Source organism: Xiphophorus couchianus, chromosome 21 (genome assembly GCF_001444195.1).
Source record: "Xiphophorus couchianus chromosome 21, X_couchianus-1.0, whole genome shotgun sequence".
NCBI classification, from domain to species: Eukaryota; Metazoa; Chordata; class Actinopteri; order Cyprinodontiformes; family Poeciliidae; genus Xiphophorus; species Xiphophorus couchianus.
Window position 1 is genome coordinate 7401237 of NC_040248.1, and position 288358 is coordinate 7689594.

A 288358-nucleotide genomic window follows, 5' to 3' on the forward strand; every position below is an offset into this window, starting at 1 on the left:
TTTGAAGTGTAACAATGGCACTTGCCACAATGTAATATTATTTCAATTGTTCTATGACATTGTATTTTTTTGTTTTTATGATGTAAAGCATTTTGAAATGCCTTGTTGCTGAAAGGTGCTACACAAATACAATTTTATGGATTGATCAATACTTTTACTAGAACATTTTTTCATTCAAATATCTGTAGTAAAGATTGTGAATACTTTTGACACCTGCGTCTGTCAATGTGCACTAAACTAAGCTTTTACTTTCTCTTCATTTGAGTCTCTTCGGGCAAAATATCAGTGTCGCGTCAATAAACCTCCACAGGGCGGTTCTGGTTGGGGGTTTAAACCTGTCAGTCACCGAGGAAGAAATCAGATTTGTCCTCCGCTGCCTGTTAGAGATATAATCCCGTCTCTCCGCGGTGTTGATAGGCTGTTTTTCCGTTGATGCTCCGTCAATGTGAAAGCCAGGAGGGGAGGAGAAGTCAACGCGACTAGCAGTGCAGATTGCTCACCAAACAGAAGCAGAGAGTCAATAAAGTTGATCATAACCACCAATTTCACTTTGATACTGGTGCAGCAACCGTGAAATAACGAGATGAGCTCAACTTCTTCCCCGGTAAGCTTCCAACAGCCTGTTTACCTTTGACCTGTCAGCTGTTAGCTGTGTAGAAGCGTTAGCATGTTAGCTGCGTTAGCTTATTTGTTAGCTGCGATGCTAACGCTGTTTGTTTACACCCTCCATTGTTCCAAACAACAGCAGTCTTAGCTGCAGCTGCTCTCTAGACTCTTATCCGGTGTTATGTATAAACTGTTAACCTTTTATTGTGAGTTAACTTAGTTATACTGACTAAACTAGCGTAGTGTCTCAACTTTATGAACTATAGTTCACTTATAGCTGTGGGGTTTAAAGGTAAATCTGCAGTTAGAAAGCACAGATTGTACGGTTTTTGTACTCCTTTAGCATCTATTTATTGCATGCTGTCATGAATCCGTGTTTCCAGTTTTTAATAATCCAGTTTCAACAAAAAATAATGGTGTAAAAGGGCCATTTTTATACAGACACATCTCTGAAAACATAGAGCTGATGAATATTATTATGAAAAGTAAACATTGTAGATGGCGATAATGGAAATCATAAAGAAATGGAAAAAATACATTATGTATGTTTTTAAATCTTTAAGATAATATTTATTTGGATCCAAGAGAGAAAATGAAAGTTTTTTTTTTTATGTTAGTTTTGAATTTGTCACATTGTTCATTGAAGTACATAAAATAAAACTTCTGGGTTGCAGACGATCGGGGAGTTCTTCCTCATCCTCAGTGAAATGGGTTTCACAGAACAACAGATCCAGGCAGCTGTGCAGGCGGGACATCTTTCTGTGACAGAAGCCGCTGAATGGTAAGTAAACTAAGATAAATATCAAGCTTTTGATATGTATCTCAAGCGTCTTAAGGCATCACCTCTCATTTACAGGCTCTTACAGGGTCAATATCCACGCCATACATTGGTTAAGCAGACATCCAAGTCGTCTGAGACCGCACTTTCTGCTTTTAACCCACCCAAAGATGCAGCGAGCAGCTCCACCCTACCTGCATCTCCTAGTGACAGCAGGGGTAAAAAAAACCCTCCTCATCAAATAAAAGTTAACTAGCCTTTTTTTATTTTATTTATTCTTTTCTGTCTTCTTTAACAGCAGGTTCGTCTCTGGTCCTGAAGCTGTCCGAGTCGACCTCCCAGTCTCCTGATCCTCTTCCAGTTGAGTCGCGGATCAAACAAGACAAGAGCGACTTTGAGGAGAAAGAAAGACAACGTGTGGCTCAGAAAGTCCTGGCCGAGAAGAGGCAAAAGAAGGAGGTCCGATCGAAGACGACAGACGTGTACATGTGTCGGTCTGTTGGTAACTTTTGAAGAACATTTTGTTTTTTGTTTGTTTTGTTATGCCAGGAGCGCGAGATGGTGTTAAAGCGGATAGCTGAGGATCGGAAAACCTTGCAGGAGAAAAGCCACGGCAGCTCTGCTGCAGACATGGCTCCTCCCAGCAGCGAAGGCCAGAAACTGGGAGGAAAGGTCCAGACGAATGTTGACAACAACTGTATCCTCATGGTAATGGCTCACTTATAAAGCAGTAGAAGGTGATCAAGCTAACATCTGAGTGAGTTATCAATTAAAACTGATGGCTTACTCAGATTTACTTATGACATGTGGTCTGGGTAATCGTGTTTTTACATACTTTTTTAATGATTTTATTTGAAAAAATATTCGTTTTGGTGAGCAGAATAGACATGTTGGCCTGTCTGATAATATACATGTGCAAACATATCTATCAATCATCTAGTTGACAATTTGATCTAGTTACGGTAACTTAAATACTTTTGATTTAAAAGGTAATGCAACTTAAATCTATCTAGTTTAGGCAACTTGTATCTGCTTAATGCAGCTAATCTATGTAATCTAATCTGTCTATGAGTTCACAAACTTTTAATTTCAGATTTTTCGTCACATATTTATTTTGTGCTTTGCTGCAGATCCGGCTTCCCTCCGGAGAATCCATGCGTGAGCGTTTCTCCGCCGACGCGCCGCTGCGCAGCGTCGTGGAGCACATCAGCGGCCGCCACCCCTCCCTGTCCCCCTTTTCTCTCCTCCAAGGTTTCCCCAGAAAACGCTTCGGCGAGGCGGAGCTGGCATGTTCGCTGCGCTCTCTGGGCCTCACTCCGAATGCCGCTCTCTGCATTCAGACCACGCCGCCAGAAACGCCTCAGGACCCGCCGAGCCCGGCAGACCCGCCGCCAGCACCTCCCAATGAGCCACTTCCGTGCATTTTCCCACCGCCGCTGCCGCAGGTTCCCTTTCCAGAGGAGGCAGAGAGGCTGAATCCAGCGGCGGGTCACCGGCTCCCGGACGATCTGTGGGAGGAGGCTGTGAATTATGCAGGGATACCGAGAGCCGGTCCTCCGGTCTCTGGACCTTCACATTTCTGGGGTCAGTACCAAACATAAAAAAACCAGGACGTGAATTTTATGGAAAATATATCTAATCCACACTGGATTGACATTATAAATATAGGTTCTATTATTTGTACTTCTAGAGGTGCAGAAAAAGAATCCCAATTCTTATTGCCGGTTATTGTGAATCAATTAAAAATTCGGAAAAAAATTTTTTAAAATGTGTTTAATTTGTTCATCTTTGTCTTTCCTATCTGCATCACATTACGGTCCACTCGTCCACTGTATATTTTGTGAATAATTCTTTGATATTTATTTTCTGAAGTGAAAGCCAGCCAAGATGCAGCTAACCTGCAGCCTGAAGTGACCCAATTCCGATTTTCTTTTTTTTTAAATTTTGGCCGTCATGCGACCTGTATCTGATCTTTTCATTAGTCTGAACAACTCTGAGCCACCTGGATATGTGTTTCTAAATCCGACATGTGTCGGATGACCTTTTCAAATGTGTCCTGAATCTGAACAGCCAGGTCGCATTCATCCGACCCGAAAGTAATTGATACTCTACAAACGTCCTTATTCTGCGACCAAGCGGGAAGAAAAACAACAATCATGGCTGTCAATAATGAAGATTACGCTGTTAATGCTGGCTCCGGTCAAACAACAACTTTAAAATTGTAAAATATGCTCCACCATTAGCATCCACGTTTATATCCACAGTGAGCACTTCTTCTTTTTTATGGTGGTTGGCAAAACACTGCGCACGCTCTGACGCTATTGCGCCCTGTACTGCGCATGTGGGACACTTTCAGGTCATTTGTAGTTCACACAGGAGATCACATACTAGCCACGTATATTTGGAAATGTGAACGACGACACCAATAAATAATCAAATTTCACAAAAAAACATAATTGAACATTAAGGCCCGCAGTGCTGTCAAACTGTAATACTGATGTTGGACATTTCTGCTCACCCTGATAAATTTTAGTTTTTAGGATTTTTGGAGCAAATGGTGTGAATTTTTTTTTTACATGAAATGCACTGGAGGTCTTTCCTGCTCTTTGACAGGGCGAGGCCAGAGACTGGTTCCTGGTGACCTAGAGGATCCTGGACTGGAAGCTGAGGAGGGACAGGAAGCAGAGGAAGAGCCACCACAAATTCCCAACGGTACAGATTCTTCAGATGATTCATTCCACCTTTTGACCTGCGTTTCTCTTACTCCATTTTTCCGCTTACTTCCTGTTTCTACTATTTATCCAGGGGAGACTTTTTCCTTCTCAGGACCTTCCAGCTGCAGGAACAGAACCACTTCAATTTATCCTCTATGTTGCAAAGATTTACTGCTTTACAGAAGATTTTACTAAAAATCTGGGAATGTGGGTCAGATTTGGGAGAGGTTAGGATTAGGAAATGTGTTTGTCAGGACTTATTCACTACTGCAGAGCAGACAGGAAAAAGAAATCCCACAGTTCAGTTATTTTAGCTAATTATTTTTAGAAATGGCTAATTAAACATACTGGTTTTGTTCTGTATCTCTCAGACTGCAGATCCATTTAAAGTGCTTTCAGTGATTTATAAAGAAAAGCCTGTTAATATTGGAGATAATTTGTAGATTACAGCCAGAGTTGGGTAGTAAATGGTTACATTTACTCAAGTAATTTTTTGGAAAAACTTTACTTTTGGGAGTATTTTTACTACGCTGTGCTTTTTACTTTTACTTGAGTAATGTTATTGTGAAGTATTTCTACTCTTACTTGAGTAAAATTTATGGATTTTTTTACCCACTGAATGAAAAACAAACATGTTTTACCCAAAACTTCACCAGACAGATACACACCTGCAGTTTTTATTTAAAAAACTGATTTGGAAAACATTTCTTTTTGCCTGAATTTATTATTTTTGGTTACTTATATGAATAATTGTCATTTCCATCCTAAAAAAAACGTAACTTTATATTTTGGTCCATTTGATTATGTAATTTTTAGTTATTAAATGATTGATAATTTGATCAGTTACTTAGTATTTAAGCAGATGTTTTACCAAACAGTTTTTCACTCTTACTTGAGTAATTTCTTGGACGAGTCCTTTTTACTTTTGAGTAAAAACAATTTACTAATTTTTGTGTACTCTGCTCAGGAATGCCGAGGCTGCCTTTCTTCCCAGAGAACAGGGTGCGAGGAGGATTTGAACCCCGACACTTCTGGCCGGACCAGGGCAATCGCCTCAGGTGGGTCGCCTGGCAGGAAGCCACTAAACCAAAGTTTAAATTGTAAAATGTAATCAATAAAGACTCCTGCAGCCTTATTGAAAGGCTTTGCTCTGAGTTTATCTTTTACTAAGCTGATCTGCACTGATTTGTTTATACTGAGATTAAATCAGCCACTGTCCTCTTTTTCTCTGCTGTTACAGCTTTGACTGCATATTTAGTGACATTTCAGACAAAAATAATTGGTGTCGATCAAAATTGGCTTTTTAAAGATTGCAATCGTGTTCGGCCAGGAAACTGCGATCGGTGCAACCCTAAACGCGTAGCGATGTGTCTCCAGAGACGCTCCAGAGGAGGATCCAGCTGACCCCGAGGAGGCAGAGGGTCCAGTGGCACATGTAGCTGCAGGTCAGGCTGCAGTGGAGCGCCTTCAGAGGGCTGCACTGCAAGAGGACCACAGCGCCTCTCAGGGACAGCCAACTCCACCTAAAAGACCCTTCAGGACACCAAACGTGCCATCCTTATGTGCCTTGGCCATCCGTGCAACTGTCCACCTCATGACAGGTAGGACGCTGTGAAAGGAAAACGCTCCTGAAGTCTGGTTTCCTCTAAGAACGAAGCGTGTCGCCCCTGCAGCTCCCAGTATGCAGTACAGCAGCAGCCTGGCGGGTCTGACCCCGGAGCTGGCGGAGCTGCTCCTCAGCCACATGTCCAGAGAGAGGCTGCTCCGCCCGCGCACCCTGGAGCTCTTCTTCGGCTGCCAGTTGCAGAAATTAGTCCTGAACTGCTACCCTTACTCCACCAACGAGCTCCTGCGGCAGCTGCGAGCCTTCACAACGCTGAAGCACCTCAGTCTGGTCAACTCGCCTCTCATCACAGGTAGGAGCTGCAGAAATCTGCCTCAGCTTTACGTTTCTTCCTGATCTCATGAGCCGGTTCTGTCCAGATTCTGGTCTGTCGGTCCTTCTCAGTCTGGTCAAGCTCCAGTCACTCAACCTGGCATCCTGCAGCAAACTGACCGACTCCTGTCTGCAGTACATCACAGGTTAGGATTCTTCCCATAATGAAACTGAGAGCCAGACTTGAAATTGGTTATTATATAAAAATATCTTTATCCCTTTTTTTTTTTTTTACATTTTGTCTTGTTAGAACTACAAACTTTGATGTTTTATTTAGTTTTTATGGTGAAAACATGGCGCTCTGCTTGATGTCTCAAACACTGTTGGCGGACATTTTTTTCTTAGAAAAGCACTAAAGCCTGTTGTGAATTTTGTCGTTAAAGCTCCTTATTCCGTTTTATTTCAAGTAGGTGTTTTCAAGGTTTGGAAAGTGCTTGATTTCTGTATGAAATCCTTGATATTCAGACTGCAGGTTTGGTAATAAATTGTAGTCTAATGTCTCTCTGTTTGAAAAGCATTATTTACAGTTGAAACAAAAAGATAATAAAAAAGACTAAGACACATTTTTATTCTCATTGTCTAAAGTTAAATCAGACAAAATTGATCTTGTTTTAGGTCAGTTAGAATTATTAAAATTCTAACTAACTAAAATTCAGAAAACATTTTTTTTTTACTTTGTTGAACCAGTCAGGCGTAGAAGGTGTGTGTAAGAAACAGAAAATGTCTCTTACACAGAAACAGAAAATGTTATTGCTATCTACACCTTCCCACCTGTACCTTCCCCTGCTGGGGAATATTATATTATTTATGACAGTAATAAATAATATAATATAATGGTGAATTTAAACTATCTTTTTTAGTTTATTTTTATTTAATTTTTTGAACTCCAAAGTGATGCTGAAAAAGTTTGAAAACTTACCTTGAATGTTTTTGAATTTTACTGTGGGAAACGTAGACAAGCCTTGCTTATTAGAGAATAGCAAATTGTGAAAAGAGTTTAGAGAATCTCAGACTAATTTCACCCATAAAGGTTGTCATGAATTTTAAATTCATCCTGAAATTTTCACATCTCAGGCTCCACAGTTAGTGCAGGACTTTACAACAAACACACAAAAAAACAAACAAATAAATGATAAAAGGTTGACTAAATATGAACACTTTGGCAGATATTAAACCTTGGTCCACCAATTATTTCTAATGAAATGTTTATTCTGGCTTGAAGGCTTGAAGAGCCTGTGTGTCCTGTCCCTGGATCAGACGAAAGTGACAGATGCTGGGATGGTTCAGTACCTCCAGTCGGCTCCTTCCTGTCTCTCTCAGCTCAGCCTGAACCAGACAGAAGTGACCGAAGCCACCCTGGCTGCGCTCCCCACCTGCGTACCACAGCTGCGACTTCTCAGCATCAAGCAGACGAAGGCACTTTAGCTTATTTCAACCAACCACTGTTTGTCTTAAAAGTCTGGTCTGCCATGTCTCTTCATCTTGTTGTTTGTTGGTGTTTCAGGTTAAAGATATTTCAGCTCTAGCAGGGATGTCCAGTTTGCAGACTTTGAATCTGAATGGGACTGGTGTGACGGAGGAATCTCTGGAGAGCATCTCCACCCACCCAACTCTGTCTTCTCTGAGTTTAGGAGGAATCTCTGTGAAAGATGGGAATCATGCCCTCAAGATTATATCAGGTTTGTAAATTAAAATGTGTGTAAATAAACCAGGGTGTCCTCATGTCCTTAAAATGTCTTAAATTCATTAGAAAAAGTAAGTGGGCCTTAAATACGTTAATCACCAGTCTTAAATTTTGTCATGCGAACGCTTGAGTCGCTTCTTCGTCGTGTTCCTTGACTTAAGGCTGTTGAGGCCACTGGTAACTAGCTCCTAATACGAGAATAAGATTATGATTTCATCATTGTAATATTACGACTATTTTCTCATTACTTTGACTTCTTCGCAATTTTTTAAAGCATGGCCCTAAGATAATAATCTTCCTGAAGTCTTAGATTTCATTCAAATAGTCTTAAAAAGTTTTAAATTTGACTGAAACCTCAGAAAACCTGTAAACGGATGGAGCGAAGGACACAAACCAAGCTAAATCTTGATGATTCCCACTTCCCCCAGGTCTGAAGTTGACTCACCTCACGCTTCCTGGACGCCACACTGTGACCGACAGGGGGCTGGAGTTCCTCTGCCGGCTGACTCTGCTGTCAGAGCTGGACCTGAAGGATTACACACAGGTCACAGACCAAGGAGTCAGCCAGTTAGCCGCCATGACCAGGTCACTCCAACACCTCAGTCACGACAGCAAACGCTTGTGGCTGAAACGTCCACACTAATGGGAGTGTCGTGTGCATTTGTGTGCAGGTTGAAGAAGCTGTCGCTGAGCAACACGCAGGTGACGGACACAGGGCTTCCCTCTCTGCGTGGCCTGCAGGAGCTGCAGGAACTTTGTTTGGACCGAACGGCGGTGACGAGCCGGGGAGTGGCCGAACTCATCACCTGTCTGCCTCAGCTTCAGGTGATTTACCTGATAATATTGGTGGAGCTGCAAAGGTTGACATGAGTTCTGCTGGTGTTGGGTATTATTGTATTGCTAAAGGTTACACTTACAAACATATAACGATTTAAAAATAACTAGAATCAAATTTGGATTAAATGCAGAAGAAAGATTAGCATGAAGAGGTAGTGAAATATGTTTGGAAAACCACATTTTATCTTCTTACAACCTTAAACTTCACATTTATGGAGAATGAAGAGTTCCAAATTACAACAAATAACTAATGAAAAAATTATTTAAATGTCAATTTTTTAAAATGAGAAATAAACAGAAATAATTTATTAACTACAGAATTTATTTATTTTTCCTTAACATCCCAGTTGTGTTTCTATATTTTTATATTCATTGAGATATACTTATTACTTTATTCAATTATTTGACTTGCTTTGAGAGTTTTACATTTTCATTAAATGAATTATATGTGCCTCAATTAAATGTTTAGATTTTAATTTTAAAAACTTGATATAATTTATGATTTATTAAATTATTTTGTGTTCCTGTGCTGAAGCACAATTTAAAAACGTCACCCATCAAACTCAATAGAGGTTCCTCTACAGAGATCCTGACGTCTGATTGGCTGCTTTTACAAGCATCCTGATGTCTGATTGGCTGCTTCAAGAAAGTGAAGAAAACTTTAAAAGTTTAAAAGTTTATTATGGTCAATATCTCCACTGAAAAGATCAGAAATAACATAACATAATTAAATTGATTTTAAAAAATGCCACAAACTTCAAGCCTCTATAACTCTAGTTGTATAGCTCTAGTTTTCATTTGGAATATCAAAAAAGCTTATTTTAAAACAAACAAAATTGTATCGTAGCTTAACATAGCTATTCTTGACTTATTTTAATTTGAAAATGAACTTCTGGTACACAGGTAATCTCCTTTAGAAAATTCCCTGTGGCTAAAATGACATTTGTCGTGCTTTAATAGTGAATTGAGAGCTTTGTTTTGGTTATAATTTCCTGTTTTTTAGGTTTTGGGCTTAGCCAGCACGCATGTGGGAGACTCGGTAGTGAGGAGGGGTTTGATCCACTGTCATCAGCTGGTTAAGATCAACCTCAGCCACACACGGATCACGGACCAAGGTACAGCTACACTGTTAGCTTGTCTTCTGTAAGCTCATCTCTGCTTGGTTGAGAGATAAACTGGATTTTCTGATTTAATCACGTTTTTTTCCTTGCATGGTTGTGATGGCCTCAGTAAACAGGATAATGTTGCTTTTAAGGCAAAATTGCAGAGTGTAAAGAGAATGAAAAACTAGTGCAATACCAACCTGCGTTTTTGCTCTAAAGCAGCGTTTCCCAATTCCGGTCCTCAGGCCTCCCTGCTCTGCATGTTTTAGATGTGCCTCTATTCCAGAGCAGCTGATTCAAATGATTGCATGACCATCAAGTGCTGCAGAAACCTGTTGATCACCCATATATTCAATCCAGGTGTGTAACAGAAGGGAAACACCTAAAACATGCAGGGCAGGGAGGCCTGAGGACCGGAATTGGGAAACGCTGCCTAAAGCATATGATCATTTATCATTAAGCTTTACTTAAACAGCTTAGATTAATCAATCTTTCTCACCTCCATGTCTAATTGAAAACTCCTGCACAAAACTTTAATCAGGTCGCCATTAGGGGGTTTACAGCTCCTTTTTACAGTTAGAGTCTCCTGTTCTTTATAATTGTACCCATAGTGTATGGAATATTTTTTGTAGAATTAGCTGTGACCTCTGACAGGAAGAATCATTTGCCAACGGAAGCACAGCTGCGACTTTTTTTTTATATGAGAACAGTGCCATCTAGTGTTTGTAAATAGAAATTGCAGGCTGCAGTCAAATACGGGAAACGGCGTCCTGTTCGGGACACTTGAATTTGTCTTAAAATACGGGATTGTTCCCACATTTTATTCTTTTCATTTTTTCTTTTTCTATTCAGCCAGTTGAGATGTTCCTGTTTTGCTATATATATATATATATATTTTTTTTTATAAATTCCTTAGTTTATTCATGTGGAAACCCCACCACAATTTTCTGTTTATTCAGTCAGTATTTAATACAGATGACAAAAATGTTAAACTGTATTATTTTTAATTTAAAAAAAATTAATTAAAAAATGTATTTTATTTTAAAAATTCTAAACTAATTTAATTTAGCATATTATGAAAAACTTTTGCCATCTAGGTAGAATAGGAAACTAAACTTAAAAAAAAAATGGCTGCTCTATTTATCGATAAGCTCACTCAACTTTAGATTAACTCATTAATCAATAACTTGCATCCCTGCCTGCAGGTCTGAAGCACCTGAAAGACATGCGTCTGGCTCAGGTCAACCTGGACGGCACTGGGGTCAGTCTGATGGGCATCGCCAACCTCCTCTCGCTGACCAACATCGGCAGCGTCCGGGCCACCAACACTCGCACTATTCCACTGGATGCCGTCTCAGACGAGGACTGAGGACGCCTCTGCTTGGACGAAACGAACACTGACGAACCTGAGCACGGCTGTCTCCTGCTGCCTCAGCACCATGCTGCCCCCGGGACAACTGGAAACGGCATTGAGTAAAAACACTCCTCCAGCTTGCACTGTCTCAACTCCAGCTAGTGCCACTAATCTGACAATCGCTGAAAACCTAAAGGGACAGTTCCGGGTTTTACAGTGAAGTTCTGGTTCTGAGCAGCAGATAATGGTCCTTGTGTCTTTATTTGGTCCAAATCCAGACTAGTTGATCTTGGAAGCTGAAGGTTTGAATCCTTAATAACTTAATCCTAAAGTTTTTTTATGCTTTTGGGTAGAAAGACAAGAATAAAAGTTAGTTCTAGCAGTTCTTCTTTTTACTGCATAGAAGTTTATGCAGTCGCTCTTTTATGAGCTTTTAAACCGACGTCATATTTTCACTGGATGGTTATCATGGGAAATTATGGTTGGAGCCGGTGCACCACTAATAATCTTTCTGTGTGAAACACGTACCAGGGTTTATACCTAGTTTGGAGAATTATGACAGCATTTTCTAGAAAATAAAGAGCATTGAAAATATTATTCCCAGACTTCATCACATTGTTTTATATATATGATTTTTTTTATTTTTTTGCCCTACGTCCTATTTTCTGTTCTTCTTTCTCTACTTTTGGACCCCCTTTGTTATGTCCTTCCTTCCTGATTATTTTTTCAAATTCTTTATTTAAAGACTTCACTGTAGAAATTTCAGCCTCAACTTAATTAACTTTATTTTATACTTTAAAAAGAACCTAAAGAACTATGAACTCAGGAAGGTGTGTAGATGTTAAATACAGAAAGCTAATCAGAGACATACCGCCTCCTACCTTTTGTCTAAATAAGCAACTAAATAAAAAGGTTCCAACTAATCTGGATTTTAACTAAATCAAGACAATAGTTATTTTTTTCTTTTAAGATATTGCCTATATATGTAAGCTTTAAAGAAAAAAAAAAAGAGCAGAACCTCAGTCCAAAACTCTGAACTTTTCCTTCTGCTTAACTAATCGGTTTAGGAAGCTTACACTCACTATATAGTTACTATTTACACTCTGCAGCATAATGTCTTAAGACTTGATAAACATTACAACTTTAACTGTATGAAGGAATGTAGGTCAAGCAGCATGAAAAACAGACTAAGGCAGATTTATTTTAATTTCTAATCCTGGTTTTTTTCCTATTAGAATCTTGACATCAAATGTGAAAATAGAGTGCCTTGCAAAAGTAGAAATCAGATCTTAAACTTGTGTATTTTATTGAGACTCAAAATCATAAACACACACTAAATAGTGCATTTGTTAAGTTTTAAATCTGGATCTTCATGGAAGAACATGCTTGGGTCAGATAAGATTAAAACATAGTGGTGGCAGCACCAGTCTGTGGCAACAAGACAGTTGGAGGGAGCCAACAGAAAAAGACTGCAATCAGAACTACAGTGGAATGGTTTAGAAGGTCCTAGTCAAAGTCTAGACTTGAATCTAAGAGCTGAAAATCACTCAGATGTGCTCCAGTAACAGAGCTGTGCTGCAGAAAACAAATCTTTATACAAATAAAAAGGAGGTTGTTGCCTCCTCAGTTTACAGACAGTAAAAGTGTAAATTACTAATATACATTTTGATTAAGTCATTGGGTTACAATACTTTTGCAAGGCATTATTCAAGAACAGTAGTTGATTTTCATTCAATAATAAATGAATCATCCTGGTACAGCATGACCTCCAGTTTCTTCCTAATGTAATTTATGCCGCAGTCGAGTGTAAATCTTTGGGAATTCAGCCATTTTGATTTTCATAACCAAAACAAACTCGCTTTAAATTTTTTCCTTGTTGCAATAGTTTATTTTCCCTAAAAGGTATTGACTTTGATACAGTCTCTGTAAATGCATAAAGAATAATAAAGACTTCTCCAATTAGTTTTGCTGTTTTTACTGTTCCGTTTATTGAGACAAACCTTTATTGCATTGCTGTCAAATAAGGCAGAACTGCTCTTACACTGGAGGGGAAAGAAAACAAAAAAGAAAAGTCACCGTTTAAATATGATAAAATGACCTAAAAGCTGCTGCTTACTTCTTGGGGTAAAACAGAACTTTTAAAGAACAAAGACTTCTTTGAAGACAAACACAATGGAATGCATTCCAGGTGAATCAGCCAATCAGACCGCAGCCTGAGGTGGAAGGGCGGGGCTTGGACTGTAGTCAAACCGTGAGGAAACAGTACTAGGTGTACGAGAGACGAGTCCGATAAGATGCATAATAGATTGGTTCTGTTCAGTAGGACGTTTCCTGCTCCTCTGTTCAGAAACTCGCAGGTCCATGATGTCATAAACGAGCGACCAGGTGCGTCAGGTCACCTGCCTTCACTGCTCCTCTATCTTTGACTTCAAATGCTCCTTGTATCCCAAGATGCCGCTCTTCCACTTTGTGATGGTTTGATTCTGACACACCCAGATTTCTTGAGCCACCTGGAAAAAAGAAAGAAGATTTTAGGGCTGCAGCTAACAAATTTGGTAATCGATTATTCTTGCGATTAATTAAATTATTTTTTAAAAACTTAACTACTTAAGTCTTTTTTTTCCAATATTAGAAATACACTGACATGGAAACAATTCAGTTCCTTTTTAGAAATAATTTAGCATCCTTTTTAAATATGTTGTATCTTCACGTGGTTCAGATTTACCAAAGATTTTTTTTTCCATCTTAAATAAAAAATGCAAACATTTCTTTGTATGGTTTTGTTTTAATTACTACTTTAACTTCTTTTTAAGCAAATGGCCTTTTTTGAGTCTGGATACTCCAGTTAGCAATCAATTACTTCGTTGATTATCACAATATTTCATTATCACGATTAATCATTTCAATCCTAGAGTTGGCATTTTAAATCTAAGTATTTAAAAATCCAAGTTTTTTTTTTGAGTCTGTACTGTACTGTCTGTTAACGAATAATTGATTAATCACAACTTACCTGATTAATCATTTCACCTATTAGTTGGCATTTTAAATCAGTAGATTTAAAATTTAAATAAGCAATTTTCAAAGCCGTATAGTCCAGTTAATCATTATTTCAGCCTTGTGCGATTTAAAGCATCCACTCTACTCAAATGTTAGGTTTCAGGCGTCTCAGAGGAAGCCATACCTGTTGAATTAGCCTGAAGTCGTGGCTAACTAGCATCATGCCTCCCTCGAACTCGTTGATTGCTTCCGCCAGCGCGTCGATCGTCTCGATGTCCAGGTGATTGGTCGGCTCGTCCAGGAACAGCATGTGGGGGTTCTGCCAGGCCAGCCAGGCAAAACAAACTCTGCACTTCTGACCGTCTGACAAGTTCCTGATCGGACTCACCTGGAGGAAATTAAAGGAGGCTTTTAGGAATAATGAGACACTTCATGTGTTTGTACCGGTGCTTGAAATCCTTCAATATGCTTAACTTTCAATGAGGCGTTTTGGAAAATGCTTGATTTTAAAGCTACAACTAAATTATTTTAGTAATCAATTAATCCGATGATTAATTGGTTGGTGAATAAGAAACACTTCATTGAATAAAATGCAACAACATAGAATTTTATTCTAAATAATAAAGTGTATGCTTTATTATTTGTATCAAAGAAAATCACAAATTTTATGCAAGGCTAATCTGATTATTTTTTGGGGTTACCAATTTATAAACGAAAAGTGTTTAGTATTTTATTGTTGACAGAATTTGAACCTGATGAATCTAAAATACCACTTGAATGCAAAATGTATATTTTCTGCACAGTTTTGGCTTAATTACTGCTTTATTCTTTCAGCAAATGACATTTTTTGAGTTTGTACTCCAGTTAACGACAAGTACTAAATTAGTTGATTATTTTTAGAATTGATTAATCATTTCACCCGTATTGATTTTTGTATAAAGTCCTTGATATTTTATCTGGAGTTTTGAAATATAGTAGTAAACTTTGAGAAAAGACTCATTACAGAAAGTTGTGTAATTATATTGTAGTTAAGCATTTAATTTGAGTAAATTACACAACTTGTTCAGTGTAATGAGTATTTATTATTCCTAATGGCTTGATGAGCTTTTGAGCTGTGTAATTTAATATTTGAAAGTGATTTGTGTTTTATTCTCAGACCAGTCACAAGTGTGGGAGATAAAATTCTTATTTTAGTTTACTTTGCAGAATTCAATCACAAGACATTCAAAGCAGTAATAAATGATATAATAGTGAATTTGGTTTATTTTTATGCTTTATTGCTAGAATTGTATTGAAAACATCTTGAAAATGGTTAAAGTTTGCTGTGGGAAAACCGTACGAAGCGCCTTTTTGCTAACGCCCACCTGCTGTTTTCCTGTGAGGCCGTAGCGACCGATGATCTTCCTCATCTCCTCCTTCTCCTTGATTTCAGGGAAACACTTCATCATGTACTCCAAAGGAGAAAGGTCGAGCTCCAGCTGCTCCGTCAGGTGCTGCCAAGACAAACAGAGGACAATTACTTTACTGTAATTAATATTATTTATTAAAACGGCTTGACTTTTACCTGGTGATATCTGCCGATCTTCACGTGTGAATGTTTGCGGATCATGCCATCTGTAGGGAGGAGCTGTAAAAAGGATAAAAATCATAAAACTTAGCATTGAGAATGATTCACCAGTTAGTTTTGAATAAACAGCACCAACCTCTCCCATGAGCAGCTTCAGCAGCGTGGATTTCCCAGCTCCATTGGGTCCCACCAGAGCCACCCGGGTATCCAAGTCGATACCAAACTCCAGGTTTTTATAAATGTGCGGCTAAGAAGACATTAAACCACAGATTTGTCTTTTGTTGGGAGGTAAAAACAGACCAAAAGAGGCTGTTTAATGTCTGTACTCACTGTGTTGTCACTGTACTTGAAGCTCACATTCTGAACCATGATAACAGGAGGAGGAATCTTCCCACAGGGAGGAAAATAAAATGACAGCGTCTGGAGAAAACAGGTTTTATTCAGGAATCTGTGCAGTAATAAATCAGATGCTACGAAACAATCTGATAAAGGTTCAATCTGTGCTGCACCTTGTCATTCACAACTCTTTCAGTCAAGCCTGATGCCACCATCTTCTGCAGCGTCTTCTCTTTGCTCTGTGCTTGTCGTGCCAACTTGGCGGAGCCGTGGCCGAACCTGGCAATGTAATTCTATAGAGGAACGACAATAAAATTATTATTCTAAAAAAAATACATAAGACTGACTGTAGACCACACACACAATGTACACAAATAGATGTTATATTCTAAGTGTATCGGAGACGAAAGAAATGTTTCAAAATCACCAGAAAAACCTTTAATTCTTAACAGATCTTTGAGATCTCCTCTGCTCCATTTTGGCAGAAGACACATGCACACGTTTTCTTTTTAAATGTTATAGTAGTTGTTTCAGTTCCTTATAAATTAAATCGACAAGCTATGCAAACAGATGTTTGTTCCTGAGGAAAAGAAAATGGAAAACAATTGTCACATTTAACTATTTTCAGACACAAATAAAAGTTAAATGTCTTCAAATTAACCTTCAGGCTAGTTTTTATGCCCGATTTGAAAAGTCCGGTTACTAGAAGGCAGGAACATGATTTTATCCACCAGATGGTGCTACAATTCTCCTCCATTAAAATCACACAGCAAAATTTCACACCATACTGAAAAAAAGTGTTTTGTATCAAATAATATAGTTTAAGATTTAGTTTAGGAATTTTATTTCCTTCATTTTAGGAACAAATGATAAATAGTGGAGTTATATAAACATATGGAGGGTTAAAAATATATATATTATAAAAAAAAAATTAAGAGTAATTTTGCAGGATGGAGCCGTTTTAAAAATGTTTCCTGCTTAAAGTGGAAATAAAATACTAAGTAACATTTTCAAGATAATTTTGGGAAGCTGGCAAATGTACCGAGAGAAAAATAAAAATAAATCAATGTTGCCATCAAGCAATGAATCATCTCAGAGCCATTTGTTGGCCATTAAAGGTCAACATCCTGCTGGAAATGCTGCTTTAAATAGTTTTATTGTAGCTCTAGTTGTGAGTTTACCAGCAGGTTTTCTTCCAATATTTTATATTTAATAAAGAAAAGAAAAATCCGATCGGCTTCCCTTTCCATACTAAATATTAGCATCCCAAAGCATCACTCTGCCACCTCCGTGATTTGCTATGGGAACGCTGCGTTAAAGGCGATTTGCACATTGCACTCTTCAGGTTTTATTTTGTGGATATTTTTGCAAGTAAAGTGAAATAAATTAGGCCTCTTGTTTACCTTCATGTGTGCTATCTGGTCCTGCTCCCAGTTGAAACGCTTCATCTGGTTCTCTTCCAACTCTGCTCTGGTCTTCACATACTGGTCATAGTTACCCTGAACAAATATAGATTTGCTTCGTCACCCAACAGCAGAGAGACGTTATTAGCAGCAGCTTGTCTCAATTCCTTATTTAGCTCTTGTTCGTTCCAGGTATTCCAAAGGGGGTCCAGGCCTTTGCTAATTGGGCTCTAAGAAAAGTGTTCTTACCGTGTAGTACTTTAGTTTTCTCTGATGTAAGTGGATGATGTTGGTACACACGCCGTTCAGGAAGTCTTGGGAGTGTGAGATGAGAACAAGGATTCTCTTAAACCTGTGGAGAAGCAGTAGCAGGTTGGTGAGTAAAACCTGCTGCTTTTTACTCACCAACAACTAAAACGTTCCAGGTGAGGCGTAAACGTACGATTTGAGCTCCTCTTCCAGCCACACACAAGCGTCCAGGTCCAGGTGGTTCGTCGGCTCATCCAGCAACAACATGAAGGGTTTGATGAACAGAGCTCTGCAGAAACAAACATTTAAGGTCATAAAACGTTACAAAATCTAATTCCTGAAGCTGAGCGAGCCTGTTTTCACCTGGCCAGAGCAACACGCATCCTCCAGCCTCCACTGAAGTCCTTCAGCTTCTTCTGCTGCATGGTGGCGCTGAAGCCGAGACCGTGGAGGATCCGAGAGGCTCGCATCTCCGCCTTGTCAGCGTCCAGCTCCTCCAGACGCTCGTACAGCTCCATCAGCTTCTCACACTCCGCTTTAAGGGGAAAGAAAGGTTTAGTTTTAATCATAGCAGCTTTTTAAGTGTTTAATATATTCACTGAAATCATCTTATGAAACAAAAACCTTCTGATGTCGTTATTAGGCCTGATAAATTTGGCTGTTCCCAGAAATTAAACGATAATATTGTCGTTTTGAGATGGTTTAAGAACTATAATCTTTAAATGTCCAGAGAACATTTGACACTGGAACTCAAAAACATTTTAGATTTCCAAAATAAAAATAACTAACTAAAATGGATTAAGCTTCAACAAAGCACAATTGCCCTTCAAGTTATGTTAATCATTAGCTTCATACAGGCAAAACTGCTAGTTAGGACTTTTAAAATAATGCAAACCAACTACTTTGTTCTTGTCAAATGTTTGCAGCATTTTTCAAAACGGCCCCTTTTTAATAATCTCTCTCTAAAGATTAAGCGAAAGACACATATAAGCATAATGGAAATTTCCCATTTTATGTCTTGTGATTTTCCTGTGGCAATAACAAAAATTTAAGTTAAATTGTTGCAATAAATGATAATATTGTCGGTTTGAGACCATTTTGAAGTAATATACTGATAATGACATAATAATGAAAGTTAGTCCTTTAACTGTGTACAAAATATGTTAATTATCTAAAATAAAAACAACCAAAACCACAAATAAAATGAATTATGATGTCTCTCTGAACAAAATTGTTCTAAAGAAAATAAAAGAAAGATGATTTGTCATGTGATTAATTGATTTATTTCTTATGGAGTCTGGTTTAGTTGTTATTCAACCGCTCCAGTTTTGTCAGATCTTATGTAACTCACAGTCTTCATGAGCGAGTCTCTCCGCCTCCTTCTCCAGCATGATCCTCTGCTCGTCCACCTCCATGACGCACTGCAGAGCCGTCTTGTCGCTTGGCGCCATCTCCCGGGTCAGGTGGTAAATATCTATGTGCTCCGGAATGGGAATCTCACGGTGGCCGATGGCCGACAGTAGCATGGACTTTCCTAGCAGAGAGAAGAAACGCAACATGATTAATTGTTTTGATTTGGCTTTCAAACAAACTGAGGTCCGAGCTAAATGGTTACCGGTGCCGTTAAGTCCGATGAGGCCGTAGCGTCGGCCTGAGTTGAGCTCCAGGCTGGTGTCTGACAGCAGCTCTTGGCCGTGGAAGGTGAGCGACAGGCTGCTGATGTGGACGTCCGTGCTGTTGGGGTGGGAAGCGAGAACGCCAGTCACGGCCCGAGCCTCCGTCTTACGCAGCTCAAACTCATCCAGCTCTTTGGTTAAGCTGCTGACGCCTGAAACCAGAGATGTCCTGCTTTATAGATCACTGCACACCGTTCTTCCCAACCAGTCCAATAGCGCTGCATGCTACTCTAAAGATACCAGTAAAACTTCTTGGGATCACTGCTTTTAGTTGCTTCCAGATTCAGAAACCTTTGTTTTTTTTTTCTTTGGACTTTTCATGATTTATCATGGAAGCCGTCAAAAATATTAAGATATAGCAATAACAACAACTGGAAAACAGCACAAACCAGTAGAAATACTTACAAATTGTAAGAGTCAAGATGAATTCGGGTTAGGTGATGTGTGTTTGGTGCATAATGTGAAATACTGCAGCCTGATTTTAAAACATGGCTGGTTCTGTTGCAGTGTTGTCTATTAAACAGACCCAAAAGTGGGGGTTGCTAAAATTACTGACTCAAAACCAAGACTTTGTAGCATCTAGCATCACTGAGATCCAATTGTTTTAGGTAGAAAGCTGAAAAAGTCAACCAATAAATGCTTGTTATTTGGATTGTTCCAATTGAAAACTGCAAATATTCTTATTTGTTTTAGTGAAGCAAAAAAGTTTCATTTTTACATTTTTAAATACAAATATTAACAAGTTATGTTTATCAATTTACAAAACTATTCTCCCCCACATGCCAGATGTGCAAATAATCAAAAATAATTATACAAAATATCAAAACTCCAAGAGATCTCAACACCAAGGAACTAAGACTTTTAAAAAACAAAGTCAAATTGTAGCAGCTAAAAACAACAAAAAAACATTTTTGATAGATCTTTAAAGTTTAGACAGGCATATAAAAAAAGATTAAGGAAAAATTAAATCCAAAATACACAATGTTAATTTACGGGAAATGTTTTGTGCAACTAGCTCAGTATACTCTTTTTTTTTTTTTTTAATAATGTGCCTCTCCTTAATTTTATGGTATTCCCTCTAAAAGCAAAAAGCTCTACAGACTCATTTATTTAATTTGAGATTTTCTAAATTACTGGGTCACTGATGACAGAAAAAAGCCCTGAAACTTTTTACATTTTTAGTGAGGATACAACTCACTAAATTACAAATCTCAAGACATACATGTTGAAAACAAATCAGTTAGGTTTATAAACATCCATATTTAGATTTAGATGCGACTACTCTGACACATACTTTAAATATACATTAATCAGTCCCACTGGATCTGGTCACAGAGATCCAATCCCTGTCTCACCATTGCTGTCTGCTCCATTTTCTTCGATCTCCGGTTGTTCTTCGTCCCCATTCACTTCCTCAGACTTCTTGGGGCGCTGACGGGCTTTGGCTGCCTCCTTCTTCTTGGCTGCTTTCTTTTTGGCCAAGTCTGACGGCATGGTTATCCAAGGCTGCTCGACAGAAAACATAAGCGAGGATAACGGAAAGCAACAAAACACATCAACATGACAATAAACTCTGGTTATCTGTAGTCCAGCAATTACTGAGGTGACTAAACCGGCATTAGTCATATAAGGGAGAGAGGTCTTAATCAGGATGACTAACCGCTAGCAGATAACCCTAAACCGGCTTGCCGGTTAAATACTACCCCCATAATTAAAAGGAAACTAAGATTATTTTTTTAAATGAACACGTTTCAGTAACCAAAGTAATTAAAAACGTCGTCTTAAAGACTGGAATAATGGTGGCAAAGACAACGAACGCCACGTTCTGGTTCTTTCCAATCGCGGCTATAGCATCTATAACGCTTGATTAGTCCGGTTGTTAGCGGCTAGCCGTGCTAACTTTACCTGTACACTTTGTCCCCGAAGAGTTAAATGAAATTCGGCGGTGTTGGCTAAAACACAAAACATGTCAAGCACTAAGAAACACGCGTTAGAGACAAAATGTAAAGTTATTTCTACCGGTAAAATACGAATGAGCCGGTAACGTTAGCTACACCTGACAGGCCTGGCTGCTAACTCGACTCTAGGCCCGAATTAAACATGACACAGTCCCAAATCGGTAGAACGATTTTAAAAATCAAGCCAGATTCTCTTCACAATAACCGGCTTAAGTTGGGGGTTCATGCAGCAGTTGTTAAACTCAGATGGATCTCATTTACCTAATATCTCCGTACCTCGTATGTCGGGAGCACACTGACGTCTCGTGTCCACCTTTTGCCGGGTGGATGTAGCCGCTCACTAAACCGCCAGACGAACCATATATGGTCAAGAAGGGCGGTGAAAGTAACAGGACCCGCCCCTACTCGTGGGACTGCAGTAAAAAGTAGAGATGGGAATTCCGGCTCGTTTATGGGATCCGTTGCTTTGGCTCAGCCGGTTCTTTAGGGTCACAAACAATTTTTCATGCTAATTCATTTTAAATAGCACCCAGTTATTAAGTATTCATGTGTAGAATATCAGTACGCCAAAAATAATAGTTTTAGCTCATTTTGGATGTTACGAATAACTATTGGATATTTTCTTTGTTTTTTCACAGTGACCATGCATATGAGGCTTCACAAATAACTGTAGTTTTAATGGAGTATCTTAGAGCATTTCTCTATAGTGTTGGTGACACTGAAATTTGATTACCAACTTCAGAAATACATCTCAACCAACTTTGGATGTTGTAGTTAGAATGACTTTGTGTTTTTTGTGTTTGTTATGATGTAAAGCACTTTGAAATGCCTTGCTGCTGAAATGTGCTGTACAAATAAAATTTGATTGATTGATTAGAAATCAGAAAACCAGTGGGGTTTGGTAATGGTTTTATACGGCTAACTACTAGCAATGCAAGCTAATGACTGTGGGTTTGTTTCTGTTTTATCCTCTCAAACACCCTGCTCACTATGTTTGAAATGCAGCTACGGATCTTGGAGATCCTGAATATCATGAGCGTGCGGTACCTACCGCGACCACCAGGGCCCCCCCAAGAACAATTTATTTATTTTTTCTTTTTATCAATAAAATGATAATTTCTACATACATTATCAAATATATATTAAGAAATTGACCCCGAGTACCCTAATCGCCAGTTCCAATTATAATTACGTTATAATGTTACAACTTAAAGCAAAATCCTCAGATTTTGACGTCAAAAGACGTTCTTTGTTTATTTTCGACAGGAGCCGGCAGATCGGGTAGGCTCTGTCACGACCGACACATCAGTTGTGAAATGTTATTTTACTCTTGTCCTATTAACAAATTTAAAATGGCAATATGTTATGCTTAAAGGCTTTACATAAAAATTGGAAGGTGTGTTTTAAAAAGTATTGCGATTAAAAAAAAAAGATTTCAAATCTGAATTCATGGCAATCTTACTGAGGTGTCTTCACATTTAAAGGTGAAATGCACCTTCCTCTCATTAAGAACATTATGTCCACGAGGATTCATGATGACACATACATTGATATGTCAAAAAATAATTACACTTTATTAGTGGGGTTTAATAAAATCTCCAGTTGACAGCACAGGTCTGACAAGCGAGCAGAGGTGATGCTGCAGTAGCAGATGTGCAGTCAGTCTGTAATGATGAGGCTGAAAACGACGTGAGGGACGCCGTTGACACACTTTGTGTGTGTGGCACACAGTTTTTCAGGAAGTCAAGAAAGCGAAGGCAGTAGACGACATGTTTTTGACCGCATTAACGTTTTTTTTCCAGCAGCTAAACGGGACTTGTAACAGCTTCCTGTTGATGACCGTGGAGGTGGATCGACGTGTCTGCACTAACGGGTCGCGATGCTAACTCGCTAGCTTGATCTTTCATGTTTGTTCCTCTTAGATGTTATTGTTGCGTTGCAATTTAGATAAGACGGACAAAACTCTTCCTCATTCGCTTCGGGGGTTTTTTTTTTCTAACCAGATTATTGCAAAGCGACTTGACTTTAAGAAGCTTTCTGCTGATTTAGTAAGTGACTGCTAGCTAAAAATGAGTGGAGCTGATTAACAAAACATAGGTTTTATGTGGATGGAGGCATGTAGCAGGGAACATGTGAATGATTAACCAAACAGTTTGAGGTTAATAGGAAACAGTTGGGGGATGTCAAGCTATTTGCATGCATCTGTTGTTTTAAAGCGGAAAACTTTTGCGTACTGGTAGCTACATAGTTAAAACATATTTAGTAATGGTATAAATAAAAGTGAAATCCTGTTAGGTGGTCTCCTAATCTAATCAAACTTGATCTAATTTAATAGGAACAGTAAACTATATCAGGTTTTTTTTTCTTGTTTTATTAAATAGATCTCGTTTTTTTCAGCTCCTACTTGGGTAAAATGAGTCTCAGTTTGCCCGTAAAGCGCTGTCACCTTTAGGGTTTAGCTCTTAACGATCAACCATGCGCCTCTCGACGTTTTTGGCCCTCTTCAGGCCTGCTTTGCCCCTCATCCTGGGGCTGTCTCTGGGGTGCAGTCTCAGCCTTCTGATGGTGTCCTGGACGCAAGGGGACACGGACGACCCCTGCAGAGACGAGCTGCCCAAAGGTGGGCTCTTCCTGGGCAGAAGAGACGCTCAGAGAGGAGGGAGAGATGGAGCTGGAGAGGAGGATTTCCAGCCACGAATAGTTCCCTATCACAAGGACCCAAACAAACCACACAAGAAAGTCCTCAGGTGAGTGGAAAGGTCACATTTTGATGCTTAAAAATACGACACTAGCACCCACACATGAAGTCAGAAAACCAGAATAAAATGGTTTAAAATTGACATCAAAAGAAGATAAATTAATGCGCACCCACAGTGTGGAGCATGGTAGTGGCAGAATTATGCTGTGTGGATACAGGTAACTGGTCAAAGATGATAAGCATAATGAGTGGAGCTAAACAAGATACAACAATGTTAGATGCTGCAAAATATTGACATTAGAGAGAAACTGAAGCTAAAACTATGTAATTTGAGGGTATCTGGATAGAAGATATTTACAAACAAAGATTTTTAAATCTTAAATGCAAAATGTAGATATTTTTTGTACAGTTTTGGATTATTCGTAAACTCCAGTTAACGATTAATCAGTTGAAAATTATATCAATAATCAATTAATCACGATTAATCATTGCAGCCATAATTTCATGAGTTCCAGAGTAAGATTAGTAATTGATTAATCAGGAATTATCACGATTAATTGTTTCAGTCCTATTTGCTTTTGTTTTCCTTATGTTCTCGCGGTTCTAATCTGATTTTTCTCCATCAGAACTCGATACATCCACACTGAACTGGGCATCCGAGAGCGGCTGCTAGCGGGCGTCCTCACGTCTCGGGCCACCCTCGGCACGTTAGCCGTGGCAGTGAACCGCACGGTCGCCCATCACTTCCACCGAACCTTTTTCTTCACGGGCCTCCGGAGCCCCAAGGTGCCACACGGCATGACCGTGATCGCCCACGGCGACGACCGGCCGGTGTGGCTGATGTACGAGACGGTGCGGCACCTCCATCAGCACTACGGCTCGGAGTACGACTGGTTCCTGTTGGCGCAGGATGACACTTACATGCAGGCGGACCGCCTGTCGGAGCTGGTGGGTCACCTCAGCGCGGGTCAGGACCTGTACATGGGCAGGGCTGAGGAGTTCATCGGCGGGGAGGAGAAAGCCCGTTACTGCCATGGCGGCTACGGCTACCTTCTGTCCCGCAGCTTGCTGGCGCGACTGCAGCCGCATCTCGACACCTGTCGCAACGACATCCTGAGCGTGAGACCGGACGAGTGGCTGGGCCGCTGCATCATCGACTATCTGGGTCTGAGCTGCGTGGAGGTGCACCAGGTAACAACAACAATGCATTTACACACTCAAAAAATAAAAGCAAAGCAAAATCTAGACGTAAAGCTTGTGATGACTGACAGGGGATGAAGTATCGCTACTTTGAGCTGGGGAAAAACGCAGATCCAGAGCGAGAGGACAGCGTTGCGTTTAAAAACGCCTTCACAGTTCATCCCGTATCGGACCCCAACCTCATGTACCGTCTGCATAAGCGCTTCAGCCAAATAGAGCTTCAGTGGACTTACCAGCAGATTTACGATCTACAGGTTTGTTACATTTTACTTTAATATTTATTTATCACCTCCAAAAAGGCACGTGGATATGTTTTGCCCCACCCTAATAACCGCATGCTCCAAAGCAGAAATTCCTGCTTAATAAATTATTCATCGATGTAAGAAAACAGCTTTGTTGAGACATGCGAGTGGAATATAATTCTTTCTAAGCTCAGAACAGTTACATTTATTGACTATTTCTATATTTTGTTTCCCAAAATTGAAAAATCTTACTTTCTATTATAAATGCTACCTCTTCTTCTAAGAAATTTGAGCTTTGACACTTTGACATGATGAATTAATTTAACAGTTCTCACAATATGACCAGACCTGGGTCTCTTTATCTCATGGCAGCGAGATAACATAACGTCACGCGACAAAATTATAGATTACTTTCACTATTGAACTAACTAGATTAGGCTGCAACAATTAATCATAATTAATCGACAATTAATTTACTAATCAATTAATTGATAACTGAAGTATGTAGACTCAAAAGAAGCCAGTTTGCTGAAAGAACAATATATTCATATCGGGAATTAAGATAAAACTGGACATAAATTAAAAAATTTGTGTCAGTAAATATTTTCTGTAAAGTTTTCAGTAAAAATCTGCAGAATTTGATCAAAAATTTTTTATCCGATTAATTGATTAATCGCAATAATCAATTCCTAAAATAATTAGTAGGACAGCTACTAACAATTATTTTAGAAATCCATTACTTTATTGATAATTCTTACAATTATTCGATTACTAAGTTAGTTGGCAATTATTTCAGTGATCCATTTGTCACGATTAATCTGATTAATCGTTTCAGCCCTAGTTTTAACCCTGCAAACGTGCTAATGAGTTAATTAGATTTATTTGGAATTTAAATAAACAGCAGCTATCTTAAAGGTATTATTTTACTTTGGTTTTATATTTTAAAGATTTTTTTTTGTGTATTCATCAGATGCAGATCAGCAACCTGAGCCACTTGACCCCTGAGGGTAAGGCTGGGGTCACGTGGCCAATCGGTATCAACTCCCCCTTCAAACCCAAGACTCGCTTCGAGGTCATAAACTGGGATTACTTCACAGAGGAGCACATTTACTCCTGCACGGACGGCTCGCCCAAATGTGAGATGAGAGGAGCTGACCGAGCTGACGTCAGCGCCATATTGGAGGTCGCCGTGGAGCAGCTCAACGAGCGATACCAGCCGCAGCTCCGCTTCCGCAAGCGGCGCCTGCTCAACGGGTACAGGCGCTTCGATCCCATGCGTGGGATGGAGTACATACTGGATCTGGCGCTGGAGGCTTTCACCCAGAAAGGTCACAGCCAGGTCATTGCCAAAAGGGTCAACCTGTTGCGACCTCTGAGCGCTGTCGAGATTATCCCCATGCCTTACGTGACGGAGGCAACGCGGGTGCAGGTCATCCTGCCGGTCACCGCCCAGGATCAGGATTACGTGGGTAACTTCCTGGACATGTACGTGACGAACACCCTGGACACGCACGATAATGTTTTACTGACCTTCCTGTTCATCTACGACCCCTTCGACGCCCAGAGAGTCAGCCAGAGCGACGTGTTCGCCGGGGTCAAGTCGATGATCGGCGAAGTGGAAAAACGTTACGGCGACGCGAAGATTCCCTGGATCAGCGTGAAGACGGAGGTTCCCTCACAGGTCAAGCTGATGGACATCATTTCCAAGAAGCACCCTGTTGACACGCTTTTCTTCCTGTCGAGTGTTTGGACCGAGGTCAACGCGGACTTCCTGAACCGCTGCCGAATGAACGCCATCAGCAACTGGCAGGTTTTCTTCCCCGTCCATTTCCAGGAGTTCAACCCCGCCGTCATCTACCGCGACCAACAGCCGTCCGCCTCCTCCACCTTCGCCTCGGAGTCTCTTCGTGACGGCCACTTTGACCGCCACGTCTTCGACGAAGCCTGCTTCTACAACGCCGACTACATGAGCGCACGCACCAAGATGGCGGCCGACATTTTAGAGAACGAGGAGCTAATGGAGAGCATGGACGTTTATGACATTTTCGTGCGTTACTCCGGCTTGCATGTGTTCCGGGCCGTGGAACCGGCGCTGATCCAAAAGTACGTGCGGCGGGCGTGCAACCCGCGGTTCAGCGAGGACATCTACCACCGCTGCGTGCTTAGCAACCTGGAGAGTCTGGGGTCGAGGTCACACCTCGCCATGGCTCTGTTTGAGCAGGACCAGGCCAACAGCACATAAAACACTGGTTTAATGCTGATAACTGTGGATTTAATCCACTTTTTCTGGAAACTTCACAGTACAAAGATGTCAGGATCGATAAAAAAACCCCCCAATAATAACAACCTTAACTGTTTACTCCTCGCAGCTGAAAGAATCCCTGCTCATTACGGGAACTTTTGACTTTTACTTTTGTACCTTTTAAATGTGTCACGTCTAGACAGCGATGAATCATAGATGCTACTCTGATTCCTGCTGTTTGCATTCTCAGCCTCTGAGACAGTATTTATATATTTAGGCTTATTTCAGTATCTGTAACATATAAACAAAGGCCTTCTTTGTTAATAATCATTGGAAAGAAAATCACTTGAGCCATAAGTCTTCCATTGTGGAGATGTTCAGATACTGGAAACAAGTTGAAGCCATTGGCTGCCTTTTTCTTTAGTAAATTTTCTTTTTTTTTTGTAAGAGGTATTAAAGAGTAAAATTTACACTCAGCCTCTTGTTTTTATTATTATTATAATTATTCGTATTTGTAAATATATGGTAAGTATCAGTATTAGGCCCAAACAACGTTAAAAATAACGTTATCAGATATCGATATTGGTTTTAGTTTTTGTATCTGTGCAACATTTTCCATTGCTGTTTTATTTATTTTTTCTACAAACAGAGGTGTACTCAAAAATTGTACTCAAGTAAGAATAGCACTATTTTTAGTCAAGTAAAAATAAAAAATAGCCATCCAAGAAAGTATTTGATGAAAAGACGAGGGTTGCACAGGTTTTTTTAAGGTCACAAATATGGACTAAATTACTATTTTCTTGACTTTCTAATCCTTTTAGCAACTTTTTCTGGTTGTGTTCAATACTTATTCCCCGTCTTAAATTCTAAATTTACATATATTTTAAATGTATTTAATATCTGGTGAGAATTTCAGGTCAAAAGACAAAGTAGAAATCCATTATTTCAGAAAAAAATATTTTTGATTGAGCTGGAAAACAGAGTAGAGAGGTTCAGGAACCATTTTTGGGTCAGTTTTCTAGGTCTGATGAACATTTTGTTCCTCAGCTCCACGCCCCGCCTTGTCTCCTCACATTAAATCTTAAAAGTCTCCACCCTGGCACAGACATGAACCCTTTGCCCAGATGACAGGCCGATTCAGCCAATGATCATTCCGGCATTAGGTGGTTAACCCCGACGCTGGGATTGTGGAGAACCCTGAATGCCTCGCTTCATGCAGCCTGATTGCTGATGCAGCGAAAAGAGGCCCGCTAACCTCCCTCACCCCCGAGAGGGGCCGTGGGCTCAGGAGAATAGTGCTGCAGTGCAGTGAAAGAGGCTCTTTCTGAGGCATAGACAGTGCTCCAGCTCCACTGCAGGTCACAGTGGAAAGGCCTCCACCTGCTTCCATCAGGAACAATAAAACTCTTGTCTGCCTCCTCCTTGCAGGAAGCAGACCCCACCATTGAGCCGGAACTGAAACATTTTTCTGAGGAAAAGTCATTTATGTGACGACACTACGAGGAGCAGACAGTATAAAAAATCTTAAATTTTATATTCTTCCAATCATTTTGGGTTCCCAAATCTTTCCATGCCATCGCCTCCAAAGAACATTAACTTCTGGTCAGAGTATGGTAGAGAACCAAAAAGAAGAGTAGCACCACTTCAACATATTTTTACTCTAGTAAAAGTAAAAATTAGCCATCCAAGAAATTACTCAAGCAAGAGTAAAAAGGTATTTGGTAAAAAGTCTACTCAAGTACTGAGTAAACGATCAAATTATCAATAATTTAACGATTAAAATTTACATCAGAGCCCCAAAAATATAAAGTTAAGTGGAAATTTTGGCATTTTAAGAATGAAAATGACAATAATTTATATTAGTAACAAAAGAAATCAGGCAAAAGAAGATTTTTCCAAATCAGTTTTCAAAATGTGGATTTTAAAATCATGCTAATAAATTAACATGTAGCTTTTAAGCCGTAGAAAACTGATGAACAACAAAGGAGACTTCACATCTGATGGCATTTACAAACTTTGGCAAGCGCTTCTTTATTTACATCCAGGCTGTCTCACAATGTTACAGCTGTATTCCCCTCCTTTTCTTTACAGAACATGATCATGAAACCCTTTAGAGATATACAGCATTATTATTTATTATTATTATTATTATTAACCTCCTGTCGGTGACCCTCAGTGTAAACAAAGAGAGAGTAGCTCCCACTCCTCAGACCCACATGCAACAGTTTGGACAGGGATAGGTGACAGACTAATACAGTAGTGATGATTCTGTTGTAGAGGAGTTGCAGCTCTAGGTGTACTCCACAAGAGGGGGTTAGTGATTCAGTGACAACGTTATAAATGTCCTAGACATGCTATGAATAAAAATTAAAAAAAAGAAAGAAGAAAAAGAAACACTCCAGGTGAGACACGGGACTGATTTCCTAGCTACAGCTACCTACAGAGTGCAGTGAATATAACTTAGTCCCTTAATGAAAACATACAGCTCACACTTACAATTAGTTGCTGGTAGGACAAGTTATTTTTTTCTTTTTTTTTGGCAAAAAACAATTTCCAGAAGGCGCCATCAGCAAACTTGCAGAGTCTAGCCTTTGCTACGTACACATCTATGCAGACCTTTTAATATTTACACGGACAGCCTCATCAGATGTATTGATCCATGTTCATGGAGCATGCATAGGTCGATTTTTGTGTACGCTGGGATAATAAAGAGGGTCTCACCCACAATAAAGAGAGTCCCGACAAAGAGTTTACAGCACAGTGCAAAGTAACCCTCCCTCCCGTCCAAAAACAAATAATCTAATCGACAGTACAACATATACATACAAGTCATTAAAAAAACGTGTAAAATGAGATTGGTGCAGATTATATTCTGTTGCAGCTACTGAGACTGATTTTTGTTGCAGCTCCCACGGTAAGACACTCAAATAAATCGACCCCCAAAGTGGGAATAATTAAAAACCAATGGAGCTCCCATTCTGCAACATGTAATCCAAACAGATGTGGACTGTACAGCTGGACACCAAAACATATTTACATTCAAATCTCCACCAAACTAACCTTCATTATTCTTTTTTTTTCCCTTCTCTGTGCATGTATAACATAGAAAATGTAAAATGCAACAGACCTGGACTTCACTGCTAATACTGCTCAGTTATTAATATTTTTAAAAAACACAGATCTGTGTTTTTGTCCAGTTTCTTATGTTCTTTGCTTCTTTTTGTTGCATCCTTTGGTAAAACTTTCGAAACACTGATCTTGAAAACACACAAAAGGGATCATTTCCCCCTATTTCCACCGCAGTGACGTGATTAAAGGAAGAAAAAAAACAACACAATCGTCACACCTTATTGTTTTCCAGCAACTGTTCTGGTCAGAAGTTTATATACATTCATCATGATGCTAATTTTAGGTTTCTTAAAACGAATAATTAATAATGAAAAGGCTCAAATCTGTACATACAAACCCACAAACATACGTTTACGTCTCTTAGTACGCAGTACCTCAAACGAAGCTTCTGGTAGCATCAGGAAGCATTTCATATATCGTAGATCTGGCTCTATTTTACCACTTTTCTTGGCTGAATTGGTTCTGAATTTGGTATCGGAACTGGTACCAGTTCAAATATAAGTGCAGTCCTGTCCTGTTGTAACGTATTGAGATGGTAGTTTAGGATTGAATAGCTTTGCTGATAGACTAGCTCCTTATTGCACAACTTTGACAATAATCTTTTCCAGCATCATATTAGATTATTTTTGAAGCAAAAATGAACTCCTAGTGGGTCAAGAGCAGCATGATCACCCATCGCTGATGTTTGCAGACGATGTTGGATTTACGGGCATACCAGAAACGCACAAATACAAAGGTTCCCATGGGAACAGAATGTAAATAATAATTAAAAAAAAATAACTGTGTTAACATTTTAAAATCAAAGTAATTAATTAAGCAAAATTAAAATCCCAGCCTTAGTTTTAAAGTGTGTTTTGGATCACAGTCCTCTGCTGGACCACAATACCCAATTGTGTGTATTTTGTCAAGAAAACTTGTTAAATATTCAGCCAGAAAAATGTAATCAACTTATTGATGGTGTTCAGGGGTTTGTATGTACACATATATAAGAGCATGTATGTGTAGTTTTGACCTCATGTGAATTAGATAAAATTGTATTAACTTGAAATTTCCCAAATCTTATTAAAAAGTTAAAGTTGTTAAACAATTAGTTCACCAAGGAGAAATAAATATGAAAACTATTCACCATGGAACAATATAATACTTATGGCAGTGATGAGTGTATGTAAACGTCTGTCATAAACTGCTGATAGCATGGTAATACTTTAGCTTCTCAGTGTCTTTTTTTTAAGCAAACTAAACATGGTGGAGAAACGATGAATGCAACCAACAGGTCATGTTTTATAATCTGCAACCACCCAGAAAACTGTAATCTCATATTTTGCTGGTGTTATTAATTAACCCTTAAAAAAATAGGATTCAAATGAGGACAAATAAAAAAATGTGCGTAGTTAGACTCATCCAGAGCACAAACAGGGAGGTGTGTGAGCAGCTAGTCGACAGTTTTTGCGGGACATATTTACAAAGCCGAGCCTCTGAGGGCCAACAGTGCTGCTAACGATGATTACTTCATGGTCTTTTCAAACAGGAAGTGCATTCATATCTGGGTCTGACAAACCGCGGTTGAGTCCTATTTAGCTTCAAAACTGTTGACAAACTGAATGTGGAGTTCTTTAGGTTCAGCTGAAGATCTAGACTTCACTGCTGGCCTCACACACACACTCACAAAAATCCAAACACACACACACACAGCTTCAAAATCCAGAGGCAGAACTTCAGGAGGGCCTCCTGCTTTAGGTGTTGCGGACTGCTAAGGCCTGTTCCAGCTCCTGTCTCCTCTGCTGGATCTGTCAGGAGAACAGCGAGTTAGAAGAAGAAGAAAAAGAAGAGATCTTATAAAAAATGAGTCAGTGGGTGGGCTTTCTTCACCTTGCAGTAGAAGTAGCGGCTGACCGCCTCCTGGGACCAGGGTTCGTGGTAAAACGCTGCCCTCCGCTCTTCCTCAGGGTTCCCCACCACGTCGGTCATCAACTGCAACGCCAGTTGGAAAAATGGACGCCATTTACATCTTGCAGCGAACGTCTAAGGTGATGGCAAACTGTAAAACTACAAGCTTTGGTAACTTTATGTTAAAAACCATTTTAAGTGCATTCTTAAATATTATTGAATCAATAATTTAATCTATTGTGATGAAGTATTTCTTGGTTCTACATGAATCGTATTGAGGGTTATAATCTTTATGTTGGTATTTCATACATGTTTTTAACTCAAAACACATTGAGGTGTCTAACAAAATGTTACATTTAGTTTGAGGGACCAGAGGAGCAGCCATGTTTTTTCACTTTATACCTCCATGTTGCTCCACAGTCAGAGTTCAAGAGTTATTTCTTTTTAGCAGATTTTAATAAAATTAAAAAGTTCACCATATATTCATGAGGCATATTTCAACAGCTTACAAGCAAAAAGAAAGATGGATGGATGGATGGATGCATGGACGGACAGATGGACAGATAGATGTATGTATGCATGGATGGATGCATGAATGGAATTGGCAGATGGATGTATGAATGGATGAGCATGCGGAACCTTGAGGTCTCGGCTTTGGGACTTGAGCCAGTCTTGGATGTAGCCTTTGGGATCTCTGGAGAAGCTGAGCATGAAGTCCCGTTGGATCTTCAGCTGGTTGATGGACTCGATGGTCTCATGGATCTGGAGAACAGAAACACCAGATTCAAACCTCTGAACCAGAAGAGTCAACCTTCACTGTCTCTGACCTGACAACACTTCCTCAATTTGGCAGCTTAGTTCAAAATTAGCTTTCAAAATTAGAAGTCTTACGTGACTCATTCTAAAATAACATTAAGAAATTAAATGCTTATCGCTACGTAAACTTGTTCATCAATTTTCCGCCACATCAATGGCCAAAATTGATGTCATAATCTTTATATTTTATGGGAAACCAATATTTTTGGGTGCTAAAGTATCACAGGGTTCAAGACAAGACAGACAAAGCAACAAAACAGAGTGAAGACATTTTTAGATTTTACATAAAAATCCTAACATCATCAGCATACTTACATATTACATATATTGCAAAGCATGGTTTTCTGTTGAACTTAAAAACAGGACTTCCCCCTAAGTGGACTGCAGCCTCATTAAGCCAGCAATACTTCTGCAATCCTTTTCATGTAAAAAAAAAAGTCTACCATGAAGGAGCTTTACGATTTACCAGGAAGGGGCTCTGCTGAGAAACCGGTTCCCAAATGAATAACAGATGAGTGATAAACAGTAACAGAGTCCAGATAGGCAGAAACATAAACTACACATAATGAAATAACCAGCGCCAGGTTTTCTAAATGAAACAGAAAGAGGAACTGGTCATAAAAAAAGAAACCTTTCAGAAATGATAACCATACAACCCCCAAATAAAACAAAGCAACTAAAACCATTTTTTAAAAAAACTAATAAAATGTAGCCCATTTAAAAGTTGGCTCAAAAATCTTCCAGCTTTTATTGACTTATGACCACAATTTTATTTCACAAGTCTAATTTCTGGAGTCATCCCAAGACCTCATATATGTTGCTTTCCAACCATCATTTCAGAAAACAATTCAATAGGTAATTGCATGTTATATCGTTTACTGTCTAAAAAAAATGTTGGGTTTTTATTTATACAGTTCCACATAAAAAGTATTTGCCTTCTAAATCTAATCACTGTTTGTGCCAAAACTGACAGCAACAACTCCAGTGAAGCATTAGCAGTCATTGACAGTGAGTATTTTTGCATTACTATGGAGGAATTCTGGTCCCACTCTTCTTTGGAGAGATGTTTTAATTCAGCCATACTGGGATGTTTCCATGCATAAACACCTGTTAAACGTCATACCACAGCATCTCAACTGGATTTAAGTCCAGCGTTTGACTAAGCTACTTCAAACCCCTCATTTTGATGCATTTTTGACCCATTCATGCTTGCTGGCATGCTTTAGATCGTTTTCCTGCTGAATAACCCAACTGTGTTTGAGCTTAAGATCACAAACTGATAGAAAGAAGAGTTCGTGGTCGTTTTCATGACCAACATATTGACTGTGGAATAATTTTACGACAGATGTAACAGGACAGAAGATTCCCAAAGACGTTCACTTTTGTCTCGTCAGTCAACGTGATATTTTCCCAAACTCTTGGGGATCATCGAGATATTTTTTGGGAAAGCTGAGGCAGACCTTCGATGTTTCTTTGGTCCGCAGTGGTTTCTGTATTTCACCAGTCCAATGGATGCCATTTTTGCCCAGACTCTCTCTTGTTGTTGGATCATAAACACTGAAATTAACTGTGGAATATCAGAGCTGCAGATATTGTTCTAAGAAATCTTGTGATCTGTTGGATGAATTGTTGATGTGCTTTCTGAGTAATCCTGGGAAGGTTCAACTCTTCCATTTTTTTCTCTATTTGTGGGTAAGGACTTCCGCTGTGATTCACTGGAGTCTCAAAGAAAGAAATGGCTTTGTAACCCTTTCCAGACCGATATACCTTGTTTCTAATGAGTGGAGCGTCACAGATTGCTGCGGTTTGGTACGCCATTTTATGGTTTGGCGTATTTAGGAGAGCGTTTCCACCACTAGTTGGACGGGGTTAAATCTAATCACCTAACGATCTAAGTTGTCTCATGCTTGTCACAAGCAAGGGCATATTACTGTCCCCCATCAGTAACATCAGTAGTTCCTCCACTCTAACCATACCGTACCCTTCTACTATAAACCTGAAGGTGGCCCAGGAATGGTGCTAGTCACATCAGTATGGGCCGCTTTTTCAAATGAAAACACACAAAATAGCATTCTGAACCACACCAACCAGCAGCGTAACACTCAGTGGAAATGAGACAATAGATGTTAATTACTTTGTTTCCCGGACAAGCCCCAAATTGCTATAGCAAAAAGGGAGAAATATAAATTCAATCCAAACGAACTAAAGTTCAAATCAAAGTTTCCAATATAAAATGTGAACTTAGTCGTGTCTCTTATTTTCAGATTATTAGGTGGACCAACATCACTTAGAAAAGTTAAAAAGTATGTAAATTAACCGGTTTCTTCAGTAAAGAAGACAGGTATCAACAAAGACTTTAGGACGTTCACCTTGTTGTCGAGGGAGGCAATTTCCTGCTGGTTGGCGGTGGAGAGGAGGAAGCTGCTCATCTGGCTCTTGAGGGGGTCTTCCACCTCCACGTCAATGTCGTAGCAAGCCGTCTTCTTCTGGTCGTTGGGGTCAACGCTGAGGGGAAAGCAAGAGAATGAGTGAATCAAGAGGAAACAAAGAGGGGTTTTACTTACTTAGGTAAGATTTCATTTGATTTAGTAAGAGTCTGTACCTAATCACATGATTGATGACGATGGGGTCGGGCGGTAGCAGGAGGTTAGTGAGGCGCTGAGGAATCTCAGAAAACTTCAGGCGAGGACAGTCGAAAATCTGTAGAGCAGGATAAGGATTTTCAAAACTAAACAATTCAAGTACAACCTACGATGACCCTGAGGTGACCCATTAACAGTTCTCTGTTTACATAAAATACAGGAAAAAAACTGACCACATACTGACCACATCAATTGAACACAAACAAGAGATTTTACCAAGTTATTGGTATTTTTTTATCTTACAATTTTAACACTGAATGCAGGTTGTGTGTTGATGTTTAACGTTAGTTACTTAGCTTAAACTACTCTAACATCCAATAGATGCAGGTATGTAGGTTTTTTGTGTTGATGCCTTTGACTAGGCTACTTCAAAACTAGTCAAAGATTTGAAGTAAATAACGTATTTACCTTTGACTATGTATCTACCCATCTATCTATCTGTCATATCAGTTAAAGTCTTCAAAATATTTGTTTGTGATGGATGAATGGAAAATGACGCCATCTGATGGTTACTGAAAATTAATAACCTCTCTTACTGCAGTTCTCTTAACTGTGGTTATTTTTTTCACCTTGGTTATTTTTGTTGTCACTATGAGTAGTGGCAAAAATAAATATCCTCATTTAGCCTTTTTGTTTGTCTCACTTCCAGCTGTTTTAATCATTTTAATTACTACTCTGAATGCAGATTCTGGTAACTTTAGGCAATTTTTGTAGCTGTTTCCTCGCTTAGATGAACACACATTTGTCTCCTTTGAAGGTTTTCTTGTCTTTTCATTTCTTAAAAGTGGCTTAGAGCAATGGGCTTTGGTATTTTCTTGTGTCTACACCTCATTGAAACAGGAAGTTGTGGAGTTCTAAATAAAAATTTCTAGATAAAAAACATCTAATTTTAATTAAAAAAGGGTTGAAGCTACATTTATTATTTTAGAAATTATCAGTGATGACAAAAAGCTTCATGCCAGCAATGTAGTTAAAAAGATTTATTACCATTTTGATTTTGTTCTCAACTGATTACCTACCTTCAAATTACAAGTTAGTTTTTCCCAAAAGTTATAAAGAAAAATGATGCTGCAGTGGTGAAAGATTAATTTTTAGCTAACCTGAAAGATGCTATTCATCCTAGATTTCTGTGCTATCGCTACATAGTCAAACACTCTTTATTTTTGAGTTAATAACACTCAGTCATAGCATTGCAAAAAGTTCACATATCCCGTGTTTTTTTTATCTTTCGCACACAGTCATCTTTAACACTTTTTATAAATAAAAAAAAAAGCCCACTTCCAGTTTTTATAGGTTTTATATATTTTGAGAAAGCTGTCCAGTTCATGTTGCTGTTTTTTGCCCTTAACAGTCTAATTTTCTGTAACATGGTGTACCTGTTGGAAGTACTTGTCACAGTTGATGTACTCTTTGTCATGCGAGTCCTGCAGCTTGTTGGTCTTCACGTACTGCCAGAGGGCCTGAATGATGCAAGAGCGAGTCTGAGTGTGGATGCCCAGCAGGCGCGCCAGGCGCAAGTCCAGCTTAAACTGGGGAGGCTGCAGAGACATTTTGATTAATAAAAACTATAAAAACAATCCACATTAGATCATTCGTACTAGATCTACCATCCTGTACATGTCAGTTATCTGTGGCGCCCTCACCTGGTAGTCCAGCATCAGCAGCAGGGTGCAGCGCACGCTCACATCTCCGGGTCTCTTCACCTGGAAGCCGTCTGTCTCCTGAGTGGTGGGTGTGCGGTGCCACTATAAGAGCAAACATACCAAAACCTAATTTCACAAAAAAGTTCGAATCATGCTCTGGAGAGTTTTGGCATCACCAGATTAGATTATTATTAAACATAACGTTTATTATTTGGCTCCTGAAAACAACGATAATCTGTCACAGACTCAGTAGGTCTATTATTTCCACTTTTAGGATGTTTGGTGTTAGCATCTAACATTTGAGTTAGCGGTGTGATGTACTGACAGTCAGCAAGTTAAGCAGTGAGACCAGCAATTTCTAAACATATGTTGTTCTATAGAGGGAATATATTTATTAAATATATATCAATGCGCTGAAATGCGCCAGTCTTCTTAAACTCAAGACTGGATTTTTCAGACTGAGATTATACAACTGCTTTGAAGTTTTCAGATCTTTTAGGATGAAGTTTATATAAACAGCTGTAACACAGTGGAAATCTTTCACCATTAAAACACAATAATCAGAGCGATGACCTTCACAGGCAGCACTATGTGATAAAAGGTTAAACATTTCTAAAGCAGTCATACTCAATGAGAAGAAGAAACGCAAGACAGCAAAGGTTTTTTCTGTTTTTTTGCAGCCCAAAAAATAGATGAAACTGTAAATTATGATAAAACAAAAGCAGAAAACTAATAACACAAAGACTTCAGCAAGATTCAGTTCCGTCTTTCCTCTCAGATTCATAAGAAACAAATTTTTCTTTCAACCAACGGCTGCCGCTCTCAGAGCAGATCCAGCACTGAATGCAGCTCAAGAGGGGGATGAAATTCCTTTGATTGAAAATCACTTAAAGAGAAGCACCTGAGAGTCAGGTTGATAAAAATGAGGGACCTTGAGAGGCCGTCATTTTCACTTTGAAACTCCTGAAGTGGATTTTTTTCTCTCTCTTTTCTTTTTTTTTTTTAAACACTTTTATGGAGATGCAGAGTGAAGGGCATCTGTTGTTTGTTTATAATAACCAGGCTGCCGTTTCCACCATCTGCATATTGAAACAACCTTGTGTGCTTGCTTGAAATTAAAAAAAGCTATTTTTCTGCTGTTGGAGGAAAAATCTGCATGCTGCTCTGCCTCTCATCCTGCTTTATTTCCAATTTAACCAGTGAGAACATGATGACGAGCAGGCGAGATGGGATCATTGTTCCTCAACATTTAGCCAGACATGACAAAATGGGAATTTTCAATGAGGGAAACTATCATTGACCTTGACTACGGTGCTGGAAAGTCCGATCCAGTGCTTTTTGCGGTGCAGAGACGCTCCGTGTTGGTAATGGAACAAACTGTTCAAGACGTGTGAATGTTGTCCCGGCGGAGCAAAAGGAGAATTTACAGTGAGGCTGACATGCAGTTTGTCAAATTAAAAGTTGGCATTTTTGCATTCTCACTCACTCATACATCATTTTTAATTTTATTGAGGGTTTGAGTTGGATTTTTGATTTTGAGCGTAGCCAAGAAATGTTCACAACTCGTTATTTTACCAATCCAAGTCAAACCTTGAGTCTCTAATGACTGAAATTAAATGGTCTCGCTGCGGCTCATTTTCTCTGCCTGCAGTAAAAAAAACATTTTCACTTTTTTATCACATAATGACAAACCTAATAAAATTACTGATATTTTAGGTGGTAGCCTAGACGTTCTTTAGATTGTTTTAATATGTTTTCCAGTCACATACTGCCATTCTACTGCACACTTCAGTTGTTATAAAAATGTTATATATAAAATATGACTTAAAAGAAATTTGACTTTGTAATTTAACACCTTGAAATTGGGCGCCTGTCTCTTTAAAAACTCCTGCTATTTCTGAAACTCCACCTTCAGGAAGTCATCACAACATGGCTCCTCTCTTAACGCTCTTGAATGGTTGCCATAGAGATCAAAGGATTTCTCAAACATGCATGTCAGAATCAAAGCAACACTCCATGTATGTTTTTGATGAGGGAATAACAGCATAACATGATGAAAAGCTGAAAAATGTTAATTTTACATTAAACTGCCCCTTTAATTAAGAGCTTAAAATTTTATAGTTGTGTTTCTGGCTAATTTTAACAGTATCTAACCAAGTTCATAGTGATGCTCTGTTTTGCCTTTTGGTTTCAATAAATAACTAAAGCACACACAAAAAGACTCCTAAACTTAACCGATGACTAAGAACTTCCTTCACATAACAAAAAAACTGTTTAAAATGGATCTTGAGGTACTTTATCAAGGATCTTATCCCCTACTCCAACATCTCTCTGCCTGGATTTCTCACCATACAGCCAGACAAAGATTTACAGAGTAGCAGCACAAGCAAATGAGGTGGATTAGCAATGCTTAATGTAACTGTTATCTTGTCATGACAGCCATGAGACAATCAAACAGCAACAGCCTTCAGTCAGAGGCCTTTAGGCTTGTTGCCAAACTGACTGCTAAAGGAGATCATTCCTGCCATAACATCACCATCCACAACAACTCTTTGAAGACATTTTCTTTCTGCTTGAAATAAATAAGGTACTTTTGAATTAAATTTATTTAAATAATTTCTTACAAAGAAACTGTCGCAAAGTGACAATTTGTTCCTATTTCTTTCAAATATATATATATGGAAAAGTAACAAAGATAACTGAAAAAATGGATGTAGATGCTAAACAAAACATAAATCGCAAGATTTTCTCCAGATTTTCCTTTCAGACAAAATAAAACTGCAGTAATTTCTCAGTTTTTAGAACTAAAACAGCCACTAGGAATCTCCAGTTATCTCAGTGTTCCAGATTAAAAATTTGAGAAAAGCAGCAAAAATCCCCTGAAACATTTAAAGGCCAGGAGAACATTAAACGTTACAAAACTTCTGCACATCGTTGTAATGATTAATGTGCTGCTCATCTGCTGCCATCAGTAAAGTGAGACTCTAAACCGTCTCGCTTCATTCAGGCTTACATCAAACAACATGTCCTTTGTTTCACATTCATAATAAGTGACGTGAAAGAATAATAAGCCGTTGTTTTAAGGGGGTGTCATGAGCTGAACTGTTTCTCGACCTGCTGGCGGCCTCTTGGTGTCGGGCCGACCACCTCTTCGCTTTACTTTCAGTTCAGACGTGAGAGTTGTGTCAGTTTTTCCGAGTTTATTCTTGGCGAGAAGCTGAGCGAATCCGAGATGTAACATGAAGATGTTACATTGTGACTCGTTTAAAGTAAAACAGTGTCCTGTTTCTCACCAGATTTGCTGACTTCTTCTAAAGGACAAGTCAAATTTCTGAAAATACTGAGTTTGAGTTCAACAACAATAGCGCAGATTGTGCTAATTCTCGTTGATTGGGTCTGTTGAGGTTTGGTCAGATGTTATTTTTATAGAGAAATAAAAAGGCAAAAGCTTTGGCAGCAAAGAGTAAACTGTTTTTCACACATGTTTTATTTTTTCAGCTACACTTCAGGGTTGAATTGTTTGGTTAAAGGACAGATTTTTCAGATTTTTTGTTATCTTTTCTCGACAGTTTTGTTAAAAATGTAAAAACTTTCAGTGAACAGAAACAAGGGACTAAGGCTGTCGCTAAATTGATTTTATTGATTAATTGAAATTTTGGTTTCTGTAGGTTTAATTTTTGGATTGTTTTTACAGCAATTAACTCCTTGGGTGACATCAGCACACTGGAGAATGTTTTACAGTTTCTATTTATTTACACTTTGAATGCAGGTAACTCTACGACTGAATATTGGGGACAAGATTTTGCAGATTTTTACAGGAATAGAGTCATATGACAAAAGCAAAATAATACAGGAATAAAGTCTTAATATCACCAGAATAAAGTTGTATTATCAGCAGAATAGAGTAGTAATTTTATGATAACTGCAACACAAAAAATAACAAAAAAAATTATCATTAAAATGACTTTTTTCTAGTGAAATTACACCTTTATTCTGTAAATCTTCTGACAATATTCTTGTAATTAAACAAAAAGTCTTGCAGCCTGGACCTAATAATTTGTCGTACAATTTACAAAAGGGATGATTGGGATAAAAGCCACTTTTTGAAAATTTGTAATTTATGTTTTGGAAATGAAAGCGAGAAAAAAAAATCGATTGAAATCATAAATCGGATCTGGTATGAAAAAATTCAGATTTTTAACTTTTTGGTCAAATTGTTCTGGCCTTTATGAGTCCACATGCTGTGTGACCTTCCTGTTTGTGCGCGTTAAAGTCGCTGTGTGTGCCGACCTCGACCAGGTGGTTGTCCGGACCGTACAGCTCTTTGTCCAGCTCGATCACCAAGCTCTTAAAAAAGGAAGAGAACTTCTTCTTCTGCTTCCCCGGCTGCAGAACAGACAGACAAAAACAGTCATTTCATGTACCGGGTCTCATTAATAATGATCATATTCATAAATTCTCCCATCGCATCATTACTTCAGATAAACCACAAAGAGTGAAAATAACACGGTAATCGTTTTCATGGTACACTTCCTTCGAGATTCACTGAAAATATTGGTGGGCTTTGAAAGCTTTCCCCTGTTATGAATGTCAGATCTTATAGCACAAAACAAATCATTTTGCCTTTTCTCACCATTTAGTCATGTTATACTCTCAGCCAACACATTACAGTACATCAATAAAGAAAGTGACTGAAAGCCCAGAACAGCTCTGGGTTTAATTACAAGCCTTAATAAACAGTACGCATCCATTTAACTTGCAAAATAAAAACGCAACTTTCAAATAAGGCTGCGCAATAAATAGATTTTATTAAATTTTTGTTTTTTAAAGATTACTTTATCTTGTTTTACGAGGTTATTTTACAGTTTCTATTTAGTTGAACTTCGATTTCAGGTCAACTCTATGATGAAATATAACAGTCAGGCTACAATTTTTAAAAATAAATTAGAATAAAGTCATAATGTTACAGGAATACATTTGCAGTAATATGAGAATAAAGTCTTAGTATTAAAATAAAATAGCAACATTAGAAGAATAAAGTCATAATTTTACAAGAACTTCAACAAAAAATTTTTTTTTCATTAAAACAACTTTTTTCTTGTAATTTTACGAAGTTTCTCTGGTAAAATTGCATCTTATTATGACTATTTTCTCATAACTTAACAAAAATTTGTTTAGTTGATACAACTCACAGGAGGTATGATAGAAAATATCTTGTCATTTGCAATTTCCTTTTTAGAAAATAAGGTGAGATAAATTTAAATAAAAATTCGATGTAGTATGAAAAGAATGGGGGATTTTATTTTTAAGCCTCATCGCCCAGCTCTACTTTCAACCTGCCAATATCCTCTAGAAAAAAAAATCTTACTATGCAAATAATAATTAACTATAAACAGCAAAACAGTTTGAGAGCATAAAACAAAACTTACATCATCCAGCAGCTTTCCCTCTACCCTCAGCTCCCATGATGCAATGCTGCCATCTGAGTCATCAGCGTCAGGTCGAGCTGGGTTGAACGTGTTTGAAATATAGAGCCTTAGTTTACGCTTTTGCTGCTGACACAAGGGCAAAATCAGGAGCACAGGTTAGTATGGAATAATAAATATCACAAATAAAAATGCAGGTGCTGTATAAATGACCGAAAGAACACTAAAAAGTTTTAAAAAAGGGTTATCTTTATTAACCTTCATTGGTCTCTTCAGAGCTTCCTGGATGTCGACGCGTTTCCGCATAATGGTTTGGTCCAGCTTTCGCTCAAAAGCCAGTAAATCCATGTAGGCCTGAGATTCAGGTACCAGTTCCCGGATCTGCTCAGGAGAAAGAAAACGTCATGTCATGAAATTTGAATAAAATAACCTTCACTCAATTAATTATAAAGTAAAAAAATTCTTCAAATGTGTAATTATTGTAAAAAAATATTAAGAATAGAAGCTGCCTTTTTGGGGTTCAATTCAAATTTAAAAATACTTTGTTGATCCCAAAAGGAAATTAAATACATGATGGTTATCAGATCGAACAAAATCCATTAAATAATGCTGGAAAAAAACATTTTATTCCTCTTTATTACTAAAGAAGAGCAGAATGAGATGCAAGTTAACACATTAGCTAAACTAGCTAAGAACTAAAAAAGGCCTATGTTTGTAAAATCAAATATAAACATAATCCAGTTTGGGTTTTCTTATGCTGTAGCAACTTATTGTTCTTGTATGTTAAGGAACCAGACTGGCCATTATATAATATTTATAATCAAATATGACCAATATTAACACAATAAAGATTTGCCATACTTTATGTTTAGGTACTCTTCCTCAAATTTCTTCTACAGACTCAATCTTATGTTAGCTAACCAGCCCAAAAATGCTAAAATAAAATGCTTCTGGTTTGATACCATCACAGCAAAACACTATATTTAGAAAAAAACAGCAACATACCAACATTTAAACATAAAGGGGACACTGTGATAGTCTGGGATCCCAATATCTTGCTCAAATTGGTTTAAATATTCATTCTGATTTCAAGAAAAATCCTAAAGGAAAATGTATACCCTCCAGTTTGTGACATTAAACTTGGAGCACTTTGGGTCAATGATCCACATAAATAAATATATACAGTATATACAGTTTTCTTTTTAGTTTGAAGTTCGTTTCAAATCTGGCAGCCCTGATGTTAGTTTGGATAACTTTTTTCTCTTGATAAATAAAACCATTAATAAAGTAAAAAAGCAGCTGTTTGGATTTATTTAGGTCATCTTTGTTTGATTCATTTCAACATACATTTCATTAGAGGCAGATTTTTTGGAAGTAAGATGGTTTTATGTTGTTTGTGAGCTGGAAACTCTCAGATTTGGCAACCTTGACGTTCGTTTGGAAAGCTTTTTTCCTTCATAAATGAAATAATTAATAAAATAAAACACCTTTTTGTGTTGACTTAGGTGATCTTTGTTTGATATGCAAATTTATTTGATGATCTCAAACACTTTAACTAAACAGAAGAAACATGTAAGGAGCCAGATACCTTTTCACTCTGGGTATAAATGAGATTCCTTGCAGTAGCGATATAAACTGAAGTTGAATAAAATACTCAACTAACTTAGAGCCACAGCTCTGGCTATCAGAGCTCAAATGGCTATCAGCTCTGGCTATCATTAATGGGTCGCTTCGCAGTGTCCAGCAGGGGATCAGAATGAGATGCAGACAAATAGCCAGAACTCAAGCATTACCATACTGATGAAAGTCATCCCAGCATCACGGGCTGCTGCTGCTGCTCACCGAACTGTGCACACACACTCCTCCAGCTCCCTGTCCTCCCTCCCTGCCGCTGCTACTTTCATGTTTTCCTGCCTTCATTGTTCCCTCTCATTCCTTCTCTATCTGCTGGCTGAGACGGCGAGCTGGTGGAGGAGTCTGGTAGACATTCCCCAGGCCTGACTCATTGTCAGTGCCTCCCCATGCCATGCCATGCTAGCTGTTATCTCTGTCTGGGTGATGTCAGAGGGGGTAAGGCTGGAGTCCAGCTGCAGCTTCGGCAGACAGGACTTACAAATCTGCACCTCCAACGATCCACTCTCACCTGTGGGAACATGAGTCATCTGCTGCCTCTTTCACTTTTTTATGTGTTTCCATCTAAGCCTGACAATTGCAGAGTAAATCAACGAGCAGCCATCCAAATAACAGGATAAAACCCCTGAAGAAAACTTCTCATCACTCCGCCCGTCCTCTCCCTCCCCATTTTGGGAAATAATAAATAATGATCCAGCCCTCTGCGCTTTCCAAGAATCCCATGGCATCAAAAAGCGATATGGGTTTTTGTTGTTTTTTCTTCTGCTTTGCACAGAGGACATAAAAAAGACAGACAGGCAGAAAAACACAACAGAACAACAAAGGTAAATATATGCAGCCTCACCCTTTGCGGAAGAATCTTGTCTGCCATTTTCCTTCTCTTAGCACTAGAGACAGGGAGAGAAAGACAGAGAGAAAGAGGAAAAAGAGAGCATGTTACTATGGTGACTGATAGCGTAGCACCCAGGCCATCTGCTAAAATGCTTGGCCATATCCAGCACCCCAGCATCCCAGCTGTGTGTGTGTGTGCGTATGTTGGGGCGTGTGTGTGTGCTCTCGTGTTTGTGTGCTCACTGAAAATGCAGCCGTCCACCTGGGGAGCGAGAGCCTCTAACAGCCTAGAAAGTGTCACATCACACATCTCTCACCTGAAACGTATTCACCGCAACTCACACAGACAGATGCACAAACACACAGCAGAATCAGCGACGGGATGTGTGTTCGAAAGAAGCTTTTTAGGAATGCAGAGTCTCCGCTGTGTGCATGTGCGCTCATTGATTCATGATTTGTTATTATTATTATTATTTTTTTACCTACTAAAGAAGACAAAAAACTGATGCACTTGTAAGATAAAAAAAATTCACACTACTGTTTCCTTTGCTTGCTAAATTAAACATCTGTGGGCACCTTGATATATGCAGCGCAGCTCATGCAAGTCGTCTGTATCTGCAAAAAGACAGTGTCTAAAAACAACTAGCTAGTGCTACACTGCAAAAAACAGCAAATCAGAATAACTCATCATCTCAAGATGATCTAAACTTATCGTTCTCACTGCAGACATAACCTCTCTTTCAGCATGCTGCATCCTACGTAAAGTGCCTTGTAAAAAAAACTAGAGCCTTTGACCTTTTGCAATTTCTGTCAACTTCAATGTTTCCTATTGAGACAGAAATTAGTGCTTAACTGTGAAGTGGAGGGAAAATCTTGTGTGTTTTTCAGAAATCTGACTTTGTTAAATAAAAACTAATACAACTTATTGTAAAGGAAAATAGTCTATCTGTTTTTAATGTAAACTCAGCTGTTCTATGAAGGCTTGCTACAGATATCAGATGATAAGCAGCATCATGAAAACCAGCACAAATCCAGGAAGAAATTTCTGGAGAAGTTCAAACCAGGCTTCGATTATAATAAAACAAGCTTGAACAATTATCTGAAAATGGGACACGTTTGGCAAAAGTGGCCGTCCATCTAAACCAAGAGTCTGCAAGACGCAAGTGGCTGTTTGAATCTTCCACGATGGCTCCTAATACTTTTACCTAAAAAATAAAATAGAACGGGTAATGTTCTTAAGTCTAGCTCTAATAACAAGTACAGGTGTTGGTTTTTACTATTTTGTCATTGAATTTCTACAACATCAGGCAGAAGAAAATGTATCTATCTGTATTTCTTTTCTTTTTTATCTTAAAGCCTAAAAATCGAAATAAAACTGGCTCTTTAATGCGGACTTGTTATGCAAAATTCACTTTTTGCATGTTTTTTGGTTCCATTTGAGTCTTTACTGCTTCTAAAAACCACCCAGCTGTTCTTAATGTGCTTTGCTGTCTACAAAATTAATCGTTTCAAAAACTTCAATATTGATGGGACACAATTGCTAGGTACTGCGCCGTTACCTAGTAACCCCAGCAAAGTCTAGCCCATCACCTAGTAACCAAAGCAGGGCTCCAGTACATTTGATCAGCTGGTTTTACAATGGCCACTGGAAAAAACAAGTGTTTTGTAGTTGATTAGCCACCCAGAAACCACTTACTTCATTCTTATTGGTTGTGCAGGAGGATCTACTGATGCTTTTCAAAGATGTACGGTTGTATAATTGCACATCTGTTTGCAGCTGTACTCACGAGAGTAAACGTTGAGTTGGGGGGGCATGGCCAGCAGCAGCTTATTTTGATTTAAAGTGACAGAGGCCCTAAAACAGCTCATTCTGAAAGAAGCTCAATGTAATGTGGCTTTAAAGGTAGCAGATCACTGATCTAGTCTGATGAGTCAGGCAATCAGAAAAGTAGTCAAGAGGCTCATCTAACACACAACCCCCATTTGGAAGCATGGTGGTGGCAGCATCATGCTTTGGGTAAGAAGGATGGAGCTAAAAACAGGGCAATCCTTGAGGAAAACTTGGTAGGCTGCAAAAGACTTGAGACTGGGTGGAGGTTCATCCTCCAGCAGGACAGCAGCCAGCGAATGGTTTTTATTAAAAATATATTTATATTTTACTACAGAGATCTAAATGTAGCTGGAAATGTATGGCAAGACTTGAAGGTTGATGACAGATATGATCTCCAGATGTCCAAAGGAAGATTAATATCCCAAATCGCTTGCAGCTGCATGTAACTGAATTTATGATTTATTCTCTCAAGGAGATTTAATACGTCATTCCACACTTTTCAGATTTGTAAAATTAAAAAATCTTGAAAAACTTGCATCACTTTGTAATTATGCACTCATTTGTGTTGGTCTATTTGGATAAAACCAAATATGTAACAAGGTTTGAGAATGTAACATGATAAAATGAAAAGCAAAATAATTAGGTGGTTGAATATTTTGCAGAAGAAGTTAGCAATAAACCCACAGAGAAACTGAGAGGGTTAAAAGCAGCTCATAGGAACTGCTGATTATGTGCATTAAAGATATTGAGAAACAACAACGACTTGTTATCTGGCTTTTATAAATGTCAAATTTAGAAAAAGAAAAATAAGCTGATAAGCTTGTTTGGTCATTGTTGCTACATTCGATTTTGCAAACTGCTGATTTGGGGAGAAAAACTATTTTCCAAAAATCAATTGTAGTTCTTTATGCACAAAAAACGCAAAAAAAGTCTCCTTTCCTCAGCAGCATGCAGGAGATCAACGCATCACTGACTGCACAGGTTTGAAAGAAATGGAAACTGACAAATGCATTTATTTTATATAGTGCACTTACGCCCCGCTCTTAATATCACCCTGGGCAACCGCCCATATCAATAAACAGCAATGTGGCCTACTGACATAATGTAATATTAGATCTATTATTGATTTTAAAAGTTTTAGAACACATTCAATTTATTTAAAAAAGATAAAATATTACCAACATTTATTTTTTTTAATAATATATACTGAGACTTTACCTATTTGTGAGCAAGCTGATTTACTTTATTGTTAAAGGTTTTATGAAAACATGAGATTCTACTTTTAATTAGACATTTTCTAATTTGTATAACTTTGTTCCCACATATTTCTGTTCTTCGCCATATTGATCACGGACTAGAACTTTACACCAAGTAAGATTCAACGTAGAATAAGTGAGAAATAGTGCCACCTGCAGGTGGGAGTAAGCACTCTCCATCATTTTTGTGGAAAGTTTCCGACAAGCTCACGATTGATTATGTATTAGTGCAAAAAATCTGTTGATTTTGCGTGAATTTCTATGGATTTTAAAGAAACTGGAGGGACTGACTATAACTACGCAACGTACCACACCAAAAACGTAGTTAGTATGACATATTCCATACCGTTTACAACGACGGCGTATTACGACTATTGTAGTTTGGAGGAAAAAAAAGGAGAAAATGTCTGCCAAAAAACTCAGAAATTAATCACAGAAATTTTCTAGAATAAACAAGGAAAGTTTGAAAAGCCAAAGAATTGCTAAAAAAAAAAAAAAAAAACCTCAAATTTTGAGAAAAAACTTTTCAAACTTCGAAATTTCCCATTTTTTTCTCAAAAATATTTTTGATATTAATCTCAAAATGTAAAAAGAAATTTCTAGCAAATTTGCAACTTATGAAACTTTCAAGGTTTTTTTCTAAAAAATGTCAAGAGATTAATTTAAACATTTTAGATTTTTTTTCTAGCAAATTTTCGACCCAGAAATTTTCTTGTTTTTCTAGAAAATTTCTGAGAGTTTTTGGCAAAAATGTACTCATCTTTTTTTCTATTTACAGCGGCCCTAATACGCCGTTACTCTTACAAAACGCCAACGTTTTTTGGGGTTTTTTTTGCAGTGCAAAAATTGTTTTATTTTTTGTAAGACAGCACTGCAGCACTTTGTGAAGCAGTAGTTCCATCAGCATGCCAAATACTGCAACAAACCCACTGCAGGGAGGATTAAATCATCCACAGGGGAATAAAAAAGAAAACACAAACAATTTGCTAGTTTACACTGTCTGAAAGATTCTTTGCAATAGGAGTCTGGTCCCCTTCATGCCATGCTCCAGGCCAAAGCATGCACTACTACAGTTCAGAGAGGGGTCCCCTCTCAACCTGCAAACGTTTGGCCAGACTAGTTCATTCAGGGGGGTTGCTGGGCTCAGGTAAGAGGCTAAAAAAGGCCAGAGTCATCAAAAGAAAGACAAGGGGCATGCAGCAGCAGAATAAACTCCTACTTTGATCCAAGCGTGGGATCTGATTGGGGCTCTCTCATGTCCATCTGCCTCGCCGGCATCTCGCTGGCTCCGGGAAATCCAACTGGCTTCCTATGAATTGGTGAGGATCCGAAGGTTGTCCGATTAGTGTTATGGCGAGAAACATATTTACTCAGAGCGGGGAAACACCTGTCGGCTCCATTTTTTTCTTTTTATCTTTAATATAAGCGTGTGTTGGCTTGTGTGAAGTTCAAGGGTCTGTTAGTAGGTGCAAACTCTACGACTGGGACAAGGCCAGGCTGTGATGTGAGAGGAACTGTGTCCATGCTTGTGCAGCGGAGGAGGACCTGGGAGGCTTCCTGCTCATCCGAGGGAGACGCTCATTCAACAGAGTTTCTCAGGGAACCAAAACAATCATGCTTCACACACACAGAGACAGACAATACACTGATATATGAGATCACAGGGTGGAGGGCAAACTTGAGCGGAAATCTTCCGTCTGGTTCAGCTCATATCTTGTTGTGATGAACATGTAGTGCAGATGAACACATCATGCATACTTTAACAGAAAGAGTGAACCTCTAGGAACACAACAGCTGTGGAAAAACACAAACGCTTCCATTTAATTTTATTATCTAAATGAAGAACGTTGTAGTAAAAACACAACATTGGGCTTAAATATAGTTCAAATAAATCCTGAAGTTACATTTTCATGGAAAAATGCAAGCGATTAATTGTGATTAATCAATTATTGAAATCATCACTAACTAATTTAGCAATCAATTAATTATCAACTGGAATATAAAGACTAAAATAAACACCATTTGCTAAAAGAAAAAAACACTCAAAGCAGCAATAAAGCAATGACCGTAAAAATGTTATTTACCGATTTTCTCAAATTCTAAGCACCTATTGCTTTTCAATTATTAATCAGTTAATCCAAAAAATCCTCATCAGATTAGCCCTACTCTGTATTGTAGTTACAGACACTTGCTCTAACACATTATCCTTGAGAACAAAATGTTCAATTTAGGGTTACAACTAATGATTCACTGAGTAATTCAATAATTTATCAATCATTGTGACGATGATTCAAGTGGCATACAACCATGCCACTTGAAGGGGCCACTTTTTAAAATTTTAAATGTTAAATGTACATATTTTGTACAGTTTTTATTTACTGTTATGACTATGCTATTCTTTCAGCAAAGTTTTTTTTGTCTGTTAACAATTAATCAATTGCTAAATGAGTTGGTGATTATTTCAATAATCGATTAATCACAATTAATATGATTAATCACTTCACTGTAGTTCAGTTGCTATAGAATACATGCACCATTAAGAATTAATTTGTGTTATTCACGTCATCTGTCAGTGATGATAATCTTTGTATTGATGGGGCCAAAATAATCATCAGTAAAGCTCTTATGTTTAGTGGAGAAAAGTTGGACAAAGGCTGAGTTGTTTGACCAAAGGGACAAGATGTTTATTTGGAGTCAAGGTGAGGCTCTGAAATGTAATAATGCTGTAAACTACAAAGACAGAAAATCAATTTAAGGTAAATCCGTTCAATAAAAATCTAAGTGCCAAATTTCCAGACAAGTATTTACACAACAAAGCCAGCCGGGGTAAAAAAAAGAAAAATGCTTCCATCAGCAGCAACTTCACTTATAGCTCAGACCCAGAGGGCTCAGTGACATTGCAAACACAGGTGGTCTGCCCTCAGCTGGCAGCAGCGGAGGTGGAGTGCCAACCTGTTTGCCAGCAGAAGAACACTGTCTAAGAGACAAACGACGCAAAGACACCTGGACGGGTCACATTGGCGCATTGATCAGACGCTCGGCAGCCAGACATTCTGCTCTGGGGGTTCAGTAACATTTCCTCTAAAATGTTCGACAAGCCTGCTTAAATGTGAGTGGATCAATCGAGCTGCAGATAGTGAGAGAATGAAACGGAGAGGTGTGCGTATTGATTGTTTTTATAATGACCACACCTAACACACTGCTGTGTGTGTGTAGGGGTGCGCATGTGTGTGTTTAGGCGACTAGGATACAGATGTTCAGGTGCTAGACAAATTAAACCCTGCAGATGCAGAGAGCGTTGTGTGGGCTGCCTAAATGTGATGGAAAAGTGGGATACAAAAAAGAAAAAAATCCTTTTTGAGACAAAGTTCAATCGCTCGTGCACAGCAGGAATACGAAGAACAAAGCAGTGAGCAAGAAAACAGAGGCAAGATAATAATAAGAAGAGGGAGAGAGCCGATGAGCGAGTGCGAGAAGTGGAAACAAAGACCGAAATGGATGCTGAGACGAGGAGGACAAAAAGCCATGGTTTCACATCTCATCAGGTTGATTTTTATGCTTTGAGTTTTTACAAAAATCGTGGCATGAATAATTGCAAATACTAAAAATAAGCAGGGCTCTTTTTTTTATTTCTCCATCACTCATGCTTTTTTCCAGCAATCTTTGTGTTTATATAACCACTCAAAGATCAAAACTTTTAGGACATTACTTCGACTTTTTATAGTTTTAAAATACTTAACTTTTTTTCACATAAAAATGGAGTAGACATTAAAACACCCTTTGTTTTTTGAAAGCTAGATCATTTCTTTTAGACAAAGATTATTGTGCAAAGAGGGGTTCTTCATAAAATTAAGAAAATTAGTCATGACAAAATGGTCTCTTCAGTCAGATGCTTTTTCAGCACTGCTGTAATACAGACTGCTACAGAAGATCATTCCTGCCTACTGCCATCAGCGCCTACAAGGACTAGGGGGGGAAAAAGTTATAGTATGAGTTGCAACAAGATTTAATTTCGCTGTAGGAAAAATAAAGTACCATTTCACATGTTTGTGCACAATTTATATAAGATATTTCAATGCTTAAACTCAAATTTTTGGGAATTTTGGTTAGGCAAAGTGTCCTTAATGATGACTGTTTCTAATTCTTGTCAAACCAATTACTGTAATCTGAGGCATTCAGGAAAAAAAAAAAAAGAAAAAAAGAAATTTATTCATGCCAAACGTCATCTTTTGAGAAGTTTCAAAAGAAATCAGTGATTGCAATCAGTGGTTGCCAGGAGCTGCAACAGGGAAACAAAACGTAAAACAGAAAGCAGAAACAGCAATTCACCAGGGATTTTCATGCTAAAAAGAGACAAAAAGTCAGGAGGAAGAACTTCAAAACAGCCAATAACAGCAGAGGGAACTGTAAATAAATAATTATTATTACATTAATCAGATTTTTGTCATTTTTAAAGATGTTTAGCTACATATTAAAGCTACATTATTTGATCTTCTAGTATATAATCAGTTTCCAGGAGGTGTCCTGATGGATTCAGGTCATAAAATGATTCCTTCAGAATGAATTTCCAGTGAAACCATAGCTATTGTTGCCTTTAAAATCACACAGAAACAGACACAAAAGGTGATCCTGTATGCAAGCCATGCAGCTAGATTTAAATTTGCGCTGATTTAAGACTCACTTCCTGGCGCGGTTCTGCACGGCCTGCTGCTGCTGTTGTTGCTGCTGCTGCTGTTGCTGCTGCTGCTGGACCTGCTGGGACGGGGCGGGCCGCTTACGACTCGGCTCCATCACCGGGGAGGGCAGGCCGGGCCGCACTGCCGGACTCCCTCCATACGGGGGACCAGGGGGCCCCATGGGGGCTCCTTGGTGGGGCATCCTCGCTCCAGACGGCATGCCAGGACGCTGAATGGGGGGGAATGCAAAACAAAGAGGTCAAACAAGTGATATTATCTTTAGTGTTTATAATTTATTAAAATAACATCAGTAATGAGTAGGACTGGGTGAACCGGCTGACTGATGTGCGTTTCATATCAGTCAATATCAATAATTTTTTATTTGTGTTTTGTATTAAATATCTGAAATTCAGCCAAACTGGTGGTGTGACCTTTCCTCTTTGATTTATTCAGTTTTCACTTCACACTGCTGTTTTTGTTTTTTTTAAGCAGTTATGAGGCAAGTGGCAAAACCTTAAACTGCCACTTTAAGGTTTTGCCACTTAAACCTTGCTGTTGCCAGGTAACTACAGAATGAGTGAGTTGCTAGGCAACCAGAGTGAGTGAGTTAGTTGATTCCACCAACCTAGCTTAGCTGGCCGAGAGGTAGATCAGCTAAAGTTTTTTCCTCTACCTACATCTCCCAGAATGCTTTGCGGTTCTGAGTCAGAGTTCAGTAAAATTATTGAAAATTCTATCGATATTGACCACGTGTCTATAACAATATATATTATTGACTTATTGTCCAGCCATACTAAAGAGTTACCAAATAACACTGGAAAAACATAAAATCTTACAAAGTATTTTTGTCTAGTTTCTAGTGCAGATATTTTAGGACACATGAAATAACATACACAATATCTATATCTCTTATAGTCCATACATACATAGTCTTGTACATCTGTAAATAAATATTTATATCTTGTAGAGCACTTCTGGATATATGCAAACTACATCTCGTTGCTTGTACTTGTGACAGTGCAATGACAATAAAGTTGAATTCTATTCTATTCTATAAGACAAAACTGACTTATAAGGAACTTTTCAGGAAAATATAGGAGCTTGTTTTTGGTCAATAATTCCTTAATATTGATGAAAAAGTCCTAGTTCATTGGCATATTATTTCACTTATAACAAAAAAATGTTCCGGGTTATAAGAGAAATAATCTGCTAGTAGAACTAGTAATTTATCCTTGTGTCATTTCCTTGTTAGGTCAGTTATATTTAGTGTCTGCAGTCAGTCGGTTTGTTGAGTTAACTTTTTTTTTTGGTCAAAGTCCATTTTGTTTCTTTGAACCCTTTTTATGAGATCCATGTTTTTTTTGTAAATATATTCTTTTGGATTTCAACTCAGCTCATCATATTCTTAATAAAACACATTGTGTTTCTGTGGCTGCATTGTGGCAAAATTCGAGAAGTTAACAGGGTACAGATACTTTTGCAAGGAGCTTTTAAACCATATATTGTCACTAGTGTTATATGCAGTCAACTGAGTTCAACGACGACAAAAAATAAATAAATAAAATAATAATAACCCAGCAGTGATTTGTCTTGTTTGTTTCTTTTGAGATAAAAGAAACAAGAGGAACTGCACTAAGAGCTTCGTTTTCGTCTCGGTCTTTTGATCTCTCTCAGCACAAATACGGAACTAAAACTGTAATCTAAAATCGCTTTCAACCCTACAAACATCTCCCTAATAATGCAAACAGTCTCCCACGTTGACTTCCTGACGGAGGGGGACAGCTGGGTCTCTCACCTGTTCCTGTCATTCTCATGGCAACAGCTGCCCCCGGCCTTGGTTTATTGTCTGAAACCAAAGCACTGTTTGCATGAAATAAAGCAAATGTCTACCCAAGAGGACAGACCTCCGACTGTTTCTGTTCAACTACAACAGATTGAGTCCGCAATGTCCAATCCTTCCCAATTAAACTGTTTTTCACTCCAACTTGGAGCTTGAGATAAACTGGAAGACCCATTTATGACGACAGCAGAAAAACGTATCACAATAAATGTTTCATATTAGTCGATATCGACAATTATTGATTCGTTTTTTGTTGTAAATATGTGAAATGTCACCAAACTGGTGACATAAACTTTCGGGTTTAATCCAATTTTCATTCCACGCTGTTGTTTTATATTTTTAAGGAATTATAAGGCACGATGATGTAACCTTAAACTGCTACTGCGCAAGTTACTGAACAGGTTGTTGCTAGGTAACCAAAGAATAAGTGAGTTAGTTGATGCCACCAACAAACCATAGCTGGTTGAGCAGCTAAAGAGTTTTCTCTGCCTACATCTCCCATAATGCTGTGCCTTTCTGGATCGAAATTCAGTGGATATTATATCAGATATATTATCTATTGATATTGATCATGTGTCTATAACAATACTGTTATTGATTTATTGTCCAGCCCTATTTATGACAAAGCTTAACCTTCTGATTTGTAGCTGATTTTATGTCTCAATATTTTCACACCATTCTTTCTTCATGATGCCATCTACTTTGTAAAGTGCACCAGTCCTTCCTGCAGCAAAACACGCACACACATCATGATGCTTCCACCCTCGTACTTCACAGTTGGGATGATGGGAATAAAAATGCTTCCCACTGTATTTCTTTAGGTTTAATAATTGTCATTTTGTTTACAAAATTCAATTTTACTTTTTTTTGACTGCAGAACATGCCTCCAAAAGCAGAGTATTCGTTCCTCAGTTTATTTACAAAATGTAACTGAAATTTTTATTTCACTTTTAGCATAGTTTCACTCTCTTACCAGCTTTCATCAGTATCTTCAAAGTCATTTTCTCACACAATTCATACCAAAAAGACGATTTCCGAGACATAAAACCCATAGTGTTTATACTGGCATGAAATGATTTAAACAGTTGATCCTGACACCTTCAGGCAACTGAAAATTGGTCAGTTTTCACACAAAAAAGCAATGTAATTGCGTGGTGGGACTTTTAATCGAGTTAATTGCAGGATCTGTAATTAATCACATTTTACCGAAACCACTCATGGTGACAAAATAGGCCACATTTTCAAAGCAAAACCCCTTTCTGCTGCTAAATTACTAAATATATTTATTGTTTTAAATTTCTTATTTAGCCATCAGATTGATGCAAAGTGCTATTACACCCATTCAGCACAACATAGTCCATTGATTGGAGGACAGAAAAATGCCACTGCTTGGAACATGAATGAGACAAAGTACTGCCCAGTCAGAGACCAATTAGCAAGTGGAAACATTTCCCTGAATACGCCGGACCATAAAATTGCGTGCCGAACCGCAGCGACCCGCTCAGTGGAAACATGTCCACTGAGAATCTGTGCAAAGACTTATAAATTGATGATCTCAATCTGATTTGACTGAGCTTGAGATTGTTTTGCCAAGATGAAAACCTGGTATCCTTTTCCTTCCACTATTACATTAAATCCTAGAAAAAAGTTGTAACATGAGAAAATAAAGAAAAGTTTGAGCAATGTGAATAGTTTACAAGCAAACACCAATGTTATTTTAGCTGATTAAAACTACCAAAACAACAAAAACTGAAACTGAGAAAACATTTTCATAAACTGAGATAAAAATGGTGATTAATGGAAAAAAAACTGTAACTAACTGGAACTATATTGCGCATTTATGAAACTGACTAAAACATACTGAAACTATAGATATAGTATCCTTATTTTTTGTGTCTGAGTCTATTAACTTTTCAAACTGATGTGAAATTTATTTATTTCCCCCCCCACAAAATCGGTTTATGTCAGCTGTCGGCAAATTACGGCACTCCAAGCTCCTCCTGGCAGTGCTTACGCTAGTCTGCAAAATGATGATGACAAAAGTCAGTTGGTTGTTTGACAATAATATAATACATTCGAGTATTCAACATGGTATAAATAATCACAATACAATACAATACTTTGACCTTTTGAATTCTGCATCAAAAAAAGAATGGAAAATATAAAAGTATTACTATACCTAATAAAATCTAGACTGAAACTAAATATTCAAGTAATAACTAATAAAAACTAGCAAACACACTCTAAAAACTAATTAAAACTAACTGAATTAGACAAACAAAAAGTCACAAAGAAATAAGACCCAAAACTATCATAACCCTGGCACAAACAGGCATCCAAAGTGATCTTTAGACTCTCCACAAACACAGTGAAAAACAAACAAAAACACTAAGAACCGACAGTGAGCAAACAAACAATATTACTTGACTAAATCCATATATGTGTTGGGAGAAAATTCGCCACTACAAACAGATTCTGGTGGCATAATGAAGGCAGACATAACATGCAGTCATTGAAATGGACCAGGCTGATATAACAAGTGATAAGAAGTCCAAACAGACGTTCCTGTCACTCTGACTGGGAGTTCGGTCTTTAAGGGGGGAGGGGATGTGGCAACCGAGAGGCGTCTCCGGACTGGAGGGGATAAAACAGCATATGGCCAGACGTCCTCCAATGTTGTAACCTTTCTCAGTCTTTAGAGTCTACCCTCATGGATTAGACGATGAAACAGGGATCAGACTGGACCCAGCAGGCAAGCGGTCGTCAGGAGAACCCGAGCCCAGCAGATACCAGATACAGAAATCCATAGCAGGATGATGTAAATCCACACAAACACACAATGAAGGCCCACTCTATAATGTGACCTGCTGAACTGACTCCAACACTCGCCCGGGGCTCCGCCAGCCGTCCAGCGATCGAATCTGCCATGTGGACGGCTATCTGAGAAGTGTGCTGGCATCTCAGAGAGGCTGGAGGGATTTAGAGAGGCCAAACTTAACCCACGCTGTCTGAAAGCACAACCCAACCAGCCTCTCAGTCAGCTACAGAAATTCACTACAACGTTTCAATTTTTACTCTGCCTCTTAAAGAATTTCTTTTTGGTTATGAGTTAAAGCTGCAGTATGTAACTTTTATAAAAAAATATATTTTTTACTTAATTGTTGAAACTGTCACTATGTCCTGATAGTATGAGACAGATAATCTGTGAAAAATTTGAGCTTCTCTGAATTCTTCCACTGCTAGCTAGGAATAAACAATCAAAACCAGGAGGCGGGTCTTAGCGCTGTCAATCACAATTCAAACCTTGCTCTCTGGTGGACTGAAGCTAGCATAGCATATTGTGAATGCTCAGACTAGTTAGCATGGCCACAGATGTCACAGATAAACGGTTTTCTCCACTATTAGCACATTTAGCAGTACGTTCACAAGGAGGATTGACAGATTGACATTTGTCACTTTCATGAAGTGATACTAAATAATGAAAAATGCCTGCAGATTGATTTAGTATGTTTAAATTATTTATTTTTTCCTCTTAAGATGTTGACCTCTAATCATTTAAAACAGAGACAACAGTTTTGCATGAAAAAAATACTACTATTTAAATAAGCCTTTTAGCACCTAATTTTTACCAAACACAAAATAAAATGAATAAACAAATAAAAATCAAAAAGGCCTTCAGATTTACTTTCTGAATTGCTCATTTGTCTCGTTCTATAACAATTTTGGTACAAATTGTGTACTGAAACATAAAACTTAAAATTGTTATGTTCCCTTTATCCTGCCTTTCATATTCATTATGCTGCACATTTAAAGAAATTGGCTTAACTTTACAAACTCACCAATCTCAGCTTTTTTTAATTATTATTATTAGTTTGGATTAAAAATGACTTTTGGGCTCTTTGAGAAAAGTTCACCATCACCTGAAATGTCTCTGCTAATTCTGTGATGAGGATATAATAAATCTCCCTCCAATTAAGGTCAGACATAAACCCATGAGCTGGACCGTCTAGGAGAGCAAATTCATAAAACAGGAACTTTAAATGTTATTTAAATCAATAAAATGCTTCAGTTACACAACTATGCAGGTGGTTTTATGAGATGAGATGAGGTTTCTACACTCATAAAACATTTCATAATGAAAACAAATTCAACAGAAACTGCAAAATGCAACCACATATTTCACACTAAATGACAATTTATCTGGTAAAGAGTAATTTCAGAGAAGACTGATCGTGGCAAGGTCTTTGGACTATTGTGGATAATTCAAGGTAACCAGCACATTGTGCTTGGAAAGTGAAGTGGATGTTGAATTTCTTTTATTTTACTTTGCAGACTAAATTCCTGTCACAAGGTTTGTGAATATGCTGATATCTCCTAACAAACTGATTGATTTGCATGGTTAAAACTCCTCCATAGGTAGCTGAGAGCTACGATTCACATTCTTTTTAAGGACTGCAACAAAGAAAATTTAGTCTGAGAGTTTGGTAGAAAAATGTGCAGAATGTTTCAGACAACACAGCTACAGAGTTTCGGTTCATGTTTTGGCTTATCGGAGTTTCTCACAAAGAGCCCTGGAAGGATTTTTCTTACAACCTGGCCCTAGCTGACCTCCAAAGCCAGAGACAGCTGGGAGGTAAGCAAGATAATGAGAGAGGGAGAGGAGGAGGCCTCAGCCTACCCATCAGCCATTGAACCAAAGCTCAGTCAAATCCTGCTGGAGCTGAAACTATAACTCTGATTGCTATATTTACAAACGCAAAAAAACATTTAAATCTGCATTTTCTGCCTCAAAAAGCATTTCTTCTTTGCTCATTTCAGCCATGAAAGGAAATGAGACGTCATCGCTTGCCACAAGCTGGCAAAGCTTTGTCCCAAGTCATGTCCCTCGGGATAAATATCCCTCCATTTTGGAGAACACACACCAAAAGGACCTCCTGCAACTTTTATAACAAGTCTTTTCCATCTTCAGATGTGGGGGAGGAGGGGTAAAGAGAGGATGAAGGAGGAAGACGAAGGCATGAGAGAAACGTAAGCAGAGGGAAATATTTGGCTTTGAGCAGCCAGAGCTTCATCAAGGTTAATTGGTCTGTTGAGAGGACACGCTCATCTGGCTCATCAATCACCCGGGTCATTGTTTCCTAAAGTGCGTCTGCAAGCTTCAGTGCCCCAAAACCCTTTTAATGACTGCTCCTGTCAAAGACACAATGCCTCTTCTGGTTTCAGTCTATAAATCAAGCTGGTGTTGCTGAAGCTGACATCGGCATCGATTAAAACTGAGCTCAGTTTAAAACTAGTTGCACAAGTTGAAATTTCAGATTATCGTCTTTGTTTTAACCACTTATGTTGAAGGAGCGTTGCAAAATTTAGCCACACAAAATCCTGTCTGATGGCTCAAATTATTTTCTAAGATTCTGAAATTTGATCATGGCAAGGTATTTGCACCAATACAACATTAATGAAGTAATAGCAAGTATTATTTTCTTAATTTTGTATTATCCTGTTAGCCATAAAGTAGAATAAATTACAAAATTTGACAGAAAGTAGTACATTTTTAAATTTGAGAAGAAGAAATGTTGTTTGTGTAGTCACTGAATGATCAGATTTTATTTTACACAAGTAGCAAACGCGCTTTCTTTGTTTTATTTCTTGCCGGTGTAGAAATCAGATCAAGAGTTGGAGCGCAGTCTTTTAAATGTACAAATTAATAAAAATAAATCACAATATAATCCAGAAGTACTTTTGATGTCTCTGGGTTTTCCACACTGAGTTCTTTCAAATGTAACACATTAAAGAGGAAATAGGGGAAGCAAATTAACAAAAAAAAAAGAATCAAAGTAAAATGAGATGGTAGCAAATATTTTGTACGCTATAGCAGGTTTTATGTAAGGACAGAAATAAAAAAATGACATGCTTAAAACCATATCTTCCCTGTTTACATACCAGCTAGCTTTAGCATTTAGCAGCTTATCAGTAATTTTATAAAGGCTGCAGCGAAGAACATCGTACTTAATTAAAACATGGAAATGCTAATTAAAAGGTTGTTAAACAAAGACTTGCTTTAGATGAAGACAGAAATAAAAATAGCAATGGTTAAAATAAATGTCCACACTAGCTTTAGCAGTTAGCAACTTAACAGTATCTTCACACAAGGAGCAGTAATTGACGGATCCACATTAAGCCACCATTTCTGACCGAAAGATCAAGCACACTTGGGTCATGGAGCAGGAAGTCCACTTCAGAGTTTTTGGGCCGTCAAAGTCCAAGTTTGGTCTTAAATACGTTTCAGGCGGTAGGGTATGATTTTAACAGAGTCTTCAAGCTTTAAAACCATCTAATGTAACTGAATTAAAACAATCAAATGTGACAAATGAGCAATAAAAGAAAAAGAAACTGTAGCAGGAATTTTTTTCACAGTCCTGCTAATTTGGATTTAAATTAATACATTTTATAAAGTAAAGAAATAAGATGTTAAAAGTTTAAAAAGTTGCATGAACAATTTTTTGTAAATATCAAAATGCAAAAAGCTCAGCCCTTCTGCTTGACTTATAAATACAGTTTGGGGCAAATCTGTTGATTATATTTTGATTAACTGAGAAATAATTGGATGGCAAAAGGTGATTAATACAAGAATTTGGGTAAAATATATTTACAGGCAAAGTTTTTTATCTTTAATGAAAACTGTATATATTTTTGTACAGTTTTGACTTAAATACTTCTCTTAATATGTTGTTCTTTCAGTAAACTAAAATTTTTTTAGTCTCTATACTCCAGTTACTAATTAGTTGATTGCTAAACTAGTTGACGATTATTTAAATTATTGATTAATCACAATTAATCATCATTTGACAATGTCACCTTGACATTTTTAACAGAATATTGATTATCCGATTAATAATTTGTGAAATTTGCCAAGTAAGCAATAAAATATAACAAAAATAATTGATTGTTTTACTCTGAACATACTGCATGCATCTCAAAGCGAACATCTTTTGTTTGAATTGACCAACATACGTGAGACTAGGGGTCACAAGCGCATATAAGCCACAGAACGGCTGAGACACCACAGATGTTCTGGAGGTAAATGTTATGAAGTTTTACCAGAGATTTCTTTTTGTTTTACTCCCCTAAACAAACCCGTCTCCAGTCCATGTGGTGCAGGGAAGCTTATGGTAACAGTTGTCTAACCTCTAACCACATGAGCAACACTGAGCTTGACATTTTATGCTAGCTTCACATGAATGGACTGATTGTTCTGCCAGCCGTGGCTCCATCTTCCACACTATACATCTGTCGTCTGGTGACCTTACAGGTTCAAATCCTTCCACGGACCAGCGGCGGCGGCGGCAGCAGCACGCCTCCTGGAAGGATACTCCAGAGGACTCGTCATTTCCCACCCTCTCCCTCTCTCTCTTGGGGTCTCTGAATCCCAGTAAAGCAGTGTGCGTCTCTGCTAGCCAAAGGGGAGGGAATCTGGCTGTTTATCTTGCTTTTCTTTCCTTGCTTTCTGAACCTCTGCTTCGATTTCCGTGATTTTTCATGTGCATGCGAGCTCCAACATCCTCCCCTCCTGCTCCATTCATGCTGCTCCACTTCTCCTGACAGATCCGAGGGGCTGGAAATAACCTTCACATGGCCAGCGTTAACCCAGCTCTCTCTCTCTCTCTGACGCTCACACAGATTCATCCACACAGATGCATGCCAGAGCAGGAATGACAAGACAGCGCCACTCACCACTCCATGGACCAGGAACTCAAACAGTTTGCTCTTGGTGGCTTTCCTGGCTCCCCCCGCCGTCTCCTCCGTAGCCATTTGCTCAGTCCCCTCCGCTTCACCCTGCTACGTCTCCCCTCTCCTTCTTTTGTCTTTCCCTCTCCCTTCTCCCAGCCTCCTGTTCCCCTCCCCTGCTCCACTTTCCTTCTCTTTGTGCTCTCCTTTTCAGCACTGCCTGTCCCTGACTCTCCTTCTCGCTCGCTCTCCCTCTCTCTCTCTCTCTCTCCTATCTTCTGAACGTGTCTAGCTCACTTTTTTTTTAGTTGGAGCCGGGCACGTCGCTCGCTTGGAGGTGGAGTATGGTAGATGAGGAGGTGGTGGGGGGGAGATACAGAAGCCATACGGGGGTCTGGCAAGGGGGTTTCAGCCAGCCCACCCCTTCCTCTTTTCTCCCCGGCGCAGTTGTTGCATTCCAATGGTAGATAAGGGCATGCGTTTGGACGGGGTTTACATGGGGGTCGAGGGGTGGGCAATTGGGATTAGAGCCAGTGTTGCCAGATTGGGTTGGTTTCCGCTCAATTGGGTGGGGAGAAAAGAAAAAAAAAAAACAGCTGTTAAAATTTGGGCTACTCTTCACAAATTGTGGCAGGTTTTTAGAAAGTGTTCCTTTGAAATAGTTGTCACTGTGTGGCAGGAAAGCACAAAAACTTTCAATAAAATGCAGTTTTTTTATAGTTAATTTATGTTTAAATGTCTAGAATCTGCCAAATTTGACACTGTCAACTACTAATTAAGGCTGGGTAATAAATCAATAATAATATATATCACAATAGACGCACAAATTGCCATCAGCTTGTAGCCGATAGCGATTTTGTTGATATATTTTTCTCCTGCATATTGGTCAAGAGTGTAAATATATTTTCTTTTTGTTGGTCTTCAAGCCATCCTTCATCTATGCTTTGCTCTGTGCTCGTTAACCAAGATGGCGGCTCAATTTCGCTGAACTATGATCCAGAACCGCACAGATTTCTGGGTGATGTAGGCAGAGGAAATACTTTAGCCACTCAGCCTCTCACTAATAGCTAAGGAGATTGGTGGCATCAACTAACTCATTCACTCTTTATTTACCTAGCAGCTCACACACTCTTTGGTTACCTAGCAACAACCTGAATAATTTGCAGAGCATCAGTTTAAGGTTTCGCCAACTGCATAAAAATTTTAAATCTTAGGATGGTATTGGTCCTTTGTCATACAAAAATAGAGTGCATTGTGATTTCTTTTTTAGTTTTACATGCTCAAAAATTAAAAGTTTTATGAAATCTGTATATCATTAAATTATCTAAAACATAGAAAGGGCTTTGGACAGTTGAATAACTGACCATTTCCAAATGTTTTGAATCATCAGCTGTTTTCTATTTTGTTGCCCAAATTTTTAACCATTCAGGGCCAAACGAAATAATTTCAAGGGTCACAGATGGCCCTCGTGCCACACTTTGGATACCTCTGCTTTAAAAGGACATAGTATATGTGACAAAATCTGGCACTATTAACATGAGCTTCATTAGAAGTAGAAATTTGGGCTGGGTTTTTAGGAGTTGGTTGGGTTCTACATTGTGTTTGGGCTGGAAACAGTCAGTGAGATCTGGCAACCCTGATTAGAGCCAGACTCCCCCCACCACCACCACCACCCGGCGACCACGGTCAGCACTCATTCTCAAAAAAGGACATCAGGGCTCTTAAAGGGACCACGCTGCATATAATTAACGCACATATGCTGCCTTGTATGATAGAGTTATGACATGGAGAAGTGTTTCAGAGCGCTAAAGCCACTTCACAGGAGGACCTAAAAGGGGACACGTCAAGAGAACCTTCACTTCCTGTGTTTTTCTATTCAGGGTGCAGGGGCAGGTTACAAACATTTCCTCCTCTTGCCTCATTAGGGTTTACCTTTCACCCAGTAAGTCAGCGCAAAGGCCAAGTTCAAGCTAGAAACATCAAGCTTGACCCAGACAGAGAGGTGACTACTGTATAAGGCACTTGCAATTATGCTCAATTTCTTAAAAAAGTAAGAAAGAAATGCATATAGAGGCCTAGTTCAAGGACAGAAAAGCTAATGTTGTGTTGTCTTCCCGCTAAAATGACACGCAGGTCATTGCTCTGACTAAATCCACTCCACGCTGAAGATCGCGGCCCACTCCAGCCCGCCACAGATCAGAGCGCTGAAATATTCATGAGGTTATTTGAATGACAAAGAGTGCACCGTGTCACCGGTTTCACTTCCTTTTCCACTGGTGTGAAGATGGAAACAACAAATCAAGGGAATATATAGACTCTGAAGCATTCTTCCTGCTTTCATTTTGTATTTAAAACACGGTTGGACAATGACGACTTAAAGTTTTATCAATATGTTTTGTGCTACTATAGTAATAGCAATAAAATAGATGATAAGGACAATTTATTATGGGGTTGTTTTTTTTTTAGGTAACTGAATGGCTGTCACACCACAAAAATAAATACTGCTCTTGAGAAACACATTCTCGCTTCTATGGGACATCAGCCACACAATAAAGTGTGATTTTGTATCACTAAACTGCACACAGTAAGTGTATTTAGTTGTATTTTCAAATGTATTGATACTTTCATTGAACAAACAGCTGAGAAAGTAGTAAAATAAACAATCCTGCCAATACGGACAGGTTTCTAAATATCAATAACTGAAATTTACCTTATAATTAAAATTCAAAAATACTTTATTAATCCCAAAGGGAAATTAAATATAATACAAAAAAATTAATATATCTATTATAATTGAATACTATATTAATAATTTATATAAATATTTATTTTATTATATAATATAAACATTAATATATTATTAGTATAATATAATTTTAAATTAGTAATATTATTGTATTTAATTAAATACAGTATAAATAATAAATGTATCACAATAAATGATAAACAATACAATAAATGGTCTCCTCTAACTTAAACTTTTGCATTTTAGTGTATATTTTTTTAAGGTTTAGTATTTTCATGGATTCTTCAGATAAATAATCAGATATAATAATTTTCTGAGGACTTTGTTTAATATTCTCTACTATTGAATGCTCAATGCAATAGTTTCAACCCATGAAAAGTATGTTTAATGCAGACTAAAAGTTGTTTTAAAAATTTACTTTTAAGCTCACAAACAAGCCTCATCGGAACCAATTTTTTCAATATTAATGGAAAGTTTGGTGGAAGGACAAAATTTGGGAGAAATCAGCCTCGAGTGGAAGAAAGATAGCCATATATTTTGTTTCGGTTGATTTTATTTAACTTCTTAGGGTACAAAATGAGGTACAGATCATACTTTATATGATTCTGATCGTTTGGTTCTGATTCCCATTTGGGCCAGTTGACTTCTCGTCAACAAAATTAGCGCTAGCTTGGTAGATATTATTTATTGAGGTTAAAGATCCACATTCGCTGACAGGAAATGATGAGCAAATTGTGGAAAATCATCTAAAGTCATTGGATATCAAAGCAGGTCTGAAGTGATGCATTGTTGGTACAAAATGTCCCAACCTGAAAAGGTTGCGAAATCTTGAAAGGGCCAAAGGTTGTATAACATTTTTTAAAGCCTATGTTACACTCATTTCTATTTAATTTGGACCAGGTAGCTAAGTAAATAGGACCCCTCATTAGGTCTGTATGAGATTCTCACCCTTAAATGCCAAACTATATTTGTACTAACAAAAACATTAAATATTATTGTTTTCATTTAAAACAGAAAATCAATAATTATTCTTAAAATGCTGGAAATATAACACCTTGGCTTTCACAGCTATAGTGTGAAAAAGTGTTTTCCTCATTTCATATTTCTTTGTTTTTTCCTTTTTTTTTCACACTAGAATGCTTCGGATCACCAACCTAATTTTAATTTACGACAAAGACAAAGAAAGTCAATGAAAAATGCTGTTTTAAAATGATAATTTCATTTATTATGGAAAGAAAATCCAAATTAACCTGGCCTTATGTGAGAAAGTTATTTCCCTCTGACCTTGCTGTGCTGCATTTAGTAACAGCAACTCCCAAAAATATTTTTGATAAACTGATAATTTTAAATCACTCTCAGGTAATGTTTCTTTGCAAATTCTTTAAATTCAGATGCATAAATGGGTTTTCTAACATAAAGCTACAGAGTTTGACTAAAACCTTTGTTTTTTTAAGGAAGTTGGCCATTTTGCCAAGTCACTCTTATTATTCAGGGACTCTGATTTTAACTTTGACAACTGAAGTTTGCTGGGCTTCAGATGCTATTCTGGGTTCTTGTGTGACTTCCTCAATGAGTCACTGAGGCTTCAGTAATTTTAATTGACCAGCCACTCCTGGGAAGGTTCACCAAAGGTCCATGCTTTCTCTGTTTGTGAAAAATGGCTCTCGCTGAGGTTTACTGGCCTCCCAAAGCCTCACAAATGCTTTTTAACCCTTTACAAACCAATAGATGTCAAGACATTGTCATCTTTTCTTGAATTTCTTTGAATTGGAAGCATGATGTGAGATCTTTCAGCCTAATTAATATTGTCAGATAGGTTTTATTTAAGTGATTTATTGTTTCTTCAGGTCTGACAGTCATCGGGTCTGGGTATGGGCCATAAAACTGGAACAAAATGGCGTAAATCACAGTTGGACCATGATTTAATGCAGTGTGTAGTGCAGAAAATTATGTTGAATGTTCAGCTGTTAGAGCAGGTTTTAAAGTTTTCAGGCAAATTCAGCTCAAAACATCTCCAAATTTCATTCCGGGAAAAGTCAGAAACAAAATGATCAAAAATGAAACATATGTGAACACTCATCCATACCAACTTATTTTGTTGTGGAGAATTAGTTGTTTTTTTTCTAAAATGCATTTTCATGTATTTCATGTTAATATTTACAGTAATTCAGCATATGTGAATCCTTAATTCTACTTTTGCTGCCTTTTTAAGATTAAGTTGGCTAGAGAAAACCTTTGTACAAAACAACAGTTGCTTTGTTTCTGTCATGTAACATTGTTTACTATGCGGGGCTTAATAAAATAAACTTTAATTGAATTGAACAGAAATACAGAGGCAACAGCACCTGAATTTCTTGGAAAATTACTATCAACTTTTAATCATGATTTCCCACAAAAAGAAAAAAAAAGTGGTGTATCATCTTTAAAAAGGGCAGATTGTTTTATTTTTAATTATAAAAACAGCATTACTGTGATGTTTAATTTAAAAAATAGTCCTCAAAGCGTAACAAAAGTTAATAATTTCACATTTAACCCATTAAATTTACGTTAAACCTCCAAATATTGCAATCAGTTGATCGATTTCCAAATTCTTTGTAGCTTTAATTTGCTTGGTGGCGACACCTGCTGTCCACTTGCGAGTACTGCAGCCACCAGTAATTAATTTTAGGAAATCTTCCGCAACCTTCACTGGTTTCTATTTTTAACAAACGTTTTATTGTCTATGCTTGTGATAGTATTATAAAAAAATACGTCCTGTGGGACGTCAGGCTACTTGCGTACTACGCTTTTATTCACAGAATCACACAAGATGTGAGTTACAGTTTCCTACAAGGTCAAAAGGCAGGGATAGGGCCGGCTTTTCTCCAGCTATGGGCGTCGACTGATAACAAAGAGATTCTGCAGCACAGGCAATGCATAAAGCCAACATAAACCCCCCTGCTGGACCCCCGCCGTCTCCCTCACCAAATCCAGTCAGCCTTACTAAATGGTGATGTCCCAGTGAAGCAGACAGGGAGGCAAAGGGGGCTTGCAAGGGGTAAAGGAGATGCGGACGTTATTATTAATGACCAGTAGGGGGAGCACAACAGGCAGGGGGGGAAGTGCATACAGCCTCAGGAAGGAGAACTTATTATATTATTCATATTACTATTTAATGTAAATATAAACTTTTTTTTTCATCATCAATTTCCACCTGAAAAGAAATTCTAAAATAAATAAATAAATAACTTTTGTTTTGAAGCTTAATTCTTCATTTCCTTTATTGGCCACTGGGTGGAGCCAAAGAGTAGAACGCAGGCCTTTCAAATCTCTCCCAAACGATCGTTTCCATCCAATTTCACAACATCGGTACATATTTATCTAAATTCAATATGGCTTCATGTCTTCATGCAACATGAAGCTTCAAAACGACTAAAAGTCAGGGATGTTAAGAAAAACAGTTTTTTTTCTGGAGAAATAGCAGAGATTAATCATCAGCTGCCACTTTTGTTTGTTTGATAACCAAAAACATATTAAAACACAATAAACAAAAAATAAATAAACTGTAAAGACCAAACTATTTATATTTGTTAAAACTAACATAGCTTTAAATCTAATGAGAAAATATTTTCTTTTACTTTTTCACTAACTTGATAGCTTGAACATTAAATGTGAAATTATTGGGGCTAAAATTAACTACTGTTAGCTGCTGAATATCAGCCAAATAGTTGGACAAAAACATAAAATAAATGAAAGGAAAACACTGGACTCCCAGTTTTTGATAAGGAATAAGCATTCAGCCAGAAATAGTATGAAAAGTATATTTATGACTTAGTATAGTCTAGACCTAAATCTAATGTTACAATATTTGAAAAGTGATCTGCACTGATGCTCTATTCTTGATATGTGGGAGGGCTTGGGAGAGCTCTGTAAATAGACTTCATTAGGACTGAAATGATTAACTAATTAATCCTGATTAATTTATTATTATCTTCAAAAATGTACCTTTTTTTATCCAATTACTCGATTAATTGGTCAAATAATGCAGCAGTTTTTGCTGGGCTATCACAAAGTCAGTTAAAAAGTAACAAATAAAAAACATCTGACACAAATTGTTGCTTTTTCAGATTTTTTACACTATTTGCCATAATGATGTGTATGATTAAAATTAAGGACCAAAAAAACTATGAACTGAAGGACTCATACAGCAAATCTGGAAACGATAAACCTTCTGCTTTAACGTGTTTGAGAGAAAACTGCAGAGATCTACCAATTACGCAGAGGGGAGAAGAAGAAAGAGAGGAGTCAAATTTTATATGAGTGCTGAGGGATAACTTGCAGTTCCCAGTGGCAACGTTTACATACCAGAGACTGTGAACCTGCCCTTGTCAACATTATTGTCACAGACAGATGGGGTGCACTAGGGGGAATGTGGACTGTACAGAGGGCATGGAGAAAATCTGATTCGCTCCCACTGCTGGGCCCCTCGCTTCTCTTTCTTCAGTTTAATAGCTGCAGACAAAACTCAGCTCAAGCTGCTTAAAGGCCAGAGTTCTCGGCGAGCAACTCAATGGCCGACGGCTGCCTTCAAAGGGACTTCACAAAAGCGCGACCTGTGCCTTCTCTGAGGGGGGGATTAAAGGGGGAAAGAAGTACATTTCAGCGCTGATTTCTCACAGCGAGCGAGGCATGTGCAGCGAAGGAGAACCTGCAGAGAAAGAGAGAAAAGTCTCCCATGACAACTGGAAATAAAGGCGGCATCTGCTGATGTTTTGCGCTCAAAGTGATTTGGAACATTTAACTGTGGGGAAATGGATGAAAAGCAGCCGTGTTCCTCCTGGATGGTTGTGCTATGTTGGCAAGGTTCTTTTAAGCCGCAAATAAGAGTTTCAGGGACAAAGCATCGAGCACCTATAAAAAGGAACCAGTGCAAGAGCAGATGGAAAGATGGGGTAACAGTAAAACAGCCAAGTACCCCCCGCCAAAACCCACCCCACCCAAAAGCGGCAAACAGCACACTGGGACGAGCCCGCAGCACTACCTGCCTCCAGGCATTTCCTGTTTGCTGTAATGATGGCAGCGGGATAATCCGCTCAGCATTCAGAGCCAGCAGCCAATGGTGCGAGAGCAACGCCGACTTTAGTGATTTGAGAAGTGGAGCAGCAGCTGGCGGACTGAGGCCGGGCTGATTTCAGAGCAAAAACTGTGAAACTGGAAATTAAACACGCTCAGGAGAGAAAAAAGACTGGATGAAAATCCTGCAGGATGCTCTTCACAAGAGATTACTCAAATTCAAGCTCCTTTCTTCAATCGTTCTCATGAGTTAGCTCAACCCAAACAAGGATGCTGCAACCTGAATCCTTTCCAAGGCATAATCATGACCTTTTACGCTTCCTTGAACAGGTTAGGATACATAAAACATGTCCGTTGCATTTTTTTGTACAAATTCGTTCTTAGATTATGAGATTTGCCCATTTTTAGCTCCTTTCAGAATGAGCTGTTTTAGGGCCTCTTGTCACTTTAACACTATAAAACACAAAATTTCACCACATATTTTTGTCTTCTTTCTAGTGAAAATATTTTAATACAGTTGAAATAAGATCTCTCTTCCAGCAGCCATTGTGCAGTGCATATAGCGCTAAAACCAGCTGATGAAGCAATCAAGCAATCTAATTTATTTGTATAGCGCATTTCAGCAACTAGTAAACCACAATAAACCACAAATATGTTGGTCTATGTTCCATTGGTTATGGTTCCAAAGCAACTCTAAAAAGGTGTTTCAGCTGTTTTGCAGTTTTCTGGAAGTTTGTGGTCAACAGAAGCTGAATACTGCAAAACCAGAAGATCCAAGAGATCTGGAAAGTTAACACAACAACAATCTTTAATGTGTTTTCCATTCAGCGATTTGTAAATTAAGTTAACAGCTTAACAGATTTTTAATTAACATTTTTTTAAAGTCTATTGCAAGGAGCCATGTAAAGACTTTAAAACTGTGGTGATGTGTTCTATCTTCCCGGTTTTAGTGAGAACGCGAGCAGCAGCGTTTTGGATCAACTGCAGCTATCTAATAAATATTTTTTAGGCAGACCAAATGTACTGGAGTTCACTGGGTTGCTAAGTAACAGGCTGGGCTTTGCCTGGGTTGCTAGGTAACAGGAGTGCCTGTTACAATTGGAAGTGGATCAAATCTGATCTTTGCTAAAAAAAACCAATTTGCATATGGGCAAAAAAAATTTGAAAATCCAATTTGGGTCACATTTGAATGCTGTGTGAACCTAACCTTTCATGAATATAAGCAACACTCAAATATTTGACAATTATTTTACCACAACAACAGCAAGGTTTAAGTGTATACTCCACATCTCCTTGGATTCAGGTGGATCGGGTTAGTTAAGAAAACATTTTGGGTCAGTTATTTCCATAAACAGTGCTGATTTGTTTACCTATTGTCATTCTGGGATACATCTTTTTGGGAAAAACAAAAGCTTAAACATCGAACAGGGATATTCACAAATTCATAACCACTGAAAACAACCAAATTATGGCATCAAGACAATAATTAATTGCTCATATAGTCAGATTGTATGCTAAAGATGCCAAATTTCAATGTAAATGCGAATGTTTGCTACTTTTATACAACAATAAAATGAATGCTAAATGGTTCCAGTCAAGCAGCAGTTTGAATGTTGGCAATTTTCACTCATTTTAGATGCTTTACTAATTCAATTCAATTCAAAAATACTTTATTAATCCAAAAGGGGAAATTAAATATTATTTCCACTTTTCCAATGTATATCACCTGCTCCCTGTTGCTATGGTTGAACATCATAACAAAATAGCAAAAATATGAATAATATTGCAAAAATATATATATATCTACACAATATCCAAAAAAGAAGGAACAGTTGTCCTTCAAAAAGGCAGTTACCAATTATACAAACTTTTGACATTTCAGATTTAGTGCCAACATCGATTCTTCTTGAAAAAGATTTTCACATTTCACCAGAATGTTTCTTAGCAAAAGCAGACAGAAGTATAACAGCAACATGCACAATCATCAGAGGCAGTTTAAAGTGTTCAGTATTGAACCGTTTCCCTTTAAAATAGGTCAGCCAGCTGCTCTGTGAACTGTGAGACCATTACAGGCCAGACATTTTGCTTCAGAGTCGAGTGGGCAATCTCATTATCTGGTTTATAAATGGAAGCAAGGTTTAAAAAGGTAAAAACGGTTCTATATAAAAGACAGGAGAAATAACGGAACCAAGACACAGTAAAGCTTTAGGTAAGATAATGGTGCTCAAAACACCCAAAATTATCTGCTCCTGAAACTGGAGACTGTGAAATTAGGTCAGGAAATTCTCCATTTAGAACCGTAAAAATACATTTATAGAGTAATAAAGTGGATGGTATTAAAAAAATAACTGGTAAAATGTTCAAAACGTTTACAGGAGTCAAAATATTCAAACAATATTTCCAGATCGCTGGCAGCAGCCATGAGGATTTAATTTGTTGGAAATCATTATGTTTATGAATAATACAGCATCTTGTAAAAGTATTCTGATACCAGGAATGTTTTATTTACATTTTGCCTCGTCTCAAACACAGTTTTTAATTCACTGGACTTTTACGTGACCTCTGGATGTTTGTTTAGGGTTTAAGGAAAACCTCGTCTCAGTTTTAGCTCTTTTAGCCTGTAACGTTTTGCTACATGGGCCAAAATTATCAACTCAAAAGTACTTTCAAGAAAAAACAAAAAACAATTTTTAAAAACTCAAACCACAGAACTTGATGTGACTTTTTTGCACCTGCTCAACAATAAACTAACAATATTGTTTTTTTTAGAAACAGGTGATTTAATCATCATAAATCCTAAAATTTGAAACAGTTTTTCATGTTTTCCTTATTAAATAAAAAATTTCCAGTTTGCTAATTATTTTGGGCTCAATTTAATAAAAGAAACTTAATACAGAAAATGTTTGCTGTATTTAACCTCATTTTAATAAATTACCTAAAAGCAGATTATAGTCCACCAAGGACAATCACTTTGTATTGCATCTAACATTTTTGTAAGTTATCTGAGAGTTTTTGTTTTGTCCCAATTTAATTTAATGTAATTTAATTTCTCAATTCAACAAGTCTCCATCTCTATGAATCACCTGTGAACATCCACCATGTTTGCCATGTGGATGTGGGGTGGGCTGATGTGCACTGTTAGCTTTCCGCCACACCTAGCTTTTTGCATGTAGGTCAAAAAGGTCAATCTTGACCTCTTGGCTTGTGGCAAAGCGTAAAAGGAACTTTTTATGGCTTTCTTTGAACAATAGCTTTCTTCCTGTCACTCATTCATAGAGGCGAAATCAGTGGAGTGCCGACATTTGAACTATATTGAAGGTAGCAGGTTGCACTGGATTTTATTTGCAGGTATCAGACTGAAGGAGGTTAGTTAATACTGAAGATTATTCAAATTAATCATGATTAATCAGTTATTTTATTGATTCATCGTTCACTGGAGTAGAGACTCTAAAAAAGGGCTACTTGCCGAAAGAAAAACATACGTAGAACAGTAATTAAGGCAAAACTGAACAAAAAATAAATAAATTTTATATTTAAGATAAAAACAAAAAACCTTTGTCTGTAGTTTTAGCTTCATCTGGTACAAATTCTCATATGAATCACCTTTTGCTATTCGATTATTAATCAATTAATCCCCAAAAATAAACTGATAATTCTCAGACAACAAATGATCAAGCACACACTAAATGAATCCTATATTATTGCACTTTAGGTGATGTTTATTTTCTTATTTAAGAATTATTTGTTCATTGTATTTCTAATATTGACTTTAAAAAATCTGCAGCATGTGACTATTTTTTATTCGACTAAATGATTAATCGTCAGTATAATTAGTAAGTTAATCAAATATTACGACAATCGTTAGTTGCAGCCCTAATTAATACAAATGTGCACAAAACTGAGCAACTAAATGTTTAACTTTCTAACTCAAATTTTTCATAAAATCAGTCTCAAAATTAATAAAAAACAAAACAAAAACGTAGGAGACCCTGATGGGCATCCCAAGCTGAATTTCAAACATGGCTGAACAAAGTGACTGGTGTTTGTGTGTGTGTGTGTGTGTGGTTTTCCTTAAAAAGGCAGGTCAGGCGTTCAGCAAACTGTAAAAGGAGCTGATTCTCTGATCCTTTATCAGACCTCGGAAGCTGTGATGGCACATTGCATACTAATGAGAATGGACTGTTCTCCTTTCTTTATACTGAGGGCGATATCTGTGCCAGCAGCTGGGTTAGGGAAGACTGCAGCTTAAAACAAAGCTATTTTAGTCCCGTTTCCTTTTTTTTTTTTCCACAGAAGCAGCCCGAACAATGACCAAACACTTCTTCTACACCATAAACCTTAAAACAGAAAAGCATCTTCCAGACTCTGACTCTTCATGAGAGGAATATTCTTCTTACAAAGAGAAGATGAAGCAGCAAAGACAGAAATTTAAAATGTTTCATGGAAAAGTCTGTGATGGAATCGCAACTGAATGGAAAAATCCACGTCACCTGGAGTTTTCCGACATTACTAAGATTATAAAATATTATAGATATTCTCTTAGATTTCTCAGTAAGACATACAACTACTGTAAAGTTAATTTGTTTTGGTAATTTAATTAGTAAGACATGCAAATATGAAGCCACTTGTCAAATTAACCATACAAAAACAACCAAACCAAAAATAAACTTATTCTAAAATTGGTTCAATGCTTTTTTATGTTGGGATGCAGCAACACATAATAAGCTTAGAAACATGTTATATACATTTAGCATAGAAATAATGCAGTTTCCACACACTTTATAGCTCAAAAAACAGCCACAAATACCAAAATATGCTATAAATATACCAATAATTTCTAGATGAATTGTTTTGTAACACCATAGTTGGAGTGACCAGTGCTAATGTTTAGGAAAGCTACTTGAATATAGGAAAAACCTTGTTACCACAATTGAGGAAAATACGCTAAACTGCTTTAGATACATAGGTTAGCTAACAACCATGGCTGCTGGTATCGACACAAGTGCTTGTTAAGCGTTAGTCTCATTTAGCAACAATATGTTCAGTTAGGTTTAGAAGGAGCTGGATGTAGCTTAGCTGAATATTTTGTTGCTTCCGGTCAAAAGGCAGGATGAGAAACACATCTGATAAATAAAGATTGTTTGACAATAATACTAATGCTATTAATAACAGTAACACTACCAACAACTTTTGTGAATTAGTAGTATTCCTTGAACTTTGTAGGTACAGATTGGCTTAGCCAGATTTCCTTCATAAAAATCCATCAAACAGTGCTTATGTTTTAAATAAAACAAACAAAATCTACAAATCAATACATTTTTGATGTAAACAACAAGTACAGATGTTTATCTTTTTCTAAGCCTGCTTTATAAAACTCAGAAGCTCACAAGAAATGGAATACATTCAGTTGGATCTTATGGGAATGAGCTGCTGCTGCTGCTGCTGCTGACTACAACTTTAACATAAAAATGAAATTTTCCTTTGACTCAGCAGAAGTAGATCTAGTTTCAGCCATACACCCCCAAATTCCTCTCTCCTGCTGCTGCGTGCAGCACAGCCTGCCAGCACATTAACTGTAAAAATAAAACTTTTTGTTCTGCACATATGCAACTCACTAAAAGTCATGCTTTCATCCTTATTATCAGAGGTGAGTAGTAACTACTTACACTTAGCTACATTTACTTGAGTAACTTTTTTAGGGAAAAATAGACTTATAGTCCCTTTAAATCGATTAATAATTTTATTAAGTGTCACTACTCTTATTTGAGTAACATTTCTGGATATTTTACCAAACACGTCACTTTACTACAGTTTACTAAAGTGTGAGTTCTTGTTTTTACACAAACTTTCTTGTTTTAGTGTTTTTTTTATCTGCTGGGCCTGTTTGTGCCATTTGGAGGTCAAGTGAATTAAACACCATACAGTGTCCATGGAAGTTTTCTATGCTTTTCCAACAATAACTACTCTAATTAGTTTTATAAGTTTTATTTTAAAATAGTTTTTGGAAAACTGCTTCTTCTGCTTAAAATGTGTTATTTTGAAATTGTATTATGTAATTTTAGTCTTTAAAATATCAGAATTTGCACATAACTTTATATATTTTTCTGTTGGGTGACCAGGGCCGGATTTACAAGGATGTGGCACTTTGGGCTGGAGTTTTGGTTCCCACTCCAAAATGCAGCGCGAGGATCTTAGCGCTGTCAATCACAATTCCAAGTGGTGCTGCTCAACCCTTTTTCCCCTTACTATGGAAGAGGGGATGAGCCCGTATGCTAGAGCTAGCATACGGGCTATGCTAGCTATGCAGTTAGCATAGCTGCATAGCTATGCTAGCTATGCAGCGTAGCAGCCCGTCATGAATGCTCAGGCTAGTTAGCATAGCCACCGATAACAACGCCATTAGAATATTTAGCAGCGAGTACCTGAGGGTGATTGATGGAGGAGATCGATCTTTTGACAGATTATTTGTCAATATATAGTGACAGTTTTAACAAACATGTTAAAAAACTGATTAAAAAATAAAATAAAAGTTACATACTGTAGTTTCAAGTAGCCAATTTACTTTTTAACTCTACTTTTCACCTTTACTAGAGTCAAAATGTGCTATAGCTACTCTTCAGTGCAATTTCTGGGTACTCTACCCACCTCTGTTTACTATCATTGAATTAAGGTGTCAAATTGGGAAGTATGTGCAGAAAAAGTGAGAAGATGTGATGGTGTGCTCTCCTCAGGGAGGTGCATCCCATCTATTACTCCTCAAGTGTCTGTTTCCCACACCAGTCAAGGTTAACAAGCCGCGCTGGTGTCTGCGTCGGCTGCAAAACGGTGAGGGGTGGCGGGGTGGGGGAGCAGAGGTGCAGCCTGCAACTATACACTGTGCTGTGTGATGATGCAGACAGGCAAACACTGAAGCCTCAAAATATCCACATCCCACTCCCGGTTCGGCGTTAACTAAAACACCGCGTACCAAACCTAAAGGCTCGCCTTGAAATAATCCTAAATTCACCAAGCGCAATTTAATCCCGGTACGTTTCCTCCCCTCCACACGCACAATAAATAGCAGCGAGGCGAAAGAAGAAAAAAAAAAAACTCCAATGCGCACTATAATCCTGAGCCTAACGTCAGGGAAAAAATGTAACAAGGAATAGTTTTCATGGTGGATGCGGATTTATGAGCAGGCAGAGACTCAGAGCAAAATGTGCTACAAGGTAGCATAAGCATCCATACCTTTCTCTCCATCACTATGCGCTTTTTGGGGAGCGTTTCAACAACAGCAACTGTAGGATGTGTCCGTCTGTTGTGTGGAGCGGGTCTTTGGTCCGGAGCTTCCCACCTCAACTTCCTCTCGGCTTTCAGCACAGCGGCGTCTCTCTCCCTCTCTTTCTCTCTCTCTGTCACTCTCTCTACCACTTCCCCATTACTGGGCAGCTAAGCGACTTATTAGCGCTGGCCTGTGGGACGCCGAGCCGGGGATGGAGCCAGAGCCCGGATTGGAGAAGCCTCGGTCGGGAAAGGGGGGTAGAAGGAGCGCAGCGGCGCAGGCGCGGTCCCTGCTGGAGAGGCGATATAATGAAAAATTACCAGAGGAAGGGAGCGTCAACAAATTATCCTCCTCATCATCAGCAGAAGGTTTTATTTAGAGGCGGGTGTAGGGATTTCAACAAAATGGGATGCAGTTTCTAAAGTTACACATAAAAAATTAAATAAAAAAAATACGGGAATATTTAATGGTTTGTTTAGCCACCATCATTAAAAAAAAAACAAAAAAGACAAAAACAAATGGAGTCATATTTTCACCATCTCATTCATACATTTATAAATGCCAGTTTTAAAAATAAATATTTAATCTTTTGCTAATTAAATGCTTTGTTTGGAAATTAAATATTTAATTTGCACATATTTAGCTTCCTAACTAAATGATTAATTTGCTAAATAAATAATTTAAAATGTTTAAATCGGAGCTCAAACTCCAGTCCTCGAGGGCCGCTGTCCTGCAGGTTTTAGATGTGCCGCAGGTACAAAACTCTGGAATGAAATGGCTTAATTACCTCCTGCTTGTGCAGATCAGTTTCCCAGAACCTTTCTAATGACCTAATTATTCTATTCAGGTGGTGCAGCAGAGGCACATCTAAAAGTTGCAGGAAAGCGGCCCTCGAAGACTGGAGTTTGAGACCCCTTAGCTTACTAAATAAATACTTAGTAATGAACCTATTAATTTGCAACCTAAAAATTTAGTTCCCAAATGCAAACAAAATATTAATTTATAAGTATTTAGCTTGAAAATTAAATATGTAATTAGGGAATTAAATATTGTGTGAATTAAATACTTAGAAAGCAAAATATTTAATTTGCTAATTAAATATAGTTAGGAAGCTATACATTTAGTTTTAAAGCTAAATATTTTATTCCCATCTACAAACTAAATATTCATGCTTAATATTTAGCTTGCAAATTAAGTATTAGGCTTCCTAACTATATGTTTTATTGGCAAGCTAAATATTTAGTTAGAAGATTAAATGTTTAGTTTGTAAACAAAATATTTAGCTCGCACATAAAGATTTAGCATTTATTTAAACATTTAAGTATTTATTTCCCAACTAAATGTTTTAGCATTTCTATTTAAAACTGTTTTAATATTTCATAACTTTAGCTTGCAAATTAAAAATTTAGCTTGAAAGCTAAATATTTAGTTTACACACCAAGTACTTTGCATGCAAATTAAAATATTCAGTCAGTAAACTAAATATTCAGTTTGGAAACTAAATATATAGCTTTCAAATTAAATAGCTAACTAATGTTCAGCTCCAAAGTAAATATTTTCCAAACCAAACATTTGATTTATAAGCTAAATATTTAGTTAACGTTTTTGCTAGCTTAAATTTACAAACATTACTGTGCAGTAGATCTATGCAAGTTTCATTGAAATAGTGGCATTTTACATTAGAATTTATTTTATGCACTTTCCATTTACTATAGTTTTAGTTGAAATTCTTTAAAACATTCCTGCATTAAAATGTCATAAACATCTAATAGTTGAATTTAATCATTAAAATGTTTGTAGCATTTACTTGTGTACTTCTACATTTAAAAAGAGTCAGGAAATTGAACAGTAGAGGCGTTTCTTGGTGGTTTTCTCAAATTTATTGGCATGTTGTGATCGGGTACATTCGGTTTAATAAAGAGGAATCTTTCTGTTGTCATCTCAGGAACAAAAATATGATTCATCGGCTCCGGCTTCGCCCGCATCCGCCGCCGCGCTACGGCGTCCTCAGGTACGCTGCAGCAGGCCGACCTCAAAACGCCTCCAGAATGTTTTCGGGAGGTGCAGCCCTCCATCTAGGTCAAAGTGTTTGTGTTCCCACAATGTTTTCCTTCTGCAGTGCAGCCCACTCCCTCCATGAGGTTTTTACAACAGCAGCCTTGGCTCAACACCGACAAAAAGATCAAAAGACATTTTACTGCTCAGAATAAAGCTTGGCGTTTGGTCTAAGGACCATAAGCTGGAGAGAACGCCTGCTGTTTTAAATGAATCTCTGCATTTGAAGACGATAATATCATAAAATGAATTTACTAAATTGCATACAAACTGATTTTCAAAGGAACTTCTGCTGAGCATGGATGAATTTGAGTAGATCATCAAATTTGTAAATATTCTGAATATAACTTTGATGATTACATTTTCCAGATTGTTTTAGTCAGACGGATAGTGAAGTTAACAAGCAGCTCTTGAAGTTTTTCTCTTCATTCCTTCTCAGTCCTGAACATCAAAATAATCTATCACAGGCTCCTCTTTCACCATCTTTGACCAGCTTCCACCCGCAGCCCTACGAGAGGAATCAGAAAGAAAAAAGATCAACTTGATTGAACCTTAATCCAATTATGTTACAATGAGGAGCAACTCACTGCAACAATGTCAGTCATGCATTTTAATCGGTTTTTATCTGATAGACAAAAAGCAGTTTTCACTGCAAAAACAAAATGTTTCCAAGTGTTTTTGTCTAGTTTCCAGTGCAAATAACTTAGTACACTTAAAACTTACTTAAAAGAAAGTCTTCAACAAGAAATATAAGCCTGTTTTAAGTCAATAATTCTTTAATATTGGTTTAAAAGAATATTTAATATTATTTAATTTATAATGACATTTTTCCCACGTTAAAAGTTAAAAAATCTGCCAGTGCAACCAGTATTTTCATCAGTATTTAGATATTGTTTACTTGAAACAAGCTCCTAATCTTGTGAAAAATAACTTCAAAGTTAGTTTTGTCTTATTTCAAGTGCTCAAAAGGTGTTTGCACTAAAAACTAGACAAAAATGCTTGGTTTTGATTTTGTGTTTTTGCAGTGGAGAAAAAGAAACATGGTTTTAAAGTTTCAGTACAAAAACATGAAGTCTTACCAAGTATATTTGTCCAGTTTCTAGTGTAGATATGTTAGTAGACTTAAAGCTAACTTACACTAAACATTTCAGCAAAATATACAAGGTTATTTTTCTTAACTAGTTCCTTAGTATTGAGAAACATTTTAGCTCCAATAGCAGGTTATCTAATTTATAATGAGATATTTTCCCAAATTATAAATGAAATAATCTGCCAGTGGAACTAGCACTTTATAAGTCAATATTAAGGAATTATTTACTTAAAACAAGGTCCTATAGTTTGCAGAAAAGTTACTTGAAAGTTAGTACACTTGAAATAAGACAAATCTAAGATAGTTAGATTTGGATTTAGATATCTAAAAACTTGCCAAAAATACGTGGTTAGATTTTTTTGTTTTTGCAGTGTAATGAACATCTAACACAGAAACTAGAAGACATTTTAAATATCCAAAATAAATAAACAAAAATACCAATAAGATTAACTATGTAGACTGTGTAAACAAAATTGTAGTTCAAAATAAGAGCAAGACAGACGGAAGACATTTTTTTAAAACCAGTTTTTGGTAGAAAGAGAAAAAAGAAAAACAAGCTATAAATCATGCTAATCGAAATGATTGATTAATTGATTTATTGCTTACTGCAACAGGCCTACATACAAACCAAAAAGTTCAGTTTTGGCCTCAACTAAAATGTCAGAAATTCTTTAATCATGGAGGATGACTCACTTGCTGCTGTGCTGCTTGATATGAGGGATAGGGGGAGGCGCCCGAGCCGCCGTCTCCCTCTCTATCAGCGCCGTCAGGGTCGAGCTCGGACAGGCCGACTTCCCTCTGCCAACACAGATACACAGGTTCAGAACCACAATCGGTGCCACCGCCGGGCCGCCATATCTGCTAGCAGACGTACTTGTGGGCGGTGATGACGACGTTCCGCTTGGGCTCGCTGTCGTAGCTCACGCTGTCGACGACGTAGACCTCGGCCAGCTCGTGGATGATCTTCCGGTGCTCCCTGTTCATCGGTGGGAAGCAGTGGCTCTTCTTCGGCTGCTTTCCCTGCATGCATCAGTGATGAGGATGAGCAACAGAGAAGCAATTCAGGCCTGATGAAGATGATTCCTGACAGTTTAATGCTGAGTAATTGCAGGGATTTCTGCAGAAACTCATGCAGACATAGCTGCTAATAAACGCAGCTCAAGATATTTTTCCCTCATTAAACGTTTTGGATTTTTAGAATAATTTACTGAGAATAAAAACCTTTATTGATCCAGAATATTTTTAAAGCATAGAGTCCTTTCCATTTAGCTTAAAATGTAAAATATTATGTTATCCAATTATGTTACAATGAGGAGCAACTCACTGCAACAATGTCATGGTAAATAATTGTACAATTGTATAGAACACAAGAAGACGACAGAAGGAACAAAGTAAGGAGGGATGAAGAAATGAAGGGAAGAATGAATACATGAAAAAGTGAGAGAAGAAGGAAGGAAGGAAAAGAGTAGGGGAGGTGGGGAAGGATGAAGGAAGCAAGGAAGGAAGAAAAAGTGAAGTAGTAAAGGAAATGAATAGGACACAAGGAATGAAGGAAGGGAGAAAGGAAGGAAGAAATGAAAGAGAGGGAAGAAGGAAGCAAGAAAGAGACAAGGAATGATGAGAGCGGAAGGAAATGAAAGAGAAATCCAAGGAAAGGGGACACAAGGGAGGAAAAAAACGGCACAAACAAAGGAAGATTGAATTGAACAGGGGTAAGACACAAGGAGGGAAGGGATCAAGGATAAGAGTAAAAGAGTTAGGACACAAGCAAGGAAGGATTCAAAGATGGCAAAGATAAGGACACAATGAAGGGTGGATGGAAGGATAAGAAGAGAGAATGGACAAAAAGAAAGAGAAAAAATATGACACAAGGACTGAAAGAAAACCATGATTTAAACCACAAAGTCATTTTTCTCCCGCATTCTTATTTTCTCATTCCATCTTTTTCTAGATGTAATCCTCTCCATTTGTCTGTTATTGTCCCAAAAGGTAAATAAACAAGCAAATCTTCAAAGCCTCCACACGTAAATTAGTATCAGATTGTGATGCTACCTTATTGGCGAGCTCAACAAGATTCTTGATCTCTTCCTCTACCTCAGCGAGGAACTTCGGGTCCTTCCTGAAAGCAGAGTCGTGCTGCGTTTTACTGCGACGACACACTTTGTGTTATCTGCTGCTGGGACGTAAAAGAAAAGACAAGGCGTCCTCAAAAACCCAGGAGCAAAAGGTCAAACCTGGCGTCCTCCTTCAGGCTGTCGCTGTAAACGGAGGAGGAACGAACGTTGAAGGGGTCGGAGGAGGAGTCGATCTGCAGCGCCTCAGCCAGGCGCCGGTTTCTCTCCAAAGTGGCGCATTCTTGATCGCACTCGAGTCTGAAATCACAACGCTTTTAAAAACTCCACTCACCTCCAACTAGAACCAATACCTGTCATAGAAACGACTGAAATCAGCTCTAGCTTTAGTTGCAACATGACTCAGATGTAAAAAAGCCTAATACTTAGAAAGCCACTGTAAAATGAAGCATTTTGTTTTCCTCCACCTGGTCTGTTTCAGCTCCTTCTTGGTGAGGAGCGGACCGATGTCCATGGAGTCGCCAATCTGCATGTCAGAGAGTTTGCTGGCCATCGCGATGGCTGCGTATCTATGGAGGAAATATTAGAGAATATTTTAATTGCAAAACAGAAAGAAAGTGAGGAGAAGTTACCTTTGATAGGAATTAGCAGCTTCTGTGCAGGCAACACTTTCCTTCCTCCGACCACAGTCACACTGGAGCGCTACCTGATGAGAACAGGAATCCGAAACTTTGTTAAAAGTAATTTAAGCAGTAGTGATGTTTTGATCTAAACCAGGGGTGTCCAAAGTTTTTTCAAAATTGTTCAGTCAAAAGTACTTGTGGGCTGAAAAAAAGAAAAATAAACTAAAATCAAGCAAATAAAGTCATTTATTTTTTATTGGTTTTTTTAAGCAAAGGGATGCTGTTCATCGTAGAGACAAACATAAATGTGATTTTGATGTATTAAGAAAAAGAAAATTAGTTTTCAAATTGTTTTGAGCTTGACTGGACAATTTTTTTTATCAGTTATAAGAATAAGATTCGGATCCTTTTATTGAAAAACGTTTAATAAATTCAATAAAAGCTGATTTTTGTGGAGCAATGTCGGCTTTTCAATAAGTCTCTGAATGAACTTCTTATTGTAAAACCTTATAAATTATGTTGGTAACAACTTTACGCAAATTAAAATGATCACCTGTATCATTCTTAATTCAGCCACAAAATGGCCCCCGTGCCACACTTTGGACATCCCTGATCTAAATTAAACATTTGCTACATTGCAGCAGGTTTTTTTTTTTTTGTTTTATTTGTCAGAAACGTCAGTTTCCTGGAAAGTGGTCTGTACCTTGGCAGTGCAGGTAGTGCGTGGGCAGCTGCTGCCTCTGTGACACGGAGCCGCGCATGGGTGGCCGCATTCGGGCCGGGGCAGCATGCACGGCTGCTGGCAGCCGCCCTCTGGCAGGCAGTCTGCGCGGTGGCAGAGCCGTTTGCAGCGGTGCATTTCACAAGGCAGCATCTTATTACATGTCAGACCACAGGAAATGTCTTGCAGGTGACAAGGGATGTTGCTGCGTTGCTGTGGAGCCAAGGAATAAGCTTACTGCAATAATAATAAATGAATAAAACTAAAATAACTCGGTGACCTTCGTGGGGTTTACCTCATGCTTTCCCATGCACCATTTCTGAGTGAGGTATGTGCAAGGCGGGCATTTGTCATCGCTGTGGCAGTTGTGAAACACTAAATCAGGGGAAGAAAAATGTTAAAATGTCTTGTTTAAGGATGCAACTAACAATTTTTCTGACAATTAATCAACTATTCTGATGATCAATTACATGAGAAAATAACTGCCACATTCTGCAGATTTTCCATTTGACCACTTAAGCCTTTTTGAATATATACATTAATAGATGCAAATAAATTATTAATTCATCATATTTATTGCCTAAAATGTAATAATATTGCATTTCTTTAATGTACGCATGATCATTTATGGCTAAAAAATACTTCTGCCATCAATGTATGAAGAGCTTATTATTTAGTAAATATTTTGGATTAACTAAATCTTAGTTGAATAACAAAAGGTGTTGAATAGGAGATTGTTTTTCTTACTGAAGCAAAAACTTTGCCTGTAAAGCTAAAACTATTCTACTTGAGTTCTGAGAATAACATTTACAGAAAAAGATGTTTTTTATCTTAAATGAAAAATATATGATCTCATGTACAGTTTTGGCTTATTTAATACTATGAGAAAGTTGTTCTTCCAATAAATGCTATTTTTTTGAGTCTTTATGCTCCAGTTAATGAATCAATCAATAATTATTTGAATAATCGATAAATCGTGATTAGTCTGATGAATTGTTTCAGTCCTAACCCTGTTTAAAGCTGCAGTTGATGTCTTTATCGGCCCGCCTTACCTGGATGGTCACACTCATGTCTTCTCATGCACAGGTTTTTGCACTCGGGCGGTTTTGTGCCACAGGAAATTGGAGGGTACAACACAGAAGCGCCACAGTGACACGTCAGCTCATCAAAACCTGCCAACAGGGGGAGTCGCAACAAACTCAGAGCCAAACATAACACCACAAAGAAACAGAGAAATGAAGTGAGGACTTTAAACTGGTTCTTGGTGTTTATTCATGTGTTGTTGTAGGGGAGAAAAAAAAATGACTCACTTGACTGCCAGCAGGGCTCGCAGTTCCCTTTGTGGCACGGCTCCTGGCAGCGGTGGAGGCCGCAGTTCAGCTTGTAGCTGCAGATCATGGGGCATCTGTGATCCACGTTCTGAATGGAGACAAAATACCAAACTCATTTTGCAGTTCAGACAAACTTTAAACTCGTTTTACAAAAGTTTTCATTCCTCTTAACCTTCTTTCACATTTTGTAACAACCACAAGCTTCAATGTGTGTTGTTTGGATTTTATGTGACAGAACAACAAAGTGATGAGTAACAAAGTGGCAGAAAAATCTGGATAACAAAAAAAAAGACTGAACAGAGCTGCAAGACATTTCTACATTTTCTCAATGAAATATACAGAGATTGGTTTTTCAAAGAATGAGGAGTCAAAAGAAATGGATGGACTTGTGGACAGATGGATTCATAAAAAGATGAATGAATGGACAGATGGACAAAAAGAGATGGATTAGTGGACAGAGGGATGGATAAAGAAGAATGAATTGACAGATGAACGAATAAAAAGATGAACAAATGAGATGAGATGATGAATAAACATGCAGAAGGATGAATAAAAAGATGATTAATGGACAGATGGATGGAAGGATAAATAAAGAGATGGGAAGATGAAGGAATAGACAGGCAGACAAATAAAAAGATGAATGAATGGACAGATGGATGAATAAAACGATGGAAGGGTTGATTGAGGGATGAACAAAGAGATAGATTGATGGACAGCCTGACAGATAAAGAGTTGGATCTCTCATAGTCGTCTTGGTTCAGCTAAAGGACATCATATGTCCAGCGACCCAAATGGGTTTCAGAACCAGCATGACTCCGGCTGGTTCTGAAGCCGGGCTTCAACCGAAACGGAGTCCAGATTACGGAGGACTCACCACACAGCAAAGCTCTCCACACTTGTGCCGACCACAGGAGCGCTTCTTGTTGCATCGTCTCTCACAAGTGAAGACGAGCTCGTCTGGATGGAGACAGCGGACATTTACAACAGGAAGTGACATACGCAGTGATGTCATATTTCACTCAGCTAAAATATTACCTTCTTTTAGAATATTTGCACATGGAACCTCCTGAAATAAAAGAGGAATCTTTACAGATTCTGAGTTTTAAAAACTTGAAAACGTATCTGCTGTGATGACGTTGTGGCCCACCTTGGTCTTGGCGCCACAGCGGCACCTGATGGTGGAGGTCAAAGTGCACGGCCCACAGGTCCCCTCATGACACAGATTTTGACACAAATGGATGGTGTCTGAAAAAACAAGATCACAATCTGCAGATATGCTTCAAAAACAATGCCAGCGGACTTCTGGTAATGCACTTCCTGTTTGTTGTGAAAAACCAACACAATGGACCAGCAGGAAGACAGAGATCAGATTTTAAAAATAAATCTTAAAGATAAAAGTTAACATCTGCAGGATGATGAAGAGGCAAATTAAGGGAGTTCTTGATCAAACATTTGATCAAACATTTTAGAAAAAGTTTAACTGTTTATGGTTGGTTGCATAAATTTCCACAGTTTCTTTTGGGAAGTCAACATAAATAATTTATGCTTCTCATCTGCAATGGACTCACAGCAGCAGCTTGTAAAACTCTTGAGGATGTTCCTCCCATTGATTTATTGCAAAAGCTTTGTTAGCAAATATACCCACTTATTTTTCCAGCCATTTATCATGTCGTATCAGTACATACAGTGCAAAAACACAATATTCCTAAGTACGTTTGTCTAGTTTCTACTGCAAATGTCTTTGTACTCTTGAAATAATAACAAACTAACTTAAAAGTAACTTTTCAACAAGATCTAGGAGCTTGTTTGGAGTCAATGTTTCCTTAATATGGATTTAAAAAGTGCTAGTTCCACTGGCAGATTGAAACATTTCTTGTAATACATTTTTACAAGTGAAATTATTTGCCAGCAGATTTAGAACTTTTATAAATCAATATTGATGAATTATTAATTCAAAGCAAACTCCTATATCTGGAATAAAAGTTGTATGTAAGTTAGTTTTATATTATTTCAAGTGAATTAAGATATTTGCTCTAGATTATACACAGAAAATACTTGGTAAGATTTTGTGTTTTTAAAATTATATCAGGGATTCCCCCAGTGTGTAATAAGCCTGGCGGGCCACCAGGCTTTACTTGTGCCCCCTCCAAGCTAAGCATAGCTTATTTATTTAAGTCTTTTTTTAATGTTTGCAATTTAAGACTTTATAGTTGGTCTTCAGGCATTAATCTTCCAATAACATATAATTATCAAGAGATATTTTCACGTTTCCTGTCAACTTTAAACATTTTTTAACTAAAAAAAAAACCCTGGACCGTTGGATGAATGACTGCCTGAGCGCCCAATTACCGGGTTTAGCAAGTTTTCTGCATCATATGCACTTCCACTTTCATATGATTCACTTCATATGATTGGAAGTGAATCATATGCTAAGTGCATATGAGTCACTTCCAAAACATTAGTAAATATATTTGGTGCTGTCACAATTTGCCAACAAATTGTAAGATTATTATAAGATTTAAAGCTTCAAATGTTTGTAAAACATTCCTTACCGTTGGAGCCACAAGGCAGAGGTTTGTTGCATGTCTTTCCGCAGGACGGGATGGGATCGGAGCAGCTGCGCCGCTCAGAGTAGCCCAGCTCCAGGAGTTTGGAGAGCGGCGTTTGGCTGCAGGGACACGTCTTCACCAGGCTGGGGGAGAGCGGGCACGGCTGGCACGGCCCGCGGTGGCACACCTGCTGGCACCGGTGAGCTTCACAATTCAACATCCTGAGCAGAAAACGGGCTCCGGTCACCGAGGAAGAACTCTGTGGACGACTCCATGTCATTTCCACAGCATAGACACTTACTTAGAGCAAACTTTTTGACAGGAGAAATGTCCCAAGCCGTCAAATCCGTCTTTATCTGTGCCGCACAGGACGGTGCGAGGCGTCACGCCACAGTAACAAACTACAGGGAATAAACACGAGATTAGATTAAACCAGTTAGTTGTTTTAAGGCTGCAACTAATAATAATTTCAGTAATCAATTTTTCTATCAATTATTCTGACAATTAATCATGTAAAAGTTAGCACAGTTTAGTGATTTGTTGATGTGATTTGCACTTCTAGGACACCGTAGTTTAGTGAACTAAAATGAGATTAGTTATTATAATTAAGCCTTTTTATTGATTTCTCTCATTTGGTTTTTATTCTATTCATTTAGAATTTTTATAATATTTTCTTTTTTTTTCTTGATGTTTTTGTACAAATTATTTTAAATTTTGGATTTAGTTTTCCTGAGATTGTTAATGTATACTCTCTTACTAATTTTATTTAATTTTTTTAATACAATAGTCAACATTTCAATAAATGCTTTGGCAATTATTTTAAGTGAAGATTAAACAAGAAATTTATTTTCTTTCAAGCCCAAATTCAAGGGAAATAAAATAAACCTTTTCATAATCCAGCCGCTCTAACATCAAGCCACTTTCCTTGTTAAGTCATATAAATTTGTGTTTTTGTCTTTCTTGATAGTAAAGTAAGGAGAGCAACAAGTATGGAGACAGAAATATTTTTTCTTAAACAGTTTTGTGTCCATAATTGCTAAAATAGTTTCTATTATTATCACTTTTTAATCTAATGTGCTATATTACCTTAAAGAAACGCAATCTTGTCTCATCATAAACCATTTACTTTACAGTTAAAATGAAAATAAATAAAAATAAACTGTGTTTTGTGCCTGAGATAGACTCACCCTGCTGAACCTGCTGCTGGCAGGGTTGACACGCCCCGCCGTGGCACACCAGAGCGCAAGAGTGTTCACCACAGTTGAGTAAAGCCCCACAGACCGAGTCACACTGCAGGACTGGGGCCTGGCCGCAGCGCATTGGCTGACTAAAACAAAATAAACATCGAAAACATCAAACAGGCTGACAAATAATTCAATAGTAAGGAAGTATTGGTAATAAAAATAGCCAACATGAACATGTTTTTATGCTTTTACCTCATCTTCCCACAGACGCAGGACTTTGTGACAAAGGCAGGACATGAAGGACAAGGTCCAGGGTGGCACAAGCTGAGAGAAAACACTAAAAAGTCACCAAAAATTCTACATATTTTACTGGGATTTTATGTGACAAACCAGTATAAAGCTGTGAACGATGGCCCTTTTCTACCACTATAAGCAATAAATCAATTAATTGTATAATAAATTACAACAAGCGCTATAATTTCCATTTTCTTTTTGATTCTTCCAATGCAATTTTGTTACATTTTGTTCATTATCCATTTATTTATTTATTATTGTTTTATTTGTGTATTTGGGATATTTAAAGTGTTTTCCAGTTCCAGTGTTAAATATTATTTAGAAATTGAAGTGTTTTTTTTATCTTTGAGAGGATCCACTCACATTAATATAACATTATTATTATCACGTTAGCTGAAAATGGTCTTAAAATGGCAATATTGTCATTTATGGCAATAATTTCTGGGACAATTTGTTGTCATGCTTAGTAGTTACAGCTCCAGAAATCTGGTGTTCATTTTTGCTCAGCCATTTTTATGCCAATACTCTAATCATCAACATTGTATCTTTCCTTATTCCAAACACATAAGAAGGTTCACAGTAAACAGAATAAACTGAAATCCAGTACAGGCATGTCTAATCATACCACTCATGAATCCTTTTGCATATCCTGTTTTGCTCAAGTTTAAACAGCTAAATATTTATGCTCAGAATCTGCAGATTTCACTTTATCTTTCAAGACTGACATTTATTTTCCTTGTATAGCCCTCAGAGACAAGAGGTGGATCATGTCCTGGACATCATTCTGGCACAAAGGATCTAATTTCTAACCTCTAGTTACTTCCCAGCTGAAGAAATGCAGCGCTGTGTTCGTCCTGTCATCTGATCACCTAAAAATTACTCAACATTCAGTCCTGTCCTGCAGCTCAGAGTGTTGTTGCGTTTTCACAGCTCACATGTTACAGGGGTGGTTGCAGTCCGCTCCGCTCCGCTTCTTCCCACACATGTCACCGCAGCTGTGGGGAATCTCGCTGCGCTGCCACTCGGGGTTCGTCACTTTGCCTGCCGATCGACGGAAAGGAAATCTCAGCTCCAGCAGATGAGAGGAAACCGACGTTTAACGAAATTATCGGATTTCTATTAGTCAGTTTGAATATATAATAAAAATATTTAGTAAAAAAAACACATTGCTGTGTTTAAGATGAGTAGGGTGTGTTGCTAAACATTTATGTTTAAAAATAGGGGGAAAAAAATCACTTTAAAAACATTTAATTTATCGCTGAAATTCCCACAGTTACCAAACTGGAGAAAGCAGGGAAGAAGGGATGAGGATGGACAGACAGATAAATGAAAGAAGGATGGATAGATGGAAGAAAGAAAGAAATATGGATGAAAGAAGAAGTTGGGAACAAAAAACAGAACGGACAGAAGGATAAAAGGAAGAACGAAACGATAAATAAAATTGATGTATGGATTGATAAAAGGCAAGACGAGCAGATGGATGATAGATAGATGAAAAGAGGAAAGAAAGATGGATAGATGTGTAAGAGGACAGAAAAGAAAAGATGGACAGAAGAATGGATGGATGCTGAGGATGAACAAAGACAAATTAAAGAAGGACAGATAGATGGAAGAATGGATAAAAGAAAGAAATGAGGATGGATGAGGACAAAAAGATTGCATAAGGAAAAAAAGACTGACGTAAGAACAAAGGAAAGGATAAGTAAAGGTAATGGATTATAGATGGATGAAAAGGTAGATGATGGACAGAAAGATGGATAGACATGTAAAGAAATGGACAAAAGAAAAGAGGAGCAAAGGGATGAATGATGCATAAATGGATGATGATGGACAATAAGAAGGATGGATGGAACAAAAAGAAAATATGGATAGAAGGATTGATAAAAGAGATGGATGGATGAAAAGACAGATAATAAATGTAACAAAGTTATTCTCCCACTCGTTTTCCAAACCTGGAAAACTATTAAATCAAACTCCAGACATTTTCCAGGAGAAGGAACGACTCATAGTCTCTCACCGCAGAAGCAGACGTAGGTGGTCGGGTGTTTCAGTGCCACGTTCTGGCAGGCGGGGCAGCGCCAACCTTCAGCAGAATCTGACCAAAACAGAACCAGCAGCTCAACATGAGCTCACGTCAGAGTTACAAAAAAAACCCCCCAAAAAAACAACAAAAGAAACACCTGCTCCTTCTTTTCAAATTGTTACAAAGCACAGCGTGTTGCCGAATCAGCAGGAATCAATTATTCTGAATCAGGGTCGCGTTCTGTGTGTGTGTGAGGGCCGTACCGTCCGCCTGCGAGGCCGGGGACCGGGCCCACTTCTTGATGCAGTTCAGATGGAAGACGTGGAAGCAGCTGTGGCAGCTCCACACCGGGGCCATGACCCGGATGATGTCGCAGCACACCATGCACTCGTACTTCTCCTCGGACAGCTGCTCGATCAGGCACCCTGCGGACATCAGAGCGCACAGGAAACCGGACCTCAACACCCAGACACAGAGCAGGAAACTGGTGGAAGAGTGGAGAGGTCAACTTAACCCAGGGGGGTCAAACTCATTTCTGTTTTGGGCCAAATCAACATCATGAAGGCTCTTAAAGGGCCGGTTGTGCCAGAATGTATTGATAAAACCAGTTAAACTGTTAAAATATCAATAAATTCTTAAAATTAAATAATATTAAACATCTTTTCAGTTCCTCCAGGATTTTGTGATTCTTTTTGTGATTTTTTTGCAATAAAAATCAAAGTGTTTGTGGTACTAATTTGGAAATATTTGCAATATTTGCGCTTATTTGTATAGTTCATGGACTGTAACCTGGCATCAAATAAATTTGAGGCAGCTGTTTAGTACAAGTAAAAAAGTTCTACATTTTTGAGAAAAATCTGGAATAAACTCCCAATTATGTATTAGAGCAAAAAAGTGCGTGCAATTCTCAAGAAACTGGAGGAACTGATTGATATAATTCCGCAGTAAGCATAAAAATCCTGCATTGATATGATTGATAACATAATATTTAAACACATTCAGTGTTTAGTCTAGAATCTAGAGGGCCACATAAAAAGCTATGGCGGGCCGGATTTGGTCCACAGGCCTTGAGTTTGACACTTGTGACTTAACCCATTTAAGGCGACGTTCACATTGCAGCCTGAATTGATCCAAATTTTTCACAATTAAATACTTAAAGACTTTCTGCCAATAATATAACAGATTTTGAAGGTTCTTCCATGTATGTTAATATGTCGTTTGGGAGATATCTGAAGTTTTATATATTTTTCTTTAGGACAGAAATGCACCAAAAACCTGTGTGCAAAATAGAAAAGCAAAACAGGTCAAACATTAACTTTCCATCTAAACAAAAACTGTAAGAAGGAAAGAAAAAAAAATACATCCAAACTATTCGGATTATTTTCACGGGGTGATGAGGTCATCTGACGGTTTGATTGTGTGATGAATACAAACTCATTTGAGTGTATTTTGATTAATTCAGTGCTTAATCAAATTAATTTTGATTTAATTTGGGAGATTATTTAAAAATCTGATGCATTATCTATTGATATTGATTGCATGCATATCACGATATATTTTGTTATTGTGATTATATATCGGCATTTGCTACATTTAATGCAGCTGTAAATGTAGCAAATAAATTAGGAAAGCAAATGTTTACATTTTTAAAAATAATGTTCCATATTTGGTCTCATTTATGGACTACTTTCTGTGAAAATATGCAACGTGAAAAGTTGTTTCAGTGAATTTGATTCCCACAATGACAGACAAAAACTGTGACCCAACCTGTTTGTGTCTCTTTGCTTTTTGGCATTTTGTCCGAGCTCCTCTGACCCGATTTGATGCTCTGATGGTTCGTCCTTCTCCCGCCTCTTCCCTGAAAAGGTTTCTGCGGCCCTGAGACTTTTCCAGATTTACAGGCGGGATCCTGAGACGCTCGGAGATGTTCAGTGCCTTCCAGTTCCCCCCTCTTTGAGCCCGAATCCTCATGAGACGGAGATTTTGGTGGCTTGATCGGTCCTTGGCGCCGCTTTACGTCGTTGCTTTTCCTCTGTTGATCGTAAGTTTGAGGTCTGCTCTTGGCGGTCTCCTCTCTGGAACCATGAGATCTTTGATCTGGTATGGAAGTATGATCACCTTTCTCATTTTCTTCTCCCGTCCTCTGCTCCTGGTTGGTGCTTCTTGGTGTTTTAACTTGAGTTTCCAGAAAAACTCTGCTCCCATTTTCTCTTCTCCAGCTCGGCGCATCAGGTCCGTCCATGGAACCAGCGTATCTGTTGCCGGCACCAAAAAGATCTGGATTCCTACCAGGTTTTTGCTGCCGGTAACCAGAACCTCCGACATTTTCATTTAAACATCTGCTTTCTTCTCTCCGTCCTCTTCCTCTGCCTCTTCTCCTGGCTACATCCCCTTCTGGATAGGGAGCAGTGGCATACTGAACGTAATGTGAATTATTTTGGCCAAATGTGTGTTTGAAACCTTGATGAAAGTTTCCATATTGCTGAGTTGGATCATAGCTGTAACCGCTGAGGTTTCTGTCATTGTTGTGTCTGGGCTGGGTTCTTCTGGAGCTGTGGTGGTGCTGCTTGTGATGTGGCGTCCCATCTGGCTTGAGGTCAGGTGGGTCTGCAGACAGAAAACATAGCAGAGTAACTGAAGATGTCTAATTGAGAGGAGAGAATCAGGGGTTATGAATAAACTTAGAAGGAACTGTCACTTCACAGTGCTCCATTTTAGAAAAAAAGAACGTTTTCCCTAATTCAAATTTATTAAGAAGTCATATAAAATGGAACAGAAGACCAAAAAAGGTCAAAATGGTTGCCATTAAAGTTAACATCCTCAAGTTGAAAGCACTTTTTTTTCAATATTCCTCTACTATATTTATCTACTATATTTCTTTATTATAAAATTACACTGAATCAAGAGGCCTGTTTAAATTAAGAAAAAATAAAATGTGTTTTGTAGTTACAACTCTTTTATTTGCCTTTGAAAGGAAAAAAAAAATATCCAAACGCATCAACTTCCTGTGCTAACAGGCCAGATGTGCTCCAAAATTTTAACCTAACAGACATTGACTCTAATGGAAATTATTTTAAAAAGTAGGTAATTTCTAACCCAATAAGTAAAATAGATCTAAAAAACAATATTGCTACTTTTCAGGCCATCCTATTATGGAAATTCAAACGCATGATTCCACAGAAAAACTGCTAAAATCTGCTTTTGTAAAAACATTAGTTAGCATTTTTAGCTAAAGATTGCAAACTCAGGCCAATGAGTTAAAAAAGGATTCAGTACAAATACATAATTATTCAGGCAGTAAACGAATAAAAGAGAATTTAGTCAAGTACATATTTTATCTCGGATCTTTTGGCACTAAAACGAGCAATGTTTTTCAACAATCTGTGGCCTCTTTTGGTTAAATTCACTAGCTATTCCTGTATAATCACAGTATTTTGTAAAACAATTGTGTAATTTAGCTTTTAATGGAAGATATTTATTACAGTTAAGAATTTTTTTTACAATTTTGTATGACAAAATATTCCAGGTTCCAATGGTTTTTTTTTTTTTTTTTCTTACCTAACCAGGATCCTGTTAACATTTGAAACTTCCTGTCAAAATTCGGCTAAAATACTTATAAATAGGTTTTAATCTTAAACAGTGAAATTTCAGAAAACCGTATGAACATAAAATACATAAAAGTAAACATATCCCCTTCTTAAATCAGAAAACAGTTTATTTTAACCATCCAGGTCCATTTCTGATATCCTCAGAGGTTTGTAAAACTTGACCCCACTAGCTGCTGGAGCTAGAACCAGTCACATGTTCCCAGCTCCTGTTACAGTATCAAGCTCAGGTGGAAAGTCGGTTTCAAAGTTCCCAGTCACGTGCTTTTATGTCAGGTAAAGTCAGGAAAGTGTCAAAGCTAGGCTGAAACAACAATCACAACATTATCCTTAATTAAAAAGTTACTGCTAACAGCTGGCTAACACAGCTAGCATAGCACTGAACTGTAAGTAAATTCGCTAACGTGGCTAATCGAGTGTTTTATGTCTGATAATTAAAATGTAACTTCAAACACTTTCACTCGCTGGTATTTAGAAAGTAAAGCGGTTACCTGAGGAGCCTTCAGCCATTCACTTTGAACTCTGCTTCTGCTAAACAGGTTTAATAGCAGCAGGCTGGATGAGAGGAGCTGACAGGTCCGACCAGGCCGCAGGTGGGAGAGTCCACTTTAACACCTGCCCTCTGCTATTACCACTGACCGGAAATCACGATGAACTTGTATGTTATTTCCCTCTACTTAAAGCCACCTAGCGACACCTGCTAGCTGAAGGCTAGCAAATAGAATGCTGTAAAGCTAACCCGAGCTAACCGGAACTTCCTAACTAGATTTTCAAAATAAAAATAATTCCATAAACGGAGAGTGAGTTTGAGAGACAAACTAGCAGAGTAAACGCCCCAAAATTGAATTGCTTCGGCATATTGTTACTCAAATAAAAGTAAAAAGTAGCCTTCCAAGAAAAACTCAAGTACTAACTAATCAAAACAAGCTTAATACTTTTTATTTATTTTAAATTCAGTTTATCTATATAGTTGTAATCCACATAATTTCTGGGCACTTTATGAGTGTCATAGACCCGAATTCATTTTTAATAAATTGAATATATGTTTCAATATTTATTTGAGCCTTCATACATACGTAAATTTAAATTTGAAAGATTCAGATACTGAGTGTGGTTAAGTCGCATTTTGTTGATGCTTTTGGTTTTAAATTTCTTTGTACATCTGTGAAAAAAGCAAACTAATCCCTACAAGAATCTGGCTATTTTGCATTTAAATTAAAGTAATTAGACATACCTATTACCTCTGACTTATGAACCACTCAGAGGTAAAATGACTCCTTAACTCAGTTGATAAATCAATGCTGTTTCTATATTTCACTAACAGCAACAAAACTTATAAGAAAAAGAGAATATACCCAAGGGTGCCCACTAGGTGGCGTCTTATGTTTGTGCTTGTGTAACAGAAAGAAGAGGTTTGCCCTGAAGACTGTAAAGGAAAAATAATAACATTGCCAGGCTCTGCCGCTGCATATTTACCACATTTCCTTAGCGGTGTCTGACTGTCTTCATGCAGTTCGGTGAGGGGAAGTGAAAGTGTGTGTTAGTGAATAAAAAAACAAAAAACAAATATAGTATGTGTTAAGTTTCATAATGATGTACAAGGAGAACTACGCCTTTGTTTCTACATTGTCAGATTTATTGCTCAATGTTTGGGAAATCGTTTGCTACGTTAATACAAAACATTCAGGGGATTTACTTACAGATATAGAAATAAATATCACTTCTTCAAGTCTACAGCCTTAATAAAGCCACAGTTCACTCTTTTCTTTCTTTGCTCAGTGGATGCGGGGTTTCACAACTGGTGTGGTTGACCTTGTGGTTCTCATGTCATGTGGTGATCAGGAGCAACTCAAGAAAAGTATTAGTGGAGAGGCCAGGCAATGGGCTAATAATGCTGCGGTAGCACTCTGGAGCTATAAAAGTCATGACTTTACAGTTTTGATATGTTAAAAGCTAAGAGTGTCAGGTGCATACTTAAAGGAGGTGGACTTTGGAAATAAAGAGACAACACAAACATATGCATAAATTAATGAATCATGGCGTTTTCATAGTTGAAGCTCATTTTTAAAGGAGTAACCCTTTCTTAAACTCATTAAGTAGAAAATATTATAGCCATATTCAGTAAATTAAAGTGAATTGAAATCTTTATTTCAAACAAGTAAATTATCAGAAATAAGACAAAATTACTAAGAAGAATTAGTTTGAAAAGAAGATTTTTATTTCTTAAATTGAAACTACATTTCCATTGAATTCCAATAATCCCTCTAATTTTTTCATTATTTTTCTAGATTAATTACACACTGAGGGTTTGATGTTTTCAACCCCTCAATTCTGTTCATTGCAATGATTTTCTGCTCATAGCTGATTAAAATATTATATCAGACCGATAAAAAAACATTTTTAATACAGAAATGTGGACTTACCTACTTAAAGGTTATTTTAAATCTAATTTCTAATATTCAAATTTATCATTTAATTTTCCAAATGTTGCAGGACTGCATTGAAAACAATGATTGCAATCTTAAATTTCAGCTGACTGGATGTTAACCACCGAAAATTAGAAAATCATTTAAAAAAAATTCAAACAGGCTAATTTACAGACAAGACTATAAACTCAGTGGACTGAAATTGCAGAGATAAATTTATCAGTTTGTCTGTAAAAATGTGGAAATTTGTTTTTGCAAATGCAAACACACATTTAGAAACCCCAAATTCGTCTATGTCACTATAAGTTATTAGAAATATTGAGAAATTTGCATTTTTATCTCTCATGTGCGAGTTTACAAACCTATTATATATATTTATTTTATTTATTGTTCAAGTATACAGTTATTTTAAATATTGTTCATTTGAATTTCTCCCAAGGATTACCTATTCTATTCTATTCTGGCTTTTACAATGCCAAACAAGCACATTCAGCAATAATGAGAAATGTTGCTCTTTATAATTGATGCTCTCTGATGGAGGTGGCTAGACATTGACGCCAGTAACTAATTTTCATTTAAATGTTTCGTGTTTTCGCTGGCAGTCACGACACGGGTGGGTCTGTCTTTGGATGTTCCGCTAACCCATCAAGTTCTGCTGCAACAGAAGCGATGTCCAAATCTGAGCTTTGCTGTCACTATTATTTTCTGTACGTCGTCTTCTGTTGCAGCGAATCACTCTGCAGGCAGAGTCCTAGCGCGCATGCGTACAGTGGCTCGTCGTCCCCGTCAACCAGGCGAAATGGATGGGAAAGAAATGCGTGAAGTTAACGCCAACGCTCCAAAAGAAGAGTGGGTTGGATTTTCAAAATAAAAGCACAACGACTGACATCCCATTTTGTTACTTCAAATATATTTTACTTGGCCGAAAACAATCTAATATGCCTGAATTAAAACAATCCTCCAAAGAAGAGTGGGACAAAAGAGTGGGACGCAAAAGAAAGATTACAAGTTATTACAAAGCCTCAATGATAGTTGTTGTTGCCAAGGTTTGCAAAACCAATTATAAAGGTTGTTTGAGATATTTCCCCCCCATTAATAATTAAAATAATTGATTGAAAAATGCTTTTGTATTTGCTGTTGTTATGTTTGTCTGATATTAAAGCATTTTTGACAATGGTTTGACAGAAAGCAAAAACAATTTGTAAAGAAGCATTTTTTCCCTCCGCAATCACAAATATTTATCTTTTAAAATGTATTTTACACACCATAAACACGACAAAAAACATATCTAGATATTTTAAAACTAAAAGAAAAGTAAAAAAAATAGATCCCTCAAAAGTTCACTCTGATTAAAATGGAGAAATGTACTTTAAAATAAAGAAATATATAAACAACTCAAATATTAGACTAGTCCTGATGAGTCCTTTTATTACCTAAACCAAAGTACTGTATTTGGTGAGTAAATTACAATAATTATACTTTAGTGTAGGGATGGACAGTGTGATATTTTGTAAAACACATAGAAAAAAATATTAAATTATGGTTATCATGGAGTAATATAAGAAATTAAAATGTCTAAGTAATGACATTTTCAAACTAGTGAAACCACTGATTATATACCTTGAATTAATTCTTTAACTGCTCAAACTCTGTTCAGTCTACTAACCAGGTTCTGGTTCTGCTGGAGGTTTCTTCCCATTAAAGGGGAATTTTTCCTCTCCACTGTCGCTACATGGATGTCCATGAGCACTGAATGCTGCAAGTCAATGACTCAATCCAGTCTTATATTGATAAAATTTTTATTTTTAATTACTTTGAATAATAAATTGAATGCACTGCATTATTTGATCATGGATATATGATTGGATGAAAGTGACTGTTTTGGCGCTATATAACTAAACTGAATTGAACTGAATATTTATTTAAAAAATTAAAAAGTATTTATCTGATATTCAGTTCAATAAAATGTTATTCATTCCCCAAGAGGCAATTAAAAACTGCAAAGAACAGAAGCAGTATGTACAAAAATAGACATATATCCACATAGAAACAGCTTAAAGAAAGTACATGAGCAGGTAATGCTAAAAAGAATAAGAATTTTATAAACTGACATGAAGAACAGTTTTAGGTAAGGAGATGAAATTCTCTGGGGACAATATTAATATTAATATATTAATTGACCTAGATTTCTCATATATTGAACTGCTTTTTGAAGCAAAAAAAAATGCACCAGAAAAAAAAACAGAGTTTAAAAAAATATACATATATATATGTATACAGTATATATATATAATCGAAGAATCGAAGAAGGTTGTACTAAAAAGTATCGATTTTCATACCAAAACATTAACTTTTATTTTGAAACTCCTGACCGGAAGCCGCCCTTTCTCAGACATTTATCTTGACTCTGCCTCCCCTCTCAGCTCTGAACGCGGCCGAGCAGCAGGAGAGAGTAGCAGTGAATGTGTCCGAGGCATCGTTTAGCTGTTTAGAGGAAAAAACACACAAAAAACTCAAAACCTACGGCGGAAGAAGAGAGGACCAAACCCCGGTGCAGACCCACACGACCTCGGCTTCACCCTGGACTATGACAACCCCCAAACAGAGGCTGGTAATAACGGGACGCTGTGTTTTTTTGACGACAAGCGGCTTATTGCACATCTGTAGAGCATAATGAAGGCATCCGCTATTCTTCACGGGTTTTCCTCCAACGTTTAGCCACAACACTATTTAGAAATGCGACGCTCTTTAGACGTCCTCTGAAGGGAGAAAAAAAAAACAAAACATACACACACACATATATATATATATATATATATATACACTCATCGAGGGGGGAGCTAGCTGGTTGAGAATTGTGCTAAAAAATCCTCCTCCCGTGGCCTTTGGAGGACAGTGAAGTCATTTAAGAAGGAGAAGAAGAAGACTCGTCCAGATCATCATCCCTGATAGTTTTACACAGTTCTGCAGAGGAAAATAAACGGCGCTGGCTTTCCAGTCGAACCGATCCAGACCCCGCCTGCTATCTTAATTTTTTCTTTCAGATCTTACATGGTTTTGCCTTTCTGAGCCGTCATCGCCGACCCTTTTGTGGGCATTTATCCCCCCTCCACCTTACCCCCTCTCTCTCACACACACCGTTAAATTAAAGGATGCCGGATCAAATATCGGTGACCGAGTTTCTCTCGGAGACAACAGAGGATTACAATTCTCCGACAACGTCCAGCTTCACCACCCGCATGCAGAGCTGCAGGAACACAGTGAATGTGCTGGAGGAGGTAAGAAAAGATGGAAAAAAAATGTGATTTATATGTCGATTCCACCAACCTCAGTTATGCTGCGTTTGTAAATCCACACCAAGTAGCTCATTTAACATGCGATCCACATGTTTGAAAGCTTTGCATAGACAGATGCATGGCAATCAGAGAAGAAAATAACTGCACCTGTTGCTTTAAAGCTACATTTTTCCAACTATCAACCTGTAAAAACACCTATTTTTCCAAATGCATTCAGTCAGATTTACCTAATCTCTTTTATCTGTCCAACCAGAGACGAGGAGTAATGATATAATAGGGGATGAGGATGGCTTTTGTTGGAGGAGTGAAGGAAATGGAAGGATGTGCACTCAAGGCCTGCAGCTCTGTGTTCAGGATTACATAACTCAGGGCTTTGGAGTGTGCTGCCAGGCTGTAGCCGAGTGTGTGTAGGGGTGTGTGTGTGTTTGTGCGACAGAAAGACCTATTTTAGTCACAGGCAGTCAGATGTGGATCACTGTCTTTCATACATACACGCAGGAATGAGTGCATTTTAAAACGGGCTCTTTTATGTTTTTAATAAAGCGAATAAATTCAGGTCAGGGCAGGTGGTGTTTGTGTTTGCATGGGTTTCTTTTTTCCCAGCCCTCTCTTGGTGTGATTAAATGGAGCATCATACCAGGAGAGCAGCACACACCTTCGCCGTCGTCCTCTGATGCCAAAATGTGACCTAATTTCCCCCACTTCCAACAACTGCATGCCCAAATTACATCAGGGTTGCAGTATTTAGTGTAATCTCCCGTGTAAGGGAGCATGAGCTTTAACTGTGACACCCATAGCTCCATTTGCGATGCTTAAAATGCAAATTAAAGGCAGTATTTACGTAAAGGAGATGATAGATTAAAAGTATTTGTACGGAGTAGCACATTATTTGGAAGTGGAAGGAAAATGGTGCAATAAAAATATGAAAAGTACAGTTTTCACATATATTCAGCCCAATCCAGTCAGCTTTTAGAAAACACCTAACTGGATTCTTCCTGTGTGTAATTTAACTTTGTATGAGGTTTATTATTGAATAATAGTGAACAAATGGCCTAATTAAGATAAAGAAACACAGCAAATGGTAAAACATATGGTGCAACTGAAAACCACAGCTGACATAGTCAAAGAGAGAAGAATTTGCAGACATATGAGCAAAAATTTGTCAAACACTCCACAAACCAGATCTTTATAGAAAACTCTAGAAAAGATTGTCAAAAGAAATTCTCAAGAATCTCTGGAAAATGGTGCTCCGGTCAAATGAGAGCAAAACTCAACCCTTTGGTAGATGCAAAAACACCGCAGTATTATGTTGTGGGGAAGCTGGTCAGAGTTGAATGCAGATGAACGGAGGTAAATGCAAGGAAATTCTGGAAGAAGACTTTAGACTTGGTGTATGTTCTTCCAGAAAGGTCCAGTCAAAGTCCAGACATAAAGCCCACTGAGAATCTGTGGCTGAACTTCACAATTTATTAGATCTAAAACGTTTAATCGTGATGAATCGCTTACTGAAATAACCGCTATCTAATTAATTGTTAACTGGAGTATTCAGACTCAAATAAAGACCAATTGTTGATAGAACAATAACTGAAGCAGTAATAACTGAAAACTGTACAATAAATATATACATTTTGCATTTAAGATAATAAAAAGACTGTCTGTAAATATGTTTCTCCCAGAACTCCTGAAGTTGCATAATCTTAGCTTCACCTGATTAAAAGTCTGTAAGAAAATCTCTTACTAAGAACCTTTTACTATCCATTTATTAATTAATTAATCCAAAAATTAATCAATAGATTGCTGATGTTAAGTAAAGCAGAAAGAGCTGAGCTTTTCACATGTTGAAGTATTTCTTTATCTGCAGATGCATCCTTTGATACAAATAATCAAAGCACACATTATAGGAATGCTATTTTATTGCACGTTGGGCGTTAAAGTGTTTATTTTCTTACTTGAATAAGGAAATCAATTATTTGTTTATCTGCATCTTCAATGTATTTATAATGTTGTATAAAAAAGGCTTAAGTGGTTAAAGGAAAAACTGCAGAGTGTGCTATTTTCTTCACCCGATTAATCAATACAATAATTGATTAATAAAATAATTGTTAGTTGCTCTCCATTCAATTTTACTGAGGTTGAGAGACTTTGCAAAGAAGAATGTAAATCTCTAGATGTGTAAGGCTGAGCAAGGTGATTCTGGAGGCTGGAATAAAAGCACGCCACACTTTTTAGAGTTTTATTTGTTAAAACAAATCTGCTCTGCTCATTTGTGTTGGTCTGTCACCTAAAATCCCCATATATAAGTTTGTAGCATGCAGACAAGTGGAAAAGGTTGGGAGACGGCGTCTAAACTCCTGTTTCCAGTTTGTTTTATCATATTTTTAGAAAGTCTCCCCAGAATCAGAGTCAGGGCTGTGTTTATCCTCAACATGGAGCCACACTCCGAGTCTGCTGACTTTTAACAAGGAGAAGGCTCGCATCATGAATCACCTCCCTGGCTCTGTGCCTCTGATCCAGGGAGGCTGCTGCTGCTGCAGCGCAAACGAAAAACATCTGTCGGACAGACCGGCCATGTGCGCGGCGCTTCAGTAGCCACTCTGGAATTTCTGCAGGGATCACATGACAGAGAAGACTATTATGAAGAGGGAAAATAGAGCGCAGCATCCTCCTGGGAGTTTAAAACAAAAATGCGCCTGGAAAACATTCAGGACGGGGGGGAAATACACCCGAACGAAACGTTGCGTTTATTGAAATCCGTGATGTTTACCTCGCCTTTCTTCCTTTCCTCTCCAAGTCATTTTCTTGGTAAGTTGACAAGGTAAATTATGCAACGGTACGGCGTGAATATTTAATACTGAAACCTGAGGGGGAGATTTGACCCAGCAGGAGAGTTGTCATTCTCCCTGTGCTTCCACTGAGTCATCAGGAGGAGAAAAAAAACAAACTGCTGCTGCATCATGTCGTCTCAACTCAGCTCTGAGGATAAATTATTGATCAGTTCGCATTAATGACATGAAAACATTAATGTTTTGCCTTTAGAAACATTATCTCCGGTGTTTACACTTGCATCAGATCAGAAGTGAGGAAAACATGGAGCCGCCAGATGGAGAGATAAAGTTTTAAAAATATCCACTCTTGCTTTGTCTGCCTTAGACAAAGGGGTTGAGATGTATGTGTATGTTTGCTGTGTGGGTGGCAGACCGGAAGCTGGTGGATGTGTCTGGCTTTTATTTTTGCTGTCATCTTTGGTGCAAAGCAAATCGTCGTGGTGTTGTTCCCACAGAGCACATGGAGAGAGAGAGAGAAAGTGTATGTGTGTGTGTTTGTGTGTAGCTTGGATTATTCTGTCGGTGGATTTAGAGATGAATGTTTTGTTTGTCAGATTGTAGAGATAATTTCTGTTTTCACCAGCAGGTTTTTTGTGTTGCTTTGCCCTTTAAATCAGAAGAAAACTAGTTGACTAGTCGTCTTTTTGTCTATTCTCTTTTATAAGAGACTAATAAATGTAACATTTGAGTCTTGAAAATCCTTATTTGAAATGAAATATATTCAGTTGATGTTTTATTGAGTGCTCGATCTATTGCTTTGTATCGTCCAATTTGTTAATTTTATGTAAAATGATGGAGAGAAAACCAGGAAGATGTCTAAATTTAGGATATAAATTAGTTTTTTGATTTGCATTGTTAGGGGTGGATAATATTGTTTTAAAGATTTTATTATTTATTTATCTTGTGATACTGATAAAAGTGATGACTAGAAGTTTTTATTACTACTTTTTTAGGTAGCTGTATGGCTGTGTCTGTGTGTCACAGGAATTATATTCCCACAAATACAAATGCTGCTCTAGAAAAACATTCCCATTGGTATCATGCTTCTGTAGCACCGCCAGTCACATAAAAAAGTGTGATTTCTATCATTAAGCTGCAAACACTGACTGCATTTAATCATATTTTCAAATTTATTTATATTTATTGATGCTTTCATTGAATAAACAGTGGATAAAGTAGTAGAAATAACATCCTGACAATAAATCTAATTATTATCAAAGATATTTCTTTTAAAAAAATAATACTATAAATTCCCAGCCCTACGTTTTAGCCTTTATTTCAATTTGAAAAAACTAAAATTACAAGTTTTGGTGCAGGGTAACTACTGGGAAAGTATGATTTTAACTTGATAAATATGATTAAAATACTTCCTATGCCCAGCTGTTTTTGAAAAATATTTGTTTACAAAATTAAAGTGTTTGGTTTGTTTGATACAGTGCAGTGTGAAAGTGAACAGCGCCAGCTGAAAATGTAACAAATGTCTACTGGACTATCAGGTGGGAAAACACCCTAAAACAATCCACTGGTGTCTAAAATTTTCTTCTGCTCTTTAAGTAGAAATCAGGAATATAAAAGTATCTTATCAGATAGTGTCGATTTATTTAACAGGAAAAGGGCATGTCACTTTGAGGCTCTCCTGTTTTAGTCCTTTTTTTCCTTGTTTTCCTCTGATGTAAGTTAATATCAACAGCTTGGACTTGTAATTCCCCCTGAGGGGTCATGTAGTGTGTGTCCCTGTACACCACAGATGGCACTTTGCGTCACTGGGTTTGCTTTTCTCCAAACCACAGAGAGCCACAGCGGCGATGCAAAGGGGGAAACCCTCAATGCGTTGGCGATCCTTCGAGCGTTCCTCCCTGCCCTGCGTCACTTGGACCGGACCAGGAAAAATGTTGACTTTTTTCACAGTCGCTCTATTCAAGCATGGCTGAACCTGACATGAAGGGCAGGGCCTTTAAGATATTCTTACTTTTATGTAACGGTCTTTTCAGACCGCACACTCTCCGCAGTGACACTGACTTTGATAGAAGAAGAAAATAAAAATGGAGGGTTATTTCAGCATGAGGAACACGAGGATTCCAACCTTGCAGTATGGCAGGCCGTTTAGCATAAAATCAATTTCACTATTCTTACGTTCCAGATATCTTAGTATTAGCAAATTGTGATTATACTTTGAGTAAATAAAATACCTATTTAAGAAATCTCTTATTACATTCTGACTAGTATAACTAATGTTAGATTACCAGTCATTTGTATGGAGGCTTTAAGAATGTGATTTGTTGCTAAAATGAAAATCAGCTTTATATTCCTCCAGTTTAGTTTCTTGTGTTAGACTTTCATTCAAGGATTCGTGAACCAGAATAAACAAAACAGAGAAAAAAAGGCTACATTTCTGAGCATAACGTGATGAAAATACGTCATTGCTATAACATTGTTATTGTTTCTGTTCATAAAAGGAGACGCATCGCCTCCCCACACTTTAATGCACTTACTCATGAGGGATTAGGAAATGCCTTCCACATTAAAATGCTCTCTGGATTCACACATGGGTTGGGTAAAACAGACTCTAGCTAAACAACAAGACTTTGCTTGTTTACAGTAAAACATCTGTAAGGGTGCCCGGAAGGAAATCGGCATCTGTCCTTCGGTTCAACGGGAAAACATTCAGTATTTATTGTAGAAGCTTCGGGTCGCCCGTCTGGAACCCAGCAGCACCTGAGGCCGTGTTCCCGATGACACGTCATCATGTGAGGCTTCAGCGCCGCCACATGTGACATCCAGTTCGCCGGCGGGGAGTCGGCTGCAACAATGGCGGCACAGATAACTAAAAACGGCTGCTTTCTTTTGTATTCACTCCCCGCCGCATTCACTGCTCTTCATAATCAAGTCTGATTATCAAATATTGAGGACTATAAATATTTTTTATGTTGACTTTGATCATCACTTTGGTTAAACTAATTCTTCTGAGGCCAGTTTTTTTTATATTTGCTTTTGTTTAACCACTTAACTACCACTAACTCCCCTCTCCACCAGGACAAAAAACAGAATTATTCAGGACTGGACGAGTTTTTATCATGTGCGGCTTTACATAACAAATTTGAATGCGCGCTATATAAGTCTTCCCTCTGCAACATTGCAGCTGAGGAGTGCAGCTGTGTCACAGTCAATTATTAATGAAGTTGTGGCTTTTTATTCATCGTCTGTCCCTGATGTCTCCAAACTCAGTGGGTCTCACACAGAAAAGAGGGACGTTTATGCCTCTTTGCAGAGATACTAACGGGTCAGCTTGCTGCATGTAGGAAGACATGTCTTGCTCACAAATTAACCTCCTACTTGCGGTTTATTACAAGTTAAGTTTAAATTTATGCATGAAGATGTGTATAGATTTTATTTTAATATATACATGCTTTTTATTTGCATGTATTCTGTTTAAAATATATGGATATATATTAAAAATGTAGCTTAATTTCAGAAGTCAAGCCGCAGTAGCACGGATTTAGATGTATTCGTCTAGCAAAGATGAGCCTGGCTTCCTTCACCAATCACAGTGTTAATTTTACATTTAATGGTAAAAGTTTTGTGTTCCAAAATATTCTGAATCAACTCCCAACTCAACAAAATTTTAATTCACATTTTTTGTGCTGCTAAAACAGTGTAAGAAGACCAGGAGAGCTACAAGTGTAGATGTTTGCCGGGAATATGACAACAACCCGAAGCTAAAACTACACAGAAGTGGTTTGAAAATAATAAATTGACAGTATAATATGAGACGGATAATCTTTTCCGAGGTATTATTGCTGTCTGAAGTAATCCATCACTCCCAATCCAAAACAACCAATCAGAGCCTGGAGGAGGGTTTAGCGCTGTCAGTCACGCTCGTGTATGTCCTGCTCAATGTGCTAATGGTGGAAAAACAACTTACTGTTTCAGGAAAACTGTTTATGTATTTATGATGTTGTTATGGAGATGTCACGTGATCATCCCAATAATATAGTAAACCTCACAGAATAACAGGGTCTCCCTCAGAAGCCCGGTGGTAGAGGCGGTAGGACAGTGATGTTTTTGAGTTAAAAAATGTTTAAAGTTGATAGGAAATTTGAAAATATCACTAGGTAATTGTGTGTTGTTAGAAGACATTATTAATAATCCCTAAACCCTTTTAAAAAAGGTAAACATAATTTTTTTTAAAGATAAATAAACAAATAATGTTAGTCTGGTGGGGACTCAAGTAAAGCCTGGTGGCCCGCCAGGCTTATTATACACTGAGGGAAACACATTGATTTTGGGCATCACTTCTTTAAATTTCCCTTCTGGCTCTTTTTATGAATTTGTTTTTAGTCTGATGCAGCAGGAGGAAAGTCTGTGTTGTATTGCTTGTTTGCTGAAATCTGATAATAGATCTGCAGGCCACAGCTGCTGGCCTACCTTCCTTCCACAGCTGCACTGCGTATATCATCAAGGGCTATTAGCTGGCAGCGGATTAGCTGTGGACCAGACCTTCCTCGGGCGTTCTGATCCTTCCCTCTTTCCTCAGATTTAGGCGTCAGTGTTCACATCTGTCTGCAGACCCCGGGGTGTTGGGGTTATCGCTGTTGAATTCAAACCTTTCCCTCCTAAAATATGGGCCTAGTTTTAGTCTATTTAAGGAAGCAAACTGTTTTATTTTATGTCTGTACATATATATTCTCCTGTGTGTGTGTGCATCAGATTTTAGCTAGTCGGTGATGACTGGAAGGTACATTTGGAACGTGAACAGCAAGGGTTGTGTGTGTTTTTGTTTTTACGCTGTTGTGGAAATCATGGGGCTACAATGTTTTTCTTTTTCATAACATTATTTCTAGTTGCTGCAGCAGATGTAATCTGTTGATATTTTTGTGTTACAACTTGGCTGAATCCTATCTCCCTGTGTTTACCCAGAGAATTTGATACTTACTTGGCCCTTTAATTTAAAGGGGTGCGCAGATATTTGTACATTTTGTTTTTTTCTATAAAGGGACTTCAAGAAACTGTCACTGCATGTGCTGAGAAAGTATTTCCATCTTTACAGATGTCTTCTATTTTATTTTTTATTTTTTTAACCAATTTTATCAAACTATTAAACCTTTTTTTTAGGTTCTTCACTTTCCACTTTTTCAAAAAAGTTTTATAGCATTGTAAAATCTAAATGCTTTCTTTAGATCAGAGCATGACTGTCTTTTAGTCATCTGTTAGCCTACTTCCTGCTGTCAGTTGGGTTTTATTAAAGTGATTTCTTCATTCAGTAACAATCAGATTTGGGTGTAGCTAGTGAAACTGAACTAAGCCGTAGAAATAAGTAAAAAAAAAAACTTTAAGGGGACAAATACTATTGCTCTACACAACGTTACCCAACCAATTAGAAAATCATCATAAACACATCTTTGTTTATTTAAAAAGCAATCAGGTAGTCTAAAAAGTGAGCAACTGTCAACACACCTGTCAGACGAGCTAGCTATAATTAGCATTCAGTGGCGTTAGGAGATAGTGTTGTCCTAGGATGTGTCTAATAGTCCGTCTCTGCCTGTTTAAGAATTTTAAACCTCCAAGATTAAGTATATTATTGAAGTATTTTACTGCTTGTTCAAAGAACTGCATGGCTGACATTTTCACAGCAGCTGTAAAGCTACAATCTGCGGCATGTTGGAAGGTCAGAATGGAAGTGCCCTTTGAATAGTAGCTGGAGTTTGTGTTGGGCATTGCTGCGATTGTTTGTCCAGTTGCTGAAGCGTCCAAATGGTCCGTGGGAGTAGATACACCTGTGGTCTTAAAATGTCTTGAGTCACACAAAGTGTGAAATGTGAGACTCAGCTGCAGGAAAACTTCAAGGAATGCTGCTAAGTGCTTTGCAGAATCCCTAACTCTGACCAGCCTCTCATGTCTGTGCTGCTTGTTCATTGGAAAAGTTATTTACAGGCTTGAAAAATGTTGCATCTATTAGTGGTGGTTGATCAAGGCGTTAAATTTTTTGGCTTCAGGGGTTGAAGATTTATGATTGCCTGAAGAGCTGAAACGCTTTATTGATAAACAGGCGATCAGCAAAATAAGATGGATTCTCTGACTGATATTTGTGATTGATCAGCAAAATGACTAGTTTGTTTTGGCTGTTATGCATTCCAATCTTTCCTCCCTGTTGTGTTACAAATTAAGTATTAACATTTGAATAGTTTAATATAAAATAGTGATTGGTGACACACAATGTTACATAATATTTCGCAGTATTAATAGCGATGACTATAAAAGAGACAATAAACTTACTAAGAGATTCAGTCTTTTGGCAATGTATCTGTTACTTTGTCCACTCAAAGCCCCACAAATACAATCAATTCTCTGTTAAGGTAATCTAATGTTACCCATTAAACCATTAGGTAGGTTACTTTAGCACACTATGTTATTGGTTTTCCTTTGTAGCAAATAGTGACAAAAATAGTTTAATCAGTAAAAGAAACATTCCAAACCTTAGTATTTGTTTTTGAGGTTTGCAGATATTATTAATTAGTTTTGTCAGAATCAGAACAGTATTTTTTCTATTTGAATGCACAGTATATTTGTTCAGTTCCATTCAAAAGCTTTCCCCCCAAATGGAAATTCAATTTTATCCTTCTAGTAGACATTTCCATATTGGGATGTGCTGCAGAATATTTTTAATTGGTTGGTTTTACTGTTTGTTTTATACTTAACTCTCCACACTTATTGGCAACTCTGGTGAAAATGTGTTAAATGCTTTTAAGTAAATACATTTTTATTCGCAACATGTTATTTAAATTCCAGCAGTTCATTGTGTTTCAATTAAAAAACAAATTCTTGTGTCTTTCCCATTTGAAGAGTGGCTAAAAGAAATGGGCTTTTGTGTCACCATGGAAACATAAAATCATATATTACTAATTGAAAGGATACATACAATTTGTGTGTTTTTTAAAGAATCGTCAGGTTTGTTAGTCAGTAAAAGACCTGATATTGTCTTTTTCTAAGAGATTCTTCTGTTTCAATAAAAGACTAATTTAATTCCTTTAAAACATTTATTTTTAGTAATTTATTTGGTGGGTTGCCATACACGATATAGCACCAAAGCATCTTTCAATTTTCTTCCTTGCCTAAAAGTCATGCAGTATTTTTTTTATGTGCAGCACTATCATCCTTTGGTTTGTTTTTGCAGTGTGAGCACTGCAAAATCTTTATTGCGAAACTGAAAACTTTCTTTTCTCGCAGCATAAAACCAAAATTAACCGTTGTAGTTCATAAAAATGAAATATCTAGATGTACTAAAATATCAATTTAAAAAGACATTTGATTAAAAAATTAAAAAATTAGTTTAAGATTAAAAAATTAGTTTTCCTCCTTGTTTTTAGGGGATATTTTCATTTTTAATAGCTGTTTTTATTTAAATAATTTAGGAGCTACTTCATTATCACTCTACTTTATTTTCCTGAGGAAGAAAAAGTTGGTAAACATACATAAAATTCATTCACTGACTTATACAGACATGGCTGTGAAATTGACTTTATTCTGTTTTCCACAGCTCGTTTTGGGTAATCAAATAAATTTCAATATCAGACAAAGATAGTCTCAATAATTACACAAAACCGTTTCCAACCAGTGATTTCATTCAGGCCCTATGTGACTCTGCTGTGCTGTGGATCATTGCTCCGCTGCACAAACCAACAGTGGTTGACCTTAAGGTCACAAACTGGGACATTCCAGTCAGGGTCTTCTGGTTGGCAGCAGAATTCACATTTCCATCAGTTATGGCAAATTATCCCAGTCTGGAAGCGCAGAAGTAGCTCCAAACCATCACATTACTGTCACCTCTATTGGGTTTAGCTAACTACATGTTGGTACTTTAGCATTTTTTCCCCTCTGGTTGTATTAGGTAGCTTCGGATTATAGCTCTGGTAGATGCTTTTTTTGTGCATTTTATATTTTGTTTATTATTATTCAGGGTTTCCCCCAGTGTATTATAAGCCACCAGGAGGGACACCGGGCTTTACTTGTGCCCTTACCAGGCAAAGCATTGGTTATTTATTTAAGTCTTTTTAAAATTTTTTGCATTTTTTAAGATTTTATAGTTGGTATTCAGGTATTAATCTTCCAATATTTCAATAACACATGGTTATCAAGTGATATTTTCAAATTTTCTGATAACTTTAAACATTTTTTTTAAACTCAAAAACACATTCAACCGCTGGATGAATGACTGCCCTGGCACCCAACCACCGAGCTTAGCACGTTTTCTGGGGGAAACCTTGTCATTGTTTGTTTGCATATCTGCTATTTTATTTTGGTGATTTTCTTGCTCATGGTCTGAAGATGAAAAATACACTTTTTGGCTAACCCTGTTGCTTAAAAAATGCCTTTGAAACCTTTCCAAACTGATAGATCTGATTGTTTAACAATAATGTGGGAGTTGGTATGAAGAACGTTCCAGTTGGCTCGCTCCATGTCTAATTCAGGTTTATGATATGATTTCAATAACTCATCCAACATAAATTCGTACCAGTGTTGATAAGATTTTAATTTAGCTTGGACCGATTGTCAAAAGCCTGAGTGAAAAAAGCAGAGAAAATTTAATAAGTCTAAACTGTTTTGTAGTCCATATATTTGGAGGATAGAAGCACATTTTTGAAAGATTATGCCCAACATTCTCAAGTTATTTCATTTAATGACATATTAACTAAGTAGGTTCTCCTGAAGATTTTGCTATCTTTAACAATTTAAGATCCCTACGTAATGTTTGCTTTTTGGAAGCTAAGCGCTGCATAGCAGTCTCATGGAAGAAAGAAACATGCAGAATTTCACAATTTGCCCTTGAGCATATCAGCTTTTTTTTTTTTTTACTAAGAACAAGCTTGATAAAGCTGACTTTTACACTCAGTTAGTCCAAAATGATTTCCAATCCAACATGTGGAAAGAGGACTGGTCTTTATGTTAATTGCTTTGTTGCTGTGTGTTTGTGGGTTTTTAAAATTTTTTTTTAAATTGGGGGTATATTTATGTATATGACATGAGTGGGCATGTTACTGTATTAGTTTCTGGAGATGTTGTTTTTGCACCAATTGTAAATGTTAAAAAAGGATCTGTGTGGGTATTTCTTAGTCACAAGCTTTCAGTTTTTCTTTTTGTCATTTCTAATGCCAGCTGATAAGGTCAAGCAATAATTTAACGTCTCATTAGAAATGACTTCCTCACAGTACAAACAGAGGTTTCCTGCTTCTGTGATGCTAGGTGTGTAAATCGCAGCAGCGTGTGGGTGTGAAGGCGTGCACATTGGTCTAAAGGAGCTGGGAGCTCATGTAGCAGAGAGGAGTCTAGCACTGCTGCATGCACAGCTTGGCTTTCCACTGACTGACCACACGCATGCGTGTTAGGTCCTGCGCAGCGTCTCTCGAGATGTGCAGCATCTTTGCAGCTCAGGAAGTTATCCACAGTGCACAGGAAAACTCACGCCTGAGCACCTCAGCTTGGTGTGAGGGAGCGAAGCAGGATGCAAACAGCGGGATCGATAGCAGAAGTAGATAATGGAGATACCGCTGTGTGATATTTCCCTCTATCTGAAATGCAGCACTTTACAAAATTTCCACATTTTGTGACATTACAGTCACAAACTTTAATGGTTTTCATCAGGATTTCATGTAGATGGATGAACAAATTGTGCATTGTTGTAAAAAGAAAGAACAAATGATGCGTTGTTTTAGTTTCTGAAGAGGTTGCTGTGCATTTGTGTTTATATCCTCTTTCTCAGTCCTATTATGAACTATTTTTCAGTGCAGTTACCACTTCTAGTCCTCTGGGGTTTGTCAATCCCAGCTTTGCACATTTAGAAATTAAAAAGTTTTTCCGTTCTTTGTTACAAAATAGCCCAAACTCAGTCAGATTGGACGGGATTGTGAGTATGAAGTTTCAAGTCCTGCTAGAGTTTTTCACGTAGCATGTATTCACACCAGGAAAAGTTTTTGATCTGTATCAAAATCAGCTATTATTTTTTTTGTTTAGTGCGGTTTATCTTCACGTTGTACTTTTGGCAAGTGAGCTATAAAAAACTAAAGCCGCCTTTAAAGGAATGCGAATATTATTTAACTTTCTAAGGTCACACACAATATTACGCTTAATAAAACGAAAAGGTTGTTTTAAAAAAATAGACGCCCCATTCAGACGTTATAACCAAAGCCATGCAAAGTTTTGTCAAACATGGCAACGTTTTAACATTTCTTTCACTGAACTTTCTGTACCTGACTGCATTCTTGTGCGTCTTCCAAGCAGTTGGGTTTTGTATACGTTTCCTCGTTGCTCCAGGTCTGTACATATTGAATTGTTTGTAGCATCCATACTGTAGAAGCGTTATCATCACTGAAGGGCTCATTTTTACCATGATGAAACTCTGGTCCATTAAAGGTGGAAAAGACTTTGAGCCATTATAGCTCTGGCCGTACGTTTTGAGTCATTGTCCACTGTAGTGTGAATGGTTTTGGAGCTTCCAACTGGTTTTTCTCAGTGATTTCCCTGTACGTATTTAGCTGCACTAATCGCCATGTTTTTGTCATGCCTGAAGCTACGCGCTTGACCCACATGCAGAAACACAATGAATCAGATAAAGTAAGTTTATTGTTTTTTCTTCTCAAAGAAAACAGATGAGTCTTTTTGGGCGGGGAAACGTCTTCTGGAAGGAGCTGGATCAGGATCGTCTAAGTGCTGGTTGCAGGGGGGGGGGATGAGAGGTAAGTGTATGAAAACTGGAATCAAACGGGTTCTGTAAGGAGCTTACTGGGTGAGGTGAGGTTCGTACGCCGGGGGAGGTGGTTTTAGCGAAGGGAGAGACGTAGAGGGCGGACAGGGGAGTACCGGCGTCACGAAGGAGGGTATCCAAGGCCTGAACCGGGTTCTCATAAGCCGACTACTCAGCGTCACAAAGATGCACCTGAAAACAGGAAAACAAGGAAAGATTACTGGGAGTCGGATTCTCAGACGAAGCTAATAATAAATCACTCAGGGGCTCTGGGTACCATTACTGGTATAACACTCTGGCGCTGGAGAACCCGTCGTCCGCTCCTCTTATGCGGGTGATGATTGTGCCCATTACGCACAGGTGCGCAGGAGCCGCCCTCCACCAAACCGCGACCTCATGGCTCCCCCTGGTGGAAAAAGACTGCTCCCCACCAGACCACCAGCCTCCAACAGTTTTGCATTGGGGATGGCATTAAAGATAATGTGTGCAGTATCGGTTCTTGATGACTTGAATAAAGCAGTGATCAAATCTTCCCAAGACGTTGTGGTGCACATACCATACAAAATGATATCGCTGTTGTCAAATTATTGTTAATTAAAAACAGAATCAGCTTATTTGTTGATAAAAGATTGCTGTAGTTGATTAGCAAACCAACTGGGAAGAGGAAATTCAGAAATGTGGTTGTGGTTTGGGTTTCCTTGTCTGACATGTTGGTAAATGTGTGTGTTCACCACATGAAAATGGAGCTTTGACCACAGGAAAGCAACACAATGTTGACTTTTCTCTCCCTATAATGCAAACATTGCATTATGAATTATATGTAGTTCAAAATGACATAAGTCTTTAAAATACTTTCATTTGTTTGGTAATATGATAAAAGATTGGAAAAGTATGGAACCTGATTCAAGTATTTAAGGTTTGAATAAAATTGGGGAAAAATATGGAAAATATTTGTTTGGACTTTATTTAATGTCCTATGACCAAATAAAATCCATCCGAAACTATTTTGTCATCAATCAATATAATAAATTGAACCTAACTGTGTTTTGCTAACAAACAATCTTTGAAGTAGAACATATGTAATTTAAATTTATGATTGATTTTGTAATATGTCTTAAATTTACATTTGATATGAATCAACACTATATAAATGAGCTAGTTGCAAATTTTGTATTTAAAGGTGACTTGTTACGCATTCCTTGAACAGGTTAGGTTAGATCTGTGGGCTATGCAAAACATGTCTGTTGCATTTTTTTTTTTTTTTGCACAAAATCATTATTGTTACATAATAAGATTTTAATCTAGTCGGTTCTGCCTATATTGAGCTCCTTTCAGAATGAGCTGTTTTAGGCGTCCTGTCACTTTAAATCCAAATAAGCTGTGGTTGGATATGCCATCCCCAACTCAAAGTTTACACTCGCATGTGAAAACAGCTGAAAACAGATGTGCAGTTAGATATCGGTAGATCTTTGAAAAGCATTAGTAGAGCCTCCTGCATAACCAACAAGAGTGCAGCAAATACTTTCTGGAGGATAAGGCAACAACAAAACACTTGTCTTTTCCAGCAGCCATTGTACAGCACATTAAACGTGCTAGAGCTCAGTTTGGGTTGCTAGGTAACCAAGCAGGGTTCGGCAGGGGTTGCTAGGTAACCGCACAGTGCCTGTTGAATGTGACATAACAATCAGGAGGTTTTTGAAATATCTCATTTTCCTGACATCAAAAACATTAATGTTTTATTGCCAAAAAACAGCTGGGTGTTTTTTTTGTTGTTGTTGTTTTTAGAAACATTTGAGACCCAAAAACTAAAATACGAAAATATACAAAATATAAATGTTTCATAATAATTCTCGTTTAAATGATTACCTTTGTGGAAATGTAATCGTCTGTATTTTATTCTCTGGACTATTAAGTGTGGAAATGTCTGAACGTTTGGCATGAAGAAAGTACATAAACCCTGATGATGGATTCAGCTGTTGAAGATTTTATGAGGGGTAATTTGTTGCCGTTCATTCAGAGCGATAGATTTGATCTATCGGCTGTTGTTGCAAATTGACAGGAGGTTTTTTTAGACATTGTGGAAAAAGATCGAGCCCAGCTTTATCCTGCTTGTCTGAGACACTACATCAGTCATGTGGTCCGGCGGTTACCGCTCCTAACCGAACCCTCAACCACCAGCAGTTGATACTTCATTCCCTCTGTGTGAGGAATACACCATCAGATCTCGGCTTCTTTTTTGGAAATATTACGCCTCCTCTCACTTTTTCCTCCAACCTTCACATGCAGATCAGTCCGGCTCAGAGAAAAGGGATGTGCATTTGTTTCCTGCCAATGAAAATGGCTCCCCACCCTTCCTGCTTGAGTCATGCCACATAGACACCATCGACAGACAGTCAAAGTGACTTGGCAAACAAACAAACTCTGTCGTCATACAGTGTTTTCCCATCATTGTAAGATGTAATAATAAGACTTAGGTTTACTGCTGGGAACATGGAAACAAACCAGTTTGTTGTTGTTATTTAGAGGATCTCAATCAGAAAGGAAATGAAAAGAAAGCATTTTTTAAAAGTGTTCCCTTTGACCTCTGCTATAAAAATGCCCCTGCACTCATTTCCTTTTCTGTGGAAGTCCTTTGATTATTGTACCCCTTCCTGTTTTTTCCTTCTCGGAAGTTGTTTGCATTTGTGCAATTCGAAGATCTTTGAGTCCGTTCTGCTGATTTGTGAGAGTAAAATCTACCACGTTGGTACATCTGGGTTCCAGAGCGCTGCTGACAAACAGCAGAGCTGACCGCTCGGTCAGGGCGACTTCCTGCGGCCTCCGCGGTGAAGAATGTTGGACTGACACGCGAGGCGGTCCACCAAAGCGATGACAAATGTCGTAGAGGAGAGGCGGGAGTCAAGAGTGTGATGTTTTTGTTCCTCGGTTGTCAGCAGAGTGCAGCTGGTGTCGGTGGACGGAGCTCTGCTGATCCGGGACAGGACAGTGACGAGCCTGGATGCTTCCTGCTTCCCGTCAGAAAGGACGGCTGCAGGGGAAGCGGCAGGTCTGCTGTGGGAGGATAAGGCCTGGGTCAGGAAGCATGAAATGGAGAAAAACTTCTGTCACTTGAGTCACCCATTCCCCCTCTGAAGCTTTGACCTCCAGAGCATGACTGGCAGTCTTCAGGATCCAGGAAGTTAGATCCATTAACCTCAGTGGTTGCTTTGGTCACTCTGTGGGTCTAGGCTTGGGTTATTTTTATTTAATATTATACTATCTAACCCTCATTCAATGAATCACACAAGACAAGTTCATTAAATGGTTCCGTCGTTGATTATTAATCATTTTGGATTCTATTTTTCACAAAAAAGGCATTTCCCGAATTAGACCAGAGGATATTTACTTATATTTATCTACCAACCCCGAATACGAGTATCTAGTTTATTTACTATTAGCTTTTTCTTCTTTTGTTTTTTCTTTTGGTTTGTTATTTTATTTGTATTTCTTTTTAAATATTGTTAAAGCACTTTGTATTCCCTTGTTGCTGAAAATGTGCTACATAAATAAAATTACCTTTACCTTTAGAGATACAGTTTCCAAGTTTCCAAACTTCTGCCTTACAGAACAGCCATTCAGCTCCTTCAGACTAGCCAGCAGCAATTAGCAAACACCTGGTGGAACTGTACATCAGCTGAGCTTATTATACGAGCTACTTCTCAATGCAACGCTAGTAAAAAAAATGTTGTTAAAGGGTTAATAGAGGAGCGACGTAGTGATGACGTCCTGAAAGCAGTGTTTCAAAAGAGATGGAGTGTTTAAAGAGGCAAAGACCCAATTTCAGGGCATTCAATTACAAAATCAGTTTTCTTTAAAGCCATATTTAATGTATACAGCATTTTTATAACAACTGAAGGTAACATAGTTACTTGAAAATGCCGCTATGTGGCTGGGAAGTACATAATACTGCCTCTTTAAATACTTCGGTAATCAAACCTATTTTAAGATTAAATAAGTTGACCTGAGTAAATCCAAAACACTTCTTGAGAGAATTTGATTCATTAATGAAAAAAAGCAACCCTACAACCTCATTAGACGTCTAATCCTTAGTAAATTGTGAATTAACGGTGACCCTGAGAGGAAGCACGGTTTGCTAGTGGATGTGTCAGCTGTTGTTGAGGGTGTGGCGGTTGCTGCAGCACATACCCAACATGACAACAAACCGCATTTAGATGGAGCCTGCCTCAGATGACTGCTGCCATGTGCATTTGTTGTCCTAAGCAAAGATATTTGCTCTGCCTATAGTACATATTAACACTACCTTGAAAAGTACTTTTAATATGTCTTTTCTAGTCTTCTAGTTGTGCTTGATAAATTATGTTTTATCTTTTAAATTGGTATCTCTTCAGTCTGCATTGGGTTTATGTTGAGACAGATTCAAGTATTTCACTTTTGTCTCCAGATTAACTCATTGGTTATCTTGCATGTGTATTTTTTTTAAGTTTTGAAGGCATCTGTAAAGGATTTTTGGTACAAACAACTCTGCCCTAGAAGAATAAAAATTAGCAAATGGCTCCTAGATGATTGCCACCCACTTGAAATATTTCAATAATGTAAACATATTTGACCAATTTCTTCTTCTAGTTTGGTCCTGATAACTATTTTCCATTCAGTGCATGGCAATCATTGCCCCAGGTACCAAACTTTGTGAACTAACATTCAGTGATTTAATGATTCTTGCAGTGCCATCCCACTAAGTGATTTAAAGGTGAATGAACTGTTTACTCATCCCAAGTGCCGTTCTTATTGGTTCATATTGAGATGGAGGCAGGTCATACTGTAAAACTTCTAGCAGCTTGCGGAAAAGTCTCATGAAAGCATTTTAATATGCAAGTCAAGCAGCTTTGTTTTTTTAATCCTGTTTGGGGATTAAGCATTTCTGTATTTTAAAATTGTGAAGACGTCTGAAGGTTTTAATGCAATCAGAATCAAAAAACTTCATGAAACTTGCTTTTTAATGAAGGTCTGAAATAATATATGCAAATGGCAACCATTGTGGGGAGTACAGTGGACTCACCTGTTGTTTCATTGGATTTTTTGTAGAGCATATCTGAAATATTCAAAAGAAAATATGGGAAGCTGGAATACTTCGTTTGCAAAGCAGCCAATTCAGGAGTCACATTTATTTTCCTTAAAATAATGAAGGTTGTAGATGTTAGCTTCTGCAGTATCAATGAGACTGTTTCTATTGTACTTATTAATGAATATTAAGGCATTCATTGGTGTGTCTGCCGCTAGCGAGAGAAATAGCTAATCCTTCTAAATCTGATGCTACTCCATTATGTTTTTACATTTTGTGCAGAAGGAAGTTGCTGATGTTTTCTTCAGAGGTTTTTATGTTGTTTCATGCAGTAGTTCTTGGTGCAGCGCCACCACAGGGGAGGAGGGGAACAGGTTTTTCAAAGAGTTTGGCTCGTTTAACACAGTGCAGTGTGAAAGTGAACCGCAGCCTCTGAAAATGCAACAAATGCTGCAGTTTGGATCCCCGATCAAACCGACTCTACCAGACTGTATGAAAATACCCTTAAAATGAACCGTAGGATTCTGATTGGTTCATCTCCACGTGTATAATTATTTATTCACACATATTCAGGGATATTTGGGTGTAAGACATGGAGCATGTAGTCATGTAACGGGTCTAATGGAGGATTTATGTGGCATCAAACTCCGTTTCCATTTGCCGAGGGATCAAAGGACTCGGTCCTGGCAGAAAGAGCCCTGCGGTGGTGAACTACTGCTGCCATAATTGGAGAAGAGCTGTGTAAAACTGTCCAAGGAAGGCCAAGGGCGACTTAATTATGTTGTTAAATTTAATTAGGGCATTGTTGTGTGTTTCTCTCTCGGTGTGCGTGTGTTCTCCACAGCTTGACCTTGCAGTAGCGGTCTTCCTGCATGTGTTTATCATCATTTTGGTTTCATTCCCTGTTGTTCGAATTAGTGGATATTTGCACTGTCAGAATAAATTATTCTGCAAAACCAACATTACACACTTGCATTTTTAATCCTTGAGCAGAAACGGGTAACGAAGACATTTGTTGCTGTTGAATAACAAGCCACCCAATTATCTCAGCTGCAGTGAGTGAGCAGATTAATAGACACCATGCAGAATCATGGCGTCCAGTCTGACAGGGGATCTTCTTGCTGCCCTTTCAGGTGATTAATCTTGAAGTTAGATGCCTGCCTGCAGCATTGTTGTCAGTTTTCTCCAGGTGAGAAACACAAAATCTCAATGTTTTACAGCTGCTTACTAAATTACAACCATTTAAAACCCTTTGAAAGATTTTCAACAATTTTAATCCTCTTTAAAGATGCATTTAAAAAAATCATAGAATTTTAAACAGAGCCTCACTTGTTTGGTTTACTTAAAAAATAGCATGCTATTTTCTAAATATTTATGGTTTGCTGTTGATTTTTTTTTAGTTTAGATAATTATTTTTTAAACAAAAACAAATCATTCTTTCTTGAATGACTTTACTGTATTTAGCCAAGTTAATAAATGGCCTCAATCTCTTTATTTGGTCCCTTTTAAGACACAAAATGCTTCTATCACAATGTCATACTCCTAAGAAACAGAAAAACACTCGACAATCAGAACGACAGATATGGTACCTAAATAAACAAGGGTGTTTTTTGAGAGCCTTTCAGGGAAATGAAAACTGGATCTGAGTAAAAGTTACAAATAAGAGGAGCAGCTGAAAAAGAGACTGTGAATATTTTAATCAAATCCTTTAGGCTAGCTTATATTTATCTTGATTTAAGATTTGAACTTGTTATAGTTTCAATCAGGGTTCAGGATTTCGGATTGGAACAAGTGAGTTGTAAGATCCAAGTTTTATTTTTCCTGACTTGAGTTGCAGCCACATTGCTTGCTTCTTGCACCCAAAGGACATTTTCCCCATGAATGCAGCAGCATTATGGGGACTGATGGATTCCTCAGCTCAGGGGTCACATTTAAACCATTTTAACTGATTAAATTTGTTGTATTTTTGTGAACAACAAAATCAATATCTGTTTGCTTTCAATTTTATTACCAGTACTTTAACAGCTAAAACAACAAAGATATAAAGATTACTAATTTGAGGTGATAAAACTCCTGTTTGGTTTTGCCAATTCAACAGCAAAACGCTGCTCCATTAGTCACTTGGCCTTTCTGTCTTAATAGCTCTAGATTGTTAAGCAAATATTTGGTTTGTTATCGGGAAAATATCTGCTGCCTTTTGATTTGACTGTGCTGGGCGATCCTAAAGCATGAAATCACCCTGAGATGTTTAAATTCTTTTTTTTTTCTCCAGGCACTGGATCAGGATCGAACTTCTCTACAAAAGGTGAAGAAATCAGTGAAGGCAATCTACAATTCAGGTCAAGGTGAGAAATCTTTGTGTCCTATAATGTCCATGTTCTTTTATTCACTTATTCCATGTATTTTCTTCTTGTAGGCATGAAAATCCCTGTTTGTACTTGGAAAGCCGCCTTTTGTGGGACAGATGGCGTATTGTGTGCTTTTCTTGTCCAGACTGTCCCAGAAATCAACACCTGAGTTTTTCTCAGTGCTGTGTCATGAATCTGCAGTTATTTTCCACTGAATATCATTGAAAGCAGCTTTCCACCCTGTAATTTGACAGCTTGGGATGTTTGTTTGCTCTCCAAAGAAAGGAGTAACTTTATCCTTTGGTCACTTTAACCCTTTGAGATGAAAAGTGGAAAAACCACTGGAAAAACTAGAGGAAGGTTGTTCAAAAGGTTCTGCAAATGTAATTCATAACGTTATTGTCCTCCAAACAAGATTGACTATAGAACACTTGAAGTTAGGAATTTGATTAAATGTAGTTTATTTAACTTATGTAAAACATTAGTCCTGTTTGCTTGGATTTTAGTTTGTAAGCAGCCATTCTCCATTGGGAAGTTAACGATGAATACAGATGGATTCTGCTGCTTGACTGACTTTTCCTGCAGCGTTTGATTCGCCAGGAGGACCACACATCTTCTAACCCTGACATGAGCTGTATGAAAAGATGGCTTCTTGAGAAAAACACTGGTCCATGGAGTATTCCTGCTATTATTACCGCTAAATCACTTTTTTTATTCCAGGCGTGTCTGCTGCTGTGATTAAATATCCAGGCAGATCTGCTGGCACAAAAATAACAACAATTTCTGAAATTATTTAAAATTCATTGTTTTTTGGAGGGTTTTTTTAGTTTAGTTTTTTTTTTATCACATATTCAACCCAAATCAGACTTTTGATTGTTACTTCAATTGAATATTTCAAAGAAAAACTAAACTTGCCTGGACAAAAGAATGACACCATTAATTTAATATTTAATAGCATTATTCGTTGCCAACAAGAGATCTTTCCATGGGTGTTTGGGTCCTTATCCAGAACAAGCCACATCCATGTTTATAAATAATCCAATCACTCAAGTTATTGGATTATTTTTCTTTTATAGCTTTTTTTTTATCAACATGGAGCTGATTTGACTGATCCAAACAGCTCCAGTTTTTCTCATCAGTCCAGAGAATATCCGTCTTGAAACCTCTGGCCTTGTCTGCAAGCATTTTTGAATTTTTGTGTGTATCTTTCAATGGTGAAGCCTTAATGAAATATTTTCAGATCAATACCAGACTTTTAAAAATTCTTAAGTATGTAAAAAGATAAAATTGTAAATCAGAAGTAATTACGTCTGAAATGTGTATATCTATTCTTTCCGTCATTTGTTCTGCATTTGTTCTTTTATTGTGGTTCTGGTTGAACTGGTCATGTTCTTTTATGCTGTGATAAAACTACAAGTCCCAGACATCCACCATCTCCTCCAAATCCTCCAGAAAAATGCAGCATTTTCTCTTTAAGTTGCTTTAATAGTAATAGTAATAATTATGTTTTCTACCTTATATTATTAAGCTTATTCATTTTTGTAGGTTTTAAACTTAAGTCATGAGTGTTGTAAAACGGGTTTAATTTATTAAAAATTGCAGAAATCTTGAATTTTACACTTTTTAATGATATTCAGAGCTCTGGCCTTCCGGTCTTGACCTTTTATGATCATTTATGACTCCTTTTTAACCTCTTCTTTGCTGTTTTTCCCAACACAGATCATGTTCAGAATGAAGAAACCTATGCCCAGGCTCTGGATAAGTTTGGTAGCAACTTCATCAGTAGGGACAACCCTGACCTGGGGACAGCTTTTGTCAAGTTCTCCTCTCTCACCAAGGAGCTGTCGACCCTGCTGAAGAACCTGGTGAGTCCGACTGGTCGACATCCCAGTAAAGCCAATGATTTAGGGTCAGAGAACCAGGTTTTTCCAAATGCTTCTACCTTGTTGGTTGGTCTCCTGCAAGCTGAAATAGCTGACTGCCCTACATATGCATGAATATTTCTTATCATGTTTAAAAGCGGTCTTGTTTTTTGTAAAGTTTTTCTGTGCCTTATCTAAATGTTTTGGACTGAATGACTCTTCTCAGAAAAACATCTTGACAAAGAGTGCATTTAATCAGGATCTTCAGGTACTTTGTTATAGAGATGGATTGACAGTGTTATGGCCTCTTTCACATCTCTGATTCTTTTAAAAACTTTAACCTGCTGATGACTTGATTGAATGGTTTACCTTACTTATCGTCCTCATTTGATGGTAGTAATGAGAACTAATTTTAGTGAAAGTTATCTTTTGCTACTTCTTTTTAATTCTAGCCTTCACCATGTTATCCTCGCTCTTTCTACTTTCCACTAAGTGCTACATCAGGTTGTGTCTCCAAAAACAAAACAAAACGATAGCTACCAGTGTGGACCTGATTTATGGCAAGCCATTTAAAAAAACTGCTTCACCTCACTGACATTCCAGACATCTGAAATGGGCTTATGACTTATTTAACATTCACTTAAATAAGCTCTGATCGATTGATGAAAAGTTAGTTTAAAAATATCTTCAGTATAGAAATAAACAAAATTAATTTTGCCCCACAATTTGGAGCTCCTAGTTCACTTCCTGTTGTATTATTTTAATTGCAATCCTTATGACATATTAGTTAATTAGGATATCTAACTATCGTAAATTTGTCTCATCAAAACTCATTTTAGACATCTGGAATGTATTTACAGACAGTCAGATGAAACTGAGTTTATGTTAAAAAGGTTTGCCATACATGCGATCACCCCACCGAGAATTGTCCCAGTGTGCCCGATGAACCAGTCCAGGCCTAGATAAAGTTAATCTGGTTTTCTTCTTTTGTTCTCTAGTTGTCAACATTCCTTCTTTTTAAGCACACATTGAACAATATTCTGTGATGGACAGGTAAATATCTAGAAAGGAATTAATTGGATGAAACATCCAAACTATAAACCCAGTCAGATCTTCAGAAATCCTGAAAAACTATTAATCCAGGCCACTGTGGAAGTATATTCTTAAAAAAACAATAAGCACAGCTGAAAACTTTTGTAGCCCCAGATGGCTTCTTATCTCCATGCCATGGATTTCCCACAGTTCCTGTTAAGTAACGCGTCCTGTTTAAACCCTCTGAGTGATTCCTGCTGGAAGAAGAGCCAGATCCCGGTCTTCCCTTCCCGTGTGGCTGACAGTGAGATTAGACAACATAAATACTCTTGGCAGCAGCAGGAACAGCTGAGTGGGTTGCGTGTCCGTGCATACACAAATCAAACAACCCTGTCTGCGCAGCCAGCATATAGTGGAAAAGTGACCTGATCTCTCTCAGTCGCCCTCTCAGTTTGACTCTTGTTATCTGCAGCAGTGTATCGAGTTTTCAGACTTCGATAGCTGCACCCTGAGGGCAGCTGGTACGACAAATGAGTATCGACGGCTGAGAGTGTGTGTCCTGGATGTGTCCCCAGGATTTTACAAACTGATTTAACCCGTTTTAATGCGTCTTCTCTCTGAGAATTGCGTGTTTGGAAGCAAAAAGCATTTGTGACAGTTAACAAAAGGAGCTGGAAGAGCTCGCCAGCAGCCGGTCAGTGAAGGATTGATTTAGATGTTGGCCATATGCAAGACAGGCACTTAAGGAGCACATTAGTGCCCATTAGGCCTTGTTTACTTCCCTTAGTATCAATGTGGACTTGGCTAACAACAGGGACTTAAATGCTTAGTAGTCTTGTAAATGACCTTGCTGATCCTCATAGCTGGAACTGCTGAGCCAAGCTGTGGCAACAGGACGAATCAAGCCTTTCTAGTCTAGACACTTGGTATAAGCATGTCAAAAACTGAAGCGATTTTGAAGAATCGCTGATGCAAACAAATCCCATATTTTGCATATTTTAGAATCTTTCTAGTCTTTCCTTTAGTTTTAATTCAGGGTCATTGCTGTTTGTCTTGTAGGAAATATTTTTTGCATAAGCACTCTTGGCCATCTCTGCTCAAATCTGCATCCTCAAATAAAAAGAACAGCCTGTATTAATTTACAGAAAGGACAGTGGTGCACACCCTAACTAAAACGTTAGCTTTACTAACAGTAGTGCACTAAACCAACACGATATTCAGTGGAAGTTAATCCCAAAGTGCTATCTTCACTTAATAATATATCCGCCCTGGAGAGACTACGACTGTAGAGCACCAATTTAATTTCAACATTATAATTTATATGTTCTACAATATCTTTGTTTATGCTTTGCTCTCTACTGTAAGCCTTTTATTTTGTTTCTGTATGTTTAAATAAAGTTATTGGGGGAAGGAAAATGGACAGAACTTCAAAATAAGAGCATGAATATAAATGTCTAACAACTTGACAAATTCTTAAGAGTCAATAAACAAAAATTCAATACAAATGTTGAGAATTTTCTCAAAATAATTTTTTTTCTGCTGAATTGTTGAATAAATAGACGTATAAGCTCAACAACAAATATACTTAATGTTTTTAATCTTTTATTTAGGTTATTCAACCATTAGATTGGTGCAAAGTGCTAATATACATGTCCATCTTTCAAGTATTTCAGTGTTTCATTCATGTTACTACTTTAAAATATTAACATTAGCCTTGGGGGTGACTGTATTTGCTGCAACATGTTTAGCATTGAGATGCTAATGCTAAGGTAACAGCTAACTTCTTTTGGCACAATTTACACACAATAATGGTCTTTTCCAGTGTCCCATCAGGTCATTTTTTAAAGCAAAAATTCATGTAAAGCCAAGAGAAGCGGCTTTGTCGTCCTTTGCTGTTTGAGGGGTTGCTTGTGCGTCAGATTTGCGGCTGTACCAGAAACATGCAAATACAAAGGTTCCGACTTGGGAAAAATCCGAGTAATTGTGTTGAAATTTTTAGCATGTTAAAATCCCTTCCCAAATTCTTACCAAAAATAAATAAATAGAGCTTGATGTCCAAGTTTTTTTTATCCTTAATTATGTAAAATGTATCTGAAGTCTGTCTGCATGTTGCCACCTCACAGCTGAAACGGTCATGAACCTTCACTCAGCCCAGCAAATGACTAGTTTCTTAAGTTTGTGTGTGTGGGTGGGCTGAATCATCCATCTGGCGTCTTTGGCAATTTTTGACTCATTTTAGTTTTGTTTTGTTTTGTAGCTCGTTGTTTTTTAACGTCTCTGCTGAGCTCTCCGGTTAAGAGGAGTAAACGTTTCACACAACCTCGTCCGTCGACTGCAGATTAGTCTGTGAATAAGTGAAAAGTTGCTACACTGTTTTAAGCATTACGTCTTCATTTTGATGTATCTGTGATGCAAATTAAATTACTGTGCCTAATAATTTATCACATCCTGGCAAATCAGTCTGTTTACTAGATTGAGTCATTGTTGTTTTTTGTCTTCCAGAGAATTTATCAAACATTTTCTTCTGACAGTCTGTTGTGACACATTAACTATGTTTTTCTTGCTTTGTTTAAACAGCTACAGAGCCTCAGCCACAATGTGATCTTCACCCTGGACTCGCTGCTCAAGGGGGATTTGAAAGGCGTGAAAGGGGTAAGATTTACCATCACTTTGTTTAGTCTTCCCAACTCTGTCCTACTGGACTCTTGTGGGAGTCAGCAAGTCTATCCATCTCCAAATCCCCCATGCCTGTGCTTAAGAGCGTTAGGGGCGAGTAAGGAGAGGAATTCTCCTTTGAAACTGTAAATCTGGCAGACATAAACACTGCCTTTGTGTGGTGCATGAGGAGAGTAACTGGGTCATGAACTCCTCGTGTTGGAGGTTCAAGAAGGGGCGTGATCCTTACTGGGCATTCATGGCGTGAATCACGAGCCGATCGTTGGGCCCAACTCCACAAATATCTCTGTCCTCAAACTGACCTCTTAGGACTTGACTGGATCTTCTCCTTTATCTCTGCAGGACTTAAAGAAGCCTTTTGACAAAGCATGGAAGGACTACGAGGCTAAGTTGTAAGTAGACGATGGTGAGCTGTACCAGATATCTCATTGTTACTAGTTGGAAACACCCGATTCTGTTTCCCTGCAGTACAAAGATAGAGAAGGAGAAGCGGGAGCACGCCAAGCAGCACGGGATGATCCGCACTGAAATCACCGGGGCTGAGATTGCAGAGGAGATGGAGAAGGAGAGGCGCTTGTTCCAGCTGCAGATGTGCGAGGTGAGTAATTTGACACTTCTCTTAAACCGAATAGGGATAATGGGAGGAAAGATGTAAGCTTGCATTTCCCCGATGTCAATTAATCAATCGAGTTTACATTTCAGGACCAAGGCAGTTACAATCAGTTCTGGCTCTGATTGGTTGTTTCTGACTGAGCTGTATATTCCTGCAGATTGCAGTAGGACCACAGGAAGGAGGCAGAGAAGTTTGATTTTTATACAGTCAGGACATGGCAACAATTTTAAGAAATATTTTAAAATATATTTTCATATTACATCTCAGTGTAATACATATATTTATATTTTTTTATTAATTCAGCTTGATGTGTTTCCTCAGTTTAACTTTGTGTGACATTGCAATGTGTTAGGTTATCTTAAACATTAAGGTGTGACAAACGGAAGAAATGCTGTTTAATTGCCCAGCATTTACACATCATTTGAATAATGTTCATGAGATGATAAATGATTGATCAGTACCTGCTGTAGGTCATGATATGCTGGCACACTAATTGTGCTAAAAAACCAACTTCTGCTTTCCAAGAGTTTTCAGACTTCCTCTTAATCCTGTAAGCTTCAAATGAAGTCACTCTGTTTCACAATGGCCAAACTTTTAAGAAACCTGGCAGCGAGAATAAAGCGTAAAACAAATGTGAGCTCTGTGTTTGTGCCCAGAAGAATCAGAACAAACTGTTAGAGCTCTCTCTCTCCGTTTGGCCAAAATCCTCTCTGGTTGTGGGCGGTGACGCCTACGCCTCGCTTGCCGTTTTATCCTGCTAGGATCTTTTCTTTTTCTCAGATTACATAATGTGGGTCGCATTGCTTTTTGGGTTTTCTGGATTAAATTTTGTACAAAGTCCAACTGACCCGCCCTCTCCTCATTTCATTGTACCCATATTTCTTCAGCGGGTCAGAGACTTTGGCTTGAGAGCTCGAAGGCTCGGCTCTGTCAAATCTGATTATCAGTAATATTTTCCAGTAACTCTAAACACAAAACAGCTCCTAAGTGAGGTTTCTTTTACACTTTTTACAATGGACAGCACATGGAATATCAATAGTTTTCTAAGTGGGATCTGCAATGCATTTTCTAAAACATCATTAAAAGTCAGACTAGAAGTGGACTCTACATGTCTTTGTGCATTTTGAAGACAGTACAGCATGTTTTAGACTCTTACGGGTCAGTGACTGCTCATTCTGCCTCATCCCCCTGCAGGATGCTCTGATCTTACATCATCTTCTAGATTAACAGTTACGTGCACAGTGCTAGTCTCGTCACACACCATGAATTTAAATTTATCTGACACCTTTTACTCCACTAACAGACTTGCTAAAACATGTCTGCGAGTTAAAGAGCATTGTTGGTGTCAACTTGTGATATTGAGACATTTTTAGTTTTAGTCTCGCTACCAATTGCTTTAAAGTATCCATCTCTGCTGGTTTCCAGAGGACATTCTTTCGTTCTTGTCGCTACAAACTGAAATTTTGGAAATGTGAGAATTTATCAGGAGATTGAAAATGTTGCCTAAAAGTCAAACAGCAGCTCAGCTGAAAGACTTCCTGTTTGTTTTTGCAAGATCAACACAGACTCCTGTGCGTTGGTTGTTGCCATTTTTGATCCATGAATTGATAATAAAGCAGCTCTAGAAACTCGTCAGCGTCTGTGTTTTACACCTTAGCAGCCGCCTCCGGTTGCAGCAGCATGCCAATAACGAGTTGTAGCACACATCATTATCACCATCTTCCTCTTTCGTTGGTTTCCTCGGTTCCACATTTGGTTTTAAATTTCTTTTTCATTCTCTGACAGACAAATTTAAACTGGCTCTGCTTGAAGCATTTCTGAGCAGTAGGATGTGTTTGGCTATTTGATTAAGAATATTGAAATAAATCCTTATTTTACTGCAGTGGCATGGTTTTGAAATAAAAAAATAAATAGATGCAGTTCACAATAGTCCCACAGTATTACAGATCCTCCACCGTACTTAATAGTGAATGAGGTTCTTTTTATTTTATACCACCTACGTAAATGATTCACATAATTTCCAACCTATGACAAAAGAATAGATCTAAAATAATATTAGTGTTTCTTTTAGTGATGTTCTGTTGTAAACCTTCATGAGCGTTCATGTTATTACATCTACTCTATATTTAAAAACATTAGTTGGGTTCTTTATCACTTTTACCTTTTCAATCTCTTATAAAGTTTCTGATAAAGGTTTTCTTTTGTTTTGCACGGTAGCACTCTGGGTTCAAATCTCCATCTGAGTTTCTTTCTGCATGGATTTCCCATTTTTTCCCAATCCATGTATGGGTTTTCTTTTCCTCCCACAGTCCAAAATCATGACTGTTAGCTTAATTAAATATTCTAAAATGCTTTTGGGTGTGAGTGTGTGTCCTGTGTGTCGCCATCTGCAGATGGGCACCAGACTCCTGCCGCAAACCTGCAAGAATAAGCTGGTTTAGGAACAATTATTTGTCTAGGAATTATGTAGCACAAGTCATTTATTGACTTTTGTTTCTGTGAATAAATATTCAAACAAGAGGTTGAATTTTAACAACATTTTTGTTAAAATGATGCAGTAAAATGTTTATTTTGAATGGTCTATGTTACACATTTTTACCAGTGACGTTCACTGATTTGAATGTTGCCATTTATTTCCATGCATTCTTCATAAATAAAAACAAAAACATCCAAAATGAATGCTTTAATTAAGCGTATTCATAGCTCGATTATTATTGATTAACTGACCATGCACATAGTAGGCATAGCTTAGTGGGCAATAACAAATTGTGATAAACGATAATATTGTTGTTGGCACATTAATGCACTTTTGTCCGCTCAAAGACCAATAAATTTTAATTTTGTAAACAACACTTTGTATATCTTATTATGTGTCAAAAATAAAACACAACAACCAAAAACCATTTGAACATTTTTCTAATTGGTTTCCTATTAATTTAATCTTTAATCATCAGATGTTTTTTCACACAGTTCTGGTTGTGATATTTGACTATATTTTTTTGTAAATGTGGAGAAATTTTAGCCAATAAATCCCAGACATTTCCCTAAATTAGCAGTCATTAATGGTGGAAATCTCGTTGTGATGCTGTTGTTGTTGTTGTGAGAATGCTACAGTCAGTGTTACAATCTGTTCATCCCACTTAACCTCATTTCTCTCCACTGCCTGCACTCTGGCTCTCTCACACTCTCTCCACGTTACTCAATCACCAGATTACACGATGCTCTCACTCTCACCCTTTTCTTTTTTCGTCCCACGCTGCCAGCAGAGGAGTGAGGAAAGTCAGGGCTCAGCAGGCTGCATTATATTCTGCAGCAGCGTGAATGTCGTCGCTCATTCACACAAAAGGGATTCACAAACATGCGGCGACGCTCTCCAATCACGCCGAACCCACTCGCGCTTCAAACAAAAAAATGTGGATAATCTGCCAGCCGTCGAGCGCCGTCAGGCAGACAAAGGGACGGCACATGCATGCTTGCACACTTTTGCACATGTTTACTCATGCGTGTGGGAACTCACATGCATCAACATACGATGTAGCGGCGCAGAGCTTCGTTGAAGAGACGAAGCTCTTCTGGGTTAGAATTGGTCTTTAGCTTCTCGCTGACTCTTAAATCTGTGTGGATTGGCTCTCTGTGGGATTATCAGTAGATTAAATTTCATTTGTTTGTTTGGTGGGGACGCTGTCTGAAAACATTTGTCTTGAATCCTCAGACAGCCTCAAAGTTCCTATGAAGAATCTTCTTTAAAAATCCTAACCTTTTAAGATACAAAACTATTTTCTGTTAAATTCAAGTTTCACTTCATTACCCTGATCCTTACTTGAACATTGTCAGCAAAGCATTTGTTCACTTCTTATCAGCTTCAATGTATTTCTTGTGATGATTCAACACATGTTCGTGCATAATTTGTGAAGTAGAAGAAAAGTGACCCATGGCTTTCAAAATTATTTCAAAATAAACACCAAAAAGTGTTATTTTTCTCTGAGTCTATGCTTTTCAGACCCACCTTTTCCTGATATTACAGCTGCAAGTCTTTTTGTTTTGTTTTTTGTCGGCTTTAGCAGCTAATATTTCCATTTTAAAATGGACCCAAACTCAGGCAGACTGGATACTCTTGCCACAGATTCTCACCTGAATTTAGGTTTAGACTTTGAATTGAATATCAATGCATGCCACATTCTTTCTGTTTCTTTTCTTTCAAATATTTAAAAAAATATATTGTACAATTTTCCTTCCATTCCACAATAACACACCAATTTGTGCTGATTTGTCACATAAAGTACATTAAAGCTGGGGTTGTAGCATCTTTATAAAATATTTACAGTTTGTAGTTGTAACTAGACAAACTGTGGTTGAGTTTGAGGCGTGTAAATACTCTGTCTAAACTCTGACACAAGTAGGGCTGAAACGATTAATAATAATTGAAATAATTATCAATGAATTGAGTAATTAATCAGATATGCAGACTCTAAAAAAGTTTATTTTGTGAAAGAATGACAGTAGTTCAGCCAAAATTGTACAAAAGTATATATACATTTTGAATTTAGATATGTATAAAAAAGCTCCAGTGGTTAAATAAAAATTTTAAAATCCGTTAATAGTCAGAATAATTTATTACAAAATAACCATTAGTTGTAGCCCTAGACTCAAGAATCATAACTCTAAGCACTCATGACATGAATCTTCCTATTCAGACTTGGAAAGCTTTTCAAATGCCCTGAATTTAAACTCTGCTTTTCTGCTTTTCTTCCAGTACCTGATCAAAGTAAACGAGATCAAAACCAAGAAAGGAGTGGACCTCCTGCAAAACCTGATTAAGTATTACCACGCACAGTGCAAGTAAGTACCTCCATAATCCCCCTAACCCAAATGTGTAGCCTGCTGCTACTGTTTTTCTTTTGCTTTTCACCCATTAAGTCATATTTCACACCCTAGAAAAGAAAGAAGGCGGTAGCTCTCCCATTCTTTTCAGTTTTGTCTGGTGTTGCTCCCAGATCTTGAGTCCGCTCATAAATCTTTGCAGGTCGTCAGATAGATACGCTGTGACAGCCGAGGGGGTTTGGTGGGTAAATAAAGTGGGTGCTCCTCTTTCCAGAGCTGCAGCTCGCAGCAACCCATGACAGAATGACAGATTTTCGTCCAGGGTTGCTACAGTATGTCCTGTCATAACACCAGGAGAAAACAATGCACTTCCCTGCTTGTCTGTTCAACCTGGGCCTTGACGGATAGAAAGGCTGCAGGGATGATGGATTAGGAGCGTTAGGACAGCAGACTGAGAGCTGAGGAAAGTGGTCAAAGCTTGAGAAGAAAGTAAAATTGCCCTGTTTGCACTCGCAGAGGGCAATATGGTCTTAAAGTTTTATTATGACAGATTTATCATGATAAAAGTGATGATAAGAGCTATTTATTACTTATTTTTTAGTCACAAATGCAAATACTGCTGTTGAAAAATGGTGCACCGATTGCAGTTTTCTGACCTACCGATTTTAATTTTGGCCGATACAGTTGTTTGTTTTTGTCTGAAATGCTGCTAAATACTGCAAGAAAGTCAAGTATCAACCTATCAGTGAGCTCCCAAAATTAAGGAAATCTGAGGCAACTTATTGGTGCAACCCTGTCGATGTGTAATACATTTCTTTAGGACACTAGAAGTGTGACACAGTAACTTCATTTAATCATATTTTCTGACATTTATTGATGCCTTCATTGAACAAACATTAGAAAAAATTGTAAAACGGCAACACGAGCAATTTTGGAGAGTTTATTTATTATCACAATAAATGATAAACAATACGATAAATTCCCACCACTAGTTTGCTTCAATAAATTTAAGCAGGAACTTCATTTATGCAACAGAAGTGGTAAATCTAAGGCTGCAATGACAGAGCAGCTGTCAAGTACGGCTCGGTTGCACTTTGCAAGCTAAGCTGCGTGGAGTGGGAGCAAAGATGTAGGCTCATCAGTGCAGTGATTGAGAGAAAACGAGCCGAACGAACGAGAAGTGGCAGAAAAAGTAATGGGAAGAGGAAGGGAGATGTTCGTTCCAAGCAGAGGGAGGGGTTGCAGTCATTAGTGGTGATTTGCTGCTGCAGAACTTCATCGAGGTGTGTACTGCTGACAGATCTGTAATGGATTTCAGAGCGTGCTAAACGCCTCTGCAAATCTGCAGAGAAGGGTCGAAACCAGATCTGATTTCAGCGCCAGAAGCCAAAAGGTGCCAAAGAGTGAGAGCGAGCTGAGCATGATGTTCAACACAAACTGCAGCCGTTTCTGCCTGCGAGCAGAAATGGAAGAACCAAAAGGATCACAATGTTACGCTAGCTGTTGCATTAATGAATGATCAGTGTCTAAAAGTTGTGATCTTCTTATATTTCTGTAAAGTTTCTTCCAAGATGGCTTGAAGACAGCAGATAAGCTGAAGCAGTACATCGAGAAGCTGGCTGCTGATCTCTACAACGTAATTATTTGTTTGTTTCCATCATGTAAGGTCTCATTGTTAGTATTTAATTCAATTTTGGGTTATTCATTTACTTATTTTGTTCTATTTCTATTCATTTTAATGTAGTTTTATTTAAATAACCTTACTTTTTTGTACTTATTGGGGCTGCAGCTAATGATTATTTTATTAATCAAGTAATCTATCATCTATTCTGACAATTAATTGAATAATCGGATGGAAAATTATCAAATTCTCCAGATTTTTTATTTAACCAGATAAGCCTTTTTTCCTCCATCCATCCATCTTCTTCCGCTTATCCGAGGTCGGGTCGCGGGGGTAGCAGCTTCAGAAGGGAGGCCCAGACGTTTTTCCTTTCTTAACATTTTATTGCCTAAGATCCAGTAATATTTTAGTGAGTGCTTCATCATAGTAAAGGACAAATCTGCAGCAACATGTGAAAAACTCAGCCGTTTCTGCTTCATTTAACATCAATACAGTTAAAATTTAATCTGATAATACGTTTTTCAATTAACTAATTAATAAATGAACTGAGGAAAGTACTTAATAGGAGATTTTTAAAGGAATTTAAACCAAGCGAAGCTAAAACTGCCACTTAAGGAGTTCTGGAAAAAACAGATTTATAGACAAGAGAAAGTTCTTATCTTATATGTAAAATGCATATATTTTTGTACAGTTTTGGCTTAATTACTGCTCTAGGTCTGTTGTCTGTTTCTCAGTTAATGATTATTCGATTACTAAATTAGTTAATTATTTGATCAATCGATTAGTCCAGTTACTTGTTTCAACTCCAGTGTTTATTGTTTTTATCTGGGTTTTTTTTCTTAAGTTACTTTAATTTGTCCTGTTTTCTTATTTTATGCATTTATTTTCTTATTTTATTTAGTTTAGCTTTTCCGTAACACTTTATTTGAAGGGGTGTGCATAAGACTGACATAAAACTGTCATGAATATTAATGACTGCTGTCATGAAGTGCTATTTGATAATTAATGATTCTTTTAATGCAAAGTTGACATTTTTAATGGACATTTAATGCAACTTTGCATTAAAAATCTAATTATTTATTGAATGAGTCATGTCAGTCTTATGCTCACCCCTTCAAATAAAGTTGTCTTGCTTTGTTAGTGAATCCTATAACTAAATGTTCTAATTTAAGTGTTTTCTGTCATCAGATAAAGCAAACTCAGGACGAGGAAAAGAAGCAGCTGACTGCTTTGCGGGATCTGATCAAGTCCTCCCTCCAGTTGGACCAGAAAGAGGTATGCACGTCACCTCTGGACCGTTGGGGCCAAATTTAACCCAAACTGTGAGCAGACCGGCTTTAAAAGCAGCCACAGCTGCTCTGATTGAGCCTTTGGTCTCACCACACGCTTCCTCTCACTCTGCCCTGCGAGTGCCCAGCGCTGCACCACACTGGTGCCCAGTTTAGGGCCTCACTGTCACACTTTCACATAAAAACTAACAACACTGCCTGTTTCTACACATTTGATCCACTCAAACGCACGAAATCATGTATAAACAGTTGCTTGAATCACACCTTCTGTAAGTTTTTAAGCTTTAGCCAAAGAGTGCACTTCTTCACAGTCACTACCTTCACTTGAGCCAGATTTTTCACCCCTCTCCCTTCTATCTCCTCCTTTTTACTGCTTTCTGCTTGTCTGGAATCAAGTCTAGAAGAGTAAGTCTGAGCATGCTGTGGTTTGACTGTGCAGGGGTGTTGCAGAGCATGCTGTTTACATGCAGCTTTTTAAAAATGTTTTCCTCTAAAAGTCCTTCCACTGAAGTGTTATAGACACGTTGCAGCGTGACGTCACATTTGCCGACTATGACTAGCATTGGTACATGTACGTGTGATTTAAAAAAAAAAAAGGATGCAGTGCTTTGCTGCTAATTGTTTAGATAAGTGTCAAGGGTATCATATTTAACAGCTTAAAAAATAGCAATGGGGAAGTACGTAGGTCAGTTATGCTAGCTTGATTTTGACAACTTAGCATGTAAATATGTTGTGGAATCTGGTGTTTTGGTACAGCAGAAACAAAACCAAGGTGACCTACACACCAACTCTGACAGATCATCAGTAGCGCAGGTGTTTAAATTAGCTAATCAACCACTGCTGTGTTCAGATGATCACTTATTACTGTATGTTCTGGACTATAAGGCACACTTAAAAGTCTTTCATTTTATCAAAACACGGCAGGGCGCCTTATTTATTGTTCTGTAGTAAAACAGCCCCCTCTCGTGAATTAATATGGATTAATTCTGGTTGTGCTTATTGATGTTTTAGCAACTTTGTGTGGTTCCTGGTGCTCGGTTTTAGTTGCATTACGGCTACCGAAGTCAGGAGTGTCGAGGAGTAATAGTACTGTGCTTTGACTGACTGCCTGACTGTTTGACTTAACTTTTTGGTGTTGAATCCTGACACACTATTTGAGCTGTTGTGAGTCAGTTGCTGTGGCAACGGGTCTGTGTGTAGCGCAGCTAGCAAAGAGCAGGCATAAAGAAGAACACGAGTAACTTTGAGTTGTTCAGTTTTCTGCATTGTTTTTCCCTTTGCTGTAGTAAATTGACAATACCTACATCTCCAGATTTCATTTTGTCAACATAATGGTTCTACCAACCTCCAGCGCAAAATTTCCAGATATAAACAAAAACATGCAACGTGTCTATAGTATGTCTGGGTCATCATTGCATGTTTTCATCAAAAATAATTTCCTAAAAGTGTTTACATTTACACTTCAATCTCGTGGATATGTTTTGCATGGCTCACCACAGGACTCGCAGAGTAAGCAGGGTGGCTACAGCATGCACCAGCTGCAGGGAAACAAAGAGTTTGGTAGTGAGAAGAAAGGCTACCTGCTGAAGAAGAGTGACGGGTAAGCTGCGAACGCCGTTGTGCTCGCACCATTAAAATTTAACGGACAGACGGCGAATGACAACCCTCTCTTAATGGGACATCCTCTCTCAGGCTGAGGAAGGTGTGGCAGAGGAGGCAGTGCTCGGTGAAGGGAGGCATCCTCACCATCTCTCATGCCACAGTGAGTACACACACACACCCGAACGCAGACGTATGAACTCTTCTAACCCCTCAGGAGTGACTGTGCGGATCAAAAGCAGAACATTGTGCAGGGAGAGGGTGTGTTGGGCTTTTCCAATCTGGAGGCTGGCAGAGTCGGATTGACATAGATAGGTTGCCATGGAAACTGCCCCTCTTCCTGCCCCCCCTCCCATCGGTGCCCCTCCTCCTGCTGCCTGCTGCGCCGCGGTGACTCATCCCTGATGGAGTGTGTGCGTACTGTTTAAGCTGGCACAACTTGAGCGCCGGCCTCACTTTTGTGCAGATCAGCCTGGTTTTTCCTCTTCCATTTAGGATGCAGGGGAATATTTATTTATTTATTATTTATTTTTTGCAAAAGTATTAAAATAAATTAAATCACAAGAGGGGTTAAATTAATTCACACTGTCCTGAGTGGCTTCTTAAAATAAAATTCACTCAGGATGTTAAAATAACTAACATCTAGTTTGGTTATTTTAAATAATTTGGTTCTGTGAATGACTTTATTTCAAGTGGTGAAAAAGATTTTTATTGAAAAAGAGTAATTTATAAATTACAGTAACAGTATGCACTGTTTTGTTTTCCTAACTCTGTTCCCTGCAACCCTTTGTGAAAGAGTTTAAAAACATTAATAAATTTTCGCTATGCCTCACACTAACATCAGCATGAATCACACATTTGACATTTCAGTATTGTTATTAAAATAACCTTCAACAATTATAATTCAGTTCCTTGTGGCTGCAAGGAACTGAATCATAAAAAGTTTTACAGATTTTAATTTGCATGTTTATTTTCTAGCAGCAGCAACTCCTGTAGTGCTGGTTCACACATTTAGCATTTTTTAAATTTTATCACCTTTTACAGAATTTGTTTCCTGCCTTAAATTGTCTGCCTTTTAATCAGCAAGTTCCAGTGACTAAAGAAATACAACAAATAAGCACAGTTGAAACCTGCTATCACAGCTAGCAGCAGGGAAACATCTGGGGAATCTATGCAACAGCAAAGAGAAGCATCCCTAACCTAGCTAAAAGCAGGAGAAAACCTAGTCAACAGCAGGAGGGAATCTAGCTAACAGCAGGAGGAAACCTAGCTAACAGCAGGAGGAAATCTAGCTAACAGCAGGAGGCAACCTAGCTAACAGCAGGAGAAACCCAGTTAACTGCAGGAGGAAATCTAGCTAACAGCAGGAGGCAACCTAGCTAATAGCAGGAGGAGACTTAACTAACAGCAGGAGGAAACCTAGCTAACAGCAGGAGGGAATCTAGCTAACAGCAGGAGGAAACCTAGCTAACAGCAGGAGGAAATCTAGCTAACAGCAGGAGGAAACCTAGCTAACAGCAGGAGAAAACCTAGTTAACAGCAGGAGGGAATCTAGCTAACAGCAGGAGGAAACCTAGCTAACAGCAGGAGAAACCCAGTTAACAGCAGGAGGGAATCTAGCTAACTGCAGGAGGAAACCTAGCTAACAGCAGGAGGAAATCTAGCTAACAGCAGGAGGAAACCCAGCTAACAGCAGGAGAAAACCTAGTTAACAGCAGGAGGGAATCTAGCTAACAGCAGGAGGAAACCTAGCTAACAGCAGGAGGAAATCTAGCTAACAGCAGGAGGAAATCTAGCTAACAGCAGGAGGCAACCTAGCTAATAGCAGGAGGAGACTTAACTAACAGCAGGAGGAAACCTAGCTAACAGCAGGAGGAAATCTAGCTAACAGCAGGAGGAAACCCAGCTAACAGCAGGAGAAAACCTAGTTAACAGCAGGAGGGAATCTAGCTAACAGCAGGAGGAAACCTAGCTAACAGCAGGAGAAACCCAGTTAACAGCAGGAGGGAATCTAGCTAACTGCAGGAGGAAACCTAGCTAACAGCAGGAGGAAATCTAGCTAACAGCAGGAGGAAATCTAGCTAACAGCAGGAGGCAACCTAGCTAATAGCAGGAGGAGACTTAACTAACAGCAGGAGGAAACCTAGCTAACCTCATTAGCCTTGTTAATGGGTTTGAAAAATCAATTCGACATACCAAAACCAAGAAGAACTTGAGCAAACTTAACTAACAGTGAAACAAAACCTATATAACATTGCTAGGAACAGGAGAAACCTAGTCATTGTAGCCAAAGATGGGAGAAAACATAGCTAACACTTAGCTAAAAGCCAAAAGAGTGAAAAAAACTGTCATTTGTTTCCCTTCATTAAATGTTGAAAAAATGTAGGTTCCAGTGAGACAATAATACCTCCTGAAATGTTCTTATGTTAAACAAAATGACTAAATATTGGAAAGAGTTGTCTTGTTGAACATTTACACACAGATAACTGCAGCCACTAAATCTGCTATTATTACCATAGTCTGTGCATTCATTGAGATATATCAACATTATTTGTTTTGGGTTTTTTTTTTAAAATGAAAACGAGTTTATAATTGATTTTATTCTGACATTCTGCTGCCATCATATGAAAGTTGCACTTTGATACCAGATGCTACATTTCATCTGCGCGTTATAATTAGTTTGCATTGTTAGTTTCAGTGTTGAATTGACTTGTTGGTTCTGTTAAGCTTGGATTGTTTAGCAGCTGTAACACAGCATGAAGGGGTTAGATTCATCTTTGTATAATGATTCTAATGATTCTTCACATAGAAGACAAAGATGTAATTTTTTTTCTACAGCTGTTGTCTCGCACCTCTCTATTTGTGCTACATGTCCAAAAGAAGAAATGACCTAAAAAGAATTTTTAAAAACCTGTTATGTGTTGGTGCCCTGCGACAGACTGGCGACCTGTCCGGGGTGTACCCCGCCTCTCGCCCGGAACGTAGCTGGAGATGGGCACCAGCAACCCTCCCGACCCCATTAGGGACAAGGGTGAACAGAAAATGGATGGATGGATGGATGTTATGTGTTGGTCTGTTGCACAGTTTGACTAAATGTTTACATTTCCTGAAGCCCACTTGAGGTTAACATATTAAACTTATCATTTATCTTAATGTGACAGCAGTTTGCCACCTCTCTATTTCTTCTTCTTCATCTGAACTCTTGGTGACTTCAGTTGACAGCAGGCCAGCTTGGCTGCAAGGCTTATCTCAGCCTGTTAGCATTTCATTAGCACGTGCCCCGGTCTGTCCTCTGCCAGGACGCTGGCAGGACACGATGATCGCTGCGCTTGTGCCAACTAGGTGTGTTTTTACTGAATGGTCAAGTCCAGGTCCTTACTTGGGAAGCCAGGCTTCAGTTTTATAAATAATTCGAAGCTAAAATTGCAAAGATACTCCTCAAAAGGCTACAAGAGGAGTTTAAGCATGTTTGCAACAAATATGCAAATAATTTAGATAAAACGTTTCATCTTTTATATTGTTTTTTTGTTTGGAGAAAACAAGTAATTCTCTTTATTGTAATACAGTTGATGGTGTTTTTCAGGTGCAGTCTGCAGTAGTATTTCTCATTTTTACATGTTGGATCATTGCACTCACTTGAACAAGAAGCACTAGAAAAAACAAAACTTATAAAATATTAATTAATAATGTGTTCAGTCCATTGGATAAACCTCACTCTCTTTATATTTTCAGTCCAACAGGCAGCCTGTCAAACTCAACCTGCTCACCTGCCAGGTGAAGCCGAGCTCTGAGGACAGGAAATGCTTCGATCTAATTTCTCGTAAGTTTTAAAAAATCTTACATTTTTCTGCTTACCTGAACTGTTTAGAAATATGCAAAGTATTTAAATTCTGGATAAATATTAGTTTGAAAAATTTAACTGGCATTTCTTTTTAAAGAAATGACCATCTGATTTATTGATTTCATTGTTATTAATGAAGAAAATTCTTCACCCTGCAGTGCTCTTTGAAATTATAAATATTTATAATCATAAAATAATCTTTAAAAAAGCCAAAAAGCATTCTTTGTTAAACAGTAACGCAGCAAAATGTATACATTTTTCTGCTTACCTGAACCGTTCAGAAATGTGCAGAGTTCTTGCATACAAAACGTTTTTTTTTTTTTAAACAAAAATTGTATTTATTTTAACCTCCGGATAATTATTTGTTTAAAAAATTTACTGGCATTGCTATTTCAAGAAAGAAATGTGTGATTTATTGTTTTCATAGTGAAATAAGTTTCTTCACGCTTCCGTTCTCTTTGAAATTATAAATATTTAATTGTAAAGTAATAAAAAAAAACCTAAAGACTTTGTTAAACAGTAACTCAAATGGTTAATAGATTCTTATGTTTATTATTAACCCAAATATTATTAGTTTTAGGATTCAATTATAGTTTGAGACAAGCTGCATGCTTTTGAACTGTAAATTTTAACTTTTTCATTGATAGACAATAAAACAAGCACTTTGGGTGTTTTTATTTTTTTTTACTGAAAATAAACATTTTGAATATTCATTAGCTGTTCAAGAACATTATTTATTATCTCTCTGTTTTGTTGAAAATGCTTGAAAAATGAATGTGTGCAAACCGTTTTCTCTCTGAGTTTATGACATTTCTAGACGGTTTAACTTGTGACTGCTGCTCATTGTGTTATGAAATGCAAAACATTGGATTTACATGCTTGACATCCTGGTCTGTGGTCTCTGCAGATAACCGGACATATCACTTTCAAGCTGAAGACGAACAAGAGTTTGTCATGTGAGTATTTATAAAAAAAAAAAAAAAATCCCATCTGGTAATCTGGGTTTTTGACCAACTTTTCATACAGATTCAATTAAAAAAAATATTTAATTGGTAAAAAAAATCCAGAGTTTTTTCTTACACAAGAACCATTTTATTTGTTAAACAAAACTACTATTACAAGGATTTCATCCACATTTTCATCCACATTGCTAAATTTTACTTTCAATTACTGCTGCAGTCTCAAAATAATTCATAGCGCCGAATAGAAGGCGAATGCAAATAAGACCCAGTCACAGGCACACCACATGCGACCAATCAAATGCGTTTTTAGTTTCATTATATAAACCAGATAAAATGCTCAACAGTTTTGTTACATTGTAAGTTAGAATATGGCAAAGGCAGAACTGTTTAAGAAGATATAGTAAAAGAAGAGGTGATTGTTTTAGCAAATAATAATAGCAGAAGTTCTGATGTATCTGGAAACAGTTTTCATGTTTAAGGTTAGAGGAATTTTAGCTACAATGTGGCATAAAGAGGATATTATCAATAGCTCTGCCAGATTCTTGATGGTTTAAAACCGTCGACTGACTGTAAAACACCTTGAAGGCAGTAGCTAGTGTTGTGGCAGCGCCGTGGTACAGTATGCTCCTTTTACTCCAGCACTTTCTGTTGAATCTCATTAAAGTAACTTTAGATCTCTTAACAGTTTTGAAACTATAATTTTTACACTCTTGATATACCCCTGTGACACTTTTGCACATCTGCTATACATGTCAACATCATCGGATGACATGTTCGGTAAATAAAGCTCCAGTTCTCCACGTTTGATTCTGTATCACCAGCTTAGTCAGCCTGTCATATCTGATTTTGGGTCAGTTGATCCTTTAATAAGTGACAAACAAAAACAACAATAAAAAAATTTGATTGTGACTATATTTCACAGCTGAACACTGTGATTACCACACTCTCGATCCCAATAGACATGCACTAATCAAACCATACAAGGCATGAAACTCTTCAAAGACGTGAGAAGAGTTGATGCTCCTCAAACTACAATGAATTTCCTCAGATTTGAACTCAGATAACGCCTTTTATAATATAGAAAGTGGGAGTTTGATAACACTTTATTTGAAGGGGTGTGCATAAGACTGACATGAAACTATCATAAACATAATATAACACCTGTTATAAAGGAGTCCTCATGAATGTTTATGACTGTTGTTGACACTTTTAATGGACGTTTTATGCAGGTTTTAATGCATATTTACTTTAAGTGTCATTATTTACCAAATAGTGCAAAGTTGACACTTTTAAGGCAACTTTACATTAAAAGTGTCATTACTTACTGAATGACACTTCATCACAACAGTTATAAACATTCATGAAGAGTGTTTCATGAATGACATTATGACATGAATGACAACATTGTGAAATGTTTATTCACAACTTTTCAAATAAAAAGTGTTACTGGGAGTTTTTACTTTAGTCAGAAGAATTGGCAAAATGTAGCTGAAAACCCATTATCATCTATTCTAACTTTTATAACTGAATACCTTAAGTTTGTTTTGTTTTTACTAACATTGAGTCAGCAGTTGTAGTGTATGCACACTATTTGAAGGAGTGTGCATAAGACTGACATGACACTATTATGAACATGAAGGAGTCTTCATGAATGTTTATAACTGTTGTCATAAAGTCTCTTTTGATAAATAATGACCTTATTAATGCAAAGTTGCACTAAAAGACCATTAAAGTGTAAACTTTGCATTATTTGGTCGACAATGACCCTTTTAATGCAAAGTTCTTTTAAAATTTGCATTAAAAGTCCATTAATAGTGTCAACTTTGCATTAAAAGTGTCATTATTTACCGAATGACACTTCATGACAACAGTTATAAACATTCAGGAAGACTCCTTCACGTTCATAACAGATGTTGTGTCAGTCTTATGCATATCCCTTTAAATAAAGTGCTACCCGCTTTTCTTCTGGGATACTCTTATGTTTTTTTTCTGATAACGTGAAACTGTGTTCATCCTTTTCGATGCATGTACTCTCTGCTGTTTCCTGTTATAAACTCCAAAATGAAGCGCTTGTATGTTACTGGGATTCCCTTAGAAATATTCATTATCCCACGGCTTGTGCACCCACCCTATGCCTCAGCTGGATTAGAAGCACATTAAACTTCACATTTTAATTCAGCCGTTGCTTAAAATATCCTCATTTCTTCACACATATACATGTAATATAACAGATCTTTTTGCCCATTCTGTGGGGGCTCCTCACAGCTTTAAAGGCGTAACAAATGGAGTCCAAATGTCAGTCTCATTAAGCTTTGTGTATATACATGTGCGGTGAGCGATGGAGGGTTAGTGCAGTGCACAGGGCATGTTTGAAAGAGCTACAGTGCTTCCTGTCTGAGTGATGGGTAGTGACCACAGTCCTGCGTGGGTGTTTCTTTTTGAGTCAGTTGATCTTGTTGTCAGAGAAAAGCAGAAGTATACTGAAGGGAAGAAAATCATATTCAGAAGTTAAGAGTTGAAATTCTTTATTGTTGGGAAAATATTAGTTTTTCTCCAATTTTCTTTACGTTGTCCAAACAAAGGAACTTTGGAGTAGGTTATGAAAGTGTATTTCATTTGTTTGCAGTGAGACTTTCCTCTTAGTTTACAACATAAGAAAATAAATGCATATTCTGACTGAATGTGGACCTGAGTAGGTTAATTGAAAAAGAAAAATGCTCAAGATTTGCATTAAAAAAGCAAGAAGAAGTGAAAAACTGTGCAAATAGAGAAGTGCAATTAACAGCAGAGTTGTAAAAACTCATTGAGTTTGTTGGGAGTGGTGATGGTTTTAAAGTCTTAGAGCTGATAGGAGGAAGTATCTGTGATCATAATTCTTTTTGCACCCAGGTTGCAACAGCCTGTCTCTAAATGAGCTTTTTCAAAGATTATGCTTTCACTTATTTTCTGTTCTGTTGATGACCATTTCTTTAAAACAAACTACTCAGATTTATCATGCAATCAAGCATGAAAACGCTCATAAAGTATCTGTTTAGTTCCTATTGTTCCATTCTTAATCATTACAATGACATTTCTGCCCACTGTTACTTCGTACCAATACGTCTCACTTTTGCATATCAGTTTATTTCTCTTAATAGTGAAATATTTTGATGAGTAAAAATAACATTTTCTAAAGGCTTAATATTGTAACATATTTTCCTGTATTTGGGACAGTTTTTGCGAATGAAATATAACAGATTATGATCCCTGATCCAATTAAAACTGTCAATTACCTGCTGATAGACATGTAGTGTGAATGCTGTAGGCATTCATTAGTGTGAATGCACTAGGCATTCACACTACTGAGTTCCACTTTTCTGGTTGCTCCATAAATTTCGCCGCGCTTCTTCTCCTGCATACTTTGTGCTATTTTAACCATTCAACTTTTATATTATTCAGCTTGCTCTCCTAATGCCGGCTATATCTCTTGGAATTCATAACCTTCATACTTTTTATAATATTCAGCTTTTTATGAATTTTTCTCCCCGTGGGGGAAACCGCTCCATCCAGTGGCAGGATTGAGAATTACAATATAAAATGTCCGTTGTGTTTCACAGTGGATGCTTTAGGTCCTGCCTATTAATGGCAATCAATCATCCAGTTTCACGTCTGTCATGGAGGAAACAAAGCAGAGGCCATTTTGAAGTTGGGCAGTTTAACAGCTTTTATGCTGTTTAAAACCTGGGAATAATTTCAGCTTTTGACGTTGCTTTTTTTGTGCTGCATGTACAAAAACATGCATGTGGCATATTTTTTGTAGTCACTGTGCTAAACGATGCCTCCAAACAAATGTTGATATCTGAGGAACCATAAAAGGTATGGATTTAATTCATCCACCATTTTTATCAGAAGCAATAGGAGAATGTTTCTGTCCTTTTCAAATTTTGGGTTTTACATGAGTTTGTTTTGTTTTTTTTACATTGAATATACAGTATTACTGTAACCCAGCATACTAGTGTTATCTTAGATGCTATCCTTAGTATTTTAGCTAGTTTTAGCTTTTTAGCTAATTTTGGCTTTTCCCTGGGTTTTTCACGCTTCATGGACTATTTCTTACCTTTCTGCAAGTCTTCAGCAGTTGGCTTAAAACGCTTTTGCCATTTTCACCAAAAGCATTCAGCATTGAGCATTCGGCATTCACACTTGCATTTTCATAGGAAATGCACACATTCTAGTTATTGACTGCATTATTATGTCATTACCATTACATTCCTTGAAAATGGTGTCAAAACATCAAAATGATTGTTTATCGGAAAATTTGTGAAGACATGCACTCCGCAGATCTGAGTATCTGGCTGAATAGAAGCCGTGAAGGACTGTTTATAGTCTCCAACATGCCATGTTTGTCAGATGATGGCAAAATAAAAAATGATGCAATTTGTTTCTGTTTGTGTTCTAACTATTATTTTTCAGGACAATAATTCTGTCCCGTCTTGCAGATGGATCTCCGTGCTAACCAACAGCAAGGAGGAGGCTTTAAACATGGCTTTCCGAGGTGAGCAGAGCAGCGGCGGGGAGGACGGATTAGAGGACTTGACTAAAGCCATCATAGAAGACGTGCTACGCATGCCAGGCAACGAGATCTGCTGCGACTGCGGAGCTGCAGGTCTGTGCTGCTGCTGTCCACAGAGACACAGTGCTGAGTCAAGCCTCACCTTGTCCTGAGAAGAGGAGCCAGCTTCCTCCTCTGGCTCCTCCTTCCTACCTCCTCTTAGCTGGAAATGTTTTATTTAAACCAACAAGCCACTTTTGCTGAGTCACTGTACTCAAGTAAGAGTACAGATATTTCATAATAAAATTGCTCAAGTAAAAGTAGAAAGTAAATTAAAAAAAAAAAAGTTACTCAAGTAAATGTATCTGGTCCTGAATAAACCAGAATACGAATGCTAAACCTGTTAGCATGAAGCAAAGAGTCAGCACTCCTGCAGACATTCAGGCTTCTGACAGTGAACACACACATCGCATGTTTGCATACACAGATCCACACACACCATCAGCAGCTTTCTGACTGACCAAAGGCAGGAGTTTAAGTTCTGAAGGATAAAAAAAACAACATTTCAAGGCTTGAGAAACAACAACATTACATCACTTTGTTACATAAGTCACACACGCTCCGCTGACCCCTGCAATCTGAGGGGAAGGGAAGCAATTTGTCGCGTCTGTGCTCTTGTTGCTGCATCCATCGATACGCCCAGATTTGGTTATGAATGTGTTTCGGATGTCTCATTTTCTTAATGAGATTCAACCGCTAGTGTTGCTTTTCTTCTCTTAGCATCGCTCTACCTTGGCGAGAGAAGAAAGAGGTTGTCATTGAAGCTGAGATCCTGCTCTTCTTCCTGTGTGTGATTTGCAGCATCAGAGGTCACCCTGCAGTTCATCTCTCATCATGCTCAATATGCTCTCTGTGGCATGTCACCGGCTAGTATCTGGTCGTTGTGTATATCTGGTCAACTCGTTTGTTTTTGAGCTTTTTCTACTGTTTTCACTGAATCACAGAGTTGGGAGATGATTGAGTTATAGCTGACTAACATAGTGATGCTTACCTTGGTTAGTGGTTCACTGATGTTTGAGCTGTTTTTTTTAACTTGTGAGACCAGATGTCTCTGGTTGAATGTTTAAATGTTGCTTAGTTACCACTTGAACAAACATCTGATGACAGCAGAGATCAATGAAACGTTGCTTCATCCATTTCTAAATCGGTTTTTATCTCAGTTATGACAAAATGAACAGCTAGCATAAACAAGGTCCATTTGTCTGTCCGTCCATCCATCCATGTTCTCATTGATCTTTAATCCATCTATACATATAATTTTTAAATGTTTGTGACTGTGGAAGTACTTTTGTTTTTTTTTCCTAACTACTTTTTCATCCTTTTAGAAACTGGCCAAAGGGGAATAAGAAATCAACACCTCTGTTTTTTTTGTTTGACATGATTGTGATGTTGGCAATCAAGTTTCCTGGTGATCATGTTAGATTTCTGTTTGTTGTGTTAGTATCCAGATTTAGGAACCACTCCTCTGTTGAATTGTTGCGTAACATAAATATTGTAAAAGGTGAAGTGTGTATATTAATCAAGCTGTCAAATCAACTTGGAACTCCTGCTATTATTTTAGTCAGACACTGAAGGCCTCAGTTTGAAGTTGATGTGTGTTAGGTTTGGATTTCTCATTATTTTCTGGCAACTCATTTCATATTCTGCAGTAAATTGTTCTCACTCTTCAGTCTGACGTACGTATTAAACTCTGGTTCCCGTCATTGCAGAGCCGAAGTGGTTGTCCACCAACCTGGGGATCCTGACCTGCATCGAATGTTCTGGGATCCACCGTGAGATGGGCGTCCACATCTCCCGCATCCAGTCCATGGAGCTGGACAAGCTGGGGACCTCAGAACTGTTGGTGAGGCTCACTAATCATTGATTATTGATTTATGTTCGACTATGGGTCATGCTGCTTTTTACTAATATAAGACATCCATCTATCCCTGTCATCCACCCACCCATCCATCTGCACACACACCCCCACACACACCCACACACACATTCATTACAGCTTGTGAATTGTAATAACCAGATCTGACTGGATGTTTCTGTCTTTCTCTCAGTTGGCCAAGAATGTAGGAAACAGTAGTTTCAATGAAATCATGGAGGCCAACCTCCCCTCCCCTTCTCCAAAACCCAGCCCCTCAAGTGACATGTAAGTACTTCTCCCAACCGGGCGTCTCCTTCACAGAAAACCTTCTTGAGAAACTCGAATATGTCCTCAGGACGGTGAGGAAGGAGTTCATCAACGCCAAGTACGTGGACCACAAGTACGCGAAGAAGACGTGCACGTCGGCGGCTGCCAAGATGATCGAGTTGTTTGAGGCCATCCAGACCCGGGACTTGCTGGCTCTCATTCAGGTCTACGCTGAAGGGGTGGAGCTGATGGAGCCGCTGCCGGAGACAGGACAGGTGAGTGGGACCGCTGCGTCACCGCTGAGTGTGTCCAGAGAGTTCTGTTGGTACATGATGCCAAATGTTTCTGCACAACCATGTTTTGATTTTTCATTCCATTTTGGTTTCTTAAATCCTAGATCAAGCTGAAAGACGTACCAGCTGATCCAGGCATATGAATTATTCAATCATTAAAAGTTTGAGTAGACTGGAGCGATAAACCAGTGTTGATTTTAACTAGGTTCATCCGAAAATACCAAATAAAGAGTCTTAAACATGCAAAGATTATGTATTGTAGAACCAAGATAGGCTTATTGTAAATCATAGAAATGCTTTAATTTGTCTCAATAAACAAAGAACAAATTTTGAAGAAGTTTAGGTTGAAAACATCTCCACAGAAAGACCAAAAAATAGAATAAGGAAATAAAAGGTGTGAATTTATTTATTTTTTCTCAAAAGGTCTCACTGATTATTTCTGTGGTGCTGATTACCTCTTCATTCTCCTGTTCTAATCAGATAAATCTCTTTTTTTCCCACACTGTTTGCATTTTAATCTTATTTGGAAATGTTGGAAATAGTAAAAGATTTGGAGTCAGACAAAGGTTACTGTTGTGACTCAAATTAATTATGTTTACCGTTTGCACCAATACATTAACAGCATTACTAAATATCATTTTATTCATATTTGAAACAGATGCACACACTTCATATTATATAATTAATAAGTGATGTATGGTATATAATTAAAATATTAATTTGGTAATGACGCTAGAAGTGACACCAGTGGTGTAAAATATTTGTTCATAACACAAAGTACAATGGCAGCCACACAATTTATACATACAAAAAAAGTACGAGTAAATAAGTTAATCTTCTTCCCACTCCTTTGTTTTTTAGCTAAATGCATATATATGTTTTATTATAATAGGCATGTTTTTCTTCTATATTGCTTTAAATAAAGCAATAAATAAGTTTTAAAAGCTATTTGTCCACAGTAAAGGTAAACGTATTTGTAGGAATCAACATCAGGCCTTCAAATGTAAGAATGCTGCACCAGATGTTAGGCATGGTGGTGGCCGCATTATGCTGAGATTCTGTTCTGCTGCCTGGCTGGTTGTGATTCACTCAAATAGAAGGAAAAACTGCCTACAGAGCCACACATTAAAGTCATTAACTCCAAGTTTTGCATTCATTAATTTACCATTGAATGCAAAAACATAAAATAAATACTCAGGCACAGATATATGTAGTAAAATCCCGTAATATATCCATTTAAAATCCCCAGCAGTCGACAGATCTCAGAGGGTTTCATCGTTAAGTGACTTGAAAAACCCAACAATAAGATATTTTTTACCAACTCCAGGAAAGAAATGGTGTAAGCGACTGGAAAAAGTCTGAGTCATCTGTCAGACTTTACCACAACAGGTGCTGCTAGCCAGCAAACCACTGCCACTTAAATCTGCAACATCTGTGTCGATTCCTTATTCCCTTAAAGGGCGACACATGTGCTCTTGTGTCTGTTTTTTTCTTCTTGTATTTATTTTGCCGCACTGCCCATTTCCTGCAGTTTGCTCTCTGTTTGCGGCGCCTCTTCAGGCGTTTAATGAAAGTTAAATAACGGGCGGTGGAGACGGCACGCGTGATCAGATTTAATCCGACGTAAATGGGTCAGGGTTTTACAACGCCAACATGGTAGTTCCTCTGATTAAAAAATTAGGTGTGCGACGGTGCAGGAGAGTAACAAGGATGAGAGAGGATATGATTTGGTGACGAAGGGAGCTGCTGCTGCTGCTGCTATTGCTGTCGTCTGCACTGTGAAGTCTGAGTCACCACTATCTGATCTGCTGCTGTCAGTAACTCCGATTGCTGCAAAGTGACATCCAAACCCCGGCTTTACACGGCATAAAAAGGCTAGTCCATCCTTTGACCTTTTCAAAGGTGGATGTAGTAATTGTTTTCTCATATTTCAATCCCTGTTTGTGAATTTAAAACCTTTTTTAGAGGCAAAATTTTGCAAAAACCCAGCTTTAACAATGCAGAATTGCTATTTTTATCAGCCATTTTGTTTACTGCAGTTTGTTTAAATCCTCAAACAACCTCTCACACCCCTACACACGCACACACACACACACACACACACACACACACACACACACACACCACCGAATACAGAATGGATGTTGCCTCAGTGTGGCTCTGTTGTGTTTGATGGCCCCCTGCAGGAAACTGGAGAGACAGCTCTGCACTACGCTGTCCGGACCGCCGACCAGACCTCACTGCATCTGGTGGACTTCCTTGTGCAGAACAGGTAGCGAAGAATTAATCCATACATGTGTGGATTAACTCTATATCTGCAAGAGAAGGAAAACTTTTCTGCAGAAACAAATTGTATTAGTCTCTTTTGTTATATAAAGCTGAAGAGCAGAGGTGGGCTTAGTGCTACTCTGCTCAGATTCCCACAAGGCAAAAAGAAATGGGTCAAGCTCTTGCTCTCTGCTTTAATTTATTCCCTTTTTTCAATTGCTTATCCACCACAGTGTTAAAGCTTTAAATAATAACCTCACTTATTAGATGCAATTTCTTAAAATGTTGCATAATTACATGTTAGACAGATACAAAAAGTAAGGAATCAAAGTGTTTTTTCCTGCAGTGGTAACCTGGATAAGCAGACCGAGTGGGGGAACACCGCCCTGCATTACTGCTGCATGTACGAAAAGCCTGAGTGCCTCAAGTTGCTCTTGAGAGGCAAGCCGGCCACCGACATCGGTGAGTCACGCTCATCCTCTGCCGTCTGTGCGCGCGCATCAGCCTCAAAGTGTTAATCATTTTCTTCTTTTTTTTTCTGCCTCTTTCCCCTTCCTCAGCCAATCAGAATGGAGAGACGGCCCTGGATGTTGCCAGGCGACTGAGGAACACTCAGTGCGAGGAGGCAGTAAGTGCAGCTGGAAACGATGGATGTCGGAGGAGAAAATACAAAAATAAGCATTCCGGTTAAAGCCATAAAAACACACTAAAAACACAAACATCAGTTTGGTTAAATTAGAGATTTTTGGAGCTTAAAACAAACCGGATAGGATTGATACTGAGGAGAAATGGAGGTGTTTAGCCAGAACACTAGATGGCAGTGTTGAGTCTGTGTTGAGCCTCAGGCACCTGGGACAACAGAGTGGAAGAAATTGTTAATGTTCTTGTTAGTAATGCAAATATGAGCAGACTGTTTTGCACCCACTGTATGTAGAATTTAAAATACATTTTACATTTATTTTTTTAAACACACAAAAGTATTCACACCCCCTTATTTTGCCTACTTACAGCAAACTTCAATGTATTTTGTGTTTTACCAACACAAAGTAGTGCTTGATTGTGAATTGGACAAAAATAATAATTATTATTCACAACACTAATCAACATTCTGATGTGTAATGATGTCTCTTGTTGATTTTTGTGTTTTTATGAAGAACTTTGAACTGCCTTGTTGCTGAAATATTCAATACAAATAAACCTGATTGATTGATTCACAAATATACAGCTGAAAAGTGTGGCATGCATTTGTATTGAGCCCCCTTTATTTTAACATCACTAATATTAGTTCTTCAACCTGCAAATATGGCCTGTGGTGTAGATACTTTCATCCTAAAACATGGTGGTGAAAGTATCATGCTGTGGCTTTACTTTAACATTGTCAGTATGTAGATCAACACATATGGTTAAAAATTTGCAGCTGTAATTGCAGAAGCAGGAAGTTCTAGAGATGGATACATATTTTTAGTTACAAAATAAAATGTTTAAAACAATTTTTGTTTGTTTGTTTCCACTTGTTGCAACCCAGCTCACCAAGCTGCAACTGGCTCTAAAGGAAAGTGGTTTCCACATTTTCTTTTGCCAGACAGAAATATAAACAAACAATAAGAGTGAGTCAAATTTAAAATGACCAAGACACTTGAAGTCTTCTTAGTTATGCTTTAAGTTGTGTTGGTTTTTCACAAAAATGGTACTAAATTCAGTAAATATAAAGAAGGTAAAAGTGTGTAAATACTTTTGCAAATCTAACTCATGACTTTCCTGCTGGCCACAGCCTTTTGTGTGTTTATTCACAAACAACACGAAAGGCAGGGTATTTCATAAAGCATAATTTTAGATGTTGATTTTAGTGTTTTTGTGCTTTTTTTTCTCTGATTCAGCTCGTCCAGGCTGCAGAGGGGAAGTTCAATCCTCACATCCATGTGGAGTACGAGTGGAGCCTCAGACTGGAGGAGATGGACGAGAGCGACGACGACCTGGACGACAAGGTGATGACTCGGTCTTTATGTCTCCACATCTTCTGGTTTTAAGAAACAAAATTTAAAAATAGAAGCATAAAATTTAAGGCCAGGCCTTTGCTGCTTTAATTTATATTAACTAATTAAATAGATTTTATTGCATTAGAAATCTTCATGCAATTATTCGCGTTTTTCTTTTTTACATATAAAAAGTCAGGAACAGGTTTTGTTTTTATGGTATTTATTATTTGAGGTGGTGCTCCCCATTTTTGTTCAATTCTGTTTGTTTGTACCAGAAGTGCTGTGTGGATAAAATCACTTCGACTTTCTGCTTCCTTCCTCATGTACGACCTTAAATAGATAAAGTCTTTCTAAATACAAAAATAATAAAAAATAAATAAATAAAAAATAAAGTCCTGAGCAGGAATCTATGTGTTGTGTTTTTGGTACACCCATAAATCTGACGCAGAAGCGGTATGTGCAAACAACAGTGATGGTCAAAAAAGCTGCGATTCTTTCCCCACTGGGAGTTGAGTTTTGTTTCAAAAACGATCTGATGTGGCGTGCGAAAGGCTGTCGTGCCGACATACAATTTTGAAACAAATTGCGTTTCATTTAATGCTGTGAATTGATTAAAAAATGTAATTAGATTAATCACACTGCCTAAGTTTGTAAGCATTAGATATAAATATCAACACAGTTGTGGTTCTTGCAGGAATGGTGTTCTGGACAAGCCACACTCAAACCAATTAAAATGCCATAAATTATCTGTTTGTTTTATTTTTTAAGCAGATAGTAGTTAATATAGTCTCCCAGTATTCAACAGCAACTAAGGGAAACTTAGTCCTCTGCATACAAGTAGCAGTAAACTTGTTCAACTGACAGAGAAGATGTATTTTATTTTCTAGTTCTTGATGCCTCAGTTTTCCAGGTTTTTATGTTCAGGAAGTTTTACAGGAAGTCATTTTGAGACTGATTGGTGTCTTTGTCCGCGTCCCTCTCCAGCCCAGTCCCATCAAGAAGGACCGCTCTCCCAGACCGCAGAGCTTCTGCCACTCCTCCAGCCTGTCGCCCCACGACAAGCTCTCCCTGCCTGGCTTCATCAGCCAGAGGGACAAGCAGCAGCGGCTCTCCTACAGCGCCTTCACCAACCAGATGTACAGCGCCTCCACCGACCTCAGCTCCTCCCCCGTGGCTGACGGGCCGCCGCTGCCGCCCAGGAACCAGGGCAAAGGTCAGACATGCCTGCTCCGAGAGCGTCCGCTGTTATTCCAGCCGGGTTTCAGAGTTTGTCTGCTTTTTGAAATTCAAATTCAGGATCCTGCAGATATCAATGCAAATGTGAGCTTCTTATCCAAGGAGGCATAAAAGGCTGTGCACTGCAAAAACTCAAAATCTTACCAAGTGTTTTTGGTCAAGTTTATAGTCCAAATAGCTTAGTTTGCTTAGCAATTGAAATAAGACAAAACCTACAAGTAACTTTTTAGCAAGATATAAGAGCTTGTTTTAAGAAATAATTCTTTAATATATATGAAAAAGTTCTAGTTTTGCTTGTGAAATAATGGAGGGAGTGAAACTAGAACGTTTTCATCAATATTAAGGAATTATTGACTAAAAACAAGCTGCTGTATCCTATAAATTTACTTGCAAGTTACTTTTGTCTTATTTCAATTCTACTAAGGCACTTGCACTAGTAACTTCACCAAAAATATAGACTTTGTGCTTTTGCAGTGTGTGTTATTACTGTAGAGAGAATCTGAACATATATGGATTTATTATCAGGAGAGAATTAGCAGCAGGTTAGTGGGAAATTTCCACTTTGCTCAGTCACCACACACACACACACACACACACACAACACACAACACACCCTGCAGTGGTATGCAGTTTGTCAGCACACAGATCAGAGGGCAGAAATCAGGTGTCATTAGGATTACTTATAAAGTAAACTTGGAGGAAAACACAGCCTCAGGAGAAGGCAGGTGATGATTGTGTTAAAGAAAGGGACACTAGAAACACACTTTGTCCAATTATGGTTGTGCTGCCTCTGCAGTATTGCAATTAAAAATAACACTCCTCCCTCTGTCACAACATCATCAGTGTCAAAAACATCACAAAATGCTGCTTAAGCTGTTTAATCTGTTGTTATTCCAGTGTCAGCTGCAGAGCAAAACAGACCTTTAAGCTTTAAGCTGCAGTTAATGCAGTTGTCAAGAATTTCATTATAGCTCTTCTGTTTCTTTTTGAAGAGTTTTCTTTTTCACACCAGTTTTTTTTTTCTATTTACAGCAACACTTTCTGTTTATTTTTGTTGACTCCTACTTATGCCAACTAATATTTCACTTCATACACTATCTTTTTATTGAGTGTATGTAAACATCTGGTTTTATATTTTATATACTCTATTTTACAATTAGCACAATTAGAGCAGTTAGCATTACTACCTTTGCTTTACTCTGTGTGGCCTTCCTGTTATCTTCTCCTCTCTCGACTTCATTTAAAACTTCCCGCATGTACTTAAAACAACTAACATTGTGTAATTTTCACTCAGTAACAACTTCCACAGTAAAGAGTTTAGCTGTTAACTTGATTCGGTAGCGTTAGCATGTGGTTTGTTCACTAATCAGAAAGTATTACTGAGTTTCAGACCAGGAAGTCACTGAGGAGGACTAATAAGGTTGAAAGATTTTGAGCTGATTTCTTTTTGCATCTGTAGTCATTGTCGACAGGATAAATGTCTGAGTTATTAACTTGAATTTAAACCAAATAGAACCTCAGTTATTTCCAATAACAGAAGAAACAATAACTTTTTAGCTTTCAGAAAAATGTCAGGGTGAGATTTTATGATCTGATGCTTACGCTAAGTAGGAAGATGGAAAAGAACAAATATTATATCTGTGAAGTCATAAAAATTACTAGTGTTTGTAATTGTTAAAACCAGTAATGCAATCTCAAAAAAAGAATATAGTTTTTCTAGTGTTCCCAAAACATCTGGAGTTGAACTCAGCTCAGCCTGTTGAAGTGTGAATTTGTTCAAATCTAATAAAGAGCTGAACTGTGCTGCTCATGTTGGCCTGAAATCTAATCAGAGTGTTGGCTGTCTCATGGTGGACGTCTCATGGTGGACGTCCCAGCCTTCAACTGACCTCTTTGTCACGTAAATTGGTCTCTAACTGAAGACATTTCTGTCCATTTATTTACAACTCTGTGCCTGTTTCTGCTGTTTATTGGGAAAGGAAATGAACTCTATTGGTTTGTAGGCTTGAAAAAGATACTCACACCAATTGACCTTTTCCACATTTTGTCATCAGTGTCAAAAACATCACAAAATGCTGATTAAGCTGTTTAATCTGTTTAAGTCACAAACTTCACTTTTTTATGATTTTTATTTTTGTTGTTATAATTTACCACCGCCAACCTATAAGTAGGCTATAATTGTGAATATGACTCTTTAAAAATTGTCAGAGTTTTTCATTCAGTCCCTTGAGTCTTTTCTGTAGAAGCATATTTAAAAGCTTTTGCCCATTCTAGCTCAAACTCAAACAGATTGTCACAAAATTTTAATTGGATTTTATTCTGGAATTTGACTAGGCCAATGTAGCACATGGCTCTAAGCCATCCCATTGAATCTCAGTCTGTAGCGAAATCTGTTTGGATGTGAAGTAAGAGCTAAGAGTGGTCTGATTGTGATTTAAACTTTATTCGCAATTTTATAAGCATGATTTTCAGCCATTGTTTATGTCCTTATTTACCCCGTCTGTCTTCTTCTGGTGCAGAATTATAACACATGACTCATCAATGACATAAATGTTGAATTTTATCCGCAGTCCAGAGTTCAGACGCTTAGATACGTACCTCCGTGGCACAGATTGGATTTTTTGGAGGGGTGAAAATATCAGTTGAACCGTTGAGATCGCTGTGAAAAAGTTGGATTTGGTGGGTTTCCTACCCAAACTGTGGATTTCTGCAGCTCCTCCAAAGTCCATTTAGAAGTTCCTCTGTAATATAATATTCCAATGAAATGAGTTAAAGTTTGTGGTTGACAATATGTGGAAAGGTTTGCATAACAGCTCAAAGGTTCAGTTATTTTTTGTTCTCTGAAGCTGATTTTAATGACTAGCTGTAGCTTGTTGTTGTAGGGTCATGTTAGATAGTTAAAGTCAATCTTTGAGATGGTAAGCAACATCCACAGATTAACCCGCTAACTCTTCAGCTGGTTCGCCATTTTCTCCTCTCTTTTTGCTTTGCTTGTCACTGATAAGGTTTCATCTTATTTTCCAGCGTGTGTGTGGGAGCAGCGCTTCATAAAGGCCGACTTGCTCAGAGATTCTCTCCCACACTCCTCATCTCCGCTCTGTTTTTCTTTCTCTTTTTTGTTTCTCTATTCTTTCAGCTCCACACTTGGCATTCCTTGGCTCTCATTCGCACTACGCCACTCTGGCTGGCACCCGACCATACATCAGTGAATATCTTGGTTTAAGTTCTTCCCTCCTTTTTATCCCTTTGGTTTGTTTCCTTCTTTACAGCTCAGATGTGCAGTTTGGTGGTTGAACCATGTAGGCTCGCTATTAGCTTGCCTATGTACTTTTTTAATCTTTCTGGAGTGATGCCCTGCCATTGCTGAGCTGTAAACCTTTAACCACAGCTGATTGCTCTCTGGCTGAGCTCTCTACTGGCTGCTTTCATCCTACTTTACTCTACATTAGTAAACTAGAGAGTCCCATTAGACATAATTCAGGAAGAAAACCCCAATAAGCATCCCGACTCCATTCTTTCACCAGTGGCTTATATTTGTATCCAGACAATTTTGCTGTTTTGTTCTGACTCCTCCATCCCCTCTTTGGGGATTATTTTTGTTGGGTTTGTTTAGGGCTGGACAATAAATCAATAACAATATATATTCCAATAGACATATGATCAATGTCAGTAATTAATACATCTGATAGGACATTCAATATAGAGAGTATTCAACTTCTTATAGCTAGCTAAACAAGGAATCAACTAATTCACTCACTCTTTGGTTACCTAGCAACAACTTGTTGAGTAACATGCGCAGCAGCGGTTGCCTTATGACTGCTTAAAAATAAGCTTAATAATAACGGTGTGAATTGAAAACTGTGGATAAAACCAGAAAGTAAGCCTGTCGTCACAATAACAAATTTTGCTGGACGATAAATTGTCCCAGAAGTTATTGCGATAAACGATGATATCGAATTTTTGAGAGCATTTTCAAGAAATATAATGCTTGTGTTGAGGAAGTCAGCAGAAAGAGATGAAAAAATATTTTGAGTCTCTCCTTATTCTCAAAAACAAATGACAACCATTGGTCTTCTCTCTCCCCTTCACAATAAGAGCCTAAACTCTGGTGTGAAATGTGTCCGCCATAATGGCAAAATAATCTCAAAGATCATTAAACTTTAAATTCTAATGAACATTTAATACTGAAACTGAAAGACATTTTAAATATCTAGAATAAATAAATAAAACAACATAAACAAATAATATTAAACATGAATTATCTGTAAACAAATTGTCCTTCAAAAAAGGATTAGTTTAGACCAATGCGCCAGGCTGAAGACTTTTATCGTCCAGTTTTTGGTAGAAAGAAGGAAAGAAAGAAAGAAGAAGATAAATAATACAAATGGAAATTATTATGCAATTACTTGATTTATTGACGGATATGTGATGCCCCCATTTCGGTAGTATTTCAGATATTTAAAAGAAAAAACTAATCAGTAATTATCAATATTGACCAATATGAAACTCTTAAATCGTGATACTTTTTTCAGCCACACCGTCCAGCCCTAGTTTTGTTTGATTTGTTGACTTCATCGCCTCATGTGTCTTATGTGTCACTCCTCCAGCTCCTCCCCCATCCGGCCCTCCCTCCACACTCACACCAGGAGGCAGCTCCACCCTGTCCAAGAAGAGACCTCCGCCCCCGCCTCCTGGACACAAACGCACCCTGTCCGACCCACCCAGCCCGCTCTCTCACAGTCCGCACAGTAAAGGGGGCGCAGTAACCGGGGGTGAGACCGCAAAGCACACGAAAAACAGCAGCTAGCCGGCTCGACTCGGGGTGTCCGCTCCAGATATCAGATGGAAATAAAGAGCTGTTGTTTGAGATCAGGAGCCAAAAATAGAAACAAAAAGTCATTTTCTCCATCAGACTTCTAAAGAGTTTCCTGTTGGTGAAGCTCAACCATATTTAGATGATTTATTAGCCTCTTCCTGTTGGGAAGTAAGAGCTTCTATACAGAATGGAGATGTAGACGAGATGTTCTCTGAATCCATCCATCCATCCATCCATCCATCCATCCATCCATTATTGGTCCGTCCATCCATCCATTCATCCATCCATCCATCCATTGGTCTGTCCGTCCATCCATCCATCCATCCATCCATCCATCCATCCATTATTGATCTGTCCATCCATCCATTGGTCTGTCTGTCCATCCATCCATCCAATGGTTCAGCCATTCCTTCATTGGTCCATTGGTTCATCCATCCATCCACCCATCCATCCATCCATCCATCCATCCATCCATCCATCCATACATACATACATACATACTTGCTATGCTAGCAGTAAAGTTCAGCTTTACCGCTAGCATAGTAAGCTACTTGCAGGTATTTAATAAGCAAAAGCTGTTTAATTTATGTTCAAACCCATAAGAAGTTGACTTTTTATATTGTATACAAGACTTCGTATATTGTCTTGTAATTATTCATCTCCAACTGTTTTTCTCCATCCTGTCACACACACACACACATCACCACCCGTCCACAGAGTAAATAGCAGCAGTTCAGATGACATGCTCATCATGGAGAGCTCAGCCAGAAGACACCCTCCCCTCATTGTTTTCTTTAACCATCACAGCATGTTGATTTGTTTCCACATTTATACCAAATTATTGAATTCCTCCGGCCGAGCTCTGATGTGGCGTTCAGTTTTTCCTTTGTTATTGTCGCCAATGTTAATATTTCAGGAAGCGACTCCACCCCTCCGCCGGTCAGTAAGATGTCCCCCGTGTCCAACAAGTTTGAAGGCATTCCTCAGCAGCAAAGGTAACGCAGAAACAGACTCGCTTCTGTTGTCGCTTTTTAATCATTAAAGGTTTTCTTTGTGAAAACAAGACGAATTTCTTAATCTTGTCTGAAATTTAACATTTCTTCAGCACTACTTCAAGCAACACGAAGTCGACACTTGGTCCAAGGGTTCTTCCCAAACTACCTCAGAAAGGTGCGACCTTTATCGCTCTGTTCAAGATTCAGACAGGAACATTTTTTCTGTTCTTCTTTCCTTCCATTCTTCCAGTTTTCTTTTCTACCTCTTCTCCTTTCTTCTCTACTTCCTTCATTCCATTTTCTGTCCTTTCTTATTTCCTTGGTTCCTTCCTTTTTTCCTCCCTTCCTTCTTTCTTTTCTTCTTTCATTCTCTAATTCATTCCTTCCCGTTTTCTTTCCTACTTCTTTTCCTTCCTTCTCTACTTCCTTCCTTCTTTCCTTCCTTGGTTCTTTCCTTCCTCTTTTCCTTATTTCCTTCCTTCCTTTCTTCTTTCTATATTCACGTTAAATTCCAGTATTTTGTATTTTAAAACCAACATGTTGGATATTCCCCGTCATTATTTTCCTAGTTTATCGTTTTTCTTCGTGGTTTTCACTCCAGTGGCGTTGAGAAAGATTGACACCATCCACCATCCGTCTGTGGACAAGTCCAGCCTTCCTCCAGAGGTCTTCCAGAAGTCTCCGCCACCAACCGAAACCGCACACAAGGCGCCCCTGGCTGACAGACCCCAGCTGGGCGACCTGCCGCCCAAACCGCAGGTTTCTGAGCTTCCCCCGAAGCCGGGAGAACTTCCTCCGAAGCCGCAGCTCTCTGACCTCCCTCCTAAACCCCAGCTGGGCGACCTGCCGCCCAAACCTCAGCTCAAAGACCTTCCCCCCAAGCCGCACCTGGCGGACCTGCATCCCAAACCGGGGACGTCCGAGTCCGCTCCCCGGCCCCATGCTGGGGATTCAACGACGCAGAGGCCGCAAACGCAGCCGCCCCCTCCACCTCAAACTCAGCCGCAGCAGCAAGACTCGCCGTCGCCCAACCAGCAGGTGGCGAACATAGCGACTCCATCACAGCAAACCACAGAGGACACTAACGGGACGCCGCCGGGGACTGCTGAGACTCCGGTGCCGCTCCCAAGGAAGATCAATACAGTATGAACACTTTTTAGCTTTTGGATAAAAATTGTTTCTGTTTTTTTTATTTACGAGAATTGTACAATGTTATTTTATTAAAAGCAACTACTCCTTGTCATGATTGCAAATTTTTCTGGACGACAAATTGTTGCAGAAATTATTGAGATAACCGATAATATTGTTGTTTTGATCCCATTTTCAAGTAGTCATGTACAATGGCTGCTGGAAAAGAAAAGTGTTTAGTTGTTGACTTACCATCCAGAAATCACTTCCTGCATTCTTGTTAGTTGTGCAGGAGGCCCTACTTCTGCTTTTCAAAGATGTAAAGTTGTAAAATTGTGAATCTAATTGCAGTCATTTTCATGTGTGAGTGTAAACGTTGAGTTAGGGGCGTGGCCAGTTTCTGCTTATTTTGATTTAAAGACACCCTAAAAGATGTTTTGCATTAGTTATTTTAGCTTTTCTTTTTGTGTGTCCAGGGTAAGAATAAAACCCGGCGGGTGAAGACGATCTACGACTGTCAGGCGGACAACGACGACGAGCTGACGTTCGTTGAAGGAGAGGTGATCATAGTTACAGGAGAAGAGGACCAGGAGTGGTGGGTGAGTTCTGGCAGAAATATCCACAGTGCTGGTTGGATTTCCTCACAAATTTTCGAGATTTCATCCTTTGTTTTCTGCTTCCCTTCCCAGATCGGACACATTGAAGGAGATCCGGATAGAAAAGGCGTGTTCCCCATGTCTTTTGTGCACATCCTGAGTGACTGACAGCCAGACTTGCACTACGTCTCTCCCTAAAGTGGGATTTAATGTAAATAAATACCTTATCACACAGTAAAACCCCTGGTCACACAGCAGGTGTCCTGAAGAAAACAAAGTAATGAAGAAAACCAAGAAGGCTCATCCACGCTGTACAAAGAATGTGTGTATTCCTCCTCTACCAGTATTATCTTAACCCTTATAGCATGGCTTAGACAGAGCCACTCAAAACAAAACCCTAGCACTTACCTAGAAGTCTATGTTTATGCTGTTCCTGTGTATATATGTATGTAAATATATATATTTGTGTGAGTGTACATACATGTTTTATTGTACAAAACATGTACCTGCTCTCTGCCTGTCCGAGGTTGGTAGAGCGTGAATTTTATCTGTATTACTTTCACCGGCCCTCGAGTAATTATCAGCTTATATTTCTGTGGGGTTGGCAGAGTGGGGCGGGGGGGATAGATATGAAATTGAATGTGAAATAGGTCATGTCATTATTTGTCTTGCATCCCTGTTTACCACCATAGTTGACTGAAGAGGCAGGAGTCTCCCGCCGATCCTCCCCTGAAACAGGGGGAAAGTATTCTCATCAAGTGTACTCCTTGTTCTTGCTTGCTTTTTTGTGTGTTACACGTATTATGGTTGTTTTACCGTACAAAAACCTGCTGCTACTTTGTGGTGGATTTAAAAAAGAAGAAAAAAAAAACATTCAAAAGCCTGTGGTTCACTGTAGGTCACTAATTTTACTCCTTGTTACACTGTCCACCCGTACGTATGCTCTGTGTGTTGAAAACCCGACGCCATCTCAGCTTTTCCTTGATGAAACGACGACTGGAAATGAGTGGAGTGCAGCGTTCAGACACTCACCTCAGGGTTTGAAGAGCCACTATAAAAACCTAGCAGGACTACAGATAAAAAAAAAAGAAGCGGTATATCCTGTTTTAAGCCACAATCGACCACATGTATGGGAATCTCAACAGGACATTTTAGCAATAATGTTTTTTTTTTCACAGGCTAGAAGCTTCAGAACCTGTGTTCACATTTCAGTGTCTTGTAAAACCTCATGAGCTTGAATTTTGTTCAGTTTTTTAAAGTTTGATCTAGTTTGAAATCATTCCTTGTTACTGGAGAACATTTCCAGGTTGCCTGTGAACCAGAAATGTCTTTTAGATGAAGGTTGTGGAGACAATGTATTTTCACCCAGTCCTCACTGACTTACAGTTCTTCCCATGTTAAGAAACAAACCCATCAACCCATTGTATCATTAAAAGTGCTGTACCGAAACAATGAGTCGGTTTTTTTTTACTTGTGGTTTGACTCAACTACAAGGGAAACTTTTTACTGGACTTGATATTAGAGGGGAAAATATTCCAGTTGCATTTCAACACATGGCCTGGAGAGATGTTAAAGATTAGGGAACTTACTGGTTTGTGAAATGGAAAGTCTGGAAAACCAGTGGTATTTACTTGTTTTGTTCTGTGACCAGAACAAGAGTGAACTTTGGTCCCACACTTTCTTCAAATTTAATAAAATTGGTGTGAAACATTTGTGTTGCTATCATTTTAAAGATATTAATACTTTTCCAGAGGTCAAAGGTCAGCCAGTCAGTCCACATTTACAAAAGCAAATTAAATATGGTCTCAACTATGCTATGTTTCCAGATAGAGATTAAATGTATTGTGCTTTGTTTATGCTGCTAAAATATATGGAGGGTTTGATTGGTTTTCTTAATGTGGAAAAAGGCTGGTTGACCTTTTATGACCTCTGGAAACATAGCTTTAAAATGAATTTTTGCTGCACAAACCAGTAAAATGTTTAATTCAAAGACAGTTTGGCTTCACCTGAGTTTCACAAATTTATGTTCAAAGCTTTCCCTCATGTCTGTTCTGCTTCCAAACATCCAGAATGTTAGAATCTGATCTTGATAAGTTAAACTTAAGTTCTTTCAAATAAATATGCAAATAGATGCTTTTTTTTCTCCATTTGTGTAGCTTATTTAAATCAAAGATCCTGAAATGTTTTTTTATTTTTTTATTACAACTGCAGCCCTCACTGGTTTGATCTGCAGCCACGTTTTGTCAAATTTTCCAGATCAAGAGTTTGGTCTTCAGATGTTCCTGTTGAGTTTAAATTCTACAGATTTTCTTGAAATCCACAACTTTGAGGCTAAATTTAATCCTTCCAGAGCTGAAGTTTAATGGTAAACCTTTACATTATTCCAATTTCAAGAAGTTGTACATTTTTGCCCCATTTTCCAAGACTAACAATCCATTCTGATGCAACACTGGACAAATCAGGTCTGGAATCAATGTAGATTAGTTTGGCAAATCGCTTCAAAGTTCAAGTAGACAAGTTTGTATGTTGCATTTTTAATGTATTCAGTACATTTCCAGGGGAATTGAATTTTAGTTGCTGCCCTGACTCTGCAGTCTTGATACAGAGTAGATTCATGCAGACTCTTATCTAAAGACTGAGGCTTTAGGTTGTTTGAAATGCAAGTTTAATCTTTTTATAGGTCAGGGACAGAGCTTCAGAAATGTAATTTTAACACACAAGTCAACATTTAAGTGTCATACAGGTTACCTTTACAACCCTTTAGTTGTAAATTTGATAAACTAAACTTTTCCACCCAGTTAGCAATACCTTAAACTTCAATGTTTAAGTTGCAGTTTACATTTCTCCATGCAATGCTAATGCAACCACTCAAGATATGCACACCATTCCACATTTAACTTTCACTTTATCTTGAGCATTAGTATTGAAAGCAGTCATCCAACTCATGCCAAGTTAAGATAGTTGTTTTTTTTTTTTTTACATTAGCCTAGCTTAAAAAACACAAGTATGCTTTCTATCTAGTCTAAACCTTTTACAAAGTTACCAAGCTTAACCAGTTTTCATTTATACACCAAAAAATGTTGGCAAGAATGAGACTTCGTTGAACTCAAATATTTTTTAATTAAGATTCATCCAACTTTTCCAAAACTTGGCTTCCAATAAGCTTAAAGGAAAATGTACAATTCTACAACTTTGGAATCAATATAAACACAGGAATGTCATAACTTAAAGAAACTGAACATTTGTTGCAACACAAATGTCACCTTTCTCCAAATAAAAAGGCTGTTTTGTAGCATTAGAAAACATGCAAGCTAAAACCAGCTCATTTAGATGGTTGTGTTTTCTGGGAAGCTTTTGACCCTTTCTCCTTTTCCACAGACTTTATCACTCCCACTGCAACTGTCTGCTTCAAGTCTCTTGCTGCAAAGCGACCTACAGACACAGAACATTGTGAGGACAGGATGTACAATAAGTTGGACATTAGTGCAGCCTTTGCTTTACCTAAAGGAGGGTATGTGAAGAAGCTCTCCACACACATGGGCTTAATGGGAACCAGTTTGACTGTAGCTGCATCTCCAGACTGCAGCAGCTGCGGGTTGTCCTCCAGTTTCTTCCCTGTTTGGCGGTCAAGTTTCTCCTTCAGCTCAGCAAATCGGCAGGTGACGTGAGCGGTGTGGCAGTCCAGGACCGGAGAGTAGCCCATTTTTATCTTCCCTGGATGATTCAGGATGATTACCTAAAGGAGAAGCATTCTTATTTGAGTCTGAGGCAAAAAATTATTTATTCAACTTTCTAGGTAACAAACCTGAGCTTCGAAGCTGCGGACGTCAGAAGGAGGGTCGTGCTGGGCGTTGCCGGCCACGTCTCCACGCTGCAGGTTCTTTACAGAGACGCTCTTGATGTTGAAGCCAACATTGTGCCCTGGCAGAGCCGTATCCAGACCCTGGTGGTGCATTTCTATGGATTTCACTTCTGCAGTGAGCTTGGCAGGGGAGAACATCAAGGTCATGCCTGGTTTGAGGACTCCAGTTTCAATCTTTCCCACTGGAACTGTCCCAACACCTTCAGAAACCAAAACCGTTAACATCTTATAAACTTAAAATTAACATCTTAGCTTTGTCATTGCCTTCCTATGCAACTCTAAATTTTGGAGATGTAAACTGAGCCAAAATTAAGTTGGTATGAGCATCAGCTCATGCCAACTTAGTGTGAAAATACTTATTTCATAATCTGTCTTTAAATATTTTATTTTCTCTACTGTTAAAAAAAAGTCTGATTAACTTCAAATTGTAATATCTAAATATTGCATCCATCTGGTTTAGATCAGCACATCTCTTCAGTGGAGGATGGTTGTTTAAAGCGTAGGCAATTTCTGGTAAGCTTCAAAGCATTGAACTGGCACATTAAAATACACTAAAAGTAAAAGTTAGCAATTAGCTTTAAATGGTTGGCCAGTTCAACACTATGCAGCTTACCGGAAGTTGCCTGCGTTACATTTGTATCCTCCACAAGAGAAATCAGAAATGAAGACGGCTGTTAATGTTACTATAATATTTAGATGAGTGGCCAACACAAACTGAACGACTGTCGACATCCTCAGATAAGACTACAATTCTAAAATAGCGCAGAAAATCTACGTCATCGTTCACAACTTCTGCTTGTCGATTGGCCCGGTTGAAATTTTACAGGAGGAAAAATTTTGAATATTCAGTCTGGGAATATTCATATCTAGCAGATTGGCATAGCGCTGCACTGATATACCTCCAATTTTGTAGACGTCTTGCAGAGGGAGCCGTAGTGGTTTGTTGATTGTTCGCACTGGAGGTTTGATCGAGTCCAGAACTTCTAGAAGAGTCTTTCCGCTTTCAGCACCTTCCCTCAGTCGGACCTTCCAGCCTTGGTACCACGGCATCTACACTCAAATAATTTTAAATGCAGTTCGTTACCTCTGTCCACTTTAAGCTCCTGAAAAGTTACCTTTTGTGTTGGTGTGATCATGTTTTCGCCTATCCAGCCAGAGATCGGAACAAACGGCACGGCGTTGGTGTCGTAGCCGATCTTCTTGAGGAAGACCTTCACTCCTCGGACCACTTCGTCGTAGCGTTTCTGGCTGTACGGCGGCTCCGTGAGGTCCATTTTGTTCACACACACTATGATCTGCTTGACGCCCAGAGTGTAAGCCAGTAAGGCATGCTCTCTGGTCTGGCCACTCCTGGAAACACCCGCTTCATATTCCCCTTTGGCTGCGGAGACGACCAGCAGGGCAACATCAGCCTGGAAGACAATAGTTGCTCAATCACCGCTCTCAAGAAAAAAACAGACCATTTACTCTAGTTTATTACCTGGGATGTGCCAGTGATCATGTTTTTGATGAAGTCTCTGTGTCCAGGTGCGTCAATGATGGTCATGCTGTATTTCTGGGTGTTAAACTTCAGCAAAGAGATGTCGATGGTGATTCCCCGCTCCCGCTCAGCCTTCAGCTTGTCCAGCAGCCAGGCGAACTTGAAGGAACTCTTCCCCATCTGGAAAGAAACGCAAGTACTTGACCTCATATTAGGGCCAAAAAAAAATGGCCCTAAGGAAAGGAAATTTGTTTTGAAGACTTTCCATATGTGAAACTTGCATTTAAAGGTTCTAGACCATTTGAGGTATTTCTGAGTTTTCTAAAGCAAATGTTTGACTTTTCAAGAAAATCTGAGCTTCAAGAGTTTGCGATTAACTCCTGAAACTCAAGTTTTCTAGAAAAAAACCCCCTTTGAAATCTGAAGTCAAATTTTCTTGGAAAAAAGATGGCTAGCAAGTTTCTGGAACTTGAAAATGTTAGTGTCAAAAGTCAAATTTTTAAAACTTAATTTTCCAAGGTTTTTCCATAGAAAATTTGAGTTTTCTAAGTGTTCACACCTGGGCTGCAGCTTTCTCAAACTTCTCCAGTTTCCGCTGGTCCACACCGCCACACTTGTAGACCAGGTGTCCAGTGGTGGTGGATTTGCCGCTGTCAACATGGCCGATGATGACGACGTTAACGTGAGCCTTTTCTCTCACCATGGCTGCAGCTCAATCTACTAAACAATAATCACGACTCGGATACAACTCACACTTTCTCTCAACGTCTTCTGTAAAATGGGTCAAGCAGGCAAATTCAGTCCCTCTTTATAAACCAGACAAGCCTGAAGTGGACACAGGTGTGTCGCTTAATTAGGCGTGATTAGTTTCCATCTGTGGGGGAGCGAGAAGAAAACCAGGGGGAAAAAAACTACTGAATCCTTAGAAAAACCCTGTTTAGTACTAAAAGAATTAAAAATAAATAATTATTTTAGTGTCTCTATTAGTGAGGAGAAGCAGATACAGAATGGGAAATCATGATTATGGTGCAGTGAAAGTGTTGATGAAAACACAAACCTGGGATGGCTTTTAAGTTTTAACTTTAGTATTTCACCACATGAAGCCAAGATGTAAATTTATCATTCCTCACATTATCTGACACATAAACCGTTTAGTTTGACTCAATAACTAAATAAATATCAAATATTGTATGAGTGTCAACTGTTCCTCTTAACATAAAACACAATTTTATTCATATAATGTTTTATTTTAAGAATTACTCAAAATGTTCATCAAAATCACTTTGGTCACATAGCAGTTTTTATTGTTTAATATAAAAAAATGTTGCTCCCATTCACCTTAAACAATTAAACAAATACCGGTACTAAAAACAATAAAGCAACATTGAACATTTTAATAGGATTAAAGAAAAGCATGAAGTGAGTTTTACATAATAGTATAGGTGCATTAATTAATTAATTAAGTGATTTTAACATTAACAACCACATGAATAATAATAGGACAAAATTGAATCTTTTTGTCTCTTTTTTATTGGTGGTTCTTCATAGATACGGAAGAAAACACATAATGTTGAGTAAAAATACACGTTATTTAAAAATATAATCAGATATAACACTGTTCTTTGTTACACATTTTCATTAGATATTAACATATTTTTATATTTCTCTCTTTGTCAAGTGTGAGAAAAAAACAACTGTGGCTGAAAATGAAAGATTTTGACATAACGACAGATGATTAAAAATATGCACATCGACATAATTAGTCTGTAGGATTTCAATAAAATGCTGAAACATGAACTGTAACAAAAATGTTTGATACCAAATTTTACATAAAAATGTCTAAACAATCCTGAATTTTTAAAGTGTTTAAAAATGAACTACTTATTTTTTATTTCTTGCAATATTTGGGTTATCTAAACACCACATAAGGTAATACTCTCAGTTTTGTTTTAAAATATAATTAAATGGTATTTATTGCAACATCAATAAATCAAAATTCTTATCATGATAAGAAAATTGTCATGATAAATGATAATCGATACAATAATTGCCCACCTCTAATTACACAGCATGTCTCAAAATACATATATTTTTTTATTTAAATATTTAAATTTTTTGTGATTTTAAAAGAAAAATAACCATCAAAATTCAAACAACTTGGTCCAATAATGTGTTTAAAAATTTCAATAACAGAAAATTTTATCTTGATATTGTCGAATGACTCTACCCTTACTAAAAATATCCAAAAATAAATAAACAAATAAATAAATAAATATTCCACCTCTAAGACATCAGACCTTCCTGTAATCTTCCAATATGATCCTTATCAATAGCTGAAGGTCTTTATTTGATCAATAGTTTCCACTTTTTCACTCAATACGATATTGTGCAGGGTATGCTAGAAATAAGAGGCGAAAATAGTTTGAGAAAATTTACATTGATCCAGTTTAAACTTATGCTTTAAATGCATAAAAAGTTGGAAAAGATTAAAGGGAGCTGGAGCCACCGTACCTTCTTGCTCAAGGGCATTTAGGCAGAGGGAACAGCCCTTTAATATCTGTTTCCAGGAGGGTGTTATTTTAGCTGCTCTTAAGATATAGAAGTCCTGATCAAAGCAGATTTAATTATAGCTCTGTTCTGTAATAATCCTATGGAGGGAACAAATGAAGAGTCTCTCCCCTGGCTTTATGGCAAGCCATTATGAGAATTAATCAATCCACAATTCTGGTGCTGATGCCCTTTTAATCAGACTTTTTAACCCACAATCACCATTTCCAAAATATTAGGCATAGTTCTTCCTCGCAGAAATTGTCACCTTTTGTAGTAATGTGTCTTTGTTTTTAGCTTCAGATAAGAAATCACACCAAAAGTACAACTGTGCATTAAAAAGTAGTTTTGTAATTAATTTTTTACACCAAATTCTTCTGTTTTTGCAGTTTTACCCAACGTATGTACTTTAGATCATGAAGCAAACTTTAATATTAGACCAAGATTACCTGAGTAAATACAAAATACAAGTTTGAAACCAATGTTGGTGATAAAAATATTATTCCTACCCTCATTGTATCATTAATGCACTTTCGTGATTTTCAAAAATTTGCTGGAAAAAGAGCATCTTCAAGACATGCATAGCATCTCTTATTATTTTACTCTGCAGCAGAAAATCACAAAGGAGAACATAAGGCCATTAGTTGGATGTCTAATGTTAGAAAATCTTCATTTTCATCTCATAGGGGTGTTAAAGTCATTTTTATTTTGGGCCATATTAAGACCATGACATTTCTGAAAGGGCTGGTTGCGCCATAATGTACAGATAAAACCGATTAACAAACTGTTAAAATATTAATAATCAGTCCTTCTTAAAATTAAAAAATATTGAAAAATTTTTCACATTAATCAGTCCAGGATTTTGTGATTGTTTGTGAATTTTCTGCTTTTAAAGTCACTGATTTTGTGATTCTAATTTGGAAATATTTGCAAGAAATGTAGCTATATTTGCACTTATGTAAATGTAACTTTTTGATATCAATAAAGGCAGCAGAGATGCACAAGGAAGAAATACTTTTACCTGCAACTATCTCATACACTCAATGTTTTTGATCATTTTTTTGTGAAAAAAAATTGTAATAAAGTCACAATTATGCATTACCATGACAAAGTGTGGAGATCTAAAGCTTTTATGTGAAAAGCCACGATTGCAGAATCTCAAAAACTGGAGGAGCTGATTGATGTGATTAAGCAATAAACGGATAAAAACTACTTTGACTTGATTGATAAAATAATTTTTAAGTAAACAACAATTATCTTGAAGGTTATTTGTCCCTCTGGAGTCAAGAAGGCCACATAAAAAGCTGTGGCGGGCCGGATTTGGTCCCCTGACCTTGAGTTTGAGAATCCCTTATTTGAAGAGCCTGTGTAAGTATAATGTTAAATTGACTTGCCATACAGAGAGGGGCGGGACTACCCGGACTCCCCGCCCTGACCACAATGACGCCAACAAGAAACCCGGAAACATCCGCAGCAGCAGCAAATAGCTCTTCTTCTCCTTTGAGCCGCTGCTTCCAGCGTGGTATCCAGACGTCGACTCCCGTGTTTCTCAGCGAGCATCAAGGTAAATAAAAGAAACAACGCTAAACAAGCAGATAATATCAGCACATTCGCTACTTTTCTGCTTTTCTTTCCTGCTTCTCAACTATCCGCCTCCACCTTCCACCAGTTGCCAGTGAGCAAAGCTCGTTTTCCTGTTACATCCCGCTCCTCTTGTCGATGAATGAATGAGCCAGAAACGCGTGCTGCTTTATAATAAAACCCATGCCTTATGGCGGATTAAAACAGCAGAAAATGTTACCGTGAACTCGCCGCATCCTGTTCGTGCACCGTTAACTTCCTCTTTCCAGAGCAGCGGTTTCCTCGGCTTAGCAGATGAGGCTGCTGATTTTTCCTTTATTTGGACCGAGTCTTTGAACGTTACACGCTTGACCCGTAACGTGTGATTACAGCCCGGCTGCGGGCTGGCTGTTTGGCCTTTACATTACAGTATTTACTCAGGTTTAGACTGAAAGCGTGCGGCTCGGATAGAGAAAACCTTTCAGGCTGCAAATGATGCATCATTAAAGGAAATGCACACACTGACAGCTGGGCCATGTGTGGAGCTGGTTAGTCTTTGGTTTAATAGGTCTAGAGGTAACCACACTTGTGCATAAAGTTGTTTTTATTTGCTAGATTTTTATGTTGAAGTCATTAACCTAGTGACTGAAACACTATGATCCAACTTGCGTCATTTTATTTTCTCATTGTTGAAGCTAGAGGGGAAAAAGGAGTAGAGTCGTACTTTAAGTTAAGGCTAAAAAGACATGCATGTGAATTTCTTAAAATTTATTTTGTACCTCAAAGCTAAAAATTATATAGTGACAAAATTATCTAAATTTTTGCATCAAAAATATTCTTCTAACTTTCACAGCCTATTTGAGATTCAGTATTTTATGTGAAACATATTTAAATTAGGGGTCAATTGCATAATCAATTAAAATTACCACGATAATTTCCATTTCGATGATGATTTTAAAGGTAGTTTTGTTTACAGAAACATCATACTTATGACTTAAGTTGTAAGTGTTTTTTTATTTATTGTTTTTATTTTGGGTACTTAAAATATCTTCTAAAATATCTTTGTTTACAAAATTAAAGTTTGTAGGTCTTTACAATTATTATTACTATTTCTAATAAGTTCAAAAAAGTGCGAACTAAATGTAGTTGTGCTTATATATAATAAGAATGATTTATTTAATTCTCCTTTGGGATAAATAGCATATTTTTGAATTGAATGGAGGAAGTTTTATTGTAGTTAGGAAACATCTTTCTGTATCCTGGCATCTTCACTGCATTTAAAGATGTCTTATTGTAGGAGTCTATGGAATATTTTTATTTGTTTTTCAGTAAAACTGCAGGCTGCTTCATGACTTAATTTTGTTTCCTCATTCCAGCGGTTTTTAAAGTTTCAGCTGGATTACAAAACATGAAGTTTCTCATTTTCTTTTAAAAGTTTGACAGATTTAACTGTTTTTCTTCATGGACTGTAACATAAAATAAAAACATAGTGTAAACTATATAGTAGTTTTTGATTAAAACTAGAAACAAAGCTTAAAAAGGTTGAAGTCCATCCTGGCATTTGTGTATTTATACACCGGAAAATTATGTTTTTGTTTGTTTTTGTGTTTATGTGTTTAAAGATGGAAAGGAAAAACTCATTATTTTTGTTTGGATCTCTCAGGTAGTGCATTTCAGATGCAGGGAAGTAAAGTCATTGTTACTTTTTTTTAAAAAGCAGTTTGCTATAAACTGCACCACTTTTTTAGGGGTGGGTTTTGCATAAATTGCCTAAACAACCATTGCCTGGTCACAGTAAGACGGCGTGTTGTTTCCTTCCTGCCCAGCCTTTGCAATAGCTGTTGCTGAAAGTGGAAGTGAAACACTAAGATAGCTAAATTTGCTCATCACATATTGTGAAAGTGCAGCATAAACATTAAACCTGTTTAAAAAGGAGCTCAGACTGCTGGTCAAGACACTGACACACACAGTTTTCTAAATGTCTCACACAGCAGATATAGTTTTAATTTGTGGCAGAGACAGTTTACAGAATAACCCACTAGTTGTTTTGACTTTTATTTCCTTTTTGATGGTTTAGAAACAATAACTTTAAACCCTTGGAATATTTTTGTTACCCACCACACGTTCTGGGAAAAATGTTTAATTTAAGTTCATTTCTTCAGTGGTAGAGGAATTAAAGTCATTGTTGAGCATGTCAAATTTCATGATGCGTTTCTGACACAACTGCTTCTCTTTCTCTGCAAAAGGGGAAAACACAAGAACATGCCATTCAGTTAAGACAGCTAAGATTTGATCTTCAGAATAATGAAAATGGTTACAATTTTAGGATGTGTAAAAACTTTTAAAACGTCTTTCGATCGCAGTTGGTCTTGCAATTAATCTGAATCTGTCTGACTAAGGCTGGGTGATGTGGCAAAAATAAATAATCTAAAATTTTTCTCAGATTTTGATCGGTTTTCTTATTTCTCTTACTTTCTTTTCTTAAAAAGAAATTACAAATCACAGAAAATATTTTTAAAAATCGTTTTCTATTGCTGTTATCCCTTCTGTAAGTTGTACAACAAAGAAGTTTTGTCTAATTACAAGAATGTAATCATAATATTCACAGAATAAAGTAGTTTTACCAGAAAAAACATCTTACAAACACAAGGAAAAAGTTGTTTTAATGATAAAAAAAAGCTTTAGAGTTAAGATTTGATGTGATTACATAAGTCTGTGTTGTTCTTTCTTCAAAATAAACAGTTGTTTGCACAATAGCTTCAAAATCCTGCTATTGATAATAATTTGATACAGATGTGTTGAAAGATGAAGTATTTCCTTATTAATAAAACTTACAGTAAGATGCTCAACATTTGTCTTTTTATTTGATTTAATTTGTTTTGCTGGAGTTGTCAAGTTTTCTTTTACTTTATTCTAATATTATGACTATTCTGGTTTATTTTCATATTGTTTTGACTTTATTGGGTACAAAGTATTCTCATAATACGACAGTATTCTTGTAATATTATGACTTTATTCTTGAGTTAATAACTTGACAAAACCAGTTCACAAACTGTTACAATATCAATGAATTCCTAAACTTAAACAATATTATCAAACATCTTTTTAGTCCCCCCTTTTGTGATTCTTTTTGTGTTTTTTTGCAATAAAAGTCAAAGTATTTGTGGTACTAATTTAGAAACATTTGTGCTACGGTAAATGTGACTTTTTATTACTCGCTGTATAGATCATGAACTACAATCTGACATCAATTAAGGCTGAGGCAGCTATTTAGTACAAGTAAGAAAGTTTTTGACAATTTGTGAGAAAAATTTGCAATAAACTCTCCAAAAAAGTGCAGCGATTTGTTGATTTTGTGTGAATTTCCATGATAATTCTCAAGAAATCAAAGGGACTGATTGATATAATTTGGCAGTAAACAAATGAAAATGGCATTAATTTGATTGATAACATAATATTTAAGCACACTTGGTGTTTAGTCTAGAATCTCGAGGGCCACATAAAAAGCCATGGCGGGCCAGATTTGGCCCTCTGGCCTTGAGTTTGACACGTTGTAGACAAACAGTCTAAGTTGTATCTTTCTATTTTTTATATATTTTTTTCATTGTTACGTTCTGTTGCTGTGCGTAATAAATGTGAATGACTTTGGTTTATTTTTTTAGCCACTGACATTTTCCTTACTTTGCACTATTTCAAATAACTGGGAGACATGACAGTACCTGACTGGTGTGCCGATTGTAGGCTGTTGGACATGGTAAAACTTGTTGCATGCTCTCTCATAATAAAGTGGCAGAGTTGGTTACTTTCTACTCCAACAAATCCTTTCTGGCTCCTCTTTTATTTACCGCTGCAGCCCAAAAAGTGGCAGAAGGAAGAAAGTGAGCCTCCTGTTAAATACATTTTTGTTTGTTCAGAGAACAATCGGTTTCTCTCTCTTTGTAGATCAATTGTGGAATGACAGAAACGGTAATCTGTTCACCTGGCACAAAGCTGGAAGTCTCTGTCATGTGCAGGTACAGACGTGCAGCCGTCTGGACCCTTTTTTTGGAAATTAAATGTTTATCCCATGCTGTGCAGCAAAACAGAACAAAGGACAAATGAAACAAGCCATAAAAATCCAGTGAGTGAAAGTTTTTCGCATCATTTCTCCTGAGAATTATGTATTTAAGAGGAAACAGATGGCAAAACTGCAGCGGCTGTAATTCCTGAAATCTAGAATGAGTGTTGCTTTTATGTATGTGGATATTTAATAATTTTACCACAGTTATACCACAGTTTTATGTTATTTGCAATTGTATGAAAGGGTTTTTTCCTACTTCTGCTAAAATAATTTAATTACTGAATTACCTATTTGTGGGATAATAAAGGCTTTCTATTCTTTCCTATTCCAGTATATTGATTATATATTGACAAGTAAAGTTTGAGCAAAAAAGAAAGTATCAATTTTTTTTAAGTACCGGTATGTATTTTGCATTGGCTGGTTCATAAGTCAGCTATTCCTGTAGCTAGCCTGCAGTCTGCTGCTTAACAGATGTGCAGACAAAAACTTTACAGCTGCTTGTTTAGTGTGTGTGAAAAGATCAGAAATATCACATGAATTTGTCTTTAAGTAAGAGAAAAGTGTAGTCGCCTTTCTTTGTAGCCATCTGAGGGTTTATTCCCACCAACCCCGTTTAGTTTGCTTTAATCCAACTCTAATTTGTTTGCCTAAAAAGTCCAGTTTGTTTGGGAATGTTTGAACGCGAAATAAAACTGATGTGGACCAAAAAAGTGAACTCTGGTCCGCCTAAAATCCTTTGTCTTGGTTTGGTTGACGTGAACTCTAACACGGTTTTATGGATATGTGAATGCAAAGTGGACCAAAGACTGCTCCAAAAGCAGGAAGAGGACTTTAGTGCAGGGCATTTTGGGTAAAAAGAACCAAAACAAACGTGTCTAACTCTAGCTGGAGAAATTAAATCTGGTCTTTTGCCAAAGACAAAAAAGAAATCCTACAACCATTTTTGTTTACATTTTGTAAAGAACGAAGTTGCGCTCTTTCTTTTTTGTAGGTTTTCCTATTGTTTCCTTTAGTTGTTCTTTATGTAACAGGTTTTTTAAAGGGTTAGTTTGTTTGATCCAGTGGAGTTTGAAAGTGAAGTTGAAAGATGAAAATGTTGCGATTTTGGTCCCAAATCAAACCGAATCTACCGGAATACCAGGTGTTAAATCTCCCTGACAATCGGTGCACAGAAACTACTCTATCCTTCATCCAACCAGAGAAAACTCAGGTCAGTCTGGTATCTCGTTCACAGCACTACAAACATGTCTGAAGTTTTTTTACGTTCTACCTGAAAACGGCCTGTGCGTACTTTCTATTGTTGCCATGGTTTCACCTAATGCAACCACAAAACCAGGCTGTAGTCTGAAGTTCTGTCCAGACCTCGTTGACTTGGACCAGACCCAGAAGTCCTTCTTTAGAGCCACCCTGTGCCACTGAGCTTTGTTCTGCAGGTTGGGTTACAGCAGTTATTCTTGGTATGAGGATTGCTCCAGCGTCTGGTAATATGCAAACCATTTCCAGCAGCAAGCGGACACACAGCCCCACTTGAAACGTCTCGGCTGCTACAGCCTTTGTTTCACATTCAACATGTTTTTATTCACTTTCTACCGAATGTTTTCCTAAACCTTCAGATTTCCCAGAATATCAGTTCGTGTGCTTGGTTATTTTTAGCTCGTTTGAGGTTTAAGCTCCTTATTCCATTCGAGGGGCGTTGTTTTTCTGCTCTGAAGTAGGTTGACACAATAACACGAGCAATTGTGTAACTCGTGGAAGCCTAAGCTTGGAGTGTAAGATTTACATGTTTGCATTACCTCATAGTATCTACTTTGTATAATACATATACTATTGTGCTGATGATGAGTCTGGCTGCCTCTGGCCTTCACAGAAAACAGCCTAATTGATCTGTGGTAGTGCTGCTGGTGCAGTTATTGAGATTAGCATTCTCTGACTGATCTACCGGCCTGTTCAGCTCTCTGCTGCAGCGTCGTTAATATTCAGAACAGATTTTTGACAAAGATATTTAATTTAGTTCAACGCTATAATTTAGGAATTTGTGCCATTAGATGTGAGCTTTAGAGACTTGTATGATAAATTAGAATAGTATTGAAAATAGGGAAGCTAATGATAATTTTAGTAATCGGTTAATCTATCAATTTATTGTCAAGATTAAATGGATAAAAAAATTCAGTTAACCACCTATGCCTTTTTGTACAATTAGAAATGCATTACAATAAACAAATGATTCAATAAATTAGAATAGTATTGAAAGTAGGGCTGCAACTAATGATTATTTAAGAAAACAATTTATTTAAATAAATCTATAAATCTATTTTTCTGACGATTAATCAATTAATTGGGTAAAAAAAATGTTTGGTCATCTCCTATGCCTCTATATACATTAGAAATACAATAAAATATGTAAATAAACAAATGACTCAATAAATTAGAATAGTATTGAAAATAGGGCTGCAACTAATGATTATTTTAGAAATCAATGAATCTATTTTCATGATAATTAATCAAGTAAAAAATTCATTTAACCACTTAAGTCTTTATATCCAATTAAGTGATTAATTGGATATAAAGACTTACTCTACACCAAATTGTGTTACAATGAGGAATGCTGAGCATAGTTTTGAAGTTTCAGTATTAGTTTCCTAATAAGAAAATATTTAATCTTTTAACACATCAGCATGAAATTATTGGTGCTATTTGAGAAGTACTTATATAATTACGAACAGATTTATACTTGGAAGCCTTTTTCTGTTAATTAGGATGATTTTCCATTTGTAGCGAATGAAAACAATTATATTACATCAGACGATTAAAAAACCAAAAAATTTTAATAGAAAATTGTGGGTTTAATGCTTAATACCGGCTTAAAGGCTGTTATTTACAAAAGGTACTTTTAATCTAGCACGCCTCATCTTGATGATTATTCTAGATTAGTGAATAAGAGCTTTATAAACTCCTGCAGGGATTTGTTTTCTTCAGGCATGGCTGGCTCCTCTATTTCACGTGGTTCTCCATCTTGAATCGTAGCTGCATGTTCTCTCTTGTCTGTCAGCCGGTCGGAGGTGAAATGATGACGTACTTGAGCCATTAGTGAGGGAAGAACAGCCTGCCGCCAAATTCATGTTTCTACACATGAAGAAGTTATTAGAGAGCAGGAACTTTGTGCAGTTGGGTTTTTCTTCTTACTTTACTCTCACTGATGTGTTTCAGAGCTCTTTCTTTAGTACCTGAAGTAGGGCTGGAAAATAAATCAATAAATTGGTGGTCTTTTTTGGGTTTCCATAGTTCAAAGTGAACTTGTTTCACAAGCTTATATTTGTTTGGATCTTGAGTTCAGGTCAAATACAAGGGTCAGGATAAGTTTTTATTTTTATGAGAATAAAGTCGTGTGACAATGACGTCTTAATGATAATGAGAAAATTATTTGATTAGGTGAATCCACAAATAAACGGGTCTACTGTTCATTGATTAAGGCTGCAACTAACAATTATTTTAGTAATCAATTAATCTATCGATCATTCTGACGATTAATCTGATAAAAAGTGGCTAGTTTTCATTTAACCACATAAGCCCTTTTCATACAATATTAGAGATGCATTAGAAAATGCAGATAATTCAATTCCTTTTTAAAAAATTAAGTAAATAAACATTTTATTGCCTAAATTGTAATACCGTAGCATTCCTTTAGTAAATCTGAACCAGGTGAAGCTAAAACTGCAATTTCAGAAGTTTTGGAGAAAATATATTTGCAAACAGAAGTTGTTTTTTTTTTATTTTTCAGTCTTGAATGCAAAATGTATTTCTTTGTTCAGTTTTGGCTTATTTGCTACCCTATATGTTTTTATTCTCTTCTGTAAATTATTAATCGATTACTAAATTAGTTGACGATTATTTCTGTTAATTATTTCGATTAATCACGATTAAGCCGATTAATCGCTACATCCCTAGTATTGATAAATAACGGTAAGTTGTGTTTATTTGGCCAAACTTTGTGTATTGGTGCATCTGTAATTTTAGACATTCAAGTTTGGATTGCAACCCTTTAATCTTTAACCCCTAAATTAAATAATTTGTTAAATTCCAATGAGAAATGGTGTTGGGTCATTATAATGATGAGAAAATAAATAAATCACTGTGGAAAACATGTGTTGTTGCCATCTATATCACCACAGCAATATCCAGCAATAATACTGCAGACTTTTCAACTGGAACTGGATAGCTGGTCCACTAATGGGAAGACGGATGGAGCTAAATAAAGGCCAAAAAACCTGTTAAAAGTGGTTTTACAAAGGATCAACTCAGGAGGGCTGAATATAGAAGGCGCCACATCCTTTTCCTCCCACTTCACAATTATACACCGGTTTGTGTTGGTCTACTGCACGGGTCTGCAACCTTTAAAATCCAAAGAGCCAATTTTGCCCTCAGTTCAGCTAAATAAATGTAATTTAGAGCCACAAATGTTACCTGATCTTACAGAAAAAAAAGACTTGTAATTTTTGATGATTATCTACTGTTGGAAATGTATTTGTGCAAAACTGCCGTTTTATTTCTATGTATATTGAAAGAGAGAAAAGATATGGATACATCACAAAATATTTTAACAAAGCACAAAGTTTCCATTTTAACAAGAATGATTGTCTATTTCATCATTTTATAATGAAATACATTAAAGTTTTTACTTGTAAGGTTAGAAAAGTTGAATAAGCTGTAGGTTTGTAGCAGGATCGATTAATCAAATTTGTGGTTTTAGAAGATTTAATTTCTGGAAATTTAGAGTTTTCATTCTTTTACCAATGTGCTCCTTTGGTTTCCATAGTTCAGAATGATGTCGCACACCCAGAGCCGCCATTTTGTTCAGGTCAATTCTACGATGGAATATTATTTCCAGGTTACAATTTTTTTATTTGCAATTATCAGAATAAAGTTGTAATATTACAAAAACAAAGTCAAAATTTTCAGAGAATAAAGTAATAATTTTATGAGAACTCCAAAAAAAATTAAATTTTAATGAGAAATGTTGAGCATTTTACGAAGTTATATTTTGGTTTTACAGAAAAGGAAATGCTTCATTTTTTTTTTAACACATTAGCATCAAATTGTTATCATTTGCAGAACTTTGAAACAACTGAGTTTATTTTAAAGAAAACTACACAGAAGTTGAGAACTAAAAGCTTTTTTTCCTCAATTTTAAGATGTTCTGGTAAAATTGTATCTTTATTCTGATAATATGACTTAATTCTTGTAATTAATTAAAAATTCTCGCAGCATGGCCCTGCAAACCAAAAAGCCACTTTTTGGAAATATTTTCTGTTTGCAATTTCTTTTTCAGAAAAGAAGACAAGAAATAAAATCTGATTAAAATCTGATCAGTTTGGAAAAAAAATATGAGATTTTACTTAAGACTTTATTCTTGTAATTAAGCAAAATATTTGTCATACAACTCACTGAAGAGTTGATTGAATTTTTTTTCCCATTAAAATCGAACCTGATTGGAAAAACCTGAGGTTAAAAAAAGTTTAATCATTAAAATGAGCGCCGTGGTGTGAAAGTCTGTTTCCTCTCATCCTGTATTCCTTCAGACTATTTACATAGATAATATGTGCTTGACACGCGGTCAGCTTCCTTGTTGATCTATGTCTGTTTTCAGCTCTTCTCACAACATTTGCCGTGCCATTTTTATAATCTAACGTCTGCAATCTCCTGCTGCATTGCTCATAAACTGAGTGCTTTCTTACTTTGTTATTCTTTAATTGACCCACTCTGAGTGTTTTGCTGTTAAATAAGCAGAAAATACAGTCTGGAGCTTTGCAGGGGTTCCTGCTGTGGTTTGTGTTTGTAGCCCTTGGCTGCCTGGAGAAATACTCCTGATTCTTGCCTCTGATGTGTATGAGTCAGTGTGTGTGCCAGTTTCTGATCGCGAGCATTCCTCTCAAGTCTCTCACTTCCGTCCTGTGATGTTAGCTTTATCTGAAGCCCTCATAAAGAGCAGCATCGCTTTTTCCTGCATATGAAGAAGGTTTTTAGTAGGATGCTTTAGCTTTCAGCCTCATGTTTGCTGCAACATCTTCACACCAACTGTGGAGAAACGGAGAGCTATAAATAACATGACCTACTCAAAACTCACACCTTTAACAAATACACAAAAAAATCCCTTCAGCGCCTCAGCTTGTTGGTATTTCTCCTCTCAGACACAGATTGCTTGAGTCCACTGCAACCAAAAAAGAGAAGCCTTTATGATGATTTTATTCTGGCATGTTAAACCAGGCATGGCATCCTCATGTGGCCGCCCACATGTCAGCGGACTCAAAGAGCAGGCGTGTTGCTGCAGATGGTAAATCAGCATGGTATGAATTCAGCTTTTGCATGAGCTGCCCCCGCACCAACCCGCCATCCTCTCATGGTGTTAAACCTCACACATACTTTACATCTGAGGCGAGGTTTTCTTTCTCTTCAGTCCATGCTGTGCAAGCAAGCTTCATACAGGCCTTTTTAATGCAGAAAAAGAAAAATCTGGGGGGTTTTTTAAATAAAAAAATGAAGGAAAATCCGACTTTTAATTTGAGTCATTATTAAACAGGGAAACAAATCCCTCAGGAAATATTTTAAACAAAAATTTTCTTACAAGCTCACTTTAAGAAAACCATGTTTTACTAGTTGGACAGCACTTTATATCGACACACACTGTCGAGATTCTTCAAGGCCCACAGCATCAAACATCCTCTGCTTTACATTGGACATGAGGTTCTTCCCCCTGATTTCCATCCTTTTTGTTTGTTAAACTGTGTGTGTGTGTTGTTGAAACACCTGGTCTTAGTCAACATTTTGAATTAAATTGCACCTTTATGTTTATACTGGAGAGATGGAAAAGGCAAAATTGTTTTCATCCTGTGCCGATAAATGTAGGAAAATCTACCGTGCAATCTTGTTTTCTTTATTTTGTCTCATGTTTTGCTTTGGTTTTATTTCAGTGTGAACCAAATATAATTGTATCTTTATCACATGAAAATCTAGGTTTTGCAGCCTTTTGGGATGAACATTCAGCAATTTAACTAAAACAATATTAAATTATGGGTGGTTGGCACAAATGACTAAAAGTCACAAAGTGATGGAAGCACAAATGAAAATGAGAGGAAAGAAGAAAATATTAGCATGAGAATATTTACCAATTTCATGCAGCCCCAGGCTGAACCGAGCAGTTTGTACCAAAACTTTTCCACAAGATAAAACTTCTGCTTTTAGACACACTTTTAATGTGTGTGTTGGCATCACAGAAAGGCTGCAGGTTTCGTCTTGGTTTTACTTTTATTTTGCATTTCATCTTTGGAGCATGAATTTTCCATTCAGCTTATGTAATGATTGGTCTGCTCTATTGTTTAACTTTGCTGTTGCATTAAGGAAGGCTATCCATGCAAAAAATCACTTCTTCTTGAACTTTTTCACACAACTGAAACATTACTTAGGAAGATTTTGTGATGTAGAAATACAAAGTGTTGCATAACTGTGCAGTGGTGGTAAATGACACATGATTTTTGAGATTTTCTACTAATAAGTTACACATTTAAATGTTTATTTACCTTAAGACACCTAAATGAAATCCAGTCCAACCAATCAAAATACATAGAAATACAAACTTTGAAGGAAAAGGAGAACTTGCAATCCCAAAGTTTATCAAACGGATAACAGAGAGATGAAAATAGTTTTAAATTTTATAATCACTGGCATTTTTCTCTCTAAAAATGCTGTGGAAAGGTTCAAACACTGCCAGATTAAAGTTTAAATATTAGTGCTTGTGTGGACAGAACATTGTTGTGCTGCATGAGAATTAATGTTTCAAAAGATTTTCTCAATTTTTGCACAAAAATACATTAAAATTTTTTTTATCAGCCTGCAAATATAACAATCAGCTCTGAATAAACATGTTGATTAACTCAGAGGCTGGTCTGCAGTCATATTTGAATGTTTTAAATGTGAATCAGGACTAAGTGTTTGTTCAAAGGGATGTAAGAAAGTAAAAGCCTTGTTACATATCTGATTATTATTCCTACAAACTGAGGATCTGATATCCTTCAGTCCTTAGTTTCTACTTTATTTAGAAAATAGACTCCAGACATGCAGGCAAATATTGGTCAGCTTAAAGTAATGATTTATTGTGAATAATATATTTTATAACACTTCTCACATAACCCATCCCCAGTGCGATTTAAGCAGATTTCTTTAAAGCTTTCATTAGGTTTTAAAACTGTTAAGACTCGTAGCTCATCTCTGAGACTGTGACCCCCTGCTGGGTAACGGCGCTCTAGACTGGTTTAATTGTAGCTGGGAGCTATGATCAAAGCTGAATCGCACACACACACACCCTCCTCCTTCCACACACACACAACCAACAATGAGCTCATCATTGTTGGTTTTTCCTGCAGCAGTGATGAATGACAGCAGTCCCGGTGTTTATGAGCCAGCAGCCTTGCTGTGGTCCTGCTTTTAAAAAACAGATCTCATTAAGTTTAAAGTTTTGTAATTTTAGCAAAATAAGCATTTTCAATGGACCAAACCAGAGTCCTAATGCAAGTTATTTACAGCAATTACTCTCTACTACCTTTTAATTTTTCATTTACTGTAAATAACTTGGGAATTGTTGCATTTTCTTTCACTAGAAAAGTGTTTTTCCATGTTGGAGAAAAAGTCAATTTGTCAATTTATCTACAAGAATCACCACAGAAACCAGCTTAAGGATCAGACTGCTGTTGATATACTGTATTAAAGCCCGTTGAAACACTAACAAACTGCTCCACATACTGTAGGCTTAACCTTTGTGACCTCGTGTGCTTAGTCAGGCTGTGGGCGTTTGCTGCGACGCATAGCTGACTCCTGAGTTGCCCCACCTCGTATGGCAGCTGTGCCTCGTCAGCTCCGCTGGGTTAAGAGCTGCTTACTGGGAGAGAAGCCCCTCTAGGTTCAGAAAGATATTTTTTATGACTGTTTATGCAGGCAGAGGATGGAGCTGGCAAAAAGCCTTGTGTGCCCAATTAGAGCTGCACAAGTTGAGTCTTAAAACTGAAAGCTCTGTGGGAATATTTTCACATCTTCTGGTTTGGTTCTTTGAACTTTTTATTTACTTATTTTTTACCTCTTGAGTTGATGGACGTAAACATCAGCTGAGTGAGTGCGGCGCGTCGCTGCTGTTTCACAGCAGGAAGCAGTGAGCCGTGTAGAAAACCTGAGGTGAATCAGAGGAAGTATTACACAATAGGAAGTGCCATGTGCTTTCTGAAAGTCTGTTTGCTCTGTAAGGACGTAGAAACTCTTTAATTAGCTCTGTATCTATGATGCAGGTTGTAAAAAGTACCACTCCTGCTAGCTTAGTGCAGAACTTCCTGGTTATATTTCCTTGTTCTGATTTTTCTGCACTTAAGTCAAAGGCGAAAAGGCATCTACTGAGTTTTTTATTGGTGTTTAGACATAAAACAACTTTAGATCTTGCTGTTTTTTAAGACTTTTTTTATCTTCTTGGTTGAGTTTAATGTTTTGGCCTCTCTTTCAGAAGCTGACCTCTGCTGGAAGGACTGTCCACCCAGGGGCCACCTCCCAGGCCAGGCTTCCCTGCTCCTGCATAACTCCACTGCTGGTAAGTCCCTCCGCTCATCCCCCCTTTCCTCTTTCTGTCACACTGACTTTAATATCGCCTTGCAAAAGTTTTCATACCCCTTAAACAAATGTCTAAGGGTATGTTTTGGGGCATTTTGAGTTATTTACTGATTCGGAATGTGTGGATTCTGAGTTTTCCAATGATCGAAAACACATGGAAATCAAAAAATGTTCTTTAACTACATGTGTCTTGCACACTAATGACGTTTTAGGGATACTTATATTTTAGAAGCTTAGTAAAAGAAAAGTAGACTTGAGTTGCTTTGGCAAAAACAAACATTTTATTTAATAATTTGATTTTTGGTGTTTAAGATGGAGTTAGTCAGCTTGGGGTGCAGCTCTGCTCACTGCCTCATCACCATCATAGTGCAGCTACAGACTGAGATCTGCATGCATGCAGCATGCTATGTATCATAAGTGTTCAAAAACAGAAGTTCTGCAATTCACCCTGAGAATCTTTCCACCGGTGTCTTCATGTTTTATTTTTAGTGACCTGGTCTTAAGCCATTTATCTGTTATTATTTTTAAACAGAATCCTTTGGTAAGCTAACTGTAGTGTGGCCCTTTGAGCTAACGTCACTGCAAGTAAACGGTTGTTTACTCGCAGCACCTTGCGCACTACCAGTGGTCTGGGGGCCACAGTTTTACGAAGTCTGCCTTAAACCTTATCTGATGTTGTTGTTTCAACCATTTTAAAGACATTTAATATGATTCATGTATCTATGCAACCTTCAACTTTTAAGTCTTCCTGCAGTTGATTCCAATTTGACGAAGCAGCAAATTGTATAGATTCTTTTTGCCTTAATGCACATCAGGAACAGTTAATAAATTTATCAATGCAAATGGTTTATAACTGGGAAGGAAAATGACACAATCTTAAAAATGTGGAGTGTAAATCACTACATATCTAACTGATCACTACCAGTGTGGCCTGCATCCTTAAAAACTCTTAAAATGCCCTAAATTTATTAAAGAAAAGTTAAGTTGACCTTAAATACATTAATCACAGGTCTTAAAAAGCATTTAATCTCATATATTTAGGATTTTTCTCACTGGACCTTTCTATAAGATAAAAGTTTGAGTTCCGGACAGTCATTGGTTGAGGCTACCGCTAGCTGCTAATATACCCTTGCTAGTTAACTAGCTAGCTACAAAGAGCCAGGAGCCACAAACAGACCTAAGAAATTTCCCAGTTCTGTATTTCTAAACACCTGAGAACCGTTGTCGCTGCTACTGCTACTCTCATTTGGTGCAACACAAACTCTGAAGTCACAGGTTTAGTGGATTTCAAATACGGTAGTCAAATTCTAGTCTTCTCTATTAAATAATGTTATTTATATATATATATATATATATATATATATATATATATACACAGTATATATATATATCTACATAATCTTTTGAGTCTTAAATTTGAGTGTGTGGAACATCAGCCTGGATCTGTTCGTGCATTAATAATTTCTACCTGAAAGAACTTGTCTTTTGTTTCCATGTCTGCATTTTATTAGTAAATGCAAATTTTAACTGATAAACTATTTCTGTACTGTTATCTTGTATAAATCTACTTTTATTTGTTTGTGTAGCTATTTATAACCAAACACGCAGCTCTGTCACGTCCTGATTTGAATAGACCGCATTGCGTAAATACCCAATGATTGTGTGTTATTCCTGCTTTTTTCCCCTCCCTATTGTTCCAAACAGCTTAGCTCATGGAGCATGTGGTGACTATGAATGAATAGGAGATTTTGTTGAAAGTTGACCTGGTTATTATTTTAGATTATTCTTTTTCCCAGTCAGAGATTTCCACTCTGACTCAGAGTAGTTTAGGTTTTGTTTATGGTGGCCTCACAACAGTGTTGGAAATTGCTGTCATTTGGTTTAGCTTGATTTGCTGTAGAAGTTGAAGACGACACTCGTTCAGATTCAAATAATTTCATGAGAAGTCGGCACATTTGGGTGGGAAGTTGTTCCTTGTTTTGTTGTAATTCTCCCGTTTCCCGTTAAATAATTCTTTAGCAGCACCTCAATGCTACATGTTCAGAAGTTTGATCTACCGTAAAGGTCAAATGTCAAAAATCTCAGTGGTGAGATGATTGATTCTAGATTTTGATAAAAATCTTAAGTTTATAGATTGGAAAAAGATATTGACTTGGTAGCCACTGAAATCTCAGCTTAAACTAGTGGTGGGTGATAAGGAATTAAAGTTTTATTATATTTTGTGGTACTATTGTGAATTTTATTTTTTATTTTTTTTGGTGCACAGCAATCAAACAAAATACTACTCTGGAGAAACATTCCCATTAGTAATGTACTTTTTAAAAATTTTATTTATTTATTTTTATCACTGAACTGCACACAGTAACTGAATTTAATCATATTTCTAATTTATTGATATTTATTAATCTCACTGGAGAAAATAGTAAAGCTAATAGTCACAACAACATGGACAGTTTTAGGAGTTTATATTAACTGGAAATTATTGTGAAAACGATAAATCAAAAAAAAAATTAGGTTAAGGAATTAAGATAAATGACTTGTCTATCAATTTATTCATCCTATTATTCAACAATATTGTCCATCCAGTAACACTACTTTTCTTTCGTCCTGACTGACTTCCTTTATTTCCTGCTTCCCTGACTAACTTTATTTTTTACATTTTGCATCCATGACTGGTTTTATTTAATTTTTTATTTTTTTTATGTTTTGCCTCCTACCTTCTGATTCAGCCCACCACAGTTCTTTACCAAACACTTGAACATTTTGCAGTAAAACAATTCCACAAGGCTCTATTTTAGGTCCGACACTTTTTAAATGATAAATTCTGCCACTGTAACACACAGACAATTTTTTTTGGAGACGGAGCATCAATTTTCACAGTTCTGCTAACTAAACGCAGCTTTATTGTGCTGAGTCTCTTGCTGACCCACCGCTGGATCCCAGAGGATTTTGTTCAGTTCAGTCGGACCAAAACACAAGTTTTTAGAATTGGTAAAAGACTTTCTGAGAAAGAAACTCACAGTACACCTATGAACTCTGGGAAATAACCTTTCGGATCATTTTACGTGTGCCTTTCATTAGAAAGGGGCTCCAAGGTTTTTTTTTTTTAAAAACTGAATTTGCTTTAATATTCCTTGTTTTTTGACTTTTATGAAATTAAGGTATTATTTATCATTGACTGAGATTTAAAGTGTATTATACACTTTAATTGATGTAAATTGTACAACTTCCCTCCAAAAATAGTAAAATGGTTCTTTCTTTACAGAATGAACACTGCTATTACTTTTTTAAATTCTTTTTAAAGCACTTTCTGTTGGCCTTGTTGTTTAAAAGTCCTTAATAAATAAACACGCAGGGATTAATTGATAAAAATATAACCTAAAATTATGTACTGAGACGTTGTTTCGCAATAGTATGAATTAATCACTTAAACAGGGAGGTAACAGCGTCTCTGGGTTAAATTATAACCTGGCTTATCTAAAAAGCATCACCTTATCATTGACGTTTGAAGTTTTTCATGATTATCAGCACAGATACAGACATTATGCAAGGTAGCCTTTGGTGCATTTATGCCTATTGTAGGCTTAATGTGCTGCAGTGTGGGAGTATTTGTAAAGCCGACTGAGGAAAGGAAATGTATTGTTGACCATAAAAAGGAGTTGAGTAAGGTAGGTGCTCCCGGCTTCCCGTTTCCCCATCAAGGCCGACGTGTTTATGTAGTTAGAGGGCAAAAGGTCACAGTGGACCCAAAAGAACTGCTCTATGTTCTATGTTGGAGTGCTGGAAAAAAATTATGACTTATTTTTTATAAATGATATCCATCGTCTGCTTTGATGCTTCCCAGTTTTCCCATCAGAGCTCAGTTTTCATTTCTTCACTGAAACAGGATTTCAACTTTTTTTCATGTCAGAACTCCAAATTTAACTAGAACTTTTTACAGGTTTTTTAAATAAAACATGAACGAACATTTACAAAACATTCATGGCAGCCAAACGTTGCTATGGTGATCAATTTTTGAATGTAGAGCCTGGGTAAACAGATTGTAATGAAAGAAAAAGGGAAGAATGGATGGATGAAATAATGAACAGATGGATGGATGAATGGACGAACGGTTGGATGGATGGACGGATGGATGAAAGGGTTTTATGGATGGATGGATGAATGAATGGACGTACGGTTGGCTGGATGGATGGATGAATAGACGAACGGTTGGATGGATGCATGAATAAATGGACGGATGAATAAATGGATGAACGGTTGAAGGGATGGATGAATAAATTTATGATGGACAGATGGCTGGATGAATGAGAATAAGTGAACGAATGGATGGATGAATAAGTGAACGAATGGATGGATGAATAAATGAATGGATGGATGGATGAATGAAAGGACTGACGGTTGGATGGATGAATAAATGGACGGATGAATGAGTAAATGGGATTAACAGGGATTGGTGGACTGACTGTATGATTGGTGGTTGAATGAATTTGTAAACAGATACCTGGATGGATGGATGAATGGATAGACAAAGTGAAAGACCTGGAAAATAAATAGTTTCCCAGACTGTGTAGGAACACTGTCCAAACCCATCCTATCATGTCTATGTTTGCATGTCTCCCCAACCTTGTTGTATTTTTCCTCTTTGTCTCCTTGGAAATTGTTACCATGACACACAGCCGCCATCTGATTGGCCAATGCCGACTCCTGGAATGCTGCAGCGTTCTGACAGCGACGCCTCAGGTGATGCTCAGCTGACACACTCAGTCAGTGTTCGCCCGTGTGACCTGGCGTGGTGCGTGTCCGTGGCTTTATAGGCTAATGACGAGCTCAGACCCATTCACTGAAACGGCCCGGATGAATGGAGAGCTGTTTGACGGCGCGCGACCCTGTGGCGGTACACAGGAAGCAGATAGGTGGTGCATTATGCATGGAGGATGGAGTTTAGTTAATGCAGCAGCCTGTGTGAATAGATGCAGGCTGGATTAGGTTTTTAAGCCAAGGGGGAGGCGTTTACGGTGTCGAGGTGACTCTTTTCTTCGACTGTGTATCTGGGTCAACACTGCCCCCAGCTGGTGAAAACCTGCACTGCGTTTTCTGAGAAAATAATTAGATTTTTATTTTCAAATAAATCTATCCTAGTCATTCACAGTGTTAAAAAAATAGGATGGGAGATATGAAAATGAGAAAATGTAGTCATTAAATAGAAAGCATAATAAAATGTTCCACATCTTGACTCAGCAGATGGGCTCCACACTGTAATCTGAGACGATACGTCTGAGTGCATGTAATATGTAGAGTGGCTTGTTATGTCAGCTAAAAGCTCCTAGCGTCTCCTCGCTAATCAATTATTTATGCCACTGGGGGATTGACACCGTGTAACTTCCTGTCCAGGTTTCAGGAAGAAGCTCGCAGGCTGCCAGTCATTCCTACAGCAGCAACACTGTTAGAGGCTGGAATACTCTTGAAAAAAGGTCAAAAACGTGTTAAAATGTAATATGCAGCATGTTGTGTGATAGTTATTCTGAAATGACTACATTTGAGCTCTTGATGGAGTTCAGGGATGATCCATCATGATTTGATAGCAACCCTGTTCTGACCTTTAAGTAAAAGGTCAGAACAGGGTTGCTATACAAAAGTATTTTCTATCTGTAGACAAATATTCAACATTTTTTACATACGCCAAATAAAAAGACACTTTTTTTTTTTCACTAACTGAAGTTAAATTGGACCAGTCTTCTCTTGTTTTAGGTCAGTTACAATTACAAACATTATTTCTATTTGCTAAATACCACAATAATGATAGAATATATCAGATTTATTTACTAGTCATTTAGAAACTATAAGCTGTTTTAGTGCCGAATGAAAACATGCGACAAAGAAACTTTGTTGTTGAAATGGAAATAATGAATGTTGTTTTGTTTTCTGTGGCTGGGTAAACAACTCATTATCATCTGGTTGCTATAAAACCAAAGCAGAAAGACGGTAACAATTTTTAGTTATTTGCTTATATATCAACAAGTCAAATTGTTGCTAAATTTATCAATTTTATTGCATGTTTTAATCAAAACTGTACAAAAATATACGTTTGTCATTTTTGCTATTCAGGTATTAATCCTTTAGTCCAAATAATATTCAACAGATTAGCCATACGCTGTGTTCATGTTAAGTCGACCAGAAAGGGCTGAGCTTTTCACATGATGATGTGAAAAGCTCATCATTTCCATCTCAACTAAAATGGAAATATTTTATTCCATTTTAGTTGAGAAAATTTTGATTTTCTTATTGACAAATTTTTTTTTAATTATTTGCAACTTTTAATGTCTTAATAATAGTGTATAAAAAGGCTTGCATGAAAATTTATTCTATTGATTATTAGAATAATCAATTGCATTGATCATTTCTATTATTCTGAATTGATCGTCAGAATAATAGATAACTAAAATAATCGTTAGTTGCAGCTGTATAGATGTTGTATGTGTCATAAAAAATACTTAAATACTTGGAGTTCTGGAAATTTATCCTAGAAAAATATTAAATTTGGACGTGAAAAGGTTCTGGACATTTTTTTTATTTTTTATTTATTTTTTATTGGGTATTTAGAAAAAGGTTCATGGTTTGTATTTGGGAGTGGTTCCTGTCTTTGCAGTTCTCATCCTCCAGATGGCGCCAGTGCCCAACTAAAACGCAGTGACATCTCAATCTGACTCTCTCCATCACTTCAAAATTGTCTCCGTGCCCCACCCAAAATCCTGCTTGAGTCACAACTAAAGTAAAAAACAAACATGTAACATGTACTTCATTAATTTTCCCTGAGATTTTATCATACAATTTGTATAATTCTGATTTGAGTTGCGGTGCAGAGGTTCTGTGATGTTGGTGATTCACAGTCAGAAGGTCAGTCAAGTAACGATGGCTCAGGGCTGTTTGTGCAGAAGAATGGGAGATGTGTGTGAATGGGTTGAGGAGGCAGCCGCCCTGAGGGAGGCTCTGCTCAGGAGGACCTCAGTGAGTCGATGCGCCTTCCTTAATGACTTCCCAGAAAGGAGTCAGAGGACTCTCAAGGACAGGGTGAGGAGGGGCGTCGTCTGGAACCAGACGCTCGACTAAAGGAGCAGGAAACTTCATAGAATCACCACAACAGTCAACACAGAACAAGATATTTAATTTCTCTGATTGCAGAAGCTCGTAGTATTCTGTGAATCCATTGATCTGAGTTTAAAACCATCCAGGCTGTCAGCAGCTTCCTGTGTGTTATTTAACGCAGTAAAGTGTTGGAGAGGCGATAAGAGCCTCTCTCCATTGAGCTCAGTTTCAATAGAGCCGGCGCTTTCGCAGACTTGTGTATTTGCCTGTTTCCATGGTTTCCATCTTTCATCAGGTGCCGTCCCATAAAAAAGGGAACAGGCTGAAGCTGAAGATGAGGTGCTCCAGCTTTCATCCTCCCCTCTGATCCGCCTCAGCTGGGTTCTTGTGCTCATTTACTCTTTTCTGTGACTCGGTTCATGGCGGCTGCGGTGATGTGGCGCTGGAGGGATATTTTTAGCCGGCGGTGGAGTCATCGGAGTAAGATGACACAGCTGACGCCGGATGTCACCTCCAGATTAGTTGATGCTGCTCAGGTCTGCGGGGAACTGTCTGGGTGGAAGAATGAGAGTCGAGCGCTTCGGGGTTCAGACACGGTCCGGAGAAATCCAGAGTTTCATTCAAGGAATTATAATCTGGATTAAAACAGAGTTAGAAAAATATATCCGTCCATTTTAACAGTTTCTAAATGATCCATCAATCTGTTCATCCAACCGTCCATCCATCAGTCTGTTCATCCAACCGTCCATCCATCCACTTGTCCATCCAATTGTCCATCCATCTGTTTATCTGCACAGTCATCTATCCATCCATTCATCCATCCATCCGTCCGTCCATTAAATATTCTCCACATTGTACCAGACTTCAGATAATTTATATTTAAACACTTCATGTACTTATAACTGAATATATTTATCTTTAACATTCCTCGTCATGTAGCTCTGTGAATTTAAAATCAGCTGCACTTTTATTTTGACTTTTTTTAATTCCCATTTATTTTACAGATTATTTCAGTTTGTTCGGTGTTTTTATTGTGTGTGTTTTTTTGTGGTTCGTTGTTGCCCTTTAGAGATTATTGTTGTTAAAATCTTTTATTGAACTATCACACTTTCATTCATGATTCCTTCTCATAATTCCTTCTTTACCGTCTAAATTTTGGTTCCATATTTAAAGGTGAATGTCTGTATTAATAAAGTACTTTTAGTCGGGGAAAAATATGAACTTCTGCAGTGATAAATATGTGGGGACTCTTCAGTTTGTTTACTGGAGTGCAGAGGCGTGGCCATGAAGAAATCAACCCACATAAACAAATAGAGACCCCCTCTTAAACCCCGTTCTCCTGCCTCTCCTTTTGCCCTCGGAGCCATTTTTGGTCAGCTGGGGAAGGGGTGAGGAGAAACTGTGTCCGGTGGGGTCTGTTGGGGGTGTTGACTCTATTCAGGAAGTGTTCCTCCATTTTCTGCCTGTCGAATCAGGGCAGCGTCAGAACGGCGAGCACTGGCGGGTCCTGGGGTCCGGCCGACTGGACTAATGCGATGTGGCGTGTCACCCGGGGAATCTAGGTCAAGTTTAAAGCCACTCCGCCTCTGCCGCAGTGCAACGCCCCTCGAACCCCTCCCCCGCCCACCCATTTTAAAAAAATGTATTCTCTCTTGCATCTTCACCTCACTTCACCTGGATCAGGGTTAAATAATTCATTCATTCAAGCAGCAGCAGAAGTGGAGTTTTTCTTCCACTAAAACCGATTCCCTCCGCCGGTCCACGGCGGTTCCCGCGTGACGCCCCCGGCTCGCTCTGACTGGAAGAAGGGAGGGCGTTGTTGTGGTTTTTCTTTCCCCCTCCTCCATAGTAAAGCAGCAGGGCACGTGTATCCTCATGCTGCAGCTGAGTAGTGGAATGTCAGCAGTATCCCTGGCTGGATTCAGACAGCCTGCCGCAGTGCTCGATGTCAGCTGCTGCTAAGGGATGATGGGTGGGGGGGTTGGGTGCAGTCTGGGAGAAGGGGAAGACGTTTAAAATTAGTGCCATGTAGGGGTCAGACTGCTGCATGGGCGTGGCACAGAGCAACTCCGCATGCCTCATACTAAATGTATTTATTTAGTAGCTGATAATATTATTGGGTGAATTGCTTTACTACTTTTAATTATTTAAATCAGACTTCTGCTGAGCTGCACAGAAAAATCCACTCACATTAAATCACCTCTGGAATTAAATATTCCTGACTTAATCCCCCCACCTCCTACATTTTTTTTTTTGGCACATTACCTCATCTGTATTAATGTATTCCTGTGCTCCGACTTCCTACTACTACTGTACTCACTCCTCACCCCGCTGCTCGCCGCCGATTGGCTGCTGCCGTGTTTTTCAATGGCTCTAAATTTTTTTTGATTCCATGGATACAGCGAGCTGTCGGGTAGATCGGCTCCGTCCAATAGGAGGGCTGCGCGGGCTCCGGCTCGTCTCATTCTGCTCCTGGCCGCCCTCGCGCTCTGCGAGCACGCGATGCACAGTGGGGGGGTTCAAAACAACAACAAGGCTGTCGCCGGGCTTCCTCTCCACCGTGTCCCTGGGATACTGAGGGAGGGCGCTCCTTGATTTATCCCAAAAAAAACACACAAAAAAAAATCCAACTTGCTTTGAATTAATTGTCAGAAATAGACTGGTTATTGATTATAAAAATACATTAAAACATTCAAATAAACAAATGCATTCTTTTTTTTTTATTAAAGGAAATAAACATTTTAAAATGCAATAACAAACGATTCCCTAGCCATTAGTAGCAAAAGAAGGCATCTGCGGCTAACAAAACACTCTATGCAGTGTAAGGCTAATCTGTTGACTATTTTTTGGATTAACCAATTAATATCTGGATAGCAAAAAGTGCAGAATTTGAACTGGGTGAAGCTAAAACTATCATACTTGAGTTCTTGTTAGAATATACATACAGAGTTTTTTTTAAATTAATATTTCAATTGAAAAATGTGTATATTTTCTGTACAGTTTTGGTCTAATTACTTCTCTGAATATGTTCTTTCATCAAATTGACATTTTTAAAATCTGTACTCTCCAGTTAATGTTTGATCAACTACTAAATTGGATTGTTTTAATAATGGATTAATCATGAGTAATCCGATTAATCATTTCAGTTCTGTTGCTTTCATCATAAACTTTGCATAACTGTAATGTTGTTTATTAGTCTTTACTTATGTAACTTAAAAATCAACCAGAGAATCATTTTTGAGAATGAAAGATTGTCAAATGTCCCAATTTAGTCAGAAGATTCTTTTTTAGACTCAGAAAAACAGTCACGCAAATCTCTGTCCTTAAATGACCTAATTTCAAATGCCGCAGGGGAGCGGCAGAGCCGGGTGCTACCAGGCTGGCGGTGCCCCCCGCCGCAGCCGGCTGGCAGAGCGACCTGAGCTGAGTCTGAGCTCCAGTCAGCCAGCGGCGGCGGCAGAGAGGTGGCAGCAGAGCACCAGAGGAAGGATGGCATCACTGCATAGGGCGAGGTCTGTGACAGCTCTCTTTTGAGGCTGCATCAGGTGCTGCTTTCTGACAGCCGGTGAGGTGCCGGCGTGACGGCACAGTCAGACATTCAGGTCACATTAGTGGAAGGTAAATGGGACGGGGACAGACGGGGCAGGTGGGTTTCTGCAGGTGGTCTCAAAATTTTGAGGAGGAAGCAGTCCAAGTAACGTGTTGATGTAGAGGAAGATAAAATAGCTTTCAATGTATTTATTAAACCACAAAGTACTTATTAGTACTTGATTGTGTTTTATGAAAGAAAAAAATATGGAGTTAAAGGGGGTTTGATATGTAAAATTCTAATTTTGCACTTTTTTGTGATTCCATTTTGGTCTTAATTGCTTCTAAAAGCATCTCAAGCACTTATAAGAAAAAGCATTCAATAATTTTTTGGCAATAAGTTAAATGTTTTTAGGTGTCTGGAAAGTAAGCCCCTTCAAAAACCTCCTGATTGTTCAGTCACATTGCGCCGTTACCTAGCAACCCAAGACGACCTCCAGCAAGTTTGGTCAGCTGGTTTCACCGCTGTATGAGCTGTACAATGGCTGCTGGAAAACATTATTATAATGTCATAATTATGATTTTTACCATTTTTATTCCATTTGATTTAATTTGCCAAATGAATCTTTGGCAAAGGATTTCTCTTTTCCCAAAGACAAAAGAGAAACCTTATAGTAGTTATTTTGCAAAGAAGTTGTTTTCTTAAGTTTTCATGTCGATTTCTTCGGTGGTTCTTGGTTCATTGCCACCACAGGCAAGGAGGGGAAAAGGTTTTTCAAAAGATTTGGTTTGATTGACACAGTGCAGTGTGAACGTTAACCGCGCCAGCTCAAGATGTAACAAATGCTGATCTCGAATCAAACAGTCTACCGGACTATCAGGTGTGAAAACTCCCTAAGAATAAAGAATACTTGAGCTCAGTTGTCACCACGTTAAATTTCTTCATTTGCTATTTTTCTGACTTTGAAAGTGAAAATAAAAAGCACGACCTACTGCCATGATTTAGGATGGAAGAATCCACGCACCCCACCCTTCCCTGCTCCTACTCTACGCATCTCATGCATTTTAAAATCACCTCGTCTCACCCCTCTGCTGCTGACTGCTGAGTGCGTACCTTGCTCTGTCGCAGCACCTCCCTGTCGTTCAGGATTACCTGCAGTGGCATGATCTCGTCCTCAGTCAGTCACTTTGGCTTTTTACCTGCCACTCATCTCAGGTGAGTCCCACAGTCCCAACCCATTGCTGAGTACATCCTGCCTGTCTCCGCCCTGTCAGCAGGGGTTAAATCTGTCGCCGGCGGTGGAGCCGGATGTCGTTTCTCCAAACAAACTCTTCCCCACTCCTGGCTTGTCACACATCTGTTGACCTTTGCCTCTGAGAAACATCAACTTCCTTCTCTGTAGGAGCCAGTGGATCAACATAGCAGAGAGCAGCACGAGCCTGTCACTTCAGGTTGCACAACTTCAGTTGAGACATACATTGTGGATTACATAAACCATATACAGCGTGTGTGGGTGGACTGTAGGAGGAAAGTAGACGCAGACTGTCTGCTAAAGCTGTGGAAGTCGAGATTTCCTTTATTCCTGCTCCTTAAAGGTCCTTTTAAGTTCAGCACCGACCAGGTCTAACAGAAAAGTGCACAACATGCTTTACAGCAGAGTTTTACTCATTCCAATGAGGTTTGTTTGTTAGATTAAAAGTGCCTTTTGAAAATAACTGGTGTTAAGCATTACTTTCATTAAGCCCACATTCAACTTTTTTTTGTTTTGGTTTGATTTTATTGAATCCTAAATGTCATGTATTCATTAGCTGTAAGAGGAAAATCATCTTAATTAACAGGAATAAAAGGCTCAGTCTGAAATTAATCTACATAATGTGTTTCACTTAATGAATTGAGTTACTGAAATAATCTAATTTATTGAATGGGTTTGTGTATGTCGATTTATTGCATAGGTGAACTTACTTCAGCACTCAATCTTCTTGCATTAAAAGTCCTGCATTCAGCATTGGCTGAAATGAGATTTTATGGCACTGTTTTGTCTAAAAACATTTAGGTTTCACACAGTTTCAGTAAAAAAAAAAAAATTTTTTAAATTTAAATCTGTAAAAAATTTAAATCTGTATCTAATTTCTTTAATACCAAGCATTTCTCTAACAAGTTTTACCTTAATAAAAGTTACAATTGAGGCCCCACTGGTTTTCACATCTGTTGGTGTTTTTTGCATCTGTAAGTATTTAAAATTTGCAAAGCCAGTATTTTCTCCAAGTATGAGAAAAGGTAGCAATCTTCTTGCCATCAAACATCATGAAATCATGACGGTATGATGACCTTAGATAAAAATATAACATTTAGAAACAAATGGAGATAATTCATAAAGATGATTATTTAAACTTTGCTTTAAATAATCACGTAGAATAAAACAGTGTAGTTAGACTTTGAAATGGAGCTGATGTACGCTGCAGCTCACATCAATCTGAAATAAAACTTCATAGGTTTGTTGTTTTGTGGAATTTCAAAAAGGTAAAATTTTTTTTACAAAAAATGCTGTCAAGGTTGCAAAAACATTCAGAAAAATCTTGGGAATTTGAGTCTGGAAATGTTTCAGTTTTGCGCTGGAGTCCTTTTTCTTATAAGTTAATATTATAACTTTGGAATAAACTTTTGTATCACAGATATATCTGATAAGATGTTTACTGAATGCTTCAGTGTTTCTGATTTCGTGGAGGGTTTGCAAAATTTGCAGGGTTTTGTGTGTAAATTTTATTGTCAAACAGTAGACTCACTGCACAAGAGATGAGCAGGTGTTGTTTTGATCCTCTTTAAAATATAACAGTATATCTAAGATTCATCTCCTCTGAAAGTCTAACTATTTAATTAAACATTATTTGGTGGAGTAAAAAGCTTAATGGTGCATATGTGAACTCGGCTCACAAGTCTGATCCCTGTGGACGATGGTGATTTTTGCATACTACTGCCCGTAAATGCTTCTCAAATGCTAGGAAGAAGCTTAGCAAAGCAGAAAAACTCAGCTTTTGTTTTATTTTTGGGGCTTACTGGTTTGACATCTGCGTGGTGAGAAGTTGAGTGCAGGAAACACACAGCGGGTGGAGGTCCAAAGGGAGGTTGGGGTGCCTATGAGCTGTGGGCACATCTGGGGATCTGCTGAGCTTATACAGGCATCAGAGCGGTGAAGCAGAGCCGAAATGAGGCGAACGGGATGCAGCAGAGCATCGACACCTGCTCATCACATTCACTGCTGCACTCCTCCATTGATTTCTTTCTCTCTCTCTTTCTCTCTCTTCTTCAACAGGTATCATAACATGGGGAACCTACTGAAAGTTCTGACATGCACAGATCTGGAACAGGAGCCCAATTTCTTCCTTGATTTTGAAAGTGAGTTTCTTTGCGAGTAATTGCTCCCACTGCAGATATCGATCACATGAATACGTTTCCATAACATTATCAACCCCTAACTCTGTGAGTCTTTTTTTTTTTCCACACCGATTTATCTCTTACACAAGAGTTCCTCCCGGCAACAAAAAATTCGGCTTCGGCTCTAGAGCTGCTGCACTTTTCCATCAACCTGCTATTTTCCACTGCAGTGTGTGTGCAGAATATCAATGGGAGCCCCCAACCCCCAAATCTAAAGCACTGAAGTTCGGCTGCTGCATCGCCTAAGGCCCCTGAACACAGCTTGAACCTGCGCTACACTTGGCAAATCGAGAGACTCTGTGATACCTTGGGAGAAAAATCCTTCCTTGAAAAGCTCAGTTTTTATAATAAAAGAGCTTCGCAGTTTTACATTTCAGCAAACGATTTGATGCAGTTCTGTCGAGGAAAGCTGCTAGATTGTATGTTAATCCTGACTTTGTTTGCAAATAAAATTAATGAGCAGTGAAGAGATCATCTCAGGTGATTCAGACAATTGTGTGTGTTTGGATCCAATGGAAAGCGTTAGTATTCTGCTCTGTATTCAGAGCCACAGGGTGTACACGAGTCCATTTGTCTCATCTTATCTTCCTCCGTTTTCTGCCTCTCAGCCTGGAAAATGGGCGGTGTCAAAAAGAGATTATTTCTGCTTACTTTCATTTGCATAATTAGGGAAATGTTTATTAAACTTTCTATGATAGCTGACTATTTGATGTTGTTTTAAATTCTTTATAACAAGTCAGGATGTGAATATGAATCAGAAACTCAGTATTGTTTATTTGTGTTGTTTTTTGCAGATGCGCAGCCCACAGAAGCAGAGCGAGAGGTGTGGGACCAGGTGGACGTGGTGCTAAAGGACGCCAAAGGGATCTTGGATGAACTGCAAGCCTATAAAGGAGCAGGGCAGGAAATCAGAGAGGTGCGGATATTACTGTAATCCACCTGAATACACTGCAAAAACACAAAATCTTATCAAGTATATTTGGTCTAGTTTCTAATAAAAATATCTTACAAAACTAACTTATAAGTAACTTTTCAGATTGTTTTAGGTAAATAATTATTGAATATTTATAAAAGTTACTAGTTTCATTGATGTTTTTCCCAAGTTATAATGAACTAATCTGCCAGTACTTCTTATCAGTATTTAGAGCAGCAGATGATGGTTGATGAGAGGATGGCTGGAGCTAAATTCAGGGCAATACTGGAAGAAAACTGTGAGAGGCTTTATTCAGGGATGTCCAAATTGTGGGCCATTTGTGGCCCTTGGAGTGATTCTGAAAACATTTTACAAATGGTACATATTTGTCTGACCAACACAGGAAGTTCAGAAGTTCCAGCTGAGGATAGTTTAAGATAATTAATCTTAACATTTTCTTCTCTTTTAATAATTCCAAGGGCCTTTTTATGTTTTGAATCAAGCATGAATTACAGCTCTGTTTTCTACAACCCTCAAACCATTTCTTTCTTTAAATAAAGAACTTAAAGTGTTAAGTTTACCGTTGAACTTGTAAAGTAAAAAAAAATCACAGTGAAACACATTTTGCATTTGTATTTACAAATGAAATGTTTGTAACTGCTGCAAACAATTTGATACTGGGCTGAAGGTTCAACCTTTCAGCAAAAGAACAACCCTAAACATTCAAACAGAGATGCATATATTCAGTTTGTTTTGGCCCAGTCAAAGTCCAGACCTAAATCCAGTTGATAATCTTTGGTGATCTTTAGAAATTCTCCATCCGGTCTGGTTAACTTTTGCTGTTTTTCAAAGAAGAATTGGGATAAATTTCAGCTTGTATATGTGCAAAGCTGCTAGTCGAATCCAATAAAAGGCCCCTGCAGCTGTAATTACAGTGAAAGTAATACAAATGTAATTACTTATACTTGGCGTTGGATACAGGTGTACACCACACTTTTCAGATGTTATTTTTCCAAATGATGTATTATATTCCTTTCACTTCGTAGTTTGCATTGCCTTGTTTTGGTTTATCACACAAAATCTCAATAAAATATCTTAAGTTTGGAGTTCTAAAATGTCAATAAAAAAGTTCAGGCTTTATGAATATATTTGTAATGTACAAAATAAGATCATTTTATTTATTTTAGTTTAAAAACACAGGTAACTAGTAGGACAAGCAAAAACAAGTGGCCAACTAAAAAGAAGAAAATAATAAGTTCACCACTACTTTAAAGTTTGAAAAGGAGTAGGAAGAAGTGAACCCTTTGGTTTCTAAATATTGCTTATCCTGACAGTCGGTTGCATATTTTACATTACAAAACAAATAGAATAATTGAGAGCGGTGGCCCAGCACAAGGATTTTCTTTGAAGACTGAAGTGACTTGAAAATGCAAAACCTAAACTCCTTTCCAGTGCACGAAGCAAAACTTGTCTACTTCCCCCCAATGTTTCAATAAACTTATACAGCAGAAACATTTTTATTTAGATAATTTTGAAACTCTTATTCTCGCATAAACATTCGATTTGCATGCTTCTGATTGCTTGGTTTAAATGTTTTTAAACCTATTGCCATACAAAATTTTTAATCATTGTTTTTTTTCCTGCAGGCGATCCAGAATCCAAGCGATGATGCCTTGCAGGAACAGGCGTGGGCGGCTGTGGTTCCTTTGGTGGGAAAACTGAAGAAGTTCTTCGAGTTCTCGCAGAGATTAGGTAACTGATCACAACATGCTGCCTCTGTTTCTGGTAGGAGACCAACAATAGTATCGCTGGGTTACCCTGAAGCAAGCTCAAGTATGCTCTGGGATTTTCCCTCAAGGGAGACATATTGTGCAAAATTCAGAGTTTGCGCATTTTTGTACTTCCATTTGTGTCTCAACTGCTTTAAAAAAAAAATCATCCAGTTATGTTTTGGCAATAAGTTAATGTTTTTTGGTGTCTGGAAAATAACCCATTTCAAAAGCCTCCTGAATGTAGCACATAACAGCAGACACTGCTCCTCACCTAGCAACCTTAACGAAGCCTCATTTGTTACCTACCCATCACCTAGCAACCAACATGTTTGATCAGCTGGTTTTACCGCTGTATGCGCTGTACAATGGCTGCTGGAAAAGACAAGTGTTTTGTTGATGACTCAGCATTCAGAAACCACTTGCTGCATTCTTGTTGGTTGTGCAGGAGGCTCCACTTCTGCTTCTCAAAGATGTACGTTTGTATTATTGTGCATTTGTTTGCAGCCGTTTTTACATGCGGGTGTAAATGTTGAGTTGGGGGAGCGTGGCCAGCACCGGCTTATTTGGATTTAAAGTGACAAGATGGCCTAAAACAGTTTATCCTGAAAGGAGCTCAAAATATCAGACCAGACAGAAATCTTAAGAATGATGTTGTGCGAAAAATGTAATGAGCCCATTTTGTTGAGCTCTATCCTAAACTGTTTAAGGAAGCATAATGGATCACCTTTAAACTCCTACTGATGTTTGTGACTTGGCTGGAACTTCTTTTATCTTTGCTTTTTGTATTTATTTTTTTTGCACCATTTTTATAAATTATTGGCTGAACACATCTACCTACAGTATATCCATGTAACATTACCATAGCCTCTTTTGTCTGTGTGCTTTGATAAGCTTCCATGCATTTGCATTGTTTATTAGTTTGACTCTTGTGTTGGAGGGGGCTACAGCGTGTTTAATTAGCACAGAATCAAGGAGTCTAGGGGGGTTGGCTTTCTGCTCCATGGTCTTCTCTTGACCCTCCATGTGAGGAGGGGGGCGGAGCCTGTCACGTCTCGGTAGCATCAACCCCGGGACGGCGGGATTTTCAATGGGAGCAGTGGGCGGCGGCAGCCTGACGGCGGCTGTTATGTAACAAAGTAGGTCATCTCTCAGCGTCGGCTGCTGTTCTAATTCACTGTCTTGGCTCCTGGCTTCAGGGTCCGTGTTGGCCTGGCGTCTTGACTTATCCACATGAAGATGAACGTCTACTACAGAGCCGGACCGTTCGGAAGAGTCGCTTATGTAATGGGCGGCTTTGCTTTTCAGACAAATGATGTGCCTCTATAACAAAAATAAATGCAGAATAATCAGAGAACTGCAGCAGAAGTCTTTTTTTTTTTAAGTTCTACATTATTGAAGCATCACCTGTGATGCAACTGAGAGTTTATGTTGACCTTTCAAAATTAAGTGCAGAGACTAATCAAAACAAAAGTAAAGCATTTCTGTGCTTTAGTTATTCCAAAACTAAACATGTTAGGTCTCAACTATTAATGAAATGCTAGGTATGGTGGTATCACCTGGATATCTTGGCATTTTAAACGTTTGGTTGTTCATATCGGGGTTATTGATTCAATCGACAATAAGCTGCTTGTTGCAATATTTTTAGACTTTTGTGAAACCGTTTTTCTGCTGTAAATATGTAATTGGCTAAAAGAATTGCATACTACTCATGGTTAAAAAAACATTTTATCCATAAGCAAAGAGAAGCATTGTTTCATTGCTCTGCAGCACGTGTCAAACTCAAGGCCCGGGGGCCAAATCCGGTCCGCCATAACTTTTTATGTGGCCCTCTAGACTCTAAAGGGACAAATAAATAGAACCGTCAAGATAACAGTGTGCTTAAATATTATTTTATCAATCAATTCATCTATTTACAGCCATATTGTATCAATTAGTCCCTCAAGTTTCTTGTGAATTATTGTGGAAATTCAAGCAAAATCAACAAATCTCTGCACTTTTTCGTGCTAGTGCATAATTGTGAGTTTATTGCAGATTTTTTACAAAAAGGGTGAAAAACATTTGATCTAAGAGACAGTTTACTCCCACCTGCAGATAGCAGTATTTTCTAAACAGCTGCCTCAGCTTTACTTTGTCGAGTTATAATCCATAATAATGATACAGTGAGTAATAAAAAGTTATATTTACCATCATACATAAGCGCAAGTATTTTTATTCACAAAGACAATCACGAAATCCTGAAGGGACTGACAAGATATTCATTATTATTTAATTTTAAGAATTTATTTATATTTTTTACAGCTTAATGGGTTTTATCAATAGATTCTGACACAACTGCCCTTGTAGGAAAATTTATGATTTTGATTTGGCCCAAAAGGAAAATGAATTCGACACTCCTGCTCTACAGTGATGGAGAGATGTCAGGCATATCATGGTCATTTCATAACTTGATGTTTCTGGTGAATGAAGGTGGTGCTTCTTTTCTGAAGAACAGTCATATCAGTATCTACCTTTTCGTAAAGTGTCAGTCTCTGAAAATAAAGATCAGACATGCTCAAATCCTCCTCGCCTGCTCCGCTATGACCTGATGAGATCAGACATCCCTTCCCCATCTCTCTCTCTTTCCCCGTCTCTCCGACGTTTTGGAGCGCCGCATTTCCGATGGCACTAAAAGCAGCTCCGCTCTAACTTCTGTTTTGACTGGGACGCAGATGAGGGAGGAGGAAAAAAAAAACTGCACCACTCTGGCCATTTTTAATCAGCCGCTCGGCTGCAAACGCCGTCCCAAGCAGATGGTAGTCGTTACCGGATGGCAGACGCGCTTAATTCACCGCCGCGGCCCTGCCAGCTCTCAGCCCGTCTCCTGAAAGTCCTCTTACCCCCGTTATCTTAAGTGGACCCGTGTCTGAATCTGGGTCATGTTGACATGAGCATCGTGATTGGTGATCATAACGAACTGTAAAATATACTTGGAATAAATCAGTTTAAATTGAATTTGTTACAACGATGCCTGGGTTACGTCGCTGTTGAAGCTTTGAGACTGAACTCAAAGCCCCGTCTGCGTCTATAAATAAAATTCCCTCTGGGTTCCCTTCATGTGAAGAAGACATGTTTGTATAATATTACTCTCCTTTCGAAGTTCTCAGTTGAATCTCCCTTAATGTGTTTTTCATTTCCCGCCCGGCCCTCCTCATGCCTCCCTAATTATCTGACCATGGGTATGTAATGTCGAGGCATGGCACAGTCAAAACAATGACTGTAATCCTGCTTGAATGACATCATGCCATCCCCTCCTCCCTTCTTATTTCCATGCCAATAAGATAATTAGTCCCATGTCTCATCTGCATCTGAACGGGAGAGGCCCTGCACCCTGTCTTCCTGCCTCTGGGCGATTTCACCGCTGGCCCAGAATCAGGATGCTTCAGCCGGCTGACGCTTCGCTACAATCAGACACGGGAACTTTACCGCGATCTAGTCTGACACTTCCTGACCTCAACCAAAGAAGAAGGGAGATCCTTCCTTGCTTTAACTTTTGTCCCTTTGAATCCTGAGAGTAAAATTTAGGATGATATTTGCATTTGTGAAGTTTTAGGTTGTATTTTTGGGGGGAAATTAAGCAATGTGGGGAGATGTCCTGCAGTGAGGACATCTGTTGCTGTGGGGATTAATTTTTTTGGCAGCAGCTTCAGTTTGCATCCACTTGTCCCCTTAGAGAGTGACGCTTCTCTGCGGAGTTAAGCGTGTCTGTTTTCCTCTTGGTGAATAATTTAATAATTTTCATATCACAAAGAGGTGTTATAAATAAGTTTTCTTTCATATCTCAAAACGCCGTGCATTTGAGCTCTATGTCTGCATATTTAGCAATTCTGTAAATCAATAAAAAAAATAATTATCAGATTAAACACTCTAGGGCTGTGGTTAATCATGATTAATGCATGTTTTCACAAAATGTTTCAGAAAAAATCTTAATTTTCCTAAATGGTAGCTCTCAGTTTTCCAGGTTTCTCAGATACAGGATTGTTTAAAAGAAATAAATTTGTTTCAAACGTAATTTAGAAATGCTAAAAATAAGCTGGTAGTTTGCAATAAGTAACTACATACTACCTTCATTTTATCCAAAAGTTTTTGTTTTTCTTTGAACTAAGTAACCCTCTGTGGAAGAGAGGCTTTTATGTCAAAATACGTAATGTGATTAATCTGCATTATGTAATAATAAAACGTTTTTGATTAATTGCATTAATATTGACGGCTCTAATATTTAGCTTCTGTAGTCGTTAGTTTTGCACTCGAATGGAAAAAGGTACAAAGTTCAGCTACTTGTTTGAGTACCTTCTCTTGGTTGTTTTTTGTGAGATAAACGTCTTTAAATGTGATTTTCACTGACAGAAGCGGCGTTGCACAGCTTGCTGGGTGCTCTGACCAACGAGACGTACAGCGACCCGACCCAGCACCTGGAGCGGGAACAGGCGCTGGCGAAGCAGTTCGCCGAGATCCTGCACTTCACCCTGCGCTTTGACGAGCTGAAGGTTCGACTGTTTCTGTCTATGACTTTGTACACACTCAGTACAGTCTTTATAAAACAAATATTTCTGCCACATCGTTAAAAAATAACATTTTACACATGGGATCGGTTTCATAAAAGTTTACCTCCACATAAACCTGCTTAATTACACCACTGAGCATTGTTTTCAACATGCCAAACCCATAGGGGGCAGTGTAGCGCTAACACCTATGTCAGTCAAACAGATTATAACTTCCTGTTAGAAATTAAACTTGAAACTAGCAGGTTAATTTGTATGGACAGAAAGAGAAGTTGAAATACTTTTAAAAAATGTATTGTAATATAAATTTAATAAAACACAAGACGACTGGGAAACATGTCGATGAGGTTATATTGGTGCATTATTTATCACAGACTGTAATGCCCTAAATCTCTATTTTTTCATGTAAACACGCAAATACAAATGCAGAGTTTTCTCAAATTTCCTCTTTGGTTTGAGGATTTAATCCTGTATATTCTGCAGTTTTCTTATTTCTGGTGGAACTTTACTTTTAGCAAAACTTGCAGTCGCTCACAGACATCTTCACGTCTTGTAACTTGAAGCGGTTGCACCTACCAGTAACCACAGTACTAGTGATTTTTTTGGTTATTTTTGTAGTGATACAAATCTTAACTTTTATTCCTAATGGTCTTAAAATATCTTAATTGGCGAGTTGGTGAAACCTGCAGAAACTGATTAAACTGAGGCCAAAATGCTTAAAATGTATTAGTTTTCCCAGATATATGTGTGGACCAGGCCTAAGATGAAATGCTCACCTTTCATACCATCACTAATGTTTGCTTTATTCTGCTGAGACACAAACAAATTGACTTTTGGGAGACTGAGGGTTGGAAATTGTCCTAATCTTGGTCTTGCTTCTGATTGTGTCGTGTTTCTATTAGCGATCAAGTGAGGAATCTGGCCTCTAATCAGCCACAGAGTGCTAATGAAACGCTGTTCAAAGTCTCACACATCAAGCGTAGGTGTCGCTCAAATGCCCATTGTAACGACACGTAATCCCGAACTCGTTTGCTCTTCACTCCAAGACACAAACGGCTCCCTGACTCCCCGAGGCGACACCCCAATTAGTACCCACCACCCAGCCTGGCAAGATAAAACATGAAGATGGGGGGTGCAAGGTGGCATGCCTGGCCCATTCATCAATCTTTCACATCCGTGCGCGGGCTTCTGACCTAGTTAGAGCATCTGAGTGGCATGCAGCCCCGCCCTGGCAGTGCAGACTGTCTCCGCTGGTGGAAGCAGTGGAGAAAGACGAAGTACCAGTCCATTGTAGCAGGATTAACATGCTGCAAGTGCAGCTTTGACAGTGACGGGCTCGTACAGGAATGAGGATAATTACCCACATAATGAGCTTTCACTGGTGGTACCGTTTTGTAAGAAGCTCTCTCATTGGACAGCTTAGTTTTTGCAGGAGGTCAAAATAAGATGCTTCATATTTTAAAGTAAGTGTGAAGCTCTGAGTGTAAATAATGTCACAGATTTGTGCTGTGCTTCGACTTAATGAGACTTTTTTTTTTTTTTTTTTAGCTTTACCCTCCTGTCAGAAACGGTGCAGCTGATTCTTTTAAAATGAGGGAAAAAAGCCAAATATCTCCTGACAGGAGGAGAGGGAGGACGGGGATGCAAGGGGCCGAATTGGTGTCAGACGACTTAAATTCAGTTCAGCAAATAAAGCTGTAATTGTATCCGTGTTCTTTTTATGTCATTCCTGCCCAAAGCTGCATTTCTGCTTTGCTGGCTAAAACGTTCTGTCATGACAGCGCAGCAGCGGGTTTGATCCTGAACTCGCTGGCCCACAGCAGACCCGTCTCATTGTTCCCCGTTTCTCCTCTCTTCCAGATGACAAATCCTGCCATTCAGAACGACTTCAGCTACTACAGGAGAACCCTGAGCCGAATGCGGATCAATAACGTTCCGGTGAGGATGCTTTCATTAAAGAGTTGGACGGAGGAGGAGGCGCCAACTTTTAATTTTTGTTTTTGTCAACTTTTAGTTTTACAGATCAAAATTTACAGCCATTCCTACAGAAAGTCAAGTTGAGCAAGAAAGGTGTTTTCATCACTAAACAACACAAACAGAGTTGGGTACACACTGGGGAATGTGATAAAGCACTTAGCTTGTAAAAAATTAAACGTATCCCTCATAAGTTGATCTTAAGAGTGCTTTGGGAACAAAATATTCAGGACAAAAGAAAAGCACTCCAAACAAATGATATGATTTCTTTCTCTGCTGTTTGTGAAACAGTTACATCATTTTAACCCCTTTAGGTCAGACAAGCCTATTTACTACAAATTTAAAGAGTTTCCATCTTTTTGTTTGTGTTTGTTGACTTTCTAACAATTTAAAAAACATTTCCAAAATTGTTTTTAATATAAATAAATCATTGTGACATGTATAGGATTCATTTAACAATATTAATGTTCACTAATAAACCTGTTATTAAAAGTCTGTCTGAAGGATCATATCTCTTTTGCTAGTTAAATATTATTTACTTCTAAATATTTTCCTCAGAGAAAATATCTTTCTCTGAGGAAAATGATTAAACTCTTGTTAAAACAAAGATTACAAGAGAAACCCACACGAACTGAGATATATTCTCTTTTAATTAAAAAAAATAAACAACTGACCATAAAAATACTGAAGTTAATTCGACTCTACCGACGATTAAGAGGCAACATCTCTCTGTACGGCTTTCTAAATGTATGATGAGACTTAAAGAGGAGCTGTGAAAGCAAATGAGGTGGATTAGCAGTGCTTGCTAACAGCTGAGGATGTTGAGCTGTTAACATGAAATCACAGTCTTCAGTCAGAGGCCTTTTCAGATTAGTTATGAGATTGACTGCTACTGGGGATCCTTCCTACCCAAAGCATCACCATCTAAAATGACTCTTTGAAGATACTTGGATCATTTCATTTGAATTGGAAAAAATCTGATTTTTCACTACCTGAGTTGCTGTTCAGTCAATTAATTGGTTGTTTTCAGCTTATTGGAGCATGTTTGGCCTTGCTTTTGTCGAATACCTGACCCCTCTGGTTAATATCGGCCATGAAAAGTCCCATTTCTGTTTTCTCATCTGCACTAAGTGTTACATCCAGGTGCTTGTTTATTCCATTCATGCCTGACATTACAGGAAATAATGATTTTCCTGCTCCAGAACTGTCCCATTGATTTGTTCCCTTGCAGATCTGATGGCTTCAGAGAGGATCAAATATAACCCTACAGCATAAAAAGAAGGTGTTTAAAAAGTTTAACAGCCGATTGTTTTTATGGACCATTAAAGCGGCCCAGTTAAAGGTTTCTGCTATTACTGATCTTCAAAAAGCCATTCGCTGTCTTGTATCTTTCATGCTGAACTCCAGCTGATCTCTCCTTGTCTGCTGCTTGTTTAAGGCGGTAGTTTAAATTTCACAGTCTGGTCTCCGTTGTGACCTGTCTGACAGAAGCATTCTTCCCCTCGGTCCTGAGTTTGCCATTTGGGGAAACGGGCCCAGACAAGCCGTCGTTGGGAGCCTGTCAGCGCTGAACGACGCCCCGGCTGCCGTCCCTCGGTTTAGTCACCGCTCAGAGAACTGAATCATTCAGACATCCGAGATGAAACGCATCTGTCCCGCTCAGGCGGTCTTTGAACACATCCGTCAGGATTCGTTAAAACCTGAATTGGTTTGAAAGTTTGGGGCGATTTATTCTCGTCCTGTCAGGGTTTCTCTTGACGGCAGGAAATGTTCCCTTGTTGTTTTGCTTTAAATATGCGGACAAATTTAGCTCAGGCTCTTCAAGAGACGCCTTGTTCTCCGTTATCTGCCAGGTGTTTTATGCAGCTGGAAAACTATGGGGTGAAACGGTTCATATCAGTGTTTTCCTGTCATAATTTTATGTGAGAAAATATCTCTTTATATGCACAAACACACACTCCACTGAAGCTGCTCGAACCACCAGATATTAATGGTTTCTACTTCTATCTTCCAATATGCAGTGAAAGCAGGAAGAGATGGCTTTTAGATTACTCGTTCAGTAGCACCTTTTGTTTTATTACTTTGACATTTTTCATTCAAATTTGCTCTGATAACAGTTCTTTTATATCATCGGGGTCAGCTAAAGGTCCTCATCAGAATTTTATATGAAGGTCAGACATCTTGAACAATAGATTAAAGGTTTGCAGGTTAAATAAGCACAGTCAGTCTGACTTTATTTTGTTCCATTTCCAGGCAGAGGGCGAGAACGAAGTCAACAACGAACTGGCCAATCGGATATCTCTGTTCTACGCTGACGCCACACCCATGCTGAAGGCGTTAAGTGACGGCACAACGAAGTTTGTGTCAGAGGTGAGTGGCCAGTAAACTTTGACGATTTAACAGGTATTTTATTTGATAAACCAAAACCATGTAGAGCATAATTGTGAAATGGAAGATAAATGATACAATTATAAGGAGTATGAATGCTTTTACTGTATTGTGGGATACAAGTAAGACTTATGAGAAGTGAGAAAATGTATCAATTGTTTATAAAATGGATTATTTTTGTTTTGGCCAGTTTAAGATTGAAGCATTTTTATAGCTTAGTGGTCGTACCAATAAATTGCTTCGATCCGTTAACGTCTGCTCAGTCTGGAGTCGCAGAGGTAGTACCCTAAACAGAGAAGCTTAGAGTGTTTTCATACCTGATAGTCCAGTTTAGAGCAAAATTGCAACATTTGTTACATTTTCAGCTGCTGCGGTACTCTTTCACTCTGCACTGAGTCAAACTAACCAAATTAAATGAAGAGCCTGTTCCTTTCCTGGCCTGTGGTGGCGCTGCACCAAGACCCACTGAAGGAAATGAAACTAAAACATCTGAAGAAGACACTGAGTACAACTTCCTTTTTCACAAAATGTAAAAACGTTTTGTCTTTGGTAAAAAAAAAACATGAGCCACTTCTCCCACTAGTGCTAGACTCATCCGTGTGTCTAGATTGTATTTACCCAGAATGCCTTACACTATAGTCCACTTCATGCTGTTGGAGCGGTCTCCGGTCTGCTTGAATCCACATATGTATTCAAACCGCACCAGAGTTCACTTCCACCTTAAATGAGACCTAAGTTTTTAGGTGGACTAGAGTTCGGTTACGGACTGACACCTCCCCAAACAACCAAACTTTCTAGACAAGCGAACTGGATATAAAGCGTACTAGTCAGGACTGGTGTAAATAAACTCCAGTTCGATTGGGGAGGTGTGAATGCACAGTCAAACTCTGATGCAGACCAAAAAAGCAAACTCTGGTCCACCTAAAATCCTCGGTCTCGGTTGTAGTGAACTCTAGTGCAGTTTGAATACATAAGTGAATTTTAAGGTAACCAGAGACCGAAGTGGACTATAGCGCAGGGCATTCTGGGTAAATACAAACAAAACAAAGGCGAAAGTCTAATGCTAGCAGGAAAAATGGCTTGTGGTTTGTTACCAAACAGAGATCCTATGTCTAAAATCTGATGCCTCTCCATTTTTAACATTTCATGAAGAAGGAAGTTGCAGCGCCCCCACAGGCGAGGAGGGGAACATGTTTTTCAAATAGTTTCATTTGACAGTCCCTCCAGTGTGTCCTGCGTCTCCTCCTGGTGGAAATTAGAAACATTTATGGTTGAAAATTAAACATCAGTTTTAAAAGTCAGAAATTTCTCTCCAACTTCTGATAAACCTGTTTAAGTTTCTTTGTTTACATTTGAGACACGAAGCTAAACACCTCCCAGATGAAGTCCTAAATATTTAAAAGTTGTTGCTTTTTTTTCTTTCCGCAGAACAAGAACCTGCCCATCGAGAACACGACAGACTGCTTGAGCACGATGGCGAGTGTGTGTAAAGTCATGTTGGAAACGCCGTGAGTGATTCCCTCCACCTGCTTCCTGTCTGCTCCGGGTTTTTTTTCTTCTTTATCAGGCCTGTGATCCCCGCTGTGCGTCTCTTTCAGGGAGTACCGCAGCCGTTTCAACAGCGAGGACACGGTGTCCTTCTGTCTTAGGGTGATGGTCGGAGTCATCATCTTGTACGACTACGTCCATCCTGTTGGAGCCTTTGCCAAGTCATCTAAAATCGATGTAAGCTGAGAAAAGATCAGATTGTGACGCTGTTTACAGGATTCTTATTCAGAGGCTCGGAAAGTCCAGAGATGATTTTAGTTTTTCCAGGAAAGAATTAAAGATTATAGAGAGAAGTTCTATCCTATCAACTAACAGTGGTGTCTTTTTTTCCTCTATTCCTTCTTTCCTCGCTTTCATCCTTGGATCTTCCCTTCTATAATGTTTTGGTCATTTCCTTCCCTTTTCCTCGTCTTTCCCTTCTTTCCACATTCATTTCTTGTCTTTTTATCTCTATATCCACTTTTTCCTTTTGCCTTTAATCCCCTTGTTCTTTCATTCTTCATTCCTTTTTATTTTTTGCATCCTTCCTCCCTTTTTTCTTTTCCTACCTTCCTGTATCCTTCCTTTCCTTCTTGTATCCATAATTCCTTCCTCTGTTCCTTCTTTCCTTCATCCTTCCATTTTTCTGTTTTTTAATTTTCACCTTTTTTCATTTTGTCTTCTCTTCCTTCCCTTCTTGTTTGCTTCCTTCATTCCTTCTATCCTTCCTTTCTTCCTCGTGTACTTTCTTCCTTTTTTTCTTCCTTGCTTCCTGCCTTTGTTCCTTTCCTTGTTTTTGTGTCCTTCCTTCCCTTATTCCTTTTTTCCCTCCCTCCTTTCCCTTCTTGTATCTCTTTTGTTCGTTCCTTCCTTCCTTTTTTCTTTCTTTTCTTCCTTCTTTCCTTCATTAACTTTAGCACTTCCATCTCTAAAACCTTTGTTAGGTAGAATTTTGTTTCTGAACATTTCCTGCAGATTAAATCTCATTTTAATCTCGTTCTAATCTCGTTTTAATCCAGACGTTTATTTGTTCCCTCCAGATGAAAGGCTGCATCAAAGTCCTCAAAGATCAGCCTCCAAATAGTGTAGAAGGCCTTCTCAACGCTCTCAGGTGAGCTGCATCGAGTCACATCTCAGTTTGAACATCCTGGATTGTTTTCATCTCCTTGACTCAGTGTGAGCTTCATTATTCCAGCTCAGATTAAATCTGACACCTCGTCCCTCTCGGTCCAAATAAAGGCCGCCCGGGTTGCCGCCTCTCAGACAGACAGGGTCATAATCTGAGCCAACCCCACATCTGCAATGGGCCAGAGGCGGGACACCACTTCCTGTCCTCCAGTCGTTTTCATGCACAAGCAGATTTAACGTCTGCGATTGCAGCTCTGATCTGACAAGATGACAAAATACAGAGAAACGATACCATCATCAGGATTTATGCTCGGAGTCACTTTACTGAACTTTAAAACTCATCCTCTCTGTGTAATTTGTTTCAAAATATGAATGTACATGATGACAGCTTTCATTTAAATATATTATTTTCGACTATTTAAAAGACACCTGCACATAAATGTGTTTTTAAAAAAAGCTTTTTCCAGATTAAAAGGTTCACTGCTTTAACGCTCTGAGCATATTTATTTAAATGAGAGTTAAAATGAAAAGCTAACTTTAGTAAATCATGCTGTGAATAAGCAAAAAAGTTCTGACTTTTATGTTATCTACAAATTCTCAAAAATAGTCAAAGGAATGCAACTCACTTGATTTTTAGATTCATTAAAGGGGTTCTATTATGCAAAATTCATGTTTTGCATGTTTTTGTTCTTTCAATTGGATCACAATTGGTTCTAAAAACAGTCCAAGCACTTTGGAAAAATAAAAATAAAACATTTTAGCTATAAGTTAATGTTTTCTTGCGTCTAGAAAATGAGCCCTTCCCAATAGTTGAGTCACACTTCGCCGTTACCTAGAAACCTAAGCAGAACTCCAGCCTGTTACCTAGCAACCCAAGCAGAACTCCAACCCATTTGGTCAACTGGTTTTACAGCTTTACAATGGCTGCTGGAAAAGACAAGAGTTTTGTTGTTGGCTTACCATCCAGAAACTACTTGCTGCATTCTTGTTGGTTGTGCAGGAGGCTCTACTAATGCCTTTCAAAGATGTATGGTTGTATAATTGTGCATCTGTTTTCAGTCAGTGTAAATGTTGAGTTGTTTTTAGATGTGTCAGAGTAAGTGGAGCTTCATAAATATGTATGTTTCATCTTTTAGACATTTGACAAAAAAATGTAAAACCATACATATTTTCTTTCCACTTCACATTCATGCACATTTATTTTAGTCTCAGAAAATCGCAAGAAACTGCATGGAAATTTTTGGTTACAAAGTAGAAATTGTTTAATGTGAATGTTTAATTGACATTAATTATATTACATCACACTGTTTGTGGTAAGTGTTGTCAAGTCATTTGCATTATTTGTGATTTTTGATTGAATTCAAATCTGTAAGTAATTTCAACATCACTCTCTGCAGACTGAATCAGATAAAATCTAGATAACTCAATGTCTTGTACAATTTAATACATTAATATTTCAGATTTTATCCATTTTTGTTAAACAACCAAAAAAAACCTCTTAATGATTTAAGTCAGGGGTGTCCAATGTGTGGTCCTGGAGCCAAGAATGATGCAAGAATGATGCAAATTTGCTCCACCAACAATTTCAAAATTTTTACCAATAACTTAAAATATTCTTGAAATAGAACATTGCAAGTACAAACCAAGATATTTTTTTCTTAATTAAGGAAATTTAGAAAAGTTTGTGCCTCTGTTTTTTTGCATCAACATGATTTATGGATCCTATGTCGTCAACAATCAGACCCCTTTCTTGATTTCATAATTATTGCATGCTTAGTTTATTTTAGTTAAAACAATAAAAATCACAATGAACTCACTTTTGCGTTTTTAAATGTAAAATTATCAGATTTTGTGGCCCTGAAATGCTTCAGACTGTCTAAATTTTGGCTTACATGACGATTTAAGTATTAATTGGAAATGACATCTTCTGTTTCTGTTCCCCTCTGGACCCCAGGTACACCACAAAGCATCTGAATGACGAATCAACCAACAAGACTATCAAGAGCATGCTGCAGTAGGAACTGAGCTGCAACCACTGCTGGGGAGAAGCACCACTCACTGTCCTGAGGGATTTAGCTGCACAGAATGTTTTTGTTTTGTTTTTTGTCATTTTTTTTTTTTGTTTTGTTGTTGTTCTTGGAAAATGAGCTCCGCTCCGCCCATTTTTATAATGCAAAATGCTACTGCCATTACGACGTCTCTTTCTGTGCCAAACAGATGACGCCGAGATGCGATGTTTTCGACACAAGGCCACGCAAACATGGCGGCTCGTGAACGCATTGCAGACCCTCTGGTGTTTTTAAACATTTCTTGTTTTTCCCTGTATAAGGGATGGGAGTGCTTTGACTTGAAAGTTTCAGAGAGATATATAGAGAAGTATATATTATTTTGTTTGATTGGTTATTTAATTACAACTTCTGCATGATGAAAATGTCTTTTCTTCTATTTAAAAAAATCTAATAGTTCAATTTTGCTCTGTTGTGCTTTATCAGTTATGTTATTGAAATGGTACTTATCAACATGAGATTTAAGAGTACTGTTTTTATATTTTTATAAGTTTTAATTTGTGCATATGTCTTTTTGTTCATTGTTCTGTTGTATTTTTCAGTTGAAAACTTTAAACTGTGAGGGGTGCAGAATCAAAATGAAATCCGGGATCTGTACTGTAAATGTACAATATGATGTGGCTGGAGACATTAAAGGTAGAACTCTTGTTTTCTACAAAAAAAGAAGTCCCATCAGTTTTTATTGCCAAATATGTGAGAAAATGTTTTATTACACGCATTTCTTTTAGCTGGTTTTTAGTCTTCATGTGAAAAGTGTCAAAGATTCTCACGTTTGACCACAAAATGTCTGTGAGAAAAACATTCAGATCTGTTCCCCTGAGCATGAACGGTTGTTTTTCTCAGAAATGAGCTCGACTTTTACTGAAAGGGTCTTTTGCAAATAATCTGCACTGGTTAGCTTAGCATAAAGGTTTTATAATGAGAAACATCTCAGTATAATGCAGCAAAAAATTTATATTTCCTGTTTTTGCCCTTTTTGACGCTCAAACAAACTTTAATATCAGACGAAAGTGATCTGAGTAAATCCAAACTGTTTTTAAAAAGCTGAGGAAAGCCATCAAGCTTACCAGATCCTAATTGTTAGATCATAAATTAACTTGGAATAGATCCATTTTTGACAGCTTTACTGTAGAATCAAAAAACTTTCTAAAGAGAACCTGTCTGGCAACATGAAGTAGGCTAAAACGTCTTAATTCTGGAAAACTGTAGCAGCATAAATGGTACGCTGCCACTTTAAGGCCAATTTCAGCTGCTGCATATAAGCAAGTCCTTACCTGCCACAAGACTACTTGCGCCATGACGTCAACTTATTCTGCTTCCTTTGTTTGCTGAACTGTGCTGGGTAAGCGTGGCTGTTTCTTCGTTTGTCAGCTTTTATCGTAGCAATTAATGCAAGCTGGTCTGATCTGTTTAGCCTCCCTTGCTGCTCCTCCAACACCTGGACCAATCTGTTTGTTTGCTGCCGGGAAGGTAAGCGCTAGCGTGGCTAGGTAACATCCATCTCATGTAAACGAAGCCTTTATGTAGTGTTCTGTTACAGCTGCGCTGCATAGGCGAACTTGTGGATCTGTTTATCTGGCAGTGTGGTAATTTACAGGTAAGCAGCTACCGTAAGTTATAGTTTTTATCAGCAGTTGTATTAATAATCTACTCTATTTTTTAGCCTCCTGCTGAGTCCCTGACGACTATTACACACTGCTCAAAAAAATAAAGGGAACACTCAAATAACACATCCTAGATCTGAATGAAAGAAATATTCTCATTGAATACTTTGTTCTGTACAAAGTTCCGTTTGCACAACAGCAGGTGAAATTGATTGTCAATCAGTGTTGCTTCCTAAGTGGACAGTTTGATTTCACAGAAGTTTGATTTACTTGGAGTTGTATTGTGTTGTTTAAGTGTTCCCTTTCTTTTTTTGAGCAGTATATTTGGATGTACACTCGCTGCTGTTTTGCCTATAACGAAATGTTTTAAAAGATTTGTATGAACTTTCCCCCGCTGCCGGGAGCATTGATGACACTACGACCGGGATAAAAAGCAATGTTGTAGTGCTATTGTATCACTGTTTTACTCATATTGTTTCATTTTTTGTCTTTTAGGGACTGAGGCTTCTGTGGTGGCGGTGGTGATCCCTGGTGGCGGTGTCTTGTCTTGTGTGTTTTGTTGGATCACCTTTTTTTGTGTGTGTTCGTCGTGTCTTTGTAGTGTCCAGGGTGATCCCTTTTCCTTCACTGGATGTTGCCCCTTTCCTCACTACTTCCCCCCACTGGTAAGCCTCAGTTTCCTTTGAAATTTAAACATTTTATTATAATCAACTTCATTAAAAAGGCATTCACTGTTTTAACCATTCAATTTTAGGTTGTTGTTCATTTAAACAACATATTGAAGTTTAATAATTTTTTTGTAGAACTGTCTGAATCTTGTCTCACTTCCAGTAGAACGTACCTGTGTCCTTATTACCATTCTATTTTCCTGGAGTTATTCCAGGTGGCGTTGTCGGTTTCCCCCATCGTAAACTTTAACATCTTACATTTGGGTTTCATAATAAAGAAAATCCACCCCAGGTTGCCACACATACAAAAGCTTCAACCTTGTAGTTGGTTTTGCAGGACTTTGGAGATTAGAATGTTTTAAAATGTAATATAAAATTAAATGTTGCACAAAAATGAAGACCTTTACTTTACCTTTTGAATAGTTTGGCATGTTGGCCAACAGAGATCTTTCTCAATAAAGTTTGTCCAGATTGTGGTAACTTATGACCCTGTAGGGAGAATTTATTAGCAAATTTCCCATTCAAAAGCATTCAAAGACTGAAGAATTGGGTAAAAAATGAAAAGTTTCTTTGAAATGGAGACATAATATTCCGACACTGGGTAATATTATAATAATATAAAAAGTGACTCACCATGCCCTGATGTGAAGGTCAAGAAGGATGAGAAACATTGACATGCATCAGTCTGTAAAGAGTCAAAAGCCTTTGTCTGTAGTTTTGGGATTTCAGGAGAACAACAGTGTCAGCCATGATCCAGGAATGGAGAAAAGTGGATCAGTAACTCATTCATGAGGTCACAGAAGAACAAAGAGTAACAATTAAAGCCCTGCAGGCCAAACTTGCCTCAGTTTAGCTTAGAGTTCAGGTTTAACAGAGATTTGGCAAAAATGGTTTTTAGTGGAGAGTTTCAAGGCCAAAAAGGATCTTTATGATCCCCAAAACTCCCCAAAAGAAATTTGTTTTGTTTATTTCGATAGAAATCATCACTTGAAAGCAACTATTTGCAGTTTGATCTGGGACATTTTAGTGGGACATAAAGAGAAAAAAAATCTGAATTTCTTTTGTTGTCATTGTTCATGAAATAAAGCATAGAGAAATTTTAAAAAATAGCAACTCTCAAAGGCAAGTTAAATAAATGAATAAAATCATAAATATATTCCAATAAATATAAATAATGTAGTTGAAACTACTGGAATTTTAAGAATAATAAATAAAAGTTGATCAGGTTTTAGATTAATTCAGGGCAACAACAGCTCTTATATAGAAACTGTTTTTTTAGTCTCTTCCTGAATGGGAAAAGTCTTAAATGGAAAACCTTTTTGCCGACATGCGCAGATTTCTGCACCTTTTTGTTGCTTTGCAGAGTTCTTAGTAGTTTTTGGTGTTTATAATGTGATCCTCCAATCTTCAGGCTTCAGGAGGTTTTATACAAAAAATAAGAGAAGAGCATTTTCAGCTGTTAATATATTTTAAAACCAAAAAAATCAACGATTCTTTTGCACGTTCCAGATGCACTCTGGGAAATTTAAACTTCCTAATGGTAAAAATCAATTGGTGCGCTATCCGAAAGCGGATTTCTCGCTGAAAAACTGCTGCTACTTCTATGACGGACTTCGCGTTTCAATATGGCCGCCCCTCGCATCAACAGTAGTAAAATGACGGGAAACGTATTTATTTTACAAGACACACATGTAGTAGTGCGCCTTAATCAATGCTGCATGAAGCGGCTGCAACGCTAAGCTAAACAAATTAAAAGTGGAATTTAAATTAAAGCTTAAAATGTTTGTAAGAAGTACTGAAAACAATGTTTATAGGTGTCGCCATGTTGAAAATACGATTTCGCAGGTAACTTTAACGCAGCACAAGTATAACATTTTCATTAAAGTATTAAGAAAAACCTTTTATGACAATTATGCACATTTGTTCTACTAAATTCAAATATTTAGGTTATGTATCCGTACATTACAGCAGTTTTAATATCAAATTAGCAAAATGAAGCATGAAATAAAGGAGGTTTTAGGTGTTTTTATAAATGCCTCTTTTTTGAAGAACTTTAAAGCGTTAACAGTTACAATCTCTCACAAAATTAATTGGAATATGAAAATAAAGCATCAATTTTCACCATTACACACTCAATCAATGTCATTTTTAATTTATTCCTTCCTCTTGTTGGTTTTTAGCTCTAATATAACTAATGGCTCTTTAAGAGAACATAATTACACGATGTTAGTGACAAGTACTCATCTCTCTGCTAGAAAATAAAGCCATTTGGTTTCCATCATCCCTCCCTCTTTAATTACAGACTTCCTCCTGTTTATTTGATGAAGAAATGTCCTTTTTTCTGTGTTCTTGCAGTCTGTGTTTCCACTGCAGCATCATCAACTTCTCTGGGTCAAAGAGAGGCGGCAGAGTGAGGATGGGTGTGTCCTCTGCAGCATCGCTGCACTATCAGACACGGGGGAGCGTGGAAATGAGAGGAAGTGATGTGGATTAATCGTGGGTGGGGCTCAACGTCTTTATCACGGATTGTCTTAAACAAAAAGAAAAAAAATGAGGAAGAATAAAAAGCAAGGCTTATGTTTTCCAAATGGAAGAGGGAAGCTCAGATTTGCTGTTTGGCATGCAGCTCTCACTATTCTGTCTCGCAGGGACTCGGCGACCTTGTTCTGCACCGCCTGATGTCCCTGCATGACCTCTGCTGCAGAAGCTCGCCCTGCATCAGCGGAGGCGACAGCGCCGCTCTGCAGATGGATGAACCTCTAACTGAAGGAGGAGAAAAAGGAGGAGATGTTTTCATCTTTCCTCTCAGGTGTTTAGATTCATCACAGCAGGAAATAACTAAATGTCCTAATTAAGCTTTAATTGGTGTCAATTGTTCTGTGAGCTACTAATCATTTCAGAAAGAAAGTACACCCCGCATTCAACATCTTGTAGAGCCACGCTTAGCATTAATAACGAGAGGAATGAGCTTTCTTTGTGATTTCATCTATCAATTCGGTTGTTGATTTTAGCTCACTCTTCTTTCTGTGTTTCAGTGTTTTCTGGTCTGCAGATGTTTGTTTGTGTTCTCTTAATGTCCCACTGCATCATTTCAGGCATTTTGAGGTTTGCGACATCTTGATTCTTGTCATTTCAGCGTTTCTGTTGCGCATTTGTTGCATTTGCTACCAACTAAAACTCATCTGTTGGACAGATTACCAATTGTCTGACTCAAGGCGTGATTGAATTTACAAAACATTCCCAAATCATCATCCCTCTGTCACCGTACTTGAAAGTGGGAATGAGGTGTTTGTGGATTATACCCCAAAATCCTTACTTTGGTTTTATCTATGCCCAAGGCTTTGTGGTTATGCTTTTTCGGAATAAAGACTGACTTTCTGGGCAACCTTTTCAAAGTAATTAGAATTTTTTCTAATTTTGCTGTTGTGAAATTACATGTTTAACATGTCAACATGTTTTGTTATATGGGGTTTATACGATCTAAAGCACTAGAAATGTCCAGGAGGGAAATCCAGCAACGCTCTTCATCTGTTGTGGGGAATTTCAAGAAATTACCAGGTTTTTCTGTAACGTTGGGTTGTTTCTCCGCCATTAGCACAGCTGCAGTACATAGTAATCTTGACCTTGAACATACAGAAGCATGATTGACTGCGCTAAGACCCTCCTCCTGACTCTGATTGGTTGTTTCTGACAGGGAACGGTGTGATTCTGCAAATGGTAGATTTATTTATTTTTTGTTCCATTTTTTGTCTCATATTATACTTTTAGGACATACTGACAGTTTTAATAAATATGTAAAGTTATGTACTGGAGAAGAAATGATGTAATAAATGAGTTTAATCTGTTTTCTGCTATTGTTGCAGGTTATTGGTGAATAATGATTTAGTTCCTTATCTGCAAAGATTATAACTACATATCTCTTTGTTTTATAAAGAAAAAGAAAATGTGTCAACTTATTTAAACAAAGCTAAAAACTGAAAAGCGCTTTCAGGAAGTAATTATTTCTTTGAGCGGCGTTCAGAGGCAGGTTTGCAGGCTCCTTGAAGGACGTCCTTCTCTTCGTCTTTTCTTTGGACGTTGCTGCCTTTTGTTCTTCTTCCTTTAAAGTTGATCTCAGTCTGCCTCAGTAATATCGAGGTCTGAAGGTTAATTAAACACTAATCATATTCAGGATGTGCTTTGTTCCACCCAGACTGGCTTTACTGCACCTGAAGAGTTTCCATCAGCTTCAATCTCTGTCAGATAGATGCTACTCTGTGGTGGATCAAAATTATTTGTTTTCTGTCGCCATAATTCCTGAAATTATAGCACTTCCTCTAGACTTTACAACAGAATTTGGTTAGGACTGTCAATTCTTGCTTAGATCAGAATTTCAAAAGGTTTTCCTTTAGAAAAAGAAAAGAGGAGGAATTTTCTGCCAAAAAATCTCAGAAATTTTCTACAACATAACAAAAAAAAATAAAAGTTGAAAATGTGCTCGACAAAACTCAAATTTTTAAATTAATCTCAGAAATTCTATAGAAACAATTCTGAGCTTGTAAAGTTGAATATTTGCTAGAGAAAGACTCAAACTACTTTTCTCAAACATTTTTGATATTAACCTCAGCATTTCCAATTTTTATTCTAGAATTGTTCTTACTTGTGAATACTTTTGAGCTGATTTTGGCCGACATGACCAAAGGTTTGGACAGTCTGGTCAAGATAATCCTTTGGCTATATTTCAGTTGTTGGTTTTTTTTATTGAGCCTTGATTTCTTACTGTATTTGCATCTATCTTGTCATCTTCCCCTCTTTTAATGCTTCTTTCTTCATATTTAATTAATCAACCTCACATGTTCCAACTCCAGAATATCTACTTTTCCTTTTGTTCATTCCTTGCCAGATTCTCCAAGCCTGGTTTTCTGGTCCTTCGCTTTCACTTCTTCCACATTTAGCCATAATGTTTAAATATCTTTGCTGCCTAATTTCATTGTTTACGTTTTTAGACTTTTTATTTGATCAAATCTTCATATTCCTCATGTTTTGTCTCATCGTTAACCCTGCGTTTGGGTTCATCAGCACATATGATAAAGTAAAAAATAAAAACACTTTTAAACTCAATCTTCAGGCACTTTGTCACTAGAGAAAATAACTAAATTTTCTTTGGTAAAGAGCAATTCATTTGAAAGGTTGTTGGAGAACTCTGATCTAGGCTAATCTTAGAAGATTACATTAAAGTTTTGCTGCTGACAGAAATAAAAATAAACGTGCCCAAAGCCTTTTGCACTCTACCTTCCATGTTTGGTTTTATCAAAAGAACATGAAGTACAGAGGAAGTCGATCGAGTTGCTGGTCATGCCTCACAGAGAGCAGCTCCTGGTTCTGATCGCCTGCAGTTGTAATTCTGCGGTTACAGCTTGTGGCTTATGTTTCATAATGATTATAATGTTAATTTTATTGGTTACAGGTAAATCTGTCGCAATAAACAATCAATTTATTGCATTGTAAATTAAAAAGAGATCAATAATTGATATTTTATGAAGGAGGATTTTATGATACACTTTTAAACTTTTAAAATTATGTAGCTTTATGTTATTAAAGCTAAACTTTAATCAGTAATACTTTTATAACAAATTTATGTCAGATCATGATTTCTTGATTAATGTCAAGTTGTCATAAATAAGACATTTTGAATAATGTCAACTTTGTATTAAAAGTGTCATGATTTACTGAGTGACACTTTATGACAACAGCCATAAATATTCTTGAAGATTTACTCATGTTCATGACAGATGTTATGTCATGTTTATGTCAGTCTTATTCACAACCCATCGAAGTGTTACTGTTCCCCCTTACATTTTAACAAAATAAGTGAACTTTAACCACATAAATTTACTAAAGGTTTTTACTTATTTATTACTGACTTTTAACATCAGATACTAATACGTATTTATTGCCATTTTAAAGCTCCAGTAACTTTTATAAAAATATATTTTTTACATATTTGTTGAAACCGTCAGATAATAGGTGAAAAAATGGAGCTTCTCTGCCTGCTCCCAGTGCTCCCAGTGCTAACTAGAAACAACCAATCAGATCCAGGAGGAGGATCTCAGCGCTGTCTATCACCTTCTGTGTGGCGCTGCTCATCCTTCCCCTTTTGCTCTCTGGTACGCTGATGCTAGCATAGCCTGTTGTAAATGCTTAGTCTAGTAAGCATGGTCAGACTTTATAACCTTAAGTTGTTTCTCCGCCATTAGCACATTTACTAGCGAGTACATGAGAATGATTGACAGCGATAAGACCCTCCTCCTGGCTCTGATTGGTTGTTTTTGGTGCATTCCTTCAGACATCCATATTTACTCAGGGAGGAGGTAGAAGAGATCAATCTTTTCACAGATGATCAGTTTTAACAAATATTTAAGCCATTATTTATAAAAGTTACATACTTTAAAAGGACTTTGAAATTAAGTATATTAGAATTGTATTGATGGTCTGAAGGTGGTTTCAAAACAACAACATTAACTTTTATCACAATAATTTCTGGGACAATTTGTTATCCAGTAAAGTTTGCTGAGATAAACATTTCACTTTTGGGATATTTGGATTATTTTCTGAAGGCACCTTTTGGTTATTCTTGGCACTTTTGCTCCAACGTGCCACAGCAAACTGGCACAACCGTCAGTTACTTCCAAGTAAAGAGTTTCTTGTTTTATTCCTGTAAAACCCCCTGTGAAGCCTGAGAACTGTCTTCTGTCCATAAACCACAAGGCCCTAACACATTGCTCATCTGTCTCTTGGGTGAAACAAGTTCACTTTTCTGAGAAAGACAACGGCCATCCTCTGAGACCACCCCCGCCGCCCTGTCAACCACCTCCCCAACACACTGCTGCAGATGCAGAGCCCCCCTCCCAGAAGCCCACTTCCTCCTGCACGTTGCTTTAATCGGGAGGTGGGGGCTGAGTCTTAGTTAATCAGTCGTGTCAAAACATCAACGGCTCGCTGAGGATGGCGTTTCATGGCAGCCGAAGTGAGCGGAGGGTGCCGTAATCTCGGTCTGTTGAGCGGAGAGGGAGCGCTTGCCTTGGCAAACATCACCTCTTTATCAGGAACTAAGAGTCAGTGAAAGTATTACCACAATTTCGCACGATGAGGCCGCGGGAGCAGTTCCTCTAACGTGCTCTCACAGAAAAGTGAACGTTTTACACCAAGAAACTCTGTCACACTTGGAAAACTTAACATCTGCAGTGGGGACATGGTCTCACGAAGTGACGGAGGAAAAGGTCAAGATATGAAATAACAGGTTCTAATTCCTCATAGCAACACAAAAAAAGCCTGTTAATTAACCACACGATAAGTTAAAATGAGTTCAATAATTTCATTTTGATATTTTTTTCTGAAACTTCATAATTGATTTTATTTATAGTTTCTGTTTGTGATTGTATTTCCTTTTTATTTATTGTTTTTAGTTACTTACAATTAAGGTTTATTAATTGTTGAGGGCGTTGATATGCCATTATCACTATATTACTTGAAAATGGCATTTATCGTATCGTTTATCAGCGATCTTGAAAGATTTATTGTGATAAAGATTTAGTTTTTTTGTTGTCTTGATAAATTCCGATTGATAATGTTAAATAATAATTGTAAAAAATCTGACAGTTTGGAAAGGTTTTTTTTTTTAAACTATTTCCTTCACTGTTTGTTCTACAAGAAAATCAGTAAATATTTGTAAATTCAAAAATGTTATTAACTGTGTTTGCTGTGTACAGTTAGTGATAAAAAATCACACTTTTTAAAGTAAGTACATAACATCCCGACCAATCCTATTTCAAATACAAATATTTTTTTTTAAGAGTATGTGTTTAAATGCTGTGCAGTGCATTCATAGCTATACAATTACCAAAAATTGTAGTAACAAACAACTTCTTATATTCCTATATTATCTCAATAGTTCCATAGAATATTGTGATAAAATTCAAAGCCCATATCACTCACCCCTTCTCTCAAAACAATATTATCGTTTATCGCAATAATTTTCAGGACAATTTTTTATGCAGCTGACATAAAACCAACTTTTCTATTTATTTTTGTAAATTATATTACTGCTGTGACTGCGTATGTATGAAATTATGGTATTTATTATGTTTTATTGGTTTAATACTTTTCAAAATGTGCTCTGTTTAAAGATAAGGACCAACTCAGCTTTTGTGGATTAATGCCAGACTTTCTTCCCCTTTTGCATAATACAAAACTCTCATGGCCACCTCCACTTCCAGCTGCAGTTTTGATACACCCTGCTTCCTCAGACAGTTCCTGTGGGGAGTCGACCGTTTTCTGTCTCTCCGTCGGACCGTAAATCATAGCTCTTGATTCATGGAGTCCTGACTGTGCAACTGTGGTTAGAGTCTTCACCATCGAGGTTGTTTCCTGTCATCCTGTCACTGCGTAATATCCAACAGGTCAGGGAGGCCTGGGCAAAAAATGAGCCTCCAAGATATGAGTTTATTAAGACGCTTCCAGGATTATAATAATTTGTAATGAAAATTTGAAAATTTGACCAGGTTGTTTGGAATAGCTTTTATCCTTAATACAGTGGCACCCACAAAATAATTTAAGAGTTCAGCTGGTTGTTTTCAAAATATTTCAACTGATTTCTACTCTATGCTCTCTGCAAACATAAGATATGTTTTCACTGATACATTTTTTTGATGCTATATTTGGTAATTCTCATTGTTTAAAAGGAAAATAAGGTGAACGAGGTGATTTAAAGCAGTGCAGTGGTTGGGGTGTGTCCGCTGCTGCAGCGAGCCGCTGACTTCAGCCTGGGAGCCTCAGCTGCTACTGAGCGTTCACGTTGCTGTAATCAAACCTTTCTGGCAACAGTTACGCTGCTCCCCTCTTCCTGCATGCAGCCGGGTAATCTTACACTACTAGAAAGGGAAGCAGTGTGACATGTCCGACTTTAAAAAAAAAAAATAAAAAAAAACTCATGGCGTGGCAAATTCTTGCAAGTGAGTTTTGACAGTTGCAATTTATTTCTGAGATGTTTCTGCTTTATTTTGCTGTAAATGTATTGAGAAAAAATAATCTTACTGGTTTAAGTTCAGTATTTTCTATGTTTTGTTATAATTAAAGCACAACTTTCTTTGTTCAACCACTTCTTGCTGATGCATAGTTGTTGCAGTGCAGAACCATCATCGCTGACCTCCTACTCTGCAGGGTGTGTCAGGAGAAATCAATGGACACCAGAAACTGCAACATCTGTCTCCGTAACATTTCTGCCCCATAAACCTTGACATAATACTCAGGCTCTAATTGTGTCTCAAACATGAGTAATCCAACAACCACTTCTTGGTTTTAAAAGGTGTAATTTAGCTGATGGTGCATGGGGTGGGGAACTTCCCTGCACTCGCTGTACGCCATGCATTCACAAGTTGTGGCTGTGAGCCTGCAGGTGGTGCAGTAGCATCAGCTTTGGCTCACAGCTCAGCCTGTGTCTGTGTGACTGGGAGTAGAGCTGCTGACTGGAACAGATTCCCTGTGCTGCAGAAGGGAAAACACTGATTCAGCTCTTATGGGAGAGCCTGTCTCTGGGGTGAGGGAGGTTGGGATAACACCGCAGCAGCTAAAGACCCTCTGCTCAAATCCTCATCACTCATCTGAGCACCTGCATGGATTTCTAATGGGTATTGATTTGCTGTTAAATGTGACGGCATGTAATCACTGTTCCCTTCTGATGAGTCTTTTTTTTTAAAACTTCTGCGAACTCAAGTTGATCTTCTAACTCCACCACTAAATTTCTCCTGCAGCGTTGATGCTGCAGACTCCAGTCCGAGTTTCCATCAAGTCGACCTTTTCTGGTCTTTAAAGGCCGGCGACTCCCTTACACCTTCACATCCCCCCTCACAAACATCAGCCCCTCATCCTCGCCTGCTACTCTGCATGAATTATTCACGGGGTCTACCGGATCGTCACTACCAACATGCCACAGCATGTTTTATTCACACTTTAGTCTGACATATCTCCCCTCGCTGCCACCCCCCCTTCGCCTGGGCCTCAAAGGCATCTGAGTCAGATCTTCGTATCTCCCTGACCCGCTCGCCCCCAGATGAAAGGCAACCCCGGTTTTTAATCGGTTGGAAGTAAATGTTTGTCTTTAATTCCTGACGAGCCCTGCTGAGAATAAATCAGACTCATTTTGAAAGTAACCGGTTTTTGTTAGCCTGGCTGCAGGGTTGACAGGTCTGACTGACAGTTTCCAGCCCCAAAACATCCTAAAAGCCACCAGCTCCTCCCACATTCGTCAAATACTTTTGGGAATATATTTTGTGTTCTGACAGACCAAAAACTGACACAGCATTTTAGAAGATGAACATCATACACACTGTCAAACACAGTGGTGGTGGTGTGATTGTCTCAGAAGCTGCTTTGATTTTTCTATCCATCCATCCATTTTCTTACACCCTTGTCCCCTGTGGGGTTGGGAGGGGTTCTGGTGCCTATTTCCAGCTAACGTTCCGGGCGAGAGGCGGGGTCACCCTGGACAGGTCGCCAGTCTGTCGCAGGGCAAAACAGAGACAGACGAGACACACAACCATGCACACACACACTCACACCTAGGGAGAATTTGGAGAAACCAATTTACCAATTTTAGTCATGTTTTTGGACTGTGGGAGGAAGCCGGAGAGAACCCACGCATGCACAGAACCCAGGACCTTCTTGCTACAAGACAACAGCTCTACCAACTGCGCCACTGTGCAGCCCTGCTTTGAGTTTTCACTTTTGAATATTCCTCATCGTATGAACTTTTGCAGCAGGAAAGTGTCCATGTGATTCAAATAAAAAACAAACAAACTAAAGTCGGAATAAAGCGAACTAAACGGGGCTGTTAATTACATTTGGAAATAAACATTTAAGAACTACATATTTAGTCAGGTTAACTTTGTTTAGTAATGTACAATTCCTTGTGATCAGGGGGAAAATAGTTTTTTCACTCCACTGCAGTAAAATAACTTCAGAGTTATTTTTAATACTAATCAAAACCTTCAGGTATGAGAGGAAAACATTAATATCCTATTTGATAGTCTCCATAACCAATCAGACATCCAACAGTTGATTCAACAAACTGCCTCTGGGTTCCTTAAGCAAATATTTCATTATGTCACAGATCAGATCTGTGTTGTTGTGACTTGAGCTGAAGGAGCACCTGTAAGAAATGTTTACCTGACGGTGAGACATAACCAGAAACCAACTGCTCGGTGCGTCACGCACGCACGCACGCAGCCGTGAGTAACCACCTGCGTTTCTGTTGTGAAAACAACACGCTTCCCTTACTTTAACAGACGCTGTTGCCACATCAGACTCTTCTCCCCCTATTATCTCCCGGCGCAATCACCTTTTCTCATTATCTGGTGGCTCCATCCCAAGAGCGCAGCTGATTGCACCGCGCTCAGGCCACGTCAGCGGTATATGTCGGGCACTCTAACTTCTGCAAATCTTTGTTTATCAAGAAGGTGGGAAGTCCGGTCGTATTTCTGACCAACAAGCATGGGGAGATACTAGCAGGAGCTGTTTTCAACAAAAACAACGCGGCTGTCCTCCTCTGAGGCTAAGCAGTTACCTGTTACACTCAGCTCTGTTTTCACCAACAAGAGCTAATCTTCTTCTTTTGTTTGCATCTTTAAAAAAAATTAACTCTGAGTGACGCAAAGTCCAGTTTTATGTTTCAGCTTCCTCATTATAAAAGCCAAAACTATAAAAAAACTAAACCCTATTAAATATATTTTGCACTCCAAACCTGTCCCCTTTAGTTGGACATTTCTCCAGCTGCTTCCTTATATAAACTTGTTTAATTAAGACATCCTCTCTGACCCACATTCTGATAACGCTGTTTTGTTTTGCAACAAATACCTCCATCACACCGCGCGCAGTATTGTAGTTTCTTCTGTAAACAGAGAGATCTGAACGTGACGTAGTCTGATTCAGGAACTGGGTCAAAGTTCATGTGTTTATGTTTGGGCTGTTTTTACTGTTTTTATCTGACTTGAACAGGTGCATCTGCGGTAATTATCTCAGTGATTAGACTCAAGAGGTGACGCTCACGTTTGACAGATTCATTACTCCTAGAGAAATGTAATTAAGCTTTTATTAATTAAAGGTGAGGAAAGTCTGAAATTTGGTTTCTGAGAAAATTTAAATATTAAATAAGAACAATATAAATATATTAACAGACATGTTTGTTTGTAGCGAGATCTGGCTAAGAATAGCAACATGTTGACAATTAAAACAACAGATATCAAAATCCAATTAAAATACAAGATGCATAATAAAGGAACAATCACTTACAAAGAAATACCTTATTTACAAACTGATGGAGTAGCATGAAATACATGAAAATAAACCATTTCCTTCAACTTTAAGCTGATTTCAGAGGAAGCAGCAAACTGGAAGGATCAGTTCAAACCTTGGTTAATAAAATGAAGAAAATAATTTTTTTTAATAACAAAGATCAGGTCAGGAAGTAAGAGAAGAGTAAACCCAAAATGAAACCAGTGGTGGAACCATCAATTGGATCAGACGGTCCAACCAATACAGGTTTAGAGAAGACAGTGGTGATTGGACTAGAAAGTAGAAATGTTGGTTTGAAATAGTGACTGAATTCGTGAAGATTTCCTGCTAGATTTCTGCACAAACCCTGACAAAACAAAATGGACCAATGGCAGCAGATTGTGTCACTGTGGAAACGTCACAGCGGACATCTTTAACCTTTAACCTGTCTTTTCCTCGATTCCCAAATGAAATGTAAAATCAGCTGCAACTTGAAAAGAAAAGATTTCACCACTGAGCAGTTTCCTCTTAGCCAGGCATCTGCAACCTGTGGCTCTTTGGACCTTCCACTGTGACTCTTTAATAACGTTGGCATAAAGTAACAAAGAACCAACTAATTAATTAAAATAAATACATTGCAACAAATGCCAGTTTTAGCATTTTTAAAAGATTGTTTGATGGAATAAAACAAAATATTCACAAAAACAACTCCAAAATGATCAGTAATATTTTTTTTTGACATTGATTTAATCTTTAGTAACTTTTTATTTATCATTACACTTGTCAGTTTTAAGCTATTTCCCAGAGTACCCAGAGAGAACCTGAATATTTGCGCCCACACAAATATTCAGTCCAGGATTTTGTTTCCTGACTAAAAAAATGGCTTAATTTAAACATTGGATGTTTATAGTTTTTCAGTTTTTCTGCTGTAATTAGAGATTAATTGATTTTTAGGTATGAATAACAATGGCGGAGAATACTGTAAACATGTTAATGTGTTTATTTTATAAGGGTAAAGCAATTTTAAGTAAAAAACCATTTTGTTGACCTGAACAGACTACACACCATATGACACCCTCATTTAAAGCCCCATAAAGCCTTCATGTCTGCCCCGGTTTATGGCCTGTGGAAGCTGCAATGCCCTTTAGACCCACTGAAGAGCCTCCCGGGATCCCGCTCTGGTCTGCTCCTGTCCAGTCTCAGTAAATATAGTCTGAAAACAGATGTTAGTGCTCAGATAGCGATCAGGAGTAAGGATGAAGGGCCCTGGCAGAGCGATCCGGAATGACCGAGGTCATGTTCGGAGGTGGGAGAGTCGCATCAGTGAGAGCACCACTTGACTCGTTGTGTCAAGGTGGGCTGCTGTGCAGGGAGGGCCGCTCGGATCACTTACGTCTAATGTGCTACCTATGGTGTGAGAGCTTGTTGGTGTCAGTGTAGCTAACAAGGAACAAACTCATTCTTTTACTCAGCTGAGTTCAGAGCTTTTTTTTCCTGCCAGATCAATACTGAGAAGAAGTATCTTTTCTTTCCAGGCTCACTTAACCAGCCGAGTGGGAAGGGAAGCTTGAGCTTTCGAGTATCTGCAAGTAAGTCCTAAATCTTTGAAAGCTGACCTTGTTTTTTAAGAAAATCCTGCAGGTTCAGTGCAAAAACAGTTTTTCTGAGCTTAATGTTTGTTGCCTGACTGTTAAACAGAAATGCACACACTGTCTAATCTCCACATGCTTGCTGCAGTAGATAGTAAACCGCTGGATGTCTGTTGTGTAACTGTAAACTGTTCCCTGAGAATTACGGACGAAACGGACGCAGGACTGCTTCTAAATGATAACAGCAGTGCATTTTTTTCTAGATTAAATAGAGTGCCTTCAAAAAACCACAAATTTCACACATTTTATTTTATAATAAACTAACAAAAAGTTGGGCATGATTTTCAAGTAGATGTGGATGATTTTTACTTAAACTATCTCAAAAGTGTGGGCTGCATGAATCCCCTCTGAGTTATTACTTTATAAAAGCATGTAGTCTTTGAATGTCTCTGCCAGCTTTGCACAGACTAAAAGGATCACAAATCTCTCAACTCAAGCTATGTCAGACTGGATAGAGAGCATCTGCAAGGATTGATTTTCCCAACTGAGTGATATGATCACATAAATATACTACAATCTATCACCGGGCTCTCCAACAACTCCAGGCCTCAGGAGCTGCTGCCCTGCAACGTTTAGGGTGTTTTCACACCTGGTAGTTTGGGAGACTCCGTTTGATTGGGGATCAAAGTTGCAACATGTGGTTCACTTTCACGCTGCATTGTGTCAAATGAAACAAACCCTTTGAAAAGGGGCTTGTTCCCCTCCTCACCTGTGGTGGCGCTGCACCAAGAATCTCTGAAAGAAATTACACAAAAATCTCCAGAAAAGACACTGAGTGCAATTTCTTGGAGTAGCGTTGGATTTTAGAGGTTGTGGGATTTTTCTGTTGTCTTTGTTAAAAGGCAACGAGGCATTTCTCCATCTAACATTAGACTTTTGTGTTTGTTTTGGTTGTATTTACCCAGAATGCTCTGCATTATAGTCTACTTCTTGCTTTTGGAGCGGTCTCTGATCCGCTTGCATTTAGATATGCATTCAAATCGCATCAGAATTCACTTAAACCGAATTGAGATGGAGGTTTGGAGCATTCACAGCTCTCCAAGCGAACTGGATTGTTTCGGGAAACAAACTACAGTTTGAATGCATCCTACATCAAAATATCTCAACAAACCTGAATAAAATGATGTAAATCCTTCATTCATCTCTGAGAGGCTTTAATTAATATGTTATTGACATATGTTGGGTATCAACATAGTTAAATTTAGAGCGTTAGCGCTAGCTTTCGCTAAATACCGTCTTAGCTGAACTAACTTTTTAGTTAGCGGTGCCTTCCATTGCTGAAATTAAACTACAAACATGAACTCTCTGTACTTATTCGGTGATTTCAGATGTACTCCAGTTGCACAACATTTTATTTTGGGGTGGCAGGGGTATATGAATCGGCACAGAACCTCTCTTCTCTCTGCTTTGACGTCTTGCTCTCAGCTTTCTCCCACTTCAACGGAGGTTTAGTCACCAGCGTTGACTCGGCTAAGGAGCTCCTCCGTACTTCCTTCCCTGATCAAAACGCAGAGTCCCTGAGGTCCTGCTGCCAGGGGTCTCAGCTGTTCCTGCTCTGGAGAAAATCAGTCCCTTTCAGCTGTTTGTTTCCATCCTCCCCCTCATCTCCAGCCCTTCAGCAAACCACAGGCTGCTTCACCCCTGCTAGGATTGACAGCATTTGTCAGTGTCATTCACTCAGCAGCTTTTTGATGTTTGACCTTTTGGGAGAGGAACCAAAAAAACTGTTTGTTTTACCGTAATTCCCCACTGTTCGTTGGCTGCAATGAGATATCATCGCTTCGTTTGGGTGTAAATATCCTTTCATTCCTTTCAGTGCATGCTATGTGACCTGAAATAAAACACACACACTCATGGTGTGTGTGATGTGGACAGACAAGACCACGTCTTCTAGGTTTTTATTAGATGCTCTTGCTGATCCGCGGGCTCTGCTCCACATGGGGGGAAGTCGTTTGTCAAAGACTGAGCCCCTCAGGAGCTCTGCTGGATTTGGGGGGTTTCCTCCGCTGTTCAAGGGGGCACATTTCTCAGAATTATGCTCATTCATTATGAGTGAAAGCATCCCGAGTAAAAAAAAGAGAAAAGGAGCTGCCCCCTCGCTTTCATTCAGTAACCCTGGCCCCTAATCTCTGCTGGGATGGCTCACAATGAGAGAGAAAGGCTCTCACTCACATCAAGCATCAGCCTCACTGATAAAGGCCAGATAACAATGGATAACGTTTCATGGTGCATGGACAGCTTCTTCTTCTAAAACTTTAAATACTTGAGATGGTTTTAAAGTCTCGTTTGTTACACAGTAGTAATCACGGTGTTGTCCCGTCATTTCAATGACCTTCTGTGTCACTTTTGGCTGATTTATATGTCTACTTTTTAATGGTTTTGATTAGAATAACGTCTGAGATGTTAAGAAGGGCGCTGAGCTCCAATATGTTATCAAACTCATCAATAATTAACCTTTAAGTTTAGGTTTGGAAATTGTTTCTGCAATTTATAATGAATTTAAATTGTTCTCATCTGCAGGTGAGTTATTCCATCTGCACCAGTTTATTAAATTTCTTTTGTTGTCCTATTATTTCTCATATTTTTGTCTCTTTATATTGTTTTGAAAACAAGCAACCAATTACAGGTGTGCCTCAATAAATTAGAATATTGCATATTTATTTCAGTAATTAACTCACTAAGTGGAATACATTATATAGTTATTGATGTTTTCAAGTTTTCATTTTGGTAAATTATGATTATTTTTCCTCTTACAGCAAATGAAAACAAGACATTTAAGATTAGAATATTACAGCAAACCAAGCTAAAAATTTTTTTTTTCAAATACTGAATAGAAAGTATGCAGAAAGTATGCTAATTAGGCCTGATGGATGATTTGTATTACACTTCTTTAAGACACCAGTGACATAAAGTAGGTTGATTTTCAAATTCATTTGTATTAATTTATACTCTCAATGGACTAACAGTGGAGAAAATAGTAAAAATAACAATCCTGACAATACAAACATTTTCTTAGGGTTTGAACAGCCTTATTTGGAAAGTATTGTGACACCAATAAATCACATATCGTACTAAAACATTTATCACGGTAAATGATAAACGATACAATAAATGCCCCCCCAGACGTTCTTCTACCATCTGCAGGCGGAAAATGATACAAAGTACACCAACAAATCATCGTCTGAGTGACTCAAATGGACAAAATTACGGTTTTGGCCTTGAAAAAGTCAAGGCTTAAATCAAATCTAAGATGCTGTGGTAAATGCTTTTCACTTACTGTAAAAAAAGTTTTCTGAACCTGAACACAATATTTTATAAAAGCAATATATCTTTAAGATACAACTTTCCTCTAAGAAAAGATATTGACTCCACATTAATGGAAAAAACCAGCCCTAATATGTAACATTATTAAAGCAGTATATTTTAAATAGTATAAAAAAGGACCACTGAGCTCTCATTTATCCTTCACACCTATTTAAGCTGCACAAAACTACTGAACAAAGATTGTTTCTGTTCAATGTACACCAACCAGTAGCCTGTTTTTTTCTTAAGATCAATACAGTCAAACAAAAACACAGCTTTTTGGTAGAAAGCAGTGACCCTCAAAGCTTGTGGCGCTTCTCTCTCCGACTGCTGTTGCTAGGAGACGGTGGGTCTAAAATCTGGCTGGGACAAAACGCACCTGCTTCTCCAGGCCCGAAAAATTCACGATGAAGATGAGCTGAGCAAACCTGAGAGGAGAGGAAGAGAGTTCTGCTGTTTTCTGTCCTGCTTGTCTGGATTAGATAACTAAGCTGACTTTAATTAATCAACAAAGTACCAGAAGAAATGCATCTTCGCCTCTTTTGCTTTAGAAAACTCATCTAAAAACGTCCCACACTCTGTATTTTTAGCCACTCAAGGAGGAAAGGATTTAAATTCTGCAACACTGACATTGCTTCAATGTTAATTCTGTTATTTATAGCCAATAAATTATCATCTTCAGCATGTTGGATTAAAGCTACTTGAAAGTATTTATATCTCTTATTCAAAGGCTTCTCTGTGTTATGATGGAATATTATTGCAATTTTACATAGAAAAATTGCCCTAAAAGAAAGAAAAGAGGGGTACATTTCGCCAAAATATTTTTGACTTTTCAAATACAGAAATTTCTAAATTTTGTTCTAGAAATTTTCTGAAATAAATCTCATAAATTCTGCATTTTTCCAAGAAATTATTTACCTTTCAAGCTCAGAAATGTCCAAGTTATTTCTAGAAAATTTCTGAAATTCATGTCAAAATTTCTGATATTTTTTCTTGCAAATGTTTGACTTTTCAGGCTCAGAAATTTCCAAGTTCTTTCTGGAAAATTGCTGAAATTAATATCACAATTTCAGAGTTTTCTCTAGCAATGTTTCACCTTTCAGGCTCAGAAATTTTAGATTTTCTTCTAGAAAATGTCTGAAATTAATCTAAAAATTTCAGAGTTTTTCCTAACAAGTTTTTGCCTTTCAGGTTCAGAAATTTCCAAGTTTTTTTCTCTTGAAATTTTCTGAAATAAATCTCAAAATGTATGACTTTTTTGGCAAAAAATCTAGTCCTGCTTTCTTTTCTATCTACAATGGTCCTAATATAGAGTCGTAGTAAATGTTGTGAACTTTTTTCCTAGAAAAATTTTCTTCCTAGAAAAAAATATTTTCTAGGAAGAAAATACTCCTAGAAAATATTTTTTTCTTAAAAAATCTTTTGAGATTAAGAGGAGGGCAACAATACAGCAACACAGCACACAACTCGACTTACGATACATTTCATTCTTATAAGTTAATTGGAGCTTCTGAGTTCAAAGTGAGAAACAAATCACCTGGAATACATTATCTTGGAAACCTGAAAATGCAGAGGTTTATCACCAATTATGACATCAAAATCTAATGTGTATGTAAAACATGTTGGTTAGTGCTGTATTTATTAGCAACCTACTGCGTTTGGATCTCATTAATAAGTAATTGCTGGCATTAAAAACGCTCCTACAGTGTTTGAATGGGTAAATTGCTGAATTATTAGCAGGTGTGATGTAGCTAATTTCAGTTGCACAACAATGGACTAATCCTGCTTGCTTTCCAACTCAAGGTTGTGACATCATTTGTTGAAGTTATGAAATGCAACGGAGCATTACAGTGTTTGTTTCTATTAGTGCTAAGCAGAACCTAGTTATAGCATCATCACAACAGATGGAAAAGTCACACTGTTTCCATGTGAAAATTGGTCAGCTGTGTTATACTCACTTGAGCCAAGAAGAATAAGGTGACAAATGACTCAATGTATGATCATATAAGTAGGTCTCCAGTTGATTTATTAACCGGCAATCCAACAACTGCTGCCTGTGACTCTGACTAGATGTACAAACAATAACTGTTTGCACTGGATTAGCTTTGAAAAATAATAATTATTTTTCAAAGCTAATATCAGAAAGAAATGAAAAAAGTTGGGGTTAAGACGAAGCTGTGCATCATTTTTGGGATGAAAATAGCTCCTTGGCAACTCTTTTGTGGCGTCTCATTGGTCCCTCTGCGCTGCTATGTGTGTCAGCCGGCCTCTTTGCGACTGCTGGGCTCCGCTGCACCGTGCATGTGTCAGACTGGAGCGCCTCCAGCTCTGGTCTGGAAGATGATCAGCTGGGGCACGATGGGGTTCGCCAGGGAACCAGAGCCAATATCCAATAAACACCTCGGCGTCCGCCCGCTGATGTGATAAGCAGCCGAGCGTTAATTGTGCTGTGGGTCATTAGGCTGATCACAGGCATATTTCAGACCTGGCCTCTTTGCCGGTTTTGACCTTCTGCTGGGCACCCTGGGTGATGCTGCATGTGGATCAAAATGACTGGAGCTAAAATTATCTTTGCTTGTTAATAATGATGAAGATGACTGACCCAGTGGCCTTGATACTCAACATACCCAGTAGAAACTTCTGTAGAAAGTTTGGTTTTCAGTAGCTTCATGCTGAGTTCTTGGACACTGACAGTACTCTGTGAACTCCACATTTTGACACCAACTTCATTATATTTCATTGGGATTTTATGGGATAAATCACCACTAATAGTTGCTCGTTAACTGGGAGCTGCCCTCAAATAGCTAAAATATGCAAATGCTCCTCTAAAAATGCTTAAAACAGCATATAAAACCATTATTATTATAAAAGTAATATTGTATATCTATCTGAACACACCAGCCCAACCGTGAAACGCAGTAGTGACAGCATTATGCTGTGGGGAGAATTGAAAGACTGGTGGAGTTTAAAACCAAACATTTCTAGAAGATAATACTGAAAAAGTTTCACCTTTACTCCAACTTAAAATGTCTAAAATGAAACACTGACTGGTGCTAATTATCAACAACCTAATAATTATTCAGGACTTTGAGATTTAAACCTCAGGAATTTAGTTTGTTAACTGTTAAAATTAGACTAAACAAAGGCTGAATTGGAATAATCGTGATTAATCGATTAGTGAACTCACTAATCGTTAAGTGGAGTATATGGACTCAAAAATGGCAATTTACTGAACGTCTCAGAGCAGTAATTAAGTCAAAACTGTACAAAAATATAAACATTTTGAATTTAAGATAAAAGAAAAACCTTTGTCTCTGAATATGTTCTACCCAGAGCTCCTTCAGTTTCATATTTTGAAAAACAATCTCTTTCAATTATTGATAGGTTAATCCCAAAAGGTAATCAACAGATCAGCCCTTCACTGTATTGATGTCAAGTCAAACAGAAAAGGCTTAAAGTTTCACATGTTGATGCTAAAAGTATATTTATTTGCTACAAATAATCAAATGTACATGTTTTATACAATAACATGTTTATTTTCTTATTTTAAAAAATTATGCAATTTCAATTGCAATAATGTATTTTTATTATTGTAATGAAAAATCTGTAGAATGTGCCATTTTTAAAAATCTGATTCATTGATTGATCGTCGGAGTAATTAATAGATTAACTGATTTGTAAAATAATTGTTATCTGCAGTCTAAGAAAGAAAATTGCAGCAGCTTATCAGCTTGGTAAGGGATTTCAAGAGAACATTAAAAACCGTAACAATATTTCTGATCGTCCTGAAATGAAAACGTCATTTCACGAAGTGGAGAAGCCAAGACAATTATCTGGTGTAAATGTTGAGAAAAGCATAAAAATGGTCTCAAATTCAGTGAAATACACAATTTCTTCAGAAAAAAAATCTGTGTGATACTTGATGTGGTAATTTTTCCACTTTAAGTTGAAATGCTTCCTGTTAAGTATCCCCAAAGCTGTACATTTCTATTTTTGACGGTCTGGAAACACCTTTCATGCCTTCAGAAACCTCAGCAGGATTCAACCCACAACCCGACCCATCCCCCTCGCCTTTTAGAAAGAGTGGATTGAAGGCATTTTATGACCCTTTTACCTTGCGGAGACCCCACCTCTGGAAGCCCTCGGTGTGATTTATGAGCCCACTCAGGTCAATGGGCAGCTCCATTTAGGATGCTCAGTGAGGCAGATGAGGAGAGAGTACAGCAAGACTGGAGGGAGGAGGAATCATACGCTGCGCCTGTTTGATGTGCGCTGACCAAACCGTGTGATACTGATGCAGTTTTTGGGTTTACCGTTGAAGTTTTTTGTTATTAGTGTGTTTGCGCAGTGGGGCTGAAGCACTGGAGGGGAAAGCAAACGGTAACAGATGGATAAAGCCTGAAGCTTCAGACCCAGTTTATGCAATATCCAAACCTTTTGGGGGATTTTCTCTCTAATGGACTGATAGATGTGGGTATGAAGAGGGGTTTCACATGTAAACATGCACTTAGAAGAAGAAGAAGAAGAAGAATTGCCCCAGAATGTGTGAAACCAGATTTCTCAATTCAGATGATATTCCATATTTCCACAACTAAACGTTGGCTCATGGAAGGATAAACAGCTGCTGGGGGTAATTCTCCACAGTCTGTTGTGATTTAACCACCAAAGAAACCAAAATCCCAGCAGGATGAGACGATTAAAGCTGTTCTGGAAACAAGCACAGCCGACATGAGTCACAGTTGGATCTTTGAAATAACATAAAGAGTGGTACAGCCTTTCTTGCAAACATGCAAAAAAAGAAAATGTGAAACAAACTTCTGGATTTGTGTCCAGATGACACAAATCTGACTTTTTCCATGGCATTCTGAATGACCCAATTCCAATCTTTTATAGTCCCACTTTCATGTGTGGTGCTAAATTGGATATAGTTATTTTCAAAATGCCTTCAGCCTGAACAGTCATGTCACATTTTATCCAAATTTTATATCATTAAAGTGCAAAATGCATCATAATTCGGCACCAGAAGAAGCCAGACAAAGAAATAGTGAGTGCTGTGAGGTAAAAGCAGATTTCTCATTCAGTGATGCTTAAAGTTGTTTAACTTTCCTTTCAGGTAAAGAATTATCTTATAGAACATTGATTTATCTGTTGCTTACAAATCTACTCAACCTTTTACGTAAAAGATTTAAAAGCTGTTTTCATGAAAACTATTATTTTATGTACTATGTAACTGTGTCAAATTTCCCTTCAAATTGTGCAGACATCAGCACATTAAAACATTTTCAGAGAAGGTTCATTTTCCAGTAAATATTCATACTGGAATATTTACTGGAAAATATTCCAGTATGAATATACAGTTTCTGCTGCAGATTTAAGGCTTTGGGCTATTTCTCAGTAAATGACAAATCAGTCAGGATTCATGCACTGTCAAACTGAATGGCTGAATATATTTATAGTCTGAGAGACAGAGAGGAGTTGTGTGGTTTTTTTAAAAAAACGCCACCTCCACATCCTTTGCTGCCTCCAGTACGAGAGTCGTTTAACCCTGACACTAAGCACAATTTCCATCAGAGTAGCTCAGCGGTTCTGCGCTGATGTTGAAATCATTCCCCTCCACAGACTGCAGGGAAAGTTTGCAGGTTCTCATGCAGCCATCAAACAGCCAGTGGCGACCTCTGGTCCTGTTATGATGGAAAGGTCAACAATTTTGAACATTTGTTTTGCAGAAATTCAGTTTTACAGTGCAGAAGTCGAGTCAAAATGAAATTAATGTTGTGATTTGTAGAATGCCATAATTTTAACACTCCTAACCATTGTACGACTGTGTTTCCCCACATTAACTGAATAAAACATAAATCAAATGTGCACAATAACATTTAAATGCAAGCTATCGCTTCCCCATTAGACTCAGCCTGCACAGTTTTGAGAAATAAGTAAAAGCTGTGAGTTTGCTATTTTCCAGGGCAGGTTACACATAACAAAAACAGATTATACATTTTTTGGGTTGTTTTTCCAGATTCTTTCTGTATTATATTTTACTATGACTTAAAAAACGCAAATCATAACAATTTCACTATGCAGCTATAACCACAGGTGAATTAGAAAGGCAGTTTAATCGAATGTGAATGTTTCTGCACTGTGGCAGGAACGGCGAGTTCCCAGACTGAACGTTTCAAACTCAGGACCGTTTTGCTGTCAGGACTCACAGCCATGCAGCCTATTAAGAAAACAAATTATATGAATGTATTTTTAGTCCAAACCTTTAAAGTTTAGTTGTCCATCATCTCCTATTTAGTAGTCTGATGGTTTTTATGCATGCAATACATTAAGTAGGTAGATAATTTTATGTAAGCTGCAGGTTTTCAGCAACAGGGCAGTTCAAAGTGCTTTACATGAATTAGTAGAAAATACAAACAAAGCAACAAAACCAAAAGAAAGACAAAAATGTAAAAGTATAGAACTAAATGTTGGTTCTCTATGTTTGATTCTTGTTTTGGCTTGTTAAGTAGATGGTACTTTCTAAATTTGTTCAAAATTTGTAAACTAACAGGAGTTTCTCCAGGTCTTGCTCTGATATTAGAAGCATAAAGCTAAATGTTGGTCTAAAGTAATAAGTACTCCACAATTTCTATGAGTAATAAACTAAACAGACAGACGGGGAAAAGAAATGACACATCAGGAAAAACAGATGCAAGTAACAACATTCAAAAATGAGCCAGCGACAGGCAGTGAGGTCAGGTCGATACATTACCTGCACAGAGCTATGAAGCACAGCAGGCGAGTCGTAGTTGAGGAACTGAGTGAACATTTTTAACTTAGAATCAGTCAAAGCTTTAACAAGTTAACATTTTAAACATAACATGTTGAAATCTACAACAAAGTATACTATGAAAAGGTAAATATTGAAAGAATAAAGTCACTGTATTACGAGAATAAAGTTGTAAAATATATATTCTCGTATTATTTTGACTTTATTCTTGTATTTGACTTTGTCAGTATATTATTATGACTGTTCTAATTTTTAAAAATTATTTTCTTACTCTATTGTAAAAATCAATTGGAACTTGTTTAAAAATGTGTTTTAGAAGTAAAAGCTTAATGTCTAAAAAGGGGTTTTGCAGAACATTTTTATTTTGCTACATAAACATAAAGCAAGTTTCAATACATTTTTACATCATAAGGAATTGAGGAATGATCCTTTACTCCTAAAAAAAAGTCTTTGCAGTTCTGTTATTTTTTTCTTCATTAGAAACCTCTTTTTAAAATAAGACATGCAATCCTCGCTATTTCCTGCACAGATGAATAAACTCTAAATAACCTGTCTCAGGTTACGGCTCTCGAGGAGAGTATTTCATGATTGCACATTCTCCTTTGAGGTTTGGGGACGACGCCAGAGAGGACGGAGTTCATTCACCCAGGACTCATGTGCCCGTCCCCTCACCTGCCAGCCCGCTCCTCATTCCTCAGGTTCCACTGAGGTCACCAGCAGGATCCGGTGGAGCGCTGCATGCGTGACGCCAGCGACAGCGACCTGCATGTGAGCGGACCGCGGTGCACGGCAGGTCCTGCAGGTCTGAAAGTGGCTCGTGACCTTTGTGTGGTGTTTTAATGTTGCCCAAAGAGAGGAAGAAGGCTGACGCTTACATTTCCACCTGCTTCCCCCCTTACACACCGCTGTAGCTGACCCAGATCTTTGACCGAGTGTCGAGCGGATTTCCATCCAAATTTGGTGACATTTCGCCCGGGCCTCATTACAGCAGAATATCTGATAGCAGTGGAAGTGAAACAGCTGCGTATGTAGCATTGAAAATGCAAAGGAATGTTGCTGAAACAACAGCTTTTGTCTGAGTGGAAAGGTCTTTTATTATTCACATTCGCGAAGGTAGTTCATAATTTGAGGCTCACTTTTAGTTACCATTATTACTGGTCTTTACTGTATAGCATTAAAACTGGGTTTCTGCATTTAGCCCTTGTTGTCTGTTATCTGATAAGACAAAACTGTTTATTTAGGACATCTTCCATTTCACTGAAACCAAAATAAGATGCGCCATATTTTCAGAATCCACATTTAAAAACCGCAAACTAAAGCGGTAAGATGTTAAAGTGTTTGCATCGAGTCTTTACAGATGAGCTGAGATCTAATTAACTAATTAATATGGATCCAGTTACCTAAGAAAGCCTTTGATGTTGTTTTGATTGGAGGAGGGTTAACCTTTTGACCCCTCTTCAGTTGTTTCTTGAAGTGTTTTACTTATGTTTCACGCTGTGGTGGATGAGGATGATTTTAAATGCATATCAGTATTTAAAATAGTTATTTCTAATCAGTATAAAGTTTGTTTTTATTGTTTAAGTTTTCATCGGCAAGTACTGCTCCTTGCAGATGAAAATGCCCAAAAAAGGTGAAGAAAACAAACATCTGACTAGTAATGAAGGATCTGGATCAATTAGCACCTTTGCCAATTTGCAACCAGACTTCATCCATTTCTTCTTCTGCATACATTTTTTATATCTCATGGTACCGTAAAGTATTATTTGATGAATTATGGATATAAACATTTGTAAAAATACCTAAGTGTACCTTTGTACGACAAAGTATTAGGACCATACAAAGAAAATAAGTAAAAATACAAAAATAAAGTTTTATATTACTATCACTATATTACGAGATTAAAGTTATTGTATGAGAATAAAGTCGTATAACAATAAAGTCAAAAATAATACGAGAATAAAGTCATAATATTACAACTTTATTCTCAAAATACATTATTCTCATTATTTTGACTTTATTCTTGTAATATTATGAGGCAATTCTTCTAATTTTCTTTATGTTTTATTGGCATGGATCTAATACCGCGTCATACCCTATAATTTAATTTATTTTTAAATAATTTTCTGCAATTTCAGTTATACAAAAAATTTATAACCGGCATTGTAGCGCCATGCAAAAGCATTAACACCCTCTTGTTGATTTACATATGAAAGTTGTGGCATGCATTTGTATTTTTCACCTGTTAAGACGTCCAAATCCAGTTCAACCATTCATCCTCAGAAGTCACTTAATTAGTAAAGAGAGTCCTCATGTGTGCAATTTGTGACTGTCAAATAAAATCCTATTAAGATAAAAAATTTGTGGTTCCAATGTTACAAAATGTGAAAAAGTTCAAAGGTACAGGTACTGTTTATGGTCACTATAACTTAAGAATAACAGAAAGTTAATAGAAATCTAAAACTTCTTCATTTATTTGCGTCCAACATGTCGGAACGACATGCCAACATAAATTTACAGTGATGAGAAAAACCACCAGCTGCATGCAGACATCTCACGTCTCTGCTGATAATAGGAGGTAATAAGCACAACAACCTAATTATGCCACATAATGCAGACGACTAGCACGTCTCAATAACACAGAGGGAGGTCTTCCCCAAAAATGGGGTCCATCGCCAGCGGGGCGCAGACCTCCTGACTGTGAACCTGACACATTCACCCACATCAAATCACACGGCAGACAGAAACACGGGCGTCGCTACGAGCAACGAGGCTTAGAAAGCCAAGTAACATTGTGGAGCTCCATTGCACGCAACATCTTATCAGAAAATATTAAACAGCTTTTCAATTACTACTAATAAAAGCAAGACCCAATCTTACCATTTTTAAATTAATCTAATGAGTTTTATTGTCTGCTTGATTCCAGTTTAAAACAGAATGAAGATGATAAAAGAAGTTCTTCTTGACATACTTAAATTCATGTTTTGTGTTTTGAAAGTTGTTTTGTTTAACTTTCGAGCTCCTGTATTTACAAATCTTAAATGAAGAAATAGTTGATGCAAAGCAAAGTGTATAGCACAAAAAAATGGCTTTTCAACACCTCCTTACTGATGGTCTGTTAGTTACATTCAAAGCAAAGTGTTCAAAGAGTGGATTATTTTTTAAATGTTTTGTATTAAAATACAAATTTTATTATTCATTGACAATGAATATAATTGTGAAGTGATAAATGATAAGTAGTTTGAATGTTTTTAATAAATAAAATAGAAAAAGTGTGCCACACTAAATCAATACTGTTCAGTTACATGTGCAATATGTCTTTATCAGGTTTGCACATTTAAAATCTACAATTTTTCTTTAAGCTTAGTCAGACTAACTTTCATTATCCTTCCTGCAAAGAACCAGAACAACCCAAATAACAATCAGCGTTTCTTTAATAAGTTTGTACACTGATTATTACAGGCCTTCACGGTCAGTAGCATTAATTTAATTGAGGGAAATAAGAGTAAAAGGGGTGAAATACGAATGTACGGTACAAATGTTAGTAAGCATGTATCATTTATGTTCCGCTTTCTACGATCTGTCACATAAAACTTCAACAAAATGCGCTGATGTTAGTAGTCATCACAGTTGAAGGGGTGTGAAAATGTTTGCAAGGCGCTGCATGGCCTACAGTAGCTGCATTACATTTATTACAGTCGGCCTTCCTCCTTTCAGGCTGTCAGTAAAAACAGATTAGCAGCATATCACAAGTTTATTTGGTCCTAAAGAACAAAAAAACAGGAAAGAAAAAAGTGAACAAACATTATCTTCTGATCTGAACCTGTTGCTGTGCCCTGGGGTCATAACCAGTAATGTGCCGTTTCATGTCAAAAACTAAAGAGCCAAACTAAATCCTCCTCATATGTTCTGGTTGTGGGAATTTCAAGCCCTGAACCTGGTCATTAAATCTCTTGTAATGAAACTTAAGCCTCACGTTGGCACAGCAACAACCCCAGTAAAAGAGGAAAAAGGAAAAAAAAAAAAAAAAATAGAATAAAATCCTTGCCTCCCTAAAAGTATTTCCACATCAACATGTGTTTTAGCTCAGGTAAGAATAATTGCATTCTTGTTGCGCAACGTGTTAACCAATGACCTACATTCATCTGTGCTCTGAAACGATACTTTTAAGCTACGATGTTAGCATATGCAGAGAAATTCTCTTAAAAGGCTAATTTTCTGAGCTAATCATGAATGAAGCAAACCTGAACCTCATGTGGGCAACCCTCCTTTTCTCCCTCTGCCTCTAACGCTCTCCTTATAGAAAATTGCACAAGGTGGAGGGGGTCAGCACATTCACAGCAGCAAAGGTGCTGCAAGCGAGAGCTGCTCGTTTGATCTCCGCGAGGTGCTTGTCTCCAATAAATTAACCCGCAATTGAAGCTATTTCTTTCAGCTAGAGCCTGTTTGTGCAGGCACCATTAACTGGTTAAATGCAGGTATTTATGGGGAAACTCATGCTTTGTCCTCATCAGATCTCTTTGTACAGGCCAAACTTACAGTCCAGGGGTCCTGCTTAAAACGGCTCTGACTCTGTGCCTCTACGACGAACTATCAGGGGAAACTACAATAACTTAGTTAATGAACACATTGCAGAGGAGGTGGAAGTTTTTTTTTCCCCACTTCAAAGTGAATGAAAGGCACTTATTGCAAACAGGAACCCTTTACTACAGTCTTTTATACATCAGCAACTTTAATATTCTGTTCAGTTGCAGAGAAAAACTCATGTTTCTAAAAATAAATGAAGATGTCTTTGTTTTTCCTTGGTTTGAACCAAAGCCGTCCACCTTCAGATTTAAGCTGCTGCTGTATGCAAACACCCACAGACCCACCACTTCCCTGCCTTGCTGAAATCTACGTGGTGCTTCCTTTAAGACTAAGATCAAAATAAGAAGCAGTTCCAAAACATGGAGGTTGGCTGGTGTTTTTCATTCACGTAAACCACAGACCTGTTGTCATCCACCAACATCTCAGTGCTGGTGGTCAAAGCTTCAGCCTCTTCTCTTCACCAACATGGAGGACGGTATTTCCATCAGGAGTTTCAAGTGTCACTTATTACGTTAAACAAGTATTACACCTTCTGTTATGTAGGCAGGTGGTCTGTGATGTTCTAAAAGGAGTATTTTATGTCATTGTGCAGTTAGAACACACTTAATACCTTTTGTTTACTGAATTATGATCTCCCACTTACAGCTTGAAAACAAACAAAGCATTTATGATTAAAATATTGAATCAGACCAATAAAATGCTTTTTATAGAGATAAAAAGTAGCTATATTGTTAATACCTGTGTAAGGCTGTTATTTTCAAAAGGTATTTTATTTTGACTTATGTCTTCTGAACATATATTCTGAACTATTGAATATGACTGTACTGCTAAAGTCCACAAATTAGCAGTATGTAGCTCAACAACGAACAAAAAAAATTACTTGCTGGCGCTTTAGTGAATTATTGAATATTTACATCTCTTTGTCTCGTTACATTTTCTGTGAAAAAACAGCAAAAAGTAAATTTTACATTTAAAAATTTTTACAAATAGAAATCTAAAAAGTGTTAGCTTCAGTCTGCTTTGCTTCAAGTCCAAGTTAGCTTTAGCATCTAGCATCTTCGCTTTGTAGTAAAGATGCAACAAAGCTACAATTTAAAGCTAAATCAACAAAGTCAAATAAAAACATCCTGCCTATTTTTTAATAGGCAGATCTTGAACATGCAGTACCTCTGATAACCTCTAGGTGTTGTATTCAAGGAAACTTTGGCTAGTAGAGGGAAATAAATATGTGCGGAACAGACCTGAACAGACACAAAATGACAGCTGAAACTAAAATCTCCAGCTGCCGTTTGCACTAAAGCGCAAACTAGTTAGCTAGTTAGCATTACATCACAGCTAGCATCCAGAATAAGTTGCAAAACTTGCAGTTTAAAATGTTTTAAGGATTGCTAAATGGTTTGGTGTGGTCCTCTGTGGCAGTTGCCTTTGTGGGCTCAATGTTGTCGCGTAACGAGAGAATCCGGTTAAAGGAATTTCAAAATAAAAGATCCTCCAGACTCAAATAATACATAAAACGGAAATATTTAATTATTTCTTGTGTGGCCCGGTACCAATTGGTCCACGGACCGGTACCGGTATGCAGCCCAGGGGTTGGGGACCACTGGTATAAGGAGTTTGTCGCTCCAACACCCCAAGAAGTTTCCTCTGATGGCCGACAGATGATGAGTGCTAGTGCCATGATGGGACCTTCAGCGAATGCACAGCGGTTATTACAAGTGGTCACTTGAGCTGCTGTTGACTTTCAATCATCTTAAACCAGTCTTCTCTTGACAGTGATCCACATTTCATCCTGTGCTACTTGTTTAATGTCTTTTCATTTGTGTGTCATTCTCTGTAAACCAAATAGGTGTGCATGAGAATCCTACAAGTTTAGCAGTTTCTGAAAATCGGTAGGAAAAAGACTAAATTAGGCTGCATGTTAAGAAAAAAGCAGTTTGGAGGGAAATGCTTATGAGTTAGTTTTGTCCATGTTATACTGGGAGGATAATATCTCTCAGGAATACCAGTGGGTGGTTTTCAACACCTACTGCTTGTCAGTTTCTGGACAAGTGTTTCTGGTTGGTGAGACCTACTGATAATGATTTACTGTGGTTTCTGACATGTTGAGAGGAGATTGTGTGAAGGAATGGAAAAGGAAGTAATTTCCAATGAAGATCATGAGTCATCCCTACAAATACCCATAAAGACTTGGAACTGTGTGCTGCCAGGTGTTAAATATCTGCTTGTTGATGATGCAAATATATCTTTATAAACATGTGTTGGTAATATGTCACTGAAACACGAGCCAGCAGTGCGTTGCAACTCCCCTCCACCCCCCACTCCCCAAAAAACAGGGGTGCTTGGTGATGCACAGCTTCTTGGTAACTAGAGTCTCTGCAGAGAAAAATTGTCGAAGTTAAGACACAACCATCCGTGTTCACACACAAACATGCACAGGTGAGATTTATGATACTGTTTCTTTGGAATGTAAAGCTAGCTCAATTTCTCATCCACGCTCCTCTTAGAACTTTAAAAATAGACCAAAATGATGAAAGTGAGAATGTGCCTTACAATACATAAAGCTGAGGGTTATTATAGGGTAACGTAAAGAAGTAGACATCAGCAGGAGGCGATATTCACACACAGAGGTGTAATTATTGATGCAAGAGCCAATTACAACTTCATACAGCGCTGGAGAAAATTAAGAGACTACTGCAAAATTATCAGTTCTCAGATTTTACTCTTTATAGGTATATGTTTGAGTAAAATGAGCATCGTTCTTTTATTCTATTAACTAACGACAACATGTCTCCAATTTTCCAAGCAGAAATTTAGTATTTATTTTGAATAATAAAAACAATGCAGTGGTTTCAGACCTCAAAGAAAACAAGTTCATAATCATTTAGAAACAATACTAATGTTTTAACTCAGGAAGAGTTCAGAGATCAATATTTGTTCGAATAACCAGGAGGTTTTCAATGGGGATCGTGGCTTAATTTTTTCCAGAGCTGTATTTAATGATTAGCTTGGAAATTAAGACAGCAGTCCTACAGTAAGAAACCATTTTAAAATTAGATTGCCATTGTAATAATAAAGTATAGTCAACAGGTTTTACTTGAAACAAAAAAGAAAATCCATCCATCCAGAAGGGATACCACTCATTGTGGTTCTCCCTTCTTTCAAAAGTACCAGCCCAAATCACTCTCCATATGGAGAAATTGTTCTAGAATACAGATGTATGGAGTGTGTCTTATAAAACTGATGCACATGTTGTACAGAACGTTGAACAAGCTGAACATCCTGTGTTGACAGGTTGTCAGTTTTGTGCTGCCCTGAAAAACACCAGAGTTGGTAAAACAGCTTCAGCTTCATGACAGTGAGGATAACTGACAGTGACTGGAAGTCACCTGTAGGGTTACACAACGTAGGAAACATAACATGCCTTCATCATTTGTTGGGATTTGTGTTTCTCTGGTCAGGAATATTTTGCGTGCAACTTATATTTTGGTTTTGAGCTTCCCAGCAGGTTCTGCAGAAGGTCATGGTGAAGTGATGGAGCTGCGATGGAGGGTGTGGTGGTCACAGAACGTCCTGTCCCAGCCCTGCTCCTGCATGCTGACAGTGGAATGACATCACTTGTGGGGGCCCTTTTGTCCCGCTTTTCAGGAGCGTTGAAATTTTGCACACAAAGGCTGCGTGGTCCTCCTATCTCCACATCTGAGTGGACGCAGCACTTTTGAAAATCCCTAACAAGATTAAACGGTGGCGCAATCAGCTGTCAGTCCACACAAACTGGCTGTTTCTCAGAAGTCCCATAGGATGTAAGCCCTGCTGTTCAAACTGAACACACAAAAGCCCAACAGAAGCTGCAACCCAGTGGATGCAAAATGTTACCAAGCAAAAGAGCGCTGAATTTCTTTACTTCAACTAGATGTGGTTCTCAATTTACAACTAATGTATATCTAAGCTATTCATTCTCACTGGGTCAGTGCATCTATATTTTCTTGGAATAAATATCTGTGTGAAATTTGTTTGAAATCTGATTATACAAATTAAATTCTTCAATAAAACCTAAAATATTTTGGTTTTATTGTTTTCAAATCAAATGAAAACAAATCAAACTAACAGTATTCATTTTGTTAGATTAAAATAGTCATAAATGATCGGATTTGGCCCAACTCCTAAATGTACCAGTGTTTTTTCATGGATATTATTTTAAAATTCACTTTATTAAGCTCCAGATATGAGCAAAGATATTGCAAATATAAACATCTTGATATATTTTTCTGAACACAGTTCTTAAAAAAATCGTTAACAAATAAAAAGTTATTGATATGATATACTTCTACAGAAAATGCTCTTTGCTGAACACAAGCCATGCTTAAATACTTTACTAACTAAAAATGTCTTAAAACAAATTGCATTTATTTTCAACTTGTTGGTTTCAGAATTAAAAAATTCTGAAAAAAATCTGTTAAAAAGAAACTAAGGGACAAACATGTAGAGGTACATTTCTAAAAATGTGGAATATTATGAAAAAGGTCATTTTCAGTCACTATTTTTTAAAAAAACCCTAATCTATTATATAGATTATTTGTACAGTACGTGGGTTAAATATTTCAGTCCTTTAGTACTAATAATTTTGATTACTATGGTTTACAGAAAATGAAAACCCAAAATTTGTTGTTTCAGAAAAGCCAGATATTGTGGAAAAAAAGAGCCTCTAAATAGTCTCTGTCTGTGTCAGTAGGCAACACAATCATGGGGAAAACAGCTAACTTGACGAATGTCCAGAAATCAGTCATTGATAGCAATGAGAGCAATACACAACAGATCATTACTAACTAAGGCAATTGTTCACAAAGTGCTCTGTAAAGTTGAGAGGAAGGAAAAAATGCAGCAGGAAAATGTTCATCAGTTCATTCTGTTAGGTATTTCCTGTGTTCTGTTCTCTGTATATTTTGCTTTAGACTCCTAATTAGTGTTACTATTTTCCCTCTGAGTGGGTGGAATAAGATTTTATTTGGACTAGATCTAAACAATCCAGCACAGACACTTTAAAATCAGTTATTTTGGGTGAATGTTCGACTCTAACATGTTACAAGCACTATGAAAAATTAAACAAAAAGGAAGCAAAGAAGCATGTTTGACATCAGCTTGTAAATAAATAACCAGAACCCCAATCCAAATGTAAACAGTTAAAAATGATGAATTATGTAAACAACTTCTTTTTAAAAGCAGCGTTTATTTCAAAGTAAGTCGGAGGAATTGCGGCTGCATTTCTCACATCAGGGATTTTGAGCCAGATTTCTGAAATTGGCCAGTATTACTGTAAGAAATCTTTATGTGCAAAGCTGTTCTATGAAAAAGTGTCTAATGTAAGCTAATGCTCTCAGAGGAGTATGCTAATCTCTCTGCAGCCTCTAGCAGTTTAACCTCAGCAGTCAGAAGGTTAACAACACAGACAGCTGCAGGATCTAATCTGAGTCTCTGCATAATTTTCAGCAGGGAAGAACATGTTTGGAAATTACAGCCTTGAAACAGTATTCATCCCCTAATGGCATCATTTTACAGTGAAACATGATGGAGGCATCATGCTGTGGGAGACTATACTTAAGCAGAAACATGGAAGATGGTCAAAGTTTATGACAGGAGCTAAATAAAGGGTAATCTCACAAGAAAACCTTTTAGAGGCTGCAAAAAAACTTGAGACTGGAGATGAAGAAAACTATAAAACATACATAAAAGTGTTCAAATGGATCTGTTAAAGTCCTAAATCTAAAAGAGGACACTTTAAAATCAATGCTCACTGTTGAATATGACTACGCTTTAGATGTTTTACAAAATAAGAATACTAAAAAAGGAGAAAACATCCGTCTCTACATGTGCAAAGCTGGTAGAGAAATACCCCAAATGAGTGGCAGTTGTAACTGCACAGAAAGGTCTGCAAAGAATTGACTTAGAGTGGCTTAATGCAAAGGGGTAGTATAATTTTCTGATTTTTATTCATGAAAAAAATTTGAAAATCATGAATAATTTTTGCACCATTTCACAATTTCCATTCTAGCTTGTGTTGGTCTAGCAGGTCACTGCAACCTGCAGCTAGGACAAAATACAGCTATAGCAAAATGTTTTATTTTAATTATGAAGATAAAAAGAAGCTTTCAAAAGTAGTTTAGTGTTTTTGTTTTCAGTTTCAAACTATGCCCCATTTTTAAGAAAGCTACCTATTGTTTTCATTTTCCATATTTATGGAAATGACTCACTCACCAGGTTTCACTCTACTAAGGATTTTTTTTGGGGGGGGGGAGAAATTAGATGATTTATTTTGTTCTAAGATTATAAAGTAGAAATTAACTGTAGTTAAATATCTTTAGATGTCAAAATAAAATATTTGATTAAGTATATCTTAAAAAATACCTTTTCTTTATCCTGCTCTAGGCTACTTTTTTTAATTCAACTTTTATCGATGCAGATTAAATCTCACTGAGAAAATAAATGGACCATAAAATTGTGAAAGCTTTATAGAAAACAACAATACAAGTGCATAATAAGATACAGTGAGTTTCAGAATGCGTAAGATTAGAAGTATTTGTTTTACTTCCCTAATTCTGTACTTACTGAGGGAACACAGAGTGATGATGTCCTGGAATCGGAGGTTGTGATTGGTGCGTTTGGGTGATATATAGCAGTAAGCATGAGGGCAACAAGTGAAGGATTGATTTCTAAATGAACCAATGGAAAACTCTGTATTCTGAAATGGCCATGTGAAAGTGAAATGACGGGGAAGAGATTTAGATCTGGTTATAAACCGTATTACTCCGGGATGAGAAGAATCCAATAACTCTGCTCATCATGAGGGTCTTCAGCTTATTGGCTCTGGACCTGGATTTGTCTCTTTACACCCTCCACACTGACTCTTAAAGACTTATTGATGCTTTGAAATATATAAGGTCATAAAAAGATTTGTTTCAGAAGTTTTTCTTTGTGTTTAAATGCAATATCTGAATAGTATTTCTTTAAAAGAATGACACCAAGGTTATATTTGTTCCCCAATAACCTGAAAAAATTTCTCCCTTTAAATTTCCATTAAAAACAGAAAATTTGGTAAAAAATAAATGGATTCTGTTTCTGTAAAAGTTTAATGAAAACCTAAAACAAATTATTAATACTCCATCCACTAATACTGTCTGAAAGTGCAAGCTTATAAATGTTTAGTAATGTGTTATTAGATTTTGTTTCTTACCTACAGTATTAGGTAAGAATGTATTTATAGTCACACTTATAGTTTTCAGTATTTTTTCTGTGCACTCCAGAAGCCAAGCAACAAGATTTTGTTGCCAAATTCACTATTGTGTCTTTTATGTGATAGTCTAAGTCTTTGAATAAAACATAATGGAGTCAGTGCCTGAAATGTGACCAAGTCTGAAAAATGTCAGTAGTATGACCGGTTTTTAAATATATTTCTGCCTTGAGTTTATTTAATGATGAAGATAAATATATATAAAAAAAGAAATGGACAATCCAAACAAACTGATAGGTTAATAATAAAACTACATTAAACAAACAAAAGAAGAATACCAATGTGCAACTGTCAAATCACTACAAGCGATTATTTGTCAAATCAAAGGCTTAGCGTAGTATGGTTGACCTCGTCACCCACCTGACCCGGCACAGTCGTGCCTGGATTCAGCGGAGAGGGTCAGGCTGGTGTCGAGCCCTGTGGTTCAAAGGTGAGTGTAAGACAAGTGTTATCCTGGAAATTAGACCAAACTAATTGTCTATTAGTCCACTTTAATTATGGCAGAAGCAGAAAAACGTCTGGTTCGCCCATTTCAAGGCCATGACACCAGTCATTGATGAGCGGTGGCGGGGGGGGCCGTGGGGTTGGGATAGAAAATTAGATTATGCATGCTACAGTGCACTGGCCACAAAAGCAAATTCCCAATTTAATTAACAAGCAAAGACAGTCTAACAAAGATCATCTACTGTATTATACCTCCAGCTTTCTTTTCCACTTCAGCTTTTTATCCTGCTTATATCCCCGTCATTCAATTATTTATAAGGTAATTTAATAGTTTCATTTATAAAATTAGCAAACACAGTGAATGCTTAATGTTGATTGGTCCACATTTATAATTCATGCTGGCCCCAGAGGTGAAACCTGACCCCTGTTAAGTTGCTCATTGCTTTGGCTAAATTCCTGCGTGGATGCCGGAATAATAATTAGCATATTTAAATGAGCTTACAGCTAGTTAACAGTCCAGTTGACTCCCTCCTGCTTCATGTTAAGCTCTGTCAGCAGCCTGGATCTCCATCTGCAAGCTGCTGACTCTCCCTTGGTGAAAGGTTTAGCCGGGTTGCTTTGATCAGATAAATCCTCATGCCAGAGGATGGACAAGAACCTTCCTCTCTTTCTGCTGAAAGACAAAGACACTTGGTTCCTCTCATTGGGAACGCTCACAGTATCACATTTTCCTGCTGCTCACAGTATCACAGAATCTTATTTCTGAGCAGAAAGAAACAACAACATGCAAAGCACTTAAGATGTAAGATGTTGTGAGTGCACTTCAGTTTGTAGTGCACCTTTTTTTTTCTGGAAAGTGCACTCAGGAGGGGAGGAGGAGTGCAGAAGTGGCTTTGACATGCATGAAGAGGTCGATTGCTGACTGGGATCTGTGCATAAACCCGCTTTTGTTCTAAATATGTTGTGCCGGTCACGGTCCTTATCGCAGTTCAATGTTTGCTACCCATGACTCGACCCACATGTGACTGTGGAGAACACTTACAGAATATCATGCTGGAAGCAGTTCCTCACAGTGAGGAATTTCTATTTTTGGATGAACTGGTGCATTTTCTGCTAGGGGAGAGTGAAACCGTCTTGACAGCGCTGAATATTCAGACACACGTGAAGTGTTACTTTTAGTGGATTTTACAGTAAAACATCTGGCTGGCTTCCTTAAATTAAGCTATTTGTGGCCACATAATTACAGTCTAGACATGCTTGTGTGTATTTGAATGAATTTAAAACTTTTATAAACACTTTGAAGAGTAAAATATATATAATGTAGTCAGCTTAGTTTGTGTTTATGTACATACACACTGGTTCTCGACGTAACATGTTTCTATGATGTAGTTCATTCAACAAATCAACTTAAAAACAAACATTTGCTTGAAGGGAAAAAGGTTCAGAAACCTGTGTGCAGCTGATTAAGAGAATGCTTTAGTAATTGGGCTTTTTAAGTTCACACCTGCCATAAATTACGTTAAATGCCATTAACCTTATCTAAAGTTCAGCTGGACCAGTGGGATTTGCCTGACATTTGCTCATTTGCATTTTTGAGGCAGAAAACCTCCAGGAATGCATCATTAAAGGAACTCCAGGAATATTCAGGAAGTGTAAGTTTTGTTTTAATTCAAATCAATTCAGTTTATTTATGTAGCGCCAATTGACACCTTGTCTCACTTTATAATAAAAAACCGAATTCAGTCCAATCATACGTCCATTGCAATTGATCCTAGTTATCAAACAATTCAGTCAAGTTCAGTTTATTATCAAAATTGGTTTAAAAAAGAAGGAAATCCAGCAGGTTGCATCAAGTTATTGACTTACAGCGCTTAAAGGGATGGTAGATAATTGCTTGCATTGTCTCGGTCGCTTTGCAGCAATCTCTCATACTGAGCAGGCATGTAGCAACAGTGGAGAGAAAAAAACCTCCAGGAGAACCAGAACCTGGTTCATTGTGAATGCTCATCTGTCTTTGAGAAGACACAGCAGATATAAATAAAACAGAAGTACAGATCTAGAAGTACTTTCTATGTCAAAAAAAGGTAGTTTAGTGACAGTAGCTGCTGTAGTGGCTTTATTTAGAAAAGAAACATACATATACATGCAGTTGGTTGCAGAAAAAGTCTAGACAGGGTCAAGTGCGTCATTATATAAGGATAATTTTAATTTCACTAACTAAAACTCGGAGCTGGTTCTATGGGTCAGAAGTCTGACTACTTTTAGAAACTCTAGGAATCACAAGCCAAGGAAGAAAAACTGCAAAAACTGAATCATCACCCAGCAAATAAACTGTATTTGTTTCCTCCTAAATGAGTCATGTTCTTGAAGTGACCGCTTTAAAGATTCATCACTGTGCCATAAATATTTCTTATTGTTTTTCAGCCATAGAAATAGTTTTAAACCCTTTCCAGACTGATGGATGTCATTTAGTTTCCTCTGATCCTTCTTTGAACTTCTGATTTTTGTGATATTTTAACCCACTTCATGTTGACACACAGGTGATTTAATTGACTCAAAAGGTCAGGCAGTAATCAGACATTGGATGTAAAAATTAAACCACAAAATTAGGTTAATTGCATCTTATTTGTGACTTAGCAATTAAAGAAAATTATATTTTTTAAAAAGGCCAGGTTATTTTCAGTATTTATCGTTAGTCTGACATGTTGTCATCTATGTGTTTTACGCTATGGCTGCAGACGCATCCCTGAAACAATAAATCTGTTCCTGCAAGTAGGACTGAACATGGACCCTTGAGATAACAGTAAGTGCACTTAATGCCAGGAAAACTGGGCGACATATGCTGGTGATATAATCTTAATGTAGACACTTACATACATCTGCTGCAAGGGGGTTTGGTTTATGCTTTCGTTAATGCGCAGCATGTTAAGTTGTATTGTTCAAAGTTGCTTCAATAGCTTGTTGTTTATAACAATGTTGACATAGAGTGATGAACAGGGCATCATTGTATTCCTTTGAGCCTTTAGAAAAGTTTGAGAAGGTTGAACTTCTCCCAATCAGAATCAGATCCATTGACTACATCACCACATCCTACTCGGATACTCTTTGTAAAAGAGAAAGTGCATCAATCAAATTGTCTCTTGAGGGACGCTGTAAAAGGGATTGGCGTTACACAAACAGTAATTTGACTCATCCTGGTTTTAAAGGGGGGCCCATGTGTTATCATGTTGCCCTCCTGTGTCGAAGTTCGCAGCGGGTGTTGACCGGGACTCCCTGATCAATCTGGGATTGTCTCCCCGTTCGGTGCAGAGAAGCCTAATGGGAAAAAATGTACCACCTCATCACCACCTCCCAGGGTCGCCATAATGGAGCATCTATGGTCATTAATGGAGCGTACCTCCCACCTCAAGAGTCTCTATTCAGTCTCTGTCATCATTCACGGCCATCACTTCCTCAGAATTTAATGGTTTTGGAGGTTCCTTTTATCCCTTTGTCTCCACGCCTCTGTGTCTCTTCCCCATTTAGGAGCCCAAACTAGAGTACGGGCCATGCTAGTTGGGTGTTGGGTCTGACCTCTGAACCCCCTTCACTGGAGGCTCCTTCAGCTTTGTTTTGGGCCTCCGTCCCCCTTGCCAAGGCGAATCAGACCCCGGGCGGGTCACAGAGAGAGGGAGCCACTGGGGGTCTCATTGTCTTCCTATTCACATCATAGATAAGTGGACATCAGACGCTCCCTTATAGCCACACACACTGAAGGCACAATTTCCACACAAAGTGACAGCTCCCATTGCGAGAGGAATGCATGTGAATTGAGGAGGTTCAAAGAAGCAACAACGTAGGAGTATTCGCCGCTTCTCCCTCTTTTTATAATTTCGTGCAACTTATGCAACAATAGGAAAGATTACCGTCAAACAATTTATTCTGCTGTGAGAATTCCCTATGAAGCATACTTAATCCATCAGGAAAGAATCTATATGAAGCTGTGCAAAGCGTTTTCCACCTACATTAGAGAGAAACGCTTTATTAAATCAGTGATTCAGCAGGATTGACCAGTGCAGGCTTATTCTGCCTTTTGTACTTTAGGGGGCAGGAGAGAACCAGAGGAAAAAGATAAGAGCCGTGAAGCTGGAGCGAACCTGTGGCTGGGGGGAGATTAGGAGGTAACTCTGAGGGGAAATCTGTCCCCCACCCCCATGTACATATTCTGGGCCGAGACCAGCAGATGAGGATTATTTCAGACTACAGAAGGGGGGGTGCTGGGGGCGTTGGCGAGTCTTTTTGATGACTCTCTGCTTTTGAATAAATGGAAATAAGGTGCAATGACTAATTTAAAGGGATCTTAGACACAATATGTCGTGTAAATTGAATAATAACAGCGTTTTCAATAAAACACAGTTTCACAGTTACATAAGAGATGCATTCTTCCTTTTCATACAATTTGTTGTCATTTATTTCTTTTCTATTCTACAGCTCTAATGTAGTGAGATTAGAGCATCAAAGCCTCCCTGTAGATCCATTGACCACTCATTTCATCAGCTCATCACAGGACATATTGCTGTTTTGTTAGCCCAGTGAAAAGCAGCTTAACAGGTTCATCCTTCGTGAAACCTGCTGAGAGTTAGAGCTTTAACCCAATTGGAGTCTGTAATAGACTTTCCAGTCTGACCAATCTACAGACAACACCACAAACCACAAACTGGGAATTATTTTTCTGATGTCAGGTAAGAAAGAACAAGTCAAGTCTGTGATTCTGTTCAATAAGATGAGGGAGATAAAATAACAATAGATTAAATAAAAAATATCTGTGTTTTCACACTATTTACCACGACGTAAGTGGGAAAAAAAGGAGTAAGTTTCCACCAAAAAACTCAGAAATTTTGAGATTAATATCCAAAATTTTCTAGACAAAAAAAAAGGGAAATTTCTGAATTTCAAAAGGAATTTTCTTTTAATTTTCAAACTCATAAATTTCCATATTCTTTTTTTTTTTTTTTTTTTTTACAAAATTTCTTCAGTATTTTGGTGGAAATGTTCTGTAATTTTTTCTACTAGAATCCCATCATAATTTACTTATACAATTGTATTTCACCCCACTAAAAAAGAAAGAAAAGAAAAACAATAGTTGAAGCTGAATCCTGACTTGTTTCCAATTACACGCAAGTTAGCTTCAGCCCTTAGTTTACATTGAACTTAACTCAAGTTAATATCAAGTAGCAACAAAAGATGCTGTATGTTTTTCAATCATAGTGGTGCTAACAAATGAATCTGACTATAGAGGCCAAAAATAAACATTAAAGTTTAAATGTTTGCATACACGTTTTAACAATAACTTCACACAATGAGAATATTATATCATTGTTGCCAACTCTCCTACAAGGAAAGTAGCTATTGGCTGTCCTAAGAGTAGCTGGATGACATCATCATCTAATCTGCATATTTGCTCAGACTCTTGGTATTTGCAACAGCAACAACCAAAGCAAATCAACTCAAGTACAGCTGGAACACCTCCCACTTTAAAAATCTTTATGTATATTTTTGCTGCAACTAGTTTTATTAGTATAGATAGATCAAGCAAAGCATTAGAGAATGAGCATTCTGCTATATAAATATGAATATAAATAATTTTGTGTTATACAAAAAAGCATTAGTTCCAGGGGTGGGTAATCCTGGCTCTCGAGGGCCGGTGTCCTGCAACTCTTAGATGTCTCCCTGATCCAACACACTTGAATCCAACAGCAGAATCACCTAATAAATGCAGTCAGGTTCTCCAGAGTCCTGCTAATGACCTCATTATTTGACTCAGGTGTGTTGAAGTAGAGATACATCTAAAAGTTGCAGGAGACCGGCCCTCAAGCCCTGGAGTTGCCCACCCCCGAGCCAGCAGCCACCTTTGGAGACCATGCAAAGCTTTTGTGCATTTGAACAGTGTTGCCTTGAAAGTATTGCTATTTATTTCATGTTTAATTGGTTCTTTATAACAAAATGGGAAATAATGCAGAAAAACACCCAAGGTGAAATAAATTAGCATTATCCTTTAAACATGTTAAAGGAAAAGAAACAGAACATATTGAAAAAAACTTGAAAAAGACATAAAATTTCAAAGCAACTTAACAAAACAGCTACATTAATACTGCATATTTCACTATTTTAATAATAATAAAAACTCATTTGTATTACAACGCTAGCCGTAATTAATTACATTCTTTATAATAATGTGTAACAACACATCATGTGAAGTGGAGTGTGTCATTGTTGCCACACTGTTGGTAAGAAACAGATGATATAAAGATCAGCAGGGTTTTACTTTTACATGTTTTTCCTCTCAGTTTTCACTGGCTCACAGAGGATCAATAGAACATCGAGGTGCCTCATTCGCCCCCTCTCCTCTCTGCCGACGTCATGGAAGGTATGATGTCATTGCCAAAGCACACACACAACACATGCTCTCACCTGGTTTCTGCAGCAACCTAACCACAGCAGCTTCCTCCTCCCTCGATGTTGCAACAAGTGTTCAGTGAAGGGGCCCATGCTTACCTAGAAAACACGGGAAAAGGCAAAAAAAGAAAGAAAAAAGAAGTTGAGTTAATGTTAGATCTGCCATCCGGGCTGTGATGGACAACAAACGCTTCTACTTTGCTTTTGTCTTTTTTTAAACTCAAACCATAGAGTTTTGTTTCTGCCTGTGTGACTCAATACCAGCTACAATAAAATGCTCTGAGGTTTTAGATTCGACAGCTTTCACTAACCGCTTTTTTAACACTTGAAAGTCTCAATTTGTCACACTTTTTTTTTTCTTGCTGCAACTGAAAGGAGTAAGGAAATAAAAACCTTTCGTTTAAAATATGTACCTGTTTCAAATAAATATGTCAGCATTTTGGTAGTGACTTTACATTTACCATTGCGCACAATAAGAACCAGAATTTAACTGTATTTCCTTTGGATCTTGTTTTATATTCTATCACAAAGAAGTTCATAATTGTGAAGTGAAAGGAAAATGATCTGTAGTTTTCAAGGTTTTTCACTAACAAAATTAAATTTCAACTAAATATCTAATGCAACCAATTACCTTCGAAAGTCACTTTATTAGTAAAGTAATCTGCTGTGTAATTTAATCTGAGTATGAGTCCAGCTGGTCTGTGAAGGTTTTAGACGTTTAACACTTTTGATGAAACGGCATCATGAAGATGATGCAGTTTCATCAAAAATCTGACAGTTTGTCCAGACTATTTTCTGAAAATGGAAAGAGGATATTATTTCTGCAAAACTACCAAGATGGTGGCAGTATCATTCTTTAGAGATGCTTTTCTTAAGAAAAATAATGTTTAAATTTTTTAAAAGATTTGATACTAGGGTGGAGGATCACTTCCTGGGAGGACCACGACACAAAACATCCAGCCAGAGCAACAATAAAATGATTTAAATGAAGGAATATTCATATTAACAATGGTCTAGTCAAAGTCCAGACCTACACAGCAAAAATACAAAATCTTAGGAAAAATGTCTTGTTATAAGTTAAATAATCTGCCAATGAAACTTGAACTTTTTCATCCACATTAAGAAATTATTTACTTTAAAAAAAGCTCATATATCTTTCTGAAAAGTTACTTTTAAGTTAATTTGACTTATTTTAAGTGCACTAAGATATTTGCACTAGAAACTAGATAAAAAATACTTGGTAAGATTTTGTGTTTTTGCGGTGTAAATCAAATTGAGAATCTGTCCTAAGACTTGACAATTTCGTACTCAGACATTTTGGATTCAACATTTTCACTGACACACTATGCTGTTTGAATATTGTACAAAAATAAATCTCTTTAATACATTTTTGGGGCAGTATTTGACATGGAATCATTCATAGGAAAAAGAGGGAAAGCTCAAAACATTTACGTTAAATGTGACAAGACATGTTAGTCTGTGTTCACACTGCAGCTTAAAGAGACCCAGTTAGGAGTATTTTTGCCGTGGCCGTTCACACTTACAAATAAAAACCACCTGTATGTGTTTTGCAGCGTGAACGGGCAAACGACCTGAAAGTGTCCCGCATGTGCAGTAGAGAGCGCAATAGCATCAGCGTTATCAGTGAACTCCCAACCGCCATAAAAAGAAGAAGTGCTCAGTGTTTGTGGAAGTAAACATGGTTGCTAACGGTGGAGCACAGCTTATGCATTTGAAGTTGCTGTCCGACCGAAGCAGCATATTAACAACTTAATCCTCCTTATAGTCCGTCATGATTGTAGTGTTTCCTTCCCGCTTGCGCTTATCAGGATGCAGAATAGTGACATTTGTCAAGTATCGGTGACGTTCAGGTCGGATGAGTGCGACCTGGACGTTAGGTTGCACTGAATGGGATACGTATCGCATCCCGAAGTGGTCTGGGTCGCATTCAAAAAGAGTCCGACTTGTTCAGACTGTCATAAAAAGATCGGATACAGGCCGCATTATGTCAAAAAAAATCGGAATTGGGTCACTTCAGGCTGCAGTGTGAATGCAGCCTTAGTTAAAACATCATATTAAAACTAATTTAAAATCCCACCATTTTGACCTACTAAAAGTATGGATCAGTGCTTTGCTGCATTTGAAGTTAAGTGCGATGATGTGACACCTAACAAGAAGCCAAGCAGGAACTGGAAAAAAGCAGCCAATGTCCAAAGAAAACCTTGGCTGAATGTTTATAAAGACAATAAAGTGTGGCACCTCAGAAGTAAAGTATAAAGAAATTAATTTCATAGGTAGTTGCTTAGGTTAATTTTAAAGGCACACAATTCCAGTTTCAACAATACTTTGTCAAATTTGGACTTAATTTCACCCTATATTTACAATTATGCACTCACATCGCAGCTAAAATTAAACTATTCCAAATATTATTTACCCAAATAAATTCTGCAATAAAAGAACCACTTGTCTGGCTAAAACCACCAAACAGCTGGTGATGGCGGTTAATCAAGAACCTTTTATTTAATTGGCTGATTTAGTACTAATAAAACAGTCTCACATTATTCAGGCACACGGGCTTACACAAGCTCACTACAACCAAACTGGCGGGCACGACGCCAGGCCTTATGGGTAACTGGCATGGCTGACCGTCTCCATGGCAACAAGAATGCTGCCCCCCCCACACACACACCCCAACCCTCCCGGGTGAGTGCCAGGAGAGCAGCTGGTAGGTAGCGAAGGATTAGTCTCCGAACAGATTTACTGCCAGTCAAGTACTGCATGCCCTTTGAACAGAGGAAGAAATCATAAAGAAGCCATTAGAGCGAGAGAAAACAAAAAGCGGATTGTGGCCCGATCGAGCTGAGTCCGCTGCAGAGACGTTTTATTTACTGAAAAGTTTTTAAAATCTACAAACATGTACAAAAATCTGACAAAGGCAATACAAAAAGAATTCAAACAAAACAAATGAGGGCAATTATATGTAATAAGACATAAAGCTCTCTTTTAAAAAAAATGTAATATTCGAAAGGAGAGGTATTTAAGGAAAAGCCACAAAATCACGAGGAGAGTGAAATAAATTAAAAAAGCAAGATTTGAACCTGTCTGCTGATGGTCGAGTGGAGAAAATAAACAGAGGTCGAACACTTCAGTTCAGGACATTTTTATAATAAAAAGTCCTATAGAGAAGATATTCCCTTCTCTAAAGAAAATGTCAATGTAATTAACAAACCAAGGAAAAAAATAGGTTAAGTCTGCTTGTTGCAAAGTCATCTGTTTCCAGACACTGATTAAGTTTGACTGGCTGCAGTATTCCCACTCCATTCTGACTCAGGAATACTTGTCCCCACTAACAAGCGTCTCCCTTTGCAGACCTCATCATGTTTACACCTTGTTGAGCCCTCCAGCAGGTAAAAAGGTGAAAAACATCCATCGTAGGCAGATATCTGCGCTATGCATTAGCAGTCAGATCTCGTCTATTCACCTGAGAGAAAAGAACATTTTTTGTTGTCATTTGACATCAGAAACTTCCAGATGCACTTGACGTCACATTATCTTGGTGTCAACATGACAATATGACCTTGCGTCAGATAATTACCAACATGCACACGTGAAAAATACACTTGAATTAAAGTGGGATTTGAGCCACTGAGTGAACAATTAGGAACAAGTTGAGGCATGTCCCCATGAGCGCCCCTCTGCCATCCCATCAGTGGGCATTCACGAATCAACAGACTGTTGGGAGACTGCAGTCTTTCTGCAAACCAGCAGCTGCTCATGCAGCTGTCCACAGAAGAAGCTTGTGATGGACACAAAAGAACTGCTCCAAACACCCGAGCAAATTGAAAAAGGTGAAAAAAAAAGCATGCCTCAAAGAGCCTTGCTGAACAGATTACTTATTCATTCAAATGTGCGGTAGCTGGAAACTTGCTGCGCTTCCAAGAAAGCTGCCAATTTCTGATTAGACACAGAAAACATCCAGGAATGGATCAGGAAGTACAGCAACAGATTCTGGTGCTCAAGGAACTTTAAGTCCCCCCCTGGGGTACATGACATAGCATGGGTAATAATCATAAGGACAAACAAGACGTCTACATAGAATCACACTGATGTGTGCCAGACGTCCAAACTGAATCAAAAAGAAATTTGAAGACACACAAAATATGTAATATCTACAAAAACACACACAAATACTCTTTTTAAAGGATGCGAATGAACCATTATAGGGAGGAAAAATATATTAAAGCAAGAAATGGAGATTTACAAATGATTCATAATATTTTCAGTATCATAAAATAGTAGAGACTAAATAAAACAACAGGTTTTATGATGACGCAAGACGACCACAAGAAAATTTAAAATGATGAAAATGAATCAAAGAACTACTGACTCAATTCACTCACACAGCGATGGGTTTTCATCATCTCTCCCCATTAGCACGTTTGCATTTGTGGTAATCACACTTTGAAACTTAAAACTGTCAAAAACTTGACAAAGGATCAATTACTGCTTTGCCAGCTAATCGTTTAAGCGAATGTTCTCTGATATACTGTAAGGAAATGTGATTATGTGACTCTGTATTCAGTCCATTACATCTAGTGGCTCAGGGTGAGATATGGTGGTGGCAGCATTATGCTGTTGGGAAGCTTTTCTTCAGCAGAGACTTTGAAGCTGGTGAGAATTGATGGGAATGAAGATGGAGGAAAAATATCAGTGAATCCTTCTAAGACTTAAGACTGGGGGAGATGTCAGACTTCCACCAAGACAACCCTACAAACAACAAGAGCTACAACGACGTAGATTAAATCAAAGCATGTGTGGTAGAATGACCTAGTCAAAGTCCACACATAAATGCAACTGGGAATCTGCATCAAGACGTGAAAATTGATGTTCAGACACTCTCTATCCAACCTGACTGAGCTTCAGATGCTTTGCAAAGAATGGGTTAAAACTATTTAAAAACCAAAGATGATTTATTGGTTGATTAATAACTAGATTAAACACAAAATACTGTTTTCAAATGTTTGACTGCAACAACTAGTCAAGCATTTTAGAAATCAGTTTTTTAAATTTATGACGGAATTTGACCCACTTGTTGCAATTTTTTTTTAAAGCAGCCTTTTTAAGGTCACATAACAACATCTCAGTTGTATTTAAGTCTGGACTTTGATTAGGCCACTCCAAAACCTTATTCAAAATTTTTTTTGCATTTAAGAGGCAAACTTGTTTGGAGCTTTCTTCTGCTGCATAACTGCAAGTCACACTACACACACTGTGTTTGCCCTTTTCCTAGAGATGGGCCATCTGGCACCGAGTAAAGAGGGGGCGTGTCAGATGAAGTCCTGCTTCCATGCTTGTGTCGTCTTGCTGAAAATCACATGACTGGCAACAAACGACGCCTCACCTGGGACACGTGACTGCTTCATTTTGCATGTCGGTTTTCAAAATAAAAGCATGATAAGCCGCGCTGCTTGATGGGTAGTTCTAGGTCATGCGCATCAGAGGAGAATATTTGTCTTCAGTGGCCAAAATAAAAGGAACATTGACCAACATATTTGATGTGTATCGATGATGGCACTTATCAAAATGTAATGTTTGTTACTGGTTTTCTTAATTGTCTATTATGGTGTTTTTTTAATGACTTTATATTTTTGTAATTTTATGATGTAAAGCTCTTGGTTGCTGAAATCTGCCACACAAATAAACTCGATTGATTGTCTGAAATGGAGCCAGAAAAAGAAAAATCTTTGACATCTGGGAATACTTCGAGATGAGTGCTCACAATAAAATTCTTCTTAAATAAAAATAATTAACCCCTCCGCCACCCAATTTCTCGCCTTCTGGAAATTTCCACTATTATTTGTAGTCTGACCAGCACAGATAAATCAGTCTTGCACAGCAGAAACAGATTTAATCCTGTTGCAGACTAAAATTCTGCATGTAGCTAAATATAAGGTATCAGAGCTAATTAGAAATCCAAGAAAAAGCGAATGCCCCAACAAGCACTGCACTCCCAAGACACTAAAACATCAAATGTCTTTATTGTCAAATCAGTAGATGACATAAAAGAAAAACCAACACAACCACTGACTTTCAACATATACCAGAATTAGATTGGCTACAAATCATTTTAATAATTAAAATATATAAAAATTAAATATGCTTTAATTGACTCTCCTGTTACTAAACATGAGTTTGATGAAAATTTTGTGACAATATTGCATTTACTAATTTTTGGAAGTGTGATCCAACTGAGTAAGACTGTTACAGTTTCACCAGCAGATGTCACTAGTGAGTGATGAATGAAGCATCGAGTAATGAATATTTTTGCAAAGCAAAGGGTTGGAAAGCTTCATTTGCCCATCACAACAAGAGAGCCATGAAAGTCTGCAGGAGAATGAGAGTTGTTCTTGTGATGCAACCAGAGACTCCACCCCCTTAGTCGGCTACAGGGATCCGCTCTTCAGTTAAACAGTAACAATTTTGTTGCGATCCAACATTAATCTGCTTAAAATGTTCGGTTTAGCACAATTTCTGATAAGGAATACATGAGAACTTCACTTATGGGAGACGGAGACGGGTTACTGTTTAAAATCAGGAGTTTCAAGCCAATGGTGGAAGCTATGGGTGAAAAAGCGCATGCGCGTTTGATGGCAGGCTAAAATTACACTGCCATCTAGTGGCCTGGCGTGACAACTACAGCTGACTCAAGGTGTCTTGGAAGTTTTTCCCAATCACCTTCCAAAAATACCAGCAGTTTTCAGACAGCGGTCTTGTGTAAACGTAGTCTGAGTAAACGCTGGTAGAAAAGAGCCATTGGTCTGGTGTACTCTGGTCCTGGTCTTGACTCTGGTCCTGGTCTTGACTACAACCGCATCATATATTTCTTAGAATTTGAAGACCTCTGAATGCCAACTGCAGGGAAAAAAGGTTATTTTAACTTGGAACCTGGAAAAAGCTGTTCTTGTAGAAAAAAGGTCAATTCAAATCTGTTTTTCCCTTCTAGCTCAGTCCACTCAGTTCACCCTGTCATATATTTCTCTGAAACAGAAGAGCAAAGCAGTGCAGGCAGCAGAGGTTTGTACAACAGTGGTTACTGGTCAAACAATAGTCTGCATTTTCCGCTCTCCTGTTTTCCTTCCTTTTTGTCTTTTTATAGACGCCTTTCTTTCTCTTTACTGTCTCCCAGCCTTCCCCTCTGACATGAGTTTAAACCAAGCCGTATCATTAGGGAGTCAAGAGCATCTCTGTTGTGCCTGTGAGGTTTCCCCCCTCTCGGTTATATAACGATCTTCCCGTAGGCCTCGCTCTCGCTCTGTCTCTGTCTCTCTCAGTATTGGCGGCGTTCCCTGCCTGCTAACCCGGTCCAGCTTTTGGCATCAATCCAGTCCAAACAGAACCCACTTTGTCCTCGACTCTGTTTTTGGCACCAGCTGTTTGAGCCTAACTCCAGCAGCTGACTCCTTTGTTTTACTTACAGGCGGCTTTTCCCCCCTCTTACATCACCTTCTTGTCTTCTTTTTGTTTCCCTCAAAATTTGATCTGCTCTTCAAGAATCTTTTTCTGTCTTATTTCTATTGACATCTTTTGCAGAGTTGCCTTGAGGCCTCGGTCTAACCCTCCGTCTGCAGAAGAGATTGTTAGAACGGTGATGTATGAGGGTCAGCTGACGCCCACCTGCTTCCCAGCAGTCTGTCTGGAGGGTATTTCTAAGCTCCTTCAACGCCTATTGGCTATTTACCCGGCTCTGCAGATGAATCAATAGCAACTGTTACACCTGCCTTAACTCCTGGTAGAAACTGGCAACAGTCAGAGCAGTAAAACATTAGTAAGGATAACAAATAAAGGCACAGCGTAATTATGTCCTTGGCAGTGCTAACAATACTTCATAGCTGTTTACAGCTTCATGACAGCGGTCTTTAAACTGGATTATGTCTTATTTAATTGAAAACAGAGAACAAGCTTGTTAGCAGCAAGAAATAAGCATTTATCTTCGATCTAGAATTAGCACAGCTTCAGTTATTACAGCTAGAAACCAGCAAACACAGCTGAAATCTGGGTGTAGTGATGGACTCAGACCTGAACCTTCCAAGTCACATAAATTCAGCTACAAAGTCGGCCTTCTATCACTTGAAGAACATTTCCAGGATTAAAGGACTAATGTTCCAGTAAAATCTAGAGAAACTCATCCATGTGGTTATCAGGAAAATCCATTTAAATCAAAGTTAAAAACCCACCTGTTTACAGCTGAACCAACATTAATCAACATATTTGATGTGTATTGATGATTTTAATTATGGCATTTGACAAAATGTAATGTCAACTGTTACAGGATGTCACAACCTTTAGTGTTTATGTTATGTTTCTACAATGTAAAGCATTTTGAACTGTCTTGTTGGTGAAATGTGCTAAACAAGTGCACTTGATTAATTAATTAATTCCTTTGTAACATTAAAATTGTTACAATTTTCCATAAATTGGGATGAGTCAGAGAGCGCTCCTGCTGATTAAAAAACCACGCAAGCATGAAGTGATTTCAGTGAAAATTTCATGAAAAAATCCAGTATTTTCCTGCTCACTCAAAAACTATGGTGTTGCAGTTGTTGTATGTTATTAAGTCACATTTTACAGTTTTATTAAAATACTTCAAGCTTTCAAATGCTTTCTGCTTCTAGCTTTTGCCAGATGTCCCCTTTAAACCACATCTTGCCTGGCTGAGAGCCTTAAATGCCGGAACTACAAGTTAAATTTACCTCCACAATACCCTTTTCATGGTGGTGTGCATAATTTTAAGTAATATCTTCAGTCTCATTGTATTAAACAGGCAAAAAAGTCTTTTCTCATCTAAAAAGAGTCAAAGAAAGGAATCAATTAAACCGTCAAAGCGCCTCATTGTGGAGAACAATGCTAAATTAGAGCTGGGTCTTCCCAAACTGTCAGCCCTAATTTCCATTTGGTCAAAGACGGCGTAGAATTGGCGTCCTGAGCTCATGAAAAAACAATGAAACAAGCCAATATCAATTCAGAGGTCAGATGTCAATCCCTTCACGACTTTATTATTTCTCCCCATTCATGTTTGAGCATTAGTCACGGAGTAATTGGGTAAAAGCGTATTGATTTGACTGTGTTAATCGTGCATTTAAGCTGTTTGGGTGTGATGGGTATACACTCCGACAGCACAGAAACTTTACATTTTATTTGGTTCATCTGTCAAATCCAGGTATAAGAGGGCCGAGACTTTTTGGTAACAGCTCTGTTTGCTTCATTGATTTGTGCCGCAGGCATTGGTTCACTGTCTATTGTCATTGATTTGTGCATCATGTGGCCTTTAATCTGAGAAAGCCAATAACTATAAAGCTGTAACTGAAAAATTATTGCTTCTGATTTGCTGAGAAGGACTCAAACTGTTGCTTTTTTTTCAAATATTCCAGCGTGGATGCAACAGTTTGCTGTCTGGCCCTGAAGTTGCAACACTTGTAAAATGCATACAATTTATTAAACAAAATGCCTCCAACTCTACATTATCAGCACCTTTAAATCTTTGATGGATTTAAAATGAAAAACTTAAGATGTGCAAGGGCACTCAAAATAAATTAAGTTGTAGAAAAATGTCTAAAAAAATGTAAAGTCTTTAATTTGATCAGAAACTTAGAGGAAAACAAAGCAAACCCAAACTATGCTTTAAAATGAATGTAGCTAGAACGTTTATTAATTTACACTTCACTTTTTTTTATCAGTACAACATCCTACACCTTTCAAAACGAGAACATGTCATTTATTAAAGGTGAATATGCAGGCAGATTGAACTTCAAAAGGGAGGAAATGACTACAAGTAAAGTCAGCTAAAGCAACTGGAGCGCTGAGAAACCAGTCTGAACAAGGATGTGGGAAAACGAATCTCTAAAGCTCGATGTTAGAAAACTGCAGCAAAGCAGGAAAGTCGGGGGTGGTGCAGATATGAAAAAAAGATAGAAACTTCAGGTAAAGACTGTAAATATTTGCATGAATGTAATTTCTTGGTTTTCAATTTTTAGCAAATTTGCAAGAATATCAAATGTTACTCCACTTTGTTATAATAAGGTATTAATGTGCAGAATTTTGAGGAAAGAGGTTTATTTAATACCATTTGGAATAAAGCTGTAACATAGCAAAATGTGGAAAAAGTGAAGTGCTTTGATTACTTTCTGTATGTATGGTGAAATCATGGCAATACTGAAGGAAAACCTGGAAGAGACAGAGGCACAGGTTCACCTTCAAGCTGAAAATGTATTCTAATAAAGGAGCCAGAGCTACAAAGCATTTAGATGAGAGCATGTTCAAAGTGCCAGTAAAACACACTACGGTTTGTGCTTGTAGCAAACTGAAAAGGTTCAAGAGGCATGAATACTCCTGCAAAATGCTGCGTTCTCAGGCTTGTTTGTAGCCATGCAAAACACTTGATTTATTTTGGGAATTCATCTGAAGGTGGTAGTAGCTGTGTTCCCATTCACTATAAAATTGTGCTAATTGAAATAAAAAACTGCTTAATGCAAACTTTTCAATAAAAAGTTGTTGCCCTAGGATTAGGTGGTTTTTTTTGGCTGTCTCCAAATAAATATATTTCTCAAAACTGCAATGGAAACACTGTTTTTGCATCAACAAGTCATGTGATCAACAGCCGGATGTTACTACTGGCAAAAACCACAAAGAAGACAACAGGAAGTGGTTGGAGAATGATTGTCTGTTTTTTTTTTTTTTGGACAATGTGCAGCTGGCTACACCAGAACTCTCACAGAATTGCACAGTTCATAAAAAGTTGTGCATTACTGCAGCATGTTGAATCCATAGTTCTTCTGTAAAGTCATGGACTACATTTTCACAACAATGCTGCATATGTAGCCGCTTCCAAGTATAAGGAGCTTGTCGCTCCAATCCTTAAATAAGATGCAGAATATATTTCATTTAACTGTTCATCTGTGGCTGCCATGATTTTTAATGACTTATCGCATGGACCAGCTTATTCACATCTGATTTTAATTAAAAATTTAATTCAACAGAAACACCATAATAGCAAAAAATTAAACATCAGCATAATATAGTCCAAGATTTGTGCACATTTGTGATGGAAATGCAGCTACTGTTGGTAAATAATTTTGTCTGTTTATTTTATCTGCATCTCCACATCTGTCCTATGAAAAACCTCTGTTTCTGCTTCAGTATCAAACTCCTCTCAGCAGTTATTCTGCTCTTGCAGGATAAACTGTAAAATGACCACACACATCAAAAAACACAAAGCATATCAGCATTTCTACTGTAATGCCACTTATCAGGTCACACTCGTTTAAACCGCAGATAGAGATTAGAGAAGGAAACTCAAACAGCCGCTGCTTTGCTCAGACACATTTATTCCCAAGATATTCCACTAATGGGCAACTCCGGTTCTGCTGGGGGTGTTTGGACGTTCCTTGCTGGTGCCCCCCTTTGCCTCACTCAGCAGCCCTGCTTGGAGAGTGATGAGGAAATGGCCTCTTCCTGATGTATATTGACAGGATGAAGGAGTCTGTACGTGTGGTTTGGGTGCATGTGCGTGCATGTGTCAGCAAGCATTTGCAGAAAACTGTCTGCAAGAGGGAAGGAGGCAGGCAGGCGGGAATCTGCTGTGTAATTACAGGCGATAGAAAATAAGGAAGACTGTTAGATTTAGGGACATAATGGAAAGCTGAGAGGAATGTGCTGATTAATGGTTGGGGGGGGGGAGAATCGAAGCAGCATCCCTAAGCAGCTCGGCTCATTAAAGTTCAGTCTGAGCCAGCGCTCCCTTCATTAGGCCTTAAAACAGCCTGGAATGCTACTCTTGTGTGGTATCCTCATTAAAGCTACAGATGATAATAAAACGAAGACTGGATTCTCTTTTGTCAGTTCAAGCCGCTGTGCTTATAACGTTTTTAAAACAGAAAGCTTTGTGTCTGGCTGTGTAAATGGAATATCTCCAACACTTTGATTTATGAATATTTAATCAGAACTACACAGTTAAAATGTAATTTTACTGTAAAAACATCAAATCTCACCAAGTATTTTTGCTCTAGTTTCTTGTGCAAATATCTTAGAACACTTGACACACGACAAAACTCATTTTAAGTAAATAATTGTTTAATATTGTTGAAAAAAATACTTGGTAGATTATTTCTCTGTTTATGGAACAACAAATTTTTCATCAATACTAAGGAATTATTGACTTAAAACAAGCTGAAAAGTGACTTGTAAGCCAGTGTACCAAGATATTTGCTTTAGAAACAAAACCAAAAATACTTTATAAGATTTTTTATTTTTTCAGTGTTTGGTTCTGAGATTTATCAACAAATATAAGAAAAAAGGGGAAAATACTAGCTGTCTGAATATACATTGGGTTGTTTGTACTAATGAGCACAAAAACGTCCCATTTAACTCTGCATAGTTCAGTTCAAGGTTCTACATCAATTTAAATTGCACCCACCCAATAGTTGTTTCCAGCTGGAAAGCTCTGAAAACGCAACAATAAACATTCGCAGACTGCCTTCATGAAACAAAAAGAGGTAAAATGTGACATCAGATCCAATCTCTGTCCATACTAGCATGGCTAGCAATAAATATTATATGAGCTTTTAGCATTGGTACTGCCAGACACAGGAACTAGCCACCCAGTTCTTTACACTCCCCATGGCCTTGTGCTGGTAAGAGCATCTGGAATCTGGGGCTAATGTTGCTAATTGGTCACAAGCAGCAAGAAACATGAGTACGCCTAACACCACAGTTAAGGGGATAAAAAGGTTTTTCAAATAGCTTTTTTGTTTGACTCAGTGCTGCATGAAAGCAAACCCCAACAGCTGAAAATGAACAAATGTTGCAGTTTTTGTCAGGTGTTTCTGAACTTCTCTCTCTCTCCACTTCACTTTACAGTGAATAAGGAGAAAAGATTTGTTGAAAAGGAAAACGTGTGTAACCAGTTTTTAACAGTTGCCTTGATTATATCCGACCTCGAGTGAACAATAATCACATCAACCAGTTTAAAGCAAGTTGATCCGTCACATGTTAAACTTATACTCAACTTGATAGGCAGGGATGAGAAAAGTTAAGTTATTTTCATCAAGCTGCAAGGAATATATATGACATACTTGTGTTGGATGATAGAAAAGCTGATACTAAAAACACAAAACCAGTCTGACAAATTTATTAAATTATTTAAAAATCATGACACTCCTAAAGACGGTCAGTGCAACTTTACCAATTAGTCTCAAAACCTCAATCAGCTTTTCAGCATTGATTGTTTTGGTTTGTCATTATTTTAGTAATTTAGGGGTGCTTACTTGATTTTTTTTTGTCTGAACTCTTGCAGATTCTTGCATAAATGAAAAAATAAATGTAGGTATGTTCCTGCTGGATTTAAAAAGAAACATTCACAGTAATAAAGGAAAATTGAGTATGTATTTGTTGCAAAGAGGTAAACACTGCAAAAATGATTAAATATTGACAAAATCTACTAGTTCCGCTGGCAGATTATTTCACTTATAACATGTGAAAATTGTTTTCTTATAAGTGAAATAATCTGCCAGTGGAACCATAATTTTCCTTAATCAATGTAAAGGAATTATTTTCTTATTTCTTGTACTTGTAAGCTGGTTCTGTCTTATTTCAAGTGTACTAAGATATTTTTACAAAAATACTTGGTAATATTTTGTGTTTTTGTAGTCATACTGCATGTTTTCCTCCCTTCAATCATTTTGAGCAGCTCATCTGTAAGATGGACATTTTAAAATGCGCTCCATCCTGGGTTCCACCGTCAGGTAGCATCAGTGACTTGATCAATCACGTTCAGTTTGCCGTCCGAAGGATAAATCGCTGTGATAACAGAGTTGACCATGGTGGACAGTAGAAGGGAAAGTCTGACTCATCGCGCTCAATAAAACAAAGAGCAAACAACAAGTGCGTCAGGGACGGATGTTCAGCAGCTATAAATGTCAAAAGCATCATTTCCCAGGGAGATGGGAGGTCGGATCACAGCACAGGGCTGCTTACATGGCGCTATGGCAAAAAATACGTTATAGTCGGCTGAGCTCATCAGTTTCCATGTCTGGAAAAAAATCCCTGCTTTTGATTTAGGATGAACTGGTTTCTAATTTATTCTCAAACAGCCTGCAGACACCAGCGTTCGGATTAACAGCTGAAATATTACCTGGGAGTTGACATCACAGAGTCTGTTCACAGTGGTGGCTGTTCAGCAACTTTCTCTCAGATTTACCAGAGTGAGTTTCCCCACTTGTGAATTCTTGTGAAGGTTTTACACTCTCTGTCAGATCCAGGAGAAGACAAGCATTCATGATTCATTGAGAGGTGGAAATGGACAGGTGTAACAATATGACCGTATGCACACATAGCGCTGTGATTAAACACAATTAATCACTATTCTTAAGCTTGAAATGTAAATATGCAAATACTACAATAAAATATAGCTTCAAAAAATGTTTACAAGAATGTTTTATTGTCTCAAAGCAAAGATGTCTGAAGAGTCTCAGTTTTCCAGGTTTAAAAAAGGTCATTTTGTTTTCAACTCTAACTTAGAAAGGTTAATAAACTGGTTGTGTTTCGGTGGAAGGATAATTCATAATTATAATATGTATAAACTTCATTGTCTTATCCAAACTCCCATCACAATGTGTTTAAAAAAGCGAAATTTGCCGCTCCGTGCACCACTTTGGCTCTCCTCACTCACCTTTTCATTCACATTTGTGACTCAGCATTGTTGACCACAGTACAAGACAGTGTAATGGGTTCGACACGGGTCCCTCTCCATTCACTTCCTATGAAACTTGTGCGATGAGGTGAGTTACTTACCTTCCTCCAGCCAAGCTACTGGCAAAATTTGTGCTTGTGAAATTTCTGGCTCATACACCAATACGTGCACATGCAGAGCTATCGATACAAAAGAGTTGTTTTGTGGTGAGAGTTGCGCTCCGCCATGATCCCCTTTTGCAACTGATTGTGTTCATAACATTTACTGACAAAATCTCTAGGTGCAGCCAAGGTATTGACGGAATCTATTTTGGTGATCTCAGGATTGGGACTCTTCTTTTTGCAGATGATGTGATTCTGTTGGTTTCATTAGACCCTGATCTCCAGCTTTCACTGGAGTAAAATGTGAAGCGGCCAAAATGAAAATTAGCACCTCCAAATCTGAGACCGTTGTTTTGAGACGGAAAAGGATAGAGTGTGGTCCTCGAGTCCAGATTTACAGACTTTTAAATCAAGAGTTTTACATTTTAGCTCACCTCTGTCTTCACCACAACATACCAGAGCAATGTCAAGACACTGGGTCAACTTTTCTTACCTCACTACAACTAAGAACCAGCTGACTAAGAAAAATTGACTTTCATCTATTAAAACTTGATTGTGAACCACAATGGTGCATATCGAAGATCATGACCTGAAGATGCCAAAAGAACCACATAATCTGCAAAAACGGCAAAGATGAAACCTTGAAGTTCCCAAACTTGAACTTCTCCTTTTGTAATCCTGTTCATAGGCACCATAAACAGGTCTTAATGGAGTGAAGCCCAAGCTGGGAACAAGACTGAAGTGAGCTTTTGCTTATATGAAGACCAGTTCATTTTCCAGAGCTAAGATGAAAACTATGCTTTGAGCCTCCATTTCAACACTCCTGTTTTAAATATTGTGATGAAGGCTGAGAAGTGATCCTGTTGTTTGAACACACTCCATAATTCCTCTTTTGTAAAAATTTGGTCCAATGCTTCAGTCTTCCTCTCTACAGGTACAATTCTGCATAGTCGAGTGAGCCAAATTTCCTCCGCAGCATTGTAAAACATTGATTGCAAGCACTTAATGGCCATTAAATGATTAAACTATCATTTGAAAACTGCATTTTTTATAGTCTACTTTGTCAAATATTAGAATTTGTTTGATGATCTGAAACAGTTCAATGTGACAAAAGCAGAAAGAAAGAAATCTGCAAAGGGGGAAACAACTTTTCACTCTAAAAATATCCAGAAGGTCGGGATGACTCAAGACTATTCAACACGGCTGCACATAATTATTTTATAAAATATTTAACTGAGTTATATGATTAGTATGAACAACAACAACATAAAAAATAAATGTAGACTATCTTTATAAGAATCTGCAGACAGACTTTTCCAAGAAAAAAATCAGTTGTTTCTGGAATTACTTACTCATAGCAGCCCACAGTTAAAACCTCAACCTCAAGTTTCTATATCTGAGAAATCTCTACTTCTAATGATGCACCAAAGTTCAGCATTTCCTGAAAGCAGCTGAAGCATCAGACAGTGGGAGTGGTGCAAGTGGGTGCAAAAAAAAAAAAATCCCTCTGACAGTTTAGGCTGATGAGGGGAAACTGAATTGAGTGACAATATGTGAAAAGAATGAAAACAAAGCAATTTCCAATTTTCAGAAGCTGTTAGATGCTTAATTCAAAGGAAACAGATGTTTTTCTTCTGGTTTCTGTTTTGGTGTTTCATTTGCTGTTAGTTAACTGTAAGGCTTTGCTGCAGTTCTGAAAGTAATCCAGAAGACTTTCAGACTAAAAATAAAATAATAAAAAAATAAAACAAATTCACTGTGTAAACTGATTAATTTCTCTCCACCTGTTTTCTAGATTTAACTCATTTAAAGTTTGAGATCTCCTGGATTGAGGAGAAAGTTTCCTTTTGGTTTCTTTTATAAAACTTTGAAAAATTAGATTACGCTCAGACTGAATGAAGGACAAAAACAAAACACTTTATTATGTGTAAGATTTCTGCCTTTATTTGATTCTCAGAATGCAGATAAGATGCAGAACTGAATCATTTGCTTATGTATACATGCATATTTTCTGTTTGTTTTCTCTCTGTGTGTTAGTCTAGCTTGGAGTAAAGCAAAAATATTTTTTCCTTTCTGTCTAAATTGTTTTTGCAAACTTAAAAGAGAGAAAGAACTTGTTGATCTGACTACCTGTTGGTGTATGATAGAGAACAAGCAGCATAATGCTTACTGTACTTCCTGGTTACAATATTAAAAGTGAAAGTTTCTCTATTGTTACAAGGACATTTAGACATTTTGAACAAACCAACCTTTAATGTGATTTTTATTCAGTGTAGTTAAGAAACATAATTCATTTTATTATTTCATAATGTACTTTAGTTATTGTGTGGGAACTTTTAATTAATAATCTCTATTAGGCATAAATATGATCTGACACAGAGGTCCATTTGTTGTCCTTGCAGCAAGAAGGTCCCAGGTGTCTTTCTGCATGGAATTTGAGTATTTTCTCTGTGAATGTGCGAATTCTTTCTGGGTACTTTGACTTCCTCAAACAGCCAAAAAAAAAAAAAAAAAAAAACATGGCCGCTGGGTTAATTTGTCTCTCTAAAGAGTCTTCAGGTGCATTTTTGCTGAGATATTTTTCATGGACTGTGTTGCATATGTGGGATGGGAGAAAAACAAGCAGCAAAGGAAACTGCTTTGTGTTTTCTCTGAATGAAAACAACAAAAACACAAACATTAATCACTAAAACATGTCAGAAAAAATTATTTTCTGTCGTGCTGAAGAGGAGGTTCTAATGTGTGGCTAAAGAGGATTAGGAATAGAAAATGTGCTGATCCATAGTATTTCTACTGTATTCTTTGGATGGCTCAGTTGGAGCACAAAATAAATGGACTCCAAAGGTTTATTATTCTTCTTTACAAAGGATGCCAAAATGTATGGCTCCTCTGAATAATTTCCTATTACTCAGAGGAAATCCCTCCAGAGCTGCTGATTCTCTCTTGGTTTTGGTAGATAGAGGGAGCTCCTCTCCTGTAGTTAGCTTCACTCTGATTGGGTGACTAATAGCTTGAAGATGAGAATCATTCCAGAACTATTTATTTTTGCACTACTCCTTGTTCTCGTCTGATGAGTCAAATGCAGCATAAGTGTTGGAAAGCAATTATATGAGGTCTTTAAAAAAGCCATTTTGTCAATTTTTTGTTGAACTTGTAGTGAGAGAAGATTGAAGGACAGACTTCAGCTCTTTTCTCTTCTTAACCAGCTTTTTATTTGATCTGAGGACGACTCAAATGAATTCTCTGCACACTGACCGGCCATCTGCTCTAACCTTGTTCCATCGACCATAAACAAGCCGGCTCCATCAGTGAAAAAAAAAAAAAGTCCTGGCCAAATATTTGCCGCTCTGCGACCCCATTTGGTCGAGCGTGTTCTCTGTTTGCATTTCAATGACCCACGGTCAGTGTCAGAACGGAGGCACGTGTGTCCCTGACGAGCTTTCCCCTGATAAGACGCCGGCAGAGGAGAAAAGACAGCAGACGGGCCTTGTGTGGATGGGAGCGGGGTGAAGGATGGAGCAAACACAGACACACTGCTGGTTCACACATGAGCTCTGGCTTCAGTATCTCCACACATCACACAGCTCAACCGGCTCCCTGATAGCAGCTGATAGTTTCCTTTTTGTTTTCCGTTCCCTAGCAGTTCATAAAGTAACCCCACTGAGGTGGAAGAGAGACGATTGTTATTCATTAGCTTATTATCTGAACTTCATTTAGTGCACCTCCCACTGCTCAGTGGAGCACACAGCAGTATCTTAAATCCCCAAGCCTCTTAATTACAGCTCATGCAAATCACAGATCACATTTTTTTGTGAAAGAGAAAGTGAGAAAGCGGCTCTCGGTTTGTGTGTGCACCTTTTTTTCCCCGCAGATCTGAAATTAGCTGAGGAGGATGGGATTGTGTGTGGATTAGGCAGAGAGATTTCACCAAACGTGGACTTCCTACGTGTAATTCATTTTGGCGTCCTTGAAATTGCTACTGTGAGAAATTCAGCATCTGCAGTGCACACCCCTCCACCCCTCACCACCACACCATTATCACCACTCCCATGTTTGCGTGAAGCCCGAGTGCATGAAAGCTGCCGCTGGTGCCGCTGGTGCTGCTGGTGTGGGGTTTTGTGAAATTTTTACCACTCCTAAAAAAATTGAAGTCTTTGTGGGAATGTTTGACGTCTCAGACAGTTTGATGCCTCCCTCTGTGAACCGCTGATCCGCTGAAAGTGTGGGTTTCCATAGCATCACAAAAATGCTCCCTGCACTCTGTTTTAAAATAAAGAAATAGGGTATCCTGACAGGAAGCCAGTTTTTTATGTTTTAATCTTTTTGGTTATTTCTCCTGGAAGTCTTTCAAAGGTGTGCTCTGAGGACGCAGTGGCCATGAACGCATCCAGCATCGGCAGGAATTCAATAAATTAAATCTGATGTGGCTCATTTGTTAGATTGAAAGAACCTTGTTAAAATAACTTTTAAGCGGGTATTAAACATATTTTTCACAAGTGGAAAACCATAATAATTAACAGGAATAAAGGCTTGAATAAAGTAGTTTGTGTGTAATTAAACTAAAAGCTTTCCCTTAAGGCTGCAGGGTGTCATTGTTGGTAAAAGTGTCACTTTGCAATAAGAAAGTCCTGGGTTCAAATCCTGGCTGGGGGTAGATGATGGATAGTGGTAGGGTTTATTAAAAAAATTATTATGAATAGGAATCAATCCAAAAAGTTTTTCATGGGACACAAAATGCTCGATTTATTTTAAAAGACACCTGAAAACACCAAAAGAAAGCATTCGAAAAGCCAAATTTTACTCTGTTGCGTCAATTTATTGAATGGATTTGTATTTTCTTAAATGTTTAACACTTTCAAACTAATATCAATGTCAGATCAAAATAACCCATTCAGATGGAAGAAATTTTGTTTTCAAATAATGATGTCTTTTATTAAGGCAAATAAGGTATCTAAATACGAAATACATACCAATAGTCAAACACGGCGGTGGCAGTGTGATGGTCTGGGGATGCTTCGCTGCTTTAGGATCAGAATGATCTGTGGTTATCAATGTAGCTATGAATTCTGTCACATTGAAACACATTTAAGGACAATATATCCTAAATGACTCAAAAAAGGAGGTTATTTTGGAGTGGTCTAGTCAAAGTCTAGACTTAAATCTCATTGAGATGCTTTGATATTATGCTAAACAGGTGGTTCATGCTGGAAAACCCTTCATGGTGGCTTAAATAAGGCAATTCTGCAAAGAAAAGTGGGCAAAACTTCCTCCACCGCAATGTTAAAGGTTCATTATCAGTTTTCACAAACAGTTATTAGATTAAGGAAGTAATTACTTTTCATATGGGCCAGCTTGGTTTCTACGACGAGTATTAGGGCCGTAACAAATAAAAAATAACAACATAATATGAGAATAAGGTTACGCCTTCATATTATGAGAATGAAGGCATAATATTATGGCTATTGTAATTTCTCCTAATTTTATTGAATTTTTTGCTTTTTTAATGTGACTCCTTCGTATATTTCTGTAGCTTGTTTACTTTAGTAAACGAAATCATCAATTAATTACCACTTTTTGAATTTTCCAACTTTTTCTTTTGTTTCGTATTAAAATTTTTTCATAATATGAAACATTTAAGTCTGACAAAAAAAGGCAAAAACATCCATATGGTGGTAGATACTTTTCGCCGCACTCCAGGCGACAGGTCATTTTTGTTTGAGTATTTTATTTATTTATATCCTTTCCACTATAGCAGCTCGAAGCTGAAGAACAGTTTCTAGTTTCTTCCCAGGGCACAACCTGTATAATAAGACGTGGGCTAGGTGTCTGAACTCTCATACATTTCTTATAAATTCCCTTCAGAGTAGCTGCAGAGGAAAACAAACAGCTGAGTACATGAAAAACACATGAAATATATGAATAATATAAGATACCATTAAACATGGTGGTAAAATACCACAGACAGGACAGATACGCGGTTCAGGTGCTCATAAAACTGTAACATGACATCATAAAACATGATTTTACGCTGCAGTTTGCAAGATAAGAACCGTTTTACTCCGGTTAGTGAAATTAGAAAATGGAGTAATGCAATCTGTACGGTTAAAATTATGGCATCAAATAATTTAACAGGTTTTTACACTTAAAGTGGTCATAAAGCGTCCAGTAGCTGCTACCTATTTTCTGAAACTTAAAGGTCAAAGTCTGAGTTTGTGTGAAATTTATGCTTTTTTTTTTGCTGAGGCCCCACAGGAGTGATACCAGAGAAATCTGTCAAAGTTCACATAAACCATCACAGAATGTAATGTGTACAGTGAGAGGATTATATCACCAATCACCTGATGTAAGAGGGGTTGGGGGCGGGGCTTAGCTCATCGTGAAGCCCGTCTCCCGAGGTTAAACACTGACAGACGTCATCATCTGCTCATCAAGGTACTTCTGCACATGCTCAGATGTGCCTGAGTACTAAAACCACTGATAAACTGCCTACAGGAACAGACCACAGCTCTGGTCTGGACCTGCACATATCCTGTTTTTTCATGTTCGGTTATATCACAGACACAGTTGAAACCAGCGTTCACCCTCTGGCCTGAAAACTGTAAATCTTTCTCTGCTACAAGGGGCCATTCTGGGTCTGGTTTCCCACCTCATAAAAACAGCAAAAATCCTCTCAGTCTGACAGGAGTCAGCCAAAGAGTCACATGATGAAGGGACTAGGTCAGGAGATGATTTACACGGCAGAAATGGGGGGAAAAGTCAGAATCATCAGGAAAGCTGCACAGGAAGGTTTCTTCTCTTTACATTTTAAGCAAAATGTTTTATTAAAGTTGTGAAAATTTTCCAAGAAGGAAGCAGAAAACTCCCCAAATTTATTTATTTCTTTTTTCTTGCTATTTCTTATGCTTCACTTCCAAGAAACATACAAGTCTAAAAATCAGAGTAAACTAGATGCTTTTAAAATGTGAAGATAATAATAAAGAAGCTGGAGAGGACAAAGATACAGCGGGAAAATGAAGAAGTTTTTACATTCTTGAGGCTTTTTTAAAATTTCTGAGACGACTTTGGGAGTGGTCTAGTCAAAGTTTGAATGTAACATCTCAACATAAGCTTGGCTGGTGTCAGAAGATGTTGCTCTAGTATTCCTCAAAACACTATATATTTTCTAAATTATACCACTCCCTCACAGCATAATGCTGCCACCCTTGTACTTCATAGCTGTAATGGCATTTCCTTTTTTTTTCAACGTGTAACAACTGTCTCTAAATTCAGAAAGTTCAATTATTGTTCCCTCAGACAAAACATGTCTGCAAAAATTCAAATATTAAGATCTTTGTCCCCGTATGCATCTCCAAACTGTGATTTGCCTTTTTTTATTTTTAGAGTAATGGCTTCTTTCTCTCTGATTGGCCCATGTTGGTATTGGACTCATTAATGACACTGTATTCATTACTAGCTTCAGACAGCATCTTCACAAGCTCTGTAAGTATTGATTGGGAGTTGATACACACATTTTGCACCAGACTACACTAATTTAAATTTTATGAAAAATGTTGATAAGTCTGAAATGGAGCAAAAAATAAAAATGGTTTAGATTTTTTAATGTGGAAAATGTTAGGAAATACCTTTTTTTCTTGAGTCCTTTCAGTAAAATTCAGTATATTAGGGTAAAATAATGTTTTATTTTCTTCCTCAGAAAAGGAGAAGAAAATAAAAAGAAGCAAATTTGCTTCCATTGGAAGCAAATTTCAACTTTTCTCCAAGCATCAACATCAGCAAGCGTTTTTGTGTTATTTTGAGGAGCAACGAAGCTTTTGTTACAACAAACTGCCAATTCAGGTTAGTCCTGCAGTCACAGAAACAAGTTTTCCACCCAGATTCTTCTGCCTCTGAGTGATTTCCTGTTCATTTCTCCTCCTGCAAGCAAAGATAACTTAAAAAAAATTCCAGGTGAAAAATATCTGCAATGTGCAATCTCAGCACTTCAGGCCATGTTAGACTGAAGGCTGCTCTTTGTGTTTTTGGTTGCAAGCGACTGACTGCTACCTGGGATTACAGCGCTCCATTAGTTAATCACCCTCGAGTTAAATCTGCTAAAGCCTCCATGCAAACAATAGAAAACATCCCATATAATCAAGCAGCGTTTTAAGGTGGCACTCAGAGAGATCACTGCTCAGAGCGTCATTTAATTCACACCGCCTGTAAATTGGTTTGTCTCCGTTCTGACATCTGCTGAGTTTTATCTCTTGGAATGAAATCTGGCAACCACATGGCGCACATTTAAGTAAATTACCCAACACATTCTTCCCTCCCTTCAGGTTTGTGTGATGACTTTATTGTCACTAAAAGGGGTTGCGCTGCTTTGATGTCCGGGGCTGTAACACTCCGCGGGTAGTAAACGTCCAAACAAGGAGGCAGCACGGCGTGGATTAAAGTTTTCCTGATAGCAGTTTTGTATCACTCACTTGCTCTTGACCCTTACTGCTTGATGTACCGTGAGTTCAAAGAAGTGGGTCAGTCTGACTACACTGGATAAAAAATCAAAGGAAACATCAAAAAAGGGATGAGCTAATCTGTGTTGGTAATGATTAATTATGCTTTTTGATTTAATGACATGTCAAAGAAGTTTACTTGATCTTCTGTGTACATTTTGTCACACAGGGTAAATATCCAGCTCAAGTTATGTAATTTCTGAATAAACTCATTCATAAATCTTCTTATTTCCGCTCGCAGGCGTGACTTTACCCCTGATCTTCAGACACAATGGTTCGAAAAGTCACAGGAGTGTTTATGACCTCTTCTCAGTCTCCCTACTGCTGAAAACGCTGGTGAGGTATTCAGGGAATGTGACTTCTCGGCACAGATCAAAAAGGGTTGAACATTAACTGAGTTGAACTCTTCAGCCCTCCGGTGTTGCTCCCAGGGCTTGCCTCTGAAGTTCAAGGGTCCGGCAGGAGCCCTGCTCCGACGCCGGGCGTCAGCAACATCAGCAACAGCTTCGCCATATGGAGCGCTCACCCATCAACACTCGTCCTTCCCCTTTCGTCCTTTGGTTCTCGTCAAACGTATCATGACGCCACCATTCAAAACTCCAAGGCAGCCATTCTTCCGGTTATCTTAGCGTTTCAGTGTTGCGACACGTTGTTTTGCAAGAGCTGCTGGGTCTTACCCAACCTGAGGTGAGGACTGTTCTAGATGAACACCGGTCAAACACTTGGTGCATTCGAAACCTTGGAGACGTTGAGTAAAAACGACCGAGGTGCCTCCAGGATCAAGGAGCTGTCAGAGCAAAAAAGAAGGCCTACAGATAAATGAGCCAGATTAGAGACCATAAACCAGTGCTCTTTGGTCTTCTCAGTCTTCCATCCGATTGTTGTAAAACGGGTTAATTTAACTGGAAGGTTCTGATAAACCAACATGAAGTAGTTCATACTGATAAAGGTATGAACTACTTTATATGGTGTTTATAAATGCAACATGAAAAGCCCCCTTCAGTCTGATACGCTTAAATAAAATCCAGCTGTTCTGTGAAGGCCTCAGAGGTTTTTAAGGCAACACAGCAGGTAAATTCAACACAAATCTCCTTTTTTAACCTCTATGCATCCCAAATTAGACTTTTTCACCGCAGTCTGAATGACGCAATTTCAATCCTTGTACCCCAATAAATATCTGATATGACACTTCAACATTTGGCACTAAATCAAATATCTGATTGCTTTCAAAACGTCTGCAGTCTCAACAGTTATGTTGCATTTTATCTGACTTTAATATCATTGATATGAGACATGCGCTATAACTCGGCACCAGAAAAGGCCAGAAGCGGTAAATCAGGATGTAATGGCTGAAAATTATGATAATGAACTTATGAAAGACGTCTGTGTCACTGGCGCACATCACATCACAATCAGACCACTTCTGGCTCTGATTACGCATCCAAACAGACTTTCTTACAGAAGTTGCAGTCAATACTCCACAAAATGCCATTGCTATCAGTTGTGCTTTCTTTTTACTACCTTTTTTTGTGTTATTATGCTCCTATGATGACATTGTCGGATCTCATTGCCGAATAAACTTTAAAATTGATCCATCTATTATTACTTCTGTAAGCTGTGTGACGTCTACCCTCTTCTTCTGCACATAGGGGTCACTTAGGGGTCGTCACTGTTCACACAGAAATCTCTTTGCGGTTGGATTTAATAAGTATTATGAACAACAACACAAAAAAAGTCAGATTTTGGCATAAATCTGAACTGTGCATCAAGACCTGTTGTGTGAGCGAAGCCTTAGAGAACACAGCAAAAAGATGTGACGAAAGTTTAGGTTATCAGACAATTTCCAGAGCTCTGAAAAATTCAGGTCTGTTCTAATCATGAGATTGTGATTGACAACGCTAAGACCCGCCTCCTGTCTCTGATTGGCTGTTTCTAGTTAGCAATGGGAGAATTACAACAAGGCAGACAAGCTCAATTTTTTAAGATTATCTGGCTCATAACAAACCGTCACAATATACTGACAGTTTCAATAGATATGTAAAAAGAAAAAAAGGTTGAGTGTCAGAAAGAGTAGGAGATTCTTAAAGAGACAGAGGCTCATTTTCAAGGTGCTAAACTGCGAAGCCAAATTTCTTTTAACTTATTGCAGGGTTTATTTATATAGAGTATTTTTATAACAACTGAAGTTGATATAGTTACTAGTTTCTGCTATAAAATGGCACTATATGCCTGGAAAATATATAATACTGCTTCTTTAAATATATGTTTATGTCAAAAATGCAATAATGAATATTTCTGCAAGATAAACCAATTTTTAAAAATGAAACGAAAAGGAAATGGTGCACAAGTTGTCTTTGCTGATAAAAATAAAACAGCAGAAATTTTACCCAGCATCAGAGGGATTGGTGTCAAACTCTAATATGGAACATCTAGCATAGTTCCTGCAGAGTTCCTGGCAGCAGCAGCGGATTTCTAGTAAGTAGCTACTGCTGGATTTGGGTGAGTGCCACAATTTGACAGTGAGGGATGAAAATGTCCACGCAGCAGCTGTGGGTCTCTGTCTCGGAGTAGGATAAGGTTGAACAATCCTGCAGAAGGTTGAACCAGCGTCCTGCTGTGAGGCCTGGACAGATTTACGACCCAGCAAATGATACATTGAAGGAGAGAATGGTTGGAGGGGCCGGAAGACTGGGTTTGGAGCAATCTGCATATCTGCCATGCCTAAACTCAGGTCAGAGGTTTGGGGTAGTCACTTCGCCACCTTGCTGACCTGAAGCCATTGGAGGAATGCTGTTTTATGGTGGCTGCACATTTGGACGCCTCATTTTTCTGGAAAATCCAGACTGCAGAAGGTGTAATTTTCCCAATCACTTTTGCAGCACAGGGGCTCCACATCATGACCCTACCACCTTCATGTTTTACACAGAAGCGATGGAAGGAGCTGGAGTTAATTTGTCATCTTTAAAAAAAACTATAGAAATCTATGTTGCAAACTATCTTCTTTTTATTCAAAATGCTCAGAGAGACCATTGTTTTTTTTGTTTTTTTGAGTGGTTTACTAGCATTTTTATCACTGACATTTTGACACTTCAGGTCAAATTTACTCAGTGAGAATCCTTTCAAAGCAAACCTTTAGACCAAACCCCTTGTGCACTTAAAACGCTGAACATTTCTCGGAGCAGTCTTGTCTATACTTGTCTTCTAATGGACTTGTAAAATGTCTTTATTTACAGCTTTAAAAAAAATGAAGGTGTGGGTGATCTGAGAAGTCTTGCATCAGCTCTCAGCTCTCATTGATTGAAAATTTTAAAAATGATGCATAAGTTTTCTTGGCATAAAAAAAGAAGGAATGCAAATTGATTAAAGTGAAAAGAGAACAAAAATGTGAAAAAAAAGAACAATTATTTAAATTTCAGTTTGTAGGGTAACTATTTATTCTTTGTACTTGTATGGTATGCCAAAATGTATAAAAATATACTTACCATTGACAGAAACTTTGACTATACAGTCAGAAAGTAATGTGAAGCTGAATGTTATAAAGTATAATATTACTGTATTTTTTGTACAGAATCATTAACTTCCTTCCTGTAGATTTTTTTCTAGCATTTACTTTCCTTCCTTCCTGCTTTCCTGCCAGTTTTCTCAAGAAGATTTTGAAATGTCCTAATCCAAGTCCTAGTTTAAATACGTTCCCACAATGCTGGTGTAGTTTGGATAACTTTTTCTCCTAATAAATGAAAGCCATATTTGAAAATTGCATTTTTGCTTGATATTAAAATGAGTTTGGTGATCTGAAACATTGAAGTGTGACAAAAAAAAAAAAAAAAGCGAAAAAGGAAGCAATCTATAAGGGGTAAATCTTTTTTCACAGCAACCTATGACGCTCTGAGGGTGTAAATACACACTCAAGTCTTGTAGTTTTGCTCAAGATGCAACT

At 37.9% G+C, this 288358-nt stretch overlaps 8 protein-coding genes and 2 long non-coding RNA genes across 21 annotated transcripts; 5 read left to right on the top strand and 5 right to left on the bottom strand.

Moving 5' to 3' along the window:
• The first annotated feature begins 300 nt into the window (after positions 1–300).
• Positions 301–12974, top strand: LOC114136664 (uncharacterized). Of its 2 annotated transcripts, none has more exons than XM_028004802.1 (17): positions 301–604; positions 1281–1387; positions 1463–1602; positions 1686–1843; positions 1934–2092; positions 2515–2968; positions 3998–4096; positions 5066–5156; positions 5476–5699; positions 5772–6014; positions 6082–6180; positions 7257–7450; positions 7539–7713; positions 8147–8303; positions 8390–8543; positions 9559–9670; positions 10864–12974. In XM_028004802.1, exons 1-17 carry the CDS (start codon positions 584–586, stop codon positions 11025–11027), a joined length of 2751 nt encoding a protein of 916 aa, XP_027860603.1. In that variant the 5' UTR covers positions 301–583; the 3' UTR covers positions 11028–12974. The 2 variants fall into 2 exon arrangements, with proteins under 2 accessions (XP_027860603.1, XP_027860602.1); XM_028004801.1 differs by having other exon boundaries at positions 305–604; positions 1683–1843.
• A 1-nt stretch (position 12975) lies between these two features.
• On the bottom strand, positions 12976–21600 carry abcf2b (ATP-binding cassette, sub-family F (GCN20), member 2b). Of its 2 annotated transcripts, none has more exons than XM_028004807.1 (15): positions 21475–21600; positions 20596–20746; positions 19180–19392; positions 18916–19098; positions 17928–18099; positions 17758–17853; positions 17565–17667; positions 17316–17411; positions 16086–16205; positions 15907–15996; positions 15713–15823; positions 15574–15636; positions 15374–15502; positions 14194–14397; positions 12976–13522 (listed from the first exon to the last, which is right to left on the bottom strand). In XM_028004807.1, the coding sequence occupies exons 2-15, from the start codon at positions 20732–20734 to the stop codon at positions 13418–13420; spliced, it is 1824 nt and encodes a 607-aa protein (XP_027860608.1). In that variant the 5' UTR covers positions 20735–20746; positions 21475–21600; the 3' UTR covers positions 12976–13417. The 2 variants fall into 2 exon arrangements, with proteins under 2 accessions (XP_027860608.1, XP_027860607.1); XM_028004806.1 differs by having other exon boundaries at positions 21460–21600.
• Positions 21601–22821: 1221 nt separating this feature from the next.
• Positions 22822–28053, top strand: chpf2 (chondroitin polymerizing factor 2). Of its 2 annotated transcripts, XM_028004805.1 has the most exons (5): positions 22822–23246; positions 23596–23945; positions 24523–25087; positions 25168–25350; positions 26309–28053. In XM_028004805.1, exons 2-5 carry the CDS (start codon positions 23674–23676, stop codon positions 27578–27580), a joined length of 2292 nt encoding a protein of 763 aa, XP_027860606.1. In that variant the 5' UTR covers positions 22822–23246; positions 23596–23673; the 3' UTR covers positions 27581–28053. The 2 variants fall into 2 exon arrangements, with proteins under 2 accessions (XP_027860606.1, XP_027860605.1); XM_028004804.1 differs by having other exon boundaries at positions 22822–23945.
• Positions 28054–29581: 1528 nt separating this feature from the next.
• On the bottom strand, positions 29582–78263 carry smarcd3b (SWI/SNF related BAF chromatin remodeling complex subunit D3b). 5 transcript variants are annotated; one of them, XM_028004810.1, is made up of 14 exons: positions 77940–78263; positions 53355–53578; positions 49893–49982; positions 45600–45642; positions 43382–43504; positions 43127–43252; positions 41988–42083; positions 37698–37799; positions 37431–37592; positions 36015–36112; positions 35782–35917; positions 33236–33358; positions 32579–32680; positions 29582–32496 (listed from the first exon to the last, which is right to left on the bottom strand). In XM_028004810.1, exons 1-14 carry the CDS (start codon positions 77949–77951, stop codon positions 32443–32445), a joined length of 1491 nt encoding a protein of 496 aa, XP_027860611.1. In that variant the 5' UTR covers positions 77952–78263; the 3' UTR covers positions 29582–32442. The 5 variants fall into 5 exon arrangements, with proteins under 5 accessions (XP_027860611.1, XP_027860610.1, XP_027860609.1 ...); XM_028004809.1 differs by lacking the exon at positions 77940–78263 and adding an exon at positions 62921–63151 and having other exon boundaries at positions 43127–43249; XM_028004808.1 differs by lacking the exon at positions 77940–78263 and adding an exon at positions 62921–63149.
• A 1567-nt stretch (positions 78264–79830) lies between these two features.
• nfx1 (nuclear transcription factor, X-box binding 1) lies at positions 79831–96262 on the bottom strand. The gene is made up of 23 exons (XM_028005492.1): positions 96012–96262; positions 93683–94522; positions 92179–92340; positions 91910–91987; positions 90828–90933; positions 89851–89922; positions 89602–89741; positions 88716–88815; positions 88418–88635; positions 87013–87110; positions 86901–86931; positions 86740–86822; positions 85845–85953; positions 85587–85706; positions 84830–84909; positions 84517–84747; positions 83823–83896; positions 83658–83759; positions 83353–83490; positions 83171–83237; positions 81993–82138; positions 81812–81916; positions 79831–80536 (listed from the first exon to the last, which is right to left on the bottom strand). The coding sequence occupies exons 1-23, from the start codon at positions 96028–96030 to the stop codon at positions 80464–80466; spliced, it is 3192 nt and encodes a 1063-aa protein (XP_027861293.1). The 5' UTR covers positions 96031–96262; the 3' UTR covers positions 79831–80463.
• A 4096-nt stretch (positions 96263–100358) lies between these two features.
• Positions 100359–163998, top strand: asap1b (ArfGAP with SH3 domain, ankyrin repeat and PH domain 1b). Of its 5 annotated transcripts, none has more exons than XM_028004921.1 (29): positions 100359–101224; positions 122134–122206; positions 123929–124074; positions 127681–127755; positions 128122–128171; positions 128248–128377; positions 133146–133231; positions 134774–134849; positions 136023–136109; positions 136520–136528; positions 137623–137723; positions 137816–137885; positions 141455–141542; positions 142471–142519; positions 147004–147170; positions 148826–148959; positions 149165–149256; positions 149327–149513; positions 151718–151803; positions 152146–152261; positions 152360–152427; positions 153677–153784; positions 154760–154988; positions 158148–158216; positions 160744–160822; positions 160933–160997; positions 161424–161965; positions 162427–162549; positions 162640–163998. In XM_028004921.1, the coding sequence occupies exons 1-29, from the start codon at positions 101099–101101 to the stop codon at positions 162712–162714; spliced, it is 3306 nt and encodes a 1101-aa protein (XP_027860722.1). In that variant the 5' UTR covers positions 100359–101098; the 3' UTR covers positions 162715–163998. The 5 variants fall into 5 exon arrangements, with proteins under 5 accessions (XP_027860722.1, XP_027860720.1, XP_027860723.1 ...); XM_028004919.1 differs by lacking the exon at positions 158148–158216 and adding an exon at positions 159619–159783; XM_028004922.1 differs by lacking the exon at positions 158148–158216.
• Positions 133571–146997, bottom strand: LOC114136719 (uncharacterized). The gene is made up of 3 exons (XR_003593864.1): positions 146339–146997; positions 135270–135273; positions 133571–133581 (listed from the first exon to the last, which is right to left on the bottom strand). It is a non-coding gene; the product is annotated as an uncharacterized LOC114136719 (long non-coding RNA).
• Positions 163999–165646: 1648 nt separating the features above from the next.
• Positions 165647–168678, bottom strand: eef1a1l3 (eukaryotic translation elongation factor 1 alpha 1, like 3). Its single transcript, XM_028004925.1, has 7 exons — positions 168448–168678; positions 167889–168068; positions 167524–167820; positions 167308–167458; positions 166352–166608; positions 166048–166282; positions 165647–165978 (listed from the first exon to the last, which is right to left on the bottom strand). The coding sequence occupies exons 1-7, from the start codon at positions 168589–168591 to the stop codon at positions 165869–165871; spliced, it is 1374 nt and encodes a 457-aa protein (XP_027860726.1). The 5' UTR covers positions 168592–168678; the 3' UTR covers positions 165647–165868.
• A 3189-nt stretch (positions 168679–171867) lies between these two features.
• fam49bb (family with sequence similarity 49 member Bb) lies at positions 171868–216707 on the top strand. The gene is made up of 12 exons (XM_028005566.1): positions 171868–171999; positions 185591–185674; positions 199617–199699; positions 200533–200654; positions 202298–202403; positions 206807–206946; positions 208822–208899; positions 211189–211305; positions 212752–212831; positions 212922–213048; positions 213891–213961; positions 215933–216707. Exons 3-12 carry the CDS (start codon positions 199627–199629, stop codon positions 215994–215996), a joined length of 978 nt encoding a protein of 325 aa, XP_027861367.1. The 5' UTR covers positions 171868–171999; positions 185591–185674; positions 199617–199626; the 3' UTR covers positions 215997–216707.
• An 813-nt stretch (positions 216708–217520) lies between these two features.
• Positions 217521–218458, top strand: LOC114137060 (uncharacterized). Its single transcript, XR_003593934.1, has 2 exons — positions 217521–217641; positions 218144–218458. It is a non-coding gene; the product is annotated as an uncharacterized LOC114137060 (long non-coding RNA).
• The last annotated feature ends 69900 nt before the right edge of the window (positions 218459–288358 follow it).

What these genes read in the sequence shown, in the direction of transcription:
- fam49bb (XM_028005566.1), top strand. Translation starts at nt 199,627, where the DNA reads ATGGGGAACCTACTGAAAGTTCTGACATGCACAGATCTGGAACAGGAG. An exon ending in CAGGGCAGGAAATCAGAGAG is followed by an intron (nt 200,655 to 202,297) that starts GTGCGGATATTA and finishes TTTTTCCTGCAG; the next exon opens with GCGATCCAGAATCCAAGCGA. An exon ending in TGCGCTTTGACGAGCTGAAG is followed by an intron (nt 206,947 to 208,821) that starts GTTCGACTGTTT and finishes CCTCTCTTCCAG; the next exon opens with ATGACAAATCCTGCCATTCA.
- abcf2b (XM_028004807.1), bottom strand. Translation starts at nt 20,734, where the DNA reads ATGCCGTCAGACTTGGCCAAAAAGAAAGCAGCCAAGAAGAAGGAGGCA. An exon ending in CATCGGACTTAACGGCACCG is followed by an intron (nt 19,099 to 19,179) that starts GTAACCATTTAG and finishes TCTCTCTGCTAG; the next exon opens with GAAAGTCCATGCTACTGTCG. An exon ending in ACCAGATAGCACACATGAAG is followed by an intron (nt 16,206 to 17,315) that starts GTAAACAAGAGG and finishes GTTCCTCTATAG; the next exon opens with AATTACATTGCCAGGTTCGG.
- smarcd3b (XM_028004808.1), bottom strand. Translation starts at nt 62,998, where the DNA reads ATGGCTACGGAGGAGACGGCGGGGGGAGCCAGGAAAGCCACCAAGAGC. An exon ending in ACAAGATTCTTCCGCAAAGG is followed by an intron (nt 43,505 to 45,599) that starts GTGAGGCTGCAT and finishes TCTCCTGAGCAG; the next exon opens with ATCCGGGAACTGGTACCTGA. An exon ending in CGGACAACCACCTGGTCGAG is followed by an intron (nt 37,800 to 41,987) that starts GTCGGCACACAC and finishes TTGCTCTTATAG; the next exon opens with TGGCACCGCACACCCACCAC.
- asap1b (XM_028004919.1), top strand. Translation starts at nt 101,099, where the DNA reads ATGCCGGATCAAATATCGGTGACCGAGTTTCTCTCGGAGACAACAGAG. An exon ending in GACTTCCTTGTGCAGAACAG is followed by an intron (nt 151,804 to 152,145) that starts GTAGCGAAGAAT and finishes TTTTTCCTGCAG; the next exon opens with TGGTAACCTGGATAAGCAGA. An exon ending in TCCCAAACTACCTCAGAAAG is followed by an intron (nt 160,998 to 161,423) that starts GTGCGACCTTTA and finishes TTTTCACTCCAG; the next exon opens with TGGCGTTGAGAAAGATTGAC.
- chpf2 (XM_028004804.1), top strand. Translation starts at nt 23,674, where the DNA reads ATGCGCCTCTCGACGTTTTTGGCCCTCTTCAGGCCTGCTTTGCCCCTC. An exon ending in CCACACAAGAAAGTCCTCAG is followed by an intron (nt 23,946 to 24,522) that starts GTGAGTGGAAAG and finishes TTTCTCCATCAG; the next exon opens with AACTCGATACATCCACACTG. An exon ending in GCTGCGTGGAGGTGCACCAG is followed by an intron (nt 25,088 to 25,167) that starts GTAACAACAACA and finishes GATGACTGACAG; the next exon opens with GGGATGAAGTATCGCTACTT.
- nfx1 (XM_028005492.1), bottom strand. An exon ending in TGCAACCACCCCTGTAACAT is followed by an intron (nt 89,923 to 90,827) that starts GTGAGCTGTGAA and finishes GTTTTCTCTCAG; the next exon opens with CTTGTGCCACCCTGGACCTT. An exon ending in GCTGTGGCGCCAAGACCAAG is followed by an intron (nt 86,932 to 87,012) that starts GTGGGCCACAAC and finishes CTTTTATTTCAG; the next exon opens with GAGGTTCCATGTGCAAATAT.
- eef1a1l3 (XM_028004925.1), bottom strand. Translation starts at nt 168,591, where the DNA reads ATGGTGAGAGAAAAGGCTCACGTTAACGTCGTCATCATCGGCCATGTT. An exon ending in TTGAGAAAGCTGCAGCCCAG is followed by an intron (nt 168,069 to 168,447) that starts GTGTGAACACTT and finishes GTTTCTTTCCAG; the next exon opens with ATGGGGAAGAGTTCCTTCAA. An exon ending in TGATCACACCAACACAAAAG is followed by an intron (nt 167,459 to 167,523) that starts GTAACTTTTCAG and finishes ATTTGAGTGTAG; the next exon opens with ATGCCGTGGTACCAAGGCTG.
- LOC114136664 (XM_028004801.1), top strand. Translation starts at nt 584, where the DNA reads ATGAGCTCAACTTCTTCCCCG. An exon ending in TGGACCTTCACATTTCTGGG is followed by an intron (nt 2,969 to 3,997) that starts GTCAGTACCAAA and finishes GCTCTTTGACAG; the next exon opens with GGCGAGGCCAGAGACTGGTT. An exon ending in GCCACCACAAATTCCCAACG is followed by an intron (nt 4,097 to 5,065) that starts GTACAGATTCTT and finishes TACTCTGCTCAG; the next exon opens with GAATGCCGAGGCTGCCTTTC.